We start from the raw sequence: 246,879 nt of genomic DNA, 5'->3' as shown, positions 1-246,879 counted from the left end.
ATAATTAAATTTAATTTCATTGGCCAAACTTTTAATTTAAATCCATTTAGTTACTTTTTTGCTGTCGCTTGAGACAAAATGGCAAACCGAATTTAATTGCATTTTCCCGAAAGGGAAAAATTCATCGCCTCCGGGGTGGCAGACAGTAATTAGCATTTCCCGATCGACCTAATCAATCAGAGGAGGAGGAAGAGGCGGATAAAGAGGGCGTGGCTGCAGGTTAAATGCCAATAAACTTTCAGGCAAAAACAAAAACACACTAAAAACAAAAGAAACATGAAGAAAAAATAATGAAAAGCCAGCAGCAAAGTCAAGAGCGATAAACAAAGTAGAGCAAAAGCGTGGCAAGAGGCGTGGTCGGAGGAGGGCTATGGGGAGGCAATGAGTGGGTGTAGCAACTTTAGGGGCTCAAATTGTTTTCCCGTTGTTGCTGTGATTCTTATGGATGAATTTCTTTTGGCTTAGCTGCTGGGCAACCTATAAGATACAGATACTGGCTGTCAGCCAGGCCAAGAAGAACATGAAGTTGTTTTTGCCCTGTCTTTTGAGGGGCGTCGTGTTTTGGGGGGCGTGTCTCTAACAATTTTCAAGTTGATATCTTCAGCAAGTGGCCAAGTGTGTGCAGGAATTTGAGAAAAACAAACTCTAGACAAACAGAGCCAAGTAAGCGATTGCCAGGAAATAAAATGGCCAAGAAACGAAATTGGCCAAAAGGAGTGAGATGGCAAAAGGGCAGCCCAACTCCAGCTAACTGGGTAAACCAAAATGGAATTTGTAATTTAGAAGCTAAAAATATTCCACAAATATCTCAGGTGAGGTGTTAAAATGCAAACTTCACTTGAGAGTTAAAATTTGTTGACCAAAGTATAAGAATTTTTTAACAATATGAACTTCTACCAACAATTTATGGTTTCGACCATTATTCTGTTTTTCTTTCCTGCCACCAACTTAAGATGCATATCGGTATTTTACCTGCCACACTTTGTAGCCACTTTTATGACAAATATAACCCTAAAAGAATACCAGAGCACACAATGTTGCCAGTTTCCTTACTCCCACATAAGCATACACACTGCCACGCCCACTTTACACCCTGAGGGTGGAGGGGGGTACCGCCACAAGGAACTTGTCTATATGTAGGATGTGGTAGTCCTCCTAGGAACTGGCCAAAGACAAATGGTTTGCCATTGAAGATGCGTTGCCATCATCGTCGGTGTCGTTGGCTCTTGTCTCTCTTGCCTCGTTAAAATCTGTGAAAAAATATGTCTGGCTTTCCGTTATACAGGGCGATATCTGTAGGGTTACAATATCCATTCTTTTTTCTTCTTTTTTCCTAGTGACACTCTGTTGTTATTGTTGGTGTTGGAGGCTTGTTAACAACACCAGGAGGTAGACACTTCCTGGGGCTGCCATGGTCCCTTTGCTTTTTACGCTGCAAGAAATAATTTTTGAGCTTTTAAGACTTTTAAAGGGTATATATGGCTTTTTAAATTAATAGAAATTAATCAAAAATAGTTTATGCTTGAGTTTTAAGAGTATATATATTTATTTAAAATATTTCCCAGTGTAAACTTAACGCATTTCCTTTCCGCATTGTCTTGAGCATCCTTTCCCAAATCGCGTGTTTTATCCACAAAACTACCCGTGGCATCCCTGTTCCATTAACATTCTTTTCTATATATATGGGTATATAGGTATATATTTTTTTGCACGTTTTCTGGGTTATAGGCCCCTTTTGTTTGTTAAGAAAAGAAGGCGCCGCTTTATGTCTGCTAAAATGTTTTTTTTTTTTTAGAGCTGCCCCCTCCGGCAGCTTAAGTTGAAATGTTTAATGCTAGTAAAGGCGGATGGCATAGAGAATAGAGCAGACAATATGCCACCATTGATGGTGATGATGGAGGAGCCTGAATAGCAAACAGGAAGGTGCCCCCAACTAAACGGAAGTTCTGGCCACCGAGGCAAACAAGTCATTCTGTGGCAGCTCTCTCGAACAACAAAAAAAAAATAAAGAAAAAGGGGCAAGTAACGGGCCTGGGAAAGTCATTCATGCAACTCAATTGTTATCGGTGGATGAGTCCACAGGTAGGGTTGGGATGAGTCCTGGGAAAAATATGGAATACTAATTCAAAGGATAAGGTTTTACAAGAAAAAGTTTTCTTGAAAAAGATATTAATTTTATCAAGAAATGATTTATGAATCATCTAAAAACATAATAGTTTAAGGACTTGGTAAAGAACTTCAATCTTCCAGATGAAATCCATCATAAATGGCATTGCAAAATCTCACTTACATACATCAGGCATCAGACTTTGTCAAGGGCCCAGTAAACTTTTAAGCCGAAAACTTTTGCAGAGGCGTCTTAAAGTGAATGCCTGGGCATTTCTATGGCAGCTTTGAAGTTGGACACACTTGTTGCCACAGCAGCGTAGTCAGGGGGTAAGTAGAGGTAGCGGTCGGAGGTCTCAAAGGAAAGGCCGAGTCACGTAGGTGGCAACAAATAACCGCCAGCTATAAACGACCCAAAAAAGAAGTATACGAAGGAATCCCTCAAATGGGCGCACATACGAATCCAGAAGTTCTCTCTCTCTTTTTTTTAAGGATTTTTAAAGGAATATTAAAACACTCTCGCATAAAAATAAAGCAAATACAACAAGGATACCCAAAAAGTAAGTCAAAGATAGGTAGGTTGGCTCAGCTGGGACCTGTTCGCCCATAGCTCAAGGTCAATCCACACAACCACCCTGTGGACAGAGGCGCGGGGGTCATAGGATGGCAGGTTGGATGGCAAAGAGCTGGGCTCGGCTTTTCGGTGCCTTTTCGCTTGTTTGTGCATGCAAATAAATATAAAATTTTTATGAATGAACACGTATGATGAAAGAGCAACGAAGCAATGGATTCTACATACACCAAGCACAGTGGGTGTCCTCAAAAAAATATAATAGAATAGCTTAATATTTAATAAAAAAATTCAATTCAAACAAAACTGATCCTATAAAAAGCTATTGCTCATTAAAAAAATCATAAAAATATTCACAGTCCTTAGCCACAACTTCTACCCATACAAATAGTAACATTTATTTAAAAATTTTTATATTTTCCCATAGTACTGGGATCCTTTTTCATAAAAATCACCAGCCTGGACCACCGTCCCTGCCCCGAAAGTCAACTACGTCCCTGGAGGCCAGCTCAGTACTGGAAACTGGCATGGTTTCGTTAACCAGGCCAGAACGGAAAATCTGTTAAAGGTAGCGGCCAAAACCAAACCAAACCAAGCCGAAACTGAAACTGAAACTGAGTATCCGGGGGTTGGAAATGCCGGGGAGACGAGCAAATACTTGTATGAAAGTTGGCATGTTCTCTCGCTGTTCGCGTTTTGCCAGTAAAATGTTTCTATTTTTATCACCATTACGAAATGGAAAACACCGCCACTACGTACATATGTATATATGTATTCCCCCAGACCGATTCCTCCGGTTTTGATCTTTACCTACCCCAAGCCCCCACCTCCTCCGGCCCGGATCCTCCTGCCCTGGTGCCACACCCCCGCCTAGACGCCCCTTTGACTGCATTTGCATGTGAAACAAGCAGATAAATTCAGACATGCAAACGCCATAAATTTTTGTGAGGCGCCCTACGAGGAGGACTGTCCCGGGCCGGCAGTAACACAGTAGCCGTAACTCACTGAAATGTTTACGTTTTTATCAGCAAACTAGTTTCGAAATATTAAAAATATTTTAAATACCAAAAAACGACAAGGTTGTTTGCTAAACAAAATTGAATTATGAGTTATAATAATCATAGCATATACTGAACAATATACATAAAATTTAACATGCTTTACTTTAATGTTTTCTAAATATACCATAATATTGTTGAGGTTTTAAGTAAAGAATTAAATTTGTATATGAGATGAACACAAATGTTTTTATTTATGAATATTTGTTTTTCCTAAAGAACTTCCAGAACAGACAGAACCAGACTTCCAGACAGAACTTTCTTTTTAAATAAGATCTAAAGCTCTATTTAAATAATTTCTAGCAACAAAATTTTTATAAAAATAATACTTGTTTTTAAATTTATATTTTTCCAAGTGCTCTGGTTAAAAGAAGAATAAGGGACCGACATAGCGGCGTCATTTAAAATCGAAAATTTCACATATTTTTGCATCAAATTTGCATGCAACACCCGACCACCAGCATCACCGCTACCGCCAGAGGAAGTGGAAGCAGGAAAAGGTCCCGGAGATGTTGCGGCAAAGATGCAGTTTCAGATGCAGCACCGTGTATGTGTTTTTTTTTATGTATGATACAGAGTCAGATGCAGATACATATAGAGCAAGTATTATGCAGATAGCAATGCTGCTATACATCTTGTTCTGAAAACATATATGACTTAAATTTTGTGCGGGTTTAAACTTTTTGCCAGAAAATTGAAAAAGTTTTTGGGGTTAAAAGTAAAAGGAAATGGTGTTGAGACGACACAACAGCTTGTGGCATATGGAAATGTATGGAAAAATCGGCACAAGGTGGCCCTGAGCGGCATCTGATGCCTGTGATTAGGCCCGAGGCACGTTCCTCCCGCCCAAGTGGGAATAGCAGATAGTACCTCGGTATCCGATCCAGTATCCGTACTACACTAGGCGACAGACAGCAGGCAGCAGACACCAGACAGAGACCGCCAACGTGGACAAGATTTATGGCCTGCGATTGGGTTCCAGTTATTAGAAGACACAGTCCGGGTCCGAGAGCTGTGGCAATCGAATGCCGTTGCATAAATCAAATTCATTTGCCAACAGTTTTCACTCGGCAAGCGAATCTGCCGGATTGCCGGATTGCCAGATTGCTTGGCAGCAGAAGCTTGGCAAATGGAGCAACCAGGTTATTAGCCATCAACGTTTTGTTGACCAACAGGTAACAGGTAACAAGTAACAGGCAGAAGCCATTGCATTTGCAACTGCAACTGCATCTCCAGCCACTGGCCACTAGCCACTGGCCACTGGCTTGATTGAAACGTCCAACTGTCAGTGGTCGGGTGGTAGATGGCTCAATCACTTTTAGCCCCTTTTCTGGTGCACATTTTGCTGGTTATTGAATCTGAATTGAAGCTACAGAGTGGTCTTGTCTGCAAGTTGGCAGAAAACCTCATAAAGACTGGAGTTTTGGCTAATTGACGAATTTCACTTTGAATAGAAGGAAGGCTTATAATTAACACATCATCTGTTATTTCGTATATTAATTAAGAAATACTAATACTATAGAAGCTTGTCTCTAAATTTAATATTGAGAGCATCCATCATACTTTAATTCAGAGCCAGACCACATTTAACCACATTGACTTATCAAACAAATAGAAGCGAAGGCCTCCTTCTGGCTGAGACCCCATTTAAGCCACCATTAGAAAAGAGTTTTATGTTACCAGTCAGCAGCTAAAAGCATTTCACTTCGAAGGAATAGATGGAAAAACCTGAACCTGCCCCAATGCTGCACTCAAGTGAAATGCAAATGAAACCACAAACGCAGCAGGCAGCAAAATATAAAAACTGAGATGAAATTGAAAATGGGGAATTGAAATGAAACTGAAAATGGAAAAAGGAAAAAATTACGATCGAGAATCTTCCAATGGGGGTCTTGTGGCCCATCAGAAGCGGTTGGTATTTGAATAATTGAAGTGTTGGCCATAACACAAAGACCCTATAAGATACAAAGATACTCCTTTAGATACTCAACAAGTTTTCAGTCTGGTCCCTTTCTTTTCTCTAGACTTTTTTTCTTTGTTTGGCAAATTGCCAATTGTCGATGGCTTTGACGTTGCAAGCCGAAGAAAAGCGTGACAAATTGTTTGTATTTGAGGGAGGTCCTAGGGGCGACTTTGCAAAAGAACAAGGAAGAAGGACTGTGCTCGGTAGAAGCCGAAAGTTCTACACCCTTGCAGAGGAATTTCAGTTTATCTTTATGTTATAAGGCAGTTTGTTATGTTATAAGGCAGATATAAGATATGGAACATATGGAAGGGTCATCTTTATCCCTTTAAAATCGTACCATTGTGTACCATTTTGAAAACGCGAAACCCTTCCATCTGTATTAAAATGTGTGAAACCAAACTTTGAACGATTTATGACAAATATTTCAACAAATCAGTAAGGCTAAAATGCGTTGATTTATTTCAGAAAATGGTCCATAACTTTGGTAATTCTTGGCAGATCAATGAATGGTATACTTTCCCGGTCTAAGGGCATCATTGAAAGGTATTGGAACCCTGATTTGTGAATGGTATTCCTTTTTGATGTGGGACACAGGATGCCCAAAATATTGTCTATAACGTGGATGAAAATTGAAAATTGAAATTTTGACCAAGGGGCTTCAACCTGGCTATAAGGTTGGTAACGCGTTGATTTATTTCAGAGAACTATCCATAACTTTTGATAGTACATCGCAGAACAATGAGTGTTATACCTTCCAAAACTTAGATCTTTAAGTTAAACAATTCTAAATCAAAATCTGGCCATCTAATATCTGAGCCAATTTTTGAAAATTTTCAAAGCAGCTATTCGCCAAAGAGTGTGTGAAAAGATTCAGTTTGGACCACTGTGTTGCCAATACTAAATACTACTATTACCCCCTGTAAGAGTATCACAACTTTGAAGACCGCAAAGAAAAAGAAGCTAAGAGTCATAAATTCCTGAGCAAAGAAATTTATCAGGCTTAGCCAAGCCAATTGATTTTAACCTCCTCCGCTCCGTTCTGGTCTAGGCCAGAAAACAAATCCAATTGACCAACAAAAAGTCGGCAAAACGTATAAAAATTCTCCGTTCGAAATTGAATCAAAGTTGAAGGCACGAACGAACTTACGCAAGCTTTCCCTCTCTGTCTGGCTCAAGTGAAATGTTGCAGCTGTACTTGCCACAAAAGATTTCCACGGCACAGTATCGGCCCTAACAGGGAAAATAAACAAGGGGCAGCTGCAAAATAAACAAGCTACAGGTATCCCAAAGATGCAGCAGCCAGAAACGCATCCCAAAGATACAAATCGATTCCGGCACTTCCACTTGTTTGCTTATCTAAGATAGCTTTAAATACCCGCCACAAAAAAATATCAGGTGAGAATTTATTTTGGCCACAAAATGTTTCAAGACGAAAACTTTGCTTTCTATCTGTCAGTTGCATCTTTAATGTTGTGCAAAGTGTCGCAAAGAATTTTCCTAGCTGAGAACATCTTTTGAAGTACATTTTTGAATGCCCTTACAAATCGATTTTAAAGTTCTTTGAAACAAATTCTTAAAAGAAAAGCTTAAGCTATTTCAATAGTGGACATCGCTAAAGAAATTCACAATGTAACCTTATCACTACACAACAATCCTTCCTGTTTCTATTTATTGACATGAATGCCAACCAAATGCATCAATGCATATCCTTTATCCTAAGTAACCACTTCAAAAAGTATTTCCCATATTTACACAAACTAAATCATCAATTCTAGATGCCCAAAAAGCCAACAAAACCCCTACAACCTATGAGTATTTTTCTTCAGGCCAGGCACATAAAAAACATTCGAAGCTAATAAATCAAGCAAATATTTGGGTCACGCTTCCGTGGTTATGTGGCATACTGTCTGTCGAGTGCCCACTGTACATGGAGTGGGGACTTATGGAGGTGGAAAGTGGGTTGTGGGGGTAGGTGTAAATGGACATCGTCAGTGGCTAGTAAAAAAGGAAAATATTTGCTTGAAAATTGCCTGTAAATATTTGTTGGGTAGATCAATGTGACTTGAAATCGGTTTTCGGTATTTGGATCTCGTTTTTTGGTTGATTTATGCGCGGTCAGCCACAGTTGCACACTTGACCCAAACTTTGATCCAGACCCAGGGAGTCAGACTTCTGGCCCAGACTGATTTCACATACTTATGCAGACATATGTTGGCCATAATTCAATGAAAGTGTCAACGGGGCGGCCAAAAGCCCGGCTCTCAAACTCAATCAATTCCGGCAGAATAAACAAACACAGAAACTTTTCTTAACAAAACATACATGTATCCCCTTACCTTTCTTATATTTTTCTTAAGTACGTGACTAAGTTATAAGGCTAAATTGGGTGCCGGAATTTCACTTCAAGCCAACAAGAAAACACATCTTGACTTGACTTTAAGAAGGCTTTTAAAGTCGCTAAATGTCAAATCGCCGTGACGTTGAAATGGCGAAAAGGAAACTGCACTTTCCACCAACGCAGACATAGTCAGCCACACACAGACAGACATCCTGGTGGTGGGCCATTTGTCGGTATGAACTGGCAGGATCACGACACATGGCCAGGCCAAGACCAAAACCGGCAGACAAACAACTGCGAAATGCATTTCGACATGTCCAAAGCTCCGAGCTGAGAGGCAAGGAAAAACCCAAAACCAAAAGGGTAACCCCTCTGGCCCCAAAATGCCATAAAAGAAAATGGAACATGTACAAGTGTCTCTCTCTCTATATATAGTACACTGTTACATATATATGTACCAAAACACATAAAAACAAGTGTTTGTGTTGGCCATTTCCACCAGTGACTGCAGCAAACTGTCAGCTGCTAACTTTAAAAGCTTAAAATGTTTATAGAAAACTCGTTACACAAATCGAATAGAACCTAGTTCTCAAGTGAATCGAGGGAGTCTGTGGGGTCAAGAGGGTCAAAAGGGTGGTCTGCTTCACGGCCAGCAGCCATGTCCCTTGGCCACATTGGGAACCATGGCCAAAAACTCACTAATTCCCCATCGTAAAAACTTCAATTGCTGTTGTCGATGGAGGTGTAATTTCCAACTGCAATAGCTGAATAAAAATTGGCTAAAAGCAAATGCTGATGACGGACTGGCAGCATAAGGAGGAAGTTTCATTTCAACGGTTACAACCTGTAATTGCTTTAACTTTAATTTCCAAACAGGAGAAACGATTTCGAAGAGAAATTCCTATAACGAAATAGGAGCAATTAAAATAGCTTAGTGCTTGTTTTGAAATTTCTTTAGGTTTTGAAAGAAAATTTAGGGTTACTTTTGAGGGAGTTCCCCTTTTAAGGGAAGTCTTTAAGTGGCTTTTTCCAAGTTTGTTATTATCGGTTTATAGGTTTCTTAGATTATCACCTCTATGTATATTTTTATTAGCTTTCTTTATCAGTTATTGGCCTTTCATAATCTAATCTAATGAAACTTGCAAAAAATATTAAAAGAAAAAACTTTATGAAATAAAGCCTATAAAAAAACCTTCATTAATTTATATAAATATTATCAAATAGGTACCCCAATTTTTTAAATCTTCTTAAACTTTGTATTCCAAAAACTCCCCTAAAAGCAAAATAAAAACTTTTCAACAAATTTTCCAAACCTCTTGCTAAGCCAACCTCAATCATCGGCTATTATCCCGTCTTTAGCCAAAAACCATTATCGTCCAAACCTTTGTCTGGGCCCTTTGTAAGCCAAATATTTGCCATATTCAACAAACAATTTTGCAAAGAAAAAAAATTCCCAAAGGATTTCCGGACTAAGCTTTGAGTCTGACTCCGCACTCATTTATTTGTGTAGCAATTAAAAAAGTATAAAACCAGCAAATTAAATGCGCCAACTGTTGGACAAACTTTCGTTCTATTTTTATTTTTTTTTCGCCAAATTCTATTTTCTGGACGAATTTTTTCAGCTGCTGCTTTTGGCAAACTTTTTCCACAAAGACTGGGCCAAAAAAAAAAAAACCAACAGGCGTCGCGTCGCCGCACTTAATTAAATTAGAAGAAGCCGCTCCGCGATTACCCCTCAAGCCCTCCTAACCAACACAGTGCCACCAAAACGCTACGAAAAGTCAACAATAACAAGCCGGGAAACGAACAAGCGAAAAATTGAGCTAAATTTTCGCAAACAGACGGCGACAGTCGCGGGAAATCAGCAAAACTAATGCCAAAGTTTCATTTTTTGGCAGAAGGGTGGTGGGGTAGGTGAAAAATATGGTCGATAGGGTGGGGGGGAAGGACAGTTCAGAGGGCGGCTGACAGCTGCCTTTAGTGGTCTTGTAAGTCGCGTGGGCGTGGCCTGTCACCCAGCTCATTGTCCCGTGAAATGGCCGACAACTTTCGTCGTCCAAGCGGATTTTAGTTTGTCGGACCGGTTCCGGTTTTTACTTCCGGAGATTTTTGGGTGTTTTTAGCTTAAAAGGTTTTGTCAAAATCAAAATTTCGTATTAAAAAAAATGGATTCAATATAGTTATAGTAAATTTATTTATACATACAGATGGTAATAGTAATACCAAAAAAATTAAACTAGACCTGATATAAATGTCTTATGTAAGAAAAAATTTATAAGTAAAATACTTAAAAAATACTTATTTATTTTTAATTTGCATATAAACTTTGCCAAACCGGAACAAGGAAATAAACTGTTTCCTTTTAGTCCTTCCTGATTTTTTTTCTTGCTTTTGAAGAAGGGGGAACAAAGTTTATCAACTTAATTAGAGGCTTGATTACGTTGAATGCCGTCCATTTCCATGGGAATTAAAATTAAACGCAGTGGGACTCTGGCTAAAGAGACGTCAAAGAGAAAGAGGAGGATGGGGGTAGGGACGGAGACGTCCGGATAGACGGATCCGGAGACAAAATCCGGATACGGTCACAGCACTTTGACATTTTAAAGCCGCCGCCAGACGGCATGACTCTTATCGCAGCGCCACCTACCCCATAGTAGGGACCCTATATTGCCACCCTCAGCCCCCTCGTTTACACAGTCTGTTATCAGCTTATGGCTCCCATTTGGTTAGCAGCCCTTTAACTGCTGCCATTTATCGTAGATTTGATTTATGGCGCAATTAAAAACTGCCCCAGATGAAAAAGGCGGCAATGGTGGGGCGGTGTGGTGGTTGGAGTACGGATAAAGTAGTGGGCGGCGAGTATTTAAGGCGTGGCCAGCTCACACGGCTCGGGATCGTCTCTTCGCCAGAAGGCAATACCATCGAAGCGAAGCCAAATTTATGGCAACAAATTTATTGGCAAAAAAAAGAAAAGTGTGGGAAAATTTAAATAGAATTTCCGCTTGCTTAAAAAAATGAAAAACGGGACAATTTTCGTGGAGGATATTGAGGATATTGGCGCTAAGCTGGGAGATCCTTATGAGAAAAACCAACAATCTGGACATAATAAATATACTTTATTAGCAGCAAACAAGATTCAAAAAATTTAAAAAAAATGGGAATTGCTAGAAATTTAATTTTTTTTAAATTAAGATTATTTTTTAGAAATAACAAACCTTTCTCGTATCCTGGAACTTGCTCTGCAAACTCCTGATAATCCGCCAGATGTTTGCCTGCACTCTGAGTTATGCATTGTCGGTTGGCTTTGGACTTTTGGCCTCGTGTCAAACATGTATATGTATATGAAAACACACTCACACATAAAACCAACACAATCACAAGAATATATATAGCAAAGCTATATATTCTAAGCGTGTGCAGAAGTCAGTGCAACATGTTGCCAGTGCCATGAAATGTAAATAAATTTCTCATGCGGCCTGCCATGTCGTAAAACATGAGGTTAATGTGGTAAAAGCCGGCTAGACATCACATTCATGGTAGAAAGAATAGAGAGGGTACCAGAGAGGGGTCAGAGAGGGGTCAGAGAGAAGCCAAGAGAATAGCCAGGAGTAGCAATGGGGCAGGCAACATTTTGTTGCCTAAGCAAACTATTAAGGACAGTAAGTGGCATTTAATGGGGTTTACTCGTGGATGGGAAATGCAATCGCATATTTCATTGCCAACTTTGGCTGAGCACAAGAGTTGTTTGGAGGAAACTACAAATCTGAACAAGTTGGACATGATAATGCAGAGTTGAACTTCTGTAACATAAGCTACTTGCTAAAATATTGTTTAGTTTCAGACAAAACTTTGTTTAACTTTGTTCCCATAACTTGAACTTTGAATAAAATCAAGATAAATAATAAATAACATTGAAAAGTAACCAAATTATATTATTTTTGTTTATTATTTAAAGAGAATTTTAAATTTCCCATAAAAAGTTTTAAAGCAGAAAGTCCTTGAGAGAAATAATTTGCCCCTAAGCCACCGTAAAGTATGCAACATTTGATGCGGATTATTGCGGTCGTGTCTGAGATTTACTTTCGGCCTTTCACTCACTTTGCTCAACCCTTCAAGACCCCATGTCCTCAGGCCAGAAACCAGGTCACGCAGTCAATTATTATAAACTGACACAACTGCCAAGGCACCAAATGTTAAATGTCCCGACCCTCCTTTTTGGCCTGTCTATTTAATTAACACGCACACGTTCACACACAGAGAAAGAGAATGAGAGATGAGAGAGCACCGAAAAAAAAATCTAGTTAAAAGTTTTTCTACTCTGAGCAGGATTGGCAAATTAATTTGGCGCCCTTTTGGCCGTGGCTCTAACTCGCCCATAAACTTCTAATTGGCAGCACATTCCGCATACGCCGCGTTGGCCCATGCAAAAAAAAAATGGAAAACTTTTCATCCCCAGCCTGCCAGGGATGAAACCCAGAAACCAAAATAGACACACACCAAAAAAAAATGCAACGAAGGGTAAAAAAGTTTGACGTTTTGTGGGTGGAAAAGTTATAATAGATTTTTAGTTTCACTCATTTAGTTTAAAATAATTTGGATGATGGCTAGAATGGCTAGGATAGACAACTATTTTCCTTCGACTAAACTGAATCATTTGTAGTTATGCCCCAAGTTGACTTTTCCCACAACATGCGCAGATGGAATGGAATTGTTTTAAATGAAGGGGAGTCTACAGGAATTGTGTAAACAATTTACAAAAACTATTTAAAACTCAATTTGAAAATAATGGCTTAACATAGATTATTTAACAAAGAATTCTTTTTTAAAGGACTTTAAATTATTTAAGCTTGTGGTTTAAAATGATATTCCATTATTCTCATCCACTTTATCAGCTTAATCTCTATCTGCGTCTTCTATTTTGGCCAAAACTCAATTAAATTTGTTTATTCATTTCCAAAACTAATCCGGCTGTTTAATGTGTTCAACTTGGCCAAAATGCTCATACATCTTGGCCAGAATTCGCTTGCTCTATCTCCTTGAGTTCGCCCGAGGAGAAAACTTTGTTGTTCTTGCTGCTGGTCCTTGGATCGTCTCCTGGCTTTCGCCCACACCGCTTTCCACGCCTGTCTCGGTCTCGGAAAACTTTCCCCTGGGCGTCATGCTGTCTGTGCTTGTGGCTTTTCGCTGCCAGTTTTATGGTCAACATTTTGCCAGCTACTCGACCCCCATACCCACACCCATGATACTCAGACTCCTGTCTCCTGGCTCCTGTTTTTGCTTTTTGGTTCATATATCTTTAATTTTTTATGCTCGCCGTTATGTCAGCACATTTGCCATAGCATACTTTTCAGCAGCCACAAAACTTGAGTTGCTGTCATTAGTGGGAAAGATTGTGGACAAGAAGAATGAAGGAGATAGTACACAAAGAGAAATAATTAAGACAATATTAAAAAAATACAAAACTTAAGATTAAGAGTGTAAGTTTTTTATTCAAAAAAGTCTCATAAATTTGCTTAACTATTTAATATTTAGGACACAACTCTTAAGATTTTATTTGCGTGTCTTTTGACTACTTTGTCCCATAACTGGGTCAACAATGGTAGCTCTTTGAGGACTTCTTTCCCCCCTCCATCTTTCGCTGTTATCCACCGCTCCTGCTTTGTGGTTATCCTGGTTTTGTTGCTCCGCCATTGTCGGGGCCATCGCCCGTTTACAAGTCAAGTGGCGCGCATAACACCAAAAAATTGTGTAACGAAAACAATTTATTTTGCTGTAGAACTTGACGTTTGCCGTTTGCTTTTAGCTGTTTTGGTCCACCTCCTGTCATGGCCAGCTAGCCAGATTTGACAGCCAGATTGCCAGCTTCTTTCTGTTGCCACTACCATCAACACCAATTTGGCCAACTTTATTTACACCTTTTGTTTGGAATTTAATATTGGCTATTTGCCATTTATTTTGACACTGGAATCCTTTTGTGGCTTTTTAAATGTTTATTGACGTTTTTATAAACCATTTTATTTGCATTTAAACGTGTTGCGTGTAAATTTAAATGCATACAGCAATTTATTCAAATTAATTGGAAAAACTATTTTTAAATTAGAATTCCATTTCAATGGGCATGCTTTTGACACTTTCGTGTCGAGTGTGCCAAATAATTGACTCTTAAATATTTTCCTTTACTCATTGGCAATTTATTGCATTTTAATGAAAACCAAATATCAACAAATTTTTGCGGTTTTGAATATTAAATATTTCCAAGTTCTAGTAGTGACTTTTATTTTGCTAAAATTTTACTTCTCTTTTTAAAGATAGATAAACTGGCAACAGAATCTGCAACATCTGGCAAACCTTTTAGTCGCTTCTCTTTGGTAGCAACGACCCACTGACCGAAAACGTGACAATTTTGGCCAAGCACTAAGCGGAAGGCAAACCGAGACCGAATGCAAACATTGCAGTTGGACGCCCGAAGTGGCCAAAAGCACTTGGCCATGTGTGCCGAAGCAGCTGCTCGCTTATTGTCAGTCGGCTTGGCTTACAACGACTGATGCTGCAGCTTAGTATTTGCATAAAGATTTGAATTTGAATGACAAAGGGAGCAAGTGCGGTGTGCAGAGGGGTGGGGGAGTTAGGACAAATAGCGAAAAGTTGCCACAAATATCAAGAATAAAGCAAATAAGCGCCAAGTGCCTGACAGGAAATATAAAAGAGATTTTTTGACATTTAAATGGTGATTATTTTATTCTATATTTTGTATATAAACTAAATGCATTTTTAACTCTCAAAGCTTAAGAAAATTTTAAAATGGAAAACATGGTAAGTAAAATGGAAATTAAAACCCAGTGGTTTTATCAAAAAATATTCCAAAAATAAATTCCCCAAAAACCCGCCTACTAAACCACCAAGTTGGACCACCAAAATAGCCAACCTTTCGAATGCTTAAGACAAATTATGCCACAAAGCACTTAGGGCAATTAAAAAGTAAACAAAATATTCAGGGAAACTGCGGAAATCACTGAGCTGCCGACAGTCTAATGTGAAACATGTAAAAAACTTGCTCAAATCAGCGACGAAAACTGAAAGGCCAAAATAAACAAAACGATACGAAACCGCAACGAATGCAACCGATAAGCCTAATGAAGATTGCAATTGGCCAATTGTTGCCACTGCAGCTGAGATTTGTGTTTCTTATTTCCCATTTTTTTTGCTTTTAGGCAATGGCAACAAAATTAGCAGCAATTAAAGGAAATTTGCAACAAAATGCGATTAGTGCGGCCGATACCAATGTGTTTGAAGTTTCGCATTTTCGGGGGAAAGGTGAAGTCAAAGTCGATTAAAACACTAGCCTGGCTGTTATGGCCTGGAAAATTGGCCAATGAATTGCTTAGCCAGTGGAAAATATGGCCATAAGTGGGTCAAATTGATTCTGATAAATGGCCAAGCAGCTGCTGGAGACTTTAAGAACTTTTTTGCCATTTCACTTCCTTATTGGATATTTATCAAAGTTGAAATGGCATTTTCTTGAATTGTTGTTCTGGAAAGTGTGCAAGAAAAAGCCATTTATCTATTTTTAAGTATCTTAAATAATGTGTAGCCTAATTAAAGCTCAAGCATTCCCACACACGACATGAGTATAAAGTTGTCCATCAAGTCACAATATTTTGACAACTTGCTGTCAGTTTTGAAACAAAAGTGGCCCTTAATAAGATGCAAAATGACGAATGAGGGTCGCGTTCGTTTTTGATAAATTGATAAGGTCTTCGGAAGACCCAAATTACAGACCGCAAAAGGTTGCCCTAGGTACCCTGACAGCCCAATTAAATCCATATATGTATGGATGGATGGGAGGCATAATCAAAATCTGGAAAACAACAAAATGTAAACTTGTTGTGCATCTTCTTGTGAATGAGCTGAATCGAAGCAGAAGCAGTGGCTGGGATTTCAAGGGCAGTCGATAAATGACAAACTGGTTTTGGAAAATAAAATATAAAGAAAACGTAGCTGGGGACTAGCTGGGGGGCGCAGTAGGTGTCAGCGGCATCTGCATTTCGATGAGTCAGTCTTGGTTCGACTGCGATTAGCATTTTTGTAGCTGCGACTCTTTGTCAATGGTCAAGGTCAATGAGCTGCTCACGATCTGACAAATTGAGTTAATTTAAATATTTAGAGCAGGAGTTGACAAAAAATCTTCACTAGAAATCGCCCACATAAGGTTTTACATTTTTTTCCAATTCACTCCACTTTAAAAATAATGCGGAAGTGCCAATAATATTTAAGGGGCTTTTATATGAAAAACAATGAACATTTTTTAAAAGCCCTTAAAGATAAAATTAAAAAAGTTAAAAACAAATTAAAATTAAGTTATCTTGCCCTGCCATCAATCAGTTTCAAGTACTCCCCATTGAGAATAATTTTACATTTTTTTGTTCGCCTCCACACTCAATTACTTACATTCCCCATTGACGACCCACATAATTCCCACAAATTCCTGTCACTTTAATAAATCTATCAATAAATAATAGTGCAAAAAAGTAAGTGCATTAATTGCCATAATATGCCATAAAAGTCCACGCATTGTGTGGCATCTGCAACAATGTTGCAATTGCCATCGATCAAATGAAAAGCCTTAACAATTTGCATGGCCATGCAAATTATGGCCAACAGGCTGGCTGGTAAAAAACCGAAACAAAAGGCGACTCTCAACTAAAAAAGCAACTAAAGTAAAATAAAATGAAAACTTTAGTTGCAGCAAAAAAAATTGACGTAACTGGCATTTAATTTGCAGGCGAAAGGCAACTTTCTAATAGCCGAATCGAAAGTTGTCAGTACGATGAAGGAAATCAATCCTGCATATTTAAATATGATACAGAGACTTCAATTTAAATCAAATATTCAATCTATAAAAATTTGTGATAAAAAGAGGAAAATTTTATTGAAAGTGTGGGTTCAATCACCCATGTTTAATTTCTGTCTCCACCCTCAATAAACCTAAATAAATCTACTTATAGATATGACGTATTTTTCCAGCGCTTATCGTGCAATTCCAATTTCCTTTCACTCAATAACCCTTTATCAGCCGTTCCCGGTAAGCCAATAAGAGATTGTTGGCCCATTCAACACTGCTTATCAGTGTACCAAATGATTTGAAATAAGTATGTTGAGGTGCGATCTGAAACCGCGTAATGCCAGTCGAATTCGGGAAGCGATCTAGTGCGGAACACACCCAAAAAGAGCCAACAAATTATGGCCGGAGTACGGATTGTAATCGCCTTTATTATTTGGCTCAAACTGTGTCTCATGATTTACCTGATAAACACTCATCAACCTATTTCTGTGGAATCCATTATGCGGCAGTATAAACCAATTAGCAACGAAGAACACCTCATAGATTTTCAGAATTTTTCCTATATGATTGAGCAGCCACCTTGCGAATTGGAAACCAAAGGATTAATTTTTATTCACTCGGCTCCGACTAATTTCGAAAAACGTGCTGTGATACGTGAGACGTGGGGTGGTGTGGATGCCATTGATCATTCGCCACTTCGTGTCATTTTTGCCGTCGGAAAGGTTGAAAATGATATGGTCCAGGGTTCACTGGAGAAAGAACAAACCTTGTTTGGTGACATGCTGCAAGGGAACTTTGTGGATGGCTACTTCAATGTTACCTACAAGCATGTAATGGGCCTGAAATGGTTTCATACTCACTGTCAAGGTGCCAAACTTTTGATAAAAGTGGATGATGATATATTTCTAAACACCGGAGAACTTATAGAGAACCTCGTAGAGCCAACCACCAAAAACAGGACCTTGGATGCATTCCTGCAACAAAGAGAAAGCTTGTTGTTTTGCAGTTTAAAGCCACACGATCCAGTGGCTCGAAGCTATCGCTCCAAGTGGCGTGTAACCTATGAGGAGTTCCCCAAAAAATACTACCCAAACTTTTGTCCGGGCTTTACGATAGTCTACAGCCCCGATACTGTGAAAAGACTTTACGAGGAGGTCCAGAAATCGCCCTATTTTCGCTTGGATGACGTTTACATAACCGGCATTATGTCCAGTCGTACGAATATCACGATTACGGACCTCAGTCCCTTTGTGATTTATCCAAGCCAAATGAATGCTCTTCTGGAAGGAGTAGTGCCCGTGAGTGATATGCAGTTTCTGGTTTCCCATCACAATATTAACCCCGCTCTGATGAGATCACTCTGGGCCCTTGTTTGAGCCGAAGAAGCTTGCGGCCATCTCTGACTCCCTCCCCCCCAATTGCAATCTCCAATTCATGGCAAGTCAAGTACACGACTCGCCTCGTATTGGCCCACTTCAACATAAATCACAGACGGGGGCCCCCGAGGGCACGAGGGCCAACTGGCTCTTGACATTGTTTACCTCATCAGTTTCTGGAGGCTCCAGAATGCCGCCGGCTGAATGGCCAGTAGCTGGAAATCGAGCCTGAAACTACCGCACATATTTTTGACTGATGTTCTCGGGGCCGAAAACCCTCGTCCTTTGTTGCTGGCCTTTGTTTTTTGGCCATTCGGAACGGAAGCTGTTGCTGGCTTTTGATGGATGCGTTGCAGCAGCTGTTTCGGCCAACAATGAACCCGGACGAAGCTGAATGAAAAGCCAATCTGGTATATGGCGTGTGATGTGATGCATTATCTAAACGGACACTCAAGTTCATATTTCCTGGACTTGTGAACTTGAAAAGGCAGGTTATCCAAGTAACTTTTATCTCAAGCCGTTCCTATAGTTCAATATCAGTATTATACTTTATATATAAGAAATTTGTGTAAAATTTGTAATAAAATATATTTATTGTAAAAACACGAGTTCCTATTCTTATGCTATCAGTTTCCTTGATAACGTTTAATCTCATTTTATCAGTATTAGCTAGGAGTGGTGCAATCTTTCAGATAGCTTGCCAGTAATGTTCAATGGATTTTACTGTTCACATAAATACTTATGTCATATATGTTTTCTAGGCAACTATCAAACCATGACATTAAGCTCAACAGCAAAAGTCACCATATCGCATTCTCCATATCTTGTTGGCAGTTGTGTATCGCGATATATCTGGCTATTGAGGCTGGTAATTTGAATTGCAAAACGAAACTGTAGCCGAGGCTTATCTCGGAGTATCTATCTCTTAAACGGTAGCAGGGGATAAGCATACCCAGTATTTATAAATATTCCCATATCTGATTCTGTATCTATGTATCTGTGTCGCTGTCTGGCTGCCATTCTCTGGGCCAAAACAGCTGCAGGCCAAGTGTAAAAATTTGCACGCTAAAGTGTTGGCAAATATATGCAAATTATTATTACATCAATTCAGTTAATTGTCTGCAACAGCTTCTGGACAACTGACACTTAGCCTTTAATCTTTACTTTGTTTTCTTATCAAATGCCAAAAAATATGAAACATAGCTGGCAGATATACACTGCCGTGCACTTGAATAGGGACATGAATTTTGTTAGGTTTCTTTTTATTTTCTCTTAGTCTACTATAGCTATTGGCATATGCCTTGCTGATTTCTGAAGAAGAGAACTTAGGCTAACTATAGAAATAAGAGAGAGGTCCCAACCATTTATCGTTATAATTTTTTTTTCGTGTTTTCAACTGCAGTTTGAGCTTTGCCGTGGCCTATTCTGTTTAATTTATCTTTAAAAGGTGTGTAAGTTAACAAATAATAAACTTTATCGCATGGAATTTTTCTCAGAATGAAGAAGTCACGTCTTTTCCTATTCAAGTGCAGCTTTCTAGGAATGGTTCAAAAAAAACCGAAAAAAATTATGACGGGTTAGCCTGGGTTAGAAATCAGCAAATCACATACCTATAGCTATAATAGATTAAGAGAAAAATAAAACGAAATATAAACAAATTCTAGTCCCTATTCAAGTGCACGGCAGTGTATGTACATTGAATGTATCTGGCGATACCGAAATTTATGACATTTGTGAGAATTACTTTTTATCATTTTCAAGATATTTTGGCCCGTTAAATTTCGTTCTTATCAGTTTACCCAATTAGGTGAAACATTTTTAACGCGCAAAGCTATAGCAAATCTCAGTCGAATTCGGGAACTTTTCCAGAGCGGAACAAATTAAAAGGAGACCTTAAAAATATGATTCGAGGTCGAGTTGTAATAGCTGTCGTTGTTTCAATAAATCTTTGCCTAATTATTTACCTGATAAGCAACCAACAAACCAGAAACCCAGAAACTACAGAAGCCATCCACCGAGACTGTAAAACCGAAAGTCCTGAAGATCCTCTCATAGATTTCGCGAATTTTTCCTATTTGATTGAGCAACCACCTTGCCAAATGGAAACCAAAGGACTAATTTTAATTCACTCTGCTCCGAAAAATTTTGAAAAACGTGCAGTGATACGTGAAACGTGGGGAGGTGTTAATTCCATTGAAAAATCACCACTTCGTGTAATTTTTGCGTTTGGAAAAGTGGATAATATTATCATCCAGTCGGCCTTGAATACAGAACAATCATTCTTTGGTGACCTTCTGCAAGGGAGCTTTATAGATACGTACAATAATGTCACCTACAAACACGCAATGGTTTTAAAATGGTTCAACAAATATTGTGCAAATGCCAAACTTTTGATAAAACTTGACAATGACGTATTTATAAACACAGACAAACTTATCGAGAACCTCGTAGATCCGAAACCCGCTAAAAATGAGCTCGATACCTTCCTCCAAAAGAGTGAGAATTTATTGTTTTGTGGATTAAATAGACGAAATCCTGTAATCCGCAATCCTAATTCCAAGTGGTATGTGAGCCTTGAAGAATACCCCGACGAATACTATCCAGAATGTTGTGCGGGTTTCCTCGTCATCTATTCCCCCGATACGGCGAGAAGACTTTATGAAGAGGTTCAAAAGGCGCCCTACTTTAGAATAGATGATGTTTACATTACTGGAACAATGTCAAAACGAGCAAATATCACGATTACTAACAGCAGTCCCTTTGTGATTAGCAACAATGCTCTTATAAAAGGGGAAATACCCGCCAACTCTATTAACTTTTTGGTTTCCTTTCACAATATTGATCCTGAGCAGATGAAATCCCTTTGGGCCTTTACACAAACAGCAAAGGATTAGCTTATTATTAGATTAGTTCTATTATATTTGTGTTAATAGTCCATTTAAAGATTTTTTTAATATAGGAATTGTATTATTAGTCATAAAGATAAGATAAGAACACGTGCCAGACAAAACCAGTTTTTAATTATTATTTTTTAACACTATTGTACTTTTTGTGAAACTCTTTTTCAATTAAGAGTTACAATTGCTGACAAATAATCTGTTTGTAATAATCTCTTAGTATGTTTCTACAAATTAAACTAAGATTTTAATAGAGCGAAAATAAATTACTAAGACTATTATCAGTGAAAAGAAATCCATGGGGTATTTCGAACAAAGTCTACATCAATAAAAATGGTTTACTTTATCAATAATTGGTTTGCAAAGGTAAAGGTTTACCTTTACTTTTGGTATTTCTTTGGAATATATGTCACGGAACAATGACGTTATTTGGCCAACATATAATTTTCAATGCCCCACACTGTCTCAAAATATGTCCTTTTTGGACCGATGCAGTTTGAGTTTGGTTTTCACCATTTACAGTCCATTTTTTATAATTTTTTGGTCGATTTTCGATCTCCGAACCAACAACAATGGCTGGCCGCTGGACAATCAACAAAAAACGAGCGTCCATTTTCGATTTTTCATCATCAATGGGGAGCACTTCTTCCTTTCGGGCTTGACTTATTTCTTTGCCGTTTACTCGTTTTTTTTTTCTTTATTTTCCCGCTTTTTTCGTTATTGTTCGCTGAAATTTTATTGGCCGCCCCTTTTGGCCATTTTTCGAGGCAAAGAGGGGCATCCTTTTTGTGACGAGTCTCTGGCCATTGTTTACTTCCGTTTCCGGCCGGAAAAAGGGGCCACGGCATATGCAAATATTTTCACCATGATTGCGTTTTTCTCTCGTTTGATTTCTTGCCTTTGTTGTGCACGTGTCCCCTCTGCCTTTTTTCATTGTTAATCGAATTGATGAAATTAAAAAAATATCGGTTTCCCCAAAATGAATTTAAAAGGCAAAAGGTACAATTGCTTTTAAGCGCGAAATTTCATTATGCTGCCCTGTCACACTTATTCGTGTATCTCACTCCGGTATCTCATTTGTCATGCACATGCCAAGGATATAAAAGGATATAAAAGGCACTCACATGTCGCTTAAATGTAATTAAATGAATTTGTTTATTTTACAAAATGAGCGTCGCACTTTTCACGCGCTTTTGAGCCAAATTTAAGTCACTTTTTTGTTTTATCCGCTGGTTTTTGGCCTAATTAAGTACACATATTTACACATGCCACATGTCCTTAAACCACATTTCCCCCCACTCATTTACCTCCTTTTCCATCTTCACGGTTGCCTTTTAAAACGCTCTTAAAACGCTTAGCTCCTGCTCTTGGGCGACTTTCATTTTATGACGCGTAAATAAAAATTAAAACCAGCTTACCCGATCCTTTTTTTGGGTTTATTTTGCGTTTATTTTGGGTTTATTTCGTTACAACTTTTTAAGCAACTTTCCGTTGAGTGGTTTGAATTTTGTTAAGGTTTATGTTCTTGGCGTTTGTTTTGAAACACTCATGGAAATTATGTTTAAGCAGGCATTTAAAAGTTTTCTTTGTCTTGGGGTTTAATATCCGCTGGAAATTAGTTGATAAGGATACGGAGACTTTTTACACCCTTGCAGAGGTGACAGTAAAGAAGATATCTCCGCCCCTTGAAAGTATATATATTCTTGAATAGGATCACCTCCTGAGTTGATATAAGTCTGTCTGTCAGTTTCTACTCGAACTAGAAACTAGAGATCTAGAAATCGTTTAAGGTACATCGCTTGAGGATCGGGTGATAATTGGAAAAGACATGGCCATCACTGTGGGCCATATTGGGAAAACATCATTTTCAGGGGATCCCATCACGAAAAATGGACAAAAAATCTAAAAAATATTTTGTCTCAAGATTTTGATGCAGAATGGTGGAAAATCGATCCAGAAATCATTTAAGGTACTCCGCTTGAGAATCGGGTGATAATTGGAAAAGACATGGCCATCACTGTGGGCCATATTGGGAAAACATCATTTTCAGGGGATCCCATCACGAAAAATGGACAAAAAATCTAAAAAATATTTTGTCTCAGGATTTTGATGCAGAATGGTGGAGAATCGATCCAGAAATCATTTAAGGTACTCCGCTTGAGAATCGGATGAGAATTAGGAAAGATATGACCATCACTGTGGGCCACATAGGGGAAAACCCCATTTTTAAGGGATCCCATCACGAAAAATGGACAAAAAATCTAAAAAATATTTTGCCTCAGGATTTTGATGCAGAATGGTGGAGAATCGATCCAGAAATCATTTAAGGTACTCCGCTTGAGGATCGGGTGATAATTGGAAAAGACATGGCCATCACTGTGGGCCATATTGGGAAAACATCATTTTCAGGGGATCCCATCACGAAAAATGGACAAAAAATCTAAAAAATATTTTGTCTCAGGATTTTGATGCAGAATGGTGGAAAATCGATCCAGAAATCATTTAAGGTACTCCGCTTGAGAATCGGATGAGAATTGTGAAAGATATGATCATCACTGTGGGCCCCATAGGGGAAAACCCCATTTTCAAGGGATCCCATCACGAAAAATGGACAAAAAATCTAAAAAATATTTTGTCTCAGGATTTTGATGCAGAATGGTGGAAAATCGATCCAGAAATCATTTAAGGTGCTCCGCTTGAGAATCGGATGAGAATTGTGAAAGATATGATCATCAGAGTAGGCCATATTGGGGAAAACCCCATTTTCAAGGGATCCCATCACGAAAAATGGACAAAAAATATAAAAAATATTTTGTCTCAGGATTTTGATGCAGAATGGTGGAGAATCGATCCAGAAATCATTTAAGGTACTTCGCATAAGAATCGGATGAGAATTGGGAAAGATATGATCATCAGAGTAGGCCATATTGGGGAAAACCCCATTTTCAAGGGATCCCAAAAATGGACAAAAAATCTAAAAAATATTTTGTCTCAGGATTTTGATGCAGAATGGTGGAGAATCGATCCAGAAATCATTTAAGGTACTCCGCTTGAGAATCGGATGGGAATTGGGAAAGATAAGACCATCACTGTGGGCCCTAAGGGGAAAATCCCATTTTCAAGGGATCCCATCACGAAAAATGGACAAAAAATCTAAAAAATATTTTGTCTCAAGATTTTGATGCAGAATGGTGGAAAATCGATCCAGAAATCATTTAAGGTACTCCGCTTGAGAATCGGGTGATAATTGGAAAAGACATGGCCATCACTGTGGGCCATATTGGGAAAACATCATTTTCAGGGGATCCCATCACGAAAAATGGACAAAAAATCTAAAAAATATTTTGTCTCAGGATTTTGATGCAGAATGGTGGAGAATCGATCCAGAAATCATTTAAGGTACTCCGCTTGAGAATCGGATGAAAATTAGGAAAGATATGACCATCACTGTGGGCCACATAGGGGAAAACCCCATTTTTAAGGGATCCCATCACGAAAAATGGACAAAAAATCTAAAAAATATTTTGCCTCAGGATTTTGATGCAGAATGGTGGAGAATCGATCCAGAAATCATTTAAGGTACTCCGCTTGAGGATCGGGTGATAATTGGAAAAGACATGGCCATCACTGTGGGCCATATTGGGAAAACATCATTTTCAGGGGATCCCATCACGAAAAATGGAAAAAAAATCTAAAAAATATTTTGTCTCAAGATTTTGATGCAGAATGGTGGAAAATCGATCCAGAAATCATTTAAGGTACTCCGCTTGAGAATCGGATGAGAATTGTGAAAGATATGATCATCACTGTGGGCCCTATAGGGGAAAACCCCATTTTCAAGGGATCCCATCACGAAAAATGGACAAAAAATCTAAAAAATATTTTGTCTCAGGATTTTGATGCAGAATGGTGGAAAATCGATCCAGAAATCATTTAAGGTACTCCGCTTGAGAATCGGATGAGAATTGTGAAAGATATGATCATCAGAGTAGGCCATATTGGGGAAAACCCCATTTTCAAGGGATCCCATCACGAAAAATGGACAAAAAATCTAAAAAATATTTTGTCTCAGGATTTTGATGCAGAATGGTGGAGAATCGATCCAGAAATCATTTAAGGTACTTCGCATAAGAATCGGATGAGAATTGGGAAAGATATGATCATCAGAGTAGGCCATATTGGGGAAAACCCCATTTTCAAGGGATCCCAAAAATGGACAAAAAATCTAAAAAATATTTTGTCTCAGGATTTTGATGCAGAATGGTGGAGAATCGATCCAGAAATCATTTAAGGTACTCCGCTTGAGAATCGGATGAGAATTGGGAAAGATAAGACCATCACTGTGGGCCCTAAGGGGAAAATCCCATTTTCAAGGGATCCCATCACGAAAAATGGACAAAAAATCTAAAAAATATTTTGTCTCAAGATTTTGATGCAGAATGGTGGAAAATCGATCCAGAAATCATTTAAGGTACTCCGCTTGAGAATCGGATGAGAATTGTGAAAGATATGATCATCGCTGTGGGCCCCATAGGGGAAAACCCCATTTTCAAGAGATCCCATCACGAAAAATGGACAAAAAATTTAAAAAATATTTTGTCTCAGGGTTTTGATGCAGAATGGTGGAGAATCGATCCAGAAATCATTTAAGGTGCTCCGCTTGAGAATCGGATGAGAATTGGGAAAGATATGACCATCACTGTGGGCCCTAAGGGGAAAACACCATTTTCAAGGGATCCCATCACGAAAAATGGACAAAAAATCTAAAAAATTATTTTTTTTAAGGATTTTGATGCAGAATGGTGAAGAATCGATCCAGAAATCATTTAAGGTACTCCGCTTGAGAATCGGATGAGAATTGTGAAAGATATGATAATCACTGTGGGCCCCATAGGGGAAAACCCCATTTTCAAGGGATCCCATCACAAAAAATGGACAAAAAATCTAAAAAATGTTTTGTCTCAGGATTTTAATGCAGAATGGTGGAGAATCGATCCAGAAATCATTTAAGGTACTCCGCTTGAGAATCGGATGAGAATTGAGAAAAATATGACCATCACTGTGGGCCCTAAGGGGAAAACCCCATTTTCAAGGGATCCCATCACGAAAAATGGACAAAAAATCTAAAAAATATTTTGTCTCAGGATTTTGATGCAGAATGGTGGAGAATCGATCCAGAAATCATTAAAGGTAATCCGCTTGAGAATCGGATGAGAATTGGCGAAGATACAGCCATCGCAGTGGGCCCTATGGGGAAAACCCATTTTCAAGGGGTCCCATGAGGAAAAAAGGACAAAAAATTGGAAAAATATTTTGTTTCAGTATTTTGATGCAGATTAATGGAGAATCGATATAGAAATCGTTTAAAACACTCCTCCTGAGAATCGGATGAGAATTGGGGAAGATATAGCCATCGCAGTGGGCCCTATAGGGGAAAACCCATTTTCAAGGGGTCCCCATCACGAAAAATGGACAAAAAATCTAAAAAATATTTTGTCTCAGGATTTTGATGCAGAATGGTGGAGAATCGATCCAGAAATCGTTTAAGGTACTCCGCTTGAGAATCGGATGAGAATTGGGAAAGATATAGCCATCACTGGGGGCCATATAGGGAAAACCCCCATTGTGCTTAAAGCGGTGCATTTTATTTTATTTAAGTTCTACTATTTGTAGCATTTATTTCAGGTTAGTTAGTAAAGTTGCCTCTGACTTGAATGGTTTCTAATTTTATTTAAATTATGCAAACACACGAAGACATATGTACATACTTACATACAACCCGAAAACCGTGTTTTCAGCTGTCAAATTAATCTGTCACTTTCTGAGTTGGCTAAGTGACATTTACAAATCGCTACAAAGTGAACACGAAACAAACTAATCAGGCATGCCAAAAACTCTGCAAAGTTTGGGGGAAAAGTAAGAGGGATTTGAATGGAAGGGAAAATATAAGCAATCGATAAAATGCAGAAAGGAAAAATGCAAAGGTTCACCTTTCTAGGGCAGAACTAAACAAGGACAACGAATCGACGTAAACAAGAAAGGAAGGTAAGGGGCTTAGAGCCAATAGTAAGAGCGGGAGGCACTTAAGAACAGAAAGGGAAAGAACTTGGAGGACGAGAAAGAGATAGCAACATAGTCAGTACTGGCCAGGTAAGTTGACTTACTCCCAATTGGTATTGGCATATTGGTCCAAGTTTTCAAACGCCAAAGTGGATTGCCCCTTGATTAATTAAAAGCTCTTTTGATGCTGCATATGTGTGTCTACATGTGTGGGTTTCTACACTTCTTCCTAGGCATCACCATATCCTGTTCTGTATTCTCTTCAATATCCTACTTCAGTTACCTCTGCTCCTTTTTGGCCGTGTGTGTGCTTTCGCCAGTGACAACAGAAGTTTGGTCACATTCAAGGACATAATAGTGTTACCAAAGTACTCTTAAATGCTTGAACTTTATGGGAGATCATTTAGAGAAACTTTAAAGGTAAAGACAACTTCCTCTTTAAATTCTGAATGGTCAGAATTTATACAAGAAATAAAATCTGAAAGCTCCTATTATTTTGACCACAATTATTGAGCTCTTTGGACCACCCAATATTGAAATCAGCTGCAAAAGGTACAAAAATAGACCGAAAGAGCCGAAGATAACGACAGCCGACACAGTCCTCGAAAATTGTCCTCCAAGTTCTGGGCAAAATGTGTGCCAATTTTTGTGTTTGTATTTGAAGTCCTTTTGCTAATGGTTTGTCTGCTGTTTCGCCTCCTTTGTCCCCAATCCTTTGGAATTTGCATGACCAAACGTAAATCAATTGCTCGACAAAGGAGCAAAGGATGCAGTCGTAGGAAATGGATAAACAACATCAACTAATTGCTTAAAGGTTGCTCCACAAAATGCAATCCACGACTAGGCTATATAAATTCATTAGATACTGATATAAGCCACACACTGACCAAACAAAGCACTTAAATGTTGTGTAAAAAGGCAAAAAAAAAGACATCACATGTAAGTATAGCAATGAGATGGCGTGACCAGATCTTGCATGAGAATCAATATAAACACGAACATAAATGGAAACCAAAGTGGGTTTGGATCCAAGCATTGAACATGGCTAAAAAAATTAACATAAAGCTAACGGGGGTAAAGCAGGTACATGAGCAAATATGTCGGAAGGTATTTCGTTTATAAATAAATGAGAAAATGACCCAATTAAGTTGATTTCAAAACAAAGATCCTTTATTCCTAAGTTCATTAATTTATGCCAATTCAATTGGTAATAGTAGAAGTCATATAATCCCTCTGTACTGAGCCAATAAATTACTCATTCCTGGAATTACTGTCATATTAGCCCATCATCACATGCCCAGGCCAAAGCCCCACCAACCATCTCATCTTTGAGTCATCGACAGATGCTCGAAATGACCAACGCATTTTAGCTCCTATCAATTCAAGACATTCCCCAAAGCCAACCGAAAACAAAAGCCTCCACACGCAGTCCTGACCATCATTAACATGAACAGACGCGGAGATACAAAGACCTGTTGTCCCATCAAAATACACGGCCATAAATGGGTATTGCTTTCTTGGCTATATAATACCCAGTACTATTCCATTAAAACCCTTTTTTGTAAGAAGTCCTTTGATACTAGTGTTTTATTATATATTATTTCTATTTAAAATTACCATTATTTTCTCTCACTGCTTATCCCAAACCGGTTAACAAGCTGGGAGAACTGGCAAGAACTCAGATATACCGAGGCCTAATGGCGCCAACGACGATTACTGAAAACATAGACATTAAATGCAGAGGAAGTGACATTAATTGCATTGATTTAGCAGGCCCTACAACCCAACAACCAACCGATAAAAGTTGGCCTATCCATCTCCATTATAGAGCCTCCTGCAGCAACGATTTCCGGGCAAGAAATTGTAAAACCGAAATAGGGAAACATGACCATTACGCACCCATTGCGTATGCACTTCCAATTATTTGAAATTGTTGCTAATGAGAAATTAATTTGCAAAATGCTAATCAAGCGGTGGCAGTTGCTCGCTGGTCAGCATTCTCCATTCTAATTCCAACAAATTGCCATCGAAGCTGGCTGGCCAACGGATCGAAGTGATTTAATTAAGACTGTCGGTGGTCAGACAGTTGCACGAGTTTCCCAATTTTGGCATCGATTCCGTTTGGTCTCTAATGCGCATTTAATTGTTTTCGATTTAAACAAAAAATCGAACAGTAATTAGACCAGCAAGTAGTGCGCTTTTTAAACTTTTTAAAGCAAGTTAAGGTTGGTGTTTTGTGAAATACTCCTTTACTTAAAAATCCTCTTTTTAAAGATTCAATATAATTACATAGTGTGGATTGTATTTCAATAGTTGCCCCAAACATTATTATTAGCTTAAAAAAAAAAACTATAAATAAAGACCCAAACGATAAATATATCAACAATTGAGACAGGTGGGGCGTGTATGCAACATTAATCAAAACTTCAGGAAAATTACACCTGCAGTTCAAGACCCCTCGATATCTTCCGGCCCCTGTATGCAGCATTTCAATTTTTTCACACCACGCGGTAGGCTGTGCAACGGTACTTTATGTTCCATTGCGTATCTTTTGTGTGTAATTGCCGCTGCAGATTGATTAATTCTGATTGATTAATGGCATTTAAAGTACGTGTGTGTCGATGGCGGGGAATCCAAAGGTGCGAATTTTTAAGGTAAACATTTCAATCATCTCGTAAAAGAATGAAAATAGCAAACGCTGAAGATAGAATTTGCAACTCCATAAAAAAGAGATAAAGCGAATTTATTTACGGCCTCAAGAAAAATATTGATTTTCCAATTGAAATTAATTATTTTTAAAGAATTTTATCATGTTAATATTATAAAATTTGTGTAAACTTAGGCGCCAAAATATATTTTTAAAGAAACGCATAACAACCAAAGCTGATTGCTACAAAAGATGTAAAGAAAAAATACCACATTTTAGAGGCCAACAATTTGGTATTTACCTTCAAAACTTCATTTTTTAAATACAAATTGTATAGTGAAGCTATTTATTATTAATATTTTATCAATTATCCAACCATTTTTTATATTTTCTAGCTAGAAACCCCTATTTTAAAGATGTAAACAAACCAGGCGCTCACTTGTGGGTGTGGTATTTTCATAATACACAACTCCGGTCACATTGTACACGTTTTGCCAAAAAATGCGCATAAAAACCATACACTATTTTTAATTAAAGAAAAATCAACCACAAAAGGATAGTAAAAATGTCTGTGCTGCGTTTTCTGGTAACGCGCCAGGCTCTGGCTGCCCTGGCCCGGCCCAGAACCATAAACATTATCGAAAATCGAGCTCAAATAGCTTTGGCCTCAACTCTGTGCAACCAAAATAGCCATAAACTTGTTCAAGACTTTGGAAAATCGAATGGAAATTTAAATATTATTCAAACTAGAGGGCACAAGCGCTTCGGACACCAATCGGAGAAGACACCCAATGTAACCAAGTACTTTCACATGTTCATACTGAGTTTATTTCTCATCTCGGTGACCGATTGGGGCAAGTAAGTGACTAACCAACAAAATCTTTGCAAACATCGTTCTTAAAGATTCTATTTATAGAGTTAAACGCCTGTTGATGCCGAAAGTGGACGCAGATGCTGGACAACGGCCGTCATCAGCTGCCGGGGTTAATGGCGAGGATAAATCATCTGATTCCGAGTCGGATGATAGCGACGACGATGAGGGCGGTTCTGATTTGCACTTGCATGAAGGCAAGAAGATTCGCGAGAAAGTCGGTTTCCGCGAAAGGAAGGTACAAGGCTTCTGCTAACTAATTTAAATAATAATGCTTTGAGCAAAAAGTTGTTATATTTTTTATTTATTAACTGGTTTGAACCGAATTTCACCATGAAGAGATACCCGTATCCATGTATATATTTAACACTTTGACTTGGTATACCTTTTATCTAAAGTGAAATTCAGTTGAAAACTAAGAACTATTTCCTTTGAATATATTTTTCAATTTGTTAAATGATTTTCCCGAAAATCTTGGTTTTTACTTTTATGTTTGTGTCGTCTTGATTTATGTTACACCATCACACACACCAAAAATCACACGAAAAACTCAAAGATCATTGAGTACGAGAACCGTATACGGCAGTTTTCAACGCCAGACAAAATATTCCGGTATTTTGCCACCGTAAGACTGCAGGATGCTACCCAGACAATCGTCTGTATGACACCCGAGGACTTTCTACGCTCCATTTATCCAGGAATCAAGCAGCCAGATGGTAAATTATTCATCCAGACATCCACTCTTAACTAACATTTAGTTTGATTAGTTTAGTTAATTTATTAGTTGAATAGTTTCTTTAGTCGATGTATTAGTTTTGAGCTCTTGTTTGGTTTTCAAAGCCGTGCTATTGAGCTAAAGCCATTGTTGTTTGCCTTAGATCATCGAGTATGAGAACCGTATCCGGCAGTTTTCTACGCCGGACAAAGTGTTTCGTTACTTTGCCACCATTCAAGTGCCAGTGGCTGATGACAGGCACGAGGTCTATATGACACCCACAGATTTTCTCACCAGTATGACGCCAGGAATGAAGCAGCCGGATGGTATGTGATAGCTATGAAGGGATACCCTTTAGAATGTCGTAAACCTATAGATTACTAACTGAAGATTGTATTTTACTGGATGAAGCATATTTACGAGTAATATTTATTTTCATTATTTTAGGTTTGGGCCTGGATCAGTATCGTCGGTATGACCCTAAGGTAAGGGTTTGAAATTTTAATAAATATATTTATTAAACCCCTCCCTTTTCAGTCTGTTGGAGAGCTGCTGAATCTTCACCTGGAGAAGAACAGCATCTTTTATAAACTTGGCTCATATGGACTGATTACTTTCTCGGACTACATTTTCCTACTCACAGTGCTTTCCAGTAGGTGGTCTTGAATACTAAAAAATAAGGATTTTTAATGTTATATTTATTTTCCCAAGTTTCCCGCCGACATTTTGAGATTGCCTTCCGCATGTTCGACCTCAACGGCGATGGAGACGTGGACTGTGAAGAATTCGAAATGGTGGCCACTTTGGTAAGGCAGCAAACCAGCATGGGAACCCGCCATCGAGATCATGCCAATACTGGAAACACTTTCAAGGTAATACAGAAATATGGTTTCTGTAAAAAAAAGAAAAATAGCAAAAAATAAGAAGACAGTACCTGGAGCCGTACTAAAATCAATGATTCCTTTTTGTATATTTGTATATTCTCTGTCTTTTGGCTTTAATCCTATAATATTGAACGCGTGTCTAAACTGTGTACATATCAAATCTTAATCTTCCTCTGTTTTTGACGTACTAACAGTCCTTAAAGGTACTTTGTGTATTAATGCTTATTGTCTACTTCTTCTTTTGCCCTTTTAATTGTTATTCTTTTTAAAATCATTTATCCACATTCGCACTGAAGAACACCACTAATACCTTCGCTAGAAACTCCACAAATGCACCTGCTCCCAAGCACACAACTTCAACCTCTTGATGTCTGAAACTGGATTTCTATTAAATACTAATTTAATGTTTAAAAATACCTTTCTTAGGGTGTAAACTCAGCCTTGATCACATATTTCTTTGGACCCAATATGGATGAGAAGCTGACGATCGAAAAGTTCCTGGACTTCCAGGAGCAACTACAGAAGGAGATTCTATCGCTGGAATTTGAGAGAAAAGAACCGAACGAGGAGGGCAATATATCAGAAGCTGATTTCGCTGAGCTCCTGTTGGCCTATGCCGGATATCCTTTGAAGAAAAAGCAAAAGAAACTGAAGCGGGTGAAGCGACGATTCAGGGATCATGGCAAAGGAATCTCAAAGCAGGACTATCTAGACTTTTTCCACTTCTTGAACAATATTAATGATGTGGACACTGCCCTGACTTTCTATCATATTGCTGGAGCTTCCATTGATCAGCAAACGTTGCAACATGTGGCCAAAACAGTGGCCTTGGTCAACCTCTCCGATCATGTGGTGGATGTGGTCTTTACCATTTTCGATGAGAACAGTATGTTTTTAAATATATGATTATAATATAAATTATAATATCCTCTCTCCCCCTTTTAGATGACAACCAGCTTAGTAACAAGGAGTTCATTTCGGTTATGAAAAACCGGGTGCAGCGTGGTTTGGAAAAGCCCAAGGACACTGGCTTCCTCAAAATGATGCGATCTGTGTTCAAATGCGCCAAAGAAACTAAACCCGTTCTACTGGACATCTAAAGATTGTTTCTTGTTGGATTCTCCCGCTGAAAGCGCCCAATCTTAGTCATTTTTCCTACGCCTACGCTTCTCTCGACTATTTATTTATATAGTTAATGTTTACTTGAAACGATTTTAGCTCAATCCTTTTAAAGCAGGGAACCAACTTAAGGTTCTATTTTGTATAATTTAACCGACTCTTGTGCACTTATAACTTTTAATTTTTTTTATTACAAAAATATATCATAATATTTATAAATAAAAAGTATAAGAAACAAAAAAAAAGGGACTCATTGCTTAGTTTTGACTATGGTTTTATATCTTTTAAGAGGATAAGGATTACGATTTATTCCTATGGAATGTATACGATTTTTTAAGGGGAGTACTCTCTTCATAAATAATAATGTGATATGTGAAATTTAAGGACTCAACTTAGTTCTATAGTTTTCTTTAAAATCTTAAAAAAAAGTAATAAGTTATTGTCTTAACGTCTTAGTTAAATTCTAAACCATCTAAGCAATATCCACATCCTCCCGCTCCTCATCAACATCATCCACACTCATTCCGTATAATTCCAAATCGTGTTTCTTTAAATGCGCTGTATAGGCATCCAATTCGGTGAATCTCTGCTGACACTCGCAGCACTCTAGCCAATCCTCCACAGAACTGTCCTCGTCCTCATCACTCTCGTATGTCGAGGATTTCCGGCTCCTCAACTCCTCCAGATGGTTCTCTTTGTGATCGGAGTACTCGAGGTAGTCGCGAAACTTTGATGGACACCGGAGGCACTTGTACCAGCGGTCTCGCATATGGGTGACCATGTGTTTCTTAAGAGTGGAGCACTCCCTAAACGGTTTTCTGCACTTGGAGCAACTGAAGGGCTTTTCGCCCGTGTGGATCATATAATGGCGTTTAAGATTATGGCGGGTTCCAAAGGGACGATGGCAGAGCGGACATGGATAGGATCGACGGCTCCGATTTCTCGGCTTGGTCGATGTATTCCCATCATTGCTCAACGATGATGAGGAATTGGCACTGCTGCAGCTGGGTGGAAGTGGTGGTCGGCTCGGTAGCCTGGATGAGGAACCTGTTTCTGGTAGAGATTTCGTGGCCGGTATTAAAGTCACCATCAATGTTGGTGGTAATACAGGTTGGGGCTGTTCCAGCTCCAGCTCCTCCGTGTCTTCTTCCTCCATGTCGTCTTCCTCCTCCTCGTCATCTTCCAACTCCTGCTCCTCTCCCGTTTTATTTCCCAAATCCTCTGGCTGTGGCTTGATCATCAGATTCTTGCTCTCACAGTCGGCACACCTGGTGGAGTCCTGCACCAAAGGCTGTCCCAAATGACAGATCATACAGATGTATTGGGGATCGTGTGAATGCCTCCGGCGATGCTTCTTCAAATCACTGAACTCCCGGAACCGGCGTTCGCACAAATCGCAGGGAAAAGGACGTTCACCTGAAAGGATATAATAATTAGGATATTTTTAAATATAATAATCCTTGCGGTTATACCGGTGTGGATCATCATGTGCCGTCGCAGGTTATAATTGGACTGAACTTTCTTCCCGCAGGCAGGACACTCGTACATGGGACGTCCTCTGCGGTTCACATAGGGACGTCTCTTCTTTGCTGACCACCTGGCGGAAGTATTCCGCCTTTTAAGAATCTTTTTGGGCTGATCCTGATCCTCTTCCTCAGACTGGAGTGTTATGATTTGATCTTGATTCTGACTCTTTTTCGGACCTCCTCCTTCCTGGTCCTTTAAAATGCAACTAACTCCACTAAAAGGAAGACTTCTCACTAGATTTTTGTCACTTTTAGGATCCTCCTCCTGTTCACTGTCACTCAGCTCGATTTCGGCCACGATCCTTTGCTCCTGTCTGGGAACTAATTCAATGTCTGGCGATATCCTGTTTATGGAACAATTCCAAGAAGCGAGACTTCTGGCTGCACTGATTATCAGCCCCTTGTGATGTTGTGTATCCTCCAGATCCAAGTCTATCACCTCCTCAACCCTTCGCTTCTCCGCCTCCCTCCTTTTAAGTTCCTCTTCCCGTTTCTTTTTCTCCTCCTCTTGTTTCCTCTTCATTTCCAACTCCTTTTGCTGTTGTTGTTGCCCGATCCTCCATAATAATCCCTTGATTTTCGCATCATCAATGGATACAAAGTTCTCCTCGGGCTCTTGGTATTCGTATCGCACAGGATCAGGGGGAATGAGTCCACAGCTGGCACCGCAGTTGACGTCACAGCAGGCCGAGGCAGAGCAGCAGGGCATGAGGGTGCAGTCACTGCAGCAGTCGGCGCAGGACGATGATTTATTTAAAGCCAACTCCATGATCTTTATCTGGGGACGAGGAGAAAAATAATAAACTATAAATAGGATTGGCAATATTAATACATGTATGTTTATTTTTCCCTATCTGCCTTGTGAAAGATATTGTATCTTTCAGATACTTTTTTGAAAAGGCAGCCTAGGTATCTAATATCTCTCCCTCTATAATAAAAAATGAAATAACCCTTAAACATACCACATAAAAAAATGTAATATTTCCACGGCGCTTCCAAGGAGCCACCGATCGTTGCTCTCCTCCAAGCCTTGTGGAGCCTCTGTATTTCGGCACTCTCCGCTCTCAGTATCTTTTTGTTCGCGTTTTCAGTGCGTTGAGCGTCTGCCGTGTGAAGAAGTGAAGAAGAAACTGGATTCGCGATTCGCGATTTGCGGCTTGTTGGGCTCCCCGGCAAAACCTCTCGGCAAAAAAACAAAAACAAAGAGCCGCCGCAAAAGTCGAGCTTCGACGTCGACGTCAACGTCGACAGCACTGCCCGCTGCCTCTGCTCTGAATCAGCCATGCGAACGGCAGCGGCAGCAGAACAACAATAAAAGCTGCAGGCTTTTTCGAGATTGTACGTGAGCCTTGTCCCCTTCCCCATTTTTCGCGTGTGTGTTAACTTGATTTTTCTTCGGGCCACGCAGAGCGAAAACGAAATAGGAAAAAAAATACAAAGAAAATGCGCCCCAAAGAAATAGCAACAACAAAAAACAATTACAGTCAGAGCAACAGGCACGAATTTCAAGATTCAGAGAGTGAGAAAGAGTTTTAGGTTGTGGTAGGAGGGGGAAAAGGGGGGGACTGGGAGAGCTCCACTGGGGGCGTGTGTCTGAGGGGGAGGCGGGCAGAAGAAGGAAAAAAGGAAGCAGCACGACAGCAGCAATACGGCCAGCAACAACAACAACAAACACGATTTGAGGGAGCAACTACAAAAACAACAATTGGGGAGCAGCAGCTACTCAGAGTAGAGGACAGCGGCCGAGACAGAAGCAGAGACGTCAGCGTCTACGTCGACGTTTATTGACGTCCGAGCAGCAACGCAAAACCGTGCGCCTTCATTTTTTTAATTCGCAGTTGCTTTTCATTATTTTTTTCTTTCCTACTCTATAGCTTTTATTGTTGATATTGCTTTCCTTAATTTCTTCCAGCCAATTGACTTAATTATTGGCCCCTATCGGTTGTTGCTTGTATTTTTGTCCGTCTCGGACAGGGTTATTATAGTGTTGTAAAATATACGTAAGAAAGCCCTTGATCCTTTTTATGCTGAAGCTTTTTCAGATCCTTAATAACACAGGCCAACACAGAAGGTTTTTACCTTATTTTGGGACTTGTTTTTGATGTATTTTAGAGTCCTGATTCTTAGAATTTGGCAATTGGTTGTCATTAAGTATCTTTGACAACCAGCGATCCAAATCCAAGTCCAAGCCATCCAAATTAAGTCGTTTTCTAGACTTTATAGTGCCTTACGTATCTGACCGTATCTGAAAGCTTTAAATCGTAAATTATATTCTAATAATAAGGGCACACCATTTTTAGCTTATTTATTTAAAAAAAGATTAAATTCTGTGAAGGTGATAAAAAGTGAAAACTAAAGGCAAGCTTTTTCACTTTCATCTTTTTCCAATTGTTTAAAAAAACCAAGGTTTTTAAATATTTCTAAATATTCTTGTTTTTATAGATTATAGATCATCAAACTATGTCCTTTTTCTTCAAAGAATACATTTTTAAAGTATTTATTTTAGTCTTAAAACTTTTCTTTTACGTCAAGATATTAATTATTTTCTACAAAAAGGATCCAATAAAAAATATAAGTTTTAAGTTCAATAAATTCTTGAAATTCTTGATAAATGCTTGAAATTTAAACAACTTGAAGCTTCAATCACCTGAGAGATCACCTGATGGGAGGTGCTCCACAAGTCTAGGATAGCGTGATCTTGGCTCATTTGTATGCAATTGCCGTGGGCCAGGTAGGTTCTACCTCGAAACCATATTATCCAGATTCGCTCTCAGCTAGGCTGCCATTTGAATTCTCGTTAATCGTGACTGCACCGCACATTCATTTCGCACTCATTTCGTTTTGTTTCAGTTTTAGTTTTTTTTTTTTTTACCATAAAACTCGTTTGTTGGGGATCCGCGAACACACCGTCGTCCAGTCGCATGAAGTCAATATCAACAGAACGCCCACTCGACTTGGTCCGTGTGGAAACAGTGGATCAGTGTATCGGTCACGGACTCTGGCTTTCTCAGTTGGCCTGGCCGGTTGGGCATCCGTGTTCGTTGCATCCAACCAACCAACCACATATATGTATGCATATTATGTCCGTGTCTGTGCCACAAATATTGTTTTCAGAGTGTGTGCCTCCTGGGGAGCAATGCTCGGCCTCTCGGTTTCTGCCTCAGTCTCCAGGTGTTCGAACTTTTTCAACTCGTCTGTATGCATATATGGATACATACTGGTACCTGGTAAGCAGCCAAGTGCTGTGTAAGGCTTGGATACGATGGCGATGGCGTGCTCGGTGAAATTGTTTCTTAAATGGCTTTGGACTTCAATTAAATTTAACAATTTAAGGGTCAACTTGTTAGTCGAACAGGGGAGAAACTTACTAGATATTAAGAACTATAGTATATAGATTTACAAGCCATCTAAACTATTGATATAAGAGGCTTCCACTTACGAACATGATTCAAGCAAGACTGGACTCATAAATATTTTTATAGATTTCCATTATTTTCAACAATAAGGATTCTAAATTTAAGAAATATACCTACTCATTAATAGCTTTGTAATTTATTATTTAAGTTAATAAAAGTGCAAACTTTAGGCCCATTAAAAAATATTAAAAAAATGTAACACTCTGATCTGTTGAAAAAAATATTTAATAGGCAATTCTTTCGGTTTGGATCAATTCTAATTATAACATTTCCTGAAACTGGCTTACAGTAATTAGAATAAAATTGTAAGCCTATAATATACATATTGTGTGTGTATATATATCGTCTTATTAGATCGGCATATAAGCAGATATCGCCGCTATTATTGTATCTCATTATAGACAGTATAATGATCGATTACATTCGTGTATAATATATATATATATTTATTTTATATATAAAGAGGAAACATATTTGGCAAAATTGGGTTCTTGGTAGCTAAAGTCTACTAACAAAACTAACTGAATCATATATTGGTTTTTTTTTTTATGCTTAACCAACAAAATATTATTAAGGTTTAAATCGAAACATTGGAAATGAAGAACATATCATAACACAAGGATCGGGGCTATATATAGGCTTAGGCTAACAGATTAAAAACAAAATTCTGAGGGTGAGTGTTTTGTGATAGATGATATGCAGATGGTTCAGAACTCCACACGAACTATTTAACTATTTACAAAGAAGCTACTAACTAATATTTAGCAAATCAGGGAAATAGAAAGACCCCAACGTATTATCGGTTTGAATTGGTTCGATATTTCGGTGTAAATGTATCAAGGAAGTCAGTTTTAATCGTAGGACTATCTTAAAAACTTAAACTTTGGATACTATGGGTGTAAAATTACTTTTTTAGTCTTAAAATAGTATAATTTTTGAGAATAATTATAAAGAAAAAAAATGGTTGGACAACAAAGGAGTTTTTTTTAAGCTTAAAAAGTATTTTGCTCTACTTTATACTCGCATCTTAAAATAAAAGAAATTGTAAAGAAAAAAAATATGTACATATATATGTACATGAAAATATTAACACTTTTGAATAATCAATAAAATGTGTGTAAAGTTTAAAAATAAAGATTTTTTTAAAACAATCCAACGATTCAATCTTCACGACCAAGATAAACCTCTAGTTCTAACATTCAAAAAATCGAACCCTAAGCTAATTGAAGGACCTTAAAGCTTTTGTGGGACATCCTTGCTGGCTGACCCCGTTCTCTCGTGATTGACAATGAACTTCTTGGCCCCCGAAATTCCCTGTTTGTTGATGTAGAAGCTTTTCTGAGCCAGGGGCGACCCACCGCCGTCCGAGTCCACCACCAATCGATTGAGAAAGGTGGCGGCCGTTTTGGCACCACTGTCGCAGGATGAGGACTCTATGCTGATGGTGGAGCAGCCACCGATCGATGACGTCTCGCTCTTGGCATCGTCCATCAGCGTAGCATCGTCGGTCAAGTCATTGGCCAGCACCTGAGCGTTGGAGGATGCGGTGGATACGATGGAGGAGGTGCGGCTACGGCAGGAGGATGAGTTGATCTCCGATTCGGGTATAGAGATGCCTTCGTCGATGCTCTGGCTCTGACTTCCACCCGAAACGAGGCACATGGCTGCTTCCAGATTGGGGCCACTGCCCACTCCTCCAGGAGAAGCGGACACTGGCGAGGGGCATCCCGAGCTGCTGCTGTTGTTATTGTTGCCTCCACTACCAGATCCACTCACAGCGTTGTTTGTGCAAAGTTTGGAGATGAAAAGTTTGGGGGTAATGCGACCATCATAGGTTCCGGAATCCGGACTGGGACACACCGACGAGGGCGATTGGCAAACGGGTGAGGAGCCCCGGCTGTGGATACAAATATTTTATTATAATTAAATATTTCATTATATTTTCAGTTTGTTTTCTTTGAAATTATTTCATTGCCCAAACATTTGAAAAATTTGCAGATACCTTACTATACATTGTCGTGCAATAGCCTGGCTATTCAAAATGTTCTTTTAATTGGGAACCCAAACTATAAAGTGTTATTTTTAGTTTCTTGAAAACATTTTTCAGCCTCACCACAAACGCCTAATAATGTTTTTCAGCCTGCGAGTAGCTATATTTAATTTACCTTTAACTTCTGGCCCAGTTAGGAGGTGATATTTCGAAAAATTTCTATGCTCTACCAATTTCTTTGGAAAAGATATTTATGTTGATAGGCGATATCACCTACTATAATTTAAAATGCGATAAGACGACATGACAGGTGCATACGGTTTGCCAGAATAAATAAAAAAGGGATGACAGTGCTTTAATTAGGCTTCTAAAAATCTAAAAATATCTATAAACTGAAACCCTAAACCACTAAATTCCTTATCTTGGTGTTTTTTTATAGAACCTATCGGAAAGTATTTTTATTTCGCCAAGCCATGTAGTACCTGACTTTTGTAAAACGTGCCTTGGCTTTAATTACCAGAAGACTATAAATAGTAGAAATATAAAAAGTTGAAGGCAACTAGTTTGTATATAGCTTTCGATTTGTTTCAGAAACCTTCTAGACAACCTTTCAGACAACCTACCTTTCTGTAAAAATCTTTTTCAGCGGCGGCGGCGAGTACACACTCCAATTGCTGCCCTGGGCGGGATTATCGTCCAGCTCGAACTTTCTTTTCACTGGACCCAACTGCGAGGGTCTCATAGGGATTGGCGACATGGATCTCCGTGTGGCGAAGGTGCGCCGCGTTGGCGACGGCGAATAGGGCAGTCTCATGCCCGCCCGATTGCTGGTGGGACTTGGACTGGAGCAGCTGGTGCTGCCAGTGGGAGGCAGGGTAACTTGTAGGGGATTAGAAAACTCATCCGATTTGCAAGACCAGTTCTCGGTCACCAGGGTGAGGTCCTCCCAGCTCTGGGATATTTGAATTTCCCGGTGCACCTCCCTCTCATGGTTCACCTCGCGACTGTTCAAGTCGGCGCACTCCTCCTGCCGGAGCTGGGAGACCCTCGGGGTCAGACACAATGTGGCACCATTAGCGCCTGTGGTCAGGGGACTGTAGCTGGCCGAATACCGACGAGCTCGCGGGGTGAAAATATTGAAAACCGGAGCTGGAGAGACCTCCCTAGAGTTGGGTTGCGATCGTATGTGTATATTCTTCCCAAAGAACTGTGAATATTCTGTAGATTGTGGCTGCTGTTGTTGGTTCTTCTTCGGGGTCTGCTCGTGCTCCTTGGCCGCTGCTGCAGCAGCTGCGGCTGCCCGTGTGGTCATCGGAGTTTTGCCGGATTTGGAACCGGGCGGTGTCCTTATAATGGGCACACTGAGGCAACGTTTAAGGGTCTTTGAGCTGGCGGTAGGTGGCGGGGGTTCCAACGTGTCCATGGGCTCGGCCAGGGACTTTTCCTGCTGTTTCTCATCGCCACTGGCTTTCGTCTCCGTTTCCATTGCGGTCTATCTAAAAATATAAGGAGTTGTTTACATTTTGCGGGTATTTTTAAAGCCCTCAAGGGGGGCCATTACAAAAATATCTGTCTGTTCCCAATTGACCACGAGAGTCTATTCGAAATGAAAGGGTTTTATTTTATGCAAAAATATATTTTATTTTTACTTGTTTACTGTCTGGGGTAGCCTTCAGTTTCTGGGCATTTTATTTATTTATTCCAAGAGCTATTTATTCAAGACTTTTCATAATGTCTATGAAGATATGATCAGTTTTCAATACAAGATAGCTATATCTACTATGGGAACTTGTGGTCTTTAAAATGTATATCGATTTCTTTAAATACAACAATATTTACAAAATGCGGGAAAGAGTATAAAAACCTCGACTTGGGTTGTTTTTTCTTTTGCTTCAGATAAAGGTTTGTGGTTTGCCTTCTAATAGGAATTTTTGACTTTTCAGACTTTAGATTTTTGGTTTCTATAGTGGAAACCTCAAGATGATATCTTTAAGTTACCCCAACAAACCATCAAACAAAAAACATATGACAGTTAATATCAGAAATACCAATAAATGCAGCTGATTAAGATTGACAGTTTAATTTTAATTCTATCGATTACTGACAACGACTAACTAGTAAAAAAACAAAGGTTATTTTTAAATTTAAGAAAATCTAAAACTGGCTTAATGCACTAATATTAGATGGCTAATAGAAAAACCACCGGATCCGATTAAAGCCCTTCTCTGGCCCTCATAGTAGCGATCGATGACTGACCATCTTAATTGTTATGGAGCTCTTAGCTCATCCACTCATTTTAAGCCATATTTCGATATATTTTTCGGTTCCTAAAGTAGGATGGGAATGTCTTCCTTGTCCGCAGGACTTCGGGAGCAGCGACAGCGCAGTAGGCGTCTCTGCTGCCGCGGGCAGAGAGGTTGGCTGCTCTTTTTTTCTACCAAAAACTGCGTGCCTATCGAGGCAATTTTAACAGCGATTTTTCACACTATAACTACATGGGGCATTTCAAATAACTGTTAAATTAGGATCGCCAAATCATGAAGATCACTTTGCACTACCTACAGACTACTAAAATAACGTGCAAATGCCCCAAAATACTTACAAAATTGTGTCCTGCGATTGTAATTTTCTGCTGCCCGTTTAGTTTTTTTCTAGTGTTGGCAAACGAAAAAACACACGCTCCCACACACACGTTCTGGCAGTATGACACACTACGCGTGGGTTCCAAATTAAACAAATATCTTCAAAATTTATTTATTTTTTCGTTCAAAAGATACATGTGCGATTTAAGATTTAAATTATGTTTTAAGTTTCTCGCCAACTTCACACAAAATACTAGATTTAAGGATTTATTGCTAGTATGATGCTAGCAACCTTAGTCTGTCTGGCTTCATGCATCTCCAACCGCTGTCGCTGTTCAACACTGTGGGCGCGCAATTCAAAATCACTCGTTGTTATAGGTGGAATATAATTTATTAAATACCACTCTTAGGTTGTTTAACTAAACCCAAAAGTTTATCGTTCCAGTTGAATAAAAAAATACATACCTGAAATGCATTGATAGACACTGTTACATTTATTAATTATGAATAAATTATAAGAAACTTGAATGTATGAGGTTCTATCATACTCGTTTACAAACTTTTGTATTAATCTTTTGGTTTTTCCATCGTTTTTGGTATGTGTTTATCGTTAATAAAAATCACAAGAAATTATAGTAACACAGTTGGAACCAAGATAACTGGCTAATTGAACTCATAAATCATAGTAACTAAATATTAGCTTATTAAACTCTGTTCTTCATGTTTACTTATCGTCGTAATAGATTAGTTTTTCTCTCATTTAGCACAACTAATAATACTTAGGATATAAATATACATATACATTAATTAAATCGGCGAAAATGTTGTTTTTTTTTACTCATGACTACAATCTAAAGTTACATTTTAAGCTAATTTGTTGCTTGACGCGGTTTGTTTCTTAATTTTTTTTTGTATCCGCCTCGTTTATATTTTAATTCATTTTACTTTCCAAAGACTTTCTTCTTCTGTTACTTTCTGGATGGTTTTCAATTGAAATCGTTCGTTACTTGACACTAAAAAAAAATGGTGAAACGATGGTCTGTATAGCGATTACATTACTGTGAGCGATTCTAAATGGGTGGCTGCTGTGGAGTATCAAATTGCATGAAGAGTTGCTTGGCAAATGCAGAGCTTATGAGCGCTGGTCTTCTTCCAGGACCGATTCGATCCTAACCATCGGCCAGGGCTGGGGTAACCCATCCGTACTTTTCGTGCGTCTTCACCAGAGATCGGAATGACTCCTCTGCTGTGCGCCTATTTGAGGGGAAGAATATTAAAACAAATTCTACAGAATTGCCTCTTCAGCTCACTTACCGACTAAACTCCTTTGTACTCTTTGGTTTGCGCATTATTCGACCTTGACCTTTGACAACGCTGGCGGCAAACTGCATGATAACAGCCTCGACAGTGTAGGCGCTGGCCCATCCCCTGGGCGTGAGCAACTCCATACAGATGGCACCACCCTCCATCACGTAGCCCTTCTCGATGCGCGGCTCCACCACCCGCATAAACGGCGGAGCAAACGGAAAGTTATCGGGGAAGCTCAAGTGCAGCAGAATGGCAGGTACGCCCAGCTCCTGCATGTCCCTGGCCAGCGGGGAGTCCGGATCGATGACATGCAATCGCACATGCCACTCAAAAAGACTGTCGTTCACGAGTTCCACCTTTTGGAAATGTTTACCCAATTAGTACTAAAGAATGGTGTCTAATAACCAAGAGGACTCACTGTGAAAACTGCATCATTCTTGGTCTGCAGTCGCTCCATTTCGCGGTACTCCTTCATGAGGCGGCGGGATCTAATGGACTGATCCGGCGCCGCCATCAACTGTCGTCCCACCGTGGGCGCCACTCTGTAAGATTAGATTGAAGAATCCTGGTTCTTAAACTGAGACTTTTACGTTTATGAGTTTTTTGTTTTTTTTTTTGTTTGTTTTTTACACAAAATACTGAACTATAAGACTAACAAAAACAAAACAAAAAAAAACTAATTTCACATACTTGTGATCTTGTCGTCGCCGCTTGCCTGGTGAGTCCCAAACGGGCTGATCGGCGGGTGTTGCCATCCGGACTACTGCGTTCTTGGATGAGGATGCTGCACCACCCATGGCTCCCGCACCCATCGAAGAACTAGAGGCTGCTCCTCCTTCATGGTTATTGTTGGTTATATTCGGATTACTACTACCAGTGGCTCCATCAACCTTGTCATTGTTGTTGTTATTATTATTATTATTATTATGGTTGTTGTTGTTGTTGTTATTGGTGGACTTGTGGTGGAAGATCTTGCGGAATGCAGTGACGACTCTCTCCTTGGAACGGGATGACATTTTGATAAACTGGACACTTCCTGGTGTGTTGAGCGGTGGTGGCTTTTGATTTCCTTATAAGCTTACAAGTACAGTAGTACCTCGTAGTACAGTGGTGTGTGGGCGTGGTGGTTCAGTCTTTTTCATTAAATTGTTTCTGGTGCTAAAATCGATGCTAAAATTAAATTAAACAAAGAAAACAAATTAACTTTAATAAAAATACAAATATTAAATAAACTCTTCTAATCTTGTTATTTAAGAGTACCCACTTGGAAGGAAAACTTTCGAAATTAGCATTTTCTTTTAAAGGCCCGGGAGTTGAGGAAAATTAACATACTTGTGCATGCTGAGGGTGCCATTACTTGGAATTTGATTCCCTTCCAGCAATTTTCATATTTTAGTAGCCCTCGAAGCCTCCTCCACCCCTATTGCGTGACCTTGAACTAGGAGCCAACCATCCAACCACATGAATAAGCAAAGATACTTTACCATGTCTAGCAGCCATAAGCACAAACACATCATCATCCTTGGGCGAACTTTTCAAGCAGAAGGAAAATATGTTAAATACCCGTCGCCGACTCGACAAAAAAACAAAACATTTTCCAAAAAAAAGGACGACATGGAAACTTATAACAAGTGGCAGGAGAAGGAGGGTCCTTTACAGAAAATAAAATTATGAAAGGCAGTTGAGAAGTATTCTTCAGAAAGATATTCCTAGAAATATATGACTGGAATTAATATTTAAGATTTAAATTAAAACTGTAGATTCATAAATCATTCTAGTCTTACAAAAATAGCTACTCTAACCTTCTAATTTATTATTTTAAATCATATTCACCCTCTAGATAAAGCTTCATAATTGAAGACCCAACCTCAAGCTTATTCTTCTTGAATTCTTTAGGAAAAGCGTGTTCTCCACCTCCATAATCCTAGTCATCTCTTCATGTCCGAGGTGTTGACCGAGCATGGTCTGGCCAAATTGTTTGCTTTTCGCATAATTAGCTTTGGCCCCGACGCTCGAGGTCCTCAAAAGGGATTCTTTGGGTCACTCCTGGGCTGTGGGTGGCTTTGGGCTCTGGGCTTGAGCCAAAAAGAATAAAAAAAAAAAAAAGATACCTAAACTTTGTGGCCAAGGACAACGGTCGAGGGTGTCGTGGGTGGCACTTAGGGACTATTATTATTCTAAAAGGCAGAGATAAATGCGAGCTGAGATAAAATCAGCTTCAAGGGAGCATAAGGAGAGTTGCCAAAAGCCAAGGAAATTGCAAAAAACAAAAAAATATATATATATATATAGTTAAATATAATATAGTTAAATATATAATTAAATATTAAATGGAAGAAGTTTTAGGTATATTTTTATATTCGCTTTTTATTTGGCCCTTAACTGGTGAGATACATGTACTGTGAGATATCAGTAAAGAGGGATAATAAAGCTGTTTGTTTGGGAGGTTCTACCAAAAGGTAAGAAAGAGCCTTCTACTTCTCTAATCCTATAGATGATACTATTATAAAAAACCTATCCAATACCTCTAAGCTTTATTAAACAAATTATAATTGATTGGTGGTATCGATGACCCTGACTATCCCTTCATAAATGACCCTTCCGTTCCAGACTCATTAAGAGTTCATCAAGGTTCGAACTATCCAAGTTCTGGCCCATCCTTCCTATATCCTTCCTTCCTTTTGTCTTTTCCGCCCAGTTATTGGCCATTTCCTGCAGTTCTAGCTGCGTTCCAGCTACGTATTTTTAGAAAAAGTTTATACACTTTTGCTTTCAGTCCAGTCAGGAGGCAGAAAAAACTGAACCAGGCAGAAACAAAGGCGCCACAGATCCAAAAAAAAAAGAAAAGATAGCCAAACATGTTCCACAAACAAGGCAGACAAAGAAGGAAAATAGTCACAAGAATGGCAAGGGGAATATTTCCTGTGGCAGCCACACATTTCAACATTTCTGGAGTTTGGGGCATTTATCTAAACCAAATAAATGTCAACTATGGCTGGAATAGATTCCATCCTCAAAGGCAGGAGAGACTCTTCAGATACGAGAATTCAATTCAAATGAGGGTGGAACTCTTTATAGTTTCTTTATAAGTCTTTATAGTTTAATTATCTAGGAAATATTTATTTTATAAAATCTCCAGCTATATATTTAGCATCTTCTTTAATTCAAAAGCCAAGACATATTTTATTTATTTATTTTTTAAAACCAAATACCACCCTAATTCATATAATATATCTAGAGATTTGGCGACACACTGACTACACGGGTTGGGGTTATAGTACACAGATATATATACATACATATATCTTATCTGGCGCCATAGAAATCGATAAAGAAAATGCTAAAATGCCAGAAGCTGTCCTGCCACCCCACCACCCACTTTAGTCCATATCTTATCCCGCACTATAACTGACCTATCCCATTAAGATACTTCATAATGGCCTTAGAGACCTAGAGTTATTCTTAAATATACTACAATTACCAACAAGCAATGCCCTCTTAACCAGGCTAATATATATGGGCCAGAAGCGTGGGAAAATCAGTGTGTAATAAACAAGCTAACCAAACAATTAATAAAAACATTCTTTTGGTAAATCCATAAAATCCATACATACATATATCCATATACCCGGTAGACATACTCGTAATCAGATCGAAACATATATGCAGAATATGTCTACAATGTATACATAGTATATAGCGCTCGTGTATAAACAAGTCGGGGCATGTTTATTGTTGTTGTTATATTTGCATGCAAATATCCTCGCCTGTCGCATGCAAATCGCATATCCGCGAATATTTAAGCACGAAAGTAAAAGGAAAGAAAATGCAAAAAAAAATGCAGAAAATACCAGAAATACCAGAATAATAACTGTGTCAGTTTGGGGATCTGCTCAGGTATGGGTTCTTGCTCTCCTTAAGCGCTTTTTTTTTATTGATTTTTGTTCTGGATGAGTGACTTTTTAATTAAATTCCAAATGATAAGCGTGAAAAAACACTGCAAAAAATTATTCACTAGGATATTGATAATTTATTTTATTTTTAAGAAGAGTTTAGAGAAGTTTCTCTTCTAGACCATGTATAATTTTAGTTATTTCTTTTATTTAAATTTATAAAATCCTTTTTTTTAAGTGTAAAAGTCTTGTTTCATGGCATCTCGCTCGTTAATCTTGTGCTGCTTCTGGTGCAGTAGCTGAAAAAAAAATGCGGAAATATTTTGTAAATGGGGGCCTGACTGGAGGGGCGCATCGAGAACCGCTGACTAATGGCCCCTGCAACAGTTCTTTGTTCTCGGCCATTAGTGAGTGAACACCTACCCACACAATCAGACTATATATATATATGCTATATATACTATATGCAGTATGCAGTGCTGCCCCCAGTGATTCTGCCACGCGCCTTTGATGGCAAGTCTTCCTTCTTATTCGAGATGGAAATTCTTTAATGGCCCAGTTGGAAACTTTTTCAATTAAAAACTATTGCATCTTATTTTTTATTGAATTAAGAGAGTCGGAATCGTGATCAATGTTTAAAAATCATAATATATACAGCCCTGGACAGCCCCTACCCTTGTTATGGCTTTGTTATAATTTATTTATAAACAATTCCAAAGCTGGGACTGAGACTGGGGCTGGGGCAGCTCTCGGGCACATTCAAATTGAATTAAGACCAGAGTACTGATTCGGTTGGACTGGCCTGGGCCTGGGGATGGGTCTGGGACTGGGACTGGGACTGGGTCTGGGACTGGGAGCTTTTTAAATGCACATTCAGCATTAATCAAGGCCAGGCGGGCATCCCTCGGTCTTCATTGTTTCCTGGTTAGTTGCCAACCAAATCGAAGTGCTTTGTCACTCGGATGGGGTTCGTTGACTCTCCAGAACTCTGAAAGACCAGAATAATTCCACATAACTGACTAACGGACCGTGACAGATGGTGATGCTTTAACCTCGTTATGGTCTTGGATGAAGTTGACCTTGGGTTATGTCTCTGTTGGTATGTTTATCATCTGGGATGTGGCGCCATGTGAATGACTCTTGAACTTGGCCTTTTAACGAAGAAGGTAATACACTCTTAGCCATAATGATATAATAGCTTTCTAGATATTTTTATTCAAAAACAGAGGCCTTTCTTGGCCTAGAGCCACATTCTGTTTATGTATTTATTAAGCCTCTGGCAGCCATTGCCAGCACGTAGCAATAGATACCGAGATAGGAGCACAGCTCCTAGACAACCCACACGAGTGGGTATGTATGTGTGGGAGTGGACCGACCCAACCCGACCCTATGTCACCCTGGCTCAGGCTCGGGATGGGGGGCGCGTGTTTCATTCAAACGGAAGCCATTTATGAAATTGCTTTCGACAAGAGAGAGCAACAAAGGCAGTGGCAATAGCAACAATGGCCACATCTCATGGGTTAAAAGTGGACTTTGGCCTGGACATCCAGACGCATGGAGGACGTGTGGGTGGCGAGAAGTGTCACTTTGGCGCGTCACTTGATGACGTTGGTGGTTCGATTGCAGCTCAGACTGGAAACACTTTCAAAATATATATGTATATTCTTTTGGAATTTAAAAATTTTCTCTCTCTGTAGCTGGGATGTTTATTGCTTCGTATGTGAAACGACCTGTCAGCTTGGCTCTTGTCGGGTGTCAGAGCTAAGCACTCTGGATAGCGGTTATGGCGCACCAGATAAGCTGGCAGGCTGTTTAATGGCCAGGGATGGGCCGATTGTTGCTTAATTTTCCAATATCTTCTAGGGCTATTATCTGGGTCATATCATTGTCTAAAAGTTGAGGCTTGATATAGCTTTAATAATCACTCTTCAAACCTTTAACTCCCAACCGGGTACTGTGATGACGTCAATGGCTGACCTGAGCACTTAACGACACCTGCCACATTGTTTATCGCCTCTGCCCCCAAAACACCTACTTCATGCAACATGCATAGGCTAGGGTTCATCTAATTGCGGCGACCCCTGGGCTCCTTGAATCTATTTATAGGCCTCCCATTGGACAACAACTCCCATTTCCATGGCTATGCATAATCAATTTGTGGATGCGCCGCCGCATCCTACATACATACTCCTCCCGGGTTAAATCTATAAATTAATTCAGGCGTAAAAATAAAATGCCTACTCGGCGGCGGCTGGCCCATAAAAAGTGCTATGTGCCAAAGTGCACACACTGTGAACCCTGGAGCCCACAACCCAGAACCCAGGACCCAGTACCCAGGCTTGGCTGATCAAGTGCGATTTAAATGCTCAACATGTCCGGAGGCTGGAGCAGGATATGGCTGTCACAGTAGAGACTCCAAATAATAGACTTTCTATTTTTTTTATTAAAATTCTTATCATAAATCACAAAATTAATAGGTCATTTCTCAATAATTAGGTTTCAAAGCCATCTGGCTTTAATTATGTTATTTATGACACTTTTCTGGGTCGTTACAGCCTTCTCCGAGTAATAAATATTTATGATGCATTTTGAATAATTAATTGTTTCCCATATTTATTAGTTTCCACTGTAGACAAGGATGAACAGAGCTTTGGCGCCTGTCTTATTGCGTTAGAAGAGCTCAAGAGGAAGGGGGAAAAGCACACATACCTATACACATATATAAGACAAAAAAGGAGAGAAAGGAGAGAATAGGTCTAGAGCAGGCAAGACATACTATCTATAGTCGAAGCTTATCCGCGTTCAGGCACCCTTTCTCCCTTGCTCTAATGTTGGTAGTGCCTCCTCTGATTTCATTCATGAATACCAAACAATATCCGACTTCTTGGCTTCTAAGAAGGTGGGGGGTGGGGGGTGGCTTGGTGGGCGTGAAAATGCCAGCAGTAAATAAAATTTTAGCATTTTCTGCTTCTTCTTATTCATTTCCGTTCATTTGCTTAGATTTATTCCACACTCTGCCATTTCTTTTCATCTCACTTACTAAAGCTTCTTCTTCTTCTTCCTCTTTAACTGTCACTGGCAATAAAAGGCGAAAAACAACAACAACAACAAAATGGCCAAAACATGAATGGAATTGAATAACCAACAAAATGTGAAAAAAAAAAGTTTCTAGATTTTTCGTTGAGGCCCTTTTCTCTTACGTATTTTTTGTATTTTTTTTTTTCGGTTGCTCCTTTATATTTTCATTTCGCTGAGCTTGTTATTTTTAGCTGGGATTTTCATTTTCTTTTTGTTACATTTTGCTGGGCTTTCCTTGGGCTGTGATTTAAGGAAAATTTTGTATGAAAATATTATACCAAGTCCCTGTGAACTTACTTTGGTCATAAGACTAATGAAAAGTTTATGGTTTTTGGTATTTTTTTAAAGTAATTTCAAGAGTACTTACAACTTTGGAAATTATTCTTAGAGATGAGAAACATTTTTAAATGAATTTTTATTATAAAAAATAGAAAAATCGCTAAAGATAACCTTCAAATAGAGAGTCTAAGCCTTTTTAAATAATTTATTTAATATTTTTCTTTATAATAATCCTTTATAAATATTTTAAAACCATGACCTGACCATGAAAACATGGCCTTAAAATAAAACCACTCAAAACACAACGAAACCCTCGAAATATTCTGTATCAAGTTCAATGAAAAGCTGACATTGAAAGAGCGAGAGAGAGAGAAGAGGAGAGACCACAGCTTCCTGGCATAGCAGCCAGCCACCTACCCCATTCAGTTCCAAGGCAAAAAAAAAAATAAATCCTGACCAATGTCAAAAGCTAAAGTGCATTGAATAGAACAAGCACAAACAAGTTGACAAACACTGGCGTCCACACGCGGCGGCGCCTCCTCAGTCATGCTTTCAATTGAAAATCGAAGGGACTACAGGAGGCATCGTGGAGAGGAAGAAGCAGAGGTATGCATGGCATGAGAAAGAGAAGACAGCTCAAATAACACAAAGTTCTATTGCGAGGAGTGAGAGGGAAAGCCTTTAATTGGCAAATTGTTTTTGAGACGCCAAAACTAATAGCAAAGAGGGGGAGAAAAATAAAAGACGGCAAAAGAGCGTCTACACACAGATAACGGTAACGCAAACAAGTACACAAACTTGAAAAAAAAAAAAACTTACCAACGCGCAAAATGCAGTTTCGCCTTTGTTGATTTTTTCCCACGAAGCGTGTTTATCAGTGTTTTTTTTTTGTATATGATTGCAACTATTTCTTTTGTTGTTGCTTCCAATGCAATTCACACAGACCAACAAATGATACAATAATACTAATTCCGCCGCCGACGACGCAAAAATCAATCAAATTCAATTGCTATTGAACAGACTCCGGCGTACTTTTATCTTTTTTTGTTTACTACCCAGCAACAACAACTACGCATTCGATTTTTTCGCGCTATGCAAAACAAGTTCAGACAGGCTGCAGTTTTGGCGTTTTCAGTTTTCCGATTGGCACTTCCTGCATATTTTCGATGCGACCGTAGGATTACAGAGCTTCCTGCGCCGCCCGCCTGTTGTTCTTCGAAGTCAAATGCAGTGTGACAGTATACAAGAGAGGTGAAGTAACATCGATGTCATCGATAACAATAATCGATTTTTTAAATTTCTGACTGTGCATCGAACAAGGAACACGTCTAAATTTAATTTAATAAAATGAAAGATAATTTGTATAAAATTATTTCTTTAAAATTACCAATATTATGTTTTTATTCGATACATTATAATCTTACAATTCATAGGGAAAATGAATTTATACTTGGCGCTTCAAAGATAATAACTTGGCGCTTCAAATGGCATGATATTTTTGTGTTAATATTTAGAGTTTGTATTGAAAAGTAATATACATTTATACAAATAACTAAATTAGAATAATTGTAGTTTTAAAGAAAAAGTTGTATTTTTAATAAACTTACGGTATTTTTTAGCCATTCTGGTTCTTTTTTTCCCCACTGGAGGCGCTGCATCTGTTATCGAGGCAAAGGAGTTTCTATCGGCGTTTATCCACCTCTAAATAAAAACCTTAAACTAGATTATAAAAAAAACGTCAATTTAGTGCAATTTATTGCAGTAAAAACCCAAAAATTAGGTAGCCATAAGACTGTAATAGACCGACTTCAGCTCGTCTGAATCATCGAAAAAGAACAGCACAGCGTGACAAAGGAAAACAAATCGCAACCAAAATGGTGAGTAATAGCCAAAAAAATGACAAAACAACAAAAAAAAGGTGTCGAAGATCGGTGCCGCCCTTGTAGTGGCTAAAAGAAATTGGAAATTAATCCCTAAAAAGGTCGGTCACCAGGGTGGCAGTGCGGGACCCAAAACATGCCCATATATGGCAATCGTGGCAACTGCTTACCGGTGGCTACCTCCCCCTCTCCCTTTGTCACCCTTATCTTCGATACGAATGACTCAAGTTAGTGTTTAATGTACCGTTATCTTTCAGTCTGAGATGCAAATGGACTGTGCTTTGGATCTGATGCGTCGCCTGCCGCCCCAGCAGATCGAGAAGAACCTCATCGATCTGATCGACCTGGCGCCGGACCTGTGCGAGGACCTTCTGTCGTCGGTGGACCAGCCCCTGAAGATTGCCAAAGACAAGGAGCATGGCAAGGACTACCTGCTGTGCGACTACAATCGCGACGGGGACTCCTACCGTTCGCCGTGGTCCAACACCTACTACCCGCCGCTGGAGGACGGCCAGATGCCCTCGGAGCGGCTGCGCAAGCTTGAAATCGAGGCCAACTACGCCTTTGACCAGTACCGCGAGATGTACTACGAGGGCGGAGTGTCGTCGGTGTATTTGTGGGATCTCGACCACGGTTTTGCTGCTGTGATACTCATCAAGAAGGCTGGTGATGGCAGCAAAATGATCCGTGGCTGCTGGGACTCCATTCACGTGGTGGAGGTTCAGGAGAAGACCACCGGTCGGACGGCCCACTACAAACTCACCTCCACGGCGATGCTGTGGCTCCAGACCAACAAGCAGGGCTCCGGTACAATGAACCTGGGCGGTTCCCTCACCCGCCAGACGGAACAGGATGCCAATGTTAGTGAGTCGTCGCCGCACATTGCCAACATTGGAAAAATGGTTGAGGAGATGGAGAACAAGATACGCAACACCCTCAACGAGATCTACTTTGGCAAGACGAAGGACATTGTGAACGGGCTGCGCAGCACACAGTCGCTGGCCGATCAGCGCCAGCAAGCGGCCATGAAGCAGGACCTGGCGGCCGCCATCCGGAATCGCAACGTCAAGCCCGATTCGAACTGAGAGCCCGAGAACCGAGCACTGAGCGGCTGAAGGCGGCAGGCTGCAGGCTGCATCTGCACCCCCGCCCTCATACAATTCAATTTCAAGATAAACCAACCATAGCCCTAATCTAGCAATGCAAGGTCTCTCAACCTCACCGCATGATCTCGGATGTAATAAGATGTGAATTATATAGCTGCCACCAAAGAAATATTACCTTAATGGTAAAAATTTTGGTAATATTTCAGTTCAGCTACAATTCCCCACTATTCACACCCGATGATCAGTAGGTCGGTGAGCTTGGAGACTCTGCATCAGATGCGGTGGGTATTCGATAGCAGACTAAAATTATGGAAAATATGCATTTGTAGGCAGTAAATTTGTTAAAAAAAAAAAGAGAGAATTGTTACACGAAAATGATTAATTGTAAAATTGCGACTGTCTCTCCTTTGTCGACCACCCCCGCCCATATTGTTGCAACTTCGAGACGTCCTACGCCCCAGAAACCAATATAAACAGTTCAGCAGGAACGCCAACTTCGCCGCCCTCAAGACAGTATCTATAAGTATTTGTATCTTATTTGTAAAATGCATATTTGTACCGATATCGGCTGCAAATGAGTTCTCAGTTCAGTTCTCAGTACTATCATTTGTGGATCCGTTTTTTATAATTCTTCCGCGAATAAATATTGTGTTTATTAATTAATGTGTGTGTCTCTGTGTATACTCTAACACTAAGAGGAGCTCGAAGCGAAATATTTAAACGAACTAACATTTTTTTAAATTGTATTATTACTGAGGAAATGCACATTACATTACCTTTCTTTTAAACTTAATAATTTTTTAACAATGAAGGCAATGAGAGAAATTTTATACAAAAATTGAAAACTAATAAAATAATGAAATAAATCGAGTTTGTTTTTAATTTTTTGGAGTGGGGTATTAGTTTATTAGTCATTCATGATAAAGTAGTTCCCCTACTTTACGATAAGAACCCCCGATTAAATAGAACCCTCCTCACTTGATATCTACCTTCATTTATTTATGAAAAAATCGTAGATCTTAGATTTTTTTTTTGCTTGAAAATAAATTTAAATACGTTACGGTGTGTTTTGTGTGTCGTATTTGATAGTGTGCTTACATATAGGTATTTATTCTTGAATGATTTTCGATTATCAGCAGATAAAGTTAAAGTTTTCCTTCTTCATAATTATAACAGAATACATCGTACATTTATATCGATCGTTTATCGTTTTTCGCTTTGTGTTACCAGCTATATACAAGAAGGCGACAATTAGCTCGAAATCCATTAAGTTTACGATTCGTCGCTATAGTTATCTACAACTTAGACTAGGTATTTACGAATAAGTTAGATTTATTTAGCGGGAGGACGTGAGCGTATTTTACACGGGTTGGGGTTCGGGTTCGGATTCCGGGGGTTTATCTCCGACTGGTCCGGACATATGGGAAGATCAGTAGTAGCAGTAGGAAAGCAGTAAAACTTCTCGGATATAAATAAAATAAAACACATTGCGCATTTCAGCTATACTGCGGGACGAGACCCGGAAGTGTGAATGTCCAACCAATATGCATAAAGTCTCTTGGGTCCAGCGAAAGTCACAGCTTATTGCATTTTGGAAACCTCAAACTTGGTGTTGATGATTTCCTCATCCGAGTCCAGCACTGGCAGAGCTGGATCCACCATTGAGGAAGGTATGTTCTCCTCCACCCAGCGTAGGTCATCCTCCTCGGTTGTGGTGGTGTTTCGAGTGGCAGTTGAGGTCTTTGGTGTACCATTCTGGCCACGCATCTTCACGCCATAGGCATCGGCCACAAACTGATCCTCTTCGTCTACAAGAAACATGGTTTTATAAAATATTCTCCATTAGGATTGAGGTCTATCTTACCCTCCTCGTCTTCATCCTCCGGGTTGTCCAGCAGAGGCGTGAAGGCATACCGTTGATTGTTATTTGTTGGTCGCCATAGAATCATAATCACAAGCAGCAGAACAGAAAACAGAATGTGCCAAAATCCAGTATCAATCCAGATATCACGCCAGCCCTAAATCGGGGAAGAACATGTATAAGTATAAGGTCTTTTTGGCGATTCTTTGTTCTTCCTAATCAACTCACAGGCGTACAATTCTCTGTTCTACGGAGACGCAAGGCAAACAGCATAAATATGACGGAAGCAATAACCGCAAAGATTAGGGTGTTGGTAAAGTGCCTGTACAGAGATAGCTTCACCATATTCCTAAAATAAAAAGATGTCAAGATGCTATAAGCAATCCAAGCGTTTGGAGGGCTTCACTTCCTCACCTTCTAAGCCGAAGAGTACGGGTAGTCTGTACCAGAGAGGTAAAGATCCACCAACAGATGCCAGTGTCCAGCACTGCCAGAGGTATGCTGGCCACCAGGAGCTCACTGCGATCACTCTTGACATTGGTGATGCGCAAATAGCTCTCCACGCAAGCCAGAACAAAGTATAGAGTGCCGACTCCCACGACGCGGTGCAGCATGGGTCCCAAACGGGGTCTAGAAGAGATAGTTTCAAGGTCAATCTTAAATCATGTTTAGTGAAAATTCCACTCACTTGACAATTCCAAAGCCCAGACTCATAATGATGACCAGCATCCTGGCCAGAGTGCGCTTAGCGCAGGACACAAACTCGGCCACCAATTCAGCATGCTGCACCGCCACTCCCGTGTTGGTCAGTGTCTGGTACTCGGCGTAGAAGAAGGCCTTCTCCAACATGCCCAGCAGTATGACGCCACCTATCCAGAATTGAATTCTCAGCAGATCTCGCCATTGGGCAAAAGAAACAAACAGCCAAATAATTCCAAATATAACGTAAACAATGCACATGATCAGATAGAACTGTAAACAAAATCCATTATTAAAGAATCATTCACTCTTTAATCATTCACTTACTGGTAGGAATGGCCAGTCGATGGCCGAAATAAATCCATGTGGTCCCAGGAACTCAATGTGGACCACAGCGCTGAACTGGGCTTGGGCTTGCACCGGTGTGATAAGGATTTCAATTTCGTAGATGCCATCGTCTTTAACGCTCGCAATGGGGTTTGTTGTGGGCTATAAAAAAGTCGAGTTGTTTGAAAAAAAAAAAACGGAAATATAATGCCTTGAAGACTGAAGAACTAGAGCTCTTCAAAGGTTAGCTCGACCCTATGATACTCTTTACTATATATTAAAGTTATAAAGATATTCTAGGTCTAGTTGTCAAGCTTCTATAAACATTTGTTTGATTGCAAAGTCTTGATGTTCTACAAAAAACTCTTAGACTTATCTAGTCTTATCAAACTTGCTTCTTATTTCACAAACTTTTTAATTAAAATTATCAACTTAAGTTATATCTATAAACTAAAACGGAAGCGGAACAACAAGACCTATATATCTCCAACAAGGTTGTCAGGGAAACTAATGTTTAATTCGCTACGGAAACGGCATGCCCGCCATACCACATACCCTATGTTCTGAGAAACGATAAGCCCCTAAAACTGATAACGCGAAATACAAAAAAAATTCACACTTCTACTAGAGGCGGTGTAGTAACCCATATAATTACGCTCCCACACCGCTCCCCGTGGCTGAGTCATGTGAAGCTCACCGAAAGCGGGTGCTTGTTTTCCTTCATGGGATGTTTGGGCTCCGGCGTTGCTCCAGCTCCCTCCAATGTCTTGTCCTTGTCTGGCAGGAGAACGATGAGGCCATTATTACAGGTGTACAACTTGCTGACAACCGCTATAACGTTGTTAATACTCGAGTTTGTTTGCTGGATGGGATTCTCGGCTATTGATTGGAGCTGAAATTATGGAAGAATTTTGAGAAATTTAAGATCTGCAGAAGATAGAGAATCCTACCATTCGATCATCAAAGATGCAAGGATGCTCCGTCAGCCGGAATGTTATGTTCAAGACCGTCTCCACCTTGGCAATGCATCCCTTAACTGAAAACACGAAAGGGTGTGGTGGTTAGAGGGCAGGAACTGGGTATTAGGATTCGTCACAGCTCATGGAACTTACGTTGTGCATAGATTTTCGTATTGGCCAGTAGGGGACGCTGCTCCCGAATGTTCGGAATGTCCTGTGGCAGAAAGGAATCGAATTGATTACGTAGCCGGAAACAAAAGACCCGACATGCGGCATACACATATTTGTTTTGTTTCCTCCGCGGGGGAGGAAGAAAGGCCAAGTTCTTACCGTGAAAACGGGGATATCCACAATGCCAGCATCTGATTTGGCGGATGTTCGTATTGCCAGGGTGAGTAGCGCCAACGCGGCTACCAAAAGCGTTGACGTTTTCTGCATTTGACGTGTTATATACTCCCCACAATAGGACCCTAAATAAATAAAAATATTATTTCCTCTGCTATTCGGTTGGCGGCTAGTGTGACCAGAGTTCGAGTGTGTACAAGACAGTGTTGTCTAATTAAGAAAGTCCAATTGGAAGGGAAATAATTTAAAAACATTTTTAAAATTTCTAAGCTTGATAATGGTCTTAGCCTGATACTTTTAAAGATATGCACTTATTATTAATTATTTTATATCATTTAATTTAGCTTTTCTTGAATTCCAAAGCAATTGCAAGCAGTGTCAAGTCTCTGTTAAAATGCACTGCTTGCGGGATAACAGCTGTTGTGACATAACCTGACAGAATCCACCAAGATGCTCCGCCGGGTAAATAAACCTCCAAAAAATGATAAATTGTTTATTAAAATGCATATTTTTGCATGTTTCAGTTGTTGCCTACTGTGTGCCGGACGTGGCAGGTGCCGAGGGCCACCATCACAGCTGTGAGAAACGCCAGTGGCAGTGTTTATGAACCGGACTATCTGGAGGTTGGTCTACGATTCAGATTTGGTGTCTTTTTATCTAATTACCATTTAAAAATCCCGCAGTCCCTTAAGCCGAAGTTCCCCCAGTACGAGAGCCTTAATGTCCAGATCAAAGGCTATGACTATCCCCAGTTGGAGAGCTACCAGCGCTTCCTGCACGGCTTGGCCGAGTACCTGGAACTGGACGTCTCCGATTGCTACGCCCTGCCGCCCCAGCAAACCCAGGTGCAGCGGCTGCGTCCCAATTCCGCAGTCATCGAATCAGAGTACAAACTGACCACATACGAGCGCAACCTGCAGCTAAACAACGTGGATGCCCCGGTCTATCCTCAGTTCCTGCGCATCGCCCAGGCGGCACTGCCCGAGGGCGTCAGCCTGCAGGTGCAACAGCACACGGATGACTGTGAAGAGCGTCGATATGTGCCCGACAAGGAGCTGCTGGACCTCAAGTCCGAGCTGGAGCGCATGGGTGGTGCCACCCCCACCAAGAAGAAGTAGAGGAGCACTTCCGATTTTGGCAAACATCTAGGGCTAAGCTTTAATAAGTAACTTGTATAAAGTGTAGAGCGGAACTTATTGCATAAAAAACTTTCCTATTTAAAGCTTTGCACTAACTAAAAAATGGACGGCAATAGTTACAGACGAGTGGAAGCTCTAAACCGAAAGTGTATCAACTTCAAGATTGCACTATGAATTATTAGCTCAGACCACGCCGAAGTGGACCACCTTGATGGACGACGAGGAGGAGGAGGTGTTTTTGCTGCTGCTTTGTTTTGAATCCTCATCCCGGCGTCGGGTAGGGGGCTTGGTCATATCTGTAGGAGGATTATCATTAGATTTCTTTGAAAGAATATAGGAAACCCATACTTGTAGTAATTGGATTAAAATCCTTAAGATATTCATCGTTGGGATGACAAAGTGGCAAGCTGTCAGCCAGCTCCTTCTTAGGATTGGTCAGATGCCGCGTGGCTGGCCTGGAGTAACCGTTTCTCTTGGGCGGCATCGGTTTCTCCTTGCGGGGAATCTCCTAAAAGCAAAATGAGTACTTGGATGATACCATTCCTGACCATTTCTGGTTAAAATCTTACCGGCACCACCGCCACCTGTATGGTGTCCGAGAACTTGACCTTGTTCTTCTCGGCCGTTTGTGATTTGGCACTGGGTGTGGCTGCCTCGCCGTTCGCCGGCGCTGGATTGGCCGGATTGGAAAGAATGGAAGCAGTTGGCTTCTTGGACAGCAATCGCTTCTGGTAATCCTCACTGGTGACGTTCGGTAGCATGGCGGGAATATTACCAGACACCAACGGGTGTTGGTAGAATTTAGGCTGATAGGTGGCCGTTGGTGGGGGTGATGTCGCTGGCAGTGCGTATTGCGCTCCTGGATCTGGTCGAAGCGGTGGACTGCTAGGCATGGGAAGGCCTACCGTCTGATCTGGCACATCCTGGGACCATACGTTGCCTAGAAAAGAGCATAATTACACACCAATCTCTGCTAGAATTCAGTTTTTCTTACCATTCACATTGGAACTCTTCACAGGTGCCTGGTGGAGACTGTTGCTCTTCAGGGACAGGCTGGCCAGTGAAGTGGCTGGAGGTGCTAGGGAGACCTTCGGCAACGGCGGCCTCAGCTCTGGCTTGGGTATGTTGATCTTTATCATCTCGGCATTAAAGATCTTTGACTTGAAGGAGGGCAGTGGTGGCACGTATGTTTTCATAACCTGCTGTCCTTGCACCAAGCTAGAACCAGTTCCAAGTCCTGATCCAGTTTCCGTGCTCTGGCCACGCATCAGATCCGAGCAAGTCGATTGCGAACAGGCCGACTCGGAGCGCAGGTCACAGGTCAGGCTAAGGTTTCCGTTGGCACGGTCCTCCTCGTGGATTATGGCAGCGGCCTGACTGAAGGCTACTTGGGAAAACTCCCCCAGACTGGAGATGCACTTGGTCAGGTTGTACAGATCCATGAACAGGTCATAGTCCCCCACGTCCTGGGCTATTTCAAATGCCTCCGAAAAGAGGTTCTTCCGCAAAAGATAAAAGCAGAAGCGTCGCTTTAAATCAAACACCTGGTCACTGAACTCATCTTTCGTCTCCTCGGAAAGATTGTGGGCGAATGTTTTAAGGGCTCGCGCCATCAGCTCGATGCGGGGACGACGCTGATCTCCGCCAAAGAACACATAGTTGGCTATTTTGTGGAGTGTGATGAGGCACATGGCTCCGTAGGTCTCCCAATTGAGGGCGGAAAGGACATTCACCGCCCGCTCCGGTTGCTGGAGTCGCAGGTACTTGTCTGCAATGACGTCCGCGGTGAGGCCCGAGTTGTGGATATCCCCTCGCATTCCGGCGCCGCCAAAGATGCGCATACAGGCCAGCGGCCCCTGCTCATAAATCAACAACAGCAGACAGTCCGTCTGGGCGTAGGTGTGCTTGAAGCTGGTCAGGTCCGGTTTCCGACTGAAGGCTACGTTCAGGAGCGTCGGTTGGGCCACGAAATAGTGCGACAGATCCAGCAGGTTCAAGGGGGTGACACTCTCGCTGACCAGCTGATGGCCAATGGTGGCCAGAGCCAGGTCAAAGCACTGCAGCACGGATCGCTCATTAGCGACACACAGCATGGCGGAGTCACAGTGCCAGGCGCACTGGTTCGGAACGATCTCGATCTGGTTGGCGTACTTCGTCGACTGCTGGACCAGGTCGTGCAGGCAGATGTTCCGATCAATGCTGCCCAGAAAGAGCTTCTCCTGGTCCGGGCTGAAGGCGAACGAACAGATTTGGGCGCCCATTGGTATCGAGGTAATGGCGGTGCGTTGCATCTTGCCGGCGGCCAGTTCATAGGAACAGATCTCAGCACTGATGTCGCCCTTGCGCGAAACCTTCTGCTCCAGGGTGATGATTTGGCTTTCGCTGCTCCGCAAGAAATCCACGCACAGTGGATCGTTTTCCGACCAGCAATAGGCTATAGATTCCAACTGCAAGCTGGACAGGATTCAGAGATTATTTAAGCCACGAGATTCAAAGCTAAAAGCTTACCCTTTTATTTTAAAGACATGGATGTTGGCTCGATCCTGATCTCGTATGGTTGGCCTCCAGGGATAGACCTCGTTTTGGGATGACTGCGTCCACACCACAAACAAATCAAAGCTACCATTGACGGTCAGGTGGCGGGCTAGCTTACGTTCCGTGGCTCCGGGGATAATCACATGAAAGATCCGGGGATCCATATTGGCGATCTTCTCGGGACCCTGTGACCGTGAATTCGGCCGCTGTAGATGCACCACCGTCAGCTGGTTGGTATTGTAAGCCAAGACGATGTGGGAACGGGTGAAAAAAGCTGAAGACAGTACACACAAAAAACAAAAACAAAAACACAAGCGACAAAGCTGAATGAGTGTCTTGAACAAAACATTGAGGAAAGCTGTGGTTAGGAGGAGGGGGCTATGAGCATGGGGCATGGTGTATGGGGGTATGAGGTTCGCATATTTACAGGCAACAAAACAAGCAAGCAGATTAATTAAAAATTACAATAATTGCATGGCGGTGGATGTGTGCGTGCGGCTGTGTTGGTGTGGGAAAGTGCAAATCAAGTCGCACTTGTTGCCAATGCAAATTTCTCCATAACTGCACCATGGAGAGCAGCCAGGCCGGGCCAAGATCGAGGGTTTATCAAGCCACGACATCAGATATACACTAATGCCTAGCCAAGCTTTAGGAGCAAGTAGTTTATAAATTTAAAATAGAACACTTTAGTGGCCAAAATGGGTAAATTATGCGAATTGGTTGGAAAATTCCAAGAAAAAGAGTAACTGCCTCCAGCAAAGACCTAGCCAAGACAAATTACACCATAAAATCATGCGATTTAGATGAGATTTCCAATTGAAAGACGGAAAGACAGCCCCCGACGACTCACTCACCATCGGTGATGACCTCCGAGGCCAGTTTCCCCACCAGATACTTTTCAAACACCATCCGCAGTATGTCCCCGGTGTAGATATCCACGCATATGTGGCATATCAGACCGTTGGCGAATAGGAGCAGCACCTGGGCGGCGTCCTGCCATTCCGAGTGAATGATTCTATGCTGGCGCAATAGATCCTCCAGCTTCTTGAGGTTATCCTTGAGCCGTCCAGCGGACTTACGACTGCTGTTCTTCAGTACGGCCAGACCATTGCGGCGTTCGGTGTAATCGCGCTTGGCCAGCGATATGGCGTCCTGGTGCTCCTGCTCCTTCTCCCGTTGGCGCAGGTAGCGAAAGGCGCCCAGGTCATTGCCCTTGATGCGCACCTCGTCTCGCAACGTGGTCCAAAAGTGGGTCTCGCTTAGCAGCATTGTTGTGGCATCAGATCGAATCGGATCCGGACCAGATCGGTGGTAATCAGCGTTCGATTGCTCTCATTTGCATGGCCGCGGAATGGGTGTCAACTGCTCTCCAAGATGCGTTCTAGAACTAAAGGTTTTTTCCCTCCGAGAGTCCGATTGTTGGGTTACTTCGATTGCACTGTCTTCTACTTGGCCACGCGTGAATGTTTTGGATTTTTCGAATATTTACTAATCCGCGATCAACAGGTAATTTTCCAATTTTGTTGTGTTGTGATACACTTTTTTTTGCTGCCCTACCACGACTGGCTGTGGTGAGTTTCGATCAGCTGTCTGGTCATCGATCGTGAGTTATCGTTAATCGATATTTATTTGTATGACCGTTTTTAGAAAAACTGTTAGGCAAAAAATTCAAATTTTATAGAAATTTACTTAGATTGTTTAATTACTTGGGGATAAATTTAATATTACTAAAAGAAAAAGAAGCTATAATAACGCTTGAAAATCGGATGAGAAGTTAGCAACCTGAAGCGAATTTTGAAACTCTCTCCAATTCTAATTTAAAGGCCATACATATGTTTTATGAAAGTTTTAATATAAAGTCAAATTCTATTTAAAAAAAAAATATTTAAAAAAAAATAAAAAATGTAAAAATAAAAATAATAAAAATAATTACAACAAAAACCAACAAAAACATCAAAAATTACAATAACAACTTAAAAAGACAAAAAAAAAAAAAACAACAAAATTCATAAAATAAAATAATTATTTTCCGATTTTCGAGCTTGCTTAGGTGCAACCTATGAGAATCGAGGAGGAGGGCACTATTTTTTAAATTAATTATTATAAATATTTTATTGAATAGTTACCAAATTAAAACAAATTCAGGCAAGTTATCATACGCAAAAAAACGGTAAAATGTTACTCTTCGTTACTGTGGGAATTCTAGGCGCCCAAAAATGTAGGCAATGGAGGTATGATTCTTCACATTTTCAGATTTATAATTTATAGCCATGATGTTTTCCTTAAGAAATTATAGATGAATTATGTTTTTGTACAAGCTTCGTAAGCTTATCTATCGTGGCAACTAATCATCAGCTTATATAACACAGTTACTTAGCAGATATAACTAAATTACAAAAAACGAGAAAGGAAAGCTAACTTTTGGCGGAGTCGAAGTTCATATACCCTTGATAGCTTGACCCTTGACCTTTGATAGTCGATAGCTTCAATACTGAGACTCTAGTTCGTGTAGACCCAGACAAACAGACGCACAGACGGACAGAGATATAGCCATCACTGTGGGCCATATAGGGGAACTCTACATTTTCAAGGGATGCCATCAGGAAAAATGGACAAAAAATCTGAAAAATATTTTCTCTCAGGATTTTGATGCAGAATGGTGGAGAATCGATCTAGAAATCGATTAAGATACTCCGCTTGAGAATCGGATGAGATTTGGGGAAGTTATAGCCATCACTGTGGGCCCTATAGGGGAAAACCCCATTTTCAGGGGATCCCATCAGGAAAAATGGACAAAAAATCTAAAAAATATTTTGTCTCAGGATTTTGATGCAGAATGGTGGAGAATGGATCTAGAAATCGATTAAGATACTCCGCTTGAGAATCGGATGAGAATTGGGGAAGATATACCCATCACTGTGGGCCCTATAGGGGAATACACCATTTTCAAGGGAACCCATCAGGAAAAATGGACAAAAAATCTAAAAAATATTTTGTCTCGGGATTTTTATGCAGAATGGTGGAGAATCGATCTAGAAATCGATTAAGATACTCCGCTTGAGAATCGGATGAGAATTGGGGAAGATATACCCATCACTGTGGGCCCTATAGGGGAAAACCCCATTTTCATAAAGATCGGTCGACTATAATAATTGTTGGCTAATATATTCCTCTCTGTTCTGGCCTTCTGTTTATGAGCTATTAATAAATCATCTTATATCAGTTATCCTAAGAAGTTTATTAACCTGGGACAGCTTTTATTAGCGACAGTCTGCGATTGAAAGTTGAACTATGTTCGAGGGTCTGCAGACTTTCCAGCTGATAAGATAATGCGTTTATTCACGACCCACTCCGGCACTTGGGGCATTAAGCAATAAAGACTTGGATTATTTTTAAACAAAATTGTTGTATTTATTGATTTCACCATTAAATCAGATTGCAATCAATTATTCACAGTAGTTTTCTTGTTTCTTTGCTCGTTATCAATGAAATACGTTTTGGGGGCACTATAACTTATAGTGGTGCTCACTAACTAGTTAACTAAAGAACTAAATAAACAGCAATAATAATAATAATAATAATAATAGTTATCAGTATGTGGTAGAAGTAATGGTAACTAAAATGTATATCGCATTTGAGGAAACTTAACGGAAACGGTGTACAATTACGTATACGGATCGGCGCAGTGCAGCTCGGATCGGTTGGTACTATTTATATTAGTATTATTTTATATATATAATTTAGCGGCTTCTATTGGCAACTGCGGCCGATTCAACATTTTGTGCTTACCAACTAACAAAACTAAAGGGAGCCATTTCATCTCATCTATTTACAATACACTCTGAGCGAATCGAATTCTATTTACATAACTATATCAAAATATCAACCACGTTTATACATTCACATATAATTGTATCTTTAACTAAATAGCAGCCTTTTCAAATTTTGATAACGTTTTTCAGCGAATCCATCGAATAAAACTTTTCCTCGTTGCCTCCCCTGGACAGTAGCTACTGCGAATCGGTCTTCTATATAGCTATATAGCATATATTTTTTAGCTTGGATTTTGGATTTTTGAGGTGGTTATATCCGATCGTGGTGCGTGTTTGCTTCGTTGGCCAACGTTCAACGTTTAACGTCTCAAGTCTATCGAGTTCGTTTCTTGTTTTTTTTTTTTTGGTGTGACTTAGAAGCTAGTTAACTAAGATTTGCGCTCGTTGGTGTCGATCGTCTAGAAAAAGGATTACAATTACAGATAGGTTGCAGCAGTCGCGTCTACATATGCACAGATTGGGTTTCTCCTCATAGTAAGTATATGTATGTAAGTGTGTTAACTAATCGTCCCCAGACATCCAGATGGATTCTTTAAAAATCGTAGAACTCATTGGACTTGTTGTTGAATCGCCGGGTGAGGACATAGACAACCGCTTCGTAGGTGGCCATCATGATCGCCGTGTTGGGAATCTGTCGCACCAGCTGTGTGGCCAAGCCTCTGTAAAGGAAAACAATAAAAAACAGAGTTGAGTTACTACGCAAATAGCAGTAATTATAGTATAAATAGCCCCAGTGATAATCAAATTAAGGTAAACAAACATACACATAAAAAAAAAATTGCGACGCAAAAAAGAATGAGTTTAAATAGATTTCACGCCCGTCGACCGAATTCGTGGGTGGCGCATTATGATAATTCATTAGCAAATAAAATAGCAAAAAAATATATATAAGAATTGGCACTTTTTGCAGAGCATCCGTATTGGCAAAAAATGTTTGTTTTTTTTTAAGCGACAGTCTGGGAATATATTCTCAAAATATAGACATTTTCTATAAATACAAAACGCCTTTAAAATATGGTGCTCTTACTAATCAGATTCATGTTTTTCAAATGGGATTCCCTTTGAATCAAAGCCATTAAAAGGTGAATACTTATAGACCTCAACAATATGGGATTTCCATAAAAAATGGGAACCACATTATCTACTATCTACTATCTTATATTTTAAATCCCACATACCTATACAGTCCTGCCCGGCCCTCCTCTTTCCAAACAGTGTGCAGGGTTTGCCAGAAGGAGTTGTATTTGTTGCCCTCCTCCCGCAGGCGAGTACGTGCCACCTCGTGGGGATACGCGATGCAGGAGGCAATCGTCTTGGAGACGGCGCCGGCCATCATGAACTCGAGGAAGTCGCGGGAACCTTTAGTGTCTGTATGCCGCTGATTTCGCTGCTCCAACTGGAATTACATTTTTTAATCAAAAAACTTAAGATTTAAGACCAATCTTAATGCTTACCAATTTCGATTTAATAAACTCGTAGATAACAAAATGAACCATAGTCTCGCAGATGCCAAAATAACTGGCCGTGATTCCCTTGTAGAAAGCCGCCACACCGCCCTGGGCATAGACCCGCTCGATGCACTGCCTCACCGTCATCTGGACCTTGGAGTTGTAGTCGAGCTGCATTCGCGTCTTGACAAACCAAATGGGATTCGTGGCCGTCGAGGAGACAAATCCAGCACTGGCTGCGCTCATGATGTGAACCAATGGCGAGTCACGTTCAACAAAGCTGGACATTAAACAAAAATCAATATTTGAAATTGGAAATATTAAGATTCAAGTAGACTTTACCCCAAACTGTTGAGCGTGTTCTTGGTCTGCGAGTAGGTGCAGAAGTAGATGGCACGGGAGGGGGCCACGCCCACGAGATTCGGTCCCAGACCTTTGAAGAGAGCGCGGGGACCCTCGTTCTGAACAATATGTCTAAGAATTATAAAATATAATTAGTTTCTTAGTTTTAAATTTAAATAATTCCATTCTACCTCAGACATTGGATGATGCTCATGGATTTGGGTGTTGTCGAGGAGATGCCGCAATGTGAAATGGCCATTATCTGCAAGATTTAATAAAGATTTAATTAATTAAGCTATTAAAACATAGGTGATATTAATGAAGATGGAGGTATTGAAGTTACTGAGTAGATGTCTTAGGGATTAGAGCTAGTTAGGATGGCTTTGGCGATATAATGGGCATGAGTATAGGCATGAGAATAGGTAAAAAAAGAATTTGGTACTACCCTACGCACACCCCCAATCACCTGTGGCTGTGATCTGTTACGTAATATCGTTGTGCTTAGCTTACGTCGTTGTTCCGGCCGCAGCAGCTCCGATTGGCCGCCGTTCGCCGGTCCGCCGGCGTTCTCCACCAGCCGTGCCGGCGTCATAAAGGCCGTGGAGCTCTGCAGACGCGTCTTAACCACCTCCAGGGGGCATGTGACCACGGCGCCAACTGTGCCAGCGGATCTGGAAATCGTAAAAATAAAGGAAATAAATAAATCAGAATGAGTAATGTTTTTAAAGTGGTTTTCTAAAAATAGTTTTCAGAATTTCTAGTTATATAATATTTTAAGACCCTTGTTCAATTATCATAAAAATAAATAACATTTGGCAATCGACTCACAAAAATATCCATTTCCCAAAATCATATTTCTTCCATTTGCGCCAATGCCTTGACTAAAAATATTCTCTCCCACTTAGTATATCCGACTAGAATGATGTTAAGTATACAAAGTCCCAATTCCATTACAAAATCAATAGCAGAAAGTGTGGGTCTTTTTTGATTGGCTGGCATTGTGGTTTGGGAAATCAAACACCAGGAGAAGGAGAAGGAAGCCCTGCCCATTAAGTAGTTCATGCAAATTATAGAAAATTTTCTATTTTTCGATTCATTGCACATGCCAAGTGCATGTGAAACAAGGTCAGATAATTGTTTACTGAATTGTGAAACATGTTTTGAATATATGTAGAATATTATCTATTGGATATTCTTTGCTTAACAAAGAGTTCAAGTCCTCAGCCTTGACTTTAAAGTTTCCGATAATCAAGATTATAACATTTGTTTACACCTTCCGAAAAAAATAGAAATTAATTATACACGACCTTTCCCAAAATGAAACAGAAAAAAAGAACCAACACTGATTACTTCTATCAATATCAACAAACACGCCAACTTGTTGTTATCTAGCAAATAAATTTCAACGAAGCCCAGGGACTCGTGATCGCCAACTTGTAAATTGGCGGTTGGCAACTGGAAATAATGAAATTAAATTATAATAATCCGGTGGGCAATAAACCCAGCCAATGGGGAAGAGTTATGTAACAAAGAACAAAACCCGGAAAAGGCGAAAAGTCTGTGGAAATGACAAAGAAACACAATGGCAAAAAGTTTGATCGATGGAACCGAAAAAAGGACACCGACTTCTGGGGACAGTCACGAACAGCCACGCCGCCTTTTTGGTTATAGAATCTAGAACCGAGGGAATTTCACAAAATCCCCCTGATGTTAAGTATGACGAACCGGTGGCAACTGGTTATGGATCGACCCGGCTCCTACTACCGATAACCTTTGATGGCCGGCCCAGTCGGCCGATGAATTGCAGTGGCCGGGACCGGATTAGCTTATCAGCTAATAATTCCCGGCTATCAGCAGGCCACGTCCATTAAACTATAGTACATCTATAGCTCGAATCTGGTATTCTACACTGACTGACATAATTGATCTGGAACCGGTGAAAACACGCCACCATATGCTTGACACATATTCGAGGCTCCTATCCAACTCTCTGGCCAAACACCAATTAATTGTGATTAATCAATGTATTAACGGGAAACTCGTCTATTGAATTTCAATTAGCATCTGGCTGGGACATCACGCGAAAATAAAGCAAACTGTCGGCCGATGACAAAAACGCAATTTAGCCAGACAGTTGGACAAACAATACAAGGATAAGTATGATTTCATTGGAATGGTTTAATGACTTGGCTATAATGGGTTTACAAACCTATTAGAGATTGCCTTACAAATCCACAAAAGCAAGTCATGCTTCTCACAGCTTCCCAAATATTATCAATGATACTTTGTATGAATTTTTATAAAAAATCAGTCTAGTCATCTCTCCACGTAAATCGTAATATCAATTTCCTTTTAATAAATAATTGTTTTGACAATCAAAACAGCCATGTTTACCCCACAAATATGTTATAAATTTTTGAAGAATTTCACATCTTTGTATATAGATTATATATATTACAGATGCACCAATAGATCGATGGCCTTTTGGGGTGGCACATGTGCAAAAATCGTGCCATATTTAACCGGTTAATGTGCGATTTATCTGTTCTTTGACATTTGTGTACAAAATACACGCGCTTGGCCCCCCTCCGCGATAAGAGTGGAAATTTTGGAGCCCAGCAGACATTATTTTTTTTGTTCGAAAAAGAAGAACAATTCGCGTAATCGTAACCGTAACCTTCACATGTTTCTTGTGATAATTTCAATTACCGGTGCGTCATCCCCACGTTTGGGGTGACTTTTGTCCAGCTGCTTGGAAATGACTTTCCTCGGTATACCTCTTAGGCCCCCCAATATATAAAGTTGATAAAGTAGTCTTGGCGGGGGCCTCTTTCCAGACCTGGCTGGCTTATCTTAAAACACAGAAAAAATACGCATATTTCAATGCTTTTTGCGTTTCGCAGACTAACATTGACGCTTATCAATGCGGTTTGTATTTTGTTTCTATTTTCGATTGCCAAATCGATGGAAAATTTCACGATTTTTGTTTGTAGGTCAAAGAAAGTACAAGTTCCCTTGTACTTTTAGTGAAAAATAAGAGATTATTTTAACTATTTTCTTAGTATTTAAATTTTAATGTGATGGCTTTTAACCTACAACAAAGCTGAGTCTTTTTAATTGGCATTTAAAATAAACTTGGCACGAGACTTTTATTAATTTCCCATCTTTTTCTATAAGCATATATATTATATAGATATTATTTTAATAAAATTTGTGTCTCGATCAAGAGTAGAAATATAGACAAAAGCCCTTGACATACATACTTTTAAATATGTAACATAGAAGAAAATAATATTCTTTCTAAACCTGGAAGCACCTTGCTTTTTAGAGGATTTCCTTGAGATACAAATGTATCTAGATATATTTTCTACCAAAAATATGCGTACGTGAGAAGAGACATGACAACGAAAAAAGGCCCAAAACAGAGAGAACATATGTAGCTTGTTTTGACCAGGTCAAAACCAAAACAAAACCCAGCTGATGGAAAATTACTGGTTATGAAATTTTATAAAAATCTAAAGCTTTTTTAAAAAAATAAATGAAATAGCAAAGAGCTTATTTACAACTGACATTGTTTGTTTTGGTAAGACCCCTCCTGCCCCTTTCCCCTCGAATACCACCACAATGTTGTTTGTTGCATTCGTTCGCCTTCAACTGAGTCAGTGTGCCAGAAAAAGTTTATTTGCCTGGCTGGGAGCTGGTAGGAGGGGGGGACTGTGTGTTGTTGTCTGGTAAGAAAAACCAAAACAAAATTCAAATCGCTTGCCAAGCTCAATTTAGATTTCTTTCTAGACAAGTATATAGTATTAACTATTGGTTGGGGATATAGAGAGACAAGTGTACAATAATATATATTTTGCCAAATCAGACAAAATAAACTCTTGTGAGAATAAATTCCTAAACTGTCGGAACAAATTTCACAATTGTTGCTAATAGCTGATTGTTAGAGATATTTTACATAAGATTTTATACAATTTTCTATATCAGGACTATTTAAGATTTAATTTATAAATGGTCTTTAGGGCTATAAAGTCTATAATTTATTTTAGCTTGTCAAGATAGCTATATGGAACTGTTTTTTAATCAAAGGTTCGGAGCTAGTTACCTTGTCTTTGTTAAAAATATTAGTTATTATAATATTTAAGAATCTTTTTTATATTTCTGACCCATATTGCAATCTTGATATTGTCTGCTTATGTAAGACTTAGTCGCCTTTAGTGGCTTTTGATGCTTGATTAGATGGATGCACAAGTCGTTTAATTGTTTGCTTGCTGGCTTATTTATAGAGATAACAATTAACAATGTGTGTAGCAGGCAAGGTTGCTTTTGTTTTTGTTTTTGTTTTTGTTTCTGTTTTCATTGCAACAACGTGTCCCCAACACGAGTTGCGGTTACAACCAACTAAGGGGGCGAGGATTAAGGCGTCTCTTGCTGCAACGTGAATTCCATTCCCTTCTACTGTTTCTCTACTTAAAGTATATATATATTATAGTATTTACAGACATTTGTGTGTGTAAACAAAGTCCACAAAAGATATAGGGGATATACATCTATATAGTGGAAAGAAGTCTTACGACAATTTGTTCACATTGAAACCCATACTATTGTACATTTGTAGAGGTTGTTGTTTTTTTTATGTTTCATTTTTTTTGTTATTGTTGATAAGTGGCTTTAAGCTGCCGGCCGGCAAATTGTACGACCATTCAGAGGTTCCACTGGGGATCAAAAATTGACTTCAGAAGCAAATAATAGAGGGGGGGTAAGTCTGATTAAAGGCCACTGTCAAGGCAAAAATTTAATAAAAGTCTAGGAACTAGTTGGATTAGTGGATCTCTCTAGCACTTCTCATTTTTCACCTTTTGTGAAGGAAAAACTCATTTAACATTGGGTGTAAAATTAAACAAGTATCAGCTAAAAATACACCTTCAAGATACAAAAAACAGGCCCTCTATTTTTCAAGCCCTCCTCCGCCGCATTTGCATACATTTCCCGAATGACCAGCTCGACTCCGGAACAAAAACAATAACTTAAAAGCTGAACTCCTCATGTGTGTGTTTCACCTGGCTTTACCTCACTTCCCGCTTCAATAAACAAACAAAAAATATTAAAAAAACAGGTTTATGCTCTTATGAAGTATTTAAAATGCGCATAATACCTTAATTTTTGTAAAATATTATAAAAAATATGAATATTTGAACTAATTATGAGAACTTAAACGATTTTATGATTATTACAAACCTAATCTCAGCATTATATGTAAATAATTACTAAATATTATTAGTAAAATATTGAAAACATATTATTTTATCTTCAAAACACAATCATATTTCCCAATTAATTAATCTCTATTACTATCTCTACATATTAAATACCTAACCAATATCCCCCAAAGTATGTGCGTAGGGTACTCGTAAAAACAAAAATAAATTCAGATGCGACAAGTCTAAAAATAGCCACCATAAAAGCAACAATAAAAATAATAATAACAGACTGAACTGAACTGAACAACAATGCAATTGAAGCTTCTCGTTTGAAGCTTGTCGTTTTTAATGAAATTGGACATTGCTTTTGGGGAAATGAAATCAGAAAAAAGTAAACCGAGAATTATGACAAAAATGAGGGGGCATTTTTGGTAAAGAGACCTACTGATTGTTTTGTTTATTTATAATTGTTTGTTTGTTGCATGTTTTTCTATCACTTTTTATTGGTTTTACGTCAAATATTTGGCTTATCTGGCCAGTGATTTCGCCAGCTGTGTCGTTCCCGTAAAAATAAAACACGTGAACGGAGCATGTCGACCATAAAAATGTCGTTCTTGGTCTCTAAAGGGTATTATTAGGTGACTAAAAAAAAAGGTTTATAAAACTTACTTTTTTCATGAAATTTCTAAACTATTTCGTCATCAAATTTTCAAGATTTTTAGGGTTTTCCTTCGCAAATCTTAATATAAACTTTTTAGTATATAGGATGTTTAATCTTCGACTACCTCATAGTGTTTGTATCTCCCAGTTTTTGGCCTTTATTTCCTTTTTGGCAATGGCGCCAAAAGTATTCAATTCACATTCCCCTTACGATCTCAATGGATTCGAACTAAATCTAATCGCAATTGCGACGTTCCCGGGCGGGAATTAAACTACAATTCCAAGAGAAACCGGTTTCGGTTGACTAGCCTGACCTGCGATAAGACGCAATACTGGCTAGAAACCGGGAGAGTCCAACAACAACAACAAAGTAATAGAAAACTAATAGATTCCACTTACCCGCCGGCAATCAGATGGATGAAAGTATCTGCTGTGTTTTGGGCCATCTTCTTCTGCTTCTGTTTATCACTCTCTCTGTCGTGCACACTCTTCGCGTTTTTGGGGATTATTGAAATAGCTTTGCGTAATTATCGCGCACTTGGAAAACGCGATTTTTTTTTAAGGCACGTCGCGAAATAAAAGCGCGTGGGTGGCGGACTAGGGGCGTGGAGGGCGGAAGGCGGGCCCCAAAGCTTTGGGGTTCTTAACCCGCTAACTGCAATCGCTTACACACTCCTCCTTTTCTTTTTTTTTTCTACTTATAACTTGTTTTGTATTATTTCCCCAGGAGAACCTTCGTCCTTGTTGTTGTTGTTTTTATTTTGGTGCAGCCAATTTTTTTTTTTTTTTCGGCAATGACCAGTTATGCAACTGCAGCAGAAATCACTGATAAGTCTTATCTTAAGGTAGCATAAACGTTAATGCGCACGGCGCCAAGTAAATCGAGCACAATTCGGTAAAGTCAATTCCGACTCTTCGGGTTGAGGTTTTGTATGAAAAAAACATGGACTTTTTGAGACTTCTATGGATTGTCTTGGGGCTTATGGCACTATGGAATTATCTGGGGGGTTTCCGATACAAGCATATGCGGTCGCACTTGGAATCAGCTGGTCTATCGAAGTTTGGCCTGGCAACGCCTTTCGAACGATAGTTGGCAACTCTAATCGGTTAAATGACTTCTGGCGCTAAATTACAAAATTTTATTAAAAACCCACGATATAGAAATAAAATTTGTTAGTAGAGCTAAGATCTGGAAGCTATAAAATTCATCGATAGAATAATTATAAGCCTAGATAGCAATTTACCTGGAATAGATAGATGCGGGGAACCTTCTTAGCCAAGTTTAGATGGGAGTTTAAAATGCCAACTTTTAACACACATTTTAGTCAATATTTGAATCATTTCGAATCCGATTTCCAAAAGAAATGCCATTTACGAATCAGGAATCCAATTGCCACAAAACTGTATTAAAATATGATAAAAATGTGGAAATAAAAGTTTTGGTCCATTTTTGGTCAAAATCACGATGTTACCCCTCTGAAAATTTTCAAAAATCGGATCAGATTTTAGATTCCCAGGTTTTGATGTAGGATTGTTCTACTTAAAGATCTTAGATCGGCAAGGTATAACATTCTTTGATCAGGTAATTAGAAGTCAAGTTATGACCATTTTTCTGAAATAAATGTATACCAAGAAGCTTGTAGACCTTGTAGTGGCTTAAATGTGAACATTTGAGACACATTCTACTGAATATTTAAGCATTTTCTAATCGGGTTTGGAAAAGGAATACCATGTACGAAACACGACTCAGTCAATAGTCAAAATGAGCTCTGAACGTTCTTCTCAAAAAATCAAAATAGTCCACTTTTTAGGCATACAATTTTTAGTGCCATCATTCTCATCTGAAATAAGAAAAAAGTTAAAACGACTTGTCGAATATTTTATTTGTATTGAACACTCAACAGCTTAAAGACTTTATTTATTGATCGATATCGATTTATTGCATTTTTCTCAACATTTTTTTCTGCTGTAGTTGTATTGCTAGGTTCTAGTAGACATTTCTCATTGGTTTGGCATTACTGTTATTACCGTTATGTTCATGATGCAGGATTGCATTCTGGCTTACTAACTAATTAATAATTAAAATTGAATTATGAAAATTTCTGATAAATCTTTGTCTTGGTTTAGTTGTTTTTGTTATGTTGTAATTGTCCATTATAGGTTATGAAATTTTCCAAGTTTTTGGTACAGAATTTAAGAGACATTTCAACTATTGCTTTCTGTTGGTTTTTGTGTGTTTCATTGTTTTAACAGCAATTATAGTCGATTGGCAACTTCTTTGGGATAAATGCACTTTTCATATTGCTGGGCTTGAATAACTATTGTGAATGGATGTGTGTTTGGCATCCCAGTGTGTTTCAGTGTTGGTTAAGCGCATTTGCATAGACTCCGATTCGAGTTGGATGTGTAAATATATTCCTCTACATGTATACATGGTATTATTATTGTTAGTATTGCATTTGCTTGCATCTTTTAGTTAATATATTTATCTATTTAATAGCCTTGCATAAACGTTTCTCTTGTTTTGTTTGTGACACGCAAAAACAGTGTTGTTAAATTACAAAAATATACTATGTGTTTTGTTGGCTGTTCCTCGAAACTTAAGCTCTAATAATAAACCCGAATAAACGCAAAAAACTGTACTGTATTATGATATAATATTTATTTGCTTGTATTTTGCAATTTTTAATACATTTTTCTCATATTTCTCATTTTTTTTTCACTTATTACAATACAAAAGGTACGAAAGGCGCGAGAAACTCCGCTGGGGGAATCCATGAACCCCACACACGGAATTTACACTAAAAATTGACTTAATTGTGAAGAGTTAACTGAATTAATCATTTCTCAATTTCTCAAACGAAGAAGCTTAAACTAAACCATGATGTTTCTTGTGTTTTTCAGCTTAAACTTAACATTGTATTTCATGTGGTTGGATATTTTATGTTTAATCATTGTTTAATACTTAAACGCTACATTGCTGGAAAAGATAAGGTGACAATTGTTTGTTGGTGTTTCTTCTGTTGGTGTTTTTTTTTTTTTTTATTTATATATAGGAAAACTTGACTGAAAAGCGGCAACTAGTTCGAGTATCTGTTATATGCGTTGCTTCTAACATTTTTTTTTGGGAAGGATCTTTCGGGTGCGGATCTTAAAAACTATCTCCATTATTCGGCGCGACAAAGTAGGGAAGCGAAGCGGAAGAGCCGCATCCAGCTAAAGAGCTTCGACTCCAACAGATTCTCCTCCGCCGTCGAGGTGGTCATCGATACCCGCGACGAATTGGAGGACTTGCTGGTCCGTTTCTGCTGCACAATCCTGGGCGAGCTCATCTTCATTATCGAGTAAGTCGTCTTGGCGGCTTCTGATTGCACACGCCACAAATGTGGGCGTGGGCTACGGGGTCACAAGCGTGGAAAAGAACGAAACGCACAAGCTGAAATGAAGAGAGAGCAGAAGAAGGTGAGGGGATTAGTCAAGTGCTATTCAAAGTGGCAAGTCAATGGGCTCAGTCGCTGAAGTATCACTCGACGACAGGATGCCGAGTGACATTTGAGCGGCAGTCAGCAAATACCCAAAAAATCCCCATCAAAAAGGTGACTTGAAGAGGGATAATACTCTAACTTTTATAGATAAATATTTTTTTTACTAAAATGAACCTGAGAATGTACATAAATATTTACCAAAAACCAAGCTAGTTATTGTTTTCAAACAAAAGCTAGTCACTTTTAATCGCAATGCTCCATTGGCTCCATCGGGGCATTAACACACACCCATGGAAAACAAAAAAAAAAAGAAAACATGCCCAACCATCCAAAGCTGATGACCTTGCCTATATGCATAGACAACACATGCCCGTAGATACACATACAAGATACAGATACAAATGTATCTCTGCAAGCCAAGCCGTGTTGTATGCCCAAAAAGAGGCCCAAATCGAAACGTCGGGGATTGCATGCATGCTCCAGTTTTTCCACATCTGGATATAGCCAGGCACCAGAGACCGATTCAATGACAAAACTTAACGGTTCGTTACATATAACTAAAGAGCAAAAGGCACACAAATTGTGCTCTGTGTACGAATCGGATATGTAAACACACACAAAGTACTGAAATTGATGTTTGCTTTAATTGGACAAAATCCTGTTTCTGTTTCTGTCCCTGGCTAAAGATTACACACGGCCGACAAAGATTGTTTGTTCTACGTCATTCGTAATTATGCAATATGCAGCACTATCCTATCCCGCCCATCCACCCAATTTTCCACTCCCACTGTCTCTAGCTTGTGGCAGCAAATTAATTTCAATTTCCAGTCAAGTTTTTACAATCGTTTCTAGCTTTTTTTTTGTTCCCCCCCCTTGTTTGTGTCAACATCTATGGCGACAGTCCAAAAGTGCAGTCCCGCTCATAAAACATTTCCATATATCAATTGTGGCAGCAACAGCAGCAATAAAAAAAAGCTTCGCCAGCAGCAGCTATCTTTTTCCGTCCACGCGACAACATAAAAATATTGTTTGAGTTTCTGTATTTCATCTTGTCGGTTTCTGGCTTTTCTTTCATTCTTCTAGCTTGTTGCTAAATAATTTTCAACTTTGTATGTTTTCCAAGCAATCTCTAGCTGGTGTCACTGCTCAAAATACGCCTGCGCATTCGCTTAGCTCATTATAATGCCGAGATCATGGTGATAGCCATGGCCCCAGAACACATTTCGAAAAAAACAGTTCTAGATATTCAACAAATGGGATGGAAATTCAAAGCTAGACAAGAATTTCTGGAGGGCTATTATATGAAATTCCTCCTAAAATATCTTTTAACTGAGATACTTTTTTCTTAAAAATATATTCCCTAGAAATATATAGATTCCCTAGAATTTCTAGAAATATTTGTCCTTTAAAGTGCATTCCAATTTCGGTTTCCCAAAAAAATATGTAATCTGCAATCCAAATTCCCTCGAAATTAACAAATTCCCCCTCTACAGACTGATCCATTTTCACCACCGCCTCTGCCTTGGTTTCCATTTCTTTGCCTTAGCTTTGACATAAACATTTCGGGAATGAGAAATATTTTCTGTTTTCGTTGCTGTTGTGGGGCTTTAATCTTTTGATACCACGACTGCAGCTGCCGCGGTGTCAGTTGGGGCAGGATGGCGTGGCAAGGCCAGCGGGGCTGTGGGAGGGCCGGCTGGAAGATCGTGCCAGCGTGGGTGTTTCAAAGCTAACGGGCCAACACGATGCTCGCCCACATTTACCCCCCACCACCACCCAGTCCGACTACTTCAATGCCTTTTCTATTTCACAACCAGTGCGACACATTTTTCATTTTTACCTTTCCAAAGGGTATTCTCACATTTCGATAAGCTTTGGACAAACTATTTTGACTTTGAAAAATAAATTTTCTGGGGGTTTCTTCGAAAAACTGAAAAATCTTGATTACCAAAATATGTCACCTTCTGATTTCCATATCTTGGCCAATTCTTATCCGATCCTTGCAAGGAATACCTCAAAAGATTTGTGGGTAGATTCTCTATAAATCTGCATCAAAATCTTATCATCTCAATTTTTTTCAGATTTTTATTGAAATTTTCTGGATGACCCTTTCGAAAAGCTCAAAAACCTTGATTACCAAAATATGTCACCTTCCGATATCCAAGATATATCTTGGCCAATTCATATCCGATCCTTAAACGGAATACCTTAAAAGATTTGTAGGTAGATTCTCTATAAATCTGCATCAAAATCTTATGACACAATTTTTTTCAGATTTTTATTGAAATTTTCTGGGGGTCCCTTCGAAAAACTGAAAAATCTTGATTACCAAAATATGTCACCTTCCGATATCCATATCTTGACCAATTCTTATCCGATCCTTTAACGGATAATCTTAAAATATTTGTGGGTAGATTCTCCATAAATCTGCATCAAAATCTTATCACTTCATTTTTTTTCGATTTTCATTGAAATTTTCTGGGGGACCCCTTCGAAAACCTTGAAAAATCTTGGATCCCAAAATATGCCACCTTCCGATATCCATATCTGGGCCAATTCTCATTCAATCTTTGAACGGTAGACCTTAAATGAATTGGGATCGATTCTACATCAAAATTGTAAAACTTCAATAAAATAAAATTTATTAAAAAATTTATGGGAAGCGGGTCGAAGCAGATCACGTGGAAACTAATGAGGGAACTTTTACCTGCCCACCGGGCTCCCAATCACTCATGCTCTTCTCCAGCCCTCGCCCCACTCCCCCTAGTTTCTCCCTCTGTTCGATGACAATTTGGAGGCATTTGTTGTATTGCCCCTCCCGCTGCCGCACCGTCCGTCTGTCCGTTATCCGCCGGCACCGCGGGGCGTATGCGTGATGTTTTTATTGCCGTTAAATTAACCGAATGCCCAGGCATATTAAATTTTGGGGAGGGTGAAGGGAAGGAGGAGGCTGAGGGGAACTACTGGAGAAATGGGTGCGAACATGCAATACTTTAGATTTGTGGATATATCCACGAATTGGGGGCTTCGTGTCTCGGCCGCGGGTCATGGTCTTCAATATCCTGGGCGCCAAGCCATCTCGAGTGAAATTTATGAGTGTCGAGTGTTGGAAATCGAATATCTTTTGATGACGACGTTGTCTTTCGATGTAATTTGTGGCCCATCATGGTGTTCGCTGAAGCTTTATCGCCCACGCCGACAGCTCGACATATTTTAGGACCCGTAATGGGAGCCATAACAGCTAATAATACCGGGAAAAATCTCAAGAGGTCGGGTTTCCCCATTGTCTTGGTCCTAACACCTCCTCCACTTTTTTTTTTTTTGCTCCCCTTTGCACTTTATTTGACGTCTCTGCATCACTAGTACGTATTTTTTTTCTTCTCCTAATTGGCTTCAATTTTTATGTTGCTGTTGTGCCGTTTGTTTCGCTTATAGTTTTCAAATATATTATATTTTTTGTTGTTTGTCACCGTCACCCAGCTCACATTGACCCACTTGGCGCCTGCTGTGCCTCTGCCAAAGTAACAAACAACAACAACAACAGAAACTGCAGTCTAAGCCTGAGGTCTGTGCCAAATTCAATTATCAATTTGGTGCTTTTCATGAATTTTTCATTTCCACTCTAGGTTTTCCTCTAGCTGGCTGCACAATTTCGAATGCGAAACATTCGTCACGAAAGTGACAGTTGGAAAAAGTCAAACAGGGTTACTTTTGACAGCCTGTCTCGAAGCCTAGTCTTGTTAGCCTGATTTTCGGAATTAGATTTGGAAACTAAAAGTAATGATAGAATTTTGAAAACACCAAACTCTCTTATTATCATCATTATGTGACCTCTTTCCCATCATCTATAATTATTAGAGTCTTGTTACATTTAGCATCTACCTGTTAAATCTGTAGCATCCACTTCCGTTGCAGCTGCTCTATCAGAAACTAGTAGTATCTAGTAGTAGTGCCTTTATTGTTCTGCTATCGTTATTATTATTGCAGCCAGGCAGCAGCAGCAACTGTCTGTCACTTACAGCTATCTACTTTCATGTCACTTGGCCTGCCGCCCTTTCTCTTTCTATGCCACGGCTGCTGTCTCTTTCGCCGGCCTGTCTCCGGCGGTTTCAATTGCATTTCAAATGAGCTCTGCTCGACACTGCAGTGGAATCCCTCTGGAGCTCCTCTGAGCTCTGAGCTGGTTCGGTGTTGTTATCAACGCGTGTGCCACTTCAGCGCGTTGCTGACTGACACAACCGCAACCGCAATATAGCAACAACAACAAATAGACGACCCACTGCCCCGCCCACTTGAACCGCCCAACCACTGCCTCTCACCCACCGCCCACTGTGACATACGTCTTAATGAGGCTTCAATATCACTTGTCAAATTGCCACACACAAGTGCAAAGTGCACTCGAAAAAAAAGGCTTAATATTTTTGTTATGATTTAAAAAATGGTTTATTAAAGAGCATAATAATCTGCTCATATTACCACAGATATGTATGTATATTTCCTCTTAAATCTAGAACGGATTTAATTTTTTCTATCTGTAGAATTGTATTGTAATAGAGAGGCCCAGAGGCCTGGCGTTATAGAGGCAGATCTTTGTAAATAGATAACGATATCTAATTGGGTCAGGCTGTAGTTTAATACGCATATTACGCTTGATTGTAAGCCGTTTGATTGATTCAATGAATCTTAAATGGGAAACTGGAAAGCCTTGAAGCTTGGCCGCGCATTACATGACAAAATCGTTGATCTATAGGCTTCTCTTTATTTATGTTTTTTTGGGAGCGCCATGATCTCACCAAACTACAAGCTACAAACGATAAATAAATGACATCAGAGTTCGAAGAGGGGGGTGTAACACGTTCAACTTGAGGCGGCAATTAGAAGGCAGTATTTGAGAGATATAACTCATAAATATTAAAAAAACACACACACTCTCCACACTCGCTACTCGACGCTAATGCGAGTTCAAAGATGCAAAGATACACAGAGCACACACTAGATGGAAGGAAGATGGGAAAACCTGAATAAATATTTATAAGAATGCTAATTTTCGATTGCAGTGGCTGGCTGGATGGCTGGCTGGCTGGCTGGCAGTAACAGTAAACCAAAGGGAAAATATGGGTAGAAGATGAAGAGATGCAGCAGATGGGGATAGTGGCCCAGAACCGCAGTCAAGCGATAGCCTTTTGGCGGCAGATGAGAGAGACAGAGGCTGGAAGGAAAAACCGCAACACAAAAAACGCCGGCAAGTGCCCTAGTGCTGCCCTTGCCAGAGTCCCTCCTTTGGGGCAACTGCGACATTGTAACAGTCTAGTTAACTTGCAACTTACAAGCGAATATATCTATGTATCTACAAGTTACTTTACAATGCCCCCCCAACCATCAGTGTTTGTTATTTCGTAGCTCCATCTCCCTCAGTCCTCCAATGTGTTGACTGACTTTCCAAACGTGTTGTCATGTAAATTAACCAAAAACGGAAAAAAAAAGAAAAAAAAATAAAACAGCCATGTTGCGGGTTAGTTGAGGAATACGAGTTACATGCAGCTATGCTGGCAGTATCTCTCAGATGCACAGAACAAACACACAAGGGAGTGGGAGTGGGAGTCTATCCAGTAGAAGGAAGAAGTCGAGTCGGAGGTAGCCGCCACAGTGCCTGAGAAAGACAAATATAATTGACAATGGAGACCAGCTGGAGTGAGATGCAAACAACTCAGACAATGCCGTTTAAATGGAAAATTGTTAGACGTCACAGGCCAGGCCAACCCATCCCAGGCTATTTTAGCCAAAAGCAGTTGTCAGCTGGCTGAAAAAAAACTTTGGCACAGAAACTCAACCTCAGGTTGCAATGTAAATTGCCAGGAATGTCAAGAATAGGGCCATCTTCTGTGTAGAGACTAGAAAGAGGAGGACCTAAACTATATCCATGAAAATATTCCACCTTAATGCTATAAAACAGCCACTGACCTATTGTGAAACAATGGCAGAAATATTTGTATATTTTAGTCAAATAAATAGACCCAGCCATTATGGATAGTGCCATATCCCCTAGCCATGATAGTGGCCACCAATGTGTTTCCTGTTCTTGGCCATTACGACCATTACGTATACGCCACGTATACGTAGCTAATACAAATGCAAATATTAAATCATTATTGCGCATGAAATGCCAACGTAAACAATAATAAACACTAAGACGAAGGCGAAGGAAAACCCAATAAACAATAAACCAAATGCGGCCAAAAAAGAAAAAAAAAGCCTGAAGATACAGAAGACTCAGAAGAAGAAAGAAACTAAAGGTTCCAAGGTTCAAAGTTAACCAAAAGAAATTGCGCGGTCAGCGTCGACGACGACTTCGCTCATTAGCTAAAACCGATTCCCCATTGTGGCCCGGCTCGTTAACTTTCCGAGTGGGCTAAGGGCCGGGGGGGAGGGGCGGAACTAAAGCATGGCTTTATAGCTCCACTAACCTCTTACATAATGATGGGAAAATCTTGATGCCTCTGATAAGAAATGCGGCTCAAAGCTATGGGGATATAACAATAAAAGAAAAAAAATATATATATTGTTAGATGGAAAGAGATAGCTAGACCACTGGTGACAGAGATGGAGAGAGATCTAATGCTAATGGAGCACCCGATTTTCTGGGCATGGGTTTATGGCTCGTTAAATGGTTTTAAATAAATTAATGAATTTCCAAATTCCAAATTGAAATTCAAAATAAAGCCGAAACTAATTAAATACCCAAATGATGAAAATAACAAATTAAATCTCAATTACAGTGTAAATATTTTTAATTGCCCGAAAAAGAATGAAAGAATTATTGAGATTCAAAACAATTAAAGATTGTTTTCAATGCCCATTTTAATGGCCAAAGTGTACGTGAACTGTTAACACTATTTTTCCTCTGAAGAAATAAAAATAAAACTCAATTGCAATCCCCTCTTGTAGACTGTAGTAGACCCAAGAATTTTCATTTTCCAACGAGTTTTCTAGCTTGGAATGGGGGGAGGAGGAGGGTTTCCACTCAAGTGCTATCACTGGTGGTCACTGCATAATTCAGAACACTTATTCGAGGGGGCCACAAAATAAACAAAGATGACGCTTTGAAAAAAATCGAAGACCACACACACACACATACAAGAGAGGGTAGTGGGGGTTCTAAACCAACATTTTGCATAGGATATCAACCTTTTCGTGACCTTTGGCCTGCAACCTCGGGCATCAACGCATGGATTTTCCATGAAATATAATTGACGGGACAGGGCACGCCCACTTCCGCCCATTTTATCCTGTTTGGGTTTTTTCATCCTCCGTTGACGGCTCATTCCCACTGACCATTTTCAATTACCATTTGACACGCTTTGGAATTTTTTTTTTTTAGCCAGTCCAACCTACTAACTCCCTCTTTCCTCTATACTGAAAATTGTTTTACATAATTTATGCTAGTCATCGTAGCCCGGCTTTATCTGTTTGTTTGTTGGCGAAATTGTTTCGAGGCTCATTGTAAGCCCCAAAACCGATGGCTTGCCATTAATTTTCAGCTAATCTCAATCAGTCAAACGGCCATGGGCCCTGGGAAAATTCACTCGAGTTTTCCCGACCGAGTTTTTTTTTTTTTTGTATTTCCATCCATAACTCAAACTGTGAACTTTTATCGGGGCTTTGAGTGACAAGGCTCATTTTGGTTTTTTGAGACATTATCTTCTGGTAATGGCAAATTTCCGGTCTTGGGTAATTGAATTTTCTTCAGGAATCTCACAATTAAATGGTTTTTATATTGGGATGAGCTTAAGTAGGTTAGGGAAAGGTTTCTTAGGTTGTTACCCGAATTTATCTTGAAAATCTATTAATTATAATGCAGTAATCAAGTTTAAAATAGGCAAGAGGAAAGGTGTATTATACATATTTTTCTCATTTATATTTTGCACATCTCATCTACAGAGAATTATAAACAAAATCTATAAATATATTTCCCCTTTTATTAATTGAAACAAAGCGTATTGCTCTTTTATAAAAATGCAATTTCCACTTAATTTAAATACTTTTCTTTAATAAAATCCCACATGGATTACTACCAATTTGTCCATCTACCCAGATGGCCGGCCATTACTTGTTGTCATTGATGTTTAATCTCATTTTTTTATCATTAATGAAAATGCACTTAGTGTAATGGTAGTGGGGGAGTAGTTATCTGGCAAACACTTTCATGTCCGCCCACTACTCGTTTGAAAACTGCTTTGTTGTTTTGGCTTTTCCTCACTTCCCATACTCCCATATATATATATTATTTGGAGCGCAAATATTGATTTCCTTTTGGTTCCGAGTGATATTATGCTGATAAGGTTTTGTTTATGGGGCGGGTTTTTGGGGGTATGCCCCATATGTTGGCTATAGTTTCGGTTGAGAGACGCCAAGTGCACTTAATGATATGATAAGAAGCAAACGGCACCGCAGAGCTGACCCATATTGAGAGTGGCTATAGCTGATATAAGGCAGTGCATACTCGTTTGGAGAGAAAAGACCCATTTGTACCCTCAATGGGTAACAGTGAATGCCCGCTTTAATGGCCCACAGTTCGATTTGTGGCATTAAAGTTGGCTCATTAAGCTCGATGAGCTTGCCAGCACCACTTGATGAATATTAATCATTAATTTTTATGTCGCTGCCAGCAGGACAAAGCAAATTAATTAAATTATAGCAATTCCTTAGCATTTATGCTGTAATTGATGTTGAGGTTTGAGTTGCGAGTCTCGATCTGGAGTATGTGAACTAACTCCCAACAAAAGACCAAGCCATACATGTTTGTGAAGCTCATTGGCCTATATAAAATTTCAGTCCCATGCCAGGGCCATAAACAAAAGGCGAAAATGATTAATAAACTTGGGCCGTTGGGGGGAAGGGAGGACTGTTGGTGTACGGAATACAGATGAAGTGACATAATTGAAAGAGCTGAGAGGGGTTGGGGCTGAGGGAAGCCTTTGAGAACTTTCTGGGTGAGTACATGAAGCAAAAGTAATCAACTGCCACCAGAGCTCCAGAACCCAGCCAATATTCTTTTCAACAAACAAACAGTAGGAAAAAAAGCATTATTTGGTTGAGTTCGCATAAAAGCCACTTACCAACTTTTCCAACAAAATGTTAATGCTTAACCAAGAACATAAAAATCGGAACTTCCAGTTTCTCAAGAATTCTTGCCAATATGTATATGTTTTGAAACTCAGACAAGAGGTCACTTTTTGTGTTGACTTTTCAAACAAATGGAATTAGGCTTCATAGAAATAGAAATGTTTAATGTATTTCTTGGAAAACATATATCTCACCATTGAGGGGAAGCATACTTGTCAAATGTTTATAAAAAAGTAGAACACGAAAATATCAAGAAGATGCGAAATGCGTTTTTCGTTTGCCATCAAAAATAAGACATTTTCCCCATCAGAATAGTGAACAGTTGACCCATTTCCAGAAATGTAGCCATCCAAAAATCACATAATAATAAATAATCAGATACCCATACCATTGGATAAATCAATTTCCTATCTCGGGCTCTCCATTGAAACTAAATAAAGCAATAGCTTTTCCTTTCATGCAGATGTCCTTCCCGATAAAACTAAAAAGGGAGGAGACCTCTTCTTGGCTGGGATAAGCTGGTATTAAAAAGGAAACGCATAAGCTCTCGTTCATATCGGGATTTATGCAGGAAATGTGAAAGAACCTCTCGGGGTGGTAATGGAAATGGAAGTGGGAGTGAGTGAGGGTATGGGAGGGTCATAAAACCAAATGAAAAACGAGTCCAGATTCAAAGGAAAAACACCAAAAAACAAAAAACTTTTAGCCATGATTACGTAAATGCGTAAAAGAATGAAAGAGATGAATGGAGAGCGATAGAACGAGAGCGAGCCAAAGGAACCACTTGACGCATTTCAAGGACACGTGCAGCCTTCGCAAGGACACACACGCAACACAAAACCGTTAGCCAAGGCAGACGTTACACAACACTAACCAAATGCCAAAACTTACCGTAATATGCAAGTTGGCAGCTCCTGTAAGAGTGACTGCCGTTAACTGATGTTTTGATTGCCTTTTTTTTTTTGGAAATCAAAGTAGTCCTTGATTGGTATGCTCGCTTTTGACAATCGGTACTGCTGCCAGAACACACACAAAACTTTTCGAAGTCGGCACGACGCTAACAAATTTTCCGTTCTCGTCGAAAACTTGTTGTTTTTAGGAATTTTTTCTTAAAAACTTTGTTTCTTTTTTTGCAATTTGTTACCACTCGATCGAACGGTTTCGATCGTTGTGTACTAGAAGCGGATTAGAGGAAGAACCTGCAGCAGGACAAGCGGACCGCGCGGTGAATATTACCTTCAGGTATTTATTAAGCTCCGAAACGTTACGTTATTCAGCAGAAAAATAGTCAAGCGGCGGGGCGCCTTATATAGGCCTCGCTCTCTTGAATAGACGTCGCAGTCGACGTCGACGCCTCTGCTGCTGCTGACGTTGGGTTAACAATAACACATCGGGCTCCCAATAGTTGGGGCTCTCTCTGCGCTCTTTTGTGGCAAATAGCTCCAAAGCAGCGCAAGAGAGAGAACCTGCAGAAACTGAGCAACAAGCAGCAGCAGAGAGCGCGCGAGAGGGCCCATCAGGTGAGTTTGTTGCTGGTTTATACGGGTGTGATTCTTACCAAAAAAAAAAAGCCATAATTATTAATTTTTAATATTACAAAAATTGTATTTATATTTAAAAGACCATATTTTTATTCCAAATTGTCATATTTATAAAGAAGGCTTTGAATATAGACTTAAAACTTCTTTTAAAAAGACCTGCCTGCATAGTTTTGTATTTTATTTTTAATTATTAAAAAAAAAGTACCTAAAAAACAGTAAAAAATTCTTTAAATATTATAATTTTTAAGAATTTTTCATTAACACATTCCTTCACTCTCACTCACTGCGCTGCACCTCGTCCTCTCTCCCACTCATTCTGTCACCTACATATGTTGGGGCTTTCTCTCGCCCACTCTTTGGCTCTCCCCATGTGGGCTCGACTCTTACGTTTCGTAGCATAAAATGCAAAGCCAACTAGCGACGTTGTTGTTTTTGCTGTTCAGGGGGCTTATGTAACTTTCGGGGCATCCACAGCGTTGAAGGGCAGTCTTCGACCTCGTTCTAGAAAAGAAGCCATCTACCCAACACTCCTCCTACCACCCACTATCCAGCCCCTAAAAAGAAAGTCGAAGAATAAGGTGAACGGTAGCTAAAGAATAGGAAAAAGGGGGTATTATATAAAAATTTTAATAGTTCTTAAAATCATATATTAAGATTAAGATAAACTGTTTAAATAATATTAAATGTGTGGCAGTACCCATGCAGGGAAATCAAAACCAGAAATGTCTGCTTTTTGGGGGGCTGTGGGTGTTGCGGTGGGTGGCTCGGTGGGTGGCTCGGTGGGAGGTTGACGGGAACATCAAAGTCATGCCAAATTGCGCAACACAGTCAGGGTGCGTTGTTCTTGGTAACTCGCTGGGCACCCAAAGGACTTGGGGGAAAAGTTATTAGGGAGCTTGTTTCAAAAGCTAAACTCGAATTCCAGTGGTCAGCTTGAAGTACTCTTAAAAAATTTCTATTAAAAACGCTACTATTATCAAAAAAGCAAATTAAATTCCATTTTAATGAAATTTAAGGTCAAAATATAAACTTTAAAAGCCTTCTGGATGTGCCCCTTTTTGCATAACAATATCCGCACAACCCTTGCAATATCCGCACTCTACTCCTGTATCCTGTGTCCTGCATCCAGTGGCTCTCCCCCCATTGTACCAGCCCCGTAGCAACCTCTCACCTTTTTATGGACTTCCGCAGCAATAGATCTAGTAAACAATAATGTCCCCACTCCACTCCACTCCACTCCACTACCAGCCCCCAGGGCTTCCCGTCCGGACCAGTTGAACCGTAATTTAATTTTGTGCGCCATTTATTTATAGTGGTCAGGCAGAGGAGCTCCAGCCAACATCCAGCCAGGATAGTTCTGCCTGCGGGTAAATTATGGTTCCTGGGCAAATTAGGTTAGCTTTTCAGGACCGTGTGGGGGTGTGAGAGTCTTGCTTGCAGATTTGTGGCCAAAAACACCTGACGCCAGAGAGGTCTGTAGCTTGTCACTAACTTTTGCTAGATAGTATCTACAAGATACAACTTTGGGAGCTCATTTTATTTATTTTAATTTTCATATATCTAGTACTAGATATAGTATACTCCACTTGGGTCATCTTCTTCTTAGCTTTCGCTTTGTTTTTCTGTTTTTGGTTGTGCGGTGGCATCTGTTTTTGCCGCCAAAGGTGGGTTGCACGACGGTGGGTTGGGCGGCAGCGGCAGCGGATGGGGAGTGTGCGTAAAATGCGTTTTAATTGAAAGGAAATGTTCAAAGCACATGTGCAGCTGTTACTTGGCCCGGGGGGAGGGGCTTTTGGGGGCAGGCTATGGTAGCTGACTCGGCTGGGTGGTGGGGCAGTCGTTCTGCCTGCTAATTGAATTACCTTTCGTTGGCTTTTTCCATTAGAAGTGCTACCGCCAAGTGTCTGTGTGTGTATATGCAATGTTTTGCTTTTCATTTAAATACCATTTTTATTCATTTTTTTTTTTTGTTTTGTTTTTCCTATTCTCCTGACCCAATTTCGTTTTTGCTTTTGTGCAATTGCAGCTGCCTCTGTCTGGTATTTTGCAGCCAAAAGAGAGAGAGAGGGAGAGAAAGACAGAGGGAGAAAGACATAGAAAGAGAGAGAAGGAAGAAAAGAGACTGCCCCAACAGCGCAGTGTCTTCCCCATCCTTACTCCCCAGTAATAAATGTCTATAAATGTTTATGAATGACCTTTCTTGCAACACAGGTACACATTTTTGGCGGTTTTATTTCTCAGTTTTTAAATGAAAATACTATTTCTAGTTAATAGCACTTTAAACTTTAATTTCTTAAGTTTACATATATTTTACATTTTACATCCTTTTCAGCTTTACGAGGACATGGGTGCCGATGCTGAAAATGGAAAGAAGATCTTCGTTCAGAAGTGCGCTCAGTGCCACACCGCCGAGCCGGGTGGCAAGCACAAGGTGGGCCCCAATCTGGGCGGTATCGTAGGTCGCAAATGCGGCACTGCCCCCGGCTACAAATACACCGATGCCAATATCAAAAAGGGTATCAACTGGACTGAGGGCAACCTGGACGAATATCTGAAGGATCCGAAGAAGTACATTCCCGGCACCAAGATGGTGTTTGCCGGACTTAAGAAAGCCGAGGATCGAGCTGATTTGATCGCCTACCTCAAGAAAAACAAGTAGAAAAAATTCGCCTGGAAAACAACAAGATCGACTATCAAACATACCCTACACTAACTTGGATGAATACAGATACAAACGAACTTTGGCAACTCTTCTTTGCCACAAACATTTAATTTTATTACTTGGACAGCGACCCAAGTGTGCTCACACTGAGTGCCTAATATCACACTGAATATAGGATTAGAAATATCAAACACACAATTGAATGAAAACAGCAGCGGATTCAACATTTAAATTTGAAATTCGCGCGCTGCTGAGTTTCATGGCAGGCAGACTTGGAATGCGATACATTAGCGAGAACAACTTGAAATAAGAGAACATAAGCATCAATGGAAGCCAAAATAAAAAATATATTTCACATTCGAATTAAATGCTAATTTTTATTTTAAATTTATCAAAATATTTTAAAAAGTAGGGACCTGAAGGTTATATTCCAAAATAAGCTTTTAGTCTTATTTTCATAATATATTTTGATATGTAATATGTATGGTAATCATTCGGAAAAAAAAACATTTTGAATGACCACCCTAGCTTTTTTTTACAGACGATGCGACATTATGCACGGTATACCACGAGAAAACTAGCCGAATTTTTAGCCGAATAGAATGGTACCATTCCCATTAAAAACACTTTCTACGATTTACCAATACTGGCCGTTTAACCGATTCACATTTTTTGACACTTTCCAACCCTGAAAGCGCGGTTTCCCTGAAAAGCGTCAAAAGCAAAGAAGGCGTCATGGGCGACAAAATCGTTAAAAAAATGCCTGTAAGTATTTATTTAATAAATATGTATAATTTAATTAATCCTTTTTTTTTTTAGAAACTTATTTTTCGGTACAGAGGGGAGTCAATTCTCGGGGGACAAAGAGCTCGCCAAACGTTGGCTTCGTCTGCTGCTCCCGAAAGGAATGAAAGCGTCGGTGGTAACCAAAGGAGTGGTAACCGAGGGATTCGTAACCGAATCTATGAATCCAATGGTGTAAGTATTTATTTAATAAATATGTATTAAATTAATAAATAATGAAATGAAACCTTTTTTTTAGAAATTTTATTTTCCGAACGGAAAGGAAGCCCCTATTCGATATCTTAGGGATTTTCGCCACCGCGCACGGCAACGGAAAGCCGCACAGCAACGGAAAGCCGCACAGCAACGGAAAGCCGCACTTGGGCAACACCAGCCGGCCAACCAGGCCAGCGGTGAGCCGGCCAACCTTGCCAGCGGTGAGCCGGCCAACCAGGCCAGCGGTGAGCCGGCCAACCAGGCCAGCGGTGAGCCGGCCAACCAGGCCAGCGGTGAGCCGGCCAACCACGCCAGCGATGAGCCGGCCAACCTGGCCAGCGATGAGCCGTCCTGCGATCAGCAGCCAGCGCCGAACGCCTGATTCAATCGGCCGATTTGACTTGCACCTTTCTAGGAACCTAATTTGCAGCCGTCCATGTCCATGTTGATCCAGGATCCCAAAATAAACTACAAATAATGCAACTACTCCTGTTTAAGATTAATGGATCAATATTGACACAAATATTATAATATATTATAATTGGGCCAAGGCCAGTATATCCTGGAAAATAAAGTCTTTGAAAAATAGAAACACATTTTCCTGATCATTAGCCCTAGCATTTAGTATGCCAGGGGCTTCTTTTTGGTGGCCGGTTCGACTCATTGAGGAGCGTTTCAGCCCTATCCGACTTGTACGGATGGGTGACCAGTTAGCTCTGCAAGTTGTGCATAACCGTGTCAACTAGAAATACATACATTATGGCCGAGTTTTCAATGCTGTCTCGTCGAATTGGAGCTGTTGGTAGATTATTGTACATCCAAGTGCCTCTCCAATGTGATTCTGCCAGAACATACATACATAAATATTGTTCCTAGTAGGACCTAATAAATATAAAGCTTGCTTGTTGCGAGGCTGAGACCAACCTGAACCCTCCATTGCTAGTAGGGATCATTGTCGTTATTTAGCACACTTGGCACAAGCGCAGAATCCTTGTGGAAGTCCGCTTTGTTGGATGCCAGCAAGACGAAGCTGTGGCCGTAATGTCGGTGGGACTTGTCATGGTGGGACCATGGAAGCCATGTTTCCGTGTTTCCTGTCTAACCACACCACGTGCCACGAACTTCGCTGGAACCCTGGTGGCGCTAACAAACACTGCTGCTATTCTTGCCGCCATTGTGCCGCCAAACGTTGCAAGGCTTGTGCTCGCGTGAAATGTAAGAAAGCTATCTCTATGATTTTTCATACTTTTAATTCGCCTTTTTTGGAATTCCAGCAAACAATTGAAGCATGGCGTATCATTTTCGGAGTTACCATAGCATTGTTCGCATATCATTTTTTGGTTCTGGAAAAGAAAAGTTCTGGAAAAACATGGATTTGAAGATCACGATGAAGAAACCAACATAAAATTAAAATGTCTTTAAAAGAGTTAATACTAATTTAAAGAAAGCATTTCGAAATTTGGAGAAAAACAATAAAAGCCATAGAGGCCATTTTTTTATTTTGGAACTAGTTCAATGAACTTTTTTGTGGGCTGGTTCCGGTTTACTAGTTGGCGCTTTTCTGAGCGCCAACTCAAAATTTCCTCAAAATTGTAGGGAGCGATTTGTATGATTTTTGCTCCATACATACTTAAAAAGGTCCTAAATCGACTCCACTACTGTGTATATAGGCGCATCCTCTGAGAACTTCACAATTTTAAAATCAATTTTTTGGGGTAATTTTTGTATGGGCTGTTAACCGGATTTGATTGGATTTTCTCCAAAACGTAGGAAGCGATTTTAATGAAATTTTCAGGAGATATTCTGTGATATATTCTCTAGATTCTGTGATAAAGCCCAAAACAGTATGGGGCAATTTTTCAAACCCATTTTTTTAGTTTAGAACCCGCTCAAAGTAAGAAAAAAAAATAATTTATTCAATTCTCAACCACTATAGTGTTAATTTAATTAAATGTAGTAACTAAATACTGAAATAATTGAAAAACAAAACATATTTGTACATATTCTATTGTTTGTCTCCAAATTTCAAATTTTTTTCCGATAACACCGGCGTTGCCAGAAAGCACTTAAAAATACCAGAAAAAATCTTGTTTTCAACATTGTGGCAACACTGAAATTTTAACATTTCACATTCAAACCCTAAAATTTAACATTCGCAAAAAGTCTGCCGAACCGACGGTTTGTGTTCAATGTAAGTAGCGGGTGTGATTTTTGGTGTTCCAGTGACGTAAATATTACCTTGAATAGTTATTGATTAGCAAGTTCCGAGATAACTGGCGGCAGTTACTTCCGGGCTTTTTCAATTACATAATTTACTGTTGTGATCACCTGTATAAACTTTATTCGCAGGAAAATAATTTAAATTTTGGGGGTTGATTCAGATATTACATAAACTGTCCTTGTGCGTATGTGTGTGTGTGTATACGAAGATTTTATAAGTTTTTCTTAATAGCTTTATTTTCCAGGTGATAAAGTTAGCAGTGTATTATTAATGACAAAAATAGCATCCCACAGATCCCCAAAGTCACATTGCCATTGAAAAAGCGTCGATTACATGAGCAAAAAAAAAAAAGTGGAAGAGAGCGCCAGCTAGCGATCATCTTCTATCTCCCTCGCACTCGGTGGCAATATCAATTCTTGGAATTTTTATTATTCGCTCTTGTGGAGTTTTTAAAGCCCCGCCACGTGGTTGCTAGGCTGGTTTTTTTTCGTCCCAAAAAAGCCGATTCCTGGGTTTCATGTAGCAAGTTGATGGAGATTTTCCTTTTGCAGAAAGGAGACTGCTTATGTAACATTGGCAGAACAAAGGCAACTTTTATGCTGGCCCAGTTTTTGCTCATCAGGCTCTCTCGGCCACTCTCAGGAGATGCCTTTGGCCTGCTTCCAATTGCACTTTCTATATAGCGGAAAAGTGGTTTTTTCCTCTCACACACACGCATGATGGGGAACTTACTGAGAAAATTCCTACCAAGGCCAGATCAGATGTGTTGACATTGTTGTTGTTGTTTTGTAAACTCTCTTTAGTTGTTATGTTTGTGTGGGTGAGACTTACTCATTGCAACGGCACTTTACAGACTCAGGGATGGTGAAAAGGGTGATTTTGGGGGAGTAGATACTCTTTAGAATCGCTTTTAATAAGCTCTTATTTCTAAGATTACCCTTTTGTCCTAAACCCCCCTGATTTCCTGGCCATGCCTCTGGTCAGCCCCAAGTTCGCATAGCTGCATGCAACAAATTAACCGTAATGGTAGCACACACACACACTCATGCATAGTTGGCCGTAACACTGACCCTGAATATAAAGCTTTCGCGATTAACTGTTTTTTCATGATTAAAGTTTTCCATTTTCCGCATCCCTGAGATGTTATAGCTGTTGCTGACTGAGACTTCAGACATCTGACGCAATTAATATTCCACACAAGCGAAACTCAGACGAGGGCGAAGTGCGAATGTGTGTGGGGCGACGAAAAAGAGAGCCAGAGAGTGGGGGGCAACAACATGTGACCAGAGTCTGTCTGCTTTTTTTTTTTTTTTTAATGATTCGCATGTGTGGTTGATGACGTTGCCCTCCTCCCCACACGCGCGCGAATCGAAAGGTGGTGCAGCGGCAGTTAGATAATCTCTGTACTAATGGAGCTGTTATCAGAGAGTAACTAAAACTGACTAATGTATTTAACTGGGGGATTTTAATAGCCACAGTTTCCGCAAAGAGCTTATCAATTGTTTATATAACAGGGCAATAGGACAAATATTAGAATAGTATTAGAATTTTAACAAAAATTTAACAATTTTCATTTTAATTACAGTCGAGTCCGTGTTAACACATTTAAAACACACACATAATCCATAATGGGTGTTCCAGCTGGTGATGTTGAGAAGGGCAAGAAGCTGTTCGTGCAGCGTTGCGCTCAGTGCCACACCGTCGAGGCCGGTGGCAAGCACAAGGTGGGCCCCAACCTGCACGGTCTGATCGGCCGCAAGACCGGACAGGCTGCCGGTTTTGCGTACACGGACGCCAACAAGGCCAAGGGCATCACCTGGAACGAGGATACTCTGTTCGAGTACCTGGAGAACCCCAAGAAGTACATCCCCGGCACCAAGATGATCTTCGCCGGCCTGAAGAAGCCCAACGAGCGCGGTGACCTGATCGCTTACCTGAAGTCTGCCACCAAGTAAGGTGCCACTTGCCACCTGGCCAGGGAGATGTCTTACTGTATTCATTGTGTTCAGTCACAATCCGGCATAAGAACAGCAACAACTACAACAACAAAGTACAGACCTAAAAACTACACTTATTTTAATTATAAAGTTTAAATAGGACAATTTATTATTTAATTTAAATAAAAAGTGGAATATTTAATTTAAAACCGATGAGAATTGTGACAGCCACAAGATAAAAATTAAATAATAACAAAAAAAATAACAAAAGTAAAAATATTAATTGTTTTTATAAGTGTAGGGGGAGGGGAGAAAAAAAGAAACTTTCTTTCTTCTAAGGAACTTTGATCTCTTTATAATCTTTAAAGAGAACTGTTTGATAATAATTATTTAACACCCAAAGAGTAGGTTAGTTTTTACTACAAAGAGTGATAACGGTTATATCACGTGCCCTTAATGCCAGTCACAGAGAGGCAGTAAGAGATTCCAGAATGTCTCGTGCCGTTGATAAGATTTGATAAGAGAAGAGAGCCCACAGCTACGTCACTGAAAAATAAGAGCGAGCTTTATGCACTGAAAAGAATTACAAGACAATCAATATACTTTTGGCTAATTTATATATATTTTCTTTTACACTCGCAAATCTTTATCGTACACTTTAATAACAAACATTTTATTATGCAATACATATTTTTCATTTAGTTTATGCTTATTTGAATTAGATTTTAATGAAAGAAATACTTGATAGGTTTGTTTTTTTTTTACAATATATTTTTATATAGTTTTCTTTAGTTGGTTTTGTTATGGTGCGCTGACGCGATTATAATACATTTAAGAGTGCATATCATCTGGATTAGAAAAAAAACTCTGTACAGCGGCGCACACATATAATTAAGAACACAAATAATAACAACAAAATATATAAACAATTGAATCGAACAAATATATAAGAGGATATCTGCTGTATTTGCTTTGCCATTTTTTTTTTCTTATTTTTTTTTTGGAATGCCAACAAAAATCGAATTGTTCTCTCAATACGTTCTATGGGGCTGGGGGGATAAGATGGGGGATATGGACTAACAAGAACTTAGTTTAGACAGGGAACAAAGAGGCGCTTAAATGGTAGCAAGAACAAACATCATGTTAAGTGTGTTGGAGGTTGAGCTGGAGAGATACCATACATCCTCCCCACCTCCCCATCGACTCTTATTGTTTAGTTAAGGTCTGGACAGGCTGGCGGCCTGGTGCATGGATGACTGATCTGACTCGGTTTGGATTCTCCTGCCTTAGGCCTTGCCGGCGATGGGAGCTGCTCCCTGCTTCTGGTTCTCGTTATCCTTCTCCAGCTGCTTGCCCAGGTATTCCCTGATTAGAAATAGAGAGAAACAAATGCACATTGAATTTCGTGGGGATGTCTTGAGAGGATTAGAGATGGAGATGATGATCTTGCAATCACACCACCTGGGGGATAGAGGTGAGAGGATGGGCCTAGGTGAATCATACTAACCAGTTGTGTACCATCAGCTTCTGGACGGCCAACAGGGCCTCGTACCGTACATTGGGATCCTCGTGGCCCAGATGTTGCATCACAATCTGTTTGCCACCCAGCTGTTCCAGGACACTATAATTGAGAAGAGGTGTGGTTGAGAGTCTCTTCATCTCAGTTCATTGAGATATGAATACTTACTGCTTGCCGCGGGGATAATGACGCACATACTCTCCAATGTCAAAGCAGGCAACTGACAGGATAATGGCGTCCTTGGAGGTCTCCAGCAGATGGACCAGGATACGCAACAGTTCGTAGTTCTTCTCGTTGAGTCGCTGGGCATTTTCACGCCAGAATTTGGCCGACTTGTGGACCGGCGACCATTCCAAACGACCGCTGCGCACCTCGGTGGCATACTCATCGAAGGAGCTCAGATCCTGGACAGAGTTCTGTAGCTTCTCGCTGAGGTATTCCACATCGGCGGTGATGTCCTCGTCGTCGAAACGACGCTGCTCCAAAATGGAGAGCTGCTTCAGCACCTTGCACTGGACCATGGCGATGCAATGGTCCTTGGCCACCGACGAATCCTCCGGCTTCTCGATCAGATTGCGGAAGACCGCGAGGATGATGCGAGTCACCTTCTCCTTGGCACAATCGCTCAGGATATCGGCCAGGATGGGGATCACGCTGAACTTGTTCATCTTGGCGGCCAGCAGGGGGTTGAAGGTCAGCACCCACAGGCAGAAGATCAACTGGTATTGCACCTATGAATAAGAAATCGAATTTAAATTGTACCAAACAATTTACACATTTCAATTTCAAACTCACCTGGAAGTTGACACGGGTCGACAGGATGCGGATCAGGGTGCTGATGCCATCAACGCCAACGAAGGCGAATCGGTACTCGTCCACGCGGAGCATCATCTGCAGGCACCTGGCCACCGACTGGATGTATTCGTTGTTCTGTATTCGGAGGCACAACAAAATGGGATTAGACTCTTAATATCCACACCATCGAGATGCGATTGTTAGCCATGTTAGTTATGACGATTTGGAGCTGGAATCTATTATTCTTCCACTAACTACATACGACAACGATCATATTACTAAAAGCTACTAGGCACAATCAGAGGAAGACAGTGAGGAATAGAGAATAGTGGGTGGATAAGACTTGGAGGAGGTGCAACATCAATGGAACTTTCAACCTTTCACCATCACCTTGGGTCCTGCTGGTGGCAGCTTATCCTGCTGACTCCTTACGGTCTATTAGTCGGGTTAGTAAATAATAACGTACAAGTACCACACAAACACAAAGAAACAAAGTGGAAAGGTCATCTTAAAAACCTTTCGACCTTGTTATGTTATTATTAGTGTTTGGTGTGACTCTTTTTTTGGGTGGAAAGTGGTGTGTAAGTGGATGTTGTTTTGTTTCTGCGAGTGGAGTTTGAATATCGGTACCGGTATCACACATTTGCCTTCCTGCTGCTGGTCACTGCTACTGCCGCCCACCTCCCGATAGCTCTCGTTGGCCAAATGGAGCTGCTGCTGCAGCTGGGCCAGGTTGGGACTGTACTGATGGCCATGGTGATCTTTGTCTTTGCCATGCTGTCCATGCGAGTGCACAATGATCGTTTGTGTCCGCTTGGCCAGCTGGGCCATCTCTTGGAGATAAGCTAGTCCCTAGATGGGGTACAGGGGTCGTTGGGGATCATCGGGGATCATTGTGTGGGATAGTTGATTGGTGGTGGTGGTTCATCCACGGGTATTGAATTTAAATAATTTTAAATAAAAAATTAAAATTGTTCACACGAATCGGAGTGCAGCGGAAACAATATATATATATAAAACATATTTTTTTTGGATTGGACAAGAACACAAGGTAATTATAACAAAAAATTATATATTTTGGTGCTTGTGTGACACGACAGAGTTCATGAGGTGGGGTCAGATATATATATATATATTCAGGATGTGACAAGATACTGAGTGGTATAATGGTGTCATGGCATATAATGGCATAATTTAATAACAAAATCTTTGGTGTGATTTCCTCATTTTGCAGAGATTTGTTTGAAAATAAAGGCAGACTGGGTTTTAGGACTTTCACGAGGTCAGTTTCGTTTGGTTTTAAGTATAAATTGTATTATTTGTATTATTTAGATTAAACATAGAAGCAAGACTAGTTAGGCATGCAGAAATCCAGGTCATCAGTTAGTAATGATCAAGTTTGGAAGAGTTTTTGAATTTAATTTCGTTGGCATTCTTTATATAATAATTCTATCTAAGGAGTACCCTACCATGCTAATAGATCGAGCAAACAAAGATTCATAAAAAGAGCAAATAACATGCTATATGTTCTCTTTTTTCAATCCCAATATAGAGCCTTATCTGCACTACTTGATATTTTAGAAAATCCTATAAGCAGTGCAAATAATTCTCCGCAAAAACACACTATTTACAATTTCTGGAATAGCCTCCACATGCACATCTGCTGCTCTCCCAACACACCTACATGCTCCATTTTAGATTCAAACTTACATTGGTGGCCAGCTGATCCTTGAGGAACTGCAGGTAGAAGTTCAGGTCAGACTTGGGCATAGTCTCGTGACCCCAGCAGGCGAACTTGGCCAGAATCCTCGACGACATGTTGACAATGAAACCGTCCTGACGGTTCAGCAGGTTCAGGAACGGTCCCCAGATGCACTGCTTCAGTTTGCCGGCCGTCTCATGGAAGAGATCCACTCGGGAACGATCCTCCTGCAGCAGATCGTCCAACAGCACCAGAATGTACTGGATGGTAGAGTCCTTCGACAGGTGGGAGACCAGGTTGAGGAGGGTCTTGACCACCTGACTCGAGTTCTGGGCCAGGTAGGTGCCGCGTGATTTGTCCAAAGTACTGATTGCCTTGTAATCCTCCTCGCTGATCATCTGCGATTGCATGTAGGAGGCCCAGTTGATGGTCCTGGTGCGGATATCCGCGGCCTGCTGCTGCAGCACTGAAGTGGCAGCAATCATATCTAGCGGCATCGTAATAAAGTAAGTTAGTTCAGGTTATAGGAGGGGTCCGAATTTTGTGACAGGGGGTGCTCCAGTGGGCGACCCCCCAATTCACACACACACACACACCCATACAGGCTCACTTCGATTTTTCACAGCCAGAGTTGGGTCACTCACCGATGTTTTCCTCGGGCAAATACAGGGCGGTAGTCATTTTGCTGGCTTTTCTTCGACGGCGGTTGTTATGGAGGAACACTTGTCGCTCGAACGCACAAATTCAAGAGCAGAATTTCTGAAAATCTATTGAAAATTACCCAGTGTTTTTCACACCACTGCGACACAGCAAAGACAGAAATTCAGCTGACTGGTCTTGTGACTTTTTCGCCGCACTTCGCCGTGTTGCCAGAGTTGCCACCTATCGGGAAAATTTAAAGACAGCTCTTCTGACCGAAATTGGTACTAAATTAACTTAATTATGGAAAATCTTCTTAAATTTTTCTTTATTGAACAGTTAAATTACTGGTATTACCAATTTTTATTTAATTTTAAGCATCTTGAGTTTTAAATAGTCTTGTGACCTTTTCGCCGCAACTAGAGATGGCACTTTGGCTTATCGATAGCTTTTAAGCTTTTTGCATCTCAAAAAAATGGACTTCACGTTCAACTGCAAAAGAAAGCGATGTTCGTACAAAAATTACAATTTCCCGCCTTTTCCCACCGGTGAAATTTGTCAGGGAGTCTTCAATGGGCTCTCTGTGGAAATAACTGATGCCCAGCAGGGCAGATCCCTGTATGACAACGGCTGCTATGGCAAGGGAAGCAAGTCCCGAGGCGGACCGGCATCTGGAGAACCAGATGAGACCCTCCTCCTGGGCTTGGAGGAGTCCTGTTTCCTAGCCTACTATCTGGGAAAGTTGGACATTAAGTCCCCAACCGGAGAATCCATGGATTGGAGGGCATTTCTAGACGCTGCTATGGAACTGAATGAGAGATTCTTGGAGAACTTGGCTTGCTATCTGTATCTAAAGTCCAAAAACTGGGTCATCAAGAGCGGCATTAAGTTTGGCGGCGACTTTCGTAAGTGTCCTTTCGTGGTAGTACTTCCTCTTAGTCAGATCTGCTTGTTCTTTCTAGTTATCTACAAGGAAAGTCCTCGTATGTATCACGCCAGCTTTATGGTTATTGTTCAGACTTGGGACGACTGTGATTACTACCAACCAAAGAACCTTAAAGGGGTGCAACGTGTGGCGGAGACCTCCGACAAGGATGTCCTCATACTAAGAGTCTCGCAAGCAACGGATATAACCACTCCCGAGGATATTCAGGAAATCACAGTGACAGAAACAATTGTGCGGCGTTTCAATTACTCAACTTTTGTACAAAGCAAACAACATTAAGGAACTACAATGCAGAAATGCAGACTACAGCTTCTCCAGGCGATGCTTCTTGGGTATACCGGTGCTGCGATAGTCTGCCCTTTCCTGGAGGTATATCTTCTTGCAGTCCTCCTTGAAGCCTTCGTCCTGGTACCAGCGCGTAAGGCATTCCTTGAGGGCGGAGTTTTGTTTACGGCAGGTGGCCACCATCAGGATGCTGCTGGCCTTGCAGCACTCTCCGAAATCGGCCACTTCCTTGGCGCAGAACTCATCTCGAGCCCGGTCGCGCATAATCTTTGGAATCAGAACCTCTCGTTCCACCTTGCGCAACGATGTGTCGTTTGGATCACCTGAAGGATGGAGTTTTAGACAAAAGGACTTCCATTCAATGAGGATAACTCACCCAATCCATGAGGATTCCTTGGGTCAATCGCCGTCTGTTGTTCAAGACTCATATTGTGTTAAAAATACTATTTATTTTGTTCAGTCGCTGAGAACAACTTTTAGTGTGGCTGTATGTGGAAAACGGAAAAATACTTTTTTTTCCAGAAACTCTGCTTTGAAAAGTTAAATTATAAACGAAGTTTAAGAGCATAGTTATTTTTCTGTTTTATATGCTTTAATTGTATAGTTTTACCATTATTTAAGTACTCTTTAGTAAGCCTTAGTTTAATACCAATTAATTGTTAAAAAACTTCATACCAAAAAAAGCCCATTTCCAGGCGCATTTTATTTATTAATTTTCTGCATTTAAAATGCTAAAATCCTAACTAAGCGGCGGGATCTGCGGCCAAGCTCTTGGCTGTGATGGGGTCCAGGTTGCGCACTCCCTCCTTGTCCACAACAGAAACCGTAAAGTTGGGCAGGTTGATGACAAGACGCTTCTGGATCTCCACAACGCACTTCTTAAGGACGTCGTATGCCTCAGCCTGGGTAATGTTGGGGTACCAGTAGCGATCGTAGATGCTGGACGCGAAAATGGCACCATATCCATGACCGGCATAGTTAACAGACTTGGCGGAGGCCAAGTAATCGATGAATGTCAGCTCGGGTCCATCATTGGCGTCGTATCTGGGAAGATTAACAAAAAAAATTAAGGATCTAGGATGAATAAGACCTTTAACTATGTCCTTACCCAGCTACGAACATGAACACCTGGTAAGGAGTGCGGCTGCGAAGGTATTCCGCCAGGTTCTTGCGGGTAAAATGTGCTGCCGCACGCGGACTCAAATCGTAGCCATTCCTCATTTTGTACAAGGCGATGTTCTTCGAGATGAACTCGGTGAACTGCTCGGTGTCTCCGGACTCGCCGATGGTCGATATAAGCAGATTATCCGACACCTTGTGGATTTTGTTTTGATCTGTGGGGAGTAGGAAGTCATCCAATGAGACACAAGCCGCCATAGGGATTTGGTGCTCGGAAGCTTACCATCTTTCATGACGATAATGGAGCGGGCGTGAGTGGTGTCCGCAGCCAGCATCACAAAATCAGGACCCTTAATACCCAGCAGAGTTTCCATTTTGTAATTATTCACGTACTTTTAGGTAATTCAAGAAAAAATCAAATTGTTTGAGAATTGCCGAATGCGATGACAAGCAATAGTTAGGTGCAGTGTGACCTTTCACCAACGTGAAGAAAATACCAAAGGGGGTTAGTGCTGCCAAGTTTTGGTATTTTATTTTTGGTTCTTTCTGCTGAACGCGCCCGCTGTTATCAGAGATAAGAATTTCACCAGCTTCACCAAAACAAAACGCTTTAAACAGAAATCTAGAAAGATGGAGGCACCTCCGGAACACTGCCCTGGCGTGGAGAGCGAGCAGGCGGGCAAGGTGAGCGCCTGTGCCGGCTGCCCCAACCAGGGCATCTGCAGCGATCCCAACAGGAAAGTCGAAGATCCCGGCAAGGCCTTGGTGGCAGAATCTCTGAAGGACGTTAAAAACAAGTTGCTGATCCTCTCCGGCAAGGGAGGTGTGGGCAAGAGCACGGTGACCAGTCTCCTGACCCGGTACCTGGCCAGGAGCTGTCCGGACAGTAACTTTGGGGTGTTGGACATCGATATCTGTGGACCCTCGCAGCCCCGTTTGTTGGGCGCCCTGGGGGAGAATGTCCACCAATCCGGTTCCGGCTGGTCCCCCGTGGGCATTGACGACAATGTATGCTTGATGTCCATCGGATTCCTTCTGGGGTCCGTGGATGATGCGATTATCTGGCGAGGACCGAAGAAAAACGGCATGATCCGGCAGTTCCTGAGTGAAGTGGACTGGGGAAACTTGGATCTCCTGCTACTGGACACGCCACCGGGCACCTCTGACGAGCATCTGTCGGTGGTTTCCTATCTGAAAGATGAGACCAAGCCCGAGTCCCTACGGGCAATCATTGTAACCACACCACAAGAGGTGGCTCTGCTGGATGTCCGCAAGGAGATCAACTTTTGCAAGAAACAAAACATTCCCATACTGGGAGTTATCGAGAACATGAGCAGTTTCCGGTGTGGTAACTGCGGCAACCACTCGGAGATCTTTCCAGCCAAAACGGGAGGAGCAGCAGCCATGTGTGCCGAGATGGAGGTGCCGTTGCTGGGCTCCCTGCCCTTGGATCCCCAGATAGCCAAGGCCTGCGATTCTGGCGACGATATAACCGAAATCAAGAACTCCACCACAGAGGCTCTGGATGGGATTTGCTCCAAGATTATGTCTAGCTTCAGTTAGCAAACTAATGTTTTTGAATAAAATTAAAAATATTTGTATTTTTCGATAAACTTACGATAACATTATAAGGAAAATATTAAAAAAAAACTAAAAAGAGTGACTTAATGGTATGAGCTCCTTGCCGACCAACACTCGTCTGGGGTAACAATAGGTACAGGATTACAGAATAAAATATCTTAGAGGTTATGTCTTGGCAGGATCAGGAGAGCTAGGTGGGCTCTGCAGAGAGATATCCACAGTTGGTCTTGCCTTGGGTGTCGGATCTTCGATGGCCGTGCTTTCTATGGGCGGCAGGAAGGTGGTCTCCCTGCCGGGTGCCAAGGAAATAATCGTTGGACGTGGCTGTGCTTGTGTCTCGTTTATGCCCGTACTGTCCATGGGTGGAGCAAACGTAGTTTCCCTGCCGCCGGTCTCTTTTCCTGGCGGATCTTCCACCTCCGATGGTCTGGCTTGGCTTTCCGGCTCCTGGTTCTCATCATTCGCGGGAGTCACTGTGCTGTCCAAGATCTGAGTGCCGCGTACAGCTGTGGGCCGTTGCCCGGTCAGCTGAGGTGGATGATTCAGCAGCGTAATGGAGTCGGTGCAGTCACTGACCTTGTAGATGCCCACCAAGTAGTTGGCCAACTCGAACATGTTCACACGCAGCGACACAATGATGAACTGGGCGTTCTTGGTTCGCTCCTGAAAACCGAAAATAATCAGTAAAAGATAGATAATTATGTGTCCACCAGTTACCTTTATGTAGTGACCCACAATGGACACGTTCTTAAAGTCCAGAGCAGCATCGATTTCATCCATGAAGTACAATGGAGATGGCTTGTAGTAGTGCAGGGCAAACACCAGAGCCAAGGAGGAGAGTGTCTTCTCGCCACCGGAGAGATTCGTTATGATTTTCCAGCTCTTTTTGGGTGGCCGCACCGAAAAGTTGATGCCCTCGAGGAACGGATCCATCGAGTCTCCTAGTTCCAGCTCAGCATCACCACCGAGCGTGATCATCTGGTACATTTCCTTCAACTTCCTGGTTATAATACTGAACCCGTCCATGAACTCCTTGTAGCGACGCTTGCGCACCTCCTCATACTTGTCACGCATCTCGTTTCGCTTCAAGGTGATGTCCTCCAGGACACGGACCCGGTCCAGATAGACGTTGCGCTTCTCATTGAACTCCTTGATGCAGCCCAGATTTGGCTTCTTCTTCAGCTGCTCCTCCAGCAAGGTCTGCTTGTACTGCATATCCTCCAGTGTCTCTGCCTCCAGTTCCTCTTCGGTGAGCTCCTTAAGTGGCGCTTGTGGCTCGGTTTCGCCTGGAATCTCGTTGAGGGTCAGGGGCTTCAGTTGAGCCTTCCACTTGGGTATGTCGGACTTGACCTCGTTCATCTTTCCCGCCGCAGCTTGCATCTTAGTGTCTATCTCTATCCGTTCAATATTTCGTTTATTCTCCTGCTTGTTTAGCTCATCGATCTCCTTTTTAACGTCGGAGGATTGGGACTTGGCCTTGCCAATGGCTTCCTCTGCCAGCTCGGCATCCTTCTCCAGCTCCTCCTTCTTCTCCTGGCACTTCTGCCGCTCATCGCTCAGGGATCTCAACTTTTCCTCAGCCGTTTTGATGTTCTCTCGGAGATTGTTGTTGTTTCCGGTAATCTTTTCAATGTTGCGTTCCGCGGTGGCCAGAGCCACGTTCATGGATCGCACATTGGCCGCCAGTTTTTCCATCTGAGTGGTCACCTTCTTGATCTTGGCCTCCACCGGTTTAACGTTGTCATTTCGCAACGCATCGTACTGGTTTTGGATCTCTTCGATTTGCGTGGAAACGGCCTGTTCAGCAAACTGGGCCTGTTCCAATTCCTGCTTAGCGGCTTCGATCTGTTCCTGGCGCTCCTTTACGGCTCCCTCGTCCGTGGTTTTCTTGAGCATCCGTTGGCGCTGGGCCTCGCACTGCTTCAGATTGCTGGCCATTTGCTGCTCCAGCGATGTAATGCTCACCGCCAGCCGCTTGTACTCCGCCTCGTCGCGCTGCTGGCTCATCTGTAGAGTTTGCACCTCCCGCTCCAACCGGCCCTGCTGCTCCTGGCAGTAATTGATCCGAGTCTGCAGTTCCTCGGCCTGCACCTGCATATCTTCGAGGGCTTTCTGGGATGTTTGCGAACTGTCGGCCGACTCCACCGTCTTTGTCTTCACTTGGGTGCCCATCTTGCCGCGCATGGCGCGATTGCCACCGCCCGACATGGTGCCCGTCACCTCGATCAAGTCACCCCGCAAGGTCACAACACGGAAGCGTTGCCTGCCATACGCAATGCGAGTGCCCTGCTCCAGGTCGTTGCACACCAAGGTGTTGCGCAGGGCAAAGTAGAAGGCGGTCCTCAAACGTTCATCCTCAATCTGGACCAGATCGTACAGTCTAGGCACGTTCTCGGGACTAAGAAGATGTTAAATTATTATAAAATAAAACCATTGCTAGCTCTACTCACGTATTAATGGGCGTTTCCGCCTCACGACGTAGATTTTCAATCTTTTCCAAAGTAATAAACGTTGCCCGGCCCACATTGTACTTCTTCAGGGCTGCAATAGCCTCCGAGGCAGTGTCATAGGTGTCGGTGACAATGTTATCCAACCGCCCACAGGCCGTGGAAATGGCCACATCGTACTTGGCATCAATGCCACCCAAGTTGCCAAGACGACCCAGAATGCCGGGAATTTTTCCCTCCATCTTAAGTCGCATCAGAAAGTCAAGGACCTTGTCATTGGAGCGTTGGGCTTGCATGTTGCTGGATCTTTCATTGATCTGTAATGAGTATAGGTTTCTATAAGAATTAAAAGGAAATTGCATAAAACATCCTAATCCCTACCTCTGTCCTGATTTTGTTGCATTGCATGGATAGATTCCTCTCTTCCTTCACCAGCTTATCCACCTCGGCGGACTTGGTTGCAATTTCCGTCTTCATTCGCGGAATACTCTCCTTTAGTTCATCCACCTTGGCCACTTTCTCCTGAAGGCTTTGCTGCGACTGCTCGTAGGATTTTTGTAGGGTTTCGTACTTTCTAGTCTCTGTGGTCTCTGCCTGCTTGAGGATTTTCAGTTGAGACTCAAACACCTGGAGCTCTGCCTTTGCGGAGTTGACCTTCTCCTTGAGGCCCACCAGCTCGTCACTGAGCTTGAGACGCTGTTCGGTCAATGGTTCACTCTTTTCCTTCAAAAGGCTCAGCTGTTTCTCCAGCTCTTCGCTCAGCGTAGCCTTCTCCTTTTCCAGCCGCTCTATTTTCTTGTTACAATCTTCGATCTCTTGCTGGTTCTTCTCCGGCAACTTGTGCAGATCCTCCAGTTCCTTTTCATTCTTTTCTATTTGGGTTTTGTCCTTCTTGCGCTGTTTGTTGGTGTTTTCCATGGTGCTCTGGACTTCGGTGTAGGCTCTTTCAGCTGCCACCAGTTTCTTTTTGATTGTCTCCCGTTGCTTCACTAGAGATTCATAGGCCCTGAAAATAATAATATCATATTAGACACCATAGTTCTTCCCTTATAGGATTAAGATACTCACTCTATTTCTTTTCGGATGATTTGTTCCTTCTCGGCCCGTTCCTTTTTCAGTGTTTCAGTGCCCTCGTCATGGGCTCTCAACTCTTCGACGCAGACCTCGTGCTCCTTGGTGTACTCCTCCAGCTTCTGCTTCTTGATGCTTATGTACTTCTGGGTTACCCACGATTTGGTGCGCACAAAGTCGTTTTCCTTCTTAAGATATTCGACAGCCTCGTTGAATGGCTGCTCCAGATCCTTCATATCGCGCTCGGCCAGCTTGCAGCGATTGTGCTTCTCGGTACGATCATCCGTCAGTTGGTCCACACGCTGGTTGATCTGCTGGAGTGGTCGAATATAGCGCTGGGTACCTATAATGTCCTCCAGATACTCCAGCATTCCAGTGTCGTTCTCGTGCACTGCCTTGGGTTTCATCATGGCAATGGACTCGACCTCGCCCTGGAGGATCAAAAAACGATTGTGTATCAGATCAACATTGTGTTTCTTGAGCAGCTTGGCCACGTCCTTCAGTTGGGCGCGCTGATCATTGATTTTATAATACGAAGAGTTATCCTTCATGGCAGTACGTTCGATCACGATCTGGGAATTTGGCACAGTTTCGCAGGTGGCATCATCCTTGTCCACGATCTGCTCAAAGTGCACCGCCACGGAGCAGCTCCGGATGTTGGGAAACTGGGACGAAGAATGAATCAGAGTCGACACCTTCTTGCAACGGATGCGATTGGCCCTGCAGCCGAAAACAAACATCATAGAGTCAATCACGTTGCTCTTCCCACTTCCATTCGGTCCAATGATGGCCGTGAAGCTCTGGTGGAACGGTCCAAGTTCCACTTCACCGGCATAACTTTTGAAATTCCGGTTGACTATCTTCTTAATAATTAGCCGGGGTCCGGTGCTTTCCATGGAGCAGTGCGGCGGTATCGGCGGCGGAATGTAGATGTCCCCGATCCGAGTGCCGCCCTCCTCGTCGTCAAAGATTAGCGCATCATCCAGAGCGTCGACGGCGGCGTCATCCTCCTCTTGTTGCACTTGCTTCTGTACTTGCTGCGGTGTTTTTGGCACGCGAAACTGACCTCCTTTCGGAGTGCCCACGCTTCCACGCGCCTTCTGCATCGTATTGCTGGATGGAATAAATCGGGAAATAACGTCTAAATCCTCAAATTCACAAACTACACTTTTCAGGCGCCAATGGGCATTAGGACGCGGTTTTACAGTGTGACCAGGTGAGCACACTAATCGGTTCATCTTTTGTGAATTAAACGGTTCTTTGCGGTATTAGCCAACACTAAATCGGTTGATGATTATTTGAAGTTGTTATTTTTAAATTTTTATATTGGACAAGTTATTGACTTAAAAGAGAGATATATAGTTTTATTTGTTCGAAGGACTTTAACTTACAATTTAGTAAGACCGTTAAAATACAAAACAAAGTTTAACATTTTCACATGGCTGATAATAAAAAAGATAATTTTATGAAACATTTGTTCACATTATATATTTGCAAAGAATGAAATTTTCAAATTTTGCCAATTTTCCCGCTCAAGTCTGCTGATTTTAAACTTAAAGCTTTCTTTTAAATACCAAAAATACCAAAATCACAGATTCAAAGCTCTTTTTTTAGTGTGACCAAGTTTTTATTTTAAAAATAAAAAAAAAATAAAAATAAGGCCATTATAGTGCCGCAGTGTCTGGTCACATTACCCAATCCAACAGTTTCAATCGCAAAAATCAAGCCAGACGGATTGGTGGGTTGACGGAGTGATAAACGACTTACGTCGCGACTGTAACGGAAGAATTTAAATTTATGTTTTGATAAAAACAACTCGATGAATAAACTAAGTTTTTATTTAATTGCATAAAAACGATCGATAAAACGCATTCACATACTCGTCTTAAAACTCAGCCTTAGCCGTGCAACTTTATTCCGGAATCCGGAGATAAATAACAATCGCCTGGTCCGTTGGTAATTGCAACAGCCACAAATCAGGCAGTAAAATCGGATTTGCAATCTTGGGAAAGAAGAAACGGACGCCACAGCTTCCTCAGATTGTTTTGTTGTTGCGAGTGTTCGTGTGTGTGTTGTTGTTGTGTTTTGTGTGTGGTTTTGTGCGGCAACAAAGTCAAAGTCGTCGAAGCTGCTGCGAAACGTGAAATGCAAATTGAGGCAATAGCGAAATAAAAAAAAAAACATAACCGAAACAGAGACAATAACAAGCAACGCAACACAACAAAACGGTTTCGCGTGTGTTGAAAAATTGCATTGCAAACTAGCAGATAACAACAATAATAACAACGAAAACAAAAATTGCGCGCCAAAAGCGAAAGAAACAAAAGGATTATATATAAACAAACCCAAAAGCAGAAGCAGCTGAGCGAGAGAGACGGCGAAAAATCAAAACATCTCGGCGAGAGGCTGAAATTCCAGTTTAACTGCCATCACACCATCACCACCCCCCATCTCACCCACCTCTAGTGAAACTCACCGCGCGCCTCCCCCCGAGAAGGACGACGGGGCACTTGAAGCATTTCGTGGTGAGTTCGACAGCCTTTAGATTTAGGTACCCAGATTGGCTTTTTTTTTTGGTTTGTCCTTCGTCTGGGTTGTTCAATGTCCTCCTCCAGCAAACATTTGGCAAAAGTGCAAAAGTCAAGGCTCCCATTCAATGGCACTTTTTTGATTTGCGCCTTTTTGACCTTTGCCCGCAAGTGTGGAAAAAATTCGAGAGACTGCACACACACCGAGGACTTAGGAGTCCTTGATGTCTGCAAAGGGCACAGTGGTTGTTGCAGCTCTCGGAATTAAGCAATTCCATATATTATTCTTTATAAGTAAAATTATTAGTAGGAAAACAATAGGGTAACTCAATGCTGATTAATGCACTGTGACGAAATTGTGAAAAAATAATGTCGATTCTCGAATGTAGTCAGGTAGAAAAAGGGACAGATTCCGATACGGCCAACCCCGAACAAGATTACGTGCCTCCTTGGCATTGGATTACCTTGAGAATCGAGGTTCGAGAGACCGGGAACCAAAAAAACCGATCGTGTGTGGCGAATACCGCCGGAATGCGATTTGAGCATTTGATGCAGAACCTGGTTTCAGAACCGGCTTTGATGACGTGATCCCTAAACCGGATTTCTCTTCAGATGGATCCTTTTTTTCTCTAATAATTTAGGGATTTAATGGGGATGTAAACCGGATGAGAGTATTGAATATTTCTCAGCCTATTAATAAGATGTCTTTCTCCCATCTCTCATTACTAATAGCCTTTGTATTTCATAATCTTCAATGAACCTGCCTGTCATAAATTCTCAGCTTAATTACCACAGTCGCCCTATTTCTCGCACATTATCCCATTATCTGCATTACACCACCATTGTGTCATCGATGACAAGAACCCACTCTGACCGACCGACCGTCTGGGAACGAAAAGAAAGAACTGATAAGGCAGCCAAGCCCCAAATACCAATAAAGTGGCATCATAATCGAGGACAATAATGATTAGAGAGAGAGAGAGAGAGGAGGCAGTGCAACGATCGAGTGCTGATTTAGGTCCCACTGTGACACGACCTCGCGGCGACGTCTGCGTCTGCGTCTGCGTCTGCCCCGGTAATCAAACGTCTAGACAGCGTTCCGTCCGTCGTTGCAGCTTCTTTGGAGGCATCAGCCAGTAACCCGTACAGCCGTCGTTAACTCTTAGCTGCACCCAAAGCCACCCCCTGCCAACTGTTCAGAAAAAGGGCTCATACAGTGGACACTCTGTAAATGATAATCCAAAGGAATTTGAAATACAAAAATATACATTAATATTTAATAAAAATGCTAAAATTTGTATTACTTTTATTTTTTTTATATTTTTAATTTTTTAAATCCTTTCTATCGAGTCTCCACTGTATATTTATATGCACAAACAAACAGTAGACACCAAAACACACTCGTACATAATCCCGTTTTATTGCACAGCATTTAAGCCAGCTACCAGAAAGAGAAAACGAATAAATAAAGAGACATACAGACTGAGACAGGGGTCCTTTTGCTCCTCCTGGGGATCGGGGGCGCGCCGAGACATGTTTAACAGCAAACACACTCCACTTCATGAGTCTCGCGCTCAATCATTATGAAAATAGCGCTCGTAAATTACAAAACCATGGTTTTATTTGTCAAAATTTGAAACTTATTTGAACAGGCGCTAAGCAAACTGCAGAAGGCCGAAATCGAATCGGGTTTTGTTTTTGTATTTCTTGTTCTTTTTGGGGTTTGTTTTGTTTTTGGTTCCTTATTTTTATTTTTTTTTTTTTTGTTTCGCCCCCTGTTTGGTGTGTGTGCGTGATTAGCATGTCCATGCCCATTGGCTCTCTTTCACTCTTACACTCACTCTCTCTCTGTATAAAAAGGGAGGCCTGAGCTCCCAGCCCTTTTTTCGGGCCAACTCTGTCTCTCTCTTTTGCTCTTCTAATATTGTGAATAGGCCCTCACATGTTTCATATTTCACTTGATTTTATCAATGAATTTCTAATTACTGGTTATTTTTTCTCTTTTTGCGGGTTATTAGTCCTCATCCTCATCACATGGTTGCCCATTTGGGTTGGGTTAATGATTGATAAAGTGTCACTGATGAGCTCAGACTCGGGCCAAAAAAAAAACCTCGCTATTAATCTTGGCTTGATTGATGAACCAGCCAAAAGCTTTTGACATATTAAAAATTTTAATGACCCTGCCTTGCATTCTCCAAAAAAAAATCTCTCCGACAGCTGCTTAATATTTAAAATTTGCACAGATGGTTTTATGGTATTATAAGCGCCCAACAAGGCACTACCCCGATATCATCATACTAAGCTGCACAATAAAATTTAATTATTTCATTGCCACACACGCAATCTCTGCAGAAACTTTAGAGCTTTTTATCGCAATTGTGGCAGCCAGCTAATTGTTTTGTCTTTTTAGATTTGCGCATTACATTTGCTTTGCTTTAATTACGATTAGTTTTTATAAATCTTTGTAAAAGGCAATTGAAAAAACACAAATTCCATTTCTGGGGTTTACTTCCCATTTGGATTAGATTTGCGAATAAAAAAAGAATAGGCAGCAAGGTCAAACAAGCGAGCAATCAAAGTGAAATATACAAAAAGAATGAGGGGACAATGGGGTTCTAACCGATATGGTAATGCTCTATATCATAAAAGATATAAAGGATAAATTTTAAAACAATATTACAAAAGATCCAGTACATTATTAACCTCAAGAAGTGAACATTATATCCTTATAATGACTAAACCCTTTTAGTTCCCTTAGAATATGTAATATGTTTTATTATTATGAGCTCTATCTGTCATAATATATCTTCGGTATAGATAGATAGAAGCTATACTAATAATACCAAAAATTTAGTAACTTATGAGCCTTTGAAGTAAAAATTCTAAGGATTTAGTTCCTTAGTAGAATCTGTTCTACTTTATAAGTTCTATTTTTTAAACTACATCTATAGTATAAAATAGATATATAGATAGATAGAATATTACCAAATATTATATACATTATAAACCTGAATAATGAGGCAATGTTCTATGAAGTAGCTCTTAAGTTTAAAGTAAAAAAGTTTAAAGTAAACAATATAAGGATTTAGTTCCTTAAATATCATATTATTCTATTTTTATGAGGTCGATCTTTCATTTCTTTTCTAATTATAGATAGAATCTATAGTAATATTTCTCAAAAGTCAAGTTCATTATAAACTCCATAAATTAACAATATAAATCAGACATTCTCAGGACATACATATTTCCTTTTAAAATCTTATCTTTTATTTTTGTGAAATGAGCTAAGAAATCTTAAACACAGAGATAACCCATTAATAGAAGTCTTAAGCTCTTATAGAAGTCTTATTACCTCTTTGTTTTCTTATCACTATCTTATCATACTGACACAGATTAAGGTTAACAATCTCTTCTTACTGCAATTTTTACTCTCTCAACCTTATGGATTAGCTAAGAGATCCATAATATAGAGTAAAATGCGAACAGGCGCTGTGTGAATGAATGAAAAGTGTGTTTTTTTTTTGGACTATTTGATATGGAGGGGGCAATAATCGTATGCTTGGGAGAGGGTGCAAATAAGGAGGGGCGTCGGCCATGTGCTTGATACGTAATCATGGCACTTTTTGTTGCTTTTGTAGTGTAGCTGTTGCCCTGCCCCACCACAAATAGCCATTTGTGTACGTTTCGTTTTGGGTTGCCACGGAGAGGCTCCTTATATGGTCATGTTTTATGCGGAGATTTTGAAATGTGCGTAATTCGCTTGTGGAGCTTGATAAGCTGGCTCCTCGAAAAATACCCAACTCCTGCCGAAGATTGCCAAAGAAAGAAAAAAGATCGAGATACAAAGATACGTAGATACGCAGATACTACGTGTGGGATCAGGTTTTATACACAGATTTTGAACTACAGGTGTAAATCAGTAAGTGGAAAGTTTAAAAAAATAGAAAAAGGGGAGAAAAATTTGTCAAATATTATTTTAAAATTTAAATTCTTCAGTTTCCTGCTTTTTGTGATAAGAAATTATTCAGAAATATTCTGGAAATATTTCTAAGAAATTTATCGTTTCATAGTTTTCTATTTGTGAGTTTCTAAGAAAAATATTTATGAACATTTTTAGTTCAATTTTTTCAACGAAGCTATAAAAATATTTTGTTTTATTTTATTTCTTTGAAATATATAGTTAGTATATAAGTAGTTCAATTTTTAGTGTCCAAAATGTAATTTCTTTCTTAATGAGATTTCCTTAGAAAAATATTTATGTACATTTTTAGTTTTATTTTAAAAAGAAGCTATAAAAATAATGATTTTTATTTTATTTCTTTGAAATAGTATAGTATGTATATAGTTAGTATAGTATATAGTTCAATTTGTAGTGTCCAAACTGTATGACCAAAAGCGGATGAGCAACTGAAGCGGTTTTAGTCACTGATTGCAATTACGATTCCGGCTTATGCAATTCATCATTATGGCCACAATTTGCCCAAGCGACCAACTGCAATTGAATCGCGTTTGGAAATGAATGCCCCCCCTACTACATCGAGTGGAAGCAACCCGAGTTAGTCTCTCAAAAAAAAAAAAAGTGAAAACTTGTTTTCCTTTCTGTGATTATTGTTAGTTTGTTGTTTTTGGTGTGTGTAGATGTGTAGATTTGTATTGTTTTATTGTGTTATGTCTCTTGCATTTGACTTTGACTTTTCAACCGAGGCGGTGGTACGACGTCGTCACTTGAATTGTCGGCTTTTCCTTCATTTTGGATATTTTTTTTTACCGCCTTTGTTGCGGTCTCGTCATCGGTCACAGTAACCGTCTATATCCGAGTTACAGTGTAACGAATTGCTTGGAATATTAAAAAAAAAATCGTTGCTACACGAAGTGGCCATCTTCAAGGTCGATCTATGGTTACCCTTTGATGATTTTCGGGGCTAACTAAGTTTAAACCTTGAAGGGTTATCATGGTCATTAAGGTAGAAATGGCTTAAATTTCATAGGCTTCTATTAGGCTTTAAAAATGCATCTTCCCTATAATCCCCACTCGATATTAAACATTTTTCAATTACATAAATAATTGCATTTTCCCACTGCCATAATTGACAGTTTACTGCAATTCATCTCACTTCTCCAAAGGCGATAATTGCATTAACAGCTGTGTGTGTAATGTCCATGCCCCACTGTTCGGAAGCCACCACCCATCAGTTTCTCTTTCGCTTGACAACCCCTCACGCACTACCCCACCACCCCCCAAAACACATATACCACCTCCAATGGGCATACAAAGTGCAATGACGTGAGAGACGCCAGCCAAAGGGAGCATAGGACAACATCCCCCACGCTTAAGAGGGGGGTAGGAGTGACCCCTGCCGTTACAAAGAGAGCCAAAGAAACAAAAAAAAAAAAAGAGAGAAAGACATTATAGAACGAAGGAGCTCTGTTCGATTTTCAACTTCATGCTGCACATTTTGATGGTTTCCTGTGAACAATTCGGATATTTCCAAGCGTGCGACTTGTTGCATGCCACACACCAGAAAGAGAGCTGGGTCTTGTTGTAAGCTTAGAAGAGAGTCACTACAGAGCAATAAATGAACCCCATTACAATGGCATGTCTTTAAATGACGTCATCCATAAAAAGTATCTTAAATGGTAATAACTTTACAATTATCTTAGAGATGTTACATTTGTTTCACTTTCAAATATAGCCATAAAACTTTATTGGTATATATCTCATTTTTGATTAATATTGTTTATGCAAATTATTTTTACTTTCGTTTGATTGGTTCCATTTGGCTTCGTTCGTTTCTCGGACTTGGATTTTGTTCCGTTTCCGGCACTGATTGATTTGTTGTTGTTGCTTCGGTTGGATGTCGTCTTAATGGAGCTATCATATAATAAAAAAAAATTTTCAATTTACGTTTGCTTTTATGAGTCTGCTTTTATTCAAATAATTTCGCCAAGTCATAGAAGATAAGCATAAGCAAGTGTGTGAAAAAAAAGAGTGAAAGGTTTAAGTGATTTTGTAGCTCTTTTAATTGTTTTTCAGCTTTTTGGCTAAAAGCCGGTTGCAATCTTTGCTTTATTTGTTAAGTGCTGCAATTTCTTCAACGTCTAGTGGCTTACATAAATTTTTGTAGTTTTTTTTTGCTTTACGTTTTTTGAAATGATTATTACTGTCTGCAAACACCTCCCTCTCTTACACTTTTGATTGGCTAATTTAGGGCTTGTTGTTGTGGTTGTTGTGGCTTTAACTGGTTGGGGATTTCGGCTTGCCAAGGCCACTTTATTGTAATGCTCATTTACGCGCATTATGATTTAAAATGATTTCTTGTCAAGTCGCCGCCTTGAATATTAACTAATCACTTTTATGATCCATTTGGTTGGAAAACCAGACAAATCTTTACTATTTAATGACCCAAAAATTATGTCATAAAGACAGCTATTTCGTAGAATCTATAAAATATATATAAAAATTCGATGAATGCTGAGCATGAGCTGGTCGATGATCTAAATAAAGAAGCTTATTCAGCTATTTGGAAATTGTGAAATAAAATCAAGAAAATTGTATTTTTTATTCAAGAGAGAAGACTCTAAACTACTCAGCAAACATTTTCCCTATAGGCCTCATAAACTAGACCCCTTTACGATCCCCATATAGCTTCAATAAAATACACAAAATTACCTTACAACATACCTTCAATAAACCCATAAAATCTAATTATATTTAATGATACAAACATATAATCTTGTTAGGCAATTTCCACTTGACTTAAAGTCTAATTTTTGCCCAAAAAAGCACTATTCTGAATGATACCCATTTAGCTTTATCAAAAAGTAACATATTTCCATAAAGCTCTGTGTCTGGTACGCAACTAGACCCTCAAAAAAACAAAAACAAATAATGAAGAGCAATCATAAAAATGTTTATTAAATTTATTTCTTTTGGTTAGTGTTGTTGTTGGGCCGGGCTATTATGGTTTTGGATGATAAGCGTTTTGCACCCGCATGGCTCTGGCCATGGCTCTGGCTGGCGTTGAGAATTTTAGCTTGATTAGCCTCGCTGTGGGATTTCGATTACGAAATATATTCTTTTAATGGATTCACTCACCCCAGTTCTCGGGGTGTAGTACCCCGCATATTTTGAGGTTCTATGAAGAGATCTTGATAGATATTAAGATAGAGATCTTCTTAGTATAGTATATATCTTCTATAGAATCTATACTATTGGTGGTTATAATATTATTTGTAATTTTGGTAGCTTTTTAGAATTTCTTAAGTAAACTTTGAAAGTACGGCTTGTTTTTTGAAGTTCTCTAAGGGAGTTTCTATATTAATTTCTTCCAAAATCCTTATCCCTAAGTATCCTTAGTCCATACCACATATTTCCTTTTTTCCCTATAATTTTGGTAGGTTTCTAGACCTTCGTAACTAAACTTTCCTAGTTGGTCTTATTTTTTGAAATTTTCTCAAAGAGTTTCTATAGAAGTTTCTTCCAATATGGCTATTACTAGGTATATCTTAGTTCATACCATATATTCCCTATATTCATTCTTGGTTCGAACTATAAATGCTTCCCGACTCTCTAGGCAAATATAAAAATTTTCTGTTTATTGTTCAAAAATTGTTGTTTGGGGAATGGGGGTCGACCGATTTGTTTTTTTTTTTTCTAGTTTTTTTTTGTTATTGTTTATGCGGAATGCTGACTGTGGAATGCCACATGTATGTATATATATACATATATGTGGGGTGCCAAGCTGTTCTGTTTATAATTCCTATTACTGTTCAGATTTAGAAATGCATTTTCTGCCTGGGTTCCCATTTCCAGGAATCCATTCTTACAGTTGTGGCTAATGTAGGCATTTTTTTTTTGGCCAAATGGGGTTCCCAGGAAAGGTCAGTTCTTGGGGCAGGTTTGTAGTGGAGCTTCCTCATGCTATACCCACATAATCCCCTTGGATTCCTGGTAAACGTTTAGTACAAAGTTCCCTCCCTCCCCGCACCCGACACTTGAGGCTTTCCCATTGCGCAATGCCAAGTTTTTGGTTGGTTTTGTGGACTTTGGACGGACTTTGTCCGGTTTTTGTATTGGCCACTTGTCAAGCCGCTTAGCCAAAAACAAAAAAAAATCCGCCAGCAACAAACCGCCAGCGAAAAGGCAAGAAATTAAACTGAAAATTGTTATTAAAAGAGCGTACAAGACGACAAACGATGTCGACGCGGAAAATTAGTGGCTGCGACTGACTGAATGAATGAATGACTGACTGAATGAGTGACTGAAGCGGACACTTTTGAGTGGGGAAGGTCGGGGGGAGTTCAGTGAAAGCCGGTAAGCCACTTGGCTGGCAGGTGGGGCAGTCACTGACTTACATTGCCGAACGCTTTTGGCCAGAGTGTTTCCTGTGGTTGCATCTCCCGCTGGGTGATTGACCAGAAAAACCATCAACCCGGTGGGGGGGGGAGTGGCAGATTATCTAATTTAATGACTCACCTGTTCAGGCTGCTAATAAGAGGAGGCGTGAGGCGCAAAACAGCCGACTAAACGGCTGGCCAATAAATTCTGACACGCTATTAAAAATAGGAGAAAAAAGAGGTAATTCAAAAAACAGAGAGATGTTGGTAAGAAAAAGTGAGGGAGGTGGCTGGCCTTGCGTGTGTTTGGTTACCCCTCTTGGCCAGGTCAGGCAAACAAAAGTCAATGTGACAAACACAAATAAATAGTAAAAATAAAAATAAAATTTCTATGACTAACACGCGCCTACAACAACGACTATGGGTGGTGGTGGTTGGTGGCTTTTGGGCTGGTTGGAAGGAGACAATTGGCAATTAGGTTCCATGACATAAGTGCGACTCTAGGTGGCCAGATCGGAAAATGGAAGACTAATAGAAATGGGTAAACATGAGGTGTTGGATGAGTAAATATTGTGGTGCAGTGGGAGTGCACTTTAGGGCTTTGAACTGGCCAGGAATATGACTCTGGAATACCAGGAACTATGACTCTGAAAAAGTTATGTCTGTCCCTAGAAGAACTTGTTGGTAGATTACTATTTATTATCTAATCTACGATCTTATCTTGATCCATACTTATAGAAAACTATAACCTATAGAAAACATTTGTATTTAAATTTCCAACACAACTAGATCTCTGCTCCAAATTAGCTTTTAGTCACGAAACCACCTAGATTTCTGGAACCCTAGACTATTCTAGCTTTATTTATTGAACTAATATGACCTTTAAAACTAGTTTAGTTAGTCAATAGTTATATATTACTAAAACCTCTTCCAAAATCATAAATTCTTCGATATACTTTCCTTAAAAATAATCATTTAAAGCCTAAGAAACCCCCACTTCAGAACCCTATCCCTTCAAGACCTAACCCTTAACCCCTGACTACATGGCCAGCTGATTTTAAGCCAGAAAATTAACCCATAGCCACTTTAATCTCCACAAAAGCCCCCACGGCCACCTGGAGCCATGAAAGACACCTGGAGACGAGCCCCCCTCGAGATATTATATTTCCGAAAGCTTTTATCGTCTTACTGTTTGTGGGTGTTTGTCCATTGTGGGGGTGGCACTGGGTGGCAATGGGTGGCGATTAGGGGGGGTGTTTGTTTCAAACCTGCCTGCAATTGTTGTTGTGCGGCGAGACAGGACGACAGCTCTATATTTCTGCTATCCTGTTGAAAAATCAGGGAAATCTATTTATTGATGTTTTTCGCAACAAAAGCCAAAGAGCGAGCGAACGAGAGGACGCGACAGTGTCCTGAGGGTCGAGGCTGCACAGTGACGTCAGTGGGCGAGGGAGATGGCTGCCAGCGTGGGAGAGAGATGGCAAAATAAAGCTTATTGGACAAACGTGAAGCTTTGTAAGCTGTCGGGGATAGCCTGCTGCCTGCCACCCCTTGGGTGCCCCATTCTGACACTATTTCTCTCTCATTCTGACCCCCTTACTGGGTATCTCTCTTTCTGTCAGCGCCGTCTCATCCTGTCGCTGACGTCATAGCTCCTGTTTGTCGACTCCTGTTGCTCCTGTTGAGTATCCTGCTGTTGGCACTTGCTGCTCGCCGGTTGATTTGAGGCGGAGTATTTGAGTTAGAGTTGCTCAATGGCGGGATCCCGGGTTCCGCCCCTTTATGCCACCATTCCCCAGACCCTAGTCCAGGCCCCGCCCATCCGCCCAACCGCCCCTGGAAGGCCTGGAGAATGTGGAGTGACAGCAACTTCCCCTGCTGTTGCTCCGTTTTTTTTTTTTTTTTTGGGGAGCTCTGGGATGGCCAAGAAGTTGGGGCATGTCTTAGACTTGCGTCTTATTAGCGGGAGACGGAAAATGCCGGAAAAGTGTGGTGGTGCCTGGCGTCTGCTCCGTTTTGTTTGTGTTGTGTGTGGAGCGGCCATTTTCTCCATGGAGCCAATTAGCACCAGGCGACCAGGAACAATGAGCCGAATGCCGGGCGCCTCGCCTGTGGCGCCCGATGGCTGTCGATTTTCCACATTCTTCCCCAGGAGGAGGCCGCTGTCCCCCCATTGTGAAGGGAGCTTAGCTAGGGGCGGACGAGCTTCCGGAAAAGCTTTACCTGGGAGGATGCTGGCTGCTGCATCTCCTCCTTGTTTGGGGTTTCTAGGGGAAATGTGGGCACTGGTGGTCTGCACACACGCGCGTGTCCTTTGTGCAGATGCAGAGGAGCTTCGGCTTGGGTCAAGGCTACTGGACCCCCCACCACCCACATGGCGCAAATGTCACGCGCCACATGCAACATCCTTGTGGCAGCTGACTGGCATTGTTCTTTTTTTCAAATGAAGGGTAGTGGCTTATAGTTGATAGGTTTTTTAAAGAAATTTTATTAAATATTTAAGAAATAATATAATATTTAAGAAAGGCTATACTAGGGCCTCTGGTCTAAGCTGAAATTCTATATAAAATATTATAATATGAGAGCCAGTCTATAGAGTATTAAAATCTTCGAGACCACTTTCCTCAAGAACCCCCATGTATGTCCATGATTTGGAAGAAAAGGAGGCTCTCTGACGAACAAAGAGCTTTTACTTTTCACTTTCCGAAGGATTTAATCCGTTTTAGCTTAGTTAGTAGCACCCGCCGGCTATATTCTCTGTTCTATTCCATTCTATTTCTATTCGTGGCTCTGAAATGCATATCTGGGTCAGCTGTTAGTTGGTTGTTTGGTGGCTTGCATAAGCCAGTCAGCCAGTCCGGCGGCTAGAAAGAAAATAAAATAAGAAAACTGGGCCCAAAAGCCAACCCCACCAACCCAAACCCATAGCCAACCCGATTTTCCAACCCTGCCGTGTTTGGTTAGCTGCTGCAAATGAGGAAGCCTAAAATAGCGAACCAAACGCGTTACGTGTGTTGGCGTTGCAGCACAAACTTGCAGCAGGCAGCAGGCAGCAATAGCAGCCAGCAGTTGCAGCAGCAATCGATTATAGAGGTCCGGTTACCAGCATTTTCCTTCTCGGCTCGCAGTTTTTAGCCGTTTGTCGTGTTGATAAGAACGCATTGGTTCGACGAAAGCGAAAGTCTGTGTTATTAAAATGTAAACCCAATGAAAGTGACAACAAAAGCCACCAAATAGCTCTATTAGTTACCACCAACCAACAGACACCTCAAAACAAAAATTGTAATTTAAGCAACAGTTGCTTTTATTGTTTAATAAAAATATTAAAAAATTTAAAGAAATAGATTAAAAATTCAAAAAGAAGAACCCCGAAAAATGCAGCGACCCTCTTCGAATATTTCTAGCAACATTATGAACCGCATGTCCATATTTGAAAGTGAGTGAAAAACTGCGTGAATAATTCATACGTATTTGTTCATTTATTCATCACTCTATTCAAACCATTCTTGAGGCCCAAACAAAACATCTAGTGTCTTCTTCGGGTCGGTGAAATCGTGGAGGCCATAAAGCCTTTTAGCTCTTATTGTTTCGCTTTTCCACGGCGATGGTGTAAAATGATTAAGTACACTACTATACTACTATACTACTCGTTGGTAAAAGTGTAGAAAATTCGGTCAAGACATGCCATCACATATGGCTGATAAGGTTGAAAGACTCTGAAAAGGTTTTGGTTTATAGAGGGGAATGGAGGGGCTTAAGTTATGCAAAGGAATGTGTTTTGGAGAAACTTGAGATTTATTAAAGAAAGATAGGTAATGTAGATGCACAATATTAAATTATGTCAGTAATGGAAAAATAATTGAAAAATAAGCCACACTATTTACAATTATACTTTATAGCTTTTAAACCAAAAAATAAAAAGATTGGCCCTGCCACTTGAAATAAATATCAGAGGCACTTAAGCCTCCACCCTGGCACTTAACTGAGCTGTCATGGCTTGTTGGGCCCTTAACCCGGTTAACCCTCATAGAAAAACTTTCGTTTGGCTGAGACCACAAACCCCAGAAACCCAACCACTTGATAATAATTCAGAGCCCTGTGCCATATCATAACTTCTAAACACAATGCACTCCCAATGTTGTCTTGATTTATGTGCCCGAGACTGGGTCGCCTTCGGTCATTCGGTGAAAACAAATTGCATATAATTACCCCCCAGTGAAGTCTTTTTTAGACTCCCCAGACGTCCCTTATAGAGACCCCGCCATTTATTTCATTTACGTTAATTTCACACCCAAACCAGACACACATATGTGCAGCTCATTAACCCACATGGTGGCGAGTGGGGCTAAAAAAATGTCTAGCAGCTGGATGGGAGGGAGTTGGGGTCGAACCAGTCGATTGCGCAAGTGGAAACTTGTTGGCTATACCCTCTAGCAACTGAGGTATTCTGTAAGGAATGTGCGTGCCACTTGCCACACCAACAATTTTCCTAAATAAACAACACATTTTCGAAGGCATAACAAACATAATCAGAGATTGCATAAGGCTTTCAAGTGGATTTAAATTGGGCAATGTTTCTAGATCAGGCAAGACTCTGGCAACAAGTATCATAGGGTATTCTATGCCCTTTATAGATCCATTAGGTCAGACTAGACCCCACCAGACATCCATAAAAATGCAAATCACAAGTTCCATGTCGGCGAATGCCAATTTCCATTTGAAATCCAAGTAAAAATCAATCAAAACGGATTTGCATGCCATTTCCGATTGTGCCACATATGGATGGTGCATGGTATACCCCCCCTATACTTACCTAATGCATATTCGTTGATAAAACCAATTTCATAATACTGGCCAAAGGGCCTGACAATGTTAAAGGTCGAACCGACTTCATGGCCATTAGAGTCGGCAAACAAGAGACTTAATAAATCTTTGGAATGTTTGTTTGGCTGCTTTTCCAGCGAATCAGCCATAATTTGTTTGAATTGTTCGAAATGAGTCTGATGAAATTGATTGATTGATCGCCGGCCGCGAACTCTGAGCCGAGCGGAGTTGCCAATTAAGGTTGGTAAACCCTTTTTTTTTCACAGAAATACCCAAAGTGTGTGAACTAGTATTTTTAATTTAGGTATTTTTTTTTGGGTGTATGCAGTTCTGATTGCACTCTTTATGGCTTACAATTTGCCTTTAATTTTTCTTTTATTCTTGACTTTTACTGGCCCACTTGGGCTATGCTTATTTATTCGCGGAATTTCGTTGGAGCCGACCCACTCGAGTCTTTAAATCGATGGCCCACTTTGCCAAGGGGTTTGGCTTTCGAGCATTTTTCTTTAAAAAATTCATCAAACTGGCAATTATATTTATTTTATTTATTTTTCATATTTTATAGGCTAAAAAAAGCTGTCTTGCCTTCTAGCCATTTTCAGTCATGTCATTGCCCTTTCAGCGCTGTTTCTTTATCCCTTATCATCGCCTATTAATCTAGTTTAGGTTTTGGGCTTCGAGCTTCGGGCTTCGGGCTTCGGGCCACAGCCACTAACTAGTCCGCCACAATGTGGGTTAATATGATGGGTGAACAAAAGAAGTTTGTTGGTGACGGTTCAGTAAAAACAAATTTAAAAAAAAAAACTAACCAGAACAAGAAAATAAAAAATAAAAGAACTTTACCGCTGTTCTTTGGGCTCTCATCTTTTTTTTTTTTTACGGTTTACAGCTCTTGTTGGCTGCTATCTGTTTTTTATTCTTTTTTTTTTTTTTGTAATAACAAATTGACAATGACATGAATGAGAAGAAATATTTAACCTTAATAAATGGCGAAGACAACGAAGCTTTAGACGTCTTTTGTTTGGTTTTCTTGGGGGGCTCCTATGGTGGCTCTTGTGTCTGCATTGTTGGGTGGTTAAGGCCCGAACTGATTTGTGTGGGGAAGGCCAAGTGCCAATTAAACTTTGCCACTGGGAAACCAAGGGGACACTGACCAGAGATGCACTGAAGAAAAATGTCAAGGATTTTAAGAAAAATATTCAATGCCATTTAAGCTTTGTTTTGGTTACAAATATTTTTATAAATTAAAGATTTTATTAAAGATATTATTTTAATTTTTAATTAAACCTTTTTTTCTCTCTGTACCTCTTAAGCAGAGCATCTTTAAGGGGTTATATACAGTTGTGATATATGAAAAAATCGATTTTTTTTTTATTGCATATTCTTTAAGTATATTTTATTGGGAATACTCTCACAAAAATTCATAACGATCGGAGCATTAGAACTGAAGCTGTAGCTATTTAAAGCGCACTATCTGCATATAAAACTTGAACAACCTTGAAACTTTAAACGCGATTATCTCAGAATCTTTTTTTTGGGAAATTACCTTTGCGGTGGACACGATTACTAAAAAACTACTAATCCGATCAACACCAAATTTTGACCACTTATTAATTATGATATTAGCTAGTCCGTGAACGAGGGATTTTCAATTTTTTTGAAAACTCCTTTTTTAAAGCACAAAAAACGAAAATCTTAAACGTTGAAAAAGTACATTTTTTGTTAAAAACGTCGCCATTTTTTTTTTAATCAAAATTTTTAAAAATCCCTCGTTCACGGACTAGACAATACAATGTACTAACTAAACTTTTTTGAATTTTGGATTTCGGATGAACCGTTTTCGAGAAATCTTGTCCACCGCAAGACACCATCGAAAAAAGACGATCCGGGGATTCGGCTATAACAGTTTTGTTATGTAATATTTTTTTATGAAAAAATTTAATTAAGTACCCAGAAACATGCACTAAACAACGTCGGTAAAACATTTTTCATAAATATTTTCTATGGTGTCAAAAAAAAATCGATAAAAATCCATATTTTTGCGCGGTACAACTGTATATAACCCCTTAAGAATGCAAATCCGTTCACTTATCTTTGAACTCTCGCCATTCTGTTTCGATTTCAGATACGGCATTCAGGCACAGTCTGACCGAGGCTGAGAACGCGGCCGGAACGATGATGTCCATGACCAACTCCCCGCCGGCCACGCCCACCGGCGTACAAACGGACTCCGATGGCCTCATACTCCCAAAGAAGCTAATAAATCCCTGCATGGAGAGCACCGATCGCAAGGAGCTGCATCGAGAGCTCAAGTTTAATGCCAGAATGTAAGTAGATTTTAAATTAAATTTGTTAATAAGTTAAATATTAATTTAAACTTAAATTTTTAGTGGTAAAAGCGTGCTAAACCAGAAATCGGAGCTGCAACGTGCCTACGACAAGCAAAAGGAGCGCCATATGGCCGCCGAACATCATTCGCCGGAGGCGGAAACCATCGGAGGGATACCAGGACTGAAGGGTGAACTGGGCCGGGTGATCATGGAGCGGGCACAGAAGCACGAGGCGGCGGCCCAGAAACAGGATCAGGAGGAGGCCGAGGAGCGGCAGTACGTGAATCCCGAATATCTGAATGTTCGGGCCAAGCTGCGAACGGCGCATGCTGCCAACAATTAGAGATGACCTCCTCCCCAACCGGAGGTGTGGGCCTCCTAATCCTCATCCTCAGCCTCGGCTTGTTTAATGTTTAATGTTTAATTTTTAAATAACAATCGTAACCAAATTGTGTGAGGAAAGAATTATGTTTAATACGTTGACTTGATAGCAGTTTTCATTTTGATATTATGCAAAACTAGTTGTTTGTAATTAACTTTTATGCCTAGACCTAAGTCATTTACACTTTTAGTTTGTTAGTTTTAATATTGTGAGCTATTTTCTTTGTCCTTTGTGTGTATAAACCATGTGTATAAAATTTGTTTTCTATTCTCCATTTCTTCCAAAAAAAAAAATCACAATTATGAAATGAGAAAATTATAAACACTTTGGGCCAACCGAGTGTCAATAATGTATTTAGTGTAGTTATGTGTATCTATATCAATTAATTTAGTGAGAACGATGATAATGCTGTATGTAAACAGGGGTATAAGATAGAAAGTAAGACAGAGATACAGACCGAACATGGGAGAATGATATTGGATCTACATATATAGAAACAAAAACTATTTTATGTCAAGCTAAGAAATTTAAAACAGATTACAGAACTATATACAACATATATCTATATACAAATTTTAGTTTCTGGAATTAATAAAACCTTTTAATGTAGGAAAAAGTTATCAAAGCCAATGATTATTTGTGTTTTCTTTTTATTCGGTTTATAGATTTAGAAGTGGTACATATATTTTTGGGATTGAGGATGACTACTACAATATAGTACCATGGTTTCTTACCCTTGTAATTAAATTATACCCTTGCAGGGTAAGGGTATATATTACCCTTAAGCTGCAAACTTATTAATCAAAATTAGCTTTCATTTCTGGTTTTATATTAATGTTATTTATTTTTTTTCGGGTTAGTAAATCGTTACGAATTTAAATACCATTTGAAACCTTTTCATCCTTTCTTGTTCCTGTTTTTCTTCTTAGTATCGGATTTCCGGACAGTTTTGGAGATTTCTACCTCTGTTTTCTTCTCGTCTTCAATCTAAAATTTGTAACAATGTTTTCTCTTTCATTTTAAATATATTTAAACATTACTTACACGCTCTAACTCTTTCTGCTGAGCTATTTTATCAAGAACCTCTTGAACTCTTCTCTTAAACATTTGAACAGTTTCCTTGGCATGTTGAAGGTCGTCCTTGCACTTACTAACCCGATTACGAGTAAGTTGTACCATATTCTCCGCCAGTTCCATATCAGTATCATAGTCCTCCTGAACCGTATTGATTTGTTGTTTATAGGACTCGATTAAGATCCGATATGTGCTATTAACGCTATCCCAAACGCTCATATCCTTAGACTTCAAATGGCGAATTTTTTCAAGCTTGTTGGAGTACTCCTTAATATAATTAATATTAATAAGGTGTTCTATTGGAAATTGGTTAAGATTACCTTGCAACGCAGGTCCAAATAAAATTGACCTTGCTGTGCTTTATCATAAGTCCAATTTATTCTATATCTTGTTGATATGGGGCTTATGTCTAGAAAGTATTCTTGAGTAAATGATTTTAAATTTTAATTTTTTTCTTACAATAGATCTCGGATTGGATTTTACGGAGTTTGCGCTGTTTGTTAGCCAAATGTTCGTTATGAAACCCCTGATTCTTATTAAATTTCTCCGCATACAATCCTTTGTATATGGCCATTTGGCTTTCATATGGCAAGGCAATAATCTTGTCCACATCCTCTGTAGTGTTTCTATAAAAAAAATGATATCAAGAAAAGAAAGCTAACTTTGGGCGGTGCCGAAGATGATATCTTCAAAAACACGAAAGTAGGGTCATTTCCGATAGTTCAGTTATGTGTATATCTTCCCCAATTCTGATCCGATTCTCAAGCGGAGTACCTTAAACGATTTCTAGATCGATTCTCCACCATTCTGCATCAAAATCCTGACACAAAATATTTTTTAGATTTTTTGTCCATTTTTCCTGATGGGATCGCTTGAAAATTGAGGTTTTCCCCTTAGGGTCCACAGTGATGGCTATATCTTCCCCAATTCTGATTCGATTCTCAAGCGGAGTACCTTAAACGGTTTCTGGGCCGATTCTCCACCATTCTGCATCAAAATCCTGAGACAAAATATTTTTTAGATTTTTTGTCCATTTTTCCTGATGGGATCCCTTGAAAATGGGATTTTCCCCTATATGGCCAACAGCGATGGCTATAAATTCCCCAATTCTGATCCGATTCTCAAGCGGAGTACCTTAAACGATTTCTGGGCCGATTCTCCACCATTCTGCATCAAAATTCTGACACAAAATATTTTTTCGATTTTTTTTCCATTTTTCCTGATGGGATCCCTTGAAAATGGGATTTTCCCCTATAAGGCCCACAGCGATAGCTATATCTGCCCCAATTCTCATCCGATTCTCAAGCGGAGTACCTTAAACGATTTCTAGATCGATTCTCCACCATTCTGCATCAAAATCCTGACACAAAATATTTTTTAGATTTTTTGTCCATTTTTCCTGATGGGATCCCTCGAAAATGGGATTTTCCCCTATATGGCCAACAGCGATGGCTATAAATTCCCCAATTCTGATCCGATTCTCAAGCGGAGTACCTTAAACGATTTCTGGGCCGATTCTCCACCATTCTGCATCAAAATTCTGACACAAAATATTTTTTCGATTTTTTTTCCATTTTTCCTGATGGGATCCCTTGAAAATGGGATTTTCCCCTATAAGGCCCACAGCGATAGCTATATCTGCCCCAATTCTCATCCGATTCTCAAGCGGAGTACCTTAAACGATTTCTAGATCGATTCTCCACCATTCTGCATCAAAATCCTGACACAAAATATTTTTTAGTTTTTTTTGCATTTTTCCTGATGGGATCCCTTGAAAATGCGATTTTCCCTTAAAGGGCCCACAGCGATGGCTATATCTTCCCCAATTCTGATCCGATTCTTAAGCGGAGTACCTTAAACGATTTCTGGGTCGATTCTCCACCATTCTGCATCAAAATCCTGAGACAAAATATTTTTTAGATTTTTTGTCCATTTTTCCTGATGCGATCCCTTAAAAATGGGATTTTCCCCTAAGGGGCCCACAGCGATGGCTATATCTTACCCAATTCTGATCCGATTCTCAAGCGGAGTACCTTAAACGATTTCTAGATCGATTCTCCACCATTCTGCATCAAAATCCTAAGACAAAATATTTTTTAGATTTTTTGTCCATTTTTCCTGATGGGATCCCTTGAAAATGGGATTTTCCCCTAAGGGGCCCACAGCGATGGCTATATCTTACCCAATTCTGATCCGATTCTCAAGCGGAGTACCTTAAACGATTTCTAGATCGATTCTCCACCATTCTGCATCAAAATCCTGAGACAAAATATTTTTTAGATTTTTTGTCCATTTTTCCTGATGGGATCCCTTGAAAATGGGATTTTCCCCTAAAGGGCCCACAGTAATGGCTATATCTTCCCCAATTCTGATCCGATCCGACCTTAAACGATGCATCGATTCCCCCACCGATTCCCCATTATATACTGTTTGCAGAGGAAAGAAGAGTGTATGCAAAGATTGAAGTAGATAGCTTTAAAACTGAGAGACTAGGTCGCGTAGAAACAGACAAATGGACAACTCAGGACAAGTGCAAGTTCTTACTTACGAGATTGCATCATTAAAAGTAGTCAGATTGTTAAAATTTGGATCTGAAGATACGTCGGAAATTAGGACATCTACCAATCGTATAACTTCTCCCAGATCGACATAGAATTTAAGTTCATCTAAAGTAACTTGTGATTTATCCTCTTCAAAAATATCAATATACACGGAGCTATGTTGCTCTTCGAATCGCCTCAATTTCTCCTTGTAGCACCATCCAAATATCGTATTAGTGGGATCGGTGCCCTCCGGCGGTATATCCCGCATTACATTTAGTAGCTCTCTTAGTTGCATCAACTGGAATATTACGCATACGCTGCTAAAGTCGGAAATTAGATTTTGGAATCGAGTTTTAAACATGAGAGTAGTTGCAAATATTGAATCCCGCTGTCGCTGGGAAAGACTCGATTTAAAAAGCGACGTCATTCGATTCATATACACAGTGGCACGAGCCGCATAGTCAACTCTGTACAGCATTGCATCGAAAACTTCATGCTCTTGTAAGGTATCTCTTGTTTTAAGATCCTTTGAACCGGGCATCCCATCCGTAACATTGACTTTTTTCGGGATTGCTTCTTTTTCTGGTAGGATTTTCTTAAGATAGGCATCGTGGCAATATTCCGAAGGTTTAGTTGGCAGCGGAAAAAGTTCCATAATTTCCTCAATGTGTGACTTCATAACGCTATTGTGTATTGTGTCTTGTGGTTAGTGTCTTTTATTATCCTTTTTTTTTGGTTTTTTCTGCAGGATATATAGTGTTGTCTAGTGTTGTAGTGTTTTGTGTGGTTTAAGATATACTGTACATTATTCTGACATTTTTCACAAGGTTTAAATATTTTTCAATTGTTTTTTTTAAAGTTTTTTTTGTTTAAATAGTGATGTTGACCCACTTTTGATTATCCCAAAAGTATGCAATATTTTTAGATGGAGTAAATTTCTTTATTATCGTTTAAAATTAACACACGTAGTTTCATGTTATCCAAATAGGTCTTTTAAAGACATTCTTAGTTATACTTGATATTAGTCCTTTGCCCTTAAGGCATCACTTCAAAAATTTAAAAGTTGTATGAATCGTGAGTAAAAAGTTATGAAAGTACTCCAAATATATGAATTTGGTTTCAGTTTTAACCTTTCTTCTTTTTACCCTTTTCGGGCTTGACAGGGACTTGCTGAGATGGTCTTTTGGAAGGTCGAGCCTGTGGAAGAAATTTAATTAAATGGCATTATACTTAGTTAAACCAATTATTATATGTACCGCTGATAGTCGTGCCCTTTCAGCCTCCTTTTCTTCAGCTATTTTATCGCGGACCTCTTTGGTTTTCCGTCTAAACATTTCCACCTTATCGATGGCCATTTTCAGGTCCTCCTTGCATTTGTTGACGCGATTGCGAGTGGCCTGCACGATGTTCTCAGCTGACTCCATGTCATCATCGTAGGCTTGTTGGACCTGATTGATGCGCTTTTTGTAGGATTCGATCAGGTAGAGGTATTCATATGTGACACTCTGGCGCACCCGGTTATCCTTTTCGGTTAATTCGGCCAGCTTTTCCAGCTCATCGGTGAAAACCTATAAAAGGTACTTTAGAATAGATAATACAAACATATATTTTATTAAAGGACTAACCTTACAATGTAAGTCGTCTTTGAATTGAAATTGTTCCTTCTTATCGTAGGTCCAATTCACTCTATATCGAGTCTCCACCGGCATGATGTCTACAAGGAACATTATATATTTTTTAATAAATAAGCAATAAAATATTTATAAACTTACAGTCGCTTTGAAAACGTTCTTTTTTTAAGGCAATCTGCTTGGCTTTCAAAAGAGGATTTCGAAACCTCCCTTCCTTATTCTGATTTTCCGCAGCCAAAGCATCATGTTCGGCCATTACAGTTTCATATGGCAAAGCAATTATCTTATCAATGTCCATGGTGGTGTCACTAAAATAAATTAAAACATACAAGTTCTTCAATTACATAAAAGGCTGATAATAAGCTCCTACGTAAGATGTTCCATAAAGCCACGGGGAGCACACAGATCCCTGTCCCTGGTCACATCGTTAAGCAGTATCCGTACCAGTCGAATTATCTCGGTTAAGTCCACGTAAAACTTAAGGTCATCCAGTGTTGTTTGAGGTTTGTTTTCCTCTAAAATATCTATATATACTGTAGCATTTTGTTCCTTGAATCGCTTCAAATTTTCCTTGTAACACCAGACGAAAATTGTATTATTGGGATCAGTGCCAGCTGGGGGATGCTCTCTCATCACGTTGAGGATTTCCTGGAGCTGGACTAGCTGATAGATGACGCAAACATTACGAAAATCGGATATCAAATTGCGAAACCGGGTCTTGAACATTTGAGCCGTTTTAAAGGCCGATTTGCGCTGATCCAGGCTAAGAACGGACCGTTCAGTGGATCGCCTGGCCATCATGGTGGCCCTGGCCATATACATAGTTGCCCGGGCCTTGTAGTCAGTCGAATATAGATTGGCCAGGAAGTTCTCGTTTGCATTCTCGAAGGTAAACTCCATTTCACCCTCATCGTAAGTAGCCTTCCGGTCTGGCCGCTTCTCCAAAGCAAATGGAGCCAGCAACTTGCTGATGAACGCGTCATGACACATATGCGGCGGCTTCTCCGGCAATGGAAACAGGGCCATCACCTTCTTCATGTACTCCTTGTACGAATATTTTTTGACCTCGGGCTTCGGTTCTTCTTCATCTTCATTGTCATCGTCATCGTGAAAAAAATCGTGCATCGAGGAACGGAACAATAAGTCGTTATCCATGTTTTATGTTTCTGATATTTCGTATAATTGTGTTATCATGTGTAAGTTGGATCTGTCACTGAAATTTTAAACCAAAGTATGATACAAGTCGAGATACAATTTTTGAAATATATTTAAAAAGTAGGCTTTGAAAATACAGTTTGTATGGCATTAGTTTGAGTTTCCGTAGGAGAGCTCAGATATCATACGTCTATCATACGGTCAACAACAGTCAATCAATTTTGTCCACATTTTCACTCACAACTTACTTTATGTATTTGATTTTGTTTTTCATAACGCTTTCTTGGCTTTTTCTGTATAAGTTTTCAAAATTTTGTGGTATTGAAATTTTAAGTTGTATAAAGCAGTATAGAGGTAGGAGAAGAATGGAGGCAGAGTCAGGTTCGGGATATGAGAAAGATACCATGAAGGTTCTTACTGATACCACCAAGGATGATACTTTAAATGGTATCAAGAAACCCATGAAAGATGTGGCAATGAAAGTCACAACTGTGACCAGAGATGTCGCTACCAATACTAATGAGGTAAGTTTAAAAAATGTATTTGCAAGAACACCTTTTTACTGATTTTTGCAGCCAAACAAGATAAAGCCAGTTGCTCGAGTGGAGCCCCTTCTACGCAGCGAGGAGTTCAAAACCTCCAGTGTAGAGACGGATATATCCCCCAGAATTGTAGCCGGTCCAGATATGCCTGCCCCGATTTACGTAGCAACTCTGTTGTCTACCGATCCGGCTTCTTTAAGTACTTCTGACATGCCCCACTATTTACAACTGTTCCATCCGGATAGATCAAACATTATCTATTCCAGCGATGCTCCTGAACGGAATATTCACGTGATTAGCTACATCTGTATATTAATAATCACTACCTTGCACCGCTTCAACCGCCGCAGGTTTTGGGAACCCAGCAATGCGGCAAACCGCCGCATACTGCAACAGAGTTTCCGCTCCATACTATGGCTACTGAGAAATCTGACCACCGCGTATTCTCGCTTCTTTGGCAGTAGTCACACGGAAATGGAAGGATTCCGAAAGTTACGTTCGATTTACATAAAGACACGTCGCATTAGACGCATGTTTGGGCGATTAAAGGTGGCTTGGTACCAAAGAACAGGCCATGAGAACAGCGATGCCGAAAATGATGGCGACGAGGATGACTCGGGGGCGGAGTATGCTCCAGCTAGGTACAATAAACATGTAAACATAGTTCGGGCTATAAAGCGATACATGGAAATGGTGTTACGAATGAGATCTTCGGAGGAAACTATACCTTTCAAGCTGGATGCCACTAATCCGTTAATAGAGATCGTGATAGACGAGTTTGCATCTTTTCGGGAACAGGCTTTAGGTGCATATTCGGGTTCCAACCGTCCCAGTGACAATTCAGCAGACCCCCTATTTTTTTTAGATCTTCTAGATTTTTCACAAATCTAGACCTAAAACCAAAAAATGGCTAGTACAATAAAGGAGACCTATTGTTGAGTTTAATTAAAATCTTTGTAAGGAATATAAAGTGCCTTATAGTGCTCTTCCGGCCCAGTGACCCCGATCGTGTTCCCAATTCGCAAAGCGCCAAATGCAGCAGTGAACAAAACACTGACTGACATTCCCATAATTATCCCATGTGGTAAGCAACGGTAGCGGTGGCAACACCAAACAGCAAACAGTCATGTGAATTACGACCCGTGCCTGATGTCAGTCAGTGTTAACATCATTACATGCAGAAGGAGAAGGGGAGCTTGCTGCGTCACTGTAGCAACTGTAAATTAAGCAGAAAGTTGTTTTGCCAATGAGGGAAAGTTTCAAAGACTACGGTATACCTTATAAATAATTTAACATTTATTTCAATGGCTTACAATTAGTTTAGAAGTGCTCGTTTTTTGCATCACTCATACGCAGAGTGGGCTTACCTTCAAAGACCTCACAAAGGTAAGTTTCTGTAAAAACAAATATTTTATGAATATATAAGTAAATCAGGTATTAAATAACATACACATAAGCAGAAATACATAAGCTTTATTAAAATAAAAAGGGTTTGTAATACGCGTCGAATAAGTAACATTTCTAAAAACTTTTGAAAACAACTTTTTAGTGCTATTTTACATTTTAAAATTAAATTAAAAAAATTAACAGAATCATAAACTAAAACAAATATTTAACAAACAATTACATTCAACAGAGTATACCCCCAACTATTAAAGGGTGTGCAAACAAAGGGGGGCCCTACATATGCACATATGGAAATACATACATAAATATGTATGCATAACTCAAATGCATGTGCGCATCAACTCCCACGCTCTCTGACTCTTCAGTCACTTTTCAGTTTGGGGCTCACCTGAGCTCCCTCTCTTTTGCCAACTTACGCTCCCGCTCTCACGCTAGTGTGGCTCAACACAGTGCTGAGTTTACTGTAGGCACCGCCACTGACTTGGGGCTCTCCCGCATACTCACACTCTTTCCTACTCACACACATGGGGGGCTTTCGTTCACTCGTTTTGGGGCCACTCTCTTCTTGCGGCGACTCTTTTGCTGCCTTGTATCTCTGTTCGCCTGTTCCCTCGTATCGCGTAGAGGGACCTGCCTCAATGTTGCGCGTCGATTTTAGGGAGCCTACACCATAAAAATCGGCGACGCTTGGCCACTTTTTTTTTGTCTTTGGAACTTCCCCTGTCCCAGACGGAGCTCCCCACAGCTACATTTTTCTTCAGCCGTGGGAGTTGGGTGGAGTGAGGGCGCTTGCGCGGAGTGCGACGCTTTGCAGCTTTGTCGCTCGGCCGCCATTTGTGATTCCCGCTGCCATGTCGCCAAATATGAAGCTAGCAGAAGCCACTGCAAGGAGGTTGCAAATGTTGAGTGTTGGATGCTGCTTAGATGCCAGCAACTTGCCCTTGACATTTGACCTTAACCCGTCGGGATTTTGGATGGAATAATACTGTTGGAATATTTTATTTTTATAACTTCAATGCAAAATCGTCAAAATATTTTCAAAAATTACAGTTTTGACAAAAGTTGTCTAATCAGGGTTAAGCCTTATGATGCAGCAGTGAGATCAAGAGCTTTGTCTGCCTCCACACCATGGTAGTTATGTGTGTACATACATACATATGTATGTATTTTCACCGTTATTGTCTGTCCCGCTTTCTTTTTTGCCCATTTTTTTTTTATTCACTTGTCTACTTTCAACGATTTCTGATTGCTTGTTTGCCAAACCGCAGTCAGTGCTGGTAATGCCGGCGGCAGCGGACGTAACGGTAAATGACAATGCCCCACCGACGACCACAACGAAGCGACGCGACTCCGGCGAGCGAGCTCCATCGCCGACGGTCGCATCTGATAGACAGCTGTCTCCCGGTTACGTCAGTCAAAATGACGCATCGTGTTTTGGTAACAGGAAAGCATGAAAGCCACAAAGGCGCCCAATATGCGACGCCGATTCTGTCGCTGGAGCTGCTGGCGGCAAGAAAATCACCACGAAACAAAAGAACAAAGCCGAACACAGAAAAAGAAGAAGAATATAAAAAAGAAAATAAACACACGACCCAACAGCGACACGACAACAAAAAAATCCACCCTCGCTCCATGCGCTTGTTGGTATCTCGTTTCCTTTTCAATTAAGCTAAGTGCAGTGTCTGCCGGGCGAGAGAGTGAGATGGGGAGTGTTGAGTGGGTGTTGGGGTTGAATGGCGGTGGAGCCCAGCACTTTTCGTGCGACAAATCCAAAATTCTTGCGCGCCCTAAGCTACAAACCAAAAGCAACAGTCTCCCCAGTGGTGTAAATTGCATTGTCAGTTAAAGTTGCCGCTTTTGGTGGCAGTGGTTACAAAATAAAACTTTTAGCTGGAAATTTTAAAACTACAAAGGACTAAAATGTACAGTTATAAAGATTACTCTTTTTAATACAAAAACTTGACGTTGTGGCAACTCTGCGTATGAGTGATAAACCGGAAATGACCAACGAAACCATTTTTAATATGTTATTTAAATGAATTACTTTATATTCCTTAAAAGAGGGACTGTTCTCTTATGAATTGTAATTGTTTAAGAGTAAGAAATAGAAGAAATAATAGGTCTACTCAACAGAACCACGAACTCTGCTCTCCAGAATAAAATTTTTGTTGCCTACTTTTGGGCGTACTTTACTAGAAAGTAGATTTATGTGAAGATTAATAATATTTTTAATAAAAAGACAAAAAAAAGCGATTTGAGAAGAAATCATTATTATTTATAATAGAAATTTTAAATATGTATGTACCTTATCTCTCTTCCTAAAATATTCTGTAAGTAATTATACGCCACAAATGCTCCAAATGATCAGCACTGATGGCGTCGCAAACGCCAACGCCAATGATTCTTGCTGCCGCTTTCACACAAAAGCCAACAAAAGATACCACAAAATAAAAGGAGGTGGGGAAGGTGGGGGAGAACGGCAACCAAGAGGGCCAAACCCAACTGTGTGGCCGAGGGCCTGCGGCGTCTGTAGTATGTGTGTTGGCCATCTCTGAGCGCCTGCTGCTTTGCGGACAAAATTTGAGCAGATCCGCTCACAAAAAAACGGCATTATGTACGGAACTATGAAATAGTAATGGGCGTAGGTTCCACAGCGTTCCAACCGCCGGCTCCACTGGCTCCAGTGGCTCCACCGCAGCGTCAGCGGTGCCGGTGGTGCCCATTCCAATTGGAAATGGCATGCGAACGCGCACACCGCTCATATGGGAAAAGTCCCCAACTGGTATTTCGAGCAGGCGCGCATGTTTCCCAACTGCTCACTCCCCCAAAGAGTTTCGATGGGGATTCATTTGGTTCTTTGTATGTACGTTTCACTCCGATAAGAAGCGATGACACAATGCGGCGAGATAAGCAGCTAGAAAGAGAACGAAAATGCAGGGCCGGGAAAGAGATGGCAGAAGAGAGTGTGCACCGAAAGATAGAGAAAGAAAATCACAGGTATAAGGTTTAATCAGAAAGTCACTGATCGTGAGGATGATAGCTGCGGGGTCTATACATATGTACATGTATATAAGTATGTAACTCTAATATTTATTTATTAAAATTTAAAAAATATGATTTTATTTATTAGTTTTATTTTTTTGTTTTTTTTTTCATGTTTTAATGACGGTTTTGGATTAATCTATTATATGGTTCCGGATTAATCTATTATAATATTGTTTCACAATGCCGACAAATATTAAAAACATAGCTATAATATTTTATTTAATTTATCAAAACATAAATAGTTGCCAAATAATTTAAAAAAATATATATATTTTTCATATAGTTATGATCAATAGTTAATCTCCAATTACTTTACACATTTTTTGACGTTACTCCCATATTGTTTTTACCCCTTTTTTTAGAATCTGATAATTTGGCGATATGATTGGGTCGCTATATAAAGGTATAGCTTTGGGCAACGATCATTCAGTCGTGCGGCAAGCTCAGAGCAGTATAGTATTCTAATTTCTAATTTCACGGTAAGAGAAATAAAAGAGAACATTTTGAAAGATTACACATCGCGAGTACTTGCAAAAAAAAAGCTTTCCCTCCCATGGGGTCTCCAATAAACATTTAGTTCTGTTTATTCTCCGCGCGAGTTTGGTGGCAGAGAACAAATAAATTTAATAAAAATAATAATAGTAATGCCATTAATTAGAATATTTTTTCTCTTCCAATTTGTGCTTTTGTAAACCCCCCCAAAAATTTAAGAGAGTTTCAGTGAGAGATAGTTTTTAACTTTTTATGACATTGAACATGAATTGTAATTAATATCAGATTTCCGTGGGTTTTTTCCACTTTCCTCATAAAAAGTTTTGCCAAAAAGCATCAAATTGTCAAAATTGTTGATGGAATTCTGTGTCGTGGGCAAGTGATTAGATGTGAACATATCTAGAAGGTTTTTGTGTTTTGGAATTTCGCAATAAATCTATGGGGGCCTCAAGTGGTGAGATAGTGTTGAGTAGTCAGAAAGTCGTACGTTTAACCCTTTTGACTTTGGTCGTGTTTTTGTGAAGATATTCCCGGTATAATATTATTTTATTCAAAAGTTTTTTCAAAGAATCAAATATGCTTAGAAAATATTGTCATTTAAAGTTTTTTTTGTAAAGGAAACTAATTGATTTCTAATATAATCAGGTTCTTGAATTTTAATTATTAAAATTTGAAGCCTCAATAAGTTAAAAACTCATATCTTAATTACTTTAAAAATAACCCAAACTTTGACTTAATTTTAAAATGCTCCCCTTGTTCAAACCTCGTCTCTAAATATAAAACTTCTCAAACCAGTTGTGCGTCTTATAAACTTTAGAAGAGAATTTAAAACTGCCGAAAGGTTTAAGAATATTTACAAAAATATACACACACATATAGGAAATACAAAAGAGACTGAGCGCGGATCAGAATGCTGAACAGGTTCATTGGTTTATCGGCGACTATTGCGGCTCGCAGCAGCCGCAGTGGCTTTCTGCCTGCGTCGCTTTTAAAAGCTGGGTTCGTATTCCGCCTTTGAGTTTAGTTGCTCTCCAAACTCGACTTCGATCGCAACGCCCCACAAATATTCGAATATGAAATCGCTTGTGTTGCCACTGATTGTGGCATTGGCCATTGCCAGCTGTAGTAATGCCTCCCTTTTGCGCAGGGGCAGCAGGAATCAGAATCAAAACAAGACCATGTCCACTGGTAAGGCTTTCAAGGTCCTGGTGACCCATCCCGAGGTGCCCCAAGAGGGCATTGATCTGCTCAAGGAGAACTGTGAGGTCATCCTGGTGAACAGTGTCCCCACCGATCGGGCGGAGCTCCTGCAGAAGCTGCGTGGTGTCGATGGTGTCCTGTGGGGCGGTCATGCTGCTCTCAACGCCGAGGCTTTGGATGCCGCTGGTCCTCAGTTGAAGTCCATCTCCACCATGTCGGCTGGCATCGATTATGTGGATGTTCCGGAGCTGAAGAAGCGCAAGATTCCATTGGGACACACACCCACAGTTCTCAACACGGCTGTCGCTGACTTGGCAGTGGGTCTCGTCATTGCCGCCAGTCGTCGTTTCCACGAGGGACGCAAGAAGATCGACAAGTGAGTTAATATTATTTTTAGGATTTTACTTTAATTTTTCAAATAGTAAACAAATCTAATCAAACTTTGAGAAAGTAACCTAATCTTGTTTTTAAAAATGTTCGATTTTTGACATAAAACCCAAAGAGGGTTTATAAACCTCTATTTATAAAATATCCTTCATTTAGTGACCAATGGGAGAACTACCACTTGAACTGGCTTCTGGGCCAAGACATTCGTGACTCCACCGTGGGTTTCTATGGCTTTGGCGGTATTGGCCAGGCTATTGCCAAGCGCCTTTCCGGCTTCGACATTGATCGCGTCCTGTACACCACCCGCCGTCGTGTTGCCAAGGAAATCGAGGAGGAGCACAATGCCAAGAAGGTCGACTTCGATACCCTGCTAGCTCAAAGTGACTTCATTGTCATTGCCTCGCCCCTGACCAAGGATACCGAGGGCGTGTTCAATGCCACCGCCTTCAACAAGATGAAGGAGACCGCCGTGCTGGTCAACATTGCCCGAGGAAGTAAGTTGGAAGCCCTTTAGTTATACACACATCTTCTAATAACTCATGGTTCTTGTCCCTCAAAGAAATCGTCAACCAGAACGACCTTTACGAGGCCTTGAAGTCCAACCGAATCTTCGCCGCTGGCCTGGACGTCACGGATCCGGAACCCCTGTCGCCCACAGACAAGCTGCTGACACTTGACAATGCCGGTAAGTGGAATGGGGGGTAATCAAACTAAATTCGGTTTATTGATATCACCCTGTCCTGCTTTTGAGGCCCCCACCTTGGGTAGCATTCCTTATCAATTTTTGTGATTTCTTCTTATCTGCTTGGTAGTTGACATGGTCTGGGAGTATTTTGAGAGATTTTATTAAGGTTTTTTGAAGGTTACAATAAAAAAAAAGACCCAAACCGAGTAAAAGTGACCACTTTAACCTTTAGCTTAATTGAATTTTTTGTTCACTTTCAGTTATCCTGCCCCACATTGGATCTGCCACCAAGCGAACCCGCGCCGACATGGCCACCATTGCCGCCCACAATGTTCTCCGCGGCCTGGCCGGGGAGCCCATGCTGTCGCCCGCCTACTAGGAAATTCAAAATCAAATTCCAATGGAAATTTGTGTGGGAAACCAGACCAGCCAGGTGTGAAAGGCCACCAGGCCACCAGTGGCCTTGCCATGTTTGTAAATGTGAAAATAAAAAACTATTTTAATTACAATAGAAACCAGAGTGCACTTAAGCCAAGAGCTTAATTAACATAGAGGCTTTGGGCTTGGAATATTATTTTTAAACAATTATTTTCAGTTCACTTTACATAGAAAAAAATAATTATTTTGTTTCAATTATGCCAAAACTATTGCCAGTTATTTTTTAAATTTTTATTTAGGGTTGAATTAAATTCATAAACAAACAAAAGGATCTTTTGGAAGAGTGCCATGACAACCATAATAATAAACAATTAAGCTTACTATGAATATTTCCTGAATATTTGCGAGCAAATAGTTTCTAGCTTAAGAGAGTTTTCCCACCTTAAGAGCATCATAAGTTCAGAGAGAACTGGCGAAAGCTTGAGGTTTATTTTCGGTTGGAAAATTTTCCACTAAACAGTCAAGTGTTTAACGCTGAAACTGACTGGTGATAGTTCTGTAAAGGAATATATATCCTATATATACACGCCATGTCCCGTCGTGCCTTCAAAGTTCTCGTCTCTCATCCAAATGTACCGCCACCGGCTCTGGAACTACTTAGATCCCGTGGAGCCGAGACCATTATCTGCCAGAGTGTGCCCCCCTGCAGGGAGGAGATCCTGCAGAAAGTTCCCGGTGTGGATGCCATCTACTGGGCCCACTATCAGGCCCTAAATGCCGGAATTCTGGATGCTGCCGGTTCGCAGTTACGTTGTGTCAGTACCATGTCATCGGGGATAGATTTTGTGGATATTCCGGAATTCAAAAAGCGACAAATTCCACTTGGGCACACCCCTGGGGTGGTCAAGAATTCGGTGGCTGATCTGGCAATTGGATTGATGATTTCCGCCGGTCGTCATTTTCATGCTGGACGCACTGAAATCGAAAGGTAAGAAGTTGAAAAACAGCTGCTTGCCACAGAGAGAGCTTTTGGCATAAAAAGCTACACTGATAAGGGTTGTCAAGTTGCTGAAATATATTCAAAATATCTCCCTCACTAGATCCCAATGGAAAACGGAGCAAATAAACTGGATGATGGGCCAGGAGATTCGTGATTCGGTGATCGGTTTCTTTGGATTTGGTGGCATTAGTCAGGCCATTGCCCAGCGGTTGCAGAGCTGGAATGTGGCTAAGATTATCTACCACACCCGGACGCGTAAGGAGAACGATGTCGACTACAAAGCTCAGCATGTGTCCTTTGAGCAACTTTTGCAGGAAAGCGATTTCTTGGTGGTAGCTGCTCCTCTGACCAACGAAACTAGGGACAAGTTCAATGGCAAGGCCTTCGAGTTGATGAAAAAGAGTTCGGTTTTCGTTAATGTGGCTCGTGGTGGTAAGTGTTCTTGAATATTTATTTAAAAAATATATTTTTTATATTAATGATAATAAATCTTGTTATAGGCCTTGTTAACCAACCCGATCTTTATGATGCTTTGACTACTGGAAAGATTTTTGCCGCTGGATTGGATGTTACCACCCCAGAACCACTGCCCGCTGATAATCCACTTTTAACTCTACCGAATTGTGGTTAGTATAAATTATATACAAATTTTAAATTAGTATTTATATTAATTTAAACATGTATTGTAGTTATCCTTCCCCATATGGGCACTCAAACCTGGAAAACCACCACCGAAATGAGTCTTCTGGCTGCCAATAATATTATTAATGCCATGGATGGAAAACCCATGGTGAGACCTGCATATTAAAAAATGAATTTATTAAATAAATAGAGAAAAAGGAACAAATTTGTACATTTACAGAAAATATTTTGTTAATAAAATATATACATAACTATAGAAAAACATACCTCTTTGACTATACTGCTCTTACTAGTGTCTTATAGTAGTTATTTTATAAACTGACAGTTGTTTAATTTTCCGACATATTATCACCAACAAAGCTTTAAATATGCTTAGCTTTCTTTTTAGTGATATCTGCTTCTCTACAAAAGAGTATACCCCCAAAGCTGATAGTTCAGTTGTTTGGCAAACGTGCCACAGTGAAGAAGTCTCTACAGATAATACCCAAACACTAGTTATACAATAGTTCCCCATTTTTAAGAGATTAAAAGCTAATGAAGAGAATTGCGAATAGTAAGCCAAAGCTTTTGCATTAAAAGAGAGTTATTTTTGCATGCTCTGTGTTCCAAGACTTGTAATTGTTTTGACCATCAAATAATCTCTTTGTTTGATCATTAAAGCCCTTAGAACTATGTCAACAAACAAGACATATAAAGTGCTGATAGCACACACTGATGTTCCCGAGGAGGGGCTGAAACTCCTTAGAGAGAAGTGCGAAGTCATTCGAATTGTGAACGATTACCCCAAAAATAGGGCTGAGATATTGGAGAAGATCAAGGGAGTTCATGCTGCCATTTGGGGTGGTCGGGATCTGCTGAATGCCGAGGTTCTAGATGCCGCAGGTCCTCAGTTCAAGGTGGTGTCCACCATGTCCTCGGGCATCAACAATGTGGATGTGCCGGAGTTGAAAAAGCGAGGAATACCCCTGGGAAGCACTCCTGCCATGTTGGTAGTGGCGGTTGCTGACTTGGCTGTGGGCTTGCTGATCGCTGCAGCCCGAAGATTCCAGGAAGGTAGAAGAAAGATCGACAGGTGAGACTAATATTCAGTAAATCTTAAAATCCTTTTAAACCTCCCTTGCCTTTTAAGCAATAACTGGGAAACCCATCACCGTAATTGGATGCTTGGCCAGGACATTCAGGATTCCACAGTGGGCTTCTATGGTTTCGGTGGAATCGGTCAGGCCATTGCCAAGCGTCTTTCCGGTTTCGAGATTGGACGTGTCCTTTACACCACCAGGAGCAGAGTCAGCGAGGATATTGAGAAAAAGTTCAATGCCACAAAAGTGGACTTTGATACCCTCCTGGCGGAAAGTGACTTTGTGGTTATAGCCTCCCCGCTAACTCCAGAAACTGAAGGACTCTTCAATGCCACAGCCTTTAATAAAATGAAGACAACGTCTGTTCTGGTTAACATTGGCAGGGGCAGTAAGTTTATAAATTAAAACTATTATATGGACATTAAAAATAAATTTTTTTATTTAGAAATTGTCAACCAGGACGACCTCTATGAGGCCTTGAAATCTAATCGCATTTTCGCCGCTGGCTTGGATGTCATGGTCCCAGAGCCTTTGCGTTGCAATGACAAGTTGCTGGCTTTGGATAATGTTGGTAGGCATAATAAATAATTTAATGATTTATGTTTGGTAATATTTGACACTTTAGTTTGGTTGTCAGCAAACTCTTAAGACAAACACACACATTTCACAACTCTTGACATCTTTATCTTGTATCTCTCAAGTAACCATTATCAGAAGTACTTCAATAATGCTTTTTTTTTTGCGTTACAGTCGTCACTCCTCATGTGGGCTATGCCACAAAAAGAACCCGAGTTGATGCCGCCAGTTTGGCAGCCCAAAATATTTTAAAAGGATTGGCCGGAGAACCCATGCCCTCACCTGCTTATTAAATAGATTTTTTAATAAAAAAGAGCATAAATTAAATTTCCTACAAACCAAGATTCTAAGAAGATATTCTGTTTATTCACTAGGAGTATTATCAACCTCATCCTTTACCACATGTGGCAAGTAAAGTGGATCCCACTCTTCACGCTGCAGAGCCTTGATATACTTTCGTCGCTCCTGGAGCACTTTCTGAAACAGATCCGGCACCTCGGACTGGTGCTTCTGGGCGATTTCCAGGGCTCTCCGCCAATTGTGCATCCTCAGAGCTAGACCCACCGCCTGCTCGTACTTCCGACCATGCAGAAGAATCGTCTCCGCCTCCAACATCCTGCCCAGCATCAGAGAGTTCTCCGCCATCTGCTCGGCACTCGAGGGCGTCAGTGTCTTCAGGTGCTGCAGGTAACTGACCTTGTCGATCTGCAGGGCGGCCGCATAGGCCTCCTCGCTGATCTGGAGCTGGTGCTTTCGGGTGGCGACCGCCGCCAGGGTGGCCCACAAATTGGCGTGTTGGGCCAGACGGCAGATCTTCAGCGCCTGCGGCCACTGGCCCTCGAGCAGGGCACGATGGAGGAGCTCGCAGTAGAGGTTTACGGTCACGGGTAGACGGGCGCCGGCACTGCAGAAGGTGACCACCGAGTCCTCGAAGCTCTCAATGGTTATGTGTTTGCCAAATTCTCTGAAATGATAAAGGATTTAAATATCTGGAACTTGTAAGTCTTCCTGAAAGGATATTACAATGATTAGTATAGAAACTTACGCCGTGTCCAAAGAAACTGTAGTCAAAGCTATGATTGTGGGATCGGAGGCACCTTCCCCTGGGCAATACCAAATACTGTAGCAGGAGTCATGAACCCCCACCAGGATATTCGTCTCACTGGCCCACATCATGGCCGTCAACTGGGTGCCGATCTTGTAGATCTCGTCGGAACGTTCCCCATTCAGATTCCTCGACTCACTCACAAATAGCTCCCGATTAGTGTCGATGAAGGACACGAACTGATCATCCGGCGTTCCCGCCCGACAGGCTGCAATCTCGGCCAGCTGCTGCTTGGCCCTCAGGGAGTGCGGTTCATACTGCCGCGAGGCACCGGGAATCAAATCGAACAAGTAGACCAGCGTGGGATCGGAGTTATCGCGAATGGCGAGGACATCCAAGCCCAAGGAAATAGAGCGCCAGGTGAGCAAAGGAATTTGAGCCTGGGATCCAGGATAACGGGGATTCAGGTGTAGCCTACCCGTGTAGGTGTACACCCAAATGGATGTGGCATCCAAAATCATAAAGTATCTGAATGATAAAGGGAACTACTTAGTAGATAGCCTTTGTTAGTTACAGAAAGTAAACTCACTTCTTGCCAACTTGTATAACCCTTGTATCATTTCGTCCATCAATTATTATCGGTGTATTAATATACTTTTCATTGTAGATGTGCACCTGATGGGTGGTGGCCACCACCAGGTGTCCATAACCCAAAGCAAAGTTAATCACTCGTTGGGGAAAGTCCAGGACATCGCGAGTGCCAGTGGAAATGTCCCTGAGGGTGATGGACTTCCGGCTATTGCTGATAGCTTTCAGGTTATTGGAGATGGCTTCCTGCTCGACGGCAAAGGCTACAATTAGCTGACCCGTGGAGGTGCCACATGCCACCTGAGTGCCATCCGCTGACCAGGAGAGGCTGAAAAGCGAACCTACAATCGGTGCCGAAAACCTAGAGCTGCTGTAGGTCCACTACAGAAAATAGAATGTTACTATGGGTCTTAATGGTTTTCATATACAAGACTTACTCCTGTAGAGTGACATAGCTTGAGAAGATTAAAAGTTCCCACTAGAAGGTAATCCTTTTCAGGATTAAAGGCCACACTGGTAATGGCATGTTCTTCGGTTGCACTCGTGAAGAGATTGGCTCCCTGGGCATCCCAGATCTTGAACCGAAAGTCCTCCCCACCAGAAGCTATTACATTGGATTGAGTCGACCAACTTAGGCACAGAACCAAGCCATCATGGGCACGCCACTGAAAAGGATAATGAAATTAATATCAGAATTGGAGGTATAATCCAGGACTCACCCTAATTATTTTACTATTGGCAGCCAACGGTTTTATCGAAATATGTCCACCCTGGCAGAAGACAATCGAGGTGGAGTTGGGCGCCCAGCGGGCACAGTGAATGGCCTCCTCGTTCTGCACTACGGTGGAGCGGAGCATACCCGATCTTGACCAGATCTTGATCACTCCGTCCTCGCCGGCAGTAAGCAGACCAGCACCATCCGGACTCCAGCGACCAGAACTAATGGCAGCTCCGTGGGCGGAGATGCTTCTTTCCACCCGGGCACTTTTGTTCAAAATAACAAACCGGCCATCGTTGCTGCAAACGAGAAGGGTGTCGTTGCCCTTGCCACCGCCACTGCCCCGGCCACCCAGTAGAAGCCAATGCAGGTCCGTGGGCACAAAGTCATCCGGCAGTTTGGCCACCTCCACGGAATCCCGACTAACATCACTCCATTTAAAGATTTGATGGTCATCACTGGGGGTTATAGAAAGGAATCCTTAATTATTTAACTTGAATACTAAAGAAAGGTACACAAACCTACCTCACAAAATATATCTCTTCATTGCTACTCCAGTCCACGCAAATCAAGGGATAGTTTGTATTTTTCTGGGTACTTTCTTCATTTTCTTCATTGGTTTTTAAGGAATTCTTTTTACAAAAACGCGTTTTCAACTTCATTTTCAGAACTACTACTATTTGCGGCAACTAAGAAAAAAAATACAGTTTCTGTTTTGGTTAATAATTGGTTGTTATGGTGATTTAAATAATTAGTTTCTTTAAGTTTGAGGGTTGAAGTAAATGGGTTTTTGTATCGACTTAATGGTTGATGTATGCGCTAGAAGGAATTTCCCTTACGAGATTCGTTTAAAAGTCCCAAATGGTGATCGATGGTTGAAGAAATTTAAGTTTAATTTTAATTAAAACATAAAGAAAACAAATTTTAAATAATAAACAATTAGGCTAATATATAAACTATTTTTTTTACATATATTACCATATAATATAAAACTTATTTAATTTCTTACCAAAATTATAATGCTTACATCATAATTTTATAATCTTCATATTAAAACGCCTTTCGTGACATTTTAGAGTCTGATTCGCTTGCTTAATTACTTCCTTTATATTGTAAAGTCTTTGGGATGTATTTTTTAATATCTTAATTGCCAGTAATTAAGATTTTTGGAGCCACGCAATTACTGAGCTCCATTTCCGCTGTTGTAAGTAAATTGTTGCAGATAAAAAGCACTCCCAGTTGTAAAATTTTGTGCTTTTTTTTTGTGAAGTTGCCAGGCCAACCCACCTATAATTAAGGTTTATTATTTAGTTAGGCAAACGAATCTGTTTTCAGCAGCAATTTGCCATAATCATTGTCAGTGACTGAGACGCACATGAGAATTGTTTAAGTAAATAAGATTTCACATCCAAAAACGTGACAAGATCAGATTTGGAATAAAAATTACTTCAAAAAACTTGTTCTTTAATTGATTACTTTCTTATATGTATCTTAAATGACTAATCCTTTCCTAATGACTTTCAGCATAATTAGCAACATAAACGCTAATCGATTCCTTGAACCTGGGCTTCAATTATTTTCTAATTTGTTTGTAGCCATTAAAGGAATTTCATCAATAAATCGGTAGAACGCGAACTAATACACACCCCTGAGAAAACGGCCATCACCACACGTCATTGCCCTAAAATTGTTACCAATTTTCTTGGCTTTGCATATCAACCGAAATCCATCTACTCCATAGAGTTTTTGTATTCTTGTTAGTATTATCATCCCCCATATGGGGTCTTGTTTGGTTTCCACTCGGGAGGCGTGGATTATTGGACTTTCTTGTCAGAAGTGACATATTTCATGTTCAATGAACTTGCCAACTCATTTTTCATGCTCCGGTACATTGTCTTACTAGATTTTCCATTAGGGTTTTCTTTCCTTTATTTGAGTTTGAATACAGGACCCGTATTGGGGGTAGTAGAGGACCTCAATATTTGGTTTATAAGAAATAGGTTTTCTGGCTTGAGGTAGATACTAATTTCGTAGGAAAATGATTGGCTTATTGTTTGTCTGGGCATTGAACTGGTTTGTCTGGACTTGGTTCATATACATACTTAAGTTCCATAATTATATAAAATTTATGATATTTTTCTATAAATGTCTTGAGTTCTCACATTTGTTTTTATTCAACAAAAACCTAAAAAAATGTCATCAAAATCTAAAGTTTTTATGACTGAACCAAAAATGCTAATAAAATTTCAATAAATTCGAGTGCAATCATTCAAGCGCAGTCCTAACCAAAACAAACAATAAACCACACTCGGCGTCAGCAATTGAAAGTGCATCAAGTATTTGCAACATTTTGTGGCAAGAGTTACACTCTCTCTTTCTCTCTCTCTCTTGGTGGAAAGCAGCAAAGTGCCAACAGTGCATTTCCTTATCAAAAACTTGCACTTGATTAGACGGCGACACTGATGGCCAAATCGAAGTCAGCATTCAATTGAAACTGTCTGAGGAGAATGAGTGGCCATTAGGCGGCAAATGGTGTGGCAAAACGCATTGACCGAATGAGACAGTGGGGCAAGAGAAGGGATGTTAATATTATTTTAAAATAAAAAATATTAAATCATTTGAATATAACAATATTATAATTTGTAAAGGATTTTTAATAGTTAAAGTTAATAAACTAGTCTTAGATTCAGTTTTAAGGGCTCAGAAACATTAAATTTAATGATTCTAAGTTATATGTATGTACATATTTCATAGATTATTTTTTAAAGCTTAAAATTAAGTGAAAAAATATATGAATATCGCCCCACTGTCATTAACATTGAAACTGCAAGTGTTTGTGGCAGCCATATCTTGGGGCACTGAAACCCGTAAACCGACCCAGACCAATGCAGTTCCACTTCGTTCAACTCCTAGCCACTCAATCCAATCCGCTGTCGAACTGCCCTCCAGTTGTCCCCCCCCTTTAGTAATGGAAAATATTCTTCTCGTTGAACGAAAACCCCCTTTCAATTGCGCTCTCACTGTTTCAATCGTCGGGTTTCAACGATCGGCACTCGTGTGGATTTTGGGGTTGAGTTCGTTTTGTTATTTGTTCAATTCAACTGTCGCCTTTTCAGCTTCAGCTTTCGGCCCGAGTTTCATTTCGCAGTCAGATTGTCAACGGGTCGCATGCGTGCTACGGGTAAACGAAAAAAATACCAAACCACATCATTTTTTGGGGTCTCTCTGTAAAAAAAATTAAAGAAAATCTACTTGAAGGAAAAATTCCAAAGCCCCATTTTTAAGTGCAGTGTGTGCTAGTGTTGTGTAAATAATTATTCATTTATTCACCTGCAGTTTCCCGCTAAACAAAAAAAAGGAAAAGACATGACGTCCTACGGTTCAACAGGCTGCCTTCTACTTGGCTTATTCTCGCTGTTGCTGGTTTTTAATTCAGGTGCGTTTCTCGTCTTTCCACCACGGAGTACCCATGAAGTTGCAGCTAATTAGGCGGAGTAAGCTCTGGGGAGTTTGTAAAGTGCGTGGGCGTGATTTCCCATTTAAATGTGCAACAAAAAGCCAAGCAGGAGTTCACTGAACCAAAAGGAAAAAGGGTTCGCAAAAGCAGCATAATAAAGGGGGAGCTATGCTTCAAAAGGGGGAGATTAAAGCTGCTGAAGGATATTGAAGGATTGAGGAAAAACATGCAAGGAGTGTATTTTATTTCTTATTTTATATAAAAGAAAATCATGTATTCAATATCTTGAAAAATAAACAAAAACCCAGAGGAAAATCGTAAACAAATTCTAGCCAGCGATCTCCTACAGCTTATTTTTCCATGATTTATTAATATTTATGCACTTGCGCGATATTTTCCTTAGCTCATTTGTGTTTATTTTTACTTCAAACGTCTGACGTTCGAATACAATGAGCCCAAAAATATATTTTCAACCTTAAAATTTCTCGAAAAAATAATCAATATTATAAATAGCAAGTAGAAATGTTTGAGGAGGTCTTGCTGAAAAATGACTATGTAATTAACTTAATGTGATATAATTTCTTCATTTAAAATATAAAATGTCTATTATCCAAGAGGAAGCGTGCCACATATCTGGTCATGTAATCAACTAAAAGTCTATTTGTGTTTATTATGCTGCGTGGGCGTGGCGAATGACAATCATGAGTGGCATAAACCGAACCAACCACTCGGCCAAACCCCTGAACTAAGCCCATTTCCACTTGCATGATGCGGTTGGTCATAAAAAGGAATATTTCGAGCTCTATGTCACCTCATGTACATGTGTTTATTTTTTCGCTTAAAAACAACTCATCCGATTGTCAGCCTTAACCTTCCACATTATCTCAAAAGTCAGATCGTCGTCTTTAGCGGCGGACTTGTTTAATTAATAGTCCGCAGTTGCCTGGAACAAGCCTAATTTAATGCATTCAGATGATTAATAATTCAGTGCAGTTTAATTGGATCTTAAAAGGCACTCATCTAGAATATGGAAATTTCCAGAATGGCACACCCACCATGGGAGAAAATTGTAAAAATTACTAGTAATTTGCTTGCATTTCGAGTGCAATTTTTAAATAAATTCCACCGTATTGATTCATCTAATAAGTGACAATTTCCTTCCTGAACTTTCATCATATATTTTTTGGTTAATAAGAAAATAAGAGAGATTTTCTTTTAAAATTTTTAGATTCTGATTTTTCAAAGATTCATGTAAGAAATAGTGCACATGTAAGCCATAAAGACTTTATTATGGGTCATTACATTTGTGAAATATTTTATTTAAGAGCTGAGGCAAAAAAATAACTTAGCATCTTTTGTTGGTATTCTCTATTCGGTGGTATTCAAAAATGTTGAAAAATAGGCATGAGCGCAATATGATCCACTGCAAATCCCCACATCTCTGCCAATTATTATCCGATCCTTAAAAGGAATGCTTCAAATAATTTGTAGATCGATTCTCCACTATTCTGCATCAAAATCAGGACACAAATTATTTTTTCACTTTTTTGCCAATTTTTCTGAGGGGTCCACTTCAAAAATGCTGAAAATGCATGGGATCCCAATATCACCCACCGCGAAGGCCATATCTTTGGTAATTTCCATCTGATCCTTGAGCGGTATACTTTAATCGATTTGTGGATCGATTCCCAATAAATCTGCATCAAAATCTGGACACAAAATATTTTTTCACTTTTTTGTCAATTTTTCTGAGGGGTCCCCCTCAAAAATGCTGAAAAATGCATGGGAGCCCAACATCACCCACCGCGAAGGCCATATCTTTGGCAATTTCCATCTGATCCTTGAGCGGAATACCTTAATCGAATTGTGGATCAATTCTCAATAAATCTGCATCAAAATCTGGACACAAAATATTTTTTCACTTTTTTGTCAATTTTTCTGAGGGGTCCCCCTCAAAAATGCTGAAAAATGCATGGGAGCCCAATATCACCCACCGCGAAGGCCATATCTTTGGAAATTTCCATCTGATCCTTGAGCGGAATACCTTAATCGAATTGTGGATCGATTCCTAATAAATCTGCATCAAAATTTGGAATAAATTATTTTTTCACTTTTTTGTCAATTTTTCTGAGGGGTCCCCCTCAAAAATGCTGAAAAATGCATGGGAGCCCAATATCACCCACCGCGAAGGCCATATCTTTGGCAATTTTCATCTGATCCTTGAGTGGAATACCTTAATCGAATTGTGGATCAATTCTCAATAAATCTGCATCAAAATCTGGACACAAATTATTTTTTCACTTTTTTGTCAATTTTTCTGAGGGGTCCCCTTCAAAAATGCTGAAAATGCATGGGAGCCCAATATCACCCACCGCGAAGGCCATATCTTTGGCAATTTCCATCTGATCCTTGAGCGGAATACCTTAATCGAATTGTGGATCGATTCCTAATAACTCTGCATCAAAATCTGGACACAAATTATTTTTTTACTTTTTTGTCAATTTTTCTGAGGGGTCCCCTTCAAAAATGCTGAAAAATGCATGGGAGCCCAATATCACCCACCGCGAAGGCCATATCTTTGGCAATTTTCATCTGATCCTTGAGTGGAATACCTTAATCGAATTGTGGATCAATTCTCAATAAATCTGCATCAAAATCTGGACACAAATTATTTTTTCACTTTTTTGTCAATTTTTCTGAGGGGTCCCCTTCAAAAATGCTGAAAAATGCATGGGAGCCCAATATCACCCACCGCGAAGCCCATATCTTTGGCAATTTCCATCTGATCCTTGAGCGGTATACTTTAATCGATTTGTGGATCGATTCCCAATAAATCTGCATCAAAATCTGGACACAAAATATTTTTTCACTTTTTTGTCAATTTTTCTGAGGGGTCCCCCTCAAAAATGCTGAAAAATGCATGGGAGCCCAATATCACCCACCGCGAAGGCCATATCTTTGGCAATTTTCATCTGATCCTTGAGTGGAATACCTTAATCGAATTGTGGATCAATTCCCAATAAATCTGCATCAAAATCTGGACACAAATTATTTTTTCACTTTTTTGTCAATTTTTCTGAGGGGTCCACCTCAAAAATGCTGAAAATGCATGGGAGCCCAATATCACCCACCGCGAAGGCCATATCTTTGGCAATTTCCATCTGATCCTTGAGCGGAATACCTTAATCGAATTGTGGATCGATTCCTAATAACTCTGCATCAAAATCTGGACACAAATTATTTTTTTACTTTTTTGTCAATTTTTCTGAGGGGTCCCCTTCAAAAATGCTGAAAAATGCATGGGAGCCCAATATCACCCACCGCGAAGCCCATATCTTTGGCAATTTCCATCTGATCTTTGAGCGGAATACCTTAATCGAATTGTGGATCAATTCTCAATCAATCTGTATCAAAATCTGTATCAAATTTAAAGCTTGTTGTATAAAAATGAAATATCTGGCGAAGTCTATATCTTGATCAATATTTAACCGCTTGTTATGAACAATACCTTCAATGATATCTATTCTGATTATAATTCCTCAGGTATAACATCTCGGTACACTCCCAAAGCCCTTCCCTTGGAATTCCTAGCATTCCAACTAATTCCCAGCTAACTAATAACGAGTATTGAAGGCATTTGTAGGCAAGTGCGGTGCAATTTTGATAAACGGTTGACGAGTTTTGCATTTGGCATTTTTGCAGTTGAACGAACCCTGATTGCATGTCAGTCAAAAGCAATGGAAACTTTCTACTGTGGCCTGAACCGAATAGCTGTTGCTTTTTAGGGTCACAAAGTTGCACTTTTCTATTTTTTTTTTCACAAAAAAAAGTTGCACATAATCGTAACTTGGAAAGTTTAATGGGAACCGATATGGGGTGACATTCAAGACTGAGGGGAAGATAATCAACACTTGACTTTGGGGTTTGTGGATATGCGCTAGTCTAGAGAGAGATTCCAAATGTTGTAAGTCCCACTTGCTACTTGTAGCAAGTTGGCTGCCTAATGGAAAAATTGCATGTGTGGGAAAAGTTTTTTTTTCTGGGGGCCTACCCTATTGTGGCCGACTCTGACTTTCAGTTATGCGGAAAATGCTGTAATTTCATAAGCCATGGAGTTACAGTTGCAACCCGGGGGCAATAAACTTTCTGCAGTGTTTTATTTAAGCCCTGCCAGGTTGTGATGGAAATCCATAAAAACTGGATTGACTTACAAAGGGTAGGAAAGTTGAGGTTTCTCATTTTTTTGGGGGGCTAAGGTGGGTGGTTTTTAGGAAAAAGTTGAGGATTTTCCATGAAAAAACGAAGTTAGTTAGTTAGGTAAGCTTTCATTTTCTTAATCCCATTTATAGAATTTATAAAAAATAATGAACTAAAAATCCCACAAGCCAAAACATAGCTATGAGGTATTTGCAAAAGTATAAATTTAATTTAATTTAATGATGTGGTCTATTATTATGCAATTGGTGGCTTGACATAAGCGATTCTAGTCACAGCCAGTCAGGCACGAAAATCTGGCATGGTTGGAAATTTAAGTTGGACTTTGGGGGCAGCTTTTTACCCGGCTAACTCCCTCCTACCCCACTGCTACCTCCTTTCCTGCTTAGTAGTTTAGTAGATTTTTTTTTGAAGCGCTGATTAAAGCCGAAATTCCATTTGCCAAAAGTATCGGCGAAAACATCTCGTCCAACAAATACTTACGCACTTAGCGGCTCGGCATTCGGAGCCCCGAAAAACCGATTTGGTTTCGGACTCGGAATCGGAATCGGACTCGTATGTTTTTGACCATGTTTGGGAGGCAGTTGTGGCTGCCACAACATTTGGCATAATGCAACCACCATCGCTGTCAATGCGGTGGTGCGGTGGTGCACAACCACTGACAGGCCACAATATCAATTTTCAGTTTCCATGGAATTACAGTCATTACCATTAGTAAACTGCCACCGACTGTGAACGGACGCGCAAATAAACAATTCTGCAAACGATCTGACAATTCAACTGTCAATTAATTTCAATATATTGTAAATGATTATAATTTCCATCTCAGTTTCGTTGTGGAGTTGCCGAGTTACCAAGTTGCCGAGTTACCGATTCGAGTTGCAGTTTTTGGCGGCAATTTTTCGGTTCTCAATTGCGAATTGGCAATGCGAAATGCGAATGCGAATCGAACGCAAATTGCAATGTTTATGCTGGTTGTTTATGACCAAATGCGGTCGCTGGCCAAAAAAACACGTTTCGGCCAATGCGTTGGCACACTTCTCCAGCCTTTTTTTTTTTTGTTGTCCCCCCACCATCCAGCATAGCCCCAAGCCCAGTCCTCCTCCTTCCGTTCCGACTTATCTAGGCTTTCATTTAAACGCACCTCCAAAGTGTTGGCTAAGTGCATTTAACCCGAACGTTAGAGCTTGACGTTTAAATTGGCCGGCGAAACGGGTTTTATGGCCAACATCACAACGGCCGTTATCATCATCATTCAAAAGACATTCTCAAAAATGGGTTTTATGGCCAACATCACAACGGCCGTTATCATCATCATTCAAAAGACATTCTAAAAATGTATAGAAAAATAGGAGATAGATACTAAAAGTTAATATTCTTAAAAATTCTAACTTAAATTCCAACTAAACTCTCTCTGGTTTAGTCCTAGGCCTACAAAGATTTAAGCCTTTATATATTATAACTCTTTTCTCTCGGTGCACTAATAATCGTTAGCTTCGGTTTAATCAAATAATTATTTACACACTCCTCGGCACTGGATAATCGCACGCATAAACCAGCCGGTGCCGAACTTTTTGACACTTTTATAAGGCACTTGCCCCATAGCCTGCCACATAAATTACTCAGCCGAAAAGGCTCCCGACTCAAATTAGTGGCAGCCATGCAGTATTTCAAAGATATGCCCCAACGGCATCGCAGCTGGAAATGATTTCTTAGCGGCATTTTTCTTCACAGATCCATTTGATGTGTTCCGATTCATTAGCGAATCGTTTTCGAGAGCATAAGAGTTTGTTAGTTACTTTATTATGATTGGTTATGGGTTGGTAATACCCACTTGGTATGGGTTTCATGGTTTTGATGCACTATTAATGGGTATATGAATCAAAAAGATACGAGATATAAAAAAGGGTATACATTTCCAAGAACTTTAAAGTTAGCAGTTAGAAAGGTCTGATTCACAGTAATTTATAGTTAATCCACATTATTTTATGTCTTATAATTTAATTTATTTAATATTTCTAGCCTCTGCTGTCCTGCGCTGCTGGCGTTGCTCCACGGACGTGTCCAATGGCGAGTTCTGCAATGATCCCTTCGAGCCAAGCACCATCTCGGAACAACAACGCTACTGGAGCTACGTGAACTGCACCTACTCCGTGGGTGTGAAGTCGGTAAATGCCCGTCCTGTCTGCAAGAAACTGGTGCAAGAAGGTGAGATACTCAAGCCAGAAAATATTCCCAAGAAACGCCCATTGAAAATATTCGGGAGACATGAATAATAGTGCACCCGTTGCATTTGCATTGTTGCCACAGCCGCGTGTGCGGTCTTTAAGTGCACTTGAAGAAAATAGTAGAAGCTATAATATGTAGAAATAAATATAGAGTATTTTAATAAAGGTTTAGAGTTCCTAAATATAGCTATAATATTTTAAAACCCTCATATAAGAAAGTATCAATTTCCTGCCACAATAAATTGCAGTGCAGCTCATCGGGGGCGGTAATGGGTGTGGTGGGGCAAGACCGCTAGATCGACAAGACTCACACCCGGCTGTGGCTGAGAGTCAAACAAGATTGAAATTTATTGCCCTGACAAAGTCCAAACAAGTGCAGGCGAAACAATACCAACAAGCACACTACGAAGCTGACAATTGCCAATGGAACCAGAGCAGCTGGTCTGGGGGCGTGGCAAGTGGACGGGCGTGGGGCAAGATCAATGCAGTAACAACAAGTGGCGACATTTTGGCCCGCAGAGCACTTGCAACTGCATGTGCCGCTAATTTACGGCAAATTTATGGCCAAAGAGAGTCAGTCTTAGCTACAGAGACAGAGACACGGGGCGTATGAGTGATATTTGGCGGTAGGTATCAGTGATCTTAAGTCTGATTTTTACTGGTTTATTGCTGGTTTTTATTGTTGTACTTTATTTGCATATACAACCACAACAAAATGAAAATTAAAATTGAGCTTTGTTTGGCCAATTTGCCAAGCGATCCGTGTCTCTGCATTTTGATCTAAATTCACTTTCCAGTGATTGTCGTTTGGTCACGACAACTGCATAAATTTATCAGCCGGCAGACGAGTCAGGCTTTTGTTTATTTTTTAGATGTAGGTCATGAATATCAGACAACAAAAAAAGAGGCAAAAAAATGAGGTAATTGTAGGTGAAAAAGTAGTATATGTAAGCTCTAGCTAAATTAAATTATAGGGGAAGCTAGGTTAAAAATATAATAATTATATGATACAAATTTCCTAAACAAAGTTTTAACTATAATGACTTTATTGATCTATAAATTAAAAATGTATTAATTAAACTTTTAAAATCTTCAAAAAGCAAACCACAACAGCAAGGATTTGTTTTTTTTTCAGTTTGTGGCAGCATTTAAGCAATTTTTTTGATGGCCAATTAATGAACACCATTAAATTTTTGCAATCAAGCGTCTACAAATTGGTTCGGCGAATATTTGCAAGATTTACACTCGGACTTGTCTGGCTGGCAGTTGCCACAGTCCACTGTCCAAGTTGGCAATTAAAATTGCAATTGCAGACTCTCAAATGAATCGGAGACTCTATCTATATCTCTGGCTGGGTTTTTAAGTCCCCGAGCTACATGAGCAGCGCTTGTAATGCGCAAAATACATAATATACGAGCCGAGTTGTAGGAAAAAAAAATTCACAAAATACATATAAATTAATTAAGTTGTTGCACAGCGTGAAGCGCTCAATTACCGGCCATAAGAAGCTGCGGCAATCTGACGGGTCGGGGGGAGGGTGAATGCAACGCGGCAGCAGAATGTGTCTGAGAAAAATGCAACTAGGCGATGCAACTATGTAGTTGTTGCTGTTGTTGTTTATTATTGCCACTGCAACCTCTCAATTTATATGCCGTTAAATTAATTGCTTATGAAGCTTAGCCTAGACGAGTGGCAGGCCGGGTAGCTGTTTGGCAGACTTTTTCGAAAAATGTCAAATTAAAAATGTATTCCATAATTTTACCACCGGCTTAAAGCCAAAATATGAAGCCAAGCAATTAGCTGCCGCTTGTCGATTTTACTTGGCCAAATATTTTGCAACCTGTTGCTCTGTCCAAAAGGCCTCCCGAAAGTGGATTGCCGGCCTAAAGACCATTTTTGGCCAGCAATAAGCCCATTTTATGCACACACTTTTCTCTGGGGAGACGGCCTGACCAAAAGGGAGAGTTATAAAGTCACTTGGCTATAAAAGTTTCGGTTAACAAGTCACTGAACAGCAACATGATTTATTATAATTGGCAAGGATTCATAATTGCTGGAGTTTTTAGGAAAGTAATGGCAATTTTTTAAGGTATTTTGTGAGACAATTTTTATATTATTATATCTTATTTTATTTATAATAAAATCTCAGAGTATTAAAAACGTCAACCTAAACTATCTGATTTTATTGTAAATTTTATTTTCCATGTTCGCCTATAAATATATTTATTTTTTTTTGTGTTGTCTTTTGGCCGAAAAAACACACATAACGAGCCATAAATAATTAAATTAATTAAAATTTAAATTTATTGCTCTGTGTGTGCGGTATGAAACATCGAAGCGATGTTGCTGGCCTGTCTCTGTGGAATTTTTTCGTTTGTCGCGTTGCAGTGGCAGTGGCAGGAGCGGAGCACGCGGCGTATGCGCAATGCATTCTAAGCCATGTTTGATGCGACGGCCGTGATAAGGCGACAATTGTCAACAATTTTATTAGCCCGAACGTGTGCGTGTGAGCTGTGGTGCTCGGTACGCTTAGCTTTGCTGTCTGGGCCACACTGTCCACAGTCCATGCTGTCTGAGCCAATCACAAATATGGCCAGCACTGACCATTTCGAGCGGCTTTTAAAGTTTGATTTTGATTTTACTCCATTCCATTGGAAATGTTTCTTATTTTTTTGTTAGTAGTTTTGTCGTTGGTTTGTTTTGTTCTATTTTGTTGCAAAATTCAATACACGCAATTTGTAGGTTTTTTATTATTATTTCAGCTTTTTTTTTTATTTCTGCCATGAGATTTGCTCTTTCTGGTTTTCATTTTCTGTTTGATTGCAAATTGTCTCTAGTTTCTCGTCGAGTTTCATGTTCGTTTTGGCAAATCGTGTGCGTTTCGCAGACCAACTTGCAGGCCTCATTTTATAGCGAATTTTTTGCTGAACCCGAGTTTATATAATTTGTAATATGTTGGAGCCTTGAACGCAGTCCAGGCTTCAGAGAAGTCAAATCTAGGGGGTCTACTCGGATAACTTTCTTTGTGGGGAGCTATTTTTGCCTCAAAATTGGCGTCGAGTTTTAAAAACTTTAAGTCTCTTATTTTTATTAAAAGACTCTTATAAAAAATTGTGTATTTTCTGTAGAATTTGTAGAGTAATCCATCAACTAGATTTTTTAGTGTTTTTTCTTCTAATGAAAACCATGACCACATGTCTATTTTTGTTTTTTTGACTTGCGGCTATTTGAAATGTCATTTCTGAGATTTTTTCATGACCCATAGAAACGAGAACAAGTCAGGCTAAAGAGTAAAGCCCACGCCGGCACGTACATACACATAAATTAAATTTAATGTGCACTCAGCAGACTTTAATTACAATGGCTTAATGAAAATATTTAAACTCTTTTGCACTTTCAGTTTATGGCAAGCGGGTGGTGTCGCGTTCCTGCTTCTACGAGGACGTGGACGATCCGTCCGACAAGTGCGCCATGGACCAGACCTCGTCCTACATAAAGACAGTCTACTGCCGCACTTGCACCACCGACGGCTGCAACGGAGGTACTGGCTCCGCTCCCCTGGCGGCACTAATCCTGATACCCCTGCTCCTGGCTGGATTCCGGCAGATATGCAAATGAGCTACGGCATCCGTATACAGTCTTGGCCGGGGAATTGTCGGTGCTTAGAGCCGAACTTAACTGAATTTCTTCAACGAGTTTTTAGTCACTTTTGCCCTTCACCCGATTTCGCACAAAAATCACAAAAAAAAACGTTCTCACATTCGTTGTCATCCAGGATCCCAGCATCATGTAAATGTTACTCGGCCACCCTCAATCGATGTAGTCACAACACCACACCACAAGGATCATTCAATCACTCAATCACACTTAACTTTGTTGTAATTTGTACGTCTTTGTAATATCTTTAATATTGTATTTGTAATTGAAACGCCTCAGCTCCTCTTGGGATGCTGTTCTTTACGTAAATAAATAATTCGTAAATATTTAAATGGTTTTTCATTTTTTTGGGGAGTAGTTACGATAAGTATTCAGGTGGAGCTACGGGTATAAGTATCCCTAGTTTAGCTATCTCAAAGGCTTTGATGTTTCTGCCATTCAGTCTATCGTTTTCTGTTTCCTTTCCCCCATAAACTGCAAATCCCACTCCAGTGCTGCTAAGGCCATGTCCACCTCCAGAGATAACCGGGAGGAGCCGCTGCCCTTGTGGAGCCGCCTGCTGGACCACAATGCGGATGGGCAGCACCGCAAGAAAGGCAGCGGCCAGTCGGACCACTACGAGGTGGAGATAGCCAACCGACTCTGGTCGCTGTGGGGGACACTTCGAGCGGTGGAACCGAGAGCGCCCCAACTGCAGGCCGAGCAAGTCTCGGTATCGGGACGGAGCTCCGACCTGCAGGCCGTGCATCCCACGGTACCGGGACGGATACTGGCCTGCTGCGTGATAGCCTGCTGTGCTGGTAGCTTTCTGGATCTGGACTCCTGGGATGCAAGGCTGCTGGACAGTATCATGGAGTGCGGGCAGGAGTACTACGATGCCAGCTTGGTTCTTCGCCAGCGCAGGGATCCAACGGGCGACTTGGCGCTGGAGACCCTGCACACGTCCTGTTGCCTGGAGGCCCAGCAATTTTGGGTGGACACTGAGAAACTGGTCTGCGGCAAGCTTTACAGCAGGACCAAGAGCCTAGGCTGGGCACTGAGTTTATTCTTTGGCCAACAGTTCCAGACGGGCATCCTGCAGGTGAAAGACCAGGCACTGGCCTTCGGCTTTATACCGGAATTCTCCGCCGGCGGGGCGTTCTTCATGTTCCATTGCCAGGCCAGTGGCAAGCCGCTCTTCAAAGACTCGGAGAGGGCACCGTATGTCCTGCGAATGCGCCAGTTGCAGCAACTACTCTACTGCATCCTCATAACTCTAGACGAGCGCCAGCGCAAGGTTCCCTTCCGGATCTACAAGGTCGCCTGTGTGCCAAAGACTTGACGTCGATGGGGGATTACAAAATTTTCCAAATACATAGTTTTCGGTCTATTCACTCTATTCACTGCAATGGAAGAATTCTAGAAAATTATGAAACAACCGTCACACTACTATACGTAATATTTTATTCTGGAAACTTCTGTTTTTTTTCAAAATACAAGTCATAATACTCTAATACTTTATTATACTTTTAAAAAAGTGAATATATTTAAATATTCACCCGGAAAACTTGTATCCTTTTAATGTTATTCTTTGAAGTTCTATAGTTAGCTATATAGTCACCGGGTTTATAGTCCCTGCCCCAATGTAAACTCACATTAAAAACACATTTTGTCAGACAAATCAAAAGTAATTGTCTCACATCAGTGAGCTTGACATTGCCTCCGACTGCGATGCATTTGATTTGAGGAATAAACTGCTGTTTCTTTGGCTCAGCCTTCTATTATACAATGTACTATAGTGTACTATATATGAACAGACTTATAAATCGGTTCGGTGACCGCCACACAAAGCGGAAATGAGTTCAGACCGACATTCAATTTGTGAGATTCTTTAATTGGCAACCACGCAATTTCTGAATCCCTCTGTGGTCTCTCGGGTGACTTTTGAACTCTTTTAATTAAACGTAGGACTTCCAAGGGATTCCCGATCAAAACTAAAAAATAAAAAGACAAATTGCTATTCAAGTTAGCTGGCAGGCTGGTAGTCCAGCAGCGTGATAATTCCATTATGCTTTAATTAAAATCGCATAAAACTAGCGGTGAATATAAATAAATTTTGTCACATGGCACAAAAAAGCGAAGGCTGTCATACGAAAAAAAAAAACCGAAAAATAAAATACAGAAAAACACCTACAAAATAAATAAAAATGTAATAAACTATAAAAATGGGTGGCCACTAGGTCTAAGCCACGAATAAAACGTTTTGGCCATTTAAACTTGTCGCACGGCTTTTATTTGTTTTGAATTTAGTTTCGTTTTTCTTTTTATTTTTAATCTTTTTTTTCTAACTATCTGGCTAGCTGGCTGGCTGGCTAGGCGAAAATGTCGTACAGAGTTTCCAATAAAACTGGCCATTTATCATGAGGCTGGTGGGGCCTGGAAAATATTGAGAATCGACAATCGAATCGAATGTTACGCATACGCCCCGGAGGGCAGCTGTTGGCTGTTCAAGCTGCTCATGCGCAGTCACCGATTCGAATTTCGAATTTAATTTTTCACTGCCCATGCTTTAACCCTCGACTGGCTATTTTTCATACTTTTTGTCAACTGTGGTTCGGTTTTTTCTTTTTTTGTGGCCGGGGAGGAGCAAGTAACGCCACAGATTAGTGTCAAGATTTGCATACGAAATCATACATACTATATAGATAGACGCATATATCTGTCAGATGCGTGAGTTGCCAATTTGGTAAGAGTGTTGCCAAATTTGGCTAATTCCGTTGAGTTGCAAAGTTGCAATTGCCAAATGCCACTGCACTTTGCGTCCAGAGCTCATGAATCATTTGCCACCAAATGGTGCTGATATGAATCACTTACGCTTCGTTAAATCCAGATCCAGATATGTCAGTGCCAAATGAGGTGGAAATTATTAAGATAATTTAAATATAATTAATTAAAATATATAAATTAGGTTATATACTTTAATTGGGAGTTAATGGTGTTTATATTTTGTTTTATTGTCACTGCCCTTATTAAGTTTTAAAGATGCGCTGAAAAGTTGAAACTCATAAAACATTTAGCTAAGTTTTCAACCATTTTGCTTTGGTGTGACCATATTGGAAAGCTATAAGCTTTTGTAGAATTAGTACCGTTGCGTATTTAAAATGGGTAGTATAAGTTTAGTAGTAACATCTTTTTAAATTTATTTAAATTTTATAATAATTCATTTGAAAGTATTGCAAAATTAAGCCAAAATTTATAAAGAAAATGGAAAATGAAAATTTCAAGGTAAAAGTAAAAGGTTATATGAGTTTATTTATAGATATTATCGTACTTATTGTACCAGAATATTATTAAATTCTTTAAATTAGCCCCACGTTCTTTGTTGCTTATGAAATACATTTTTTATTGATTATTTTTGAAATGTTTATTATATGAAATTCAATAAACCCTATAGTAAAGATGGTGCATAGCCTATGTACATATATAATAATAGCATAAAATAAACCCAACAGTTTCATTGATAAACTATACAAAATATTACCAATCTAAAACTTCAATTAAGTTGCATTATACTCCCTCAAAGAAATTACCAAAAATAAAAAGAAATGCTAAAACTCTGAGTAAAAACAAAAGTCAATGTCTGGCCAACTGTCTGTCGCAGAGGCACAAAAAAAAAAAGGATACCATGAAATAAGGGTTTGGGGGATTCCCTAGGAGCGACGTCAACAACTGCGCTGCCTTTTGTGGCAGCAGCATCAGCAGCGCTGCGACTGAGGCCTTTCTGGCTTTCAGAACATTGGCTCTTGGGGCTTCGGCAAAATCCACAGTCGTTATTTGGCCGAGGAACCGTCTGCATCGCGCGCAGCTCTCGAAGCTTTCGATTTTTTGCAATAATTCGCACTACCCTCGAAGGATATACACAGCATAGATAATTTTTCAAAGGCGCCAGCTAGTCGCATTCCGCATCCCGAAAAGGATTTCGATATACATTCCAGAAAGAAGGAAGCCATGTCCGCCATGTCCATGAAAGCCCTTTTGGCCACAACATTCTTGCTGGCCAATGCCTGGACCATCACAGGTGAGAAATGTTTGCGTTTTTTCACCTCAAGTGTCGATCAGTTAATGAAAACACACACATTAGTTTAGTTGTAAACAGTGGCATTCGAAATTTGGTAAAAGTGGTTCATAATTGTGTGAATAAACAGAGAAAAATATTCTTAATAATTATATTTAAAATTTGTGCTCAGTGCACCTGTAATTCCATCTGCCCTCCAAGGTCAGAGATCCGCATAAAGTTCTCAAAACTTATGGTTTTTAAGCACAAAGCCCATGAATGAAATTTTTGTTTCCAATTTTCCGCACATTCTTGTTTATGTAGTTTTAGCTCGTGATTTTACGATTTTCCCTTGCGGTGTTTATTAAAATTCTTTCAAATAGTTTTCTTCGCCCATAAAGAAATGGCTTACAAAAATTAAAAATCAAAAAAATATATTTTCAGGTGAAATCTAATAAATTAACTTAACACATTCATGGCTTTTCGCGATTTGATTTAAGATTTATGTGCGACACTTTGCTTAGCATTCAAAATGATGGAGGTTCGTGCTGTTTTTATCTGTCATAAACAAATTAATATCGAATGGGGGCTATAATGAAATATTAATAGGGGTGATGTGGCCCAAAAATCGGGGAAGGTGTTTGGTTTGGCGTGAAAGGAAGAAAAACAAGCAAATTCCTTGAAATGATTTATGATACTATATAACATTTTTCAAAAGATTTATGCTTTGTAAAGTAATTTAATTAAGGTGGAAAAATTAAGAAAATATTCCATTTATCACAGCTCTCTTGGGAACACTTTTTCTGGTGCTCTTGGGGTCATTGCTTTTCAATATTTTGTTGATTTTCACGCTTTCCAGTGATTGGCAACCTGTACGCCTTATAAATACAAATATTCCTATCCATCTGCCAGACATTCCATTATTTATTTTCCCAGACATATCTGTGTTTCTCACTCGATTTCGCAATCCGAATGATGTACAATTTTGAATGCAGTTTGCACATTATTCATGCCCCGATTAGCGTTTTCAAATCGGTTGTAAAGACAAGAGCCATTGATGATTGTGATTGGGTCGTTAGGGGCTACCCTGTTGCTCTCAATTAACTTGGCTATATGTCCTGTAATTATCTAATTGCTTTGATTTTTTGTTGTCTTTTTGTTGTTTGTAAATCTGGATTTACGAGTAAACGACACTGCGCATGTCCAAGTGGCGCCAGGATGTCGTCTGCTCCAGTTTCCCGCTGTCTTTGCCATTTGACAGCCTCCGCCACCCCCCATCTGCGTCAGCCTCTGGAAACTATGTCAGAGTCTGGCCGTGGTCTTCTTCCTCGGGGGTTAGTTCTTCAGCCCTGTAACCCCCAGTCAATACAATGAGTTGCGTAATTTAACGAAACTGATAATGAGAAGCTTCCATTCCGGAAGCGGAGATTGTCCTGACACACATCCGATCCGTATCGTGTCATATTTTGTTATGGTTGCACTTTGTTTTTATGGGGGATGTTTAATTTGGTTACACTGTTTTGAATTTCTGTGCCTTCGGGGTTGTTTCAAACTACCAAACAAAAGTCAGGTTCAGGGGTGTGGAGTGCAACTTCCTTCAGACAAGTCTCAGCTTTCAATTACCAACCAAAAAAAAAAAGAAACAACTGAAAAGAAGCCAAACCAGGCCGAGGCATATGCGTGACCTCAGCGAATACTTCCAGAATGGCAAGCGGGGGCGACCCATGACAGACGACCTTGGAGTGAAGCTATAAACTACACTGAAAAATAAGTGTATGTTAGGGAAAATCGGTCTTAAACAAAGGATTTGAGTACGCCATGCACAAAGCTGTTAAGGAAATAGAAAGTAAAGGTTTAAAAAGGCCTTTAAAAGAACCCCATGTATATTCTTAGTCTTCATCTTCTTGCTACTTAATTGAAACTATTCCCATATTATTTAGTTAAAGAAATATTTAACAAATATTATTATAAAATTAAGTATTATTTAAAGTGTCTCTTTGCCAACAAGAAACCTTTTACCAACAAAATCCTGAATCGGTATAAGCCAATTACTTGAAATTCTTCCAAAACTATTTAAAGAAAACTCAAGAAAGCTGCTTAAGAGAATGATGAAAAATAGTCCTAGCTTGTTTATGTACATGTCCAGTTTAAAAAGGGTTAGAGCCTCTAAAACCCCCAACCTCCAACCACTAAAACCTCAGACACGCCAAGGCCGTGCCAATTGAAAGCCTTAGAACACGTATACGTAATATTCCCGGGTCTCTGGCTCCGATGTTATAATGTAATTTGCCAGAGAGGAGTTGGAAAAAGTAAAATATAAATGTTTTACAGTCAATATTTGACAGGACAGCACTCCTAGTTCCCTTACCTCTAGGACTGTGTGTCTTCAAGGTGCCGAAGTGACCCTTTGGTTTCTTGGTCCTTTGGCATGTTGGCGTTTTTCTCTTTTTGGTATTAAGCAAACAAGGCGAGTCCTAGCACTTTCGCCTGCCAGGACATGCAAATATATTCCAAGGACACAACACGATCTTGATTTACTGTCATGGCAAATCACGCCAACTTATCAACCCAATTAGGCAAAGTTTGCGGGGTAAACTACTGGTAATAAATTAGTTCTTTAATTCATTCACTAATTAGAGTTCTATTAATAGTTGGGAATCAGTTTGATACAAGAAATTTAATTATGGAGGTGTGAAAATTAAATGGGTGTGTGGTGAAAAAGACGCGTGAAAAACAAATTATAATGAAAAGGCAAATAAACAAATAAGCCAATATAATCTAATTAAAAAGGCTGGGAAAAATGTAGAAGAAAACACCATAGTCTTTTATTTAGTGAATCATTTTATAGATTTTTAGAAAAAATCAAACAATCTTTAAATAGAAAATGAAAGAAAGATCAATCAAATGATTAAACTCACTGACTTTATCAGGTGAGAATAAATGAGCCAACATTTTCAAAGAAATACATTGTTTTTCCGCCTGAGATGCTTAAGGAAGGAAATACAATATTTCTAAACAAAATTTGGTCAAACAAACCTAGCAGACGCTTTATAAGAGGAATTAAATAAAACCTTAATTTAAAATTATTTAATATGAGTAGAATATATTTTTCTTGCAAACACATTATTCCCGAATTCTTGTGCTAATGGCCGCACAAATTACTTACCATTTTAATCGCGTCTTCATGCTATACGCAATCCGTAATAAAATTTGTTTGTGGCGCCACCCTGACTGGCCAGGCGTCCCCCCCAAAAAAAAGGGGGCGGCACATGAAGTTCACAGATGACGATGATGTCAACTCCTGAACAATCCTTGGCAACGAAAACTTCCCAAAAAGAAAACTATGTCACTGATGTTATTTTTACTTTGCGAGCAAAAGTTTCATTGTCTGCTCTGGGTGACCCCGTGAAAGGTCATTTGAATCTTTTTTGTCTCAAAACTAATGGAGTGTTTTTAATTTTATTTTAGCATCTGGAAATGAGCAAAATAATCGTCATCATTTGCAATGCTGGCACTGCAGCTCTGACACTTATGGGGCCGAGGACTTCTGTGATGTGACCTTCCAGGAGGACAATATACCCAATGATTTGATCCGGGAGAGGAACATCAATTTGCTCAGAACCTGTAATAGCACTATTAATTCGGATCACGAGCGACCTGTGTGCCGGAAAACTGTAGAGGAGAGTAAGTCAAGTCCATACTTTATTTAATAGAAATTATTATAAAAAATGTTTATTATTTAAACTGTATTATAATTTTATTTATTTTTCAGATAATGGTAAAATAATAACCAAACGCTTCTGCTACTACACCAACAAGTCCGATGCCGTGGATCTCTGCAATGTCACCACTCCGGACAAAAATGTGCGTCGGATTTTCTGCCAGGATTGCCTAACCGATCGCTGCAATGGAGCCTATCCGGGAGTGTCCTTCATGGAGATTATACTCCTCCTACCCATTCTGGCCCTAGTCGTACAGTTGGCCAACTAAGGAGACTACCTTGGGCCAAAAAAACACACACACCTCTCTGCATTCTATTTAAGTTGGAACGTGATATTTTGCCTGGCCGCAAGTGCCCAGCTGTTGCTGATTAATTACTTAAGTTTAAATCGATTTAAATAAGTTTAGTTTCGGGGCTCTAGGTCTCCGCACTCATTTAGCCTAAATTCCGGATGATATTAAAGGTTTCTTTATAAGTTCTTTGTCAGTGTTTGCCAAGCTCAAAGCCCATAAATTCAAAAAAAACTTAAACTATACAAAACTTAAATAATCAATAGAGTTTAGAAGTCCAAAGTACAGTAAACACTCACTAAATAGCCTAATTGAATGTAAAGAACACTCGCATATGTAATTATCACAGTTGCTAGAAAAAAAACCCAACTCAAATCGAATAACTATATAGCACTTCTATAAAGAAACACACCGAATAAAGTATACACTACACATTTGACTTTTAAAGATATCCTAACAAATCGATGATGGCCTCTAGAAGTCCTTGTTTTGTGGGTGAATCGAGTCCTACATAGAACTCCTCCATTTGAAGACTCTGCCAGAGCTTGGCCATATACCTGCTGAAGTCCGGGCTGGTTTTTCCAAAAATTTTATAACGATTATAGATCATTAACTCTGTTTGGACCATACAATTGTAGGAGTCCCGATTACCGGCTATATAGAGCTGATAGCAAAACGAAGCCAGTTGACCTGCATTTTCCAGCTTATATAGTTTACGGATGACTTTCTCCATAATTTGTTTTAGTTTCTCCGGCTTAAAAAGATAATGAAGTCGCTGGGAATGTCTGCCGATGGCCAGTTGCCATTTTCCCACCTCATGGTCCTCCGCCTCCAGAGCTTGTTGGAAAATCTCAGTTGTATTCAGGACCTCGAGATGCTCACGGATGTTTTCGCGTATAAGATATCCTTGCAACTGCTGGCGTAGAGTGATATTCCTCTCCGGACGACACAAAACCCGCACCACCGCCCCATCCAGATCATCCATTTTGGACACATCATTCGGAAAATCAGCTTTCAACTTGCCCCAAGTTATGGCAGCCAGGGAGAGCTGCTCGGAAACGGTCCCATTCAGATTTTCGATCAGTTCCAGCATCTTTTTGGTGTCGTAAGTGGCCACTTGAGTCCCCAGAGCATCGATAACTTCCACAACGAACAGCGCCGAGATTAAAAATAACAATATTGTGTTCATTTTGACGACTAAAATGCAACTAAACTAGGTTCTAATTTAGATTATCATCTATTCGTGGCTTATCAGAGCTTTCGATTCAAAAGCAAAGTGCTTTCTTGATTACTCAAGCAATCTCATTCACAATTTTTTGTTGTTCGAAAAACCACAAGTTTCTATTTTAAAGTTGTAATATATTTCATCACGTTTTAAACTGGTTAAAATGTGGACCCTTTTATGGCGAAATCGCCATAAGTGGGTTAATAATGATCCGATAATCAAATGTTATACATTCCTGATCTTAGATCTTCGAGAAGCACAATTCTACATAAAAACCTGGCAAACTCAAATCTGACCCAATTTTCCCAAATGTTCAAAGGGGTAACATCATGATTTTGGCCAAAAATCTACCACATATTTTTCTTCCTTCCTTTTTCATAACATTTTAATGCAGATTTAAAGTAAATGGAACCCTGATTCGTGAAAATTACTATTGAAAATGGCAAAAATATTAGCTAAGAAGTGCCTAAAAAGTTTCAATTTTTTCCACTCAATAGTCTTAACTTGGTCAAATTATTATTTTAACATTTCAAAGTTCTATTTAAAATCACTGATCGCCGAACGTTGTATTATCGACAGTGATGTATTCATAAATTGTTATACTTTAATCTTTAATCTCGCTTTAAGTCTATTTAAGAAGAAAGTGTGTCACTTTCATAGACTCGTGCCCCCTGTAGTCACTGGTTTTATGTATTTAGTCTCACTAATCCGTAGTGACACTCGGATAGCCATAGAAGTGGAATCCAATTAGTCGACCTAGATACGAGGCAATGCAACCCTCACGGATGTCCTGCCATTGTCCTTGGTTGCTTGGCAGTCGTCCATTCATGAATCTGGCCCAGCTGGCAATTTCTAATTAAATGTATGCAAAATAGTGTCCTATCATCAAGATACGATCGTGCTCAATGAGATAAAAGAAATGGATTTATTTTTAGTTGCCTTCGTTGCACATTTTTGTGGCATACTTTTAGGAGGGCATGAGCCCCATATCTAGATAATAACTCACTCAATCTTTGGGAGCCAAATTCAAACAAGAGTTGCACATTTAAGCTTTTAATTATCGCCTTAAATCGTAAACTTAGAACTGTCACTGTTCTGGGTACTGGTGTAAATAACAATTTAGCAGGCACCTGTGAATGAATCTGCTCCTGAATCATCCCATTTGCTCCGAAGTGATCTTCCCTATTTTTCCGGTTTAAGTTTTTAGTTTTGTCTTAAATTCGTTGCAGCTTAAAAATAGCCCTATTGAATCAACCACTTGGATGTTTATATAAACAACGCTTGAACAACATTAGAACCGGTTTTCCACAGCAACATAAAAAAAAAACAAAAACAGTTTTTCACTCAAAACAATAAGGCGCATTTCCCCCCAATTGATTGAGCAACTGTTGGAGTGGGGCAGCCCATTACAACTCACTTCGAGTCGCATTTGCCGAACGTTTCAGTTTCGATTTCTGTCAGAAGAAACAGACGTTCAGCAATCTTCGTTCGAGGCGGTTGGAACACGGTTGAAACAATTTAAAAAAAATATATATAAACAAGTGACCAAATATTCCAAAAGTGCTTATATAATGGTGTCCGCTCTGAAATGCAGTTTGGCCGTGGCCGTTATGATCAGTTTGGCCTGTTCGGGTGCGTTGCATTTGAAAGTGATTTGTTTTGGGCGTGGAAAGCGGGTTTTCGTTTATTGAATTTCAAGGACTTAAATAAAAAAGATGCAGTTTTGAAATCCTTGGGATTTTTTTTAACAGAAAACAGCATACACTAAATCAAAAATATAAGGAAATTGAGTTCTTAGAACTGCATTTTCAATGCAGTAATAAAACATTATCATTAAATCTATTTTTATAAATGGCTCGTTTTAATCTAAGATAAGAAAGGTGATGGTTAAGGTTGTATTTCTAGAGAATTTTTTTGTATAATGTACAATAAAAAGTAGGAGATTCAATTTATTACTAAAAGCAGAAGACTAAATAAACATAAAACAATGAATTATATTCTTAAAATTTTAGAAACATTGACTGTTTCTTTTAAAGAATTATTTTAATAATTATAATATTCCTTGATTTCCCCCTTAGCTTATGCCATCAAGTGCTACCAATGCGAATCGCTGACATCACCAAAATGTGGTCTCAAATTTGAGGCAGATGACAATCTTCTGATCGATTGCTCCCGGATTGGACCTCCCCGGTATCTGCAGAATTTCTTCTCCCGACAAAACGCCACTGGCTGCATAAAGAAGACCCTCGAGAGTGGTAAGTTTCTTTCTCTCTGTATAGTAATTCAAATCAAGACCCAACCCGTTTAAACCCGAAAGGTTAGGTCGTACCCCTGAGATCATCGTAGGAAATTTGTTTAGATCAGATAATCAGACTCTGATGTCATGCGTGACTTTTCTGTCATGATTTCTCCTCACGTTTCTTTCCGACTTGTTTATGTATTTTTTATGTGTAATTACATCAACCCTGAACCCTTAATCGGAGTCTTTTTTGAATAGTTATTAAGGCAATAGAGCTGTGACGTTTTTGTGGTTTGAAGCCCCACCTGTTTCTCACTCTCGTTTGCATTTTCGAATTTATTTGCATCTGAGCTTTGTAATTTATTGCAGCATTTCAATTGGGATAATTTTATTTATATATTTCGCAACGATGAGATCAGAGGAGCCACAAGGGGTTCAGCAAATTGGGATCAACATTTTTGCCACAATTAGGTGCAGTTGATTCATTAAAAAGCAAACATCCGACGCGAAAACAAACAATTAACACGTTACAATTGTCCCAGAGAACAATCGGTTCATTTGATGTTCAAATAGTGAAAGTTGTTTACCCGAAATATTAACCCGACTTTCATTTCAGTGACCGGACATCCCCAGATTGTGAGGACCTGCTATTTCGGGGACATCAACAATGTCCAGGCTGGCTGCCAGACGGATCCTTCCCTGCCCTTCGTCAAGCAACTGGGCTGTGATGTCTGCTCCAAGGATGAGTGCAACGGGTCTGCATCCCTGGCCCCCATTGCCGGCGCCATCCTGCTCTTCTTCGGCGTGGCCCGTCTCCTGGCATAGATCTTAAGATCCTAGCTCATAATTATCCTAATTTGTATTCCCCTCAGTAATTAAAAGACAGCCTTAATGAAAAGATCTTGTTTTTTGTAAATTCATAAAATTTATGTATTAATAAAAGAAGGATACAACCAAATCCTAGCAATATGCCAAAATAATGAATTTTTATATCACATGAACTACTACCAGAAGGTTTTTTACAGAAAACTTTACTTCATGAGTACGTTTTTCCCTTATCATTCGTAGTTTCAAAAATAAACATGTTTTGAATATTTACTCTATTTGTAAATGTGCCCAAGCCCTTAAAAATAATCTCACTTACCTACGTGAGTAAGCTTCCAGGTAGAAAAATAAGTCAATCATTAGTAGACCTTGTCGAATCGCAATTTTTACGGAGAACTCATTTCTCAAAGAGTCATCACATAAAGTACATATTTTTCAAACAGTTGCGGCTTTGTGACTCAGAACTCCCTTCTCAAACAACTCATTTATATATTTTTCATAAATTTTTGAATGAAACACCTGGATGGAATTCAATTAGTATGTGCACCCACATCGCCAACGAAAATTTGAGAGTTCAGACAAAAGGTCGGGATGCGGGAAGTGGGATTTATGTTTGTCTGCCACTTTAATCTCATTTAATTGGGTTCAATTTCATTTGCATCACAAGTTCCCAGTTCTACACGCTCTACCCTTCGGAAACGACTTTAAAAAGTGTTAACTGCAATAAACTGCTTAAGCAAAGTTCAAGAACCTGAGAAAAGAGCGTAGATCGGAAAGAACTTCCCCCAGATGCAGCATGTATGTATAATTTCTTGACAGCAGACTCCACCCCCGCCTGCCCAATTAACCCAAACTCATTTAGCATAATTTGAAAAATTACTTAATTGAAGAAAATAGAAATTTGTGGGAAAGCCACTTAAATGCGTCAGTGTTCATGTTCCAAATTAGGAAACAGAATACTTGTACAGAACAAAAAAAAAAGCCAATTTAAGAAAAGTAAATTAATAAGAGAGTTGAATACTGAGTGCATCCTAAATTATCAATTAAATTAATTGGCAATAGTCATTAAAAAAGTATTTTTAATTAACCAAAGCTTAAAAGAATATGTTTATGTATTTTAGAATAATTTTAAAGGCAAAGCGCTTCGGGTGTGTACTTTATATAGTATTGCTATAAAACAGCTTTCGTTAACAAATGACAATATCCAAGTCTTGTTAATTGCTGTGATTTGCACAATAATGAGAATTTTACTTTTGACTGAGTGAATATTCGAGTATTTTTGTGCAAAACTGCGCATTAGAATGAAAAAGTCAAAAATGGCAACCGGTTTTGCAAAAAAAAAATAAGTCACTGTGAATTCGAGAGACACCGCTGGAATTCTAATGGACACACAAGAAGTCCCATTCAATAATAATTACACAATACCCCGAAAATATAGAACATAACTCAAAGAGTTTGCGGCATTTTTTGGGCGTCTAAACAAAATAAAAATAAACAGAAAACACAAAACGTCTGACATCACCCAAACAAGTTGGCAAAAAAAAATTCTTGATATATTCATGCGTATATATCTGTATATACAATTTGTATGTCAAATGGTGGGACAAAACAAAAAAAAACATTATGCCAGCTTCTACAGAATTTTAAAAACACTATGCAAGCACGCAACGTATACGTAATATTTTCACTCAACGCCAGCGAATGAGGGGGCAACTTTGAGTGACTTTGTGAGTGAAACAATTGATGGGGGACCGGACGCTTCTCGACGCCAAGTAGTGGCCAACAGACGCTCGCCGACCGTCGTTCCGTCAAGGTCTGTTTTTTAATAATATTTCCCACACACAACCAACCGAAACCCAAAGAGTTTCTTTCGAATCTGGAAAAATGGTGTCAAGTGTAAAGCTTTTCCTGGGTCTTACCATTTTGGCCACTCTGGCCTGCACCGGTATGCCAACTTCCGGAGTTCTCCCGCCAAATTGATCTGCAGATCTTTGCTTCCACAGGCTATGCCATCAAGTGCTATCAGTGTGATTCCTTTACGACTCCCCAGTGCGGCGAGAAGTTCGAGGCTGACGAGAAATTGCTGTTCGATTGCTCCAGGATTGCCCCGCCGCGGTTTCTCCAGAGCTTCTTCCCCGTCCGCAATGCCACGGGATGCATGAGGAAGGTCATCGAGACGGGTGAGTGTTCGATCAAAATGACAACTGTGATCTCATCGTATTGATCGCCCCCGCTCTGAAGGCATCACATAGCCAATTGGCTTGATTAACTCTAATCACCGTTCAAGAGTAGTGATACATATACGATGTTTGGCCTTTGACATCTTATTTAACATTTAAAATGTTTCATTTTTATGTTTTTCTTAATCAGTTTTGAATTTCAATGAGTTAAAACGGTTTTTTGATAGGAAAATGCATAGCTTTGATTAGTTGATGTGACTTTGATGTAGATGCATATTATTTTCTAAAATTCCTATTCAAAGCCCCAACAATTTATGACCAATTTTCCTATTTTAATTTTCCTATCACGTATGAATGAATGAACAAAAAAATTGAACAGCAGAGCCCCTAATGCAGTGGACTTGTTAGAGACTAAAGTTTATTTTTAGAAATTTTCAAAATATTAAAGTCTCTATTGGAAGCTTTCCAGTTTGATATGCGGCATTTTTCTGTAGATTATAAAACCCCACAATGCAGAGAGGAAGTAAAACATCTATAGAAAGTAAACCGATAGTGGAAATACATTTCTTTCCCCATTCATGCTTTCTTTTGCTTCAATTATCAAGGTTTTTTAAGCTGACATTACTCATTTCGTTTTCCATGAAGGGCTAATGATAAGTACTGAACCCAGAGGAGATTAAAACCTATCCCACAGTATATAAAGGGGCCCATTATAAATTCATCGTCAGCCCAGCATATTAATATCAATGGTATTTGAGTTATTTGCTTGATATTTTCAGGCAATTTATTCGATTGCCCAGTAATTGCCATGCATAAATATTCTCCAGAGCCTTTTAATTCGTAGTTCTCGTTTGTTGTCTGAATAATTAATGCGGGTTCTGTTTTTTTCAAGTGTTTTTCATAGATTTCTCTTGGGGGATCCGCGTAGTATTTATGCTCAGTGACCGCGACATCACCTCCACCATTATTTGTTAATTGCATTAACATTCAAGCCACGCCTCAGTTCTCATTGCAAAATCATTTGAGGGCGGACAAAGGGAGTGACAGCTTCAATTAACTCACAGGCAAAAAAAAAAAAGAAAACAATTAATTAGTCACAGCTATTCATAGGACTGTTCTAGATCTTAATCACTTAAGTGAAGAATAAAAGTGTTTTTTTTAATAGTGGGTAGGTAGTTAAAGGGTAGGTAGTAGGTAGTTCCCATTTTCTCAGTTGATGTTCTCCTTTTACGATTTTTTTATATTATTAGTCTTTAAAGTATTATACTCTTAAGAAAGGGAGGCTATATTATTAGCAGAGGCTATATATTTAATATTCGTAGAAGTGGGTGATACTTCAGTGAATGGTGACTCAGGCCACTATTTTTTCCAATTTTTAAAATGAATAACTTAAAAAATTTGCGAAAAATCTATATAAAGTATTATGGTTGAATATTTTATATGCTAATAATAGAAAATGTGTCTCGAAACCATTAAGAGTACATCCCGTTTCTTAGAGTCTATTATTTTCTTAGCACTGGCATTTTCACTAATTTTAAAGGGGATCTACCGGAAAAATCCGAGCTGTTTTACTCATCAAAATCGGATTGTTGCGGTTGAGAGTTTTAATTGTTTTTTGAGTAATGAAATACAACCAAAACGATTAGGAAAACTGTAGACTACTAAATGGAAAATTTTAAGCTATAAATAAAACGAGTATCTGGAATTTACAACAATTAATTTTCTTGAAAGCACGTACAAAGTCAAAAATAGAAAAAAAAAAAATATATGTACATCAAAAGTATTTAACGGATTAAGCTAAAAATATAAAGAAACTGAAACTTGAAATTGTTTAAATTCCTAATTGTACACCTGTTATATCTTTAAGATTTAAAATATCTAATTTCTTATACTTTCTCCAATAGGAATCGGCAAGAACCAGGTGGTGAGGAGCTGCTACTTTGGAGATATTAGCAACACACAGGTTGGCTGCCAGGCCGATCCTTCCTTGCCATTCGCCAAGCAGCTTAGCTGCGAAGCCTGCCCCAAGGACGAGTGCAACGGATCTGCATCCATTGCTCCCATCGCCGGCGCTATCCTGCTCTTCTTCGGTGTGGCCCGAATCCTGGCCTAAAGATGAATTGTGGTCGAGTAACCCATCTACCCCATCCATATCTTAGATGTTGTGAGCATGCTACGATAAGAATCCCCTTAAGGATACGCTTAAATCACTTTTTGAATCTCTGTTAATTGTTATACACCTTTCGCTTCAGCAATAAATATGTGAATTTCAGTTTTTTCTATCACCCAAATGATGATTTATATATGAACTTCCTACAAACTTTCGCAAAGACAAACAAATGATTGCAAACTGAATCATTAGGCTTATTATTCATAGGCTTGTGGTTTAAGGAAATTACATTTTTAGGAATGTTTGAAATGATTGTAGTTTTAATCCAGTAGCCAAGCTAGTAAGATCTATTTAAAAAAATATTCCTTTTTGTTAAAAAACACAAAGCTTAAAAAAATTCGAATTAAAAATGTTTCCAATTGTAAAAATAATCCTGACGGTCGGCATTTTAGCCACTTTTGTCTGCCCTGGTAAGGGACCTTCGGCACAAATCATTCGTTTAAATACGCAGATATTTCGTTTTTTAGGATATTCTATTAAGTGCTACCATTGCACTTCCGTAGTGAATCCCAAGTCTTGTGGAATGAACTTCCTATTTGCCAATCAGTCACTTTATGACTGCCCGGAAGCTAATGGTCATCGTCGTGCAGTGGGTTGCTCCAAATCTTACAATTCTAGTTAGTATAATTAAAATTTAAGCTCTTTTGGATAATATAAATAATTATTTGTTTTTAGCAATTGTCATTAGAGAATGTTTTTATGGAAATAAGCTGAATGCAACAGCTGAGTGTAATAAGTCTCTATATTCAAAGAATTGCACAGTTTGCTTCAAGGATGGATGCAACAAATCGCCATCAATGGCTCCTGTGGCAGGCGCCATTCTTTTAATGTTGGGTGTGGCACGAGTCTTAGCCTAGAAAAATACTATCCTTGAAGTGTACCACTTCTAAACATCGACAATATAAGAAAAAATATTTACTATAGTATATACGTAAATGATATGTTTTTGCAAAATGATTAGTGTTTTTTTTCAATAAACAAAATCCCTTTTTTTAATTTCTATTAGTTTTTTAGGAGAAGTGACTTTTGTAAAAATTCTAAAAATTACTAATTTTGTTATCTAAACACTTGTAAGTATTAAAATCTTGTGGGATTACCCACCATTCTGCATCAAAATCCTGAGACCGAATATTTTTTAGATTTTTTGTCTATTTTTCCTGATGGGATCCCTTGAAAATGGTGTTTTCCCCTATAGGGTCCACAGTGATAGCCATATCTTCCCCAATTCTCATCCGATTCTCAAGCGGGGTACCTTAAACGATTTCTGGGTCGATTCTCCACCATTCTGCATCAAAATCCTTAGACAAAATATTTTTTAGATTTTTTGTCCATTTTTCTGATGGGATCCCTTGAAAATGGGGTTTTTCCCTATAGGGTCCACAGTGATAGCCATATCTTCCCCAATTCTCATCCGATTCTCAAGCGGGGTACCTTAAACGATTTCTAGATTGATTTTCCACCATTCTGCATCAAAATCCTGAGACCGAATATTTTTTAGATTTTTTGTCTATTTTTCCTGATGGGATCCCTTGAAAATGGGGTTTTCTCCTATATGGCCCACTGTGATGGCTATATCTTTCCCAATTCTCATCCTATTCTCAAGCGGGGTACCTTAAACGATTTCTAGATCGATTCTCCATCATTCTGCATCAAAATCTTGAGACGAAATATTTTTTCGATTTTTTGTCTATTTTTTCTGATGGGATCCCTTAAAAATGGGGTTTTCTCCTATATGGCCCACTGTGATGGCTATATCTTTCTCAATTCTCATCCGATTCTCAAGCGGAGTACCTTAAACGATTTCTGAATTGATTCGCCACCATTCTGCATCAAAATCCTGAGACAAAATATTTTTTAGATTTTTTGTCCATTTTTCGTGAGGTGATCCCTTGAAAATGGGGTTTTTCCCTATAGGGTCCACAGTGATAGCCATATCTTCCCCAATTCTCATCCGATTCTCAAGCGGGGTACCTTAAACGATTTCTAGATCGATTCTCCACCATTCTGCATCAAAATCCTGAGACCAAACATTTTTTCGATTTTTTCTCCATTTTTCCTGATGGGATCCCTTTAAAATGGGGTTTTTTCTTATGCGGCCCACTGTGATAGCCATATCTTCTCAAATTCTCATCCGATTCTCAAGCGGATTACCTTAAACGATTTCTGGATCAATTCTCCACTATTCTGCATCAAAACAGGTATTAGTAACCGCAATAAATACAAGGCTTGTGTTATTTTTGATTGCCCAATGAATTTCAATTTCCGAGTATTAATGTAATTAATTGCTGCTTTTTTAGACGCACCCTATTTAATTGATTTTCAAGTAATGGAATAAGGAACAAATAGGAAGAACTTGCGTGCCTGGGCACACTTCCAATCATATCAACGGAAACAATATCTTTCTCTTTGCTTTCTTCCGAAAGAGACGGATTTATTTTGGAATTTTCTCTTGCCAGACGGTACCAAAATACTTCGAATATGTGAACAGTTTTCTCTGTGATTTTCCTCAGTTTACACTCCCACTTTTGACACATTTCCCACCCACCCCACTCCCCCCATGGGTGCTATAAATTCGCTCAAGTGAGCGGCGCACGCCCCCCAAAAAAAAGTGGGAAAATCTAAAAGAAAAGGGAAACACAAAATGTTCATTAAAATTAGACAAATTAAAACAGGCGAAGCGATGACGCCAGGCAAAATGGCCATAAAGTTTTTCCCGCACCACACACACAAAAAATAAAAATAAAAGAGAGCCAGCGTTGAAGAGCAACGAGACATGGTGGCAAGGAGTTGAATTTGGAAATTCTTTTAGTTCGATTTCGTTGTCGGCCGTCGAAACACTGGCGGATTCTAAAAATTTACCCGGGAAAACTGAAAAATCTTTAGCATCCTAAAAACTCAAAAAAGAAACACAGAAGACGAGTGTTTACTTTTCGTTACCTATTCAAACCAAATCAGTTTCAATCATTTTCCCAGTAATAAACACACGTATCATTTATATGAAAAAAATTTATACATATATTTAAATCTGTGTACGTCAGACGAAATATTATATATTTATAAAATCGGTGCGGATGGATCGTTTCAAGTGCGCTGTTTGAGTGTAGAGTGAGCAGAGTTATATATAAGCTTTATTTATTCAAAAAACCTTCCAATAAAATATCAACCTGCAAGTGGAAAAACACTATTTTTCTCTCTGCAACAATGCAGCAATATTTACTTTGGTTTGGCGCTCTCATCTCACTGTCGGCCTCAGGTTTGTATTTTCTCTGTTTTGCTTTAGATTTCCATTAGAATTTTTCGTTCAATTTGTTTTTGGATTTTGAATATTTGTATTTTTGTATTTTGTGTTTGCCAAGTGGTGAATAATGCCATTAGAGAGGCTGTCCTCTGTCTGATTTCATTTTTGTCATAAATAATACAAATCTCTGATCTTTTGGGCATTTTTCAATGCCATGTAGCATACGCCATTAAATGTTATGCCTGCGAGTCTGTCTACGAGGAGAGTTGTGGCGAGGACTTTGAAGTCGAGACCCATTTCAAATACGATTGCTCCTTCATTGCCCCGCCGAGGTTCTTGGAGAGTGATCTGCTCAGCGTAAATGCCACGGCCTGCTTAAAACGTGTCTTCAAAGGTAAGATTTTGTTAAAATTAATTACTAGGATAATTCATACATTAAATATTTAAAAAGCAAAAGTATTTACGCTTCATACGATCTGAATAAGTTGACGGTTTAGTATTTAAAAAATATCATTTATTTACAAAAGCTATTTATATGTCACTCAAGCTAAGCCATTACATATTGTTTCTCGTAGTATTTGTTTGAAAAACTAGCAGACTTTGCTGAATGATTTATGATCTTTTTATTGATAGTGAGTGAAAATTAAATTTAAAAAAAAAATATTTTTAAAACAGCTGCCGCATTTGCTTAAATACCTCAAGCTTAATGAGTTTAAGGAGCAAAACGAGTAATATATACACTTAAAATGATCGATTATAGAATTCAATGCTAAGAAATGTGAATTATTATTAAAGAAAGTATAGAATATAGAAATCCATCCCAAGAATTGTGACGCAAATCATTAGAAAAATAAATTAAAAAGTATATTTTTTTGCATATAAAAACAGCTGTGACCTTATTTTTAAAATTGTCATAGACTTTCCGGTAATCTTGTCGAGTATCGTTGATATCTTTTTAATGTTTCGGGTTAGAGCCATACATATAAAAATCATAAAAACTTAAATTGCTAAGATTCTTGTATTTATTGGGAGTGTGCCTGAAAGTAGACTAACAAAATATTTGATTTCCTTAGAAAATGGCGTTCGGAAAATCGTTCGAGGATGCTTCTTTGGCGAGGTGAACGCCACCGATGTGGGATGCAAAATGGATCCCACCCTGACAGCGGTGCAGAATGTCAGTTGTCATGTGTGCGACAATGAAAATTTTTGCAACGGAGCCGAGGCAGTCATCGGCTGGAATGGACTGGATAAATGGAAATTGTTCTCGAGTCTAGTCTTGTTTCTTTTGGCAGCGCAAGTGCCGTGAAATATCTTTCGGAAGTCACTGGCCGTAATGAGGCATCAATGGAAAAAACAATGAAAAAACAAACAACAGACATGAAACGTTAGTAAACATAGTTCAATTTAAGCAGCACCTCACAATCCTCACGTAGAAAACCTCAAGTAGACAAGCTAGCTAGGATTATAGCCCACTGTGTTAATGGCCAATTAATGGCGAACACAGGGCGTATGAGTAACATTAGCAGACACAAGCCGAAAAGCTGGCAAACAAATATCGAGCGATCCAAATACAAAACTAATAAAAACTAATTTTACACAGAATGCCAAAATTGTTTATTTGTTCGAAAATGCCACTAATGAACTTTTGTCTGTTTGCCGTCGTTGAAATAAATGATGGCTCCCGGCTATTTATCCTATAGATGTGTGGGATATCGTTATGGGGAAGGGCGATTCTGGCAACCTGGCTATATCTTCGGAATGACACCACCCATCGTATCGGCCTCCTCCTCGCTAGCCGCAATGTCAACACCGCAGGAAAATATATATGCGAACGAAGGAGAAGTCAAAATCTGCCATGGAAATCACACTGTAAATGCGATTGTTCGGGCGGGCGAGCGCCCAGTTCATTTCAATTCAGTTCAGTTTAGTCTCGTGTGTGCAACGCTACGAGTCGGTGGCGGTTCGGTTGGCTATTCAGTGGCTATATAGTGGGTCTATCATGTGATTGTGATCGGAGCAGATCGGCAGCTGAGTAGAAAACATCTGTAGTCGCCATATAGCTATAGCTATTGAATCACCGCGACCAGCGGACAGTGGGATCAACTGTTTTCGGGGGCGGTACGATGGAGACGATGGCGTTGCGTGCGTTTCTCCATCTCTTTCTGGTCGTCACGCTGGCCAGCGCAGGTAAGCTCGCCGACCTACCGCCCGTTCGCATCTTTAAACTTTAAAAAAAAACAACAGACGAAATAAAATAATGTATTCAACAAAAAACACACAAAAGAATCGCTAATCTTTGCGGAAAAAACCGTCACGTATGATGGTTCGGTTCGGTTTTGTAAAAAACATATATTCGTTGAAAATAAAATGTTTAATTTTGAATAAAACATATATAGTCATCTGAAAAACACCAGATTATAGCTTAATTACAAATAAAAATAAACAACAAATTCCAGTGGCTAGTTCTTAAATCAAACACTAATATAAACAACGAGTATAAACAGTGAAAAGAATTTTTTCTCCAAAAAAAACTGATAACCCAGCAAACTTTTACGTTTTTTTTTGTTTTTTGCTTAAAAGAAGAAACAATATAAACAAGAGATAAAAGCTCTATATTTCTGTGTTATTGTTGTCTTATGAGAAACAGTGACTGGTTCGCAGACAAAAAACTGATGGTAATTTTCTGTGTGTTTTTTTGCGTGTGCCCTCGTTGACACACATATCTACGCATGTCGTCATCAGCTCGGGCCATTACCTGCTACGAATGCGATTCCGTCAATAATCCAGGGTGTGGGGAGAATTTCGCGGGCGATGACATAGCCACGTCGGATTGCGAGGCGGTGGCGGACATGCGAGCGCCCGGAATGGAGTCCTCGTGTTTGACCAAGTATTACGGCGGAAGTGAGTATATCCTAGGGACCATCGACCGTAAAATATATATATCACCTCTGCCAGCAGTGCCCGGAGAAATGTTGTTTATGAGACGTTCCTGTTACTTTGATGAATCCTCGCCCGTGGAAGTCAATTGCGATGAGACTCCAGATCCCGTAGTGCCCTATCTGAACTTCCTAGGATGCAAGGTCTGCAACACGGATCTGTGCAATGCGGCAGGCAAAGGGGCTACCCTTTCTATAGTAGCCATGATTTTCGTGTTTGGAATGCTTTTTTCAAACTATAATTATTGAAGAGCATCCTTTGTATTCTACCATCTAATATTATTATACTCGAAACCCGTATCCTAATTGGAAAAGCACGTCAAGTCCATGTATCCTAAAACAAAAATGTTATAACAGCATTGAGATATTTTTATAATTTTTTATTTTATTTGATCTTGTTTCCATTGATTTTTATACATCCACTAAAATGATTTAACATACATATATCTTTATATAATATAATTATTCTTGTTTGATTTAATATAATTTATTATCGAATAAAATTTACTCGTCTCCTACATAATCGGCGTGTGTGTTTACGTGTACGTGTACGTATGTATTGTAATCAGGATTTATGTATTACAAAATATATGCATAAATTAAATAAAAATAACATCTCAAAATCGACACACGCTCGCTGTTTCAATTAAAAAATACACATAGTGGTTTTGCAAAGTCAAATATATGGACATACGATTCCAGTTTTATGTATAAATTATTGTATGTGGGTAGGTAAGTAGATATAACATCGTCTACCGTTTAACTGCTGCATTAATAACATTCAAATATAAATATATGGATACTTGTCAAGATATTTCATATTTAAACTACACATTGAGAACAATTCAGATAGAAAACAATTTATGTACAAAAGAGTTAAGTTCTCTTACAAATTTTTTGTTTTGTTTGCTTTACCAAATACTGTCCATGTTAGCAGTGTCCCAAAAGGGTCTCCAAGAGCCTTTTCAAAGGGGGACAGCTGCCGAGTCAATGCCACAAACAATCCTCTCCAAGCACTCCCCGTCTTAAGCTCTATCAACAATTTATATAATCAATCGGCTTATAAGAATTAGTCAACCAAATAGAGTAAAAATTATGAATTTATTACAATTCGCACTCGGAAACAAATAACAAACAGATTTGCTTTTTTTCGCATATTTTCACTTTGCTTTCGCATTGAATGGATCAACTTGTTCAACTATTTTTAGTTGTGGTATATAATGTAGAGTTCGGTTATTTCATATGCCGTACTATATAATGTGTACATATACTTTGAATCATAGTAACAACAACACAGAGAGTTTGTTTAAAACCTAAAACTATTCATATATTATTATATTTCGTTATTTTGCCGCCACAGATTGCACCTCATCTTAAATTTCTTCTCATTTTTTGGCAGGGAAAGAGGACTTGAGGGACTGGGGTGGGATTTGTGGAGTACCAGCTCCGCAATTGTAGTGGAGTGTTGTCTGTCGCTTCCTGCAATCTGTGGCTGCCCACGTCTGTCTCCTCAGTGTTCGTTGTGGTTGTTCTGCCATTAAATTGTAACAATTCGCTTGAGTAGTGCAAAGATCAATAAACCATCAGAATCTGCAGTCACTCAACGGCAAATAATAATAGAGATGAAGTACATTCGAGAGGAAACACACCATGTTCGTTGTGTTAAACATAAAAATTGACTAGAAATATGTGCAAAAATTTTGTTTTGTGCGCAAAAAGTCTAAAGAGGTGAGCAAAGAATTTCGTTGGTACTGAAATTGGAATGGAATCTTAAAATAATTATTGATTGTTCTCGTTTGTGTGTGCTTATGTACACTTGTTTAGCCTTCAACTTGTAATAATTTCTTTCGCTTTTTTTCGGTTTGAGATCAATTCCACATGAATGAATACTCTCTTGCCTTCTTCTATAAATATTTGCTCATAATGCACTTTGAAATGACTGCAAATGGTGTTGGTTTTCGGGGCATTAGCCCTACAATACAATTATGAATTAATTTTGGGTTATTTAGCTACACAGTAATGATGTAGTATCTGAGCATATCATTGTCGGCAGCAACACTAATCGAAAGATGTTTGGTTATGCTTTAACTATAGGTATATTTTTGATGTTTTTTTTTTTTTTTTTTGCGACCAATGGGAGACAATTTTCAAAAACATTCGGTTTCCAATGAAATTTACAAGTTACACTCTCTATACACATAGCAATAATAATATTAATAACATATTAATAACGAATTCAGTCAAGTCAGTAAATTTGGTTTGCAGAAAGAAAAAATACATACATATTTATAAACTAAATGAATTATTAACTCTAATAAACAAAAATCAATCGCAGCCAAGGGTTTCTCTTCTTATTTTTCTGCGTTCGGCTTTAAGGAATAGTTTTTTTTTTTCAATTTTGTTTCTTTGCTGCGATACATGGCTATAGAATACGATTTACATTTAGATATACACTTTATATTAATTCATTATGTATATATGTAGTTGTATAGATATTATGTATATATAATATATATGTAAAGGGGTTATAACAACTAGTGTATTGTAATTTCAAAGCTTTGCGTTTTGAAACATTAACTCACAGAGTATTTCCATTATATAATATATAATTTGTTTTAGTTTTGTTTGCTTTTTAGTTGTTTAGTTGTTATTCATCATAAACATTTAACATTAACACGACGACGGCGGCGATAGCTGCTGATGCGTGGCCACTTTCGATACATATTTATAAATAATTGTTTTATAAATGTTTACACATTTAATCATCCGGTTATCATCAGTATCAGCATCCGCCAATAGCTGCGGAAGCGAAAGCAATCTGATGGGTAGTATTGAGTGGGTTGAAGGAAACGCGGGGGGAGGTCGAGCAGGTTGACTGAGCACTTGATCATCGGCGGGCAATATCGGTCAGACTGAAGTAGCATGAACGGGGTTAGGGGGGGTTTTAGATGCCAACAAAGCCGTAGACCTCCAGCACCCGGATCTCAAAGTCGCCCGACGGACAAAGCGGCGGATTGTTAAAAGTCTTGCAGCTGTCCGTCTTGCCAAATCTTATATTCTCATCCATCCAGATGGCCTGACCCTCACTAAAAATAAACCATAAATTAGATAATTTTGAGGACAATTCAGAGAACCACAAACATACCCTCCACCAATGGTGATCATCTTGGAATCGGCCGCCATAAACAGCTCGGAACTGTGACCCAGATCCTTGTCGCCCTCGATTCCCACCCAGGGGTACTTGGCTCGCTCGGGATACAGGGAGAACAAGAAGGTTTCGCCGGTGCCAAAGTAGGCCTGTCGCTGGCCCTTGTCATCTTTAACATTTCTTTCGAACCAGCGGGAAGAGCAATAGGCGCCAAATACCTGAAAAATATCCAAAATTGTTTATTATTTTTGGATGGATTTCCAAAATTTGATTAATTACCTCATTATTGCACGTCTTGATCATGAGCAGCGTGGGCTCGTGCTGCTCCACCCGGACGTAGAAGGTGGTCAGTGAGCAGCCGTGCTCCTCGGTAGTGTAGAGCAGCACCGGTTGGTACATTGTTATCCTCACGGGCAGCCAGGACCACAGCGTGAATAGCTATGCGGGCAAACAAACAAAATAATTGTTAGAAAATCCATAAAAAAAACTTAAAATTAATAATTTAAATAAACTACAACTACGAGTAACGTTTGAAATAGGGTAGCAATTAGCCAATGACAAAACAAAATACTTGGGCGCGGGTAAAATAAAGTGAAAGAACATGAACTAAAAGGTCAAAAGTCAACGGAAAACAACTAAAAGCCAAGGGTTAGGTATCAAGATAACAAAAAATATATTAACATTAACGAGAAAACGTTAAATCTTGATTTAAAAACTAAAAACTACGGAATATTAATTAACTACAGCGAAGTACGCTTCAAACTGTAAGCAGCAGCAGCAGCAGCATCGGCGGCGGCAGCGGCAGCGGCAGAGCAGCAGCAGCTTGTCCAACTGTAGCTTGGCTCTCAAACTGTAAGCTCTTCTGTGATTTCAATTTCGGGTTTTATTTTTGAAAGTTTTTCCAATTATCGGATGAACTATGTGGGGATCATCTACCAACATTCAAGGACGGCAGGACAAGGACACTTTACATAGACAATAGACTTTCCCAAAATAGTTTTCTAAGACATGGCGTGGCATGGTAGTTTATGGATGGGTTTTCTGGGAGGAATTGCATTCAACATGGAAGTATATATAGTATGATATATATATAGGGGGATAATGGACAAGTTGGAGAGATTGGAGGGTCTTCAAAATGCAATGCAATGCTTACAAATTGTCTATCCGTCCAGGTTTTTATGAAATTCTTTGTGCCCGGCAAACCAAAATGCTATGAAAAGATATAGATGGAGATATAGCAAAAAATTATATGCAATATGGCGGATGAAGAACTGGGGGGACTCTTATGAAAACGACACAGTTCCTTTCACAGTTTCACCTATTCTTCCTATTAACCTAAAGTAACTAAACTATAAAAAATAAACATAATAATCAAACCATGAGGCAATAAACACAAAAAATCAACTAATTGATATTAGACTGAAGGCGATTATATCCGGCAATCCATGCAGTTTTTATGACTTGATGGAATGTGGAATCATAACGTGTAAGGAGCTATAAGCTTCGATAGATATACGGGTAATAGATATATGTATAAATAGCAGGATTAAAAGTGTGTTTCTCGGTGGAGGATTGGTTTGTTTGATTGACATTTCAGAGTGGATTGGAGTTGGACACTTGGAGTTGGCTTTCACTTACATCTTCGTTCGTACAAACTTGACTTTTCAGATTGTGTATGGGATAGACACCCATCGCGATGGCTCTATGACCCGGCGACTTTTCGCCCTATACATATAATCGTGGATGATGGAATGATGGAACATAATTATAATAGTATGCACACCACCCCAAATGTGGACAAAATAAACCCATCAATATCGAAAGAATATATATATATATATATGTAGATGTATACATTGATCAAGCGTTTTGCAAATTTTTAGATTATTCGCAAATATTTTTGGTTGGTATTTGTTAATATTCATTCATTCGTTGCCAAGGCAGCAAAAAAAGTACAAGAAAAATAGAAAAACAATTTTTATATTTATTTATAGAGAGAGATTTCTTGTAAGGAGCAATTAAACTTGAGGATTTCTTGTTTGTTTGTTTGTTTATGTAATTTTGTTTGTGAGTATTTCGCTTTGCAATAATAATTATGCATTTTAGAAAACGAATCAACGAAAAGCAAACCAATAATCGAACAAATATAAGAAGCTGTATTGTGTTGGTTATTATAGATGTGGTTACTGTTGAGGCTATGCTTTTGCTTTAATGGATTAGATTATTCGGCGAAAATTAACAACAACATAAAATTCCAATAAAAGCAGATATAAATGAAAATATTTGAGTCGAAATTGCTGGAATGGATTGCACGCGAAAGTTATATACAAATGCGAGTCCTCTTCTCATGCGGCACATTCAAGCAATTGCAGTTGAACAACTCGACTCGAACGGAAAACAGTTTCAACTCATTCATAAAACTCATAATAAAACAAGCAGAATCAATCGTCAAACATTATCAGCATTATCAGTACTTGTTTCATTAATAATAATTTTTTGTAAAAGATTTTTTTAGCCTCATACCAAATTGCGACAGCTCTCGGAGTGCAGCTTCTGTTTATTGTTTTTGTTTATTGTTTGGTGGACAGAATTGAAGAGATATATTCGATAAGGAACATAAACGGATAAACGAATGAAAATAAATCAGAGAGTATACCATTAGAGAGTGTGTTGCAAAAGTGCTGTGTATTAAGTATATTGGGGTATCATTACTAACTGAAAAGGTGCCTAGCTCGGTTTCTCTGTTTGTATTTCGTTTTCTGAATTCTGTGTGATGGTGGACTGGGGCTGGGGCTGAGGCTGGGGAAAGTGTCGATTGGATAATCGGGTAAATCCTACATACCTCGCGGATGGTCAAGGTGTGCGACATCATTTGGATGTTCACCTGCGACTGACTAGTGGGCAGATTATCACTTGAACGCGATTTGATTAATTGCTTCGAACCGCTGTTGAGCACGGAACGGCTTTTTAATAGCATTTCAGTCTTGATAAATATTCTAGAAATATACTGGGTACTGCAATATAAATAGATAAGTGATTAATTATTTAAAATAGTTTTGTAAATTTAATTATAATTACCTGAGTCCCCTAATACTAAAAGCGGCATGGAGCAGCTTCGCCGGTGACACTGGTATCTTCTTGCAGAACTTGATCAGCGCATTGCCAATGTCGTTTTTAATATTATCCGGACTCCATTCGTTGTTCGACTGGCACTCCTTGTGAAACAGATTGAGTATGACGAGTGCCACACGGTACAGGACCTTGATGCCCTCGTGGAAGAAGCAGTCCATTATCCGCACCAGATGCTGGAAGGGTAGGCCCGCTAGAATCCACCAGCACCAGTCCATAAAGACTCGCTCCAGCTTCAAGCCCGGGCAAATACGTTGGAAATACGAGATGGCACTTTTCTGTAATAACAAAAAAAAAATTGAAATTAATATCAAGGTGATTGATTATGGTGGGGGGTAAGGTGTCTCACTCACCGTGTGCTTTTTGGCTATCTGCATCACCGTCTTCCAGGTGACCTCGTGCTGTAGTTTGGTTTGATTGATGAATACCTTCTCCTTGCTGCCCACCAGCCCGGCCAAGCAAATGTAGGCCTCCTCCTCTGCAATAGACAAAAAGGGGGGATATTAAAGTACTCAGTTTAAAGTTTAAAAGATAACCCCCAAATGGGTCTTAGTCACGCTATTTTAATAGTTCGCAAGCTCTCTATTTAGTAATGATTTATATCTATACTAATTAGTAAGCACAAGTGTTAAATAGTTGTCTATAAAATACAATTCTTGGTTTGTTTTGGCTCATCAATTTCATGTAACAAGCCAACACGTCGTATACGTAATATTAGATATTCAATACGCCCCGTTGGCCGGCGCACAAGATCGTATGGCAGACTTTCCTCACAATTATCTATTTAATAACAGGCCTAACCTTAGCCACAATTAATGCCACAACTTGTGGAGGCTTATGCCAAATCTCAAGGTGCTGCAGCAGGGGGATGCTGTGGTTGCCGACTGGGTTCTGGAACTGCAATACCGCAGTGACGCAGCAAAAATTCAATTACTGGAAGACTCGGAGCATCCCTCGGAGCATTCTTCCACGAGTGCATCTTCCGTGCCCCTTCATAATTACTCGACACAATTTTTAGTTCTCCAACCGACCGTTGGCGATTATTTGATTTGGGAATTAGAACAAATTATGCAATGACAGAGTCGAGTATCGCGTATCGAGTATCAAGGGTCTAAAAATAAGCTCGAGCAGAACTGTAGCTCGATTTTGTTTGTTTTTCGAGCCGTTTCGTGAACGATTCATTAGCGTAATTGAGAATATGATTCAACAATCAGAATCAGAAGCCAGTGGCGAAAATTTGTCAAGCATTTAAAGTGTAATTGTGGCAGCTCTTCATGCGATTCATCAATCAATTAGCAGTCATTCGAATCGAGGGAGTCGGACAGGGATTTAAAATCAATTTAGATACTGAACTTTAGCCAGGGCCGAAGAGTAGGAGGAGCAGGCTCTCACTCCAATCGAATTGGCGCACATTACAAAGTTTAATTACTTTCAAATGCCTCGGCGGCGGGTAAACAAAAGCGCAAAATGGATTTTTTTTGCGACTTTATCAGTGGATTCTGGGCGGCTTATCAGTGGATTACACTGGCCCAAGGCGGTTTGTGCGGCTTAGTTCCTGCGGATTGCTCTCCCAACCGACTGGGGCCTCAGTCAGTGGAGTACATGACTTGAACTTTATCTGTGGCGGAAAGGAACAAGTCCGTGCAGTAAGTGGGCAAACATTTGATAAGTTTATTAAATATTTAAGAGAGAGCACTTGGCCCTTATGGCAAGAACTGATATTTATAGAGCATGACGTACATCTGTGAGGGGACTTAAGGGGGCTTAAGGCTGAATTGTCATTGCAATTCTGCAAACATTTGCATGCAGCTCAAATTTTAATGACCCACCATTATCATTTACTGTCATTATCATTATCAGTCAGCCAGCTAGGCGGCTGAGAGTAAAGCTGAAGTAAATAACTTGCAATTGAATTTAATCAAAGAACTGATGCCACAAAGCAGTCGCTAATTAGGCAATTAAAGATCTAGGCAAGGAGTACAATAGCTATAAACTATAAATCGCTCTTGATAAGCTCCATAGCCAGCGAGCTATATATAAATGGCCACAAAGGTTGATTTACTAACGAGCCTCAAATCAGGCAGAGCTCCAAGCCAATAGACGTCAGAGAGCACGTGTCGACTAATTTATGCGGTTCGACTAAAAATAGACCACCAGATTAGTCTAAACATCTTCTATTCTGATAGAAGACAGCAGACATCCGCTGCTCTGGCTTAATTAGCTCAACAAACAATAGAAGTATTTGCAAAACACTTAATAAATAAATACCTAAGGAGTCTATAAAAAATTGTAGAGTTCTTAGACATTCAGGGTTACTTCCTCAGGCCTTTCTTTTGTTTAATTTTTTATTTATGGACCGAGAGGACAACAAAGTAACCCTTTTCATACTCTGGGTAATGAATATGAATGGGCCAGAGAAAAGGGCAAAGAAATGCAAATGGGCGAGGTCCGGGTTATACGCCACCTGAATCAAGCCTGACGTCAGAGTCTGGGCCATTAAAAGCGAGTACTTTAGATAGAATATTCCATATATTTTAATCTGCATTGTGCGTGCCAGGAATAACAAACTATCCGGAGTCCGGACAAGCACTCCATATAGAAATCTAGCAAAGCAAATATGCACAAGGCGGCAATGTTTGGGTAGGGCACAAGGTGGGGGGGACTTATGATGGAGACCGGAGCTAAATAGAATAGAATTGCCAAACAGATCCATAAACGAAAGAGTACGAGTCTGCCTCGGTTGTTTTTATGTGAATTTTATGCTCACGTGTTGGCAGTATTAGCCCGGCCAGAAGGCAGAAAGCTGAAGCAAAGCAGAACGGGCCAAAAGCAGAATCGGCGAGCAAAGCAAACCTGAAAGGTCTAAATATATACACGGCTATACTAGATGTCTGTATAAACAAATGTGTAGAGAGATAATCGGGCCACAAAGACGGCAACTTTAAAATATGTGTCAGTAAACTAAGAATCCAAACGAATGCAAACGCGCAGAGAGCCTTGAAATCTTCCCCTTTCTGTCTGGCGTTCTGTCTTCGGCTCTGTTTACTTTAAGTGGCTAAAAGGCGAACGAAATTCGCAAATTGCAAATAACAACAATCGAATCGAACTGCAATGACGTCAACAACACAAAATGCAAACGATACCATATGTATGTGCTATCTATATCACTTTAAACATTTGTTTATGGGCGACTCTTGAACTTGAAAAATGCACAACGCTGGGTGTGAAAATATTCAATATATTGGAGTGCGTTGATTGAAGACTTCACTCATTTTCATTCGATTTCGAATTCTGATTTTGTATTTAATTTAAAGTGCCCTTCAGTTGGACAAAAAAATGAAACATATGTATCATATGAAATGAATCTTTCCTTGTAATAGTAATATTTTCAAAAAAAGATGCTAAACCCTGAGCCAGAAGGGCACTACATTTTTCGCTCAGTGTAAACAAACCTTCGAAATGACAGCCGCCTGTCTGACCTCCCCCTCAAAATTGGCTTATCAGCCGGGCAGCTCCCGCAAATAAGTCGCATAAGCTAGACGTACCTCCCAAGTATAAACATCCAGATAATTGGAAATCGTCATGAGATAATATTCTATGAACTCTAATAGATAGAGACTCTACAGAACGATCAATCCCCCCTGAGAACTACTAATTTATAGGCCAACATCTGTGACAGATTAGATTTTGTTAGATAAGCCCTAGATGAGCCCTCATTTGGCGTAAAGGTTATCATCAGAGGGTCAACCCCACATGACCAATTGTTGAGGTAATTCGAGGTTAAACGACTTGCGATTCCCAGATCCCCTCTTTCCGAATATTTTCCATCAAAATTGGGCTCATTTCGTATTCAGAAAATTTCCCCATTCATTGACGGAGCGGTATTTAGCGGATTTGTACTCCACACCTGACTGGATGAAACCAAATTCCAAGCAAACAATATATATACTGTTTGCTTAATATTTGTGGCTGTTATTGTGTCGCCGACAACAACAATCGGGTAATGATTAGCTGATAATAAAGTAGTTCGGGGAGAAAAGCAACAACAAATGCGGAACTAAAGCAGACAGTTAGACGTTGATCATTTGACTATGGTCAAGTACAGTGCTAGACAGTGGCCGACATAGCTGTAATAACTATAGGCTGGGTAATGATTCAGGAAGTAAAAATAAATATAGTTTGTGGAAATATAATCAGAGACCTTTACATAGAAGTTGCTATAAAAAGGGTTTCTATAAGAGGGTTTGAAACCTCATTTAGTTCGCTTTTAATCCGATTTATCGATATAAATCGAAGTTTACTTATAACTAGCTTTACCCATAGGTTTCTAACTGATTTTCATTCTTAGGAATGAGGAGAAATTTTGTTATTTTCTATAACTAAAAGAATATACAAGTTGACTATTGATATTTATCGAATTGTTACCAAAATTAGCCCTAACTACACATTACAGATTGTATCAATTACTTACAAGGCAGTAACAAGATTTACATTCTGAGGATCAAGAGAAAATTGTTTAGTTTCTTTAAGAAAAGAGGATTTGAAACCCCCTCCCTAATTCCCTATGAATCTAATCTATCGAAATTTATCGAAGTTTCATCAAAACTAGCTTTAACCCCACGTCCCTAGCTGTATCAATGACAAGGGAGTAACAAGATTTACATTTGAAATTATTTGGTGGCTCATTGCATGTTGGCCAAATCAATTAGCCACAAAATCACGATACATCAATTTGCAAACATCTGCGATACGCGCCGATATTCTCCGCATATATCACTCCCCATATATACATATATATAGAGAGAGAGATACTGAAGCAGAATAGCAAACCATGGGAAGGGAAGAGTCTCCCAAAGGGGGATCTTTACAATTGTGCCACTTATTTTGTGTGTTTTGTAGAGGCGATAAAAATTACTTGACCAAATATTGACATTCACGTGCGAGGCGAGGCGTTGAAGTGAAGCGGAGTTCGAGAGTACAGTGGTGGGCATACATATATTCGATAACTTACCCGACATGAAATGCAAAAGTATCGATGTAATGGGATACAATACTGGACTATAGGTAATATCGGGACAGTCGTAGCCCAGCACATTCACAATGCGATCGGCGACGGCCCGGCCCGTGCTGGTCAAGTGATACGGCAAACAGTGGGTGGCGTCCACAAAGGCGGGCAGCATGATCGGCTTCTCCGACAGCTCCGTGGTGCCAAAGACCTTGGAATGACATAAATATTGATTAAATTCCATTCTCTATAATGTGTATAATGTCAAGATTCACCCACCTGGTGTACCATCTCCCAGTAGAAGCCATCTAGCATTTGCTGCTTTGTCTGGTGTTGGCCACAGAGTAGGGGCCATAGCTGGGATCGGATCGGGGAGTTGATGGGCCACGAGTTCTCCCTGAGTATGTTCTTCACATCACGTTTCTTGCCCTGCTGCAGAAGCTGTTGGATTTCCGTGTGAGAGCGCAGTGCAGGCTCTTTGCCTGAAAAAAATATAAGAGAGAGATAAGAAAGGGTTTTAATTAAAAAAAATAGAAATAGCTATAATAGCCGGTACTTAAGTACCTTTTATTGTTAAAAGTAAGAGAAACTATTCAACAGCTATCACCTAATCTCGATTGGATTCCTACTCACTCTGATTAAGTTTAAGTACAAAACCATTCGTAGGGCTAAAAATACACTTTGCATGCGATTAGACTTTAAGCTTTGCATGCGATTAGACTTTAAGCTAATCCCACTTAGGTTAGGTCATTAACTGAGGCCCGAACATACAGTCTCTGTATGAAAACAAAGTCCCCTCTGGATTCTCAAGTGGCCGAAAGCTGCCGTTTTAACCAACTTGGGGAGTTGGGCACTTCACTTTGGCAATCATATGACACGATTGTTATTGTTATTGCTAACAATGGTGGGTTCTTGAGGTTATCACCGCTCTAGAGCCATTCAAATGGTGGTGCCCAGGAACCTTCTCCACTATCATCAAAGTCGCGAGGCGCTTTCAGCCAAACACCACCACCGATAAGTAGTTAAATTTCGTGTGTAAGGACGCCGCTCATTACTCATACGCCGAGTGGTCAAAATAAAATACTTGAAAAAGTGCATCTGATAAGTCCGGCCATCCGATAAGTATTGATAAAATAAACATTTATTTTTAATAATGATGGTAATTTGTTTGGTATTAAGCAAGTATTTGATTAAGGGTTAAGTTATTTCTAAGAAAAGGTAGCCCTTTAAGTTCTTGGTATCAAAAGTGACATACTTTTTTCAGGAAAAAACTTATCATCGTCAGGTACTAGTAACAAGAACTAGTTGTCTTTAAAAAGCGTCTTAAGTATAAACCCAAACCCTATAGCCTTTGGATAAAAATAATACATTTGTCAATAGCCTGCCTTTGTACTTTTTCCACTAGAATGTGTCAATTATAGAATGACAAGCGTAGATCGACTATCGCTATGGTCAGCTGGTCAACTGCGTCAAATGTAGGACAACCCCAAGACCCCATCCCCTGTGGAATCACCCCCTCCTATCTGATGCCACCTCAATGCCGCATTGAACCTCATCGGGGCGCTGCCATATTGATTAGCTATCGGCATGGGGGTAATTGATTGCGCTGCGGACATGTCTCATTACAGGCATCGCGACAGCTGATCGATTTTTGCATGCCCGCTCTCTCTCAGCCCCCCACTCCATAGCCCACTTTTCTGTTATCATTGATAGCTGATAAGGTGGAAATCCAGGTAACCAGCGGACATCAGGCAGCGCCATATCAATATCAGCCAACAAATTAGTTACTAAGTTGCAGAGCCTCTGATTTATTTACTCACTCGCCTTATTACGATTTAAAAACTGTTTAGAATGTCACACAAAAAAAAAGCGTTTAGCATTAGTCCAATAAAAGTTTGGCGGATTCTCTCACATTACTTGGGGGAGGCGATAAGATACAGGGCAGTGGATGTGTTCATTGCAATAAATGCAATAACAATTAAAAAACGGGTATAATTTAGTGCCGCCTCTGGGGGTAATTAATCCCCATCTCCATCTACAGCATCTCAGATCCATTTGCATTTTTTTTTTTCAAACAACAAATATGGAAATGGAAATGCTGGGGATGTATGTATATCGTCACCCCATCCATAATACTACAGCAACGCAGCAGTAATTTTCCGATCAACGCAATCAATATTATTGGTTTGTGAACCATAATTGATATTATGTCAGGCGTTGGCTTATAACTCACTTTTACACAAATAAAATAATAGACATCAATGAGCACAAAGCACTTGCCTTAATGAGCTAATTAGTTGCATATTTTAAATACGCTTAAGGCTCATTAAAATTGTGCAATCTGATTAAGAGCCAAAAATGTAACCTAAACCGCAAATGTATATCCAACATTTATGGAATATAACATTTTTGATTGATTTTATTTTTGTTTTTCTTTCTTTTTGAGAACTTTACGACCGCCTTAATTTTTATTAATGCTAAACATATTAAAACATTTTTTGTTTTTTGTTTTGTAAACAAGGGAAAAAGCCATATGTTCTGGCCAAGGGCTTTAAACAACGGAGAATATTATACTTATGTACAAGGTTGTCAGTGAAAAGATTTTATAAACAGAAATATACAAATTTGGGTCAACATTATCGTTTCAGAATTAATTGAAACATTTTCCACAGACACTTCAACTTTGAATTCTTCAACTGTAGATTTATTTTTAAAATATTTAACAATATTAAAAATATTATTACAAAACTTCTATATTTGTTGATGAAATTCCCATTATCACTTGGTTTTTATCGTGGCTTTTTTTAAGGGGGGTTTTCGACGTTTGGACTTTGAGGCTTTATGGCCGGTGCTGGGTGCTGGGCTGGTGATTTTTATTACCTGGACTGAACTGCCAGCACTGGCATTTGGTGGTTATATCGTTCGAGCTGGCCGCTATGAAGAGGGGCAGCTCGAAGAATTTGTCACACTCGGGATCGACGTAGACACTGCTCCGCCGGCTGCTAAACTGCTCCAAGTCTTTGATGCCCAAGACTTTGCCAACCATTTTTGTTCGGTTTACAGGGTTTCCGTTTCGGTTTTTAATGATTTTTTTTTTTTTTTTTTTTGTTGGTTGGTTTGTGTAGTGTATTTAATTATTTGTTATTTGTTCTTTTGTTGTTTGTTCACTCGCTTTTTTGGCACCGAGTACTTTTCGCGCTGTTTGTCAACCGCCACACGAACGACAACAGCAACAACGACATCATTTATGTAGATTTCTCAGTCTCGTTGAATTTTTTGTTGTTTTCTTAATTTTTTTTTTATTTTCGTATTTCGTATTTTTTTATTCACTGTTCACTGCTGCCTTTTATTGTTTTAATTTATTGCGATCTGCAATTTGCTGTCGCCCGAGCAGCAGCGACGTCGGCAGCACTTGAATTTAATTTGCAGCACATTTAAATTTTCAATTCACATTTTTTTCTTCTTCTTGTTGTTGTTGTTGTTGCTGGTTCAATATCGAAATTAATTTTAATATTTCTTATTATTGTTGTTGTTTTTTAACGAGAGTTGAAAGAAATCATTAACCAAAAGCATCTCGCCACAGCTCCTTATATAGTACATTTATTTGAGATACATTCGCAAGCGTAGCGATCGCTGAGCGGATTACGGCGGAATTTTCGGCCAGGCCTACCTACGTGCGGAGCGTTCGAATGCGTTCAGTGTTCTCAGATATTTTCCGGCGGACAGGCCGGTTTCATTTCGATAGCCTGCCTTCTGCCTTCTGAATGAAAGCTCCACCGAGGGGCAAGAGAGAGCAGAGCGTCCGTAAAATCGTGAGCAAAAGATCGCAAGCTTTTAAAGCTCACTTCCGCAGGGTCTATAATACTGATTCTCTATTCTATATATTTTTTTTTGATTTGTGATTTATTTTCCTTTCCACACATATTTTTGTTTTCACATTTCGCTATCAGCGCCGTAGAATAAACAGCTGTTTTCTGTTGTCCTCCCGCTCTCCCATTCCGGCCAGTCTCTCTTTGAGGCTCTATCTCTATTTTATTTAAATTTCCCCCTCGGGGCAAAGAGAGAAAAGCCCCAACCCCCCACCTCCACACCCCAACGGGTTACCCAAATCTAGTGTAAATGTTTTCACAGAAATAGCTTTTGTGGGAAATTTCGTAAGCAATGGCGAAAATATGCTTGGAAAATCCCAGGCAAGAATTTCTTCTTGCCACAAAGGCACAAATTCTCGGCCATTCCTGCGTATACGTAATATCTACGTATACGTAATATTTATGTGCGAAGCCTAATTTATGAGCCTTTTCCAGCAACCTGTATTAGTGCGGTGGTCTTGGCGGATGAAATCTTGGCAATATGGCATGGAAAGATTTCTGACCAAAGTCAACAGCAAACAGAATGAATTCATGAAAGAAACTTTGTGGTAGGAATTTCTTTTATTTTGAATAGATGGCGAAAATAAACACAAGAATGGAGAACCTAAAAAAAATGGCTATTAACTTAATGCTTATATTACAAAATACAATTTATGGGGTTACACTTAAGAGAATGTTTCAAAAAAGTATTATTTCTTTAAAACAAACAAAAATTGGACTAAATTATACAGGATTTTGTAAGTTTTTATCCTACTCTTTATCCATTTTTATCGATTATAATTGATGAATATAAAATATGTTATCATCTGATATTTTACAGTCGAAATAATTTTTTGTAAAATTAACTTTTCTTAAAAACAAACTTATTTTTTAGAAAACTAACAAGAAACACCTAATTCTATCCCATTATTTGTGTAGAATTATCGATTATTATTGATTGCCATTCTTTAATATACAAATATTCAATGTCCTGATGTCCAACCTTTCAATTCTAGTTACGATTAAAGCTATAATGCTAAAACATTACAAATTTAATAAAAAAACTGTTAGTTATCTATCATTATTTATGCAATATTATAGATTATTTCTATTAATATCATCTATCTAACCCACTAATTCCTACTAGAAGTGAGACTAAAATGTGAAAAAGTTACAAATATTAACAAGAACCTGTTAGTTCTCTCCCACTTTTGATCAATTATTATCAAATACCATCGATTAAATCGATTAATATGCAAACATCAGCTATCTAACCCACTAATTTCAACTACAAGTGTGAAAAAATCACGAGATGTGCTTCTCAAACGCATTTCAACACAATTTTCACACAATGGGCTAATTTGTTGTTTCTTTCTTTGATCCGTTGATCTTTTTTTAGCGACATCACATATTGATTTTTCACATGTTTCGTCAGGCAAAATAAAATAAAATAAAAATAATATAAAGTAGAAACAACGAAAGGCAGCAGCCACTCGCTGCCATTTGTTTATACCAGAAATGTATAAATAAAACGGGGTAAAATAAACAACGCGTGGCCATTGGCCAGTGTTGGGGAAAAACTCGGTGTTTTCATGACACTCACACATGCCACCGCCGAGCAAATGATTAATTAACCAAAATGTTCAAACATAAAATACTGAAATAAAGAAAATCAGAGGAAAACCCAAAAACAAAATAGCCCCGATGGCAATTATCTTTCACTTGGCTGTATCGGATTTTATGCGACGAATTTTTGTTTTTGGGCAGGTATATTTATGGGGAGGCGATTGCCAAGAATTTCGGCGACACTTAAGTGTTGCCCCATAACGCTTTAAAGAACAGATATAAAGATATAGATACAATCGCATGAGCAATCTTTCGGTCACACCTTCTCCGAGTTCGCATACTATATAGGAAACTTGGCCCATTAATCATCTCTAGCTTTACGTCTTTTGATTCTGAAATCAAATCTATAAACATTCTACCAAAAATACGCTATCTGGGTTCTATTGCTTTTTAATTTGTATCACTGGAGAGGCTATAAAGTAATTACCGATAAAGATTGGTTATCTTTACGATTAATGCGATTTCGATTCTAAGGTAGTACAGGACTTGCCAATTAATTAATTGACGTATGTAGTTTATTAAGAAATTCGTGATCTTGTCGGCGGCCATAATAGAAGCAGCACGAAATTTCCAAAATATTAGATTCTCATGAGTTATTAATTCTTAAAAATGCGAAAGACTATTCTAAGACGAAATATCGTTCAGATAAATACAAAAATAAATACAAAATAATTGTGACATGATCTAATGGTCAATTTTTAGCTAGCGGAAACAATACAATTAAGCAGAATCAAGAAGTGCGATCGCAACCTACAGATACCGAGTATCTGTTGAAGGGGCCAGAGCGAAAGGTTAGCGGCAACAAAAACACATTCTGGGCATGCAAATTGCAATTGCAAATGCAATTTATTACATTTAGTCTATCCCTCTGACGACATTGTCCGTTTCGTTTGCCAACCAACCCAATGGGGGGAAAAAACAGAAAAACAGAATACATAGAACACGGTAACAATCGCCGGCTGGGAGCTAAATTTAATTTGACAACGTTCGAACGTTTTTCATTTTGGCAAACTGCAGATTAATGTTGTTATTGCCCCCTCTCTGCCCTCTGACCCTCTTTAAGTTGTCAGCGTTTTTCGGCTTAATTGCATCGAACAGAAAGGCGTCATTGGGCAGAGAACAGGCTACCCAAAAATAGACATCGGCTAGGAAGTGTCCTTTTAATTCAATCAAGCAATGGCCCTATGAGTCAGTGGAAAATATGAATATGTTTCCTGAAATTGAGAGACTTTAAGGTTCTCTCTAATTAATTCTTTAAATAATTACTCATATTTTTATTTGTAAAATATTTTGCAAATTATTCAAATCAATTAGGCTCGTGTTGGGGAGAAGAATAAAGTCAACGAGCCTGCATTGGCTCTGCCAGATTGTTCAGATTGTTTAGCACGCGCTATAAATATCTCTCTGATATCGATCGGTCGATCGTGAGCTAGCTATTTGTCAATTAGCATCGTGTTCTCCACTCTCTGTCATATATATTTTTTTTTGTTGCTTTTGTGGACCGAATTTCGAGGGACGAGCCACATGACGGACAACCTTTGGGATCGATCTCCGTGCCGGTCGTTCCAGGGGAGAGATTCACAAATGGGTATTAATTACCATTCGCCAGGGATCGTATTATGCCAGGGGCCCAACTGGCCGGTAGTGGGTGGCTCAGATTCGCTGCGAACCACGAGCCCCGGACATGCCAGCTCCATAATGGAAATTAATTAAGTTATTGACGTGCTAACTGCATTGACGGACGCCGCTGCCACCTTTTTGCCACCAAAAAAGTATTTCGGCCCTTATTCTGAGATGACTCTTTAGCCGTTTCAGAAACTGGTTTGCTGGTCTGGTCTGAATACTAACATCGTACTTTAATAAAATTATTTCTGAATTATATATTCAATTGAACGGAGTTCACTGTTGTATTATTAAGTGCAACACGTTTCGTTTATAATGGGCATAATTTTGCATTTAATTAAAATGGCTAGGAAAAAACCACTCGATTCATTCACTTTAGTTTTTGCTCCAGAAAACAACACATGGCTAAAAAAAAAAAAACCATTGTTTTTATGAATTAATCCCATTTAGTTGGAAGCACACAGGGCGTATGCGTAATGCCGAGTATGTAGTCTACCGACTGACTGACTGATCGAGTGACTGACCGTTGAACGCTACGCACGATTTTATATATATATATTGAGGATCAATGTTTATGTATTATAATTTTTCTCGACTGAAAATGCAAGTATTTTTGTTGTTGTTTACTTTTGCTGTTTGGCAGCTAGGCGTGATAATTAACGAGCCGTGATTTAAAAGTCGATTTGCTTTTAATGTGAATTCCAATTGCAGTTTTTGGAGGCTGCAACACACTGGTACTATACCCCTCTACACATAGACATCTTTATGTATAGAGAGGTATGTATATGGAGTGTGTATGTTGACTCACGCACTTTGTAAACATATCAAGTAATTACGTTGACACGCGACTTGTTTCGAAAAGTATTCCAATTGATCGGTGGCTCGTTTGTTTTCTCGATTTTCTTTTCGTTTTCGGCGATTTTGAGTGTGTTTTCTTTGGCGTTTCTCTCGGTTTTTCTCGTGATCTAACAATTGACAACTTTTGGGCATACAAGTGAAGTGTAATATCGATCTATAGAGCAACCACCAGGCCCGAGGGTTGAAGCGAGACTGAGATAAAGGCTGAGGAGACGCCTCGAGTGATTGCCGCAGAGACGACTTCAGAGACTCTCCCCGGTGAAAATGAGAAACAGAGAGAGAGTGAGATATTGGCGATCAAGCGACAGGTGAACGATGCAACTGGGACACACATTTTCAATAAAAGCTTCCATTTAACCCATCACATCAAGAAGCCAAAAGCTTTCTAATTAAAAGCTCCCCTCGGAAATATCAAATAAAGGTTTGTTTTTAGTTTTTTTTTTTGTCAATAGAGCTCTCAGCTCTCGGAAGTTCGTTCAACTTCAGGTAAATATTAAAGAGGGGCGCGTCCCAAACAAAGGGCCGGCCCTTGAAAGGTTCTACAAGGTAGCAATTAGTCAAGCCCAGCATCAGCAATTCAATGAGCCATAAAATGCATATTAAAATCAAAGTTCTGATTATGCACATGCGATTTGTAGTGAAATCATTCAAGAGATCCATAAAGTTGTCATTGGAAAAGGCAACTTTGTAATTCAGCTATGAGCGTCATGTGATGGCGGATTTGTGGTTATTCGAGTGAACCGATCAAAGTGTGAATCAAAACTGTCGCATTTGAAGACAAGTGAGATGGAAAGCAAAGACAATGGACCATGACACCGCATCACTACCAAGGTTAAATAGATTAGACGTTGTGAGGAAATCGTAAATAAGTTTAAAAAATTGTGTAAGGTTTTTATTTTTTTATTTTATTTAATTTTACTAAAGCGAGTCGTAAGTACCACCACTGTGTCACAGTCTCATTCAATTAATGAGACACACCTGCTCGAGCCACAGCAGTGGGCAATCAAATGGAAATTTAAAAGCATACTTTCAGGCAGCTCATTAAAATACGGCTCCCGGGCGCAGGCAACTCAATTATCATTCACTCGCACTCTCCCTCCCACACGCCCACACACGCAGTGCCTTCCTTCCTGCTTAAGAGCTCAAAGGGTCGTGAGGGCGTTCGGGGGGGTGGTAAAAATAAATATTAAGTTTTACGAGGCACCAGCAAAAAACCAGCAATTGTGTGAAAAGCGAGCAAAGGCGAAAAAAATAGAGACTGGGCTGCTCCAACAACGATGTTTAGATAACAGCGAGCAACTCAAACAATGTTATCACAGGCGGAGAAAGAATTCAACAAAAATAAATAAAGAGAGCGGCAGAGAGAGAGAGCGACCTATCTGACTCTTTAGCTTTTTGGGTAACTTTATTTTACCCTTAATATTATCTGAATAGACATTAGAAAATCAAAGAGCATGTAAACAAAAAGAAAGATTGCTTAAGAAAAAGCTTCATATGCTGAGTGACCTCAAACCCACTGGCACGCACTGCCAGATATCTTTGTATCTTTGTATACACTTGGCTAATTAGAGGCGCCGCTGTTGACAGAGAGGCCAAAAGAGCAAAGCCAACCCACCCACAGTTAGGGACTTCCTATAAGCAGACCTTATCGAATGGGGGTTACGCTTACAACTTAATTTTAATAAAATATTTCATAATAAATAATTACATTTAAGGAACACTGTTTAGACCTTCCTCTCTTAATTAGAATCCAGAACTTAGCCCCCAAAACCCACTCAGAAATATTCACGATCTGCCGACACGCAAAGTATCGTGATAGAGACACACTACACTCACACTCACAGAAACATAAAAAGATTCATTAAAAATAAATCCGCCGCCCTATCACTTGGCTCCTCCATCATCCAAAGCCCCCAAAGACTTCCCATCCGACCAGAGCCGTTGATTGTTTTATGACACCGAAGATCAAAAGGCAACGACAAGTGGGCGGTTGGGTTTGATCTCTGACCTCCGATAGGAAAGAGAACTAAAGGATTATATAGGACTAATACCCTAACAATTAATATATGAAAAATATATTTAAATTATTAAAAAAGTTATTTCTAGATAGACTAACAAAAACAAGCTATAATAAATTTTAGTCTGACAGCACTAAAATAAAACATCATATCCCGAGAATGACAAGATAGCTATGTCGACTTGTACGATAATTATTCCTCCTTATATTTCCTAAAAGTTCCAGAGAGGAATAAAGAGCAAAACATCGCAATATTGATAAAAACAGACAAGAACAATGCCTAATTGTGTTAATCTAATCAAAAACACGAATCAAATATAAAATTATAAGCCATTCTGAAGTGGCTGGGCGGTATCTTATACGTATGATGGATATTTCCCATTTGGAACTTTTATTCCGAGGCAGCGGTCAAATCGGTCAATATAAAATAAAATTCAAAAAAAAGAATAAAAAAATACATGAGTAATATAGATATATGCATATAAAAAATGTTTACTCGCAAAAAACCGAGAAATATTTAATAAATGCTGACTGACTGTAAAATATTAAAATAGGTGACTTTAAAGTGACTCTAAAACTGCCAAGAATGGGAATCCTCGCCAAATATTAAATACAAATTAGCTAAAAATAATGGCCAAACAAAATGAGATGCCAAGGAAAAACATAAACAAACTCAACCACCGATCGGAAGATAATTGCAAAAACCAGTTTCGGTCAGTTACAGAATTTCCAAAGATTCATTCATAGAACCACTTTGGTTCGCCCACTTTCTCCCCAAAAAGGCACGTGTCTGGTAGTCGTGTGCCATGCTATTCGGGGCTATCGAGAAAATAATAATTATTCGCAAAAAGATCGCCTGATCAGTGGAAAATTTTCTATAAGCAAAATACATGTATATATATCATTTTTGATTTTTTTTAATGGAGGGAAATATTTTACCAATCGGACAAGAGGATAATAAAAAAAAAATGCCTCTTGAATGAAAATTTATTCCCCTGCCACTGTATTTGTTTTTGGGGGAAAACATAATTTGGCATTTCATTGGGCATTAAATGGGAAAAACAAGATTTTTTCCTCCCGTTGGGTTCGTTGGACGTCACAGAGAAATGGGAAAATATTCTGTTTCCAATTCTGCTTACGTAAGCAAGTGTTTTTGCTAATAACAAATAAATTCTCAATTTTAAGCCATAAAGATGCGAATATTTGTATTCTATTTTAATAAAAAGTTGTGTATGTTTTTTCAAAAATATGTTCTTTTGTGGGAATGGCACGTGGCAAGTGTGGCAAGAATGTGGGACTTTCAGGCAGTTATTTATGAAAATTATATAGAAATATTTTATATTTTCTTTAAAATATTAAACACATGACCCAGCAGCTGATACAAATCAAGCAACTTTTATCGAAAAGTCGCAAAAATACCAAACAAGCACGAGAGTGTTGAAGAAAATTGCATTTATTTTTAAACAAATTAATTGGCCGCCAGCCAAGTGCCATAAAAACGTGAATGTTTTTATTTGTTTGCCGTGGGAATATCTACTTTGGAATCTATAATCCTCAACGAATATTCAATAATCTCAGAAGATAATAAAGAAGATTTTGAAACTGAATATTTTCGATTCATATTCCGATCAGCCCACGCTCTCTGCTATTCTTGGACTTGCAGGAAAAACCCAAAGTGCAGGAATTCGGGTGTTCATATATAGATGGGTTTTATCCAATTATACCCATTATATAGTGAGCGATTCAGTGCCCGAGACTCATTATTTTTGCAAATCAAAATCAAGGCCAGTGTCGACAGATGCACAACAGGGACAGAGACAGGGGGTGGTGACTGCACTAATGGCTCGATTGGATGTATCGCCCGATTGCCTTTGGAATCAGAAATTCATTTAGTGTCTTCTTTCGTCTTTCTGGCACTCTGACAGCGAGAGTTGCTACGGAATTCTCAAAGAAAACTATATGCTCTAGGGCATAGGAAATTATTCAAGCAACCCCGGGGGGTTTTCAGCTGATTCCATAATTGAATGCAGCGTAAACAAATTCCTGCAAGCTTTCAAGTGCAATTTCTATGGATGGCGCATTAAAATAAATCCATTATGCCATTTGCCGAATTGCCTTTTGGCTGAATTTTCAATCCAAAATGAGACGCAATTATAAATTTTAATGGGTTTTACACATTATGTTGCCAGAATAGTCTCTAAAGGTGGCTTTAAAATATAATTAAAATATTATACATTTTTTATTAAAATATATATTCGCTTTCAAAGCACTCAACAGCAATTTCGAAATATATATCACCCAGAACCGAATCTGGTTTTCTGGCAATACTATAATTAATTTATTTTGGTGTTTACTTTCGGTTCTGTTTATTGATTAATGTATTCTGGACCAAAACAAAACAAATATGCTTTCGTAAAATGCATAAATTAAAATTTCCCAATCGCTGAAAAACATGTGTGTAGGAGGCACGTGAAAAACTCATTAAAATCTATGATCCATAAAGGTATATTTTATTTCTAAACACCTTAAAATACTTGTTTAAGCTATAAGCTATGAAAACTTACCCGTTTGCTTTGGTAGATTGTAAAAGTCGAGGGTTTTGATCTCGGAGGTCTCGACGTGCGGTGCGAAACCCTCGTACAGGTCGCTCTCCTCAACAATGCCGCTCAACTTGTCGGCCTGGGACGAGGCATCTCCGCCCCTGTGGTATGGCATCTTCCTCGCCAGCTTTGCGGTCACTCGGGGTCGTGGCTGTCAAGTTGTGATTTGGGTTCTACTCCTCCACTCGTGTCAGGCAGTTGATGGCGAACTTTTCTTCCCTTTGACTAGATAGCTTTTGATTTAGTATCTTAGGATGCTTTTTCTTTCTAAATCCTCGTTTGGTTGGGTTTTTCTTAACTCTCTATTTGTATATGGGTCAACTTATGGAGACAGAAACACTCCAATACGATGATGCCGCGCAGAATTCATTATAGAGAACGATTTATAGCCAAAACTGGACAAGCATAGCTGGATAATAATCGGATGGCAAGTGGCAAAGCTTCCAATTTCTGCAATGATATAGATAGCAAAGTGTGTTTATTATTATCGTATGGTATTCAATTTTCAAAAATAAACATCTTCGAGTCAATCAACATCAATGGAAACAAATCCTTCAATTGGCAGTTCAATGGCATGGCCGAAAGGCGCCGTTTTGGCCATAAAATACTGGGCATCTCATTAATTGCGTGCCGGCCATAAAAAATCGGTACAGTGTTATAATATATATATTTCTACAAAATTTCAAGCAATTGTGAGCAGGTTTTTAATTAAAAGCGATTTATTGAAATAATAATATCAAGCTTTTAAGAAAATAAATCTTTACGGGAAAATCTGTAAACGATGGCCATTTATCTAAATTGTTTTTCCCCCAAAAATGACACGCATACTTGGCTCACGATTGGCATGTCAAGTGAGCTCCCACCTCCCACTACAAGACATCTATAAGAATCTAAATTGAATTGCAAATTTTCCAACAAAATTCCAAGCACGCATAGAACCCCAAACAGAAGCAGACACTTCTTTTATTTCCATTTAGAATTTTTCAGATTTTATTTTTATTTTTTCTATGACACTCTTAATGATTTGGCCTGTCAACTGCAGCAGGCGGGCAGTGGGCTTTATCGAGTCTATAAGAAGGGGTGTCGGTTGGAGAGACAGACAGGTCTGATAGATCGCTGCGCTTGCTTGATTGGCTGTCCGATAGAAGGTGAGAAGTGAGGTGGATTTGTGGCCGAGACAAGTTTGTATCTCTGGCAGCTGATAGATAAGAAGAGTCTGATTCAAGTGTTCTTATAATTAAAAAGGAATGTCTTCTAGTGTTATCTTCAAAGGAGGATGGCTACTAGAAGCTAATAGCAATCAACCTAAACAGTTTCATTTTCCAACAAAAACACTACACCTGACTCTCGCTGACTCGAATCGCTGCCACTGGGGGGTAAGGGGTAAGGTAATGTGCAATTTTCATATGTATGTCAATATTATGCTATGTCTAGTTTTTTCAAGGTGCCTCGGGTTACGTCGGCAGCTCAGCTCTACTACATCCACAACAAGTATCGAATGGACTTGTCTACTATATGGAGTTATTAACAATCGTTTACACGGCGAGTCGAGTTAGCCAGCTTGTTTGTTTGTTTGCCGACTGCCACCGGACTTGAGAACGTTATCTGAATACTACACACACTTTGCCTATAATGCCTATATATAATGCATCCAATTTACGCTAATGAAATCAAACAGAGCACAACTCAATTGGATTCAATTGGACAGTTTACAATGACTAACTTAACGTGGCTAAGTCTGGTGCTGGCTAGTGTTTTGGGCCTCTGCGAATCGATTAAGGCTGAAGGGGGGGACCCCAGCTTACCAGCTAATTAAAACGTTTATGCTAATGAGACGCCTAGATGGCATGTTCTCTGTCGCGATATGTCAGAGTGGCTGGAAAAGCTCCAAAAACTGTGAAGAGAAGGAGGTCAAATGGGCCAGAAATGGCCAGGCAGGTCTCTATAAAGGCATGTCGGATTAAAGTAAAAAAATAGGCCACTAATTGCTTTATTAAAATATTATAGTTCCAATAGACAGTTCTACAAATTCAACCAGACAGCTGCCTCTGGCAAGACTCTATTAAAGCTTAGGAATATCTGGGACTAAACTTAATCAGTCTCTAAGCATATTTAAGAGTTAAAGATAGACCCACAGAGGGTTAATCCTCGATAGTGGGTGGCAAACTATGACGCAAGTGCAACATTTGTTTTGGGGTCAAGTCGAGACCCGCTTCGACTCATTGCAATTTACGTCAGTTAGCCGAGTTGTTCAAAAGGGAACAACTTTTGAGGTTTCCAAGTAATTTTCCACAACGCCAAAGGTTCAACAAAGCCATTAGTTGGAAGGGGGCTCTTGGTAGCTGTTGCCCCGATGGGGAAAACAAAAGTTAATCCCCATTTGATAAGCTACTAATTCTAAAAAGAGATAACCAACTTAATTAAGAGTCCTACCTTTTCATAAAGATTTTTAATTAATTAGAGGCCCGAAAGAGTGACATTTTGAAAGTAACTAGGTCATACCTGGCTATCAAAATAAAGAAGGTGGGTATTTGCATACTTTATAAGGAGGGCTATTATATTCAAGCTCCTAACTAGGCCAAGCAGCTGTCAGGATACCTTGAGAAAGTGCAATGACTCTGGCCAGGCCCTTAGAGCCCAGCCCTCCACCCGTTTTGGGCTAAAAACTGTGTCGATTTCAGCTCAGCCCCAAAAGGGGAAGGGGAATTCAAGTCAATAGGGAAGTGGAATTTCGTCCTTAAAGCCCACAGAATGTGGGACAACCCAGGACTGGTTGCGTGGGTGGGTCCTACACTCAGTTGTGTGGCCTGTGTGGGTGTGACAGGACACTTTGCGTCAGCAACAGCCGAGCCAGACCGAAAATATAACAACAAAGTATACAACTGCGTAGTGGCAGCAACTCGAACAGTGTCCTTAACAGATAGAAAGAGACAGCAAGTCTGGAGTAGAAAGAGAGATGAGATGGTGAAATCAATGAATGAAAAGCCAGAAATAGGTTCTCCAACAAAGTTAGCCATCCAGGAATTACTTTCTCTTCAGAATATGGCAATTTTCGGTTTTAGTTAAGAGAGTTATTAAAGATCCTTTAAAGTAATAAATCTAAAAATAAACACCTAGATCCTTTCTCTTAACAGACCCTGCTGGCAGCTCGCTGTTGACGTAATTGAAAGCCATTTATTTCCCTCGTGTAATCGAATCAATTTAAGCTCATTGAAGAGGGTGGAGTGTCAGAGGGCAGAGGGCAAGCAGAGGACATGGCTAGATTGGCAAGGAAATCAACTTCAACTTGTCGCAAGGACGGCCACTGAAACTGAAACTGAAATTTGTCAGACATCACGAACAATTAAAACAAGGCCCCAAGAAGAGCTGGTGCTTCTGCCACTGCCATCAAGCTTGACCTGATTTCGGAATCTCCTCTACTGCCACCCTCCTTTCAATGTTTTTATTACATATCTCTATATATATATATATACATATATATATCTGTATCTTTTTTTTTTTGGCGGCAGACTTCGTGACGGCTGGAAATGCCAGAGCCAGTTTATACACGCAAGGCTTTTATGGGTCTTTTCAGGCATGGGTCTTTTTTTTTTCCATTTTTTGGCAACAAAGAAAACCTGTACAATGCACTTGCCACAATCGGAGGGGGGGGCCTCATGCTCGACTAGAGGGTCACTGAACCCCGAGGAAACTAAAACTAAAAAAAAATGCAACTGCAGCAACTGCAACAGTAGCTGTGGCAGCATTTTATTTCATAATCATTGCACATGAGCACCACCAGCAGCAGCCACAGTAAGAAAAATCACGTGAACGGGGCCCTGGGCACTTGGCCAGGCCTCTGGATCTCAGTGTTGACTTGACTTGACTTGGCCTAGACACAAGGAAACCTGCCACTGCCGACAAATGGCAGGAAAATAAAAATACAACAGCAGCTATGAGAGCTCGAAAGAGGCACTGGAAGTGGGTCTCAGTTATTGGGTAACCTATGAGATGGTATAGGCCAAAATTATAGCCATCTAGGTGAGACCTATTCCCTAGTAATTCGCAACATTCAGAACTTCTAATCACTGTTACTTATCAATACTACTTTGTTGTAAAATAACAGATAATTTATGATGTTTTAAGAAGCTTGTCTTGTCAGAGATAGGCCTGTTTTTAGATAATTTCTTGTATTTTTTATATAAAAGGTCTTTAATTTTTGCTATAAACTATATACTATACTATACTAGTATACTTATTATAAAATATATGGTAAAATTCAAAAGACTCTAGCTACTAGGCTACATAATTCATGAAAACCCCAAACCAAAAGTCGGCAAACAAAGGCAACCTCGTAACTTGGATTCCGCCTGAAAGCCATTCCAACTATGGATTTGGCTTTCTGCTCCCCACTCCCCACTCCCCATTTTATTTTATTTTTTTTTTTTTGGCCACCCAACACCAAAACTATCCCACTACCCAACTCCCCAAAGGGGCCAGGCCAGGCCACCAACTTCCAGCTTATGTGTTATGTAAGCGAGTATGTTTTTTTTTTTTGCTTAACTTGCAAAAAAAATACAAACAAATTAAAAAAAAAGTTTGCAATGCAACCTAGAAATAACCAGCAAGCAGCAGAAACACTGAAAGTGGAAAATAAAGAATGCAACGTTAGCAGTATTTTTCTTCAAAAGAATTCTCTTTTTTTTTTTTAGCTTGGTGAAATGAAGCCAAAATGAATCATCCCGAGATGTAGGAGAAACTACATATTATTGTTTACCTTATAGGTCCGACCATATGATAGCTAGGCACTAGCTTGTACCACCCGGCGGATGGGGAATTTATGTTACTCATACGACACGTAGGCCAGGCCGTTAAATTGCCGCTCGAATATCACATTAAATAAAGCCAAAATAATTACTCATTTGATCCTGGCCATATGGCGAAATTTACAAAATTATAGACGCTTTCTGGGCCCTGGTCAGTGTGTCTAGTTTTTATGAAGACATCAGTTGCACTCACATTATGGCTAATTACATGGACAATTTAATAGACATTCCCATATGTCGCCTCGGGGGCAGCTAATGGACCCTAAAACGACTACAGAAATGGCCAAGAACAGTGCTATTATATAACAAAGTAATGTACATCACAAGCCAGAAACAGTGGGGGCTAATATTTGTTTACAATTGCAACACACAAAGAATATTTTCAAGTTGTTTAAATACATGATTTCTTAAGGGGTAGTATATGTACTTTCCCAACCTCCTAAGTGGGGCTATTTTGGTAAAATATTTCTTAAAATTTAGTTCCTATAACTAGCAACGATTTAAAGGCCGATTAGCAGTCAATATAGTCCTTGAGATAAGCTTAAGTATTAATAGCTTAATTCTGCAGAAAGATTGTAGTAGATTGAAGTAGAAGTTCTCTGGAAGTACAAGTTCTCTAAATGTATCTCCATCCATATCCATTTATCATAAAATAAAAACGTATTATGTCAAAAGTTGGGGCTTGTGATATAAATTCAGACTTGAAACACGCGCGTGCTGACGGCATAAAATATTCATGGCACTCGCAATATTTATAATTCCATCGAAAAGATAGATAGGCGGAGCTATAACTTACTTGTACTTCTACATTAGTTGATAAGCAACCAGGGGTATATTTTGGTAGTACTTAAGATAAGAAAGAAACTACAAACTAAAGGCTACTCTAGAGTCTATGGTCAAGACAGTAAACTATCAGTCGGGGTAGAAATATATATATAGAGTATCATAGCTATATGACTTGAGATTAAATATATATGTAACCCCTACTGTAGATGTGCATTCGTCGATATTGAATTAGTAGCCGACTGGTCAGGGATCGCGGTAACCGGTTCGATGCCATCATCATGGCATCATAATGTATTTTTTACTTTTATATATCGGAGTACCTACCAATATGGCATATTTTCGCCAACAAAACTCTGCCAAAATGTGTAAGTGACTCAGTTCAGAGCACAAACACACACCATACACACTTGTTTTCAGCATTCCAACCAACTCAACGGCTGATATTCGAGAGCTCTGAGCTTGGGGTTAGCTATGGATCTGCGAATTTCACAGTATTTCAAGACTGAGTTCGAGCGTCACGTGCTTTTCGTATCGATTCGCTGCTTTATCGGCTCTTTTTTCGCGAAATGTTTTGTTTTATTTTTTTCTTGTTTTGTAAACAATGGGAGGCTTGTTTCTAAATATTTATAGCGTGTTCATTTGCGTGCCAGTGTAGTGTATCTGACTCTGTGTGTACTTTTGTGTGTAATTCGGTATCGTTTATTATACAATACCCATTTTAGGTTAGGCACGAGTTACGCTTTTGACTCTTCGGTTGGGTGGTTGGGTTTGGGGTGGCCAGGTGGGCGTAGTCAACTTTCTTAATCCGCCTAATACCGCCTTCTTATTGTGCGATCACGTTCGCCAAATGGCTTGGAATATGGGATGCGTAGGCAGACAAAGACTCGCTAATTTCCCAGACACGCTGGTCTTAGGTCTTAGGTGCAGGCCAAGTGCGTCAATTGCAAGAGCTTGTAATGGAAATATTTACCAAACTATTACCTTCCTAGAGGCTCCTATAATTTCCATAATAAATCCCTGATAATTAAGCTTTTAGCACAAGACTGTGAAAAGTCTTTTAGCTTTTGCCTTAACTATTACCTTGCTTTTAAGGAATTTTCATTTGAATTTCAAGTAAAAGCCAAGCAGATGCTGAATAATTAGCAACCCTGACTGACACTTCCGCTGGCAGCCAAATTATTAATTAAAACAAATCTGCACCAATCCGGGCCCCCACGAAAAAGAGCAAATAATTGAAATAATTCTTTGAATCTGAAAGGGAAACTAAAACCAAACAACAAGCATAAAATATGCAACCCAGAACTGGCCATCGCTTTGGATTGGTCTGGTTCTGGTTCAATTTTTTTGTTCAGTTTTTCAATTCAATTAAACGTTGGCGGGCTGCTGAACCTGGCGACCGACTGGGGGACCTTTTTTTGCTGTTTATTCGTTTTTTTTTGTTCGCCTGTCTGTCTGCTCGGCGCATAATTCACTTTATTCAAATGAGTTTAATAAAATAAACGCCTGTATGCCAGGCACAATGGGCAAAAGGCGAACTACGCAGTCCATTGTTGAGCCAAAAACTGTTTCAGATGCACAGAGAAAAAGGATCAAAGATCAGAGGATCTTAAAAATAAGAATTTTTAAAGGAATAACTTAGAGATCTAACACCTTACTTTGAGCTAATATTCTCTAATATTTTAAATAATATTATTTTCTTCAAGTGCCTTCTAGTAGATTGCCTTAACTGGGGCCGGATGTTTTCCAGTGATTCCCCGCAACTAAGTCTCCAAGCGATCTGAACTTATCTCGGAATGAAGAGTGACAATGCGGCGCATCACTGCCCCAAGCTCAAGTATGGAAATTGTGGCAGTTGTACTGAAATGAACCACAATGCACTCCAGGGACAGAATGATATTCCTAGGAGACTTTTAAAGCGAAATACCAGTGGATAAGCAGTTAAATATAGTCTCAAGAGATGTAACTAATTCAGGGTAGTGAGAGATAAAAGAACAACTAACTAAGCCCAATCATGGTCTGGATACCTCTGATAACGCTACAACCCGATCTTGTTATTCATTTACAACCTATATCCATATAAACTCCAGTATCTGGCTCACCTTGTTGGCCAAAATCAAGGTAATACTGGGAGAAATGTAAAAATATTTACCCTCCGGCCGGTTATTAACTTTTATTCAATATATAGATATCGTCCCATACCTTCACAGACATATGTTTAATATTTCTATTTCATACTTGTTGTTGTTGTGCCCTCGGATCGGGCTCAATGAAATTACTTGCACAATTACCGAACCGAACGCGCGACAAACTCAGATCCAAAGTCAGCCACAAATTGATTGTTTTGGTATCTCGAGTAACTACAATACATGCCAGCTATATAGGGATTTATATATCGTACATATATAATATAGCATATGTGTAGCTTTCATATCGCTTAAATTGCTCTTCATGTGAGCACTGGGATATCCATCGAGTTGTGGGCGTATTTTTGTTTCGCTCTGCGGTTCTGTCATTAACACATATCGCCCTCGAGTCGCGGCTAGTACTTGATTTACTTAATAAATTTGATTAGGATTTACGACCGTGTGTGAGTTATGAGTGTGTATGTGGGTTGGTTTTCAATTTCGCCAAGTTTCATATATGTATATTTAGGAGGTTTATTCGGTCAGGTGATCTGGATATCTTGAAGCCATGACAACAACCACCAGTCAGTACGAATTTAGACCAAAAATATTATTGATTTTCAAGCCACCTGCCTGACAAGGGTTGGTGGACTGCCTCACTAGGTTAGTTGGTTACTGTCGATAGACCCAAGCCCATCATGGCTAGGGAGTTCAATGAACCAACCACCCATCTCAGAGCACTGTGGGCACTTTCAAGTTGCACTTGGACAATAATCGACATGAATCACCGCATAAATCACGTTGTCGTCGCCCAGGCACGTACTCTCAAATCTTTAAATATGCGATATGGACAGACGTATGGATAAATGCCCAGTTAGATGGATTGTGACTCTCTGACTTATTGAAATCGATTGATTCTGATTCCAGTCTGTCGGCTTTGGTTTTATTTCAATTTTTTTTCTCTATCTACGACTTGCCGGATCTGTAAAGTGCACGACTGTTTTGAAAAGTGGTTTTTTGTATAAATCGCCTCGACTCACGTGAGTGAACGATCGAACTCAGTTAAGTGACAAACTAGACGGTTTGGCCAAAACTACAATTTGTTCATTGCCAGTCAACAAAATATTAAAATAAAGATATAGATACAGAGATATATATATTGGTTTCTAGGGCAATCTATTAAAGATAAGATAGCGAAGCAAACAAATTGATTTTTTCGCCAAAAAGTAAGCCGAGTTGTAACAGTAATATAATAGTTACGATATTAGGTTAACAATTAAACAAATGTTGGGAAAAATGAGATATCTCGGATATCTGAGTGACTCATAGAACTGACATAAAATATTTATCTAAACAACCATTCGGGGAAGTATCTTGGAAAAAAATTACAAACTGAAATTCTAGGAAAACACCTCCCCTATAAGAGATATTTATATAATTTACAAATACCATAAATAACAAACCATCTTCCTATTCAGTTAAGATTTAAGGCCACTTGTAAACTTTTATAGAAGCACCCTCCCCAAACCCCCCAAAAAATAAGACCATTTTTTTAAAGCCATAATCAAACCTAAAAAATATGCTAGCCCACCGTCATAAATTGTGCAAGGTTAGAACGAAAAAAAAATGGTCTATCTAATCAGTTACGTATGAGGAGGCACACTACCAGAAGACCTGGAAAAAAGTACACTTTTTAAGGCTTATAAAGTTGAAATAAAATATTAAAAATAGAAAATAAAATTTACAATCATTGTGATTCATGCAAAACTTGGGACTATTACCCGTGAGTTGCACAAAGTTATCAGAATGAATCAGAGGATCCTAGACCACTATATGGATATTTCTGGCCAATAGTGGGGTGGGGGGGAAGAACACTTACCTGACAGGGGTCTGTTTTTTTTTTTCCTGTTTCTGCCCTTCTTTTGTTGATTATTTTTTGGGTTCTCTTTCGGGCCTTTGGATTGCCCTCTGATTTGCTGCACTTGTTCTTGTGCCTCGTCTGCGTCGTCGTCGTTTTTTATGCACTTGCTTGCTGATTTTTGTTTTGCTTGCCTCGTTCGTTTATCGGGTTGTCACGTTTTCACTTTCACAGGTAGATTCTAAAAAAGAGGACGATTTTTTTCTTTTTTTTTCGAATATATATTTCTACTGCCTGCCGCGGTCGTCGCGTTGTTCGCGGGGGTGTGGCGCGGGAGAGGCGACGGGGCGCTTTTGGCCTTTACACACACACACGTACGCACTCACACACACACACAGTGACTGAAAGCGGGAACGAGAGTACTGATGGAGCTGCGGATCTGCGGAGCGACGTCGACTTTTCGCTGCGAGAGTTGAAATCCAATTGGAACGTACCGAGCTGGGCGCGTGATACCGTTACCAAAGTGGGAGCTCGGGAGACTGGGCAAGAGAGCGCCCGCTGAGTGCGCAAGTGTGTGTGGGAGCTAGAGATGGCCCACTGACAGTGGTGTACATTCAAATAGATACACTTTGGATGCACTAAAAGGGGAATTTCAAAGAAGTTTCTAGAAATTTACGAAATATCTAATTACTATAATTATGGGCTTTGTTTGTGGGTTATATTTAGGAAGATTTTTCTAATTAAAATACCTTTTTAGAACTTTCTCTGGCATTACATTATGGTGACTATTTAGGACTTCTTTTGTAAGAAACCCACACGATCGCACGATAAAAAGAGAACTACCTGAGAGAACGCATTTCTATGTAAACATTACTCTCCTCATTTTACACTCTTGTTTCTTGTGGAATCTCTGTTTATGTATGGGTGCGATAATGATAAATACAAATGCTAATTTTCGCCGGTTAATTTATGTTAAAAGCGTCTATTTAGGACTTTGATTTTTGGTAATTTTTATTTCAGCAAACTTATACTCTTAATCTGCAATTTTTTTCTATTTTTTATCTAAGCTAGATGCAGATAAAGATAATTTTTTTACACGTGGTTTTAAATACTATCGATCGCAAAGAATTAGGGTATGTTCCGTAGAGGAGAGTGTTGGTTCTGAGAGGGATAATACGATAGGGACACCCCCTTATACCCCCCACCCCCTTACCGATAGGGACAGGGGATTTTTTGGGATGATCTTTAAACCAGGTATCCTTTAGTCGAGAGATCATACTCTATAGAAGGTTCTTTTATTATTTTATTTTATTTATTGCAACTTCACGCAACAGAAATTCCCAAACACACACTATCACAAACGTCTACAAATAAACGGAACACGTCACATAGCCAAACAACAACAACAACTCCCTCTCTTTTGATCTCTCTCTCCCGCTCACTCCAATTGTGTGCATGTGTTCGTGCCAAAAAAGGCAAGAAAAATATTGTGTACAACAAAAATTATTAAATTACTTAAGTAATCTGCTAAGTACTTAATTATAGATTTAGTTAACGCTTTTTGTACGCCAAATGGGTGACAATATTATCGATTTATTGGCATGTAAACACGGATTAGCGCCCCGCTTTAAATTGGTAAATAAGACTATTTATATTTCGCACGACAATTGGGTATTTCGATAATACGTTTGTATTGGCTCCTCCATCCACAAGTGTGTGTGTGTGTGCAGTGCGTGTGTGTGAGAGGACGGGCCTCCTCTTCTAATGCTCCCAAAAAGAAGAAGCAGTTGTTGGCCTAATTATTCGCACGGCTTCCTTGCAGAATTACCGTGTTCCTAGGCACGCACGTTTTCCTTCTGCTCGATTTTACTTTGCATTCCGAAGCTATTTTATTGATGATTTCACAATTGTTATTTACTTTTTTGCAATTAACGCCGCGGGTTTAAGAAGAAGCACGCCGTGGTATTTGAAAGTGTTGTGGAATTCGATAATTTGGCTTAGAGATGAAAGTTAGAGATGGGACTTATTATATACTAAAATAATACCAAAAAATTTGGTTTTGAAAAACTACTCTGCCCGCCATTATTCAAATATTTTTAAAAATAAATCCAATTTGCAGCTTAAAAAATGTTAGAAAGTTTAATCTTTGTTCGTTTGAGTTTACAACTATTTCGAGTCTTAATCTCTGTGAGTTTCACATAGGTTTAAAGTTTATATAGATTCATTACTAGAAGCCTTTGCTTGAATCTCATTTTGTGTGGAATTTAAGACGAATCTCTTGATAAATCTCTATTCATCACTAAATATTACGTTGCACATCTCATTGTTCTTTTGGTTGAGGGCGAAAGTGCAGCCCGCAGTTTTATGGGACAGAGTAGAGCGCACATGTTTGGCATAAGGTCGTTCCACGGCCTGCAGGAAAACGGAACGAATGCTTGTTTGCCTGAAAAAAGATAATATTTATTACAAACGATATGGTAGAAATATATTTTAGGGTCTTACTTGAGCAGTTGCTCTGGGCGCTGCAGTTTCATACAGAGTTTAATGCCGCTGTAAAAGTCCAGATGCGCCTCCAGGCTCAGCTTAGGTTCGTGGGTGAGGGTAAAGTCCTGGACCAACTTGGCATATGTGAATCCAACAGCCACATGCCCAAGAACAGCACTTCCAGTACTAAAATAAACATAAGGTTATACCTATTTTTATGAGAGATGATTCCTCTTCCTTACTTTTGTTGGATCTCCGTCTGGGCATTACGATTCCACAGACTGAAGTTGACTTTGCCATTAAGATCCACACTTCTAGCTCCCAAAATTTGCCAATGGAGAGTGGCTCCCGATGCCAGAACGATATAGTGCTCGTGATCTTGGGCCAAAGTTGTAGCCTGGTATGCGGGCGTCTGGTCTGAGGCAGTGCCGCCCCACACATGACCCATCAGCTCGGTATTTCCATTGAAAAAGACCAAGGGCCGAAGCTGGGAGCCCTGAACGCTGATCTCCATGCCGGCGGTAATAGAGTCCTCGCCACCCAATACATCATCGGCCGGAATATTATCCGTGCCATCATCAGAATCGCCATCGCCCACCATGGAGGCCAGTCCGGCGGTGTAGATTCCCAGTTTAAAGCTGCTGGCTTGGGCGCGACCTGCATGCAACAGGAATTCCACAGAACCGCGCTTCAAGATGCCCTGGTACACCTCCTGGGTGCTCAGCAGGGATTCATTGAAGGAGGGTGAGAGGGAAAGCTGGCGGGCAAGCACTGTGGTGAGACCTGAAGAAAGGCATAAATGTATTAACTGAAATTCTTTCAAAAATGTATATATAATTACCCTTCTGTCCCAGGACATTGTAATTGTTGACGCGACTGCGTTTAACCAACTCCGTCTTGAATAATGCCCTGAATCTCGGGCACTGTTCGGCCAACATTCTGAGCTTCTGCAGCACATAGGTCTTGATCTCGAACTGACGATCGGTAGAGGCCAAGTAGTCCAAGAGATGTCCCAACTGCTCCTGGCTAGGTCTCAGCGAAAGGATAATGTCCAAAGCCAGGGTACGAGCGGAGCTATCGAAACGGCGTCGCCGCTGATAGAAAATTCCCTCAAACTGCTGGCGATGCGAGGAATTAAAAGTGCTAACTGGGAATGCTTTCAGAGCGTGGAGAGCAGCCACCGATAGGTTGGGCTCCTCGCGACTCTGTGCCTGATCCAGCAGGGGTTCGATGGTTACTGGGTCTCGGAGATTCTGCAATGCCCGGATATACAAGGTAGGCTCCTTCGAAGTCAGTCCTTGGAGGAGGAAGGCGCGCACTTTCTCCAACAAAGGATCATTTACATCGAATTCACTCTGACGAGTTAAAGAGGCCAGGGTTTGAATGATGCTATCCACCAGTTTTTCCCTTTTTTTGATGTCTTCCAACTGAAGGAAGACCATCAAGTGTTCAACGATCATCCTTTCCGGATGGGTGGCCACCGCCAACGACTGCAAGTACTTCTCCAGCAGGTCCAACTGTTCGTCTGTGGTCTCTGCTTCTTTGTAAAGAAAACTGAAGGTGGCATTGTGGGCATCGAACGTCTGGGCAGCACCCAACAAATCCACCAACTGCGGCAACAGTTCCGAGTGCTCTTTGAGTAGCTCCAAGATTTGTTCCTGATTGGCAATGCGAGCCAGAGGGATTAGCTTGACATAAGCTAGTGCTAGTGATGATTTTCCAACATCAACAGATTGCAGTTCTTCCAGCGAGGCCTTTAGCTGTTCTTGGAGCTAAAAATAAAGGGCTTATACCATTTATTTGAAAATTTATCTCATTATTCCTTACAGTTTGCTCTTTAAGCGCGCTGATTAGTCCATCGACATCGGATTCCAGTTGGAAGACACGATTCCATTCCAGCAGGCTTTCGATGGCTGCATCTAAAGTGTCCAGACTCAGCTGCTTCACGTCCTCTGGTCCCTGGGACACATGTTGGAGGGTAAGAGTACTCTTTATCAAGCTTCCCACATCCGGCTTGGCTGTCAGAGTGAGGCGGTGTTCCTCCACAGATTCGGCTTTAAGGAGAGATCCATCTGACGATAGTTCGTAGCTGTTGAGTGCATTTGATTGCTGGGTAACTCCTAGGGCTTCCTCGGGATGATAGTTAACCCTTAGATCCCAGAGGGCACAATCTCGTTTCGTTTTCTCAATCTTCGTGGATGATTTAACATTGTAGGCCACGCGACAAAGGCCAGAAACATCCAGTTCCTCTTCGACTGGTCCATCTAATCTCAACTGCAGGAGCGAGGCGATGCCACGTTCCAAGTTCAGAATCGATTGATCTTTGCCTGTATGCGCGATAACCTTATCAGGCTGCCCCTTAACTAGACTAACGTAGAAGGGTCTGTCCGGAATGGCTGTGATGGAACGATCCTTTCCCGAAGCCAGCACTCGACTTTCGCTGATAAAGATCTCCAGTAACTGATCTTCCTGTCGGCTCCAAATCGAATTTACATGCAGAAGCGTTTCAAACAAGTAGCCTGTCTCCTGGGAGCTGGATTCCTTCCCTGCATCCTGAAGATTCACTTGATTTTGTAGCTTGAAGATCTGCTGGCTCTGGGGGGAAACCAAAAAAACACTTCCTTCGGCTGAAATGAGATTGGAACACGTCATTAGTCCATTGAATTGCTATAACTTTCACCCAGAAGCAGAGGCACACAATAATCAGCATGGGCTGAGGTTATCAACAAGTGGCCCTGCACAGTGGGTGGCACCCTTATAATTTTAAATACTTTGTGTGTTGATAAGAAAAAAGTTGGATGGAGGAGGGATTTTTAAATTCTGAGATAAAACTAAGGTTCTTGGACTAAAAATAAAGTTAATTATTAGCACATTGACCTTCAAAATTTATAATTTTTCACAGCTTTTGGTTCCACAGTCCAAAATCAGCTGCTCCATTAGGAATGTGTGTCAGATAAAAGTTCTCTCCATTTTCTTTCTTTGTGGTCTTCATTGTTGTTACCAATATTTTGAGTGTATGTGTGGGCTTAAACGCCACCGTAAACAGTTCATTCAACCTTACTTAACCACTTTCTACGTGCCTGGCATTCGCTTAAGCCCACTTACCCAATTTATCATTAAATATTTGGCACTATAACTTACCGAAGCATCCCAGAAAGAACGCCAACAGGAGCAGACAGTGCACCTTATTTGAGTTTTGGTGCTTGTTCATTGTGTTTGCTGTTGCTTTTGTTCGACTTTATACTTATTCTTCTTATTCTTAGGTTAGACTAGGCTTGATTATTAAAATTTAATTCATTGATAAGGGATAGTTGATAAGACGAGTTGCCGAGCCGGCTTCCGATGAACTTTTAAACGAAACCAAAATAAAGCTGACCATCAAATAGAGATGGTAAAACATCGATAACTTTTTGCCTTCGAACCATGTTCGAGTTCGTTTGCAACCAGATTCCTCGAAGAATGGTCACATTCTTAAAACATACATTTTTAAAAAACTTAATAAATTTAATTCTTTTGTTACATTATTGGAACATAGATTACATTGTACATATAAAATGATCTGCATCAATACTGGAGTAAATGTGACCCTCAGAGATCATAAAGTCCAAAATATTGCTGGAAAAAAAGAGTATAATTAGAAAAGAAACTTAAACTATAATTATTTCATCATTTTCTTACTTTAATTCGGAACTGCTGATGTGGGAGAACTTGGCCTTAAGCTCCTTGCGACTGATTCCCTCCTCTGAGACATTGCCCTTTATGGCCTGGAATACAGCCTGCTGCTTGGGATCCAATCCGCTGACAATGGCGTTGCTCTGCGAAGCTGTGAAGTCGGCGATGGAGCCCGCTCCTCCATATGAGGTACCACCAGTTGCTCCACCCTTGCTCTGGTAGTCCTCCGCCTTGTAGCGGGCATTGAGCACTTCCAGGAGGTGGGTGCACACTTCATTGGGATCCAAAATGGGCAGCAGCTTAAAGACCATTAGTGTCTTTTGGCCAGCCTGGGACCGGGTTGTACCGTACACCTTAACGTAGTTGTTGACCATCACTTCGGGAGCCTTGAGAGTGTCGCCTTCTTCCAACCAGTAGTGCGCATCGATCCTGCCGCTGTGGTCCTCCAAGGTGTAGGTAATCTTCGTTGAAGAAGTCTCGATGTTTCGTACAATTCCCACCACACAGGCCATCGCATACTGCATGCCAAACATCTCGATGTTCCCCTCAGGGGCGTCCACAATCTGTTTCACGACCAAGGGGACTATTCCCTAATAGTAAATGTTTAGAAATATGAATAATTTATTCCTAAAATACTCATTATTTTACCAACCTCTCCCTTTTGACTGCTGGCGGCTCCAGCTGGTGCTGTCTGGGTGGCATTGAAGTCTCCAACTAGAAATAGTTTAAAACAGTTGATAATTTGCTTCATTTTAGGAGGAATCTTTTACTTACAAGAATCATTCATTTTGTTTGGCTTTTATTGATCAGGAATAGGGTTTTTTAAATTAATTTCACAAAGTCCCGTAGTAAACAACAAAACGCGCGAAAATTTGCAATAATGTGACCTGTTGGAAAAGTATGTGAAAATACCAGCGATTTGGTATTTTTCAAAATACTACCTACTATGTAGAATACCGACTTAATAGAGTTTCAAATTTTGAAAAGTTTTTTAAAGGTATTTTAAATTTAAATAATTGTAAACAGAATAATTAGTTGCTAGATTTTAAGCCTAACCTATTTTTTTTACCCATTAAATTTCAAGTAATTACCATTTCAGCCCCCCCTTATTTGTGATTCAAGGATTCAAAAGCTTAGATTCATATGCTGAATTATTTCGAAAAAAGGAAACTTTTTTTAAATTTGAAAGTTAAGCTTTAATTTATTTGTTTTATATATTTATGTTATTATTATATAAACAAATTCTAGTTTTGTTTTAATTTTAATTTAAAATACTTACTTTATTTTCTGTTGAAAGTAGAATCCTGTTGAAACTTTTACATTTTAAATCCTTATTTTCCACAAAAGCTTAAAAAAGGAATTTAAAGAATAACTCTAAGTGTTTGTATGCAGACATTGATCTAAATGGTATAGTTATTTGGATTTCTTATCAAGATTTGTGCAACTGATTATGGTTTCTGTGGCAACTTCGGTGTGCGAATTTTTTTTATAAGTAGATGAGACTCTATTTTTTAATTGGTTCATATCAACCTTCATTAATTGATTTTAATAATTGATAAAGTACTTCTTAAATAATGTAGAAATATCAATTCATTAATAGTATCAATTAAAGGCAAGGACTCAAATTAATCTCCATGTTTAATAAATTATGATTTATAAGCTTTCCAAACTTCAATTTAATGGTCACTAATCCCCCCCGGGATTAGATTACTGATTTTTGGCTCGTGCGAGATATGGCAGATGGTACATATGGTCAGATAACTATTATATGGCTACATAGCGCATATAATGCATGATCACGCACTTTATAAGCTCCTAAGAAAGCCAATTCGGCTCAGAATGTTTTCTGCCTTTGGAAATCACGAATGCCAATTGAATTGTGATCGAAAATGGCTATAACTTCCTTAATCCTCGGCCTGGTGGCCATCGGTCTCTTCTACAAGTTCATGACATGGAACTTTGATTACTGGATCAAGCGAAAAGTGCCGGGTCCTTCGCCCAAAGTCCTTTCGATATTTACGAATTTTTCAATGTTTAAAAGACATCCTTTGTATGGTCTGATTAATGTGTACAAGTGAGTGGTTATCATTAGTCTTAATATTAGTGTTTTTAAAGAGAAAAATTTAACAAAATTTATGTTTAAAGTTTAAAATTAATAGAAGCTTAACATAAAATATTTTTATTTAATTTTTTTTAGTCAGTACAAGGAAAAATACGATGCGGTGGGTCTTTTCGGTGGTCGACTTCCGCAATTGCTGATAATAAATCCAGAACTGGCTCGTCGTGTTTTTGTGGCTGATTTCCGGAGCTTTCATGACAACGAGGTGGCCAAATTTTTGGACGAAAAATCGGACTATATATTCGCCAATAATCCTTTTTCCCTGACTGGAAAAGATTGGAAGGACCGTCGGGCGGAGGTTACTCCTGGCCTCACAATGGGAAGGGTGAGTTTGATTAATTTTTAAGAGTGATAAAAAATAATTATAAAAATCCCTTAAAATATGATAAATCTAGATAAAAACAGTGTATCCTGTCACAAATAATGTTTGCCAAAAAATGAGTGAATGGATCACCAAGCAGATACGCCTTGGATCCTTGGGAACTAATGGAGTTGATGCCAAGGATGTAAGTAGAAAATATACTAAAAAAATGTTTAATAAAAATTATTTCTATTAATAATAAAATAAACAACTAATACTTCTAGTTAAGTCTCCGTTTTACCTCCGAAATGGTTACCGATTCTGTTTTGGGCCTCAGCGCCGAAAGCTTCTCGGACAGCCCCACACCGGTCATGTCCTACATCAAGGAAATGTTTGTGCAGCCTTGGTCCTTTATACGATCCTCCATGCTGGTCAGCTCCTTTCCCCTGCTGAGCCACCTGATCAAAGTCTCCTTTGTCCCGAGGCACGTGGAGCAGTTTTTCCAAGGGCTGATGGCCAGAGCGATAGAGGCACGTCGATCTCAAATGGCCGATGATAAGAAGTTCCAGCGGACGGACTTGCTCGAGTACATCATGCAGCTGGCCGAGAAGAAGGACCTGGACACCCGACAGCTTCTGACCCGCATGATGTCCTTTCTGCTCGGTGGCATAGAGACGACGGGTGGGGTACTGGCCCACATGTTGCTGCTCCTGGGGCGCCATCAGGAGGCACAGCAGCGCCTGCGAGAGGAGATTCTACCGCGTCTGCGGAAAGGCATCATTCCCTTTGACGAGATCAACAACTTGCCATTTTTAGATGCCTGTATGCAGGGTGAGTTCAAGTCTGGAAGAAAATGGAATGTCCTTGTTACTAACACACAACCCTTCAGAATCTATTCGCCTTTTTCCGCCCTCCTCCACCTCCAGCAGGCTCTGCACCGAGACCATTGAGTTGCCCAACAAGGATGGCCCCAACTTTGTGGTAGACAAGGGCACCACCGTCATTGTGCCCCTTTATTGCTTTATGCAGGACGAGGACTACTTCCCAGATCCACAGGCTTTTAAGCCGGATCGCTTCATGGAGCCGGATGCCGCCAAAAAGTATCGGGAAAGTGGTGTTTTTATGGGGTTCGCAGATGGTCCTCGAATCTGTATTGGTTAGTAAAAGGATATATTGTCCTTGGAAAAATATTATTGACGTTTTCCCCACAGGCATGCGTTTCGCGACAGTTCAGGTAAAGGCAGCCATTGTGGAGATCCTCTCCAATTTCAATGTCCGAGTCAATCCCAAGACCCGCAAGGATAACGAATTCGAGCCCATCGGAGTCCTTACAGACCTGCGAGGAGGCGTGTGGCTTGATTTTGAAAAGCTGCATTGAAGTTATTAGTACAAAGTACTCTCTCGAAAAAATTAGTCAATAAGTTAATTAATAAAAAATGAATATTAAAGTAAAACCTTATTAAAGAAAGGTTCTTGTTATTATTTTGCCAAAAAGTGTGCTTTATTTTAATGTTAATCACATTTCATGTTCTTATCTCCATGGAGTGTGTTTGTATTTCATCATAGTATAAGTAGCTTTCAATTTTTATGGCTTTGATTTCCATTTCCTATTGATTTAATGGGCTTGTATTTGTACTTCATTAATGAGTTTCTTATATAATATTTCACATTTCATTTTAATCTCTTTTATTTCTTGAGTTGGCCTACAACTAATTAACTCTTGAAACTGAACCGATTTTTATTTTAAATGGCACTGGTAAGAGATATATTATATATATTAGAGATATATGTATATGTTAGATTTATCTATCACTCTTTTTTTTGGGCTGGGTTTCGAGATTGGCAGATGGACAAATATCCTTATTCAAACATTCCCTGCAATTTGGTTTCACGGGAGTACAGATAGTCTGTCCGAATCCCACGAAAAGATGATTAACCTCCGACCAAAGACTATGCGGTAGCCACTTTTCCAAAGCAACTCTAGTTTGTTCCGGCTCTTTGGTGGGCCTTGCCACCCATTTCAAGCGATTAGACAAGCGATGCACGTGGACATCCACCCCGATTCCTGTGACTTTGTTCCAGGCCACTGCCATACATATGTGTGCCATCTTTGGCCCAACTCCTGGAAGAGCTTTGAGTTCCTTGGGATTGTCGGGTATATCCGAATCGTACTTATCTATGAGTATCTGCACAGTTTGCTTGAGGTATTTAGCTTTGTTCTGAAATATAATTAAAGTTAAGGATAGAATGAATATTTTTTTAAGTTTGTAAAACCTTATAAAAGGAAACGGGATACAGTAGACCCTCCAGATCTTCCACCGGCATATCCTTCAAGGTTTGCGGGCAAAGGTTTCGATCTTTAAGGCGAATCATGGCCTCGAATGTAGTTTGATCCTTGGTTTGGCTGGAAAGCATTAGGGCCACCAAGTTTTGAAAACGTTGGGTCTGTGGTATAAAATAAATAGAGGTGTTTTTAAATTCTAATAATTTACGCAATTAGTAGACATGGTTAGCTAATACAGTGAGTTTAAAAGGCTACTAAAAGGCTTCTTGATAAAAGATATTGGATCTCAAGGTATAAAGCATTAGGTACTTAAGATATGTTTGATAATCAAACCAAAATTACAACTATTATCATTACATCTTCTTTTTACTAAAACCAATTATTTGGTTAATTTATCAGAAGTAAAGAGCTCTTTAGTTTTAAAATTTCATATTGTTTGGTCGAATTGCGACAGCAAACAATAATGGTATAAACAATAATATATATGAGGGTGCAATCGAGATTAGAGCGTTATCTTTAATTGGTACCCCAACAACGTCCATTATAGGAAAGGTGAGGCGTATTCTTCTCTCTGAGAAGTGGGTGCCGGTACAGTGCTAGTGTCACTATCTCCGAGAGGAACCCAGTCAGAGTAGTGCCCAGTAAGCTCTCCGGGAACCGGATCCAATCAACAGCTACAAATAGAGACCATTAGGTGGGAAGGCAGTTCAGAAGCTTCGCGGCAATCGCGTTAAACGGTGCAGACGGAGAACAATTGAAACAAAAATGGTTCTGATTACTCTGGCCCTGACCCTGGCGGTCGTGGGGCTCATCTATTTACTTTTGACATGGAACTTTGACTACTGGAGGCGACGAAGGGTTCCGGGACCGAAGCCCAAAATACTTGTAGGAAACTATCCCAACATGTTTTCGATGAAACGACACCTTATATACGATCTGCAAGACATCTATAAGTAAGTTCGAAGCTTTTCAATAAAAGGCGGACGAACTATGATGTCATAATGTGCATTTATTCCGATTAGAAAATACAAAAATAAATACGACGCAGTGGGCGTATACGGAGGCCGACTACCTCAGTTACTGGTTATTAATCCAGAGTTGGCCCACCGTGTTTTTGTCTCCGATTTCAAGCATTTCCATGACAATGAGGTGGCCAAGTTTATAGACGAAAAAACCGACTTTATTTTCGCCAACAATCCGTTCTCACTGACCGGCGAGCAATGGAAGGAAAGACGTGCGGAAATAACTCCCGGCCTAACCATGGGAAGGGTAAGTTTTTAATATATTTTTACACATGAAGTGAAAAATGAGCAAAAAATCGAAAAAATATTTTGTCTCAGGATTTTGATGCAGAATGGTGGAGAATAGGCTCAGAAATCGTTTTAGGTACTCCGCTTGAGAATCGGATGAATATTGGGGAAGATATAGTCATCACAGTGGACCATATAGGGAAAAACCCCATTTTCAAGGGATCCCATCAGGAAAAATGGACAAAAAATCTGAAAAATATTTTGTCTCAGGGTTTTGATGCAGAATGGTGGGAAATCGACCCAGAAATCGTTTAAGGTACTCCGCTTAAGAATCGGATCAGGATCAGAAAAGATATAGCCATCACAGTGGGCCATATAGGGGAAAATACCATTTTCTAGGATCCCATCAGGAAAAATGGACAAAAAATCTGAAAAATATTTTGTCTCAGGGTTTTGATGCAGAATGGTGGGAAATAGGCCCAGAAATCGTTTAAGGTACTCCGCTTGAGAATCGGGTGAAAATTGGGGAAGATACAGCCATCACAGTGGGCCATATAGAGGAAAACCCCATTTTCAAGGGATCCCATCAGGAAAAATGGACAAAAAATCGAAAAAATATTTTGTCTCAGAATTTTGATGCAGAATGGTGGAGAATAGGCCCAGAAATCGTTTAAGGTACTCCGCTTGAGAATTGGATGAATATTGGGGAAGATATAGCCATCACAGTGGACCATATAGGGGAAAACCCCATTTTCAATCGAATTGATCAGGAAAAATGGACAAAAAATCTGAAAAATATTTTGTCTCAGGGTTTTGATGCAAAATGGTGGGAAATCGATCCAGAAATCGTTTAAGGTACTCCGCTTAAGAATCGGATCAGGATCAGAAAAGATATAGCCATCACAGTGGGCCATATAGGGGAAAATACCATTTTCAAGGATCCCATCAGGAAAAATGGACAAAAAATCTGATAAATATTTTTTCTCAGGGTTTTGATGCAGAATGGTGGGAAATAGGCCCAGAATCCGCTTGAGAATCGGATCAGGATCAGGAAAGATAAAGCCATCACAGTGGGCCATATAGGGAAAAACACCATTTTAAAGGGATCCCTTTAAAGGGATCAGGAAAAATGGATAAAAAATCTAAAAAATATTTTCCTTCACGAAAAAATTTTATAAGGATCGTTCCTATAGGAATATAGGAATCTGCCATATAACCGAACAATTGGAAAAAGTATCTGGTAAAAATTTGCGGGTATTTGCGATAAATATTCAACTGCTATATGAACTTAGGCTCCGCCCGAAGATAGCTTTCCTCTCTTGTTTAAACATCCCAAAGTAAGGACTAATTTAAAATTATAAATAAAATTTAGATAAAAACTGTATATCCAGTGACGAATATTGTTTGCAAACAACTGAGTGAGTGGGTGACAAAGCAAGTGCGACTTGGAGCTTCGAAAAGTGGTGGAATTGATGCCAAGGATGTAAGTAAATGATATAACAGGAGAGTCCTTATACTAATCTATTAAACATGATTTATTTAGATGAGTCTACGCTTCACCTCCGAAATGGTCACCGACTGTGTTTTGGGCTTGAAAGCCAATAGTTTCTCGGAGAAGCCGACTCCTATAATGTCGCATATCAAGGACCTCTTTAATCAGCCATGGACCTTTATGATTTTCTTCATCCTGACCAGCACTTTTCCTCTACTGAGTCGCTTGATTAAATTGCGATTCGTGCCAATAAAGGTGGAGGAGTTCTTCGTCGGTCTGATGTCGACGGCTATTGAGGCTCGCAAGGCACAGCTAGCCGGTGGAAAGAAATTTGAGCGAACGGACTTCCTCGACTTTATCCTCCAGCTGGCCGATAAGAAGGATCTGACTACCCGCCAACTCCTGGCTCGCACGATGACTTTCCTGCTGGATGGATTCGAGACTACGGCAGGAGTGCTAGCCCATATGTTGCTGTTCCTGGGCCGCAATCCCAAGGTACAGCAGCGCTTGAGGGAGGAGATTCTACCTCGTCTGCGAGACGGCATCATTCCCTTCGAAGAACTCAACGATTTGCCGTATTTGGATGCTTGCCTGAACGGTACGAACAATTTTTTAAATTAATTTTTTGTCAATAACTAGCATAATATCCAATTTTTAGAAACTCTCCGGCTCTTCCCACCCGCCTTCATGTCAAACAAGTTGTGCACTGAAACCATTGAGTTGCCCAACAAGGATGGTCCCAACTTTGTGGTCGAAAAGGGCACCACAGTGATTGTTCCGCACTATTGCTTCATGCAGGACGAGGAGTTCTTTACCGACTCGCAGGCTTTCCAGCCTGAACGATTTTTGGAACTCGATGCCGCCAAAAAGTACAAAGACAGGGGCGTTTTTATGGGATTCGGCGATGGTCCTCGAATTTGCATTGGTAAGAAATGAATTTTTAATTAACCAAATTCAACTAAATAACGTTTTCTTTTAATGCCAGGTATGCGTTTTGCCACGGCCCAGATCAAGGCTGCCATAGTGGAGCTCCTCACCAATTTCAACGTCCGGATCAATCCCAAGACCCGCAATGACAACGATCTTGAGGCTACTGCCATCCTGGCTAGCCTGCGAGGAGGAATTTGGTTGGATTTGGAATCGCGTCAGTAAAATATTCTAAGTTTTTAGTGTAACTTTCATAAAGACTCAGTTGGATTTAATATTATTAATCCGATTGTTATTAAGAAACTGTTTTTCTTTTCTGTGTGTTTAGTGTTTGTATCGTACATATTTGTATACTCTTTTAAATAAATCAAAAGCAAGCAAACAAAGTTACACTTCGAACGGATAATTTTCTTAAATTTATTTACTCCCTTGGAAAAATAGGTATCTCTTGGCGATGGGTATGTCATAGCCAATATGCATCCTATTCCTAAGAGGAATACCTTAACCGCTTTGTAGGACGATTCTTAAAAAGATTACCATAACTCATTAGTAGGTAAAATCTACGTCAATCTGCTCTAAAAATCTATGAAATAGAATTGTGTAAGTACACGCTCTGGTCTATTGCGTCTTACCTTTGCATCGGCATTTGTATCGGCACATTTATGACATCCCATGGTGTCCACTGGAGCAGTCATGGAGTTTCTCATGGTGCGAATGTTTACCAGGTGCTGATTCCACAGTGGATTAGGTGCATCCACTTCAGGGTTTACTTGTGGTTCCACTCGAGGTTCCATTTCCTTTTTAATTTTTTCAACCATTTCCTGAATGATTTCCTGTTTAATGAGAGGATCATTCTCCTTTTTAATTTGATTAATCCTTATGGGTGAGTCCACGATATCGGGAATCACTTTACACTTGACCACCACAGCTGAACCCACTGCAATTCTGGACAATGGTTCCTCTTTTTTGATTTTCGGCGGCACTCGAGTTGGTGATATGGGTTCGGATTTGATATTTATAATCTTGTGGGGCTCTCCATTTAAGTTTCGCTGCTTTCGAGATGCAACGGGGGAGAAGTATAAAGATGTTGAGGACGAGGCCTGCACAAGATCCTCTATATCCTTTAATGATCAAGAGTTACATACATGGTTTTTTTTGTAAATAAGAATGCATACATGTATCGATTGCCGCTTACCATTACATTATGAGCAGAATTCTGTCTGATTATTATTTTTGTTGGCGTGATGACATCTCCCTTTTTGGCCAATTTGTTGGCTAACGACAGCTTCTTGACGTTCTTAGCCATATTTTAAATTTATTGAAGTATTCGTGTTTACATTTGATAGTTGCTTAGATTTTTTGCAGTGTGGCTGCAGATTTTTCTGAAAAATACTGAATACTTACGGGCTCTCAAGAAAAGGCGGCAAATTCAAATTGTTTTTAATGTTTAAAATAATCTTTCGATAATGTGCCTTCGTAAATTATACTTTATAATTGCTAATTGTTTCATAATTGTGTCATATGCCTCAGTAATTAGCAAATAACCTTTTTCCAGATCAGTTTTTAGTTTTAGTCTAATTTTTACCGTCGATATATAAGCATAAAAATTCACGATGGATATATTTTTTTTTCAAGTGAATATTTTTAAAATTATTTTGATCTTTTATTTAGCTGCACAGGTAAAGCAATAGCAAATAAATAAAACGGGTATTAAAAGCATATATTACTTAAATATATTTCATACTTTCAGATCTCTGCCAAAATTGAGTTTACCAACATGAAATGCACATCCTTTGACAAAGATTTTAGCGACTTTGAGTATTGCTATATAAAATCCATAAATAGGACCTACAAATACATTTCATTGAAAGTGAAGTTGTACAAAGTACCAATAACAAATATCACTGTTTGTATAAAAATAAGCCATTAGCTGTTCAGAAGTCAATAAGTCATGAAAATTCCATCCATTAGGTTAATTTTTCGTTTATGAAGCGCACGAATGGCTATAAACCATTTCTCTACAACATTACTGCGGATGCCTGCAAGTTTCTGAAAAATCCAAAATCGAATCCGGTTTTAATCTATATGTATGGGTTGTTCAAAACCTACTCCAATATGAACCACACGTGCCCCTACGATGTGAGTTTAAAACTTTAAAAACTTTACTCATTATTATTTATCATTTTTGTTCTTTTCAAGCATGACGTTATTTTGGAAAAGCTTTATACGGATTTTATCAATAATCAGTTCACAAAAATTTTGCCCTTTCCCGAAGGTGATTATTTGTTCCAAACTCATTGGATGGCGTATGGTATTCTACGAGCCACTGTAAAGGTGTACGTCACTTTAAATTAAATTGAATTTTATGAATTGTTCATATAATAGTAAAATGTGAATGTTGAAATCATATTTTCAGATTCAGAAAAGTATATAAACGTAATACCTGAAATCTAAAATATTTACTGAATAGATATGTGTTCTAACAAAGAGGGGAAAAATTAAATAGCTTTCGAATAGAACATTTTTATTGGACAATTGTGATTTTAATAGTCTTGAGGATAAATATCTAGTTTGAACTTTGAGCTCAAAACATAATTTATCCAACTACTTAATTACTTATTTTTAATTGCTTATTATATATATTTATTGAATGCTTCATTTCACATCAAAAACCTTTTTAAAATCATTTTCCGGTTTCAGTCTATTTTAAACAGACGTTAAATAAAGATATAAAAATCGTGTAAAAGATGATATATTGGCGAGTTACTATTTTTCAAGTTTTTTTGATATTTTATTTGGTAACAAAGGTAAGAAATAACAAATAAACTAATTATTATAATCGGATATTATAATATCATCTTTCTTAAAAATTCAGATCTCTTCTAAAGTGGAGTTTACAAACCTGAAATGCACATCTCTAGACACAGATTTTACCGACTTTGATTACTGTTATATAAAATCCATCAATAGGACCTACAAATACATGTCATTAAAAGTGAAGTTGTACAAAGTACCCATAACAAATGTCACCGTTTGTATAAAAATTACGATATTATCTATTCAAAAGTCATTAAAATTCTCATCTATTAGGTAAATTTTTCGATTATGAAGCGGTCAAGTGGCTACAAGCCCTTTCTCTATAATATTACTGCGGATGCCTGCAAGTTTCTGAAAAATCAAAAATCGAATCCAGTTCTAGGCTATATGTACGGATTGTTCAAAAGTCACTCTAATATGAACCACACATGCCCCTTCGATGTGAGTTTTAAAATTTAAACAAATGTATTTTAGTTTTTGAAATTTGTATTCTTTTTAAGCATGATATTGTTGTGGAAAAGCTTTCTACGACTTTTATTCATCATCAGGTCACTAGAATTTTGCCTTTTCCCGAAGGCGAATATTTGTTCAAAACTAAATGGATGGCATATGGCATTCTTCGAGCTTCTGTAAATGCTTATTGCAGTTTGACCTAATTAAAGTTAAATGAAAAACTTTAATCAATTTATTTTATTTATTAAAATAATAAATATTTTGGTGTTACTTTGGTTAAATTATTCCGACTTGTTGAGCAGTACAAGTGAAATTGTACCAAAAACCAATATCAGTGTTTTTTTAATAAAATGGCATTACCTTTTCATAAGTCATTAAAATTCCATCCGATAGGTTAATTTTAGGTTTATGAAGCGCACGAATGGCTATAAACCATTTTTCTATAATATTACTGCGGATGCCTGCAAATTTCTGAAAAATACAAAATCGAATCCGGCTTTGTCCGGTTGTTAAAAACCTACTATAATATAAACCACACGTGCCCCAACGATGTGAGTTTAAAACTTTAAAAACTTTACTCATTATTATTTTTTTTTTCTTCTTAAGCATAACGTTATTTTGGAAACGCTTTATAAGGATTTTATTAATAATCAGTTCACAAAAATGTTGTCCTCTTGCGAAGGTGATTATTTGTTTCAAACTCATTGGATGTCATATGGAATTCTACGAGCCACTATAAAGGTGTACGTTACTTTAAATTAAATTAAATTTTATAAGCTGTTCATAAAATAGTAAAATGTAAATGTTTAAATGATTTTTTCAGATCAGAAAAGTGTATAAACGTATTACCTGAATTACAAAATATTTACTGCATAGGTATGTACCTGTTCTAACAAAGAGGGGGGAAATTAAATTGATTTCGAATTTATTGTATACTTAATTTCACATCAAAAAAACTTTTAAAATCGCTTTCCGGTTTTAGTCTATTTTTGACGGTCGTTAAATAAAGACATAAAAAAATCGTATAAAAGATGATTTATTGGCGAGTAAATATTTTTCAGTTTATTTTGATATTTTTTTTAGTAACAAAGGTAAGCAATAACAAACTAATTGTTATAATCGGATATTATATGAATGTCTTAAACATCCAGATCTCTTCTAAAATTGAGTTTACAAACCTGAAATGCACATCTCTGGACAAAGATTTCACCGACTTTGACTATTGTTATATAAAATCCATCAATAGGACCTACAAATACGTGTCATTAAAAGTGAAGTTGTACAAAGTACCCATAACAAATGTCACCGTTTGTATTAAAATTACGATATTATCTATTCAAAAGTAATTAAAATTCTCATTCATCAGGTAAATTTTTCGTTTATGAAGCGATCAAGTGGCTACAAGCTCTTTCTCTATAATATTACTGCGGATGCCTGCAAGTTTCTGAAAAATCCAAAATCGAATCCAGTTCTAGGCTATATGTACGGATTGTTTAAAAGTCACTCTAATATGAACCACACATGCCCCTTCGATGTGAGTTTTAATATGTAAACAAATGTATTTAGGTTTTGAAAATTTTGGTTCTTTTAAGCATGACCTTGTAATGGAAAAGGTTTCTTCGGATTTTATTAATAATCAGCTCACGCAAATGTTGCCCTTTCCCGAAGGCGAATATTTGTTCAAAACTAATTGGATGGCATATGGCATTCTTCGAGCTTCTGTAAACGCTTACGTTACTTTGACCTAATTTAAGTAAAAGGCAAAATATTAATCAATTTATTTTATTTAATAAAATAATAAATATTTGGGTGTTACTTTGGTTAAATTATTCCGACTTGTTGCGCAGTTTACTTTCATGAACCTGAAATAATTTATTATCAGTTATGAATTTTATTGTTCAACTGACTCACCTGTAGAGCCGCTCTGAAAAGATGATCGAAGCCGGATCGACCCGTTTCGATAACCATACTATAGAAGACTCTTCGTGTTGATTGGGTCAAAAGTTCGTAGGGTGAGCCGAACTCTACGAGGTTGCCAGCATCCAAAACCATGACCTTGTCCGAGTCGATGATCGTGTTCAATCGATGAGCTATGGTCAGGACAGTGCAATCCTTGAACTTCCTGCGGATGGTGGACTGAATCAGGGCATCCGTTTGGGGGTCCACATTGGCCGTGGCCTCGTCCATCACCAGGATGCGGTTTTCACGGAGAATGGCCCTCGCCAGGCAGACCAACTGCCTCTGGCCGACGCTGTAATTGCCACCTCCTTCGGCAACCAGACTCTCCAGACCAGTTGGCAGCTCAGCGACCTCTTCTTTCAAATGCACCTGGTGAGCAAAGTCGGTTTCGATATTAGAATTTATGGTCTTCGTTAGGAGCTTACCTCTTCCAATGCCTCCCACAACTTGGCATCCGAATATTGATCGAAGGGATCCAAGTTGTATCGCATAGTTCCCGAAAAAAGCACAGGTTCCTGTGGAATTATCGATATCTTACTCCTCAGATCGTGCAAACCCATTTGTCCGATATCCTGGTTATCAATCACTAAGGATCCATCATTGTAGGACAGCCTGAATAGGGCGTTGATGAGCGACGACTTTCCAGCTCCTGTTCTACCCACAATGCCTATTTTCTCTCTCGGTTGGATTACGAACTTCAAAGATTTTAGGACGTTGTCGGTTTTGGGATCGGGATTGTATCTTAAACTTAGGTGTTCGGCTTTTATTTGACCTTGCTGTGGCCAATTCTTAGGGGGCTGCTTTTCCTTTGGAGACTCAAACTCACCTTCGGACTTGAGATTCCTGTACTCCATGACCCTTTCCACCGACGTCATGGAGTTCTCCAGCTCAGCCGATTGTCTCATGCCCCACTGGACAGTACCGGTCATGGACATTGCCTGGGTGATGGCCAGTCCAATTTGGCCGGGATTGTCCAGCGGAGGATTAAAGTAACTGGTTATAGTCACCGATACCACATAGGCCACACAGAACAGATCCAGGTAGTAGCCAAAGGCCCGACTGGTGGACAGGAATGTGTAGTATCCCGAGCTGTGAAGGTCCTGGTAGTTGTCATACTCCTTGGTCAGCAGCTCCTGGGCGCCCAGTGCCCGGATAGTGGGCAGCCCGTTCAAGGTGGCACTAAAATGCGAGTACATCGGTGATCTGGCCACCGCCTCCAATCTCTTTACATCCCGCGAAGTGCTCAGGTAGAACTTTCTCAGAAAGTGGAAGGCCACGAACATCGTGAGCGTGTTCACCAAATACCAGGGATTGGTAATGCAAAGCACGCAGATAACACCACTGATTGTCAGGAATATCTGCACACAATCGAGCAGCACGGCGGGCAGGACTTCGTCCACTTGCCCCAGGTCCATGGCGAATCGATTGAGTATTCTGCCCGAGGGATTCGAGTGGAAAAAGTACAGAGCTGTGCGGGAAACTCCCTGGAACATGGAGTTATGCAACTGCGTGGAAGAGTGCATCGCCATGCTGAAGAACAAGACGGTCCGGATGAGAGCGAAGATCACCAGGGCAACATTGATTCCCGTAAATATGTAGATGTCCAGGACGGTTGAGGAGTCGTTGTTCTTGACCCTAATGAAGAAAATTTTTAATAATTTAAATTTATATTCTATTTTTACTCCACTTACCAATAGGAAACAAAGTAATCCCCTCCAGATGCAAGAATCTGAGTGCCAAGACAGAAGAAAACAACCAAGACGAAGAGAAACCAACCTGATCCAGCGGCGAAATACTTTCTATACATTCCGAGGCCAATTTTTTCGTTGGAACGTGTTTCCTGGAGGGGCTGATTGGTTTCCTCCATAACAGAGTCCTGGCCAGAGTCCACAGAAGAGACACTGTTCCTGCTCTGCCGACTACTCTGACGCGAGTAATTGGATTTGCTGTCGTTGACTGACTTATCATCGTCCTCGGAAGCATCTTTCTCTTCTTGGGTCTGCTGGGCCAGGAGCTGAGCAAAATCCTGGCCACTTTTCAGCATTTCTTCGTAGCTACCGATGGCTGTTATACGTCCCTTGTCCATAATCACTATGAGATCTGCATGCTCAAGGAACTGCAGTTGATGGGTAACCAGGATGACCAGCTTGTCCCTGAGATAGCCTCGCATGCACTCCTCGAACAAGTGTCGTCCCACATGGGTGTCCACGGCGCTCAAAGGATCGTCGAGCAGATATATATCCGCCTGCCTGTAGACGGCTCTGGCCAGGCTGATCCTGGCTCTTTGGCCACCGGATAGTCCTGCTCCACGTTCGCCCACCAGTGTGTGATCACCCTGGAGCAGTTCTAGATCCCTCTCCAGGGCACACTTTCTTATGACACTGCGATAGCGGTGCTTGTCCATGGGCAGGCCAAACAGGATGTTGTCCCGAATGGAGGCATTGAACAGCCAGGGTTCCTGGGAGGCATAGGACAAGCTACCCTCCAGCTTAACACTTCCCATTTCAGGCGGAAGCTCTCCTAGAATAGCCTGGATCAGGCTTGACTTCCCGGAGCCCACAGGCCCAATGACAGCCACCAATTGAGGGGGCTTAAGAGTGATGCTTATATTATCCAAGACCGGTTCTGCATGTTCGTGACTCCAGTGGGCTCGGAAAGATTTTAGTTCCACCAGAGATTCCTTAGCTGATATATCCTTTTTGTCGGCCACTGCCCGGACTCCTGATTCATCTCGCATCATGAATGCTTGGATTCTTCTTAGGGTTACTAGCATTTCGGCAAACTGGGACATTCCACTGGGAAAGAACTTGCTCACCGTACGTCGCAGGATGTTGTAGAAGGCTGTCACGGAGAAAGCCTTCTCGGCAGTCAGCTCGCCGCCCATCAGGACGAAGCCCAGAAGACTAACGAATATGGCGATCCTGCCCAGAGTTATTTCAAACGAGAGCAGAGTCCCTCGAATGTAGTTCACCTTCCGAATGGTGCTCATTTCGCTGCGTCGCAGTTGCTCTATGACCTTGCCAAATGGCTTCTCCCAGGTGTACATTTTAATCACCTGTATTCCGGATATAATCTCGTTCATCATCCTTACCCTCTGATCGGTTCTCAGGGCGGTTTGTAATCTTAGCTTTGAGGTAAGCCGGCTGAGGTATGTTTGGAAGGGCAGATACAGTAATAGTATTCCAATCCCGTAAAGGGAAGCTACGCCAATTTGTTGGTAAAGAAAATATGAGGATATCAGTAGCTCCAGTGGTCCCAGCCACAAGAAGTGAAAGTGTATAAGAGCCCGATCGAATCGGCCCAGATCATTGGAAATAAGGTTAACCACCTGGCCCGTGGTTGTGTCTCCCAAGGCAGTTCGACTCAAACGGAGGGCTTTCCTGTAGATGGCAGTGCTCACTGCCACTCGCATTTTCATGGCCAGATGCTGGGGATTAAATTAAAATTTTTAAATATATTTATATCTTATATATTTCTTACTACTTACCATCATTCCCATCATAAACGGATGAAGGAAAACCACACCAAGCAGGAAGGCCAATACCAAAGTAATCCCATAGATTTGAGCCATTGTTCCATCGCCATTTCCATTGGCAGTGAATTCGGATATCAAAGCTCCCAAAATTAGAGGTAAAGTAGCTCTGTTATGAAAAAAATAAACGTTAATTAGGATTCCCTCAAACACCTAGCCGTTTCTATACTTACTTTGTTCCCAATTCCAATATACCGATCAAAACTCCAGATATAAAAAGACGCCATCCGAATACCTTCAGTATAACCTTTATAATGCTTGGCTCCTTTTTGGGTTTATCCTTGCAGGACTTAACCTCTGCCTGCCAAGTCTCAAAGAATATATCGCCCAAGGTTTCAGCCTTATGTCCTTTTAAGGCCTGATATAGGTCTGTGGGTTGTAAAGTCTTCTGTCTTCCTTTGAAAAGGACGGGCAACGCGAAGCTGTTTGTAAATAATATTATTATTAAATTATTGTTTACAATTGTTAGCATAGGTTTTAGTTGAAGGCTTTCCAAACATGAAGGTAAAATTGTTTATCTGAACTAGAGATAACCAAATGTGACAGAAGTGATCTATAATGTGGCATCTCTTATCTTCTGATAACATTATCATATTTTCCGGGAGGAACACTATCAGATAAGAAGTGCGATTTTTCTTCTAAAAAAATTTCAAATTTTACAAGATTATGTAATTTGAATTTTATAAAACATACCAAAACATTAATGTGGAAAAAATCCCCGCTGATTCGCGAGGATTTTTGGGAAGTTGTTTAGCTTGCATTATTATTTATGATTTAAAGCATTAACAAGGTTATTTAACTATATTGAGTCTTATTTAGTAGTTACTTATTATATTTCTAAATAAGTCTTCAGAAACTCTTGTTTTCTATAAGTAGAGATTAGTTTAAAATTCACTTGGATGTTTTGGAACTATTATCACTGAATTACAAATTATAAACTTTCCATTCCAAAAATGGATCCAAGTCTTGGATAAAGACGTCCGATGCGTTCTGCTTTTTAGCAGCTTCTGGTCCATTTTTAAATGCCCCCCTAGTGATAAAAGTCGTGGAATTTTCTCACCTGGATGACGTAGGTTATCTTGAAGATAATCTTGTTGCTTTATGTTAGTAACAAAGGGCATTTATAGTTGTTTATGTTTGGATGTTTTTGTAGATATAGGCCATATTAGACATATACATAATGGAAGTTGAGGGATTTATGTTACCAATATGTTAAAGACAAATCATTAAATTGGAGAGTTATTTTATTTCATAAGAATTTGTAATAATTTTACAATTGGAGATAACTACTCCATAAAGATAATATCTAAAAATAGATTTTTATAATTGGTTTAAAAGATAAAAGACAGTTATGAAACTAAATTTAATAACCCTTTGGCTTAAATATATAAAACTGTTTAAATATTAACAAATCTTTTAAATCTTAAACTCTTATTTGTTACTTCTATTCCCTAATCATGCAATAAAATTATTAGAAGTGATGATACGCCTTGACTCTTTACTGGCGCCATCTGTGTCTCGCGCTAAAGTGTGGCGGCAAAAATTTGAATGTCTGTTATCTGAGTTTTAGTTTCCCTCGTTAAAAAAAAATAAAACTCCAGTATGGTTCACTCTTTAAATATTTATAAGCTGAATAAACAAATTCTCCCTTATTTTGTATGGTTTACTTAGCTGGTTATCAATAAGCAAATAAAAAATTAACTAACAAATTGAACCGCACACACGTCCTTATGTGAGTATCTCACAATTTCCAGTCGGATTCAGCTGGTCACGAACTTTTCCTTTTTTTCCCCTCAACTCGTGTGTGTATTTTATCATTTATTTACATAAAATAAGCGACCGCAAGGTTTAATTAACCGCAAAAGTGGCAGGAAAAATTAAAAAAAAAAAAAATGTATAAATATGTATCCAATGCTGAGAAGTAAAAGAAAAGAAAAAATAACAAAATATATATAAGCATATATATAAAATGTGATATGTGAGTTAATGCAAAACGTAAACATGAAGAAAAATTACACGACGAAGTATAAATACATGTGGAAATATTGGCATTAAACGGAGTAATAAGGTAAATATGTGGTCAGCAGATGCAGATACATATACTCACAGATACGATAGCAATGTGCATAGTTATTTGTAAGATGATAAGTTGCTGAAGGATTCACTTTCCAGTCAAGCTTACCTGGGAAATTATTCAAGTTTCAAAACTGAATTATTAAGTTTATTTAGTTAGAAATGTATGGATGTTAATAAATCTAAAAAAAACTTTTGAAAACAGTTATAAATAGTATTTAAAATTAAATCTTAGCTTCAGAGAAGAGTTATTCCATAACGTGTATGTATATAAGTATGGGGCGCCTGGCCAGACCACGGACGTTGACCGCTCGCTGAGTCAGTCCCATTACCGTTCCCCCATCCTGCAGCACCCACCCCTCCTCCACCAGAGAATACCCATACCCACTTTCCCCTTATCAGTGAACGAGAACACAGCGTGAGTGCGCCTGTCACTTGGGGCAGACATATGTTTCGTTACAAATTGACGACCGCAACTCTCTTATCAGTGGCTGCTGCTGATAACAACAACAACGGCTACCAGAGTGGAGGGGAGAAAGGCAACAGCAAGGCAACCGCTGGACAACAAAAGACAACAAACGAAAATTAACGAAAACTAAATTTAAACACGTCTTGCTGCGGTCCACCCAGCGGAGAGATGTGTTTCATTAGCTGCAGCTGCAACGGGGCTCCATCTTTTTCATTTTTCGCGCCATCTCGTTCGCTGCTGTCCAAAACTGGACGGAAAATAAATAAATTTAATGTTAAAAGTTTAATTTAAGTGGAAAAAAACTATACCTTTCAATACATGTTCTTAAGATTTTTCTGTTAAAACTTTATTATATAAAATTTTACTTACTTTTATTTATGAAATATAATTCTCTGTGTATTTATGCGGTCAGTGTATATGAGTGTTGTGGAGTAAGAGGGGCTTCTGAAAGGGAAAAGCATGTGCTAAGTACCATTATGGGGTTAAGGGTTGTCCAGTGGCAACCGCTGACTTTTCTCTCACAGCGGGTTATTTCTACTAAATAAGGCTTACTCCGGGACCCCATGTGGATCTGTCAGAGCCTAATCCTGTTCTAAAAGCCGGAAAGGGTTGTAGAAGACTACGAACCGTTTTATATAATTGTGACTATCACAAACAGATAATGCGCTCATTAAGATGAAAAATTCTATTAAAAGATATAAACATATTTGTATATTATTCAAATAGCTTGAACAGGGAGTTACTTTCAAGTTTGTAATTAATTATTCAAAAGGTTCTTTTAGAGAATTAGAGTATTTACTTGTAGAAGTATCACCTGTTTCGATTTACGTATTTTAAACAGTTCAAAGCTGACCTCATGGGCTGCCAAGCCGGTCAGGAAAATATTAAATCCCATACTCTTAAATCCGTTTCCCCCATCGATTCCATTCGATTCGAACTGGTCCGGTGCGGTGCGGTGTGAACGGGCAATGGCAAACAGGCAAATAAACAAACAATCGAGGGGCGGAGGACAATGGGCGGAAAGTGTTCGTCCTTTGGCTTTTCCAGCGGTGCGTATGCATATGTGTGTGTGTCCCTCTCTGGGTGTATGTGTGTGTGTGTTTAAGTTGCAGGGTTGATTGCTCAGTGGCTTATACAAACCCTGGTGCTGACCTGGCCAAGAATTGAGGACGTGCGGGGTGATGGGCGGCAGGAAACAATTAGCTCTAAATAAAATTTCAAAATAAGCAACTGTTTGCGCTTGAAAGCCCCAGGATTTTCATCGGGAACGTGGCAAGCGGCACGCGAGCCCCATTTTCGGGGGGAATGAGAGCTCATATTAGATAGCATGATATCACTTAATTACGGTATTTAAATGAGCAACAAATGATATGCTTTTAGGCTTTCCACGGCCCACCCACTTGGCCGCTATCGAAAAGCCTCAAAACGAATATCTCTGGCTTTTCCAAATTTATTTCAATATTTCCTCCAAAAACGTGCGCTGAAAACTATGCAACATTCTGTGGAGCGTAATCATCTTTGGACAACTTCATTGGCACATGTGTGAGTGTGTTTGAAATGTAATTGAAATTTAGTTGGTAAAACTAATTGGAATTGCTGCATTATGCAAACGACGATAAAACCCCAACAGTGAAGCCCTCATTTGGGCAAACAATAAACCTATAAATTAAACAAAATATTTGTATCAATTGATTTAAGAAATGAAAAAATTAAAGCTAAATCCTAACCTAACCTTCTTTTTTTATGAAAGACATCTACTTTTATTAAAGTCAGTAAACACCGTAGTGTTATTTATCAAAAACGCAATTTTTATAATCTTTCTATCGAGAAGGACAATGGCTGGTATTTGAGCGCGCTTTTGACTAAACCCAAAACTGTATGACCTAAATGATTTAATTAACCAAAATAGTATGTGGAATAATCAGCACAATGGTCTCGTAGGATGGGGGCTATTACAAAGGTGGTAAACGGGGGCTGGCTGCCGAACTGCAGTTCAATTATTGACCCATTTAGGAAACTGTATCTGACATTTCGTTTAGTGTTTGGACAATATCGAATTATACGTTAGATTGGGCGGTCCCAGGTCACAAAAGTCACATTCACAAGCTACTCTTCCCCACCTCCACTTGTTTCACAATTCAACAATTTTAAATCCTCGCTGAACATTAATTAATGTGCTGTTATCACTTTTCCCATCTGATTTAGCATGCCTGGCCCGAATTTCCCATATTTGTTTTGTTATTCATACAAAACTTTTGTGTCAAGTAGAACAAAAGCCAAAAGTTTACCAAAATTCAAACGCAAAAAATTGTGTGAGCTCTCTCCTACATAATAATAAAAGTTTCATCTGTGCTCAATTTAAGCCGCGTTTTGGGTGGGTTTACCCACTCGGCTTGGTGGGAAAGTTTGCCTTATTTACTGGTTATATTTGGCTTGTATTTTTTGAGCTTTTATTTTTAATGAATTTGATTAAACTGGTGATAAATAATTTGATACAACCTTATATAAAGGTTATATAATACAAATTTTAAATGAGAAATATTCATACGTTTGTATATCTTTTATACTTACTATTTGTCAGCTTTGAGTAGATAGTTTCTGTTCTATTAAAAAATATATAAAAGCTCTGTCCTGATTACCATTCTCATTATCTGTTGGAAAATCCTTTTAAAGGATTTAAAATATCACCCATGAAAAAAGTTTCTCAATTCTCTCAGCGCTGACGTTTCACTTTTTTGTGTCTGAGATTCTTATGCTTATATTTTGGCCAGGTGTTGTTTTTATTTTGGTGAATTTTCTTTGTTATATTTTTATTTTGTTAGTTTATTTTGTTGCGTTTTCGGCTATGTAGAGCACACATAGTTTTCACAATTTCCGTGAAAATGAAATACCAATAGCCAGAGGCCAGACGTGTGCGACATGCACGAAAAGAAATAGTTTTCAACTTTTATAATTGGAGTTAAATTAAAATAGTGATTCAATCAGAGTAAACTTTGACATTTTTTAAATTGTTAAAATAGGTCTTAGATTATAAAATTTTTGTGCTTAGTGGACACAACCACATATGCCAATGTGTTGGCTTAAATATGCGTGTGTTTCCAGGTATACAAGCACGCAAATTATGCAAACGGCTACCGCAAATAACATAAATTTCCCAAACTTGGCGGTTCGCAGCGCACCTGGATCAGGTGAGGTGAGGCAGGAAACTGGGATGGGGCCTGGTGCAGTGTTGACATCCAAAACATCTATGGCCAAAACCGATTCAACCACCGCTTACTAAGCCAAGAAAATTATTGTCAATACCAAAAATGATGAACGTGACTATTTGGGCTTTCAATATTGAAAATATTAAAAATAAAATTTAATTATTTTTATAATATTTGTTGAATCTTAAGAGCTTAACCAACAAAAACCAACAAAAAAATGTATTTTTCAATTATAGATCCTAGGGATAGCAAAATAAGGATAGCCAAAGTGGCAGCACAGGTTCTGTAATGAAGGACCTACCACCATCGAGGTGTTGGATGATAGCGCCACATAGAAATGTAAACGCACTGGAATTGGCTTCTGTGTGTCTCTGCGTGTGTGTGTATCTGCATGGCATTGTGTGTGTGGTGGGGCAAATTCCCGTCAACAAACAACTTTATATACAGAAAAGGGAGAATATGCAATTTGCAGAGCTTTTGATTTCGTTTAATGCACGCGCATCTTCAGCATTCATAATAAAGGCAGATTACGAGCGATGACAACACTGTCAATACACCACTGCCACCGGGATTGGGGGCGAGTTTCCAGGGGCAGGGCATAGGAGGATTGGGGGCAAGCAAGAGGGTCTGTCAATGGCAGCGGCCAATTGCCGTAAATTTGCATGGGACACCAACGAAAAAATAAAAATTAAGCCGGGATTTGCAGTCACCGAACAAAAAATGCCCTCATATAGGAAAATCTTTGAAAATCATAAAACCGTGTATATTTAGTTAATTATTAATTATTGTTTTTGTTAAAAATGAATGAGTACATTTTTTATAAATTTTATTCAATAAATTCGGTTGATTTTACCTTTTTATAAAACAAATATTTGAATTTGTATACAAGTTTCAATCAATTGAAGCGTCGTTGCAGCTCGTGAGTTTTTGACATTAATGCGCTTAATTAAAGTAGCGCCTGAAAGTCAATAGCAACAACGACTGTATTATGGCTATATTCATAAGAATACATACATATGTAACACTTTTTTTATCATCGCCATTTTTATACCTGGTACACTTACATAGACAAGGGTATGTTGTAGATAAGGAATCACCTTCAACCCCATAAAGTATATATATTCTTGATCAGCATCTACAGCCAAGTCGCAATAGCCATGTCTGTCTGTTCGTATATGATGGCTATGTTGTTCTGAGCCATGGTGATATGTGGACGAACAACTTTATGTACGCTTATGATGACCCTACCAATCCGGAAGTTCCCACGCAGGCCATCTTTGTTGACTTCCAACTGAGTTTCTACGGAAGTCCGGCATGCGACTTGAATTTCTTGCTGAACACTAGCTTAAGCTTTGAGCTTGTCCAGGAGCGGAGGGAAGAACTCATCAAAGTGTATTATGCCGGTTTGAAGACATTCCCACCTACGAAGACTTTCAATATGAGCTTCGCAGTCGCGAAACATGTGGATTGTTTGGCTTGTTAGC

The 246,879-nt window shown here is 39.6% G+C and overlaps 45 protein-coding genes across 85 annotated transcripts; 25 read left to right on the top strand and 20 right to left on the bottom strand.

Annotated features, from left to right (window-relative positions):
* The first annotated feature begins 17,444 nt into the window (after positions 1-17,444).
* Positions 17,445-18,257, top strand: LOC108119904 (beta-1,3-galactosyltransferase 5-like). The gene has a single exon (XM_017233318.3). It carries the CDS (start codon positions 17,445-17,447, stop codon positions 18,255-18,257), a length of 813 nt encoding a protein of 270 aa, XP_017088807.3.
* A 12,051-nt stretch (positions 18,258-30,308) lies between these two features.
* On the top strand, positions 30,309-33,598 carry MICU1 (Mitochondrial calcium uptake 1). 3 transcript variants are annotated; one of them, XM_017233482.3, is made up of 8 exons: positions 30,309-30,719; positions 30,778-30,970; positions 31,611-31,773; positions 31,895-31,932; positions 31,985-32,099; positions 32,159-32,319; positions 32,758-33,217; positions 33,277-33,588. In XM_017233482.3, exons 1-8 carry the CDS (start codon positions 30,427-30,429, stop codon positions 33,429-33,431), a joined length of 1,578 nt encoding a protein of 525 aa, XP_017088971.2. In that variant the 5' UTR covers positions 30,309-30,426; the 3' UTR covers positions 33,432-33,588. The 3 variants fall into 3 exon arrangements, with proteins under 3 accessions (XP_017088971.2, XP_017088972.2, XP_070132913.1); XM_017233483.3 differs by lacking the exon at positions 31,611-31,773 and adding an exon at positions 31,289-31,448 and having other exon boundaries at positions 30,312-30,719; positions 33,277-33,587; XM_070276812.1 differs by lacking the exons at positions 30,309-30,719; positions 30,778-30,970 and adding an exon at positions 31,308-31,448 and having other exon boundaries at positions 33,277-33,598.
* A 130-nt stretch (positions 33,599-33,728) lies between these two features.
* LOC108120002 (zinc finger protein 271) lies at positions 33,729-37,076 on the bottom strand. 2 transcript variants are annotated; one of them, XM_070277587.1, is made up of 3 exons: positions 37,056-37,076; positions 34,923-35,754; positions 33,729-34,866 (listed from the first exon to the last, which is right to left on the bottom strand). In XM_070277587.1, the coding sequence occupies exons 2-3, from the start codon at positions 35,743-35,745 to the stop codon at positions 33,923-33,925; spliced, it is 1,767 nt and encodes a 588-aa protein (XP_070133688.1). In that variant the 5' UTR covers positions 35,746-35,754; positions 37,056-37,076; the 3' UTR covers positions 33,729-33,922. The 2 variants fall into 2 exon arrangements, with proteins under 2 accessions (XP_070133688.1, XP_043067370.1); XM_043211435.2 differs by lacking the exon at positions 37,056-37,076 and adding an exon at positions 35,939-36,451.
* Positions 37,077-38,603: 1,527 nt separating this feature from the next.
* Positions 38,604-43,121, bottom strand: LOC108120010 (uncharacterized). 3 transcript variants are annotated; one of them, XM_017233489.3, is made up of 3 exons: positions 42,985-43,121; positions 41,006-41,878; positions 38,604-40,289 (listed from the first exon to the last, which is right to left on the bottom strand). In XM_017233489.3, the coding sequence occupies exons 2-3, from the start codon at positions 41,866-41,868 to the stop codon at positions 39,626-39,628; spliced, it is 1,527 nt and encodes a 508-aa protein (XP_017088978.2). In that variant the 5' UTR covers positions 41,869-41,878; positions 42,985-43,121; the 3' UTR covers positions 38,604-39,625. The 3 variants fall into 3 exon arrangements, with proteins under 3 accessions (XP_017088978.2, XP_017088979.2, XP_070132805.1); XM_017233490.3 differs by having other exon boundaries at positions 41,006-41,874; positions 42,985-43,066; XM_070276704.1 differs by lacking the exon at positions 42,985-43,121 and adding an exon at positions 41,944-41,962.
* A 650-nt stretch (positions 43,122-43,771) lies between these two features.
* On the bottom strand, positions 43,772-52,751 carry LOC108120008 (ubiquitin-conjugating enzyme E2Q-like protein CG4502). Its single transcript, XM_017233487.3, has 5 exons — positions 52,342-52,751; positions 44,963-45,442; positions 44,691-44,814; positions 44,279-44,628; positions 43,772-44,218 (listed from the first exon to the last, which is right to left on the bottom strand). Exons 2-5 carry the CDS (start codon positions 45,286-45,288, stop codon positions 44,134-44,136), a joined length of 885 nt encoding a protein of 294 aa, XP_017088976.2. The 5' UTR covers positions 45,289-45,442; positions 52,342-52,751; the 3' UTR covers positions 43,772-44,133.
* A 434-nt stretch (positions 52,752-53,185) lies between these two features.
* On the top strand, positions 53,186-55,374 carry cpb (F-actin-capping protein subunit beta). The gene is made up of 2 exons (XM_017233443.3): positions 53,186-53,399; positions 53,660-55,374. The coding sequence occupies exons 1-2, from the start codon at positions 53,397-53,399 to the stop codon at positions 54,485-54,487; spliced, it is 831 nt and encodes a 276-aa protein (XP_017088932.1). The 5' UTR covers positions 53,186-53,396; the 3' UTR covers positions 54,488-55,374.
* A 108-nt stretch (positions 55,375-55,482) lies between these two features.
* LOC108119979 (transmembrane protein 87A) lies at positions 55,483-58,898 on the bottom strand. Its single transcript, XM_017233442.3, has 10 exons — positions 58,685-58,898; positions 58,508-58,568; positions 58,346-58,431; positions 58,093-58,287; positions 57,396-57,557; positions 57,058-57,341; positions 56,784-56,999; positions 56,598-56,718; positions 56,373-56,526; positions 55,483-56,316 (listed from the first exon to the last, which is right to left on the bottom strand). Exons 1-10 carry the CDS (start codon positions 58,790-58,792, stop codon positions 56,090-56,092), a joined length of 1,614 nt encoding a protein of 537 aa, XP_017088931.2. The 5' UTR covers positions 58,793-58,898; the 3' UTR covers positions 55,483-56,089.
* A 145-nt stretch (positions 58,899-59,043) lies between these two features.
* mRpL48 (mitochondrial ribosomal protein L48) lies at positions 59,044-59,921 on the top strand. The gene is made up of 3 exons (XM_017233444.3): positions 59,044-59,161; positions 59,224-59,322; positions 59,383-59,921. The coding sequence occupies exons 1-3, from the start codon at positions 59,150-59,152 to the stop codon at positions 59,815-59,817; spliced, it is 546 nt and encodes a 181-aa protein (XP_017088933.2). The 5' UTR covers positions 59,044-59,149; the 3' UTR covers positions 59,818-59,921.
* Positions 59,826-63,950, bottom strand: frtz (WD repeat-containing and planar cell polarity effector protein fritz). Of its 2 annotated transcripts, none has more exons than XM_017233440.3 (6): positions 63,228-63,950; positions 62,347-62,647; positions 60,833-62,292; positions 60,408-60,778; positions 60,187-60,346; positions 59,826-60,134 (listed from the first exon to the last, which is right to left on the bottom strand). In XM_017233440.3, the coding sequence occupies exons 1-6, from the start codon at positions 63,640-63,642 to the stop codon at positions 60,022-60,024; spliced, it is 2,820 nt and encodes a 939-aa protein (XP_017088929.2). In that variant the 5' UTR covers positions 63,643-63,950; the 3' UTR covers positions 59,826-60,021. The 2 variants fall into 2 exon arrangements, with proteins under 2 accessions (XP_017088929.2, XP_070133079.1); XM_070276978.1 differs by having other exon boundaries at positions 62,347-62,600; positions 63,228-63,355.
* Positions 63,951-65,759: 1,809 nt separating this feature from the next.
* On the bottom strand, positions 65,760-74,851 carry Rim2 (replication in mitochondria 2). 3 transcript variants are annotated; one of them, XM_017233425.3, is made up of 7 exons: positions 74,257-74,851; positions 68,442-68,667; positions 68,188-68,258; positions 67,997-68,128; positions 67,661-67,934; positions 67,385-67,602; positions 65,760-66,865 (listed from the first exon to the last, which is right to left on the bottom strand). In XM_017233425.3, the coding sequence occupies exons 1-7, from the start codon at positions 74,301-74,303 to the stop codon at positions 66,739-66,741; spliced, it is 1,095 nt and encodes a 364-aa protein (XP_017088914.1). In that variant the 5' UTR covers positions 74,304-74,851; the 3' UTR covers positions 65,760-66,738. The 3 variants fall into 3 exon arrangements, with proteins under 3 accessions (XP_017088914.1, XP_017088915.1, XP_017088916.1); XM_017233426.3 differs by having other exon boundaries at positions 68,463-68,667; XM_017233427.3 differs by lacking the exon at positions 74,257-74,851 and having other exon boundaries at positions 68,507-68,648.
* Positions 74,852-75,733: 882 nt separating this feature from the next.
* LOC108119969 (uncharacterized) lies at positions 75,734-87,482 on the bottom strand. 2 transcript variants are annotated; one of them, XM_017233428.3, is made up of 2 exons: positions 87,357-87,482; positions 75,734-77,293 (listed from the first exon to the last, which is right to left on the bottom strand). In XM_017233428.3, the coding sequence occupies exon 2, from the start codon at positions 77,193-77,195 to the stop codon at positions 77,025-77,027; it is 171 nt and encodes a 56-aa protein (XP_017088917.1). In that variant the 5' UTR covers positions 77,196-77,293; positions 87,357-87,482; the 3' UTR covers positions 75,734-77,024. The 2 variants fall into 2 exon arrangements, with proteins under 2 accessions (XP_017088917.1, XP_070133264.1); XM_070277163.1 differs by lacking the exon at positions 87,357-87,482 and adding an exon at positions 86,459-86,477.
* An 81-nt stretch (positions 87,483-87,563) lies between these two features.
* Cyt-c-d (Cytochrome c distal) lies at positions 87,564-91,036 on the top strand. Its single transcript, XM_043211432.2, has 2 exons — positions 87,564-87,707; positions 90,339-91,036. Exon 2 carries the CDS (start codon positions 90,351-90,353, stop codon positions 90,663-90,665), a length of 315 nt encoding a protein of 104 aa, XP_043067367.1. The 5' UTR covers positions 87,564-87,707; positions 90,339-90,350; the 3' UTR covers positions 90,666-91,036.
* Positions 91,037-91,280: 244 nt separating this feature from the next.
* LOC108119943 (uncharacterized) lies at positions 91,281-93,155 on the top strand. Its single transcript, XM_017233385.3, has 4 exons — positions 91,281-91,433; positions 91,488-91,646; positions 91,711-92,882; positions 92,942-93,155. Exons 1-3 carry the CDS (start codon positions 91,404-91,406, stop codon positions 92,047-92,049), a joined length of 528 nt encoding a protein of 175 aa, XP_017088874.3. The 5' UTR covers positions 91,281-91,403; the 3' UTR covers positions 92,050-92,882; positions 92,942-93,155.
* Positions 93,156-93,720: 565 nt separating this feature from the next.
* Cyt-c-p (Cytochrome c proximal) lies at positions 93,721-96,034 on the top strand. The gene is made up of 2 exons (XM_017233439.3): positions 93,721-93,858; positions 95,474-96,034. Exon 2 carries the CDS (start codon positions 95,517-95,519, stop codon positions 95,841-95,843), a length of 327 nt encoding a protein of 108 aa, XP_017088928.1. The 5' UTR covers positions 93,721-93,858; positions 95,474-95,516; the 3' UTR covers positions 95,844-96,034.
* A 391-nt stretch (positions 96,035-96,425) lies between these two features.
* Positions 96,426-100,670, bottom strand: VhaSFD (V-type proton ATPase subunit VhaSFD). Of its 3 annotated transcripts, none has more exons than XM_017233434.3 (7): positions 100,486-100,669; positions 99,850-100,328; positions 98,770-98,991; positions 98,140-98,274; positions 97,513-98,075; positions 97,333-97,446; positions 96,426-97,190 (listed from the first exon to the last, which is right to left on the bottom strand). In XM_017233434.3, the coding sequence occupies exons 1-7, from the start codon at positions 100,520-100,522 to the stop codon at positions 97,112-97,114; spliced, it is 1,629 nt and encodes a 542-aa protein (XP_017088923.1). In that variant the 5' UTR covers positions 100,523-100,669; the 3' UTR covers positions 96,426-97,111. The 3 variants fall into 3 exon arrangements, with proteins under 3 accessions (XP_017088923.1, XP_017088924.1, XP_070133779.1); XM_070277678.1 differs by having other exon boundaries at positions 97,146-97,286; positions 97,344-97,446; positions 100,486-100,670; XM_017233435.3 differs by lacking the exon at positions 98,770-98,991 and having other exon boundaries at positions 100,486-100,665.
* Positions 100,671-100,714: 44 nt separating this feature from the next.
* Tsen2 (tRNA splicing endonuclease subunit 2) lies at positions 100,715-102,218 on the top strand. Its single transcript, XM_017233436.3, has 2 exons — positions 100,715-101,385; positions 101,443-102,218. Exons 1-2 carry the CDS (start codon positions 100,956-100,958, stop codon positions 101,703-101,705), a joined length of 693 nt encoding a protein of 230 aa, XP_017088925.3. The 5' UTR covers positions 100,715-100,955; the 3' UTR covers positions 101,706-102,218.
* On the bottom strand, positions 101,651-102,244 carry LOC108119976 (COX assembly mitochondrial protein homolog). Its single transcript, XM_017233438.3, has 2 exons — positions 102,088-102,244; positions 101,651-102,034 (listed from the first exon to the last, which is right to left on the bottom strand). Exons 1-2 carry the CDS (start codon positions 102,137-102,139, stop codon positions 101,730-101,732), a joined length of 357 nt encoding a protein of 118 aa, XP_017088927.2. The 5' UTR covers positions 102,140-102,244; the 3' UTR covers positions 101,651-101,729.
* A 139-nt stretch (positions 102,245-102,383) lies between these two features.
* On the bottom strand, positions 102,384-103,305 carry Prosbeta4 (Proteasome beta4 subunit). Its single transcript, XM_017233437.3, has 3 exons — positions 103,114-103,305; positions 102,820-103,045; positions 102,384-102,755 (listed from the first exon to the last, which is right to left on the bottom strand). The coding sequence occupies exons 1-3, from the start codon at positions 103,202-103,204 to the stop codon at positions 102,455-102,457; spliced, it is 618 nt and encodes a 205-aa protein (XP_017088926.2). The 5' UTR covers positions 103,205-103,305; the 3' UTR covers positions 102,384-102,454.
* Positions 103,306-103,383: 78 nt separating this feature from the next.
* Nubp1 (NUBP iron-sulfur cluster assembly factor 1) lies at positions 103,384-104,493 on the top strand. The gene has a single exon (XM_017233469.3). It carries the CDS (start codon positions 103,461-103,463, stop codon positions 104,391-104,393), a length of 933 nt encoding a protein of 310 aa, XP_017088958.3. The 5' UTR covers positions 103,384-103,460; the 3' UTR covers positions 104,394-104,493.
* Positions 104,474-109,258, bottom strand: glu (structural maintenance of chromosomes 4-like protein gluon). The gene is made up of 5 exons (XM_017233468.3): positions 107,927-109,258; positions 107,240-107,864; positions 106,862-107,175; positions 105,129-106,809; positions 104,474-105,074 (listed from the first exon to the last, which is right to left on the bottom strand). The coding sequence occupies exons 1-5, from the start codon at positions 109,165-109,167 to the stop codon at positions 104,577-104,579; spliced, it is 4,359 nt and encodes a 1,452-aa protein (XP_017088957.3). The 5' UTR covers positions 109,168-109,258; the 3' UTR covers positions 104,474-104,576.
* Positions 109,259-109,773: 515 nt separating this feature from the next.
* On the top strand, positions 109,774-126,960 carry LOC108119988 (protein FAM107B). 2 transcript variants are annotated; one of them, XM_017233461.3, is made up of 3 exons: positions 109,774-110,454; positions 125,744-125,945; positions 126,009-126,960. In XM_017233461.3, the coding sequence occupies exons 2-3, from the start codon at positions 125,794-125,796 to the stop codon at positions 126,289-126,291; spliced, it is 435 nt and encodes a 144-aa protein (XP_017088950.2). In that variant the 5' UTR covers positions 109,774-110,454; positions 125,744-125,793; the 3' UTR covers positions 126,292-126,960. The 2 variants fall into 2 exon arrangements, with proteins under 2 accessions (XP_017088950.2, XP_017088949.2); XM_017233460.3 differs by lacking the exon at positions 109,774-110,454 and adding an exon at positions 122,063-122,230.
* Positions 126,961-127,156: 196 nt separating this feature from the next.
* On the bottom strand, positions 127,157-130,643 carry LOC108119902 (endonuclease MutS2-like). 4 transcript variants are annotated; one of them, XM_070277148.1, is made up of 5 exons: positions 129,953-130,643; positions 127,864-128,030; positions 127,725-127,813; positions 127,375-127,671; positions 127,157-127,317 (listed from the first exon to the last, which is right to left on the bottom strand). In XM_070277148.1, the coding sequence occupies exons 1-5, from the start codon at positions 130,624-130,626 to the stop codon at positions 127,228-127,230; spliced, it is 1,317 nt and encodes a 438-aa protein (XP_070133249.1). In that variant the 5' UTR covers positions 130,627-130,643; the 3' UTR covers positions 127,157-127,227. The 4 variants fall into 4 exon arrangements, with proteins under 4 accessions (XP_070133249.1, XP_070133250.1, XP_043067393.1 ...); XM_070277149.1 differs by having other exon boundaries at positions 127,375-127,700; positions 127,754-127,813; XM_043211458.2 differs by lacking the exon at positions 127,864-128,030 and having other exon boundaries at positions 129,953-130,079.
* Positions 130,644-130,661: 18 nt separating this feature from the next.
* LOC108119932 (uncharacterized) lies at positions 130,662-132,805 on the bottom strand. The gene is made up of 5 exons (XM_017233374.3): positions 131,949-132,805; positions 131,720-131,886; positions 131,573-131,661; positions 131,204-131,515; positions 130,662-131,144 (listed from the first exon to the last, which is right to left on the bottom strand). The coding sequence occupies exons 1-5, from the start codon at positions 132,731-132,733 to the stop codon at positions 131,073-131,075; spliced, it is 1,425 nt and encodes a 474-aa protein (XP_017088863.2). The 5' UTR covers positions 132,734-132,805; the 3' UTR covers positions 130,662-131,072.
* Positions 132,806-132,904: 99 nt separating this feature from the next.
* Positions 132,905-134,220, top strand: LOC108119901 (uncharacterized). 2 transcript variants are annotated; one of them, XM_043211457.2, is made up of 4 exons: positions 132,905-133,257; positions 133,309-133,474; positions 133,542-133,566; positions 133,626-134,220. In XM_043211457.2, exons 1-4 carry the CDS (start codon positions 132,985-132,987, stop codon positions 134,164-134,166), a joined length of 1,005 nt encoding a protein of 334 aa, XP_043067392.2. In that variant the 5' UTR covers positions 132,905-132,984; the 3' UTR covers positions 134,167-134,220. The 2 variants fall into 2 exon arrangements, with proteins under 2 accessions (XP_043067392.2, XP_070133252.1); XM_070277151.1 differs by having other exon boundaries at positions 133,309-134,219.
* Positions 134,221-138,087: 3,867 nt separating this feature from the next.
* Positions 138,088-141,006, top strand: LOC108119900 (glyoxylate reductase/hydroxypyruvate reductase). Of its 6 annotated transcripts, none has more exons than XM_043211474.2 (5): positions 138,088-138,206; positions 139,376-139,795; positions 139,963-140,300; positions 140,366-140,491; positions 140,752-141,006. In XM_043211474.2, the coding sequence occupies exons 2-5, from the start codon at positions 139,398-139,400 to the stop codon at positions 140,868-140,870; spliced, it is 981 nt and encodes a 326-aa protein (XP_043067409.1). In that variant the 5' UTR covers positions 138,088-138,206; positions 139,376-139,397; the 3' UTR covers positions 140,871-141,006. The 6 variants fall into 6 exon arrangements, with proteins under 6 accessions (XP_043067409.1, XP_043067408.1, XP_070133417.1 ...); XM_043211473.2 differs by having other exon boundaries at positions 138,135-138,206; positions 139,367-139,795; XM_070277316.1 differs by lacking the exon at positions 138,088-138,206 and adding an exon at positions 138,351-138,368 and having other exon boundaries at positions 139,367-139,795.
* Positions 141,007-141,379: 373 nt separating this feature from the next.
* LOC122321470 (glyoxylate reductase/hydroxypyruvate reductase) lies at positions 141,380-142,773 on the top strand. Its single transcript, XM_043211441.2, has 4 exons — positions 141,380-141,857; positions 141,970-142,301; positions 142,370-142,495; positions 142,559-142,773. Exons 1-4 carry the CDS (start codon positions 141,460-141,462, stop codon positions 142,675-142,677), a joined length of 975 nt encoding a protein of 324 aa, XP_043067376.1. The 5' UTR covers positions 141,380-141,459; the 3' UTR covers positions 142,678-142,773.
* An 81-nt stretch (positions 142,774-142,854) lies between these two features.
* Positions 142,855-144,502, top strand: LOC108120012 (glyoxylate reductase/hydroxypyruvate reductase). Its single transcript, XM_017233492.3, has 5 exons — positions 142,855-143,064; positions 143,172-143,583; positions 143,641-143,978; positions 144,036-144,161; positions 144,341-144,502. The coding sequence occupies exons 1-5, from the start codon at positions 143,046-143,048 to the stop codon at positions 144,457-144,459; spliced, it is 1,014 nt and encodes a 337-aa protein (XP_017088981.2). The 5' UTR covers positions 142,855-143,045; the 3' UTR covers positions 144,460-144,502.
* Positions 144,503-144,529: 27 nt separating this feature from the next.
* On the bottom strand, positions 144,530-147,229 carry Oseg5 (intraflagellar transport protein Oseg5). The gene is made up of 6 exons (XM_017233491.3): positions 147,043-147,229; positions 146,519-146,975; positions 146,237-146,464; positions 145,801-146,180; positions 145,212-145,739; positions 144,530-145,130 (listed from the first exon to the last, which is right to left on the bottom strand). Exons 1-6 carry the CDS (start codon positions 147,177-147,179, stop codon positions 144,530-144,532), a joined length of 2,331 nt encoding a protein of 776 aa, XP_017088980.2. The 5' UTR covers positions 147,180-147,229.
* A 2,402-nt stretch (positions 147,230-149,631) lies between these two features.
* LOC108119929 (UPAR/Ly6 domain-containing protein twit) lies at positions 149,632-160,406 on the top strand. The gene is made up of 4 exons (XM_017233370.3): positions 149,632-149,698; positions 149,854-149,953; positions 156,212-156,397; positions 159,818-160,406. The coding sequence occupies exons 2-4, from the start codon at positions 149,884-149,886 to the stop codon at positions 160,033-160,035; spliced, it is 474 nt and encodes a 157-aa protein (XP_017088859.1). The 5' UTR covers positions 149,632-149,698; positions 149,854-149,883; the 3' UTR covers positions 160,036-160,406.
* A 79-nt stretch (positions 160,407-160,485) lies between these two features.
* On the top strand, positions 160,486-161,567 carry LOC108119937 (uncharacterized). The gene has a single exon (XM_017233379.3). It carries the CDS (start codon positions 160,580-160,582, stop codon positions 161,393-161,395), a length of 816 nt encoding a protein of 271 aa, XP_017088868.2. The 5' UTR covers positions 160,486-160,579; the 3' UTR covers positions 161,396-161,567.
* A 2,324-nt stretch (positions 161,568-163,891) lies between these two features.
* twit (target of wit) lies at positions 163,892-168,553 on the top strand. Its single transcript, XM_017233368.3, has 3 exons — positions 163,892-164,131; positions 167,576-167,791; positions 167,880-168,553. The coding sequence occupies exons 1-3, from the start codon at positions 164,062-164,064 to the stop codon at positions 168,095-168,097; spliced, it is 504 nt and encodes a 167-aa protein (XP_017088857.2). The 5' UTR covers positions 163,892-164,061; the 3' UTR covers positions 168,098-168,553.
* Positions 168,535-169,308, bottom strand: LOC108119925 (uncharacterized). Its single transcript, XM_017233367.3, has one exon. It carries the CDS (start codon positions 169,305-169,307, stop codon positions 168,561-168,563), a length of 747 nt encoding a protein of 248 aa, XP_017088856.2. The 5' UTR covers position 169,308; the 3' UTR covers positions 168,535-168,560.
* A 1,489-nt stretch (positions 169,309-170,797) lies between these two features.
* LOC108119928 (UPAR/Ly6 domain-containing protein bero) lies at positions 170,798-172,562 on the top strand. 2 transcript variants are annotated; one of them, XM_017233369.3, is made up of 3 exons: positions 170,798-170,975; positions 171,422-171,598; positions 172,199-172,562. In XM_017233369.3, the coding sequence occupies exons 1-3, from the start codon at positions 170,915-170,917 to the stop codon at positions 172,405-172,407; spliced, it is 447 nt and encodes a 148-aa protein (XP_017088858.2). In that variant the 5' UTR covers positions 170,798-170,914; the 3' UTR covers positions 172,408-172,562. The 2 variants fall into 2 exon arrangements, with proteins under 2 accessions (XP_017088858.2, XP_070133193.1); XM_070277092.1 differs by lacking the exon at positions 172,199-172,562 and adding an exon at positions 171,661-171,820.
* Positions 172,563-174,181: 1,619 nt separating this feature from the next.
* LOC108120017 (UPAR/Ly6 domain-containing protein bero-like) lies at positions 174,182-176,878 on the top strand. Its single transcript, XM_017233499.2, has 3 exons — positions 174,182-174,352; positions 174,411-174,587; positions 176,492-176,878. The coding sequence occupies exons 1-3, from the start codon at positions 174,292-174,294 to the stop codon at positions 176,698-176,700; spliced, it is 447 nt and encodes a 148-aa protein (XP_017088988.1). The 5' UTR covers positions 174,182-174,291; the 3' UTR covers positions 176,701-176,878.
* A 2,682-nt stretch (positions 176,879-179,560) lies between these two features.
* LOC108119959 (UPAR/Ly6 domain-containing protein CG9338) lies at positions 179,561-181,597 on the top strand. The gene is made up of 3 exons (XM_017233412.3): positions 179,561-180,010; positions 180,216-180,389; positions 181,069-181,597. Exons 1-3 carry the CDS (start codon positions 179,959-179,961, stop codon positions 181,299-181,301), a joined length of 459 nt encoding a protein of 152 aa, XP_017088901.2. The 5' UTR covers positions 179,561-179,958; the 3' UTR covers positions 181,302-181,597.
* A 313-nt stretch (positions 181,598-181,910) lies between these two features.
* Positions 181,911-183,560, top strand: LOC108119960 (UPAR/Ly6 domain-containing protein bero). Of its 2 annotated transcripts, none has more exons than XM_017233413.3 (3): positions 181,911-182,182; positions 182,738-182,896; positions 182,951-183,560. In XM_017233413.3, exons 1-3 carry the CDS (start codon positions 182,119-182,121, stop codon positions 183,178-183,180), a joined length of 453 nt encoding a protein of 150 aa, XP_017088902.3. In that variant the 5' UTR covers positions 181,911-182,118; the 3' UTR covers positions 183,181-183,560. The 2 variants fall into 2 exon arrangements, with proteins under 2 accessions (XP_017088902.3, XP_017088903.2); XM_017233414.3 differs by having other exon boundaries at positions 181,915-182,182; positions 182,954-183,560.
* A 453-nt stretch (positions 183,561-184,013) lies between these two features.
* sky (GTPase-activating protein skywalker) lies at positions 184,014-218,336 on the bottom strand. Of its 13 annotated transcripts, XM_043211486.2 has the most exons (13): positions 218,186-218,336; positions 216,379-216,598; positions 206,750-207,235; positions 194,493-194,695; positions 194,220-194,424; positions 189,562-189,686; positions 189,158-189,486; positions 188,922-189,093; positions 188,603-188,632; positions 187,718-187,804; positions 186,359-186,517; positions 186,077-186,297; positions 184,014-186,017 (listed from the first exon to the last, which is right to left on the bottom strand). In XM_043211486.2, the coding sequence occupies exons 3-13, from the start codon at positions 206,898-206,900 to the stop codon at positions 185,876-185,878; spliced, it is 1,824 nt and encodes a 607-aa protein (XP_043067421.1). In that variant the 5' UTR covers positions 206,901-207,235; positions 216,379-216,598; positions 218,186-218,336; the 3' UTR covers positions 184,014-185,875. The 13 variants fall into 13 exon arrangements, with proteins under 13 accessions (XP_043067421.1, XP_070133814.1, XP_043067422.1 ...); XM_070277713.1 differs by lacking the exon at positions 187,718-187,804; XM_043211487.2 differs by lacking the exon at positions 188,603-188,632.
* Positions 218,337-218,469: 133 nt separating this feature from the next.
* Positions 218,470-222,213, bottom strand: Mtp (microsomal triacylglycerol transfer protein). Its single transcript, XM_017233391.3, has 6 exons — positions 221,983-222,213; positions 220,669-221,468; positions 219,683-220,613; positions 219,084-219,624; positions 218,860-219,027; positions 218,470-218,800 (listed from the first exon to the last, which is right to left on the bottom strand). Exons 1-6 carry the CDS (start codon positions 222,050-222,052, stop codon positions 218,647-218,649), a joined length of 2,664 nt encoding a protein of 887 aa, XP_017088880.3. The 5' UTR covers positions 222,053-222,213; the 3' UTR covers positions 218,470-218,646.
* A 138-nt stretch (positions 222,214-222,351) lies between these two features.
* On the bottom strand, positions 222,352-223,429 carry RPA2 (Replication protein A2). Its single transcript, XM_017233410.3, has 4 exons — positions 223,288-223,429; positions 223,166-223,227; positions 222,520-223,103; positions 222,352-222,456 (listed from the first exon to the last, which is right to left on the bottom strand). The coding sequence occupies exons 1-4, from the start codon at positions 223,298-223,300 to the stop codon at positions 222,378-222,380; spliced, it is 738 nt and encodes a 245-aa protein (XP_017088899.2). The 5' UTR covers positions 223,301-223,429; the 3' UTR covers positions 222,352-222,377.
* A 973-nt stretch (positions 223,430-224,402) lies between these two features.
* Positions 224,403-226,311, top strand: LOC108119899 (probable cytochrome P450 28a5). The gene is made up of 6 exons (XM_017233314.3): positions 224,403-224,587; positions 224,711-224,957; positions 225,028-225,138; positions 225,218-225,764; positions 225,823-226,089; positions 226,145-226,311. The coding sequence occupies exons 1-6, from the start codon at positions 224,403-224,405 to the stop codon at positions 226,309-226,311; spliced, it is 1,524 nt and encodes a 507-aa protein (XP_017088803.3).
* A 113-nt stretch (positions 226,312-226,424) lies between these two features.
* On the bottom strand, positions 226,425-232,267 carry Nthl1 (Nth-like DNA glycosylase 1). Of its 3 annotated transcripts, none has more exons than XM_070277384.1 (4): positions 232,088-232,267; positions 231,519-232,007; positions 227,208-227,378; positions 226,425-227,152 (listed from the first exon to the last, which is right to left on the bottom strand). In XM_070277384.1, exons 1-4 carry the CDS (start codon positions 232,190-232,192, stop codon positions 226,736-226,738), a joined length of 1,182 nt encoding a protein of 393 aa, XP_070133485.1. In that variant the 5' UTR covers positions 232,193-232,267; the 3' UTR covers positions 226,425-226,735. The 3 variants fall into 3 exon arrangements, with proteins under 3 accessions (XP_070133485.1, XP_017088896.2, XP_070133486.1); XM_017233407.3 differs by having other exon boundaries at positions 226,427-227,152; positions 232,082-232,266; XM_070277385.1 differs by lacking the exons at positions 226,425-227,152; positions 227,208-227,378 and adding an exon at positions 231,327-231,469 and having other exon boundaries at positions 232,082-232,266.
* On the top strand, positions 227,914-231,217 carry LOC108119956 (probable cytochrome P450 28a5). The gene is made up of 6 exons (XM_017233406.3): positions 227,914-228,170; positions 228,240-228,486; positions 229,840-229,950; positions 230,011-230,557; positions 230,618-230,884; positions 230,945-231,217. The coding sequence occupies exons 1-6, from the start codon at positions 227,983-227,985 to the stop codon at positions 231,109-231,111; spliced, it is 1,527 nt and encodes a 508-aa protein (XP_017088895.2). The 5' UTR covers positions 227,914-227,982; the 3' UTR covers positions 231,112-231,217.
* Positions 232,268-232,499: 232 nt separating the features above from the next.
* LOC108119898 (uncharacterized) lies at positions 232,500-233,241 on the top strand. The gene is made up of 4 exons (XM_070276945.1): positions 232,500-232,565; positions 232,637-232,792; positions 232,858-233,025; positions 233,086-233,241. Exons 1-4 carry the CDS (start codon positions 232,500-232,502, stop codon positions 233,239-233,241), a joined length of 546 nt encoding a protein of 181 aa, XP_070133046.1.
* Positions 233,242-233,587: 346 nt separating this feature from the next.
* On the top strand, positions 233,588-235,904 carry LOC108119950 (uncharacterized). 4 transcript variants are annotated; one of them, XM_043211490.2, is made up of 7 exons: positions 233,855-233,921; positions 233,977-234,144; positions 234,763-234,899; positions 234,980-235,247; positions 235,308-235,463; positions 235,523-235,690; positions 235,749-235,904. In XM_043211490.2, the coding sequence occupies exons 4-7, from the start codon at positions 235,188-235,190 to the stop codon at positions 235,902-235,904; spliced, it is 540 nt and encodes a 179-aa protein (XP_043067425.1). In that variant the 5' UTR covers positions 233,855-233,921; positions 233,977-234,144; positions 234,763-234,899; positions 234,980-235,187. The 4 variants fall into 4 exon arrangements, with proteins under 4 accessions (XP_043067390.2, XP_043067425.1, XP_070133673.1 ...); XM_043211455.2 differs by lacking the exons at positions 234,763-234,899; positions 234,980-235,247; positions 235,308-235,463; positions 235,523-235,690; positions 235,749-235,904 and adding exons at positions 233,588-233,693; positions 234,204-234,359 and having other exon boundaries at positions 233,762-233,917; XM_070277572.1 differs by lacking the exons at positions 235,308-235,463; positions 235,523-235,690; positions 235,749-235,904 and having other exon boundaries at positions 234,980-235,173.
* Positions 235,905-235,922: 18 nt separating this feature from the next.
* Positions 235,923-240,444, bottom strand: LOC108120005 (probable multidrug resistance-associated protein lethal(2)03659). Its single transcript, XM_017233484.3, has 7 exons — positions 240,341-240,444; positions 239,821-240,069; positions 239,603-239,756; positions 237,807-239,542; positions 236,541-237,750; positions 236,068-236,484; positions 235,923-236,018 (listed from the first exon to the last, which is right to left on the bottom strand). Exons 1-7 carry the CDS (start codon positions 240,406-240,408, stop codon positions 235,983-235,985), a joined length of 3,870 nt encoding a protein of 1,289 aa, XP_017088973.3. The 5' UTR covers positions 240,409-240,444; the 3' UTR covers positions 235,923-235,982.
* Positions 240,445-246,879: the final 6,435 nt, after the last annotated feature.

Source organism: Drosophila bipectinata, chromosome 2L, assembly GCF_030179905.1.
Source record: "Drosophila bipectinata strain 14024-0381.07 chromosome 2L, DbipHiC1v2, whole genome shotgun sequence".
In the NCBI taxonomy this organism is placed as follows: domain Eukaryota; kingdom Metazoa; phylum Arthropoda; class Insecta; order Diptera; family Drosophilidae; genus Drosophila; species Drosophila bipectinata.
Note: the sequence above shows the minus strand (reverse complement) of the source record. Positions and strands in the feature narration are given on the sequence as shown.

Excerpts from the sequence above, each read along its gene's own strand:
- LOC108119904 (XM_017233318.3), top strand. The coding sequence starts at position 17,445 with ATGATTGAGCAGCCACCTTGCGAATTGGAAACCAAAGGATTAATTTTT.
- MICU1 (XM_017233482.3), top strand. The coding sequence starts at position 30,427 with ATGTCTGTGCTGCGTTTTCTGGTAACGCGCCAGGCTCTGGCTGCCCTG. Across the intron at positions 31,933-31,984 it reads ATCGTCGGTATGACCCTAAG|TCTGTTGGAGAGCTGCTGAA; the intron begins GTAAGGGTTTGA and ends CTCCCTTTTCAG. Across the intron at positions 32,320-32,757 it reads ATACTGGAAACACTTTCAAG|GGTGTAAACTCAGCCTTGAT; the intron begins GTAATACAGAAA and ends TACCTTTCTTAG.
- LOC108120002 (XM_070277587.1), bottom strand. The coding sequence starts at position 35,745 with ATGGAGTTGGCTTTAAATAAATCATCGTCCTGCGCCGACTGCTGCAGT. Across the intron at positions 34,867-34,922 it reads GCACATGATGATCCACACCG|GTGAACGTCCTTTTCCCTGC; the intron begins GTATAACCGCAA and ends ATATCCTTTCAG.
- LOC108120010 (XM_017233489.3), bottom strand. The coding sequence starts at position 41,868 with ATGGAAACGGAGACGAAAGCCAGTGGCGATGAGAAACAGCAGGAAAAG. Across the intron at positions 40,290-41,005 it reads AAAAAGATTTTTACAGAAAG|CCGGGGCTCCTCACCCGTTT; the intron begins GTAGGTTGTCTG and ends TTGTATCCACAG.
- LOC108120008 (XM_017233487.3), bottom strand. The coding sequence starts at position 45,288 with ATGTCATCCCGTTCCAAGGAGAGAGTCGTCACTGCATTCCGCAAGATC. Across the intron at positions 44,815-44,962 it reads CGGCGACGACAAGATCACAA|AGTGGCGCCCACGGTGGGAC; the intron begins GTATGTGAAATT and ends CTAATCTTACAG. Across the intron at positions 44,629-44,690 it reads AGAATGATGCAGTTTTCACA|GTGGAACTCGTGAACGACAG; the intron begins GTGAGTCCTCTT and ends CATTTCCAAAAG.
- LOC108119979 (XM_017233442.3), bottom strand. The coding sequence starts at position 58,792 with ATGCAGAAAACGTCAACGCTTTTGGTAGCCGCGTTGGCGCTACTCACC. Across the intron at positions 58,569-58,684 it reads TGGATATCCCCGTTTTCACG|GACATTCCGAACATTCGGGA; the intron begins GTAAGAACTTGG and ends TTTCTGCCACAG. Across the intron at positions 56,719-56,783 it reads CGTACTCTTCGGCTTAGAAG|GAATATGGTGAAGCTATCTC; the intron begins GTGAGGAAGTGA and ends TTTTTATTTTAG.
- mRpL48 (XM_017233444.3), top strand. Across the intron at positions 59,323-59,382 it reads ATGAACCGGACTATCTGGAG|TCCCTTAAGCCGAAGTTCCC; the intron begins GTTGGTCTACGA and ends AAAATCCCGCAG.
- frtz (XM_017233440.3), bottom strand. The coding sequence starts at position 63,642 with ATGCTGCTAAGCGAGACCCACTTTTGGACCACGTTGCGAGACGAGGTG. Across the intron at positions 60,779-60,832 it reads GAAGAGTTCCAATGTGAATG|GCAACGTATGGTCCCAGGAT; the intron begins GTAAGAAAAACT and ends GCTCTTTTCTAG. Across the intron at positions 60,135-60,186 it reads TTTTAATCCAATTACTACAA|ATATGACCAAGCCCCCTACC; the intron begins GTATGGGTTTCC and ends ATCCTCCTACAG.
- Rim2 (XM_017233425.3), bottom strand. The coding sequence starts at position 74,303 with ATGGCCCAAAACACAGCAGATACTTTCATCCATCTGATTGCCGGCGG. Across the intron at positions 68,129-68,187 it reads AGCATCATCCAATGTCTGAG|ACATATTGTTCAGAACGAGG; the intron begins GTAGAATGGAAT and ends TATAATTCTTAG. Across the intron at positions 66,866-67,384 it reads GGCCGGGCAGGACTGTATAG|AGGCTTGGCCACACAGCTGG; the intron begins GTATGTGGGATT and ends TTTCCTTTACAG.
- LOC108119969 (XM_017233428.3), bottom strand. The coding sequence starts at position 77,195 with ATGAAGATGAGCTCGCCCAGGATTGTGCAGCAGAAACGGACCAGCAAG.
- Cyt-c-d (XM_043211432.2), top strand. The coding sequence starts at position 90,351 with ATGGGTGCCGATGCTGAAAATGGAAAGAAGATCTTCGTTCAGAAGTGC.
- LOC108119943 (XM_017233385.3), top strand. The coding sequence starts at position 91,404 with ATGGGCGACAAAATCGTTAAAAAAATGCCT. Across the intron at positions 91,434-91,487 it reads AAATCGTTAAAAAAATGCCT|AAACTTATTTTTCGGTACAG; the intron begins GTAAGTATTTAT and ends TTTTTTTTTTAG. Across the intron at positions 91,647-91,710 it reads GAATCTATGAATCCAATGGT|AAATTTTATTTTCCGAACGG; the intron begins GTAAGTATTTAT and ends CCTTTTTTTTAG.
- Cyt-c-p (XM_017233439.3), top strand. The coding sequence starts at position 95,517 with ATGGGTGTTCCAGCTGGTGATGTTGAGAAGGGCAAGAAGCTGTTCGTG.
- VhaSFD (XM_017233434.3), bottom strand. The coding sequence starts at position 100,522 with ATGACTACCGCCCTGTATTTGCCCGAGGAAAACATCG. Across the intron at positions 98,992-99,849 it reads AGGATCAGCTGGCCACCAAT|GGACTAGCTTATCTCCAAGA; the intron begins GTAAGTTTGAAT and ends TACCCCATCTAG. Across the intron at positions 97,191-97,332 it reads AAGCTGATGGTACACAACTG|GGAATACCTGGGCAAGCAGC; the intron begins GTTAGTATGATT and ends ATTTCTAATCAG.
- Tsen2 (XM_017233436.3), top strand. The coding sequence starts at position 100,956 with ATGGACTTCACGTTCAACTGCAAAAGAAAGCGATGTTCGTACAAAAAT. Across the intron at positions 101,386-101,442 it reads TAAGTTTGGCGGCGACTTTC|TTATCTACAAGGAAAGTCCT; the intron begins GTAAGTGTCCTT and ends TGTTCTTTCTAG.
- LOC108119976 (XM_017233438.3), bottom strand. The coding sequence starts at position 102,139 with ATGAGTCTTGAACAACAGACGGCGATTGACCCAAGGAATCCTCATGGA. Across the intron at positions 102,035-102,087 it reads AAGGAATCCTCATGGATTGG|GTGATCCAAACGACACATCG; the intron begins GTGAGTTATCCT and ends TCCATCCTTCAG.
- Prosbeta4 (XM_017233437.3), bottom strand. The coding sequence starts at position 103,204 with ATGGAAACTCTGCTGGGTATTAAGGGTCCTGATTTTGTGATGCTGGCT. Across the intron at positions 103,046-103,113 it reads CATTATCGTCATGAAAGATG|ATCAAAACAAAATCCACAAG; the intron begins GTAAGCTTCCGA and ends TACTCCCCACAG. Across the intron at positions 102,756-102,819 it reads GTGTTCATGTTCGTAGCTGG|ATACGACGCCAATGATGGAC; the intron begins GTAAGGACATAG and ends TAATCTTCCCAG.
- Nubp1 (XM_017233469.3), top strand. The coding sequence starts at position 103,461 with ATGGAGGCACCTCCGGAACACTGCCCTGGCGTGGAGAGCGAGCAGGCG.
- glu (XM_017233468.3), bottom strand. The coding sequence starts at position 109,167 with ATGAACCGATTAGTGTGCTCACCTGGTCACACTGTAAAACCGCGTCCT. Across the intron at positions 107,865-107,926 it reads ATCATCCGAAAAGAAATAGA|GGCCTATGAATCTCTAGTGA; the intron begins GTGAGTATCTTA and ends TATTATTTTCAG. Across the intron at positions 106,810-106,861 it reads GCGGAAACGCCCATTAATAC|TCCCGAGAACGTGCCTAGAC; the intron begins GTGAGTAGAGCT and ends ACATCTTCTTAG.
- LOC108119988 (XM_017233460.3), top strand. The coding sequence starts at position 122,170 with ATGCAGCGACCCTCTTCGAATATTTCTAGCAACATTATGAACCGCATG. Across the intron at positions 122,231-125,743 it reads CCGCATGTCCATATTTGAAA|ATACGGCATTCAGGCACAGT; the intron begins GTGAGTGAAAAA and ends TTTCGATTTCAG. Across the intron at positions 125,946-126,008 it reads CTCAAGTTTAATGCCAGAAT|TGGTAAAAGCGTGCTAAACC; the intron begins GTAAGTAGATTT and ends TTAAATTTTTAG.
- LOC108119902 (XM_070277148.1), bottom strand. The coding sequence starts at position 130,626 with ATGAAGTCACACATTGAGGAAATTATGGAACTTTTTCCGCTGCCAACT. Across the intron at positions 128,031-129,952 it reads ACTTTTAATGATGCAATCTC|AAACACTACAGAGGATGTGG; the intron begins GTAAGTAAGAAC and ends TTTTTTTTATAG. Across the intron at positions 127,318-127,374 it reads AGCAGAAAGAGTTAGAGCGT|ATTGAAGACGAGAAGAAAAC; the intron begins GTAAGTAATGTT and ends TACAAATTTTAG.
- LOC108119932 (XM_017233374.3), bottom strand. The coding sequence starts at position 132,733 with ATGGATAACGACTTATTGTTCCGTTCCTCGATGCACGATTTTTTTCAC. Across the intron at positions 131,887-131,948 it reads GGCTTTATGGAACATCTTAC|TGACACCACCATGGACATTG; the intron begins GTAGGAGCTTAT and ends AATTTATTTTAG. Across the intron at positions 131,516-131,572 it reads AAGACGACTTACATTGTAAG|GTTTTCACCGATGAGCTGGA; the intron begins GTTAGTCCTTTA and ends TACCTTTTATAG.
- LOC108119901 (XM_070277151.1), top strand. The coding sequence starts at position 132,985 with ATGTATTTGATTTTGTTTTTCATAACGCTTTCTTGGCTTTTTCTGTAT. Across the intron at positions 133,258-133,308 it reads TCGCTACCAATACTAATGAG|CCAAACAAGATAAAGCCAGT; the intron begins GTAAGTTTAAAA and ends TGATTTTTGCAG.
- LOC108119900 (XM_017233315.3), top strand. The coding sequence starts at position 139,130 with ATGCTGAACAGGTTCATTGGTTTATCGGCGACTATTGCGGCTCGCAGC. Across the intron at positions 140,301-140,365 it reads GGTCAACATTGCCCGAGGAA|AAATCGTCAACCAGAACGAC; the intron begins GTAAGTTGGAAG and ends TGTCCCTCAAAG. Across the intron at positions 140,492-140,751 it reads GCTGACACTTGACAATGCCG|TTATCCTGCCCCACATTGGA; the intron begins GTAAGTGGAATG and ends GTTCACTTTCAG.
- LOC122321470 (XM_043211441.2), top strand. The coding sequence starts at position 141,460 with ATGTCCCGTCGTGCCTTCAAAGTTCTCGTCTCTCATCCAAATGTACCG. Across the intron at positions 141,858-141,969 it reads GGACGCACTGAAATCGAAAG|ATCCCAATGGAAAACGGAGC; the intron begins GTAAGAAGTTGA and ends CTCCCTCACTAG. Across the intron at positions 142,496-142,558 it reads TTTAACTCTACCGAATTGTG|TTATCCTTCCCCATATGGGC; the intron begins GTTAGTATAAAT and ends CATGTATTGTAG.
- LOC108120012 (XM_017233492.3), top strand. Across the intron at positions 143,979-144,035 it reads GGTTAACATTGGCAGGGGCA|AAATTGTCAACCAGGACGAC; the intron begins GTAAGTTTATAA and ends TTTTTTATTTAG. Across the intron at positions 144,162-144,340 it reads GCTGGCTTTGGATAATGTTG|TCGTCACTCCTCATGTGGGC; the intron begins GTAGGCATAATA and ends TTTGCGTTACAG.
- Oseg5 (XM_017233491.3), bottom strand. The coding sequence starts at position 147,179 with ATGAAGTTGAAAACGCGTTTTTGTAAAAAGAATTCCTTAAAAACCAAT. Across the intron at positions 146,181-146,236 it reads AGCTATGTCACTCTACAGGA|TGGACCTACAGCAGCTCTAG; the intron begins GTAAGTCTTGTA and ends TATTTTCTGTAG. Across the intron at positions 145,131-145,211 it reads ACAGTTTCTTTGGACACGGC|AGAATTTGGCAAACACATAA; the intron begins GTAAGTTTCTAT and ends TTATCATTTCAG.
- LOC108119929 (XM_017233370.3), top strand. The coding sequence starts at position 149,884 with ATGACGTCCTACGGTTCAACAGGCTGCCTTCTACTTGGCTTATTCTCG. Across the intron at positions 149,954-156,211 it reads GTTGCTGGTTTTTAATTCAG|CCTCTGCTGTCCTGCGCTGC; the intron begins GTGCGTTTCTCG and ends TAATATTTCTAG. Across the intron at positions 156,398-159,817 it reads CAAGAAACTGGTGCAAGAAG|TTTATGGCAAGCGGGTGGTG; the intron begins GTGAGATACTCA and ends TTGCACTTTCAG.
- LOC108119937 (XM_017233379.3), top strand. The coding sequence starts at position 160,580 with ATGTCCACCTCCAGAGATAACCGGGAGGAGCCGCTGCCCTTGTGGAGC.
- twit (XM_017233368.3), top strand. The coding sequence starts at position 164,062 with ATGTCCGCCATGTCCATGAAAGCCCTTTTGGCCACAACATTCTTGCTG. Across the intron at positions 164,132-167,575 it reads CAATGCCTGGACCATCACAG|CATCTGGAAATGAGCAAAAT; the intron begins GTGAGAAATGTT and ends ATTTTATTTTAG. Across the intron at positions 167,792-167,879 it reads CCGGAAAACTGTAGAGGAGA|ATAATGGTAAAATAATAACC; the intron begins GTAAGTCAAGTC and ends TTTATTTTTCAG.
- LOC108119925 (XM_017233367.3), bottom strand. The coding sequence starts at position 169,307 with ATGAACACAATATTGTTATTTTTAATCTCGGCGCTGTTCGTTGTGGAA.
- LOC108119928 (XM_017233369.3), top strand. The coding sequence starts at position 170,915 with ATGGTGTCCGCTCTGAAATGCAGTTTGGCCGTGGCCGTTATGATCAGT. Across the intron at positions 170,976-171,421 it reads GATCAGTTTGGCCTGTTCGG|CTTATGCCATCAAGTGCTAC; the intron begins GTGCGTTGCATT and ends TTTCCCCCTTAG. Across the intron at positions 171,599-172,198 it reads AAAGAAGACCCTCGAGAGTG|TGACCGGACATCCCCAGATT; the intron begins GTAAGTTTCTTT and ends CTTTCATTTCAG.
- LOC108120017 (XM_017233499.2), top strand. The coding sequence starts at position 174,292 with ATGGTGTCAAGTGTAAAGCTTTTCCTGGGTCTTACCATTTTGGCCACT. Across the intron at positions 174,353-174,410 it reads GGCCACTCTGGCCTGCACCG|GCTATGCCATCAAGTGCTAT; the intron begins GTATGCCAACTT and ends TTGCTTCCACAG. Across the intron at positions 174,588-176,491 it reads GAGGAAGGTCATCGAGACGG|GAATCGGCAAGAACCAGGTG; the intron begins GTGAGTGTTCGA and ends TTTCTCCAATAG.
- LOC108119959 (XM_017233412.3), top strand. The coding sequence starts at position 179,959 with ATGCAGCAATATTTACTTTGGTTTGGCGCTCTCATCTCACTGTCGGCC. Across the intron at positions 180,011-180,215 it reads CATCTCACTGTCGGCCTCAG|CATACGCCATTAAATGTTAT; the intron begins GTTTGTATTTTC and ends AATGCCATGTAG. Across the intron at positions 180,390-181,068 it reads CTTAAAACGTGTCTTCAAAG|AAAATGGCGTTCGGAAAATC; the intron begins GTAAGATTTTGT and ends TGATTTCCTTAG.
- LOC108119960 (XM_017233413.3), top strand. The coding sequence starts at position 182,119 with ATGGAGACGATGGCGTTGCGTGCGTTTCTCCATCTCTTTCTGGTCGTC. Across the intron at positions 182,183-182,737 it reads CGTCACGCTGGCCAGCGCAG|CTCGGGCCATTACCTGCTAC; the intron begins GTAAGCTCGCCG and ends TGTCGTCATCAG. Across the intron at positions 182,897-182,950 it reads GACCAAGTATTACGGCGGAA|CAGTGCCCGGAGAAATGTTG; the intron begins GTGAGTATATCC and ends CACCTCTGCCAG.
- sky (XM_043211486.2), bottom strand. The coding sequence starts at position 206,900 with ATGCCATACCACAGGGGCGGAGATGCCTCGTCCCAGGCCGACAAGTTG. Across the intron at positions 186,298-186,358 it reads TCAAGACGTGCAATAATGAG|GTATTTGGCGCCTATTGCTC; the intron begins GTAATTAATCAA and ends GATATTTTTCAG. Across the intron at positions 186,018-186,076 it reads ATGATCACCATTGGTGGAGG|TGAGGGTCAGGCCATCTGGA; the intron begins GTATGTTTGTGG and ends GTTTATTTTTAG.
- Mtp (XM_017233391.3), bottom strand. The coding sequence starts at position 222,052 with ATGAACAAGCACCAAAACTCAAATAAGGTGCACTGTCTGCTCCTGTTG. Across the intron at positions 220,614-220,668 it reads GCGCGCTTAAAGAGCAAACT|CTCCAAGAACAGCTAAAGGC; the intron begins GTAAGGAATAAT and ends CTTTATTTTTAG. Across the intron at positions 219,625-219,682 it reads CAATGTCCTGGGACAGAAGG|GTCTCACCACAGTGCTTGCC; the intron begins GTAATTATATAT and ends GCCTTTCTTCAG.
- RPA2 (XM_017233410.3), bottom strand. Across the intron at positions 223,104-223,165 it reads CCAGCAGTCAAAAGGGAGAG|GGAATAGTCCCCTTGGTCGT; the intron begins GTTGGTAAAATA and ends ATTTACTATTAG. Across the intron at positions 222,457-222,519 it reads ATCAGCAGTTCCGAATTAAA|CAATATTTTGGACTTTATGA; the intron begins GTAAGAAAATGA and ends CTTTTTTTCCAG.
- LOC108119899 (XM_017233314.3), top strand. The coding sequence starts at position 224,403 with ATGGCTATAACTTCCTTAATCCTCGGCCTGGTGGCCATCGGTCTCTTC. Across the intron at positions 224,588-224,710 it reads GGTCTGATTAATGTGTACAA|TCAGTACAAGGAAAAATACG; the intron begins GTGAGTGGTTAT and ends AATTTTTTTTAG. Across the intron at positions 224,958-225,027 it reads CTGGCCTCACAATGGGAAGG|ATAAAAACAGTGTATCCTGT; the intron begins GTGAGTTTGATT and ends TGATAAATCTAG.
- LOC108119956 (XM_017233406.3), top strand. The coding sequence starts at position 227,983 with ATGGTTCTGATTACTCTGGCCCTGACCCTGGCGGTCGTGGGGCTCATC. Across the intron at positions 228,487-229,839 it reads CCGGCCTAACCATGGGAAGG|ATAAAAACTGTATATCCAGT; the intron begins GTAAGTTTTTAA and ends AATAAAATTTAG. Across the intron at positions 230,558-230,617 it reads TTTGGATGCTTGCCTGAACG|AAACTCTCCGGCTCTTCCCA; the intron begins GTACGAACAATT and ends TCCAATTTTTAG.
- Nthl1 (XM_017233407.3), bottom strand. The coding sequence starts at position 232,192 with ATGGCTAAGAACGTCAAGAAGCTGTCGTTAGCCAACAAATTGGCCAAA. Across the intron at positions 232,008-232,081 it reads ATTCTGCTCATAATGTAATG|GATATAGAGGATCTTGTGCA; the intron begins GTAAGCGGCAAT and ends TGATCATTAAAG. Across the intron at positions 227,379-231,518 it reads ATACAAATGCCGATGCAAAG|ACCCAACGTTTTCAAAACTT; the intron begins GTAAGACGCAAT and ends TTTATACCACAG.
- LOC108119898 (XM_070276945.1), top strand. The coding sequence starts at position 232,500 with ATGGATATATTTTTTTTTCAAGTGAATATTTTTAAAATTATTTTGATC. Across the intron at positions 232,566-232,636 it reads TCTTTTATTTAGCTGCACAG|ATCTCTGCCAAAATTGAGTT; the intron begins GTAAAGCAATAG and ends TCATACTTTCAG. Across the intron at positions 232,793-232,857 it reads TACCAATAACAAATATCACT|GTTAATTTTTCGTTTATGAA; the intron begins GTTTGTATAAAA and ends TCCATCCATTAG.
- LOC108119950 (XM_043211490.2), top strand. The coding sequence starts at position 235,188 with ATGATTTATTGGCGAGTAAATATTTTTCAGTTTATTTTGATATTTTTT. Across the intron at positions 235,464-235,522 it reads TACCCATAACAAATGTCACC|GTAAATTTTTCGTTTATGAA; the intron begins GTTTGTATTAAA and ends CTCATTCATCAG. Across the intron at positions 235,691-235,748 it reads ACCACACATGCCCCTTCGAT|CATGACCTTGTAATGGAAAA; the intron begins GTGAGTTTTAAT and ends GGTTCTTTTAAG.
- LOC108120005 (XM_017233484.3), bottom strand. The coding sequence starts at position 240,408 with ATGCAAGCTAAACAACTTCCCAAAAATCCTCGCGAATCAGCGGGGATT. Across the intron at positions 239,757-239,820 it reads ATATTGGAATTGGGAACAAA|AGCTACTTTACCTCTAATTT; the intron begins GTAAGTATAGAA and ends TTTTCATAACAG. Across the intron at positions 236,485-236,540 it reads TGTGGGAGGCATTGGAAGAG|GTGCATTTGAAAGAAGAGGT; the intron begins GTAAGCTCCTAA and ends TTTGCTCACCAG.